Below are 230,769 nucleotides of genomic sequence, written 5' to 3' on the forward strand. Positions count from 1 at the left end.
AGTGCCAACCTGACTCCGACAAATAATATAGACAGGAGTTATGATACATTGATTAGAAACATTCGTGATAAATGTCTTACAAAGGTATTCGAATGCTGTAACATTGTTGATAACTACGTTTTCATCTTCCTTTGCATCGAATATAAACATTATTGCTAAATGAAAATATTGGTACGTTCACTTGATGTTAGTATATCGTTTCAGTAACAGTAACGTAAAAGTGTCCACAATAGTATTTAAAATGAATACCAAAAAGTCTGAAACAAAGAAGTGTTCGGAATTTTAGTTGGCCGTCCGTTTATGGCACGGACAGGCCCATTTCCCTCGTTAGGAAATTCCGAATTACATGTCCTCCCAGGGCGGTAAACGTAATGACTCGAGGCCAAGAAAAAACCCAGGAAAGGAACAGCCGGAAGGGCACGGTGGAGAGAAGAAATCCAGCGGCGGGATGAGAGAATCAGGAACGGGGGAGTTGAGTTCATCTCTAACCATCGGACAGTACAGACTTAGGATGACAGTAGTCCTTACTTAGTTCGGTTAAGTGCTACAACTAGTACAAATAAAGTGCCATCTGAATCTAACACTCGAGTTATTTCATCTCCTCCACCTTGAACGTTAAGTCATCCGCAGTACGCGATATCGACCGATCGGTTTGACCTGACCGGTTGCTCTTTAGTCGATAATGCGTAACAAGAAGTATGAAAGAGAAATAATATTCCGATTACATGAGGACGGCAAATCATATAACGAGATTGCCGGAATTGCGAACAGAAGTAAGTTCACAATATATTATATCATAAAAAAGTCAAAGAAAGGGGAAACACTTGTAAACAAAGCTTGATCAGGTCGACCAAAGAAATAGACTGGACGAGAGGAGAAAGTTATCATTCGCGAATTAAAAAAAATCCTACTACATCCACTCCTAAACTCGCAAGTATAGTAATTGATATGTTTCATAAAGAAGTTCACCAGGAATTATGTCGACGAATATTACGAAACAATGATTTTCATGGCAGAGTACCGCGAAAGAAGCGATATATTAATGCAGTAAATCATAAAAAAGGATTGACTTTTACAAAAACCAACATTAATAAAGATAATTTTCTTTGAGATAAAGTCATCTTTTCGGACGAGTTAAAGTTTAACGTTTTTGGTTCGGATGGTCAAAATTATGTGTGAAGAAAACCAAATACGAATTCGACATTTACATCAGACAGTGAAACACGGAGATGGATCGATCATGGTGTGGGGGTGCATGGCTGCCAGTGGCACCGGAAATTTGATATTTATTGATGGAATACTTGATAAATATAAGTATTTAAATATTTTAAAAAATAACCTGAAAGAACATGCCCGTAAATAGGGATTATTGGAAAATTTCCACTTCCAACAAGATAATAATCCTAAGCATACTGCTAGAATTGTCAAAGTATGGATCGTATATAACACATCATGTATTGAAAGATAAAATTACAGAAATATGAAACCCCGTTGAGTGTAGTTTTACAAAACCATTGGTTTACAGTATGGAACGTCGATTGAGACACATTATTATTGCTAAAGGTGGTCCAACAAAATATTAATATTAAATAATTTAATAATATATGTGACGTTCAAATACTTTTGTGTATCACATACAATGCTTGTTTCTAACAAATGTATCATAACTCCCACCTACATTGTTGAATCCTTTCCAAATTTTACTGACATAATCTTAAAACTTCCATCTTAATATTGACATCTACTTGTCTAAGCAAATAACTTTAATGTATAATACATTATTTTGGTCATTGAAGTTTGCATATGTAAACGTTCTAATACTTTCGTGAGCCACTGTACATTTACGCGTATAGTATCGTATAAACCCAGTCTAACGGAATGTAATGTTAAATACTTCACCGAACAACAATTTTGTGGTGCGTCAGGTTATCGATCATGCATTTGTCACGACCGGCATACTTCAAATCCGATGGACTGACGATAGAGATAAAGATATGGCGGCACTCGGCGATAATGTATATCGCTGAAGTGCCTAATGAACCATCAATATCCCAACGGTCCTTCCACCGAAGGTTCTAGAAGAAAGAGCACGTGGCAACGATCGCGGACGCCTAGCAAATGCATGGACGGTGGGGATGTTGAGGGATGCCAAAAGAAAGTAATCGGATCCGATCGAAAGTAAAATCATAAGAGTCAGTCCTAGAAAGTCACGCCTAGAGTTCGGAAGTAGATTGTAAAGTGTATTGATGTTAGAAAAAAATAAAGTTTTCTTTTTTTATTTTTCACCTCAAATTTCTTTTTTTATTTTGTTATTTTACGTGACACATTTCGCCTACCTGTACGTATATTACATACTACAGAGGACTGATCACAAAATTTGTGATGAAATCAATTACGTGAATGAGAAGCGAACCGTTTGCGATACAGCAAATATTTGACTATTCTATGATTGTATTGTACGATGATTACATTTAATGGATAGATATTGGTAGTTTCCGAATCCCTTCACGATCAAGGCTATGTAATTTTCTTCTAGTAGATGCCCGATAATAATGAATCGATATATGTAAAAATACTACTACGATTCACCAACAATATGATATAGCTTGTTCAATGGTGGAAAATTTTCATCCTTTTCCTTTTTCTAATGACACGTACTAGGTAGAGGAATATAAACTGACCTAGCTGCCAAAAATCACGCATTGTGCCATTCGTGCGTCAACAACAATAATAATTACATACAGAAACAAACCAATTCTTTATACCAATCCAGAAACACTATACAACAAAACCACCAAATGACAAACTTTTAAAGAAATAATCGAGAGCAAAACCAACTGCAACATCCCATTGAAAACACTCGAACACATCGAACAGGCAGTAACAGCATTGACAGAAACGATCCAAGAAGCAGCATGGACAACCACTATACCTGAACCAACCAACAGACAAACAAAAATAATTCCACAAGAAATACTTGACAAAATCGGCGAAAAAAGGAAAGTGAAAGCAAAATGGCAAAAATATAGAACACGAGAAAACAAAAAACACAAACAAACTTGCAAAGGAAATAAAAAACAAAGTAAAAGAGCACAACAATAACGAATTCACAATATTCATAGAGTCACTCTCTGCACACGAGAACTCCGACTACTCCCTATGGAAAGCCACGAAAAAAATAAAGAAACCAATAAAAGTAGTCCCAGCAATCAGAAAAGCAGACAACACATGGGCAAGAAGCAACGAAGAGCAAGCTGAAGAATTTCCCAACCACCTTTACAACACATTTACACCACATAATATCAACAACAGCAACCCCAAATGACATACGGACGAGAATGCGCAAACCACTAGTACCTCAATTGGCAAACACTACACCATACCTAAAACAACAGCACAAGAAATTAGAAACATAATCGAGAAATCAAAAAATAATAAAGCACCAAGAATCGACCTAATCAATGGTAAAATCTTGAAAAACCTTTCGCCAAAAGCGAGAAGACAAATCACAATGATATTTAACGCAATACTAAGAATTCAATACTTTCCTAAAACTTAGAAACTGGCACAGATCATAATGTTACCTAAACCAGGCAAAGACCCACATCAAACTACATCATACAGACCAATATCATTACTTCCTGTGTTCTCTAAAATACTAGAGAAAGTAATTTATGTTATTTAATAAGGTTTTGGGTTTATAAAATAACGATTCACTTAGATTCGTTTTCTCCAATATATTTCAGTCTTATAACACGTCTTACCACACAGGAATCTCCAAGTCAATAGAACAACGTGGTCGACTTCTAAGACAAAAGAGCGTCGTTAGAAGTCGTACCAACTTAGCTTGTAGTAAGCAGCGATCATACCAACTTAACATTTCTCAACAATTTACGACCGCATAAAACCAATAATAAAGAAGGCAAAATTAATACCAGATCACCAATTTGGATTCAGAAACAAACACTCCACGATAGAGCAAATGCACAGACTCACTAATGAAATAATACTAGCATTAGAAAACAAACAATACTGCACAGCTCTCTTTATGGACATCGAGAAAACATTTGACAAAATAAACCACGAAAGCCTACTTCAATCAATCAGGAAACAATTCCCGGGGCAGATGTACCATTTAATAAAATCTTACTTAAGCAGCAGAACCTTCGTAGTAAAAATTAAAGACACATACTCTGAAGTTAAAGACATCAAGGCAGGCGTTCCGCAAGGAAGCGTCTTAGGATCAATACTATACACACTATGCACTGCCAACAACTGCCAATAGCAAGATACTGAATTCGCGGACGACACAGCTGTACTAGTCAGGCACACTGATCCTGCAACAGCAGTCACATTACTACAACATATCACAAAAATAGAAAAGTGGCTTCAAGTTAAACAAATTAAAGCAAACTCCGATAAATGCAACCACATTACATTCAAACTGCGAAAACAGATACTACCAAACATTATACTGAACGGCAGGCACATAATACAAACAAGGAAAGTCAAATACCTAGGACTCCACTTAGATACACGATTCACATGGAAACAGCATATTAAATCAATAATAGACAAAATACAGGTAGCAAGGAGACAAATGCATTGGTTAACAAGTCGAAAATCCAAACTAAGCATAGAAAACAAATTAAAAATATACAAAACGATCATAAAAACAACCTGGACGTACGGAATACCACTATGGGGAACAGCAGCAATGAGCCATATAAGCAGAATAGAGACAATCCACGTACGTTAGAAACGAGGACATACGGGAAGACCTTGGAATACCAACGGTCAAGGAGGAGATTAGCAGATGCGCAAGAAGGTACAGAGAAAGAATAGCAACGCACCCGAACCGGCTGGCAGCGGAAACGATCAACACATCAAGCATAGAAAGAAGACTAAAAAGGAAACACCCAACAGATCTCACAAAGGACATAACCTAACAAACACGATAATGGTACCCCGCTGGGGGTAGCCACCCACATGATAATCAAACAGCCAAAAAATTCTAAAATTCAAATGTCCAAATCAGACGAATTGTGAATGTAAACAAGTACATAAAAAAAATCTAATCCATATCATTAATGATAATAATTTTTAATACGCGGTTGTGCACAGTATTACATGTAAAGAGAAGATAAGATTTAGGTTTTTAATCATATGGTGTTACGGACGCACAATTATAGGCAGAATTCATTTTAGTAGTATTGGCAGCTTTTTCGAATGTCTCGCAAACTGACTCATCGAGCAGCGGTAACATGCAAAGGAAGAAGTTGTTCAAAATGTTCTACAACATATTACAAAATTATCGAAACAAAGATGCCAATAGCTTTCTAAATAATTACAATCTTTCTTCATTTTTACGAGTACTATGTATCTGTAGCTTTCAACTGTTTCCGTTAATTGCGGTGTCCAATTCCTGTAGCTAATATTGATTGCGGTCGTATCGTGAGCACGTTGCACTGATAGTGCATAAACCAAATCAGAGACCGGTGATGTCTATCATATAGCGAGTTTGAAATTCAGCAACAAGTTGAGTCGAGTATCGCAAAAAAGGAACGCTCAGATAACTAAATAAAAACTTTCGGTACATAAATATTGAAGAAGCATACTCTTCGCCACCTGGCTTTGTATACTTCTTTATGTACCGAAACTTGCTGCAGTCTAGACACGAGTTTTGCATAAAGCTGAAGAAAGTTTCTTTACTTAAACATCTTCGATGTTCACGGATTAAAATTCGTACCAGAACCTACCCCTACGAAAAAGTATCGCGTGCCACGTCTATTGTATACCTCGTCTCTGCTTAATGGTACAACAGCTGCTAGAAACGTTATTCTTTAAAATCAAGAACTTGATTTTTATTACGAAGGTTCTGCTGCTTAAGTAGGATTTTACTAATTGGTATATTTGCTCCGGGAATTGTTTCCTGATTGTTTGTAGAAGGCTTTCGTAGTTTATTTTGTCGAATGCTTTCTCTATGTCCATAAAGAAGGCTGTACGGTATTGCTTGTTTTCTAGTGCTAGTATTATTTCGTTGACCAGTCTGTGCATTTGCTCTATAGTGGAGTGTTCGTTTCTGAATCCGAATTGGTGATCCGGTATTAATTTTTCCTTCTCTATTATTGGTTTCATGCGATCGTAAATTGCTTTCTCTAGTATTTTAGAAAACACAGGAAGTAATGATATTGATTTGTCAGTTGATGTACTAGTGGTTAGCGCATCCTCGTCCGTATGACTATTGTGGTTGCTGTTGTTGATATTATGTGGTGTAAATGTGTTGCATAGGTGGTTGGAAAATTCTTTAGCTTGCTCTTCGTTGCTTCTTGCCCATGTATTATCTGCTCTTCTGACTGCTGGTACCATTTTTATTGTCTTCTTTGTTTTTTTTTTTTTTTTTGTGGCTTTCCATAGGGAGTAGTTGTAGTTCTCGTGTGCAGATAGTGACTCGATGAACTTTGTGAGCTCGTTGTTGTTGTGTTCTTTTATTTTGTTTTCTATTTCTTTTGCGAGTTTGGTTAGGTGTTTTTTGTTTTCTTTTGTTCTGTGTTTTTACCATTTTGCTTTCGCTTTTCTTTTTGCTCTAATTTTTTCGGGGATGTCTACTGGAACTGTCTTTGTTTGTCTTTTGGTTTGTTTGTCTGTTGGTTGTTTCAGGTATAGTGGTTGCCCATGCTGCTTCCCGGATAGTTTTTGTGAATGTTGTTACTGCTTGTTCAATGTGTTCAGGTGTTTTCAATGGGATGTTGCAGCTGATTTTGCTCTCAATTATTTCTTTAAATGTTTGCCATTTGGTGGTTTTATTGCATAGTGTCTCTGTGCTGCTGTAACGTATTGGTTTGTTTCTGTATGTAATTATTATGGGCGTATAGTCGGAGGTAAGCTCGAGGCTGGGTGCTATGTTTAGTTTATTTGCGTTTAGTCCCTTTGTAACTGCGAAATCTAGTAGGTCAGGTACTTTGCTCAGGTCTGTCGGGCAGTATGTCGGTCTTCCTGTGGATAATATATTGAGGTTATTATTTCTAATGTATTTTTCCAAGGTTCTGCCTCGAGGTGTGGTGATTCTTGATCCCCATAGTGTGTGCTTTGAGTTATAGTCTCCAGCTGCAATATACTTGTCACCTAAGTGTCGAAAGTACTCTTTCCACATTTGCGATGTAATTTTGTGTCGCGGCGGTAAGTATACTGCTGACAACTGCAGTTGGTTGCTGCTAGTTTGTACAGTAACGGTGGTTGCTTGTATATGTTCCTTACTAACCTGGCTGTGTAGGTGATGTTTAATGTCGTTTTTTATTACTACTGCCGTCCCTCCGTGTGCTTTTCCTGAGGGATGCTTTGTGTCATATATAGTGTAGTACGGTATTTTTATATAGCTTTTTATTGTGAGGTGTGTTTCTGAAACAAGTAGTATATCGATATTATTGCTATACAGGAATGTTTTAGTTTCTGGGGCCCTTTGTTGTAGGCCGTTAGAGTTCCAGGCTGCTATTTTAAGCATGTCCATTTTTATTTATTATTAATTTTGCTCAGCATGTTTGTAAGTAGTTGTAGCATGATTGTGATTTGTTCCGTTTGCTGTCTGAGGACTGCGTTTGTTCGCTTATCATTTTTGTTAGCATTTCGGTGTTTTTGATGGATTGTTTTAGTAGTCCTTTGATTTCTGTAACGTCCTCGGTGTTGTTGCTTTGATTCTGATTGTTTGTGAGCGTTACTTGTCTAATGTTTTGGGTTACTTGCGCGTAGCTTCGGTTTTCTTGGGGATCTCTGTTTCTGTTTATAGCTTTTGGTTCATTTTGGTTATAGCTGGCTGAGTGGTTTCCGTTAGAATTATAACATCTAACTTCTTCTATTTTTCCTATGTATGGGCAGTGTATTGTTAAGTGATCTTTTGCACATTTAACACATGCCGGGCTTCTGTTACAATAATGTTTAGTATGTTCGTATTGTTGACGCCGCGTGCATTGTGGTATATTTTTTTTGTGGCGTGGTGGTTCCACTGTTACTATCGTATTTAGAATTCGTTTGATTTCGTAGATTTCCTTGTTGTTGGTGCTAGGTTCCAGCTCTATTATGAATAAAGGTAGTGGTTGCTTCGTATCGTATCTTGTCATATTGTTTATTGCTCTTGTTTGGTGGCCAATTTTTGCTAATTCGTCACTTAGTTCTTTTATGTTAGTTTTTGGATGTAGTCCTCTTATAACTATTTTGTTGCTCCTTTCCGTTTTGAGCTGGTACGTGTGGTATATAGCATTTTTTCTTTTAATTCTTTTATTACCTTCCTATAATTTTCTGGGGTCTTTGTTTGCATTTTTACTTGTTCTAGTTTTGTTTTTATTATGTTGTTTTCCTTCCCAACTATATTGTTTAGTCGATCAATAGGCGGGTCTATTATCTGGGCCTCGACAAATATTGGTGGTGGTTTTGTAGTGTGCATTGATTTAGTTGTGTTTTTGGTTATTGGGTCGTCATGTATTTCTTCCGTAAGTGAGCTGAAGAAGTTTCTTAATGGTAATTCTTGCAGCCATTGCTGCTTTTCTGTATCTGGATTTCCTGTTATTTTTCGTTTCTTGTTATATCTCGCCGTCTTCCAGCTTTCATCCCGTTGGATTATTTCTTTATTGGTATTATTCTCTTTATTGTATGGTATTGTTTCCATATCAACTTCGTTTGTAACTGAGCATTCCTGTTCTTCGTTTATTGGTTCGCTTGGTTTTGATATGTTTGTTGTTTTATTTATGTAGTGTTGTTCGTCTTTGTTAATTATTTTTATCAGTGAGATGTGTTTTTTCATGTTAGGTTTGCTTATAGTCTTCTTAGTAGAAGACACGGGGTTCCTTTCGTTTTATAAGGAAATAATGGACGCACAACATTTTCCGTTTTATATTATTTTATCGAATTACGTATGATTCATTTTGTTCTATCAAGATAAAAATTACAACGTTCGACAGATTAGATTTCATGTTTGTATAAAGATGCGTCGTTGTAAAAGACGTGTCTGTAAAAGAAAGACACTTCTTGGACAACCTAATACATTTACTCATTACTCTTATTATACGTAAATTCATTTTAAAAAAGTATGGTATCTTTTCATACTCCTTATTTTATAGATTTTCGTTTGTTCATCATTGTATGTACATATGTAGAAGAAACTTTGAATGATCGTTAAAGCTTGTCTATTTTGTAAAGAGACACTTAACATTTATCGAAGTGTTGACTCGTATTGTCATATGAATCGTAGAGTAAAAGATTCAATATCAAACGCCGAAGTTTAAAGTTCCAATCCAGTCTCGTTCACTAATAAACACTATTGTTCGAGATTTGGAGGGGTCGCCTGGTAATTACCGCTACGGTATGACCACCAGACGCGAGCCTCGGGCAGGACGACCATCAAGGGTACCGTAATGCGGACCCATCATAAACAATGGGCCTATTGTACAGTCCAGGTACTTTAGGACCTACCATAAAGTACCTATATTTTTATGCGACATCTCAGGAAGACGGGACACGCGGGTTTCCCCAAGAGTAAGGTCACCCGCTCGAACCGTCACTAAGGCAGCCAGTCCATTCAGAAACATACGGCTTTACCCAAGGACCAGGTAGGAACAGACCTGGGACACCCCCACGACGAACCTTCCGCTACAACAGCAACAGCCCCAAGACTCACTCTTGCAGCAGTATTCGAAGAGTCAACACGTACCAGTGAACAGTATATTCAACAGTATATTCCATAACCTATGGACAGGACAGACTCTTGCATCAGTATTCTAGGAGTCAACATTTACCAGTACTCACTCAGTGAACAGTATATTTAACAGGATAATCAGTACACTTACGGACAGTGTATTCAGAGTCGAACGTGGAATATAGTAACTTAAATCAGTGTAATCAGAGTATTGAGTGTAATAAATAAGGTGAACTAAACCTCGCTCTTTACCTTTATTGTACTCCTCCACCTTGGACGCTAATAACGTTCAAGGCTCGCGATAAACAACCGATCAGTTGCCATCCGACTGGTTGTTAGTAAGTTGTGCGTCGCAACAACTATCGCGTTCAGATTGTGTTAGAGAAAGATAATAATTTGTCCATATATCCCTAATTATATTTTGTTCGACTGCAATATGTGTTACGTTTTATTTAATTGTCGCGTTTGCTTGAACGTGATGATACAAAACGGGTAGCGTTAACTGGCGTTTAAAGCAACTGGCAATAAGTTCCACTTTCGGCTAACCTGCTATATGAGGGAATACTGGCACGGGAGAGAATTAAAGTTATTTGAAAATAAATTAACGATATGTAACGATTTATTCAAATCATACTCGATTTCGATATTGACAATTGACTGACTGACTAACGAATGTAAAACTCTTCGGTTGGCAAAAGGATAACTCTTCGGTTGACAAAATAATAACTCTTTGGTTAACAAAATAATAACTAACTCTTGGGTAGATCAATGGTAATTAACTCTTCAGTGGACGAACGGTAATTATTACTGACTGCTCTGAGTCGCTACATTTATTTATATCTGTCGGAGATGAAAAGACATCGGGGTCTTTCTTTTGAAAATGTTTGGGAAGATCCCCAATGTTTGTTCAAACTACCGACTTTGTTTACAATTTTAAACTCTGAATATCGTTATAAAAACGTAGTTAGATAAATTTATCGCAAGATATAGCTTTTAGCGGCTTTAACTGCCTTTCACTTCAAATACTGCAAACACGGTTTCAAATAAACGTTTTAAATTATCTTGATTTGAAAGAAATTGCCAATTTTACTTTCGCGCTACGGATCGTGCGGGGCGCGAGACGTGACAATATGCATTTGATAACTGTTTAATAACTAAAATTAATCAAAGAAAATTATGTGGTTGTAAGGATAAATCAGATACGATAGAAAAGCATACGTATGTAAATAATAATTACATTCAGTCATGAATTTTTATCTTGACAGAGTATGGGAAAAAATGATCTATTTTCAAATGGTCGAAAGTTTTGTTTCAAGACGTGATACATGTTTATCTACTTTATTATTGATCGATGAAACATCGTCATAGTTCAACGACTGTGTGCTTCCAGCATATTCTAGTTAGCTTGCTCTAAGATTTAACACTTTACTGACCGCTAGCGGTTCAACAGCATACGCACGTCCGACCGACAGCTCAGGCACAGATTATCCCTGGCGCCAGCCCTGTTTCGGTTTAGACTCTCCAATACCATTCTTTTCATTCATCGCGAACGGTAAGTTTTTCAAATTAGTATAAAACTGTGGGAGCTTTCAAAGCAACGCAACAGACACAACTAAGCAAGGTACCTTAGTACTAAATAATAAATTACTGCTCAAATAATGAGAAAGATTGTCGGCGACAAAAAGCCGATTAATAGACTATCGGTCGGTAAAGTGTTAACGTGCATTGACGGATCGATGAAAAATTATCTAAGTTGAGTGATCTCGCATCAGATCCTGTTTCCAACAAAATTTCAACAATTCTTCCGAAATATATTTCAATCTCTCTCTATTCCGACAAATCATATACAGTTGACAATCGAAATAAAAAATAACACTAACTCACTCTATGATCGAAATCATTTACAAAAGAGAAGTGAATTTCTTCTTTCGGCGCATGCATATATGAGTAAAGATTCGTCAAAGGTTCGTCACACTGATGAGGTAAAATCCGACAAATATTCGATAAAGTAAGGATCAAATGATTTTTTTATTAAATATCATCTCGGAGATTCAATATATCGAAGGTAAAGGGATAAAGGAGGGCTCAAGGTACGAATGTTCAATTCCACTTTCGAAGAACGTTACGGAACTTGTGCGGTTCCTTTGTTCGATTGATGTTCAATACGGTAAATGTGATAGCCGATACTTTACTTCCTCTGCGATATTCCGGCGAGATAAATGTCGACGAAGATCGTGGACGAGTATTCAGAGAACAAATGGACGGACAGTGGGGCGTTTCCTATTCTTGGTAGATTGCTAATTCTATGAAATTTCAGTTTCTACCTCTTCGACTAATTAACAGTTATTATATTATATGTGTCGGAGAAGCAGTGGGGATAGGGTTGTCGGTGTTTGAGGAGTCTTCATTGAAGGTAGCCATCGTTGCGGTGTAGCGAAGATACGATTTATTGACACAGGTATGAATAACACAGGTTTGACAATCTATCACGGCGGTGAGACGTCCGCGACACTAGTGACAGTGATCTCAGGTTCAATAACGAATCCGCGGTCAACGGGATGACAGATAGGCGTTCTCGCTGAATCTAAGTCCGACTCGTAAAAAATAATTGCTGAGCGTAAAGACGTTACTCTTTAGTCGACGGGAGCGCGTCAAGGAAAAAGCGCGTCCCGTCCCGATGATTCCACAGAGGAAAACTATAATGGGGTGTGTCTAAGGACACGAGATCATCGGATTCGTCGTGAAAAGCCTTCGTTCAGAAAGTAAGGGAAATTGGCGTTGCTGCTAATTGATCAATCTCCATATCGGTTGTTAGAAAAAGATGCTAGCCGCCCTCGAGGGAAAGTTGCTAGTGGGAGACGCCGCTCGTTGAAAAATAGGTCTCCCCTATCTTCCCGTAGTTGGGACAAAGACCGTTTATCTGTTTGAAGGACTTTAGTTGACTAAATCTTAAGATTTATAACGGGCCCTCGAGCTAGCTGAACATGTACTGCGGAGACGCATCGACATCAGGCAATCATCTTACTCGAAGAATAGGGTCTGCGTGTGGCGAGCCACGGGACAGAAACCGTTGGAATGTTTACTGTCGCGTGTCGCCACGATTATTTCTTTTAAGGAGAGCTATAGAATTACTCCATACCTTTGTTAGACAAAGCGTTCATCCCGTGACCGCGGCTACGTTCGGCGACTGACTGGCGCCTCGAGCCCAAGCTCATTATCACAACTCTCGAACAATTACAATCGGATTGAATAACTACAATTATTCAATTACAGCTATAGTAGACTCTAGGTTACAATGTTGCGGGATTATCCAAAATTCCAAAGGCTCCGGTGTTCTTTCATCTCCGACATACAAATATATTCAAAATGATATGGAAACTACTGCGATATGTTCTGTTAACGACAATCACATTCGTATATTCAGTTGTCACTATAATTATATATTTCTAGTCGCCATATAAATATTGCTTGAATGATACTTATGTTTTCGAATGTAACAAAGATACTCGAATCTAATCGTTTAGCTATCTTATTCCCCCGGGGATTTTATTTTTGAGACGAATGAAATTTTCGCATTTTTTCGTTTCGTTTCATAAAACATAAATAAAGATGAGATCGCTTTCTTCTCTCTACTATTCACGACTTCCAGTGAAATGGTTATTTGTTATCATCTATTACATAGTATATGGGATTATAATTGGCAAGTGATTAAATCGAATAAGAGGTTCTTACTTGCCTGACATTAATTTTATTTGCTTGAAACACGAAGTGTTTCGATGACATTTGCACTAATTTATTTTTTCAACCATTCTGTACAATTCATACATAAATTATGATAAAATATCGTAACATTTCTCATGATGATTAAAGAATCATAAAATAATTTCGAAAGAAATGCTACGAAACGAAAGACGGACATTAATGAAGAAAAATAAGGAAGAATCACATATTATCACAATAGATGCCGTCATTACTATGAATGAGATTTGCACAGACGATAGACATTTGATATTTCGCACATTTGATAGGCGATTGAATATTTTATTAAGCAAACCAATATATCCTCTTTACTATGCACAAGTCAAGACGTCTGCAAATAGCAAAGATTGGTCAATACATGGCAAATATTTGTTTTGACTTGTTATCGGCATTGGAGACAAGCTGAAAGATCCTGACCTAAAGGATATACGCATCTTTTTCCACGGGAATTCGCACTAGTTTTAATATTGTCCTGCGTTTATACGACATTACCTGCAATATACGCACCGAGGAAGATATGGCCTCCAGCGTTTTGCAACGGATATGCACATTTTACAATCGTACTAGCTGGAAGCTGCGTATGGTAGGAAATAGGGACTTGTTTACGCTTTGCGCTGCCAAGCAACCGATTCCACTTTCTAGCAACGCCATGCTGGAATTTTACGCGTAATATTATCGCGCTTTTCTCGGAATAATAAACGTGGCGTTATTAAGGCAACGTTACCCGAGGTTACGTTGAGTTTTTATAGGCAACGACAGGCAACGATAAGGGGGACAAGGTGGTTCCGCATATATGTAAATATCTAATCGATGAAAGAAAATATTCGATTCGTAACTATTTCCGAAACTCGACAAATAAAATGCTCTGTGGTTTCCTCGAAATTAATTCTCTTAAAGACATTTTATGTCTTTTTCCTTCAACTGACGCGACGTTGAAAAAATGTTTCGCAGATGTTGTGAAGATGTCTATTCTTAACATTTCGCTATCATAATGCTAACACGATTATTGCGTTATTGTTCTATTCAAATATTCGTTACTGCCGTATCTTCACACTTAAAGGGAAGATATCGTATCGTAATAATAGGTACACATGATGTAATTGATTTTTTATGAGTTTACCCAAATAATTATTAACGGCAAAGATGTTTCTGATAAAATATTATTATTGCTCCTGAGAAAAGAAAATGATATATTGATAGCACCAAAAGTGATAAACTCATAAAGTCACAGTTATCAGTCACTTCAAAAATACAATACTCGTTGATGAGCGCCTTTGAATGTAATCTTAATTAAATCTAGGAAATGATTCCAGGAAACGTTAGCTCTAACAGACGAAATCTCACGTAATCTTCTGTCGTATCGAACCTATTTTCGGTAATCTTTTCTTCTCGGCAATCCTTATCGATGTATCAAAGTATTTATAGCACAACAATGTCAAACAAAAGTAATGCACGTTATAACTCGGAATCCATACTCTTCACATATGCTAAGATTCTCCCGATAGAAAAAAACTTTCTGGCCGTCTGTACTTTTCAATTTTCTTATCCTCACCAATGTTCGTTTTGTGTGTATACGTGCGTACACTAACAGATAACTGAGAAAGAAACAAATCGGCAATATCGTGTTTACTAAATTACGCTCAATACTGTCCACAAGAAATCTTTGCGACTATACATCCTTTATTTTCCCAGTTAAAAGCAAGGTTAACCTCTAAGTTAAGACAAACATATTGCAACGGTATTGCGCAGACGAAAGTCGCTTGTTAGTATCGAGCTTCATAGTTTATGGATAGCATTCGGTATAAATGACAAAATTTCAACTTAACACAATGTCTGAGAGAATTCGCATTGCAAATAGCAGATTTGCAGAAAAAAGGCAAGAAAATAAGATAAAAAATTTGGCAAGAATGACGACAGCCAAAAAACGATATATTGTGTCAGTTTTGAAGGAAAATATAGAGCAAAAGATACAGTTTGCGAATAAAGACGGATTGTTGAACTGAGAGAATTTGAAGTGTAATGGTAATTTAAGTTTGCAAAATAAGCAAAGTAAAGGACGCGTTAGTCTTTATTCAGTGCCAAGTGTACTGTGTGATAACTACAATGTAGAAACTGCGACCCCTCAGGTAAAATGAACAAAAATTAGAAATATTCAGATCTCAACCTCGTAGCTGCAGTTGATAAGCTGTATTAAATTAATTTTTAATACAAATATTTTGTATTATACATTTTATAATTTGCTCACTAAATACGAAATCTTCCTCGTACAGGTGCAAAGAAAATAAGTATAAAGAGGACTGTAACGTGATTTTACAATTTCGAATCAACGGAGATTTGTAAAAATAAGTTTTTTTTTTATTTATTTATTTAAATTTTACAATTTGTCCAGTAAGACATTTGGTAAAATATTATAGATTAGTGGTACAATAATAGAACATGTGGGTGGCTACCCCCAGCGGGGTACCGTCATCGTGTTTGTTAGGTTATGTCCTTTGTGAGATCTGTTGGGTGTTTCCTCTTTGGTCTTCTTTCTATGCTTGATGTGTAGGCCGTTTCCGCTGCCAGTCGGTTCGGGTGCGTTGTTATTTTTTCTCTATACCTTCTTACACAGTTCTGCCCGAGCAGTCGAGCTATGCGGACGTGAAAACTAGTACCTCCGTAAGCGCGACAAGAGTGAAAGAAAAGGGACCGAACCAATCGATGATGGAAAACATCCAAAAGATACCAACAATAAGAATACTAAACAAAGGAGAGACATACGCTATAAACAGGGCAGTAGACCAACAGAGCCCAAATAAACCAACAAGTGAAATACAGGACTGTTCAAATACAAACGAAATAGAGATGGAAATCATACAAAAAGACGACGAAAAAAACATCAACAAGGATCTACCACAACATAACGAAAGCTGGAAGACTATAACTCCCAGCAAAAAAAGAAAAATAAATGCAAACACAAATGTTAGGAGGACTACAGAAACAGAAAGGCAACAATGGCTACAAGAAATTCCCACACAAAACTCCAGCTCACTGACAGAAGAGATGGACACAGACCCTACAGAAAAACCAAGAACACACACCCCCAAGCCACCACCAATCTACATAGACGCTAAAATAATAGACCCCCTCATTAATCTGCCAAACAGCACGGCAGGGAAAGAAAACTACACCATTAAACAGCTCAAACTGGATCAAGTAAAAGTACAAACTAATACCCCAGAAACCTATAGGAAAAGTGACAAAAACGCTAAAGGAAAATAACGCTGGGTATCATATTTACCAACCCAAATCTGACAAAAGCTACAAAGCAGTAATCAGAGGTTTAAAACAAATACAAACCTAAATAAATAAACCCTAAAACAAATACAAACAAAATATGCGAGGAATTGGCCAAGATCGGACACCAGGTAAGAACGATCAACCATATAACCAGATTTGATACTAAACAACCATTACCGCTATTTTTACTAGAGCTTGAACCTAAAAGTAACAACAAAGAAATATTTGAAACTAAAAAAATCAAACACAATAATCACAGTCGAGCCACCCAGACATAAAAAAGACATACCACAATGCATGCGGTGTCAACAATATGGACACACAAAAAACTACTGCAACAGGAACCCGGCGTGTGTCAAATGCGCAGGAAAGCACCTAACAGTGAACTACCCACACACGGAAAAAATAAATGACGCAAAATGTCACAATTGCGGTGGAAATCACCCAGCCAGCTACAAAGGCTGCGTAGTCAGAAAACAACTACAAAGCAAACTTTTCCCGCCGATTCGAAACAGGACACACAACAATTTCCACACGCAACAGGACAACACAGAATCTATGTCAACACCAAATACACAGCATGTAATGAACAATAACCAGATTAACACCAACACCGTTAGAAACCGAAGCTACGCACAAGTAGTCAACCGGTCGTCACCCTTAGGCAATCAAGAACAGAACAACCACAGCAACGACACTACAGAAATCAAAGAGTTAATAAAACATTCCATAAAAAACACCGAAATACTTACAAACATGATAAGCGAACGAAACGAACTCCTCAGGCAGCAAACACAGCAAATAACAGGCATGCTACAATTACTTACTAACATAATGAGCAAAAAATAAAAATAGACACGCTTAAAATAGCAGCCTGGAACTCTAACGGCCTACAACAAAGGGTCCCAGAAACTAAAACATTTCTGTATAGCAATAATATCGATATACTACTTGTTTCAGAAACACACCTCACAATAAAAAGCTATATAAAAATACCGTACTACACCATATATGACACAAAGCATCCCTCAGGGAAAGCACACGGAGGGACGGCAGTAGTAATAAAAAACGATATTAAACATCACCTACACAGCCAGGTTAGTAAGGAACATATACAAGCAACCACCGTTACTGTACAAACTAGCAGCAACCAACTGCAGTTGTCAGCAGTATACTTACCGCCGCGACACAAAATTACATCGCAAATGTGGAAAGAATACTTTCGACACTTAGGTGACAAGTATATTGCAGCTGGAGACTATAACTCAAAGCACACACTATGGGGATCAAGAATCACCACACCTCGAGGCAGAACCTTGGAAAAATACATTAGAAATAATAACCTCAATATATTATCCACAGGAAGACCGACATACTGGCCGACAGTCCTGAGCAAAATACCTGACCTACTAGATTTCGCAGTTACAAAGGGACTAAACGCAAATAAACTAAACATAGCACCCAGCCTCGAGCTTACCTCCGACTATACGCCCATAATAATTACATACAGAAACAAACCAATACGTTACAGCAGCACAGAGACACTATGCAATAAAACCACCAAATGGCAAACATTTAAAGAAATAATTGAGAGCAAAATCAGCTGCAACATCCCATTGAAAATACCTGAACACATTGAACAAGCAGTAACAACATGCACAAAAACTATCCGGGAAGCAGCATGGGCAACTACCATACCTGAATCAACTATTAGACAAACAAAAATAATTCCGCCAGACATTCTCGAAAAAATGAGAGAAAAAAGAAAAGCGAAAGCAAAATGGCAAAAACACAGAACAATAGAAAACAAAAAACACCTAACCAAACTCGCAAAAGAAATAGAAAACAAAATAAAAGAACACAACAACAACGAGCTCACAAAGTTCATCGAGTCACTATCTGCACTATCTCCTCTCCTAAATATATTATAGTCCATTAATGCTACGTCCATTAATACATTAACTTCCATTATAAGAGCCCTGCTCTAGCGTACATATCCATTGCATCTTCGTGCGACAAGTTGTTATCTATTTATTTCTCTTCGACAGTGTAATCTAAGTGTTGGAAATATATAATTTATAATTCTGTGAATCAGTGTTATACAAACTCAATCACCCCTATTATCTCACCGGAAATCAGGGGATCGATCAATTCGTGGTGTCGATTGTTATAATCGTAACGGGAATTTACGACTCCCGTTGACGTCTCTCCTCGCAATTACGTCTCCCCGCAATTGGTCGAATTTACACTTAGCTAACTCCGGACTAAACAATGGTAAATAACAGGAGGTTAAGATAACAAGGCAGAAGACTAAACTATGTGTAAAAATACATCAAAAATGTAAAATGAAATTCTTTCGTAAGATGTCTTATTCTCGAGAAAAATAAATATCGAAATGTATCGTGCGCCTGTACCAGACCAGTTGTGGCGGCATTCAACAACAAATACCGCCACTCAACACTAACTAATAACGGACGACAGTAGCGCAGTGGTTAGCGCCAGTCGACTGTTGACCACCGAGCGGGACGGACCCCTCGGAGCGCGCGTCGGAGTAGACTAACATCCACTAAAGTAGAAGGATCAAGTGACAAAATAGTGACAAAATAGTGAAAAATACTGCATCCTCATCATCTCCATAAATACAAATAAGAACAAAAAGAAAATAAAATAAGATAAGACAAAATAAAATTGTACAAAAAAATAAAAGCCACCGATAATGAAGCCAAGAGCAACGAAACGGAACCCACCGCAGATCCAATGAAAAAAGCAATCAAGAGAAAAATAATTATACATAAAACAGCCAGGGAATTCAACAGTATCTTAAGACTCCCCGCTCAAAAGACGCGGAAACTCAACCCACAACCTAACCTGGTGGCCAGGGCAAAAAGCCTAGCAAACACCCCAAGAAACACAGCTATAGATCATCACCCCAGCCAAGAAGAAAAGGCTAACGAAACCAAAAACATGAAGCCCACAAGAGCTACTTCGCCTCCAGCGATAGTAACAAAAAATAGGTTCAGTATATTACAATCTGAACCAGAGCCTCATCCACAACCGGGACCATCAAACTCCACGTGGAAATCAACGCTAGAGCATATAAAAAAGAAAAACGAAACATTACGAGGCAAAACGGGAAGACACGGTCCCACCACGTCACCGGAACAATCGGCGCAGCAAGGGCGTCGCACCCCACGGTACAACCCAGGAGGCCCGGCGCCTCCAACACCGCCAAGGGGGGACCGAGCACCGGACGGACGCCCCACCGGATGCTCCGCGGAGGAACGCACGAGCACCCCACCCACCACAAAAGACAACAGGCCACCACCCATAAACATACTCCTACAAGACCCCAAGGACACGGTAACGCTCATAGAGAAAGTAGCGGGCATCAATCAGTTCCATATTAAAAGAATACACTCAGGTAAACATGCACTCTACCTCCGAAACCTACCCGATTTCCACAAAGCAAAACAAATACTCCTCTCAGCTAACACAACCTTTTACACGTACACACCCAAAACAGAGAAACACCATACATACCTGTTAAAAGGTCTAGACAATAGCTACACTGAAACAGAAATACTCACAGACCTACAAGCTCTACAAATAGACGACGTCCAATTTACAAAAGTCTCACGATTTACGACAAAAAAATCAAGGGAGAACAATATATTGCTCCCAATCTACATAATACAGCTATCCCCCAACAGCAATACAAGCAACCTACTAAAAATAAACTACTTTAACTACTACAAGATAAAATGGGAAAAAATAATAAAAAAAAAGGATGACATAACTCAGTGCCACAAATGCCAGCGAATAGGCCACACAGCGCAAAACTGCAACCTAAACTACCGCTGTGTTAAATGCAGTGAGCCCCATGGCCCAGGCGACTGCACAATAAAAAAGGAAAACGCAGTAACCAAAGACAAAATATTCTGTGTCAACTGCAAAAACTATGGACACCCCGCGTCATACAAAGGTTGCCCCAAACTCGTAGAGCTCCGTAAAAAGGTAGCAGATAAAATAAAAAAAGACAAAGAAGCAAAGACACAACGAATTGCCCAAATAAGCCGCAAATACGTCCCAGAACTAAAGTTCTCTGACGTAGTGAAGCAGCAAACAACACTAAATCAAACAACCAAAATCTCCCCACAATCAGCAAACTTAGACACGCGCTCAAGCCAAAGCCCAATCACAATCGATAACTCCCCCCATCTAAACATTATAAACGTTATCGAAGACTTTAAAAAAGGTATCCTCCAAGCGTTAAAAGAACAACAAACGCAACTAAACGAAATAAAAAACACTCTATTAACGCACGAAGAAAGGATCGACGCCATCTTCAGCACTTTCATTAGTACAGACGACGAATAACCAAAACACGCCAAACCAGCCATCACAGCAAAAAACAAATAAATTTAACCTAAAACATCTGAAAATAATCGCAATAAATGCTAACTCTTTAATTTCAAACCAAAAAAGATACAGTATGCTAACCCTATTAAATAAAGAAGCCCCCGATATAGTACTCATCTCAGAAACAAAGCTAAACAAAAGACACAATGTACACTTCAAAAACTACACCATGATAAGACACGACAGACCGAACGCCAGTCAAGGAGGAGGAACAGCGATCCTCATAAAAAACCCTATAAAATACAAAACGATCCTAATTGATAAAATAACACGTTTCAGAACCTTAGAAACAACGATCATAAAAATAAAAATAAGCAATAAGGAAAATTTATTCATCACTGCAGCCTACGCAACCTACGGAAACCAGAAAGAATTTAACTACGAATTCAATAACCTTTTCGAACTCTTACAGCTCAACAAACCGGAAAACTACTATATAATAGCAGGAGACCTTAACGCAAAACACACAAGCTGGAAAAACGAAATAAACAACACGAGAGGCAACTTCATTAGAAACTGGCTAGACAATAAAAGCATCCACTACAAAACAAACTTATACAGCTCCGAGCTACCCTCTTACCCAAAAGGAGGCTCATACCTGGACATATGCCTAGCAGATGCGCGACTAAAATTCCAAAACCTACGTCCAAACAATACCCTAAAAACCTTAGCCTATGACAGTGACCATAACGCCCTAGTATTTCAAATTAACAAAAACACATCTGACTTCCTAACTCTCGAAACCCAGACCGAGACACCCAGGTACAACTACAAAAAGACAGACTGGAAAAAGTTCCAAAACATACTCGAACAAAACTGCGACCTAGAGATCTACAACAACGTCAACCTAACAAACAGACAAATCGACTCATTCCTAGACGAAATAGAAAAACACACACAAATCGCCCTCCAAAAATCCGTGCCAATCATAAAACAAAAAAATTCATGCGAGCCCTATATAAACAATAAAATAAAAGATCTACAGCGAGATAAAAGCTACATACTGTCCAAAATAAACAATATAAAATTGAACTATTCTTACGACAAAAGAGAAGAATTAGAATTCCTAAAGTTCCTACTACACAGAATAAAAGCGCAACTGAAACAAGAATTCGCAATTTCTATAAACCATTACTGGACAAACAAAATAAAAAACATCTCCAAAAACGACTCAGCCATCATGTTCCCACAAATAAATCAAATCTTTAGACCAAAAGAACAAAACCCCATCCCACCTCTCAAATTGCCCCCAGAAAATGCCTCCCTCATCCAAGAAGCAGGTATAACGATACACAACACCATCAAAGACACCGAGGGTAACTTCATAATAACTAAAACAACAGAAAAACTAGACATTATCGGCACCCACTTTTCCAAAATACATACGCAAAACGAACACATGGGCCGAGAACAACTAAACAGAATTATCATCGCCGAAACAAACAAACTCAAAAATGAAATGGAACTAGATAAAACGCTAAACAAAACAGTCTGCACATTCTCAAACGAAAACACCGCAGACAACCCCAAACAACCAGATCCAGAAATAAACTACTTCACAAATTACAATCAACTAAACACAATCCTCTCCAAACTAAACAACAAAAAATCCTTCGGCTTCGACGGCATCCCAAACATCTTACTCAAGCGCCTACCGAACAAAATAAAATGGTACTACACAGTACTCTTCAACAATGCTCTAAACAACACATACTTCCCCAGAAAATGGAAAAAAGCCAAACTGATAGCTATAACAAAAAAGGATAAAGACGGCTCATCGCCCGCAAACCTACGACCCATAAGTCTCCTCCCCAACATAAGCAAAGTATTCGAAATAATCATAAACAACCCCCTAACCTCCTTCTGCACAAAAAATAACATAATCCCAGAGAATCAATTCGGCTTCCGACACAAACACTCCACAATTCACGCAATAAACAAACTCACGTCGGACATCTGCTGGGCTCTAAACGCAAAAGAACGAGTTGCCGCCTGCTTAATAGACCTCGAAAAAGCCTTCGACACAGTCTGGATCCCAGGTCTCATTTACAAACTGATCAAAAAAAAGTTCCCTAAACACCTGATTAAAATAGCCTGGGACATGATCACAAACAGAACATTCGTAATGACTGAAGGTTCACACTCATCAAGCAAAGAATTCTCCATAAAAAACGGTCTACAACAAGGTACAGTAAATTCCCCGTTACTTTTCAGTATTTACAACAGCGACTTACTAAACCTCTTTGAGCTCAATACATCCATCCATAAACGCTCCATAGCCTTCGCAGACGACCTAATCATCTACGTAACAGGCCGCAAAACCAAAACTATAAAAACGGAACTCCAAGAACTCTTTGAGAAAATAAACGACTATTACCACGCATGGAAACTAAAAATCAACATAAGTAAATGCGAAACCATACTGTTTAGGCCCAAGTCAAGTGAAATCGGCCCAATAGAAAGAGAACACTGCAAAAAATTTCAGATAAGAGAAAAAACAGACAAAGGGGCCCTCATACCACACAAAAATTGCGTAAAATACTTAGGGGTAAACATAGATTACAAATTAAACTACAAGCAGCACACCGAAATTCAACTTACCAAGGCCAATAAAGCATTTTGGAAAATGAAAAAACTATTCCACTCCAAACATCTCGACAGCAAAGTAAAAATTCTATGCTACCAAGCACTAATCAGACCGATCATAACCTACGGCTGCCCAATCTGGTACAACATATCAGCCTCCCAAATGGAAAAAATTCGCATATTCGAAAGAAAATGCATCAGGGCTTGCTTGAGCACTTACAGATCCGAACACAGCGGATTCAAAAAATACGTAAAAAACAAAATAATATACGACCTAGCCAACGTTCACCGCATAGACTGTCACATCCTAAAGCTAATACGAAACCACTTCGCGCAAGCGGCAAAGATAAAAGAAAATAGTTTAATCTTCAGCTGCTTATTTCCAAATGACACATATTACAAAAACACTCTGACAACAGGCTACATCCCGCCGGAAGCTTTCCCATACCTTGACGGAAAAAACTACCTACAAGACCAAAATAACATCCCGATAATTTATCATATAAAGAGAAAAATAGGGACCCAAACTATACTTTACGAGGAAAACCTAGACGGTCAGACCGCAGACACTAGGTGGAGATACAACATGGCCCTCCCCCTGAAAGACACCAAAGACAAACATAGAAAAAATTCAAAAAAATATTGGTGGATACTGAACCCATAATAAAATAAGAAAGAAAATCTATTAAACCGATAAAAATCAATTCTGCCCCCGCACAACACAGGTGCAAACATTGTAATCTTCGCAATCCTCCTTCTTTTAAAAGAAACTTATTTATTTAACATCCCCCTCCCCCGCCCCCTCATCCCCCCCCAAATTCCACATCACCCAAAAACATACTACCGAAGCGTCCTGTTTTTGCGACCCAGTTTCCAGGACAATAAAAACAAGTAAAAACAAAATCACATAGAAGCTCCGCTCCTCCAGCGGCTTAAACCAAAAGATATATTCAACACGAAAAATGTAAAGCGTCGACACATATTACAGCATGGCTACGTAGTACCGTTGCGTATCGGTACCTTTGCCTAAGATACCATTATATAAATTCACCGTTTATTGTGAACACTATAATGTATTTATAATTGTATATTGGGTTTTAATAAACAGTTTAAAAAAAAAAAAAAAAAAAGCAGTGGTTAGCGCCTTAGATTACGAACGTTCGGGACCCGGGTTCGAATCCCGACGGCCGTGTCCTATTTTTCTTCCACGCATCTAAATTAGAAGAAAAGTAGGAGTACCCCAGCATCGACATCTACAGCCAAGCAGCTACAATTATCACGGAAAACGGTGTATATCATCTCACAGTTCTTGACTAAACGTATTTAAACTTTACTTGCTTGAAAATCAGATCTTAAGCGGAAAAGTTTTATTTTATATTTTTGATTTATTTTTGCATATATAATAACCTCCTTTTACTTTGACCATTCTTTTTTATATGTCGGAGATGGAAGGACACCGGAGCCTTCCCTCTGGAACTTCGGGGAAATTCGTAAAATTGTAATTAAAGCTTACAGTTGTAATTAAACAATTTGCCGTCATTCTGCCCAATTGTACTTGTTTGCGATTTGTGATAATAAACTTGGGCTCAAGGCGACCATCAGCCACCGAACGTAGCCGCGGTCAACAGGACGGGCGCTTCATCTAATAAAGGTATGGAGCGATAGTATGACCTTCATTAAAAGAAATACTCATAGAGGTATCTGACAGTAAAACATGCCAACGGTTCCTTCGGACAATGAATACCAGATGTTGAGGCACCTACACGGTATAAGTGCAGTTAGCCTGAGGACCCGCTATAAAACCTGGGGTTTTTGGTAATTAAGATTGTTCAAACGGACAGGCAGCCTTTGTCCCAAATTGACCAATTGACAGCAACGTCAATTTCCCTTACTTTCGGAACGAGGGCTATACTCGACGAATCCGATGATCTCGTGTCCTTAGACACACCCCATCATAGTTTTCCTCGGTGACATCATCGGGACGAAAATTCATTCTTTCTTGCGATCTCCTCGACGAAGAGAGTAGCGCCTTACGATTTGTGAGTATTGTGTGGGCAACTATATCTATCCTCCCGTTGACCGTGGATTCGTTATCGAACCTAAGACCAACGTCACTAGTATCGCCAGTGCCCAACCACCGCGGTTGATTGTCGAATCGGTAGTATCCATACTCGTATTACCAGGCCGTACCTGCGTTATAACACAGCGATGGCCAATTCCAATGAAGATCTAGCAAACGCCCACAACCCTATTCCTGATGCTTCTCCGACATATGTGTGGGGAAATCCTCTTGGACACCACCCGCCCCCCCTTCGAAGCGGTGGGGTAGTGTCAGACTATACCGACTAAAACCCCACGATGAACCGCTCGACGCTCAGCTGGAATGCCTGAGACCCAGAAAATTTTCGGATTACTGCCGGAGCACTCCTGCGCCTTCTCCTGTCTGAGGGAGTCGTTCCTTAGTTAGTTCGAGCATTGGGAAGGACCACCCCTCTCTATGCTATCCACTGGGCCGTCGTGCAAGTCTGAGGAGGTCCAGATCCTCCTCGGCATGTCGGCCTCTATGACCACCTGGGACTGCGTAGGGCCGTCCTTCGGCGCGGAACCCTGCAAGGGTGAGATGTTCTCACCCTCTCCCGCTCTGTTCGTCGCCCCCTCAGCATCGCTTTCACAACTGACAAGGGGTTCTAATCCTTCACCAATCGTCAGCTGTAAAATACAACGTGGGGCCTCCCACGCCGGACAAAATTCTAACTAGTAGTGGTGGCAGGAGCTCGTCACCTCTCTTCCAATTTTCTTCAGGTATTCCCCAAATACTCCATATCCTGCGAGTATCTACATCACCCGGAAGGATAGTGGAAGCCTTCTGCGGTCTCTCCAAGCTTCCCAGTTTGGCAGGACCGATCTAACGGCTCGGTGGCTCCGGATCTGGTCTTCGGTGAGTAAGTGGGAGCGTCATCGCTGCCACACCTCTCGTCTAACTCCCCCCCCCCCCCCATGTCTCGGGCCACCTGCTCGGTGGGGGGCTGCCAGAACAGTCGCCGACGTGTATGGTATCGTCCGGTATCCCCTTACGATCCTGATGGCGGTCATTCTATGAAGGCTCCTCAGCAAGAGTAGACTGCGTCGACTTTTCATCAGATCCTCTGTTTACACCGGAGCTCCGTACAGGACCCGAGAACGGATGACTCCTTCATACAGTCGGTGCACTCCGATTTCTGCCCCACCGATATTCGGCAGCAGTACACATAGAGCGTTGGCTGTCGTCGTTACTTTGGGAACCAGGAGCTTGAAGTGCGGCCCGAACGTCCAATGCTCAGTCCAATACGCTCATGTCCAAACACAGGCCAGCCGGAAGAGTCCCTCTACGTCGGTAGTCATAAAACCATATGGCCTCCGACTTGGCTGGAGACACCTTCAGACCCACCCTTCGTATAGCCCGTATCATGCAAGCGGCGGCAAGCTCTCCGTGGCGCAGCGTCTCGTGACTGGCGTCCTCTGGCCAAGACGAAAGTGTCGTCCGCGTAACACACCATACCTGAGTCTGCGGGCATGGGATAATTTTACATGGAATAACGCCACGTCGTATCCGATGATCCACAGAATCGGACCCAAAACTCTCCCTCCTGTCCGTAGCAGGCTGCCGAATCCGACTCCTCTCTTTAGTTTTAGTTAGTTTGGGCGGAACGCATGCCGCCCCTCCCATTCTGTGGGTGACGGGCGCACCAAGAAACACACAGAGCGGGCACCTGGCCACGGAGGCAGGACAACTCTTGACCTGATGCTCCCGTTCTACTGTAGATCCGCAGGTTACTCACATGTGTCCCAGCTCTAAGCATCTAACATCTTGAGGGCCTCTTCGGGATGGCTTCGAGCCTCTCCATTGACCAGCCCACAAGAACTCTTCCCGCTTGACATAGTTTCCGCGCTGTTGCTATCGGATACCTTATTCAGGTGGACCCAAGGCCACCTCTGGAGGTTCTGATGTCTCCTACTCGAACTTCCAGTGCCTTGCATCCTCCGGCCCTCGCCAGGGTGTCCCAAAGTTCCTCCTTGCCGACCGTGATGTCGATCCTAATTACCTTCAGCTCCGCCGTTCTTGTTGGGGCCGCAACTTTCACCGTGATCGGGTCCAGGGCTTGTGTCAACTGCGCTCCAAGCGCGGGTGCCTTCTCCCTCTCTTGGTCCCCGGAAACTTCTAGAATGATACTCCCAGTCATCGCCTTCTTGATTTTGACTCGATCAATATCGAATTCGGCTAGCGGGACTTTCTCCTTTTACTTATACTTAGTCAATAGTTAATCAAGTGTGTGTATACTTGATAAGTTTTCGAGCTCTATTTTCTCAGAAACAAAGCATCACATGAAAAAATTTTATTCCATATATTCGACTTATTTCTCGACCTAGACCACTAGTTACGAATTATCCTGTATGTATAAACTTAACCGGACACATATAGTCAGATACACTTACCTCAAACGCTTTGATTTGGAATACGGATTGAGAAAAATAAGACCAACAATGTGCTCGAGTTGAATTTGTATTGCTGGTTCGCTTACTTGAATGACCTACTTTCTCAATACAGAGTGCATCATTTGACTTAAGTCGACTTCGCTTTTCCTATAGACTCTAAGTGCTTATAAATTATTTGAATATGATTGTTTTAATATGTTTAGATGGAGAAAGATTATTCGCTGCATACCAAATATATTCGTTATTGTAAAAAAACGAACATACGTAGTGGTCGGTAGTCGACAAATTTAATTCAAATGATGCATGTGTTTGATGTAATATTCTAAAGCAATGGTTATAGAATTTAATACTGTGATTCAATGGTATATCTATTAACTTTTCCTGATAATGTTATTCCAATTTATTATATATTCTTCCATCTCTACTTAATTTTCTTTCGCATATGGCATATATCAATTCTAGTCTTCCTTTCCTTCTGTGTTTATTTTTCGCACATTTCTGTCCTAATATTATTATTACTAAACAAAAATTGTAATCAATGTAGAACATAATTAATACTTTCTTAATACTTTCAAGGGAATCTCTAAATTATCCATCGCTAGAAATATGCTTAATTTGTATCATTTAAATGAATCATTTATTGAAAATAAGAATTCTTTTACAATAATTTCTCATGTATTATTTCTGTGTATCCAATTTAAAAATTTATTTCAACGATGTCTTTATACACTATGTTTATCAATAGAATTTCATCAAATTGTAATTTTTTCTTATAATTATATATGTATTTTCTATTCCAATTATACATTTTATTTCTATTTGCATTTTATACTTCATTCCTAACTTTTGTGTGCAACAAGTAAATAGATAAACAGATTAATTAGGAAAAGAAACTAATAATAGAATAAACAACAACATGTATTGTTTAGTAGAAAACAGCCGTTAAATATTGCATAAATTTTGTCAAATTTTTTGTTTTAATGAACAATTTAGATTCAATTTGTTAAGTATAAATAATTGTATGAATATTTGTTTTGTATATTTACCTTAGCGGAAAATAGAGAAGAAGGAAGATGCAATTAAAAAACAAGAAATGTAGAGAATCACATTCGACTAGTTTTATTTATGATAAATGAAACAAGAGGATTGAAACATTATCTTTTCAGAGAGTACACGAGTACTTCAATTTCTGTTTCAATCCAAGCCGGTATACTGTTTCTCAATTTTCAAGAAGAATTTTTCATATTTTATATCATCATATTTTATATCATTATATTTTATCAGAAAATTTTCTAATTTCTTTTTACATAGAACAACTTATATTCGTAAAACGAAATTATATCGGCAGCAATTAGTTCATAATAGGCTCGTTAAAAACACCAATAGCATCAAACATCTCAATGACCACCAGTTTTCCTCAAATTCTGCAACGATTTCGTCCATTTTAGCTCAAATGCCAAAAATCTCACAATATTTGAGGAGAATTTACGAATAAGGACAAACTATCAGATAAAGCAGACTTGATCTCCATTTTGTATTATTTCGTCGTAATCCCAACGAAGACAGTGGAGGGAAAAGCATAGCGTCTGTGAATACTATTTCATATCTGGACTAGATAATCCGGAATATTTGTATAGTTTTGCAAAAAAAAGTAGGCAATAGACCAATGAAAAGTGGGTCAAGAGAAGAGATGAGAGGAGGTTTGTCCGCAACACGTCTCTGCTCTTAGACAGAGCGGGCTCGCCCCGAGATATTCAAGTTTACTTACAACTTCACTACCAACTTCTCAATATTCATCCCAATTATATACCGAAGCTTGTACCCAATTGAGACAATACATAATGCGTCGCAACGCCGATACGATGACACCTAGAGGATACATGCATGCGTCTAAGTATTCACTCGGTTCATGTTCCAAGAAATTATCTCACCTCTTAGTAATAAACGGATTATACTAATTTTCCATCGTTTGTTCATAGTCATTTCATAGTTAAGTATAATGATAGAAGATAGAATGTGTGTTGCGTTCTTTTGCATTGGAACTTATAGATCCTCAACAGGTTTTTTAACCAGCTTTTCGTCTTTCGGAGATAGCGAAATCATTTGTCGGAAAGACTTATTTATTTGTTTTCTCCCGCTGTAAAACAATGCCATGTATGTAGGTATAATATGTATGTATCTAATTAAATTCAGAATTTTCTCTTTCTTATGAATGATGCTTCCAATTGAAAGGAAATCTAACTGTGTAATAACTTATGAAATAAATACATTTCATAATATTGATATTGTAGCAAACAAGTTTTTCACATTTATATTTTGCGTTGTATTTTGAAAAATTCGTTCACAATTCATAATAATTTACCGAATGTCCAGCTGGACAAATTGTAAAGTACAAATTAAATAATAAGAAAAAAATAACTCAAGAAGTAAATGATTTCCATATACTGTTCTTTTATTCGTATTTATATCATATTACCTTAAATGAAGCATATATTTCGAACGATATAACTTACACCAGCAAACATATCAATAACGTCTATTAAAATTTTCAAACGTTTATGTTACCATTATCCCCAAATCATCCACTTGATATTTTCACAAAGCCAATACCAAGCGCAGGAAACCTATCCCTTTAAAATAATTATTGTTTCACGTTGATATGATCTTTCACTGACGAGATAAGCAATGCGACTTAAAGGGGAGGATAATTTTAACAGTCAGTCACAGACGTAGCGCCAGTATTTGTTTACTATACATATGTCGGATTAAGGTTGAAATTTTGGGCGTTCGATAAACCTTTACTCAAATTTACCATCGCGGATATAGCTGATGTTTATTGGTACAAATGTGAGTAGTACAAGAGGCTATAAGTACTAGCGGCGATAGGATGGGCGAGATGTTGATGACAACGAATTCAGGTTCGATAACGAATCCACGGTCCACGGGATGACGAGCGCTAACGCCATACACGATTCGGATAACTCAATCAGCAATTCGCCCAACGACTAACTAACTAACTAACTAACTCGTAATCTAAATGAAACTGCCCTTATATAGTCCTTTTCGCACTCCTTGGGTCAATCTCTGTATTTAAGGAGAGCCATATAATCATTCCATACCTCTGTCAGGTACACGTCCCTCCCGTGACCGTGGTTACGTCCAGTGACCCGTTATGTCACTTCGAGCCTGAACCCATCGTCGTAAAGCCAGATTGGAACATTAAAACTATTTCTTATTTTTATTACTTAAGTGTAGCTATAGTAAAAGTCTGGACTAGGGTATTGGGGTTTGTCCCAACATTCCAGACGGGAAATCCCGATGTTCTTTCATCTCCGACACATATATTACTAGCGCGCGTACGCATCTCCAGGGGAAAAAAAAGATTACAATTCCTCATTATTAGCCCTCATTCATATTCCTTGTTACATTACTTTAGGATTCTGCACCTTAAGATCAAATTGAGATAGCAATTTATCTATAATATAAATAATGATATATATGAGATATCACATAAATTTAATTGCCAAGGATGCATGTTTTATGCGGAATGTAACAGTCTTTTAGTGATAGCTATTGAGTTACAGATAATCTTGATTACAGATAATCGTTTGAAAATTAAATAAATGCGCAAGAAGGCGATGTTTTCTATTTACAAAGATTTTTAATTTATCTTTTCTGTTTGAAGGATAGTAATTAGTCTTTGAAGAAAACACGAATGCGAATGGTATTTTAATGAAATTTATACGGAGATCTATACAAAACTTTACATTGTGATCATTGTCGAGAAATAACCTAACATGGTAAATATTTGTATAATTTTCAAGATATTTGATTAATACTTTAACAAAATTTATCCTACTTGCCTAGATTTCTGTACTTTTACATTTAATAATACACGTATAAATAGTTCCCGATGATTCATGCGTGACGCAGCACAATGCCGTTGTTTCGTTAGAGCCTTCACCACTCGAGATTTCACCGATTAAACTTTTTATGGAAAGTATATTGTTTGAAGTGTAGACTGTATTTGACACAAAACTAACCTATATAAAGTGTTGGCTTATTCGAATCCCAAATAAATATATAATGGATTTATTGCTTTCGTCGAGGCATAAAACAAACTCGAGGAATCTCAGATGAGCCTTTCAGACTAATGTAAGAGACGTTAGTCTCCTGATACATCTTTCGATACTAGTAGTTGCCAGTTATATTATGTCATCAGTTTCCTTTCGATTGCCGAAGCGTGTAGACGTGTGTCTAGTGCTCAGTGAAGTTCACAATACAATAAGTGACGACCCTCCGTTGAAAGTGAGTTGGAACAGAAATAAACCAAGTGTTTTTTAAACTGACTCGTGGAAAATCCAACACTTCTAATCTCTAATCCAAATCATAGCCTCTCGACTAGTTACTTCAATTTGAATTAATTAACTCGAAGATGGCCCTAGTAATTCGATCAGGATCTCATGAACAAAACTATAACCGCACTGTTCTACCTCCTCCGTGGCAAAGGGGTGGGATCTGTCCCATCTTTCAAACCACATAAACAACAGCAAAAAACGTAAGCTCGATACAGTTAAAAAAAAATGTAAACACTAGTCAGAACGAACCACCAACAAGCCATGTTACCACTTATAACAGATTCGCAATATTAGAATCTACAGACGATTCTATGGATGTAGTTTAAACATTAACAAACCAACATACGCAGAAAGATCCACCTCCCCCACCGATCTTCATTGATGATGTCATCGATATTCAAGCAATGATAAAGTCTATCAAGAAAGATAAAGTCTATTAACAAAGAGGATTACAAACTAAAAATTAAAAATAATCAGGTTAAAGTTCTGTCGGCTAATCCAGATTCCTATAGAAAACTAACAAAGTTACTAAAAGCCTCGAACGCAAAAAAGTCCTTTTCGTGTGGTAATGCAACACATCCACCACTCAGCTAACTTAGATGAACTGAAACTTGAACTCTTAAATCATGGCCATGAAGTAACCAACATTAGCAATATAAGGCGTAGAATCACAAAAAAACCGCTATCCTTATTCTTTATTGACTTAAAAAAACCAAAATATCAATACCAAATAACAAAGAAGCTTATAATATCAATCGTTTAATGAATTCGGTAGTAAAAATTGAACCACCTTTTATAAAAAAAAGAGATAGTTCAATGTAAAAGGTGCCAAAGGTGCGGTCACGCGCAGAAATATTGCAACCACAATCACCGCTGCGTTAAATGTGCAGGTAACCCTACAGATCAGTGCACTAAATCTTCAGAAACTCCTGCGAAGTGCATCCTCTGTCAAAGAGAGCATCCTGCGAACTATAAATGTTGCACAGCCTACAAGACCTTGGATAAAAATAAGTACCCCAAACCCAGAGTTAAGGACCTAACCAACCAAGCACTTAATCCACAAAAATTCACTACTTCTTCAATCTCTTATGCACGGGTGGTTCAAGGAAATCAAAGCAGACCGTAAATCTATAATGATCAATCACAAATTAGTGGTCCCAGTTCACAAAACACGAATAACTTCAATAGGCTTAAAAAATTAATCGCGAAAGAAACAGAGCAAATTAATAACTTGCTATTATTACTTACAATCATCGTGGACAAACTAACACGTTCCGACGTAAAATAAAACCAATACGCATAGCTCTTTGGAATACTAACGGTCTAGCTCAGTATAAATACAAACTAGAACTCTTCCTAAAACAACAAAAAATTGACATAATGCTTATATCTGAAACTCACTTCGCCGATAAAAATTACCTGAAAATAAATATAACTTTTAAAATACCTAACGTCCCAGTGGAAAGCGACATTCGGAAGCAACATTCTACGATAGAGCAAATTCATCGTCTAAATCACAAAATCAGTCAAGATTTAGAAAAGAAAAAATATTGCTCTGCGGTATTCCTGGACATTCAGCAGGCGTTCGACAAAGTGTGGCATGAAGGACTTTTGTTCAAACTAAAGAAAATCCTACCACACACCTACTACTCCATCTTAAAATCATATCTAACCAATAGGCTGTTCATGATTAAATACTTAGACGCTGTAACCGCAACATTCCCAATAAAAGCTGGCATAGCCCATATCAGTGTCCTCAGACCTCTGCTGTTCACCATCTACATTGCCGATTTACCAACCTTAACAGAGATGACGACAGCGGCATTTGCTGACGACACAGCTTTATTAGCATCCTACTCAGATCCGATAATAGCCTCCTCAACTCTCCAGTGAGATCTCGACTCTATGGAAAAGTGGTCCCACAAATGGCGCTTCAAAATAAATGAAAATAAATGCGGTCATATAACTTTCACGCTGAGAAAACGATCCTGCCCACAGGTGACCATAAATAATATTCCAATTCCAAACAAAGATACAGTCAGATATCTGGGCATGATTCTAGACAGAAAAATGACATGGAAACGGCACATCGTAGATAAATCTAAAGAACTGAAAACAAAACTAAAAAAATTCTACTAGCTCATTGGCAGACGCTCCAACTTAAACTTGCAGAGTAATGCTATATAAAGCCATATTAAAACCTGTTTGGACCTATGGGATCCAACTATGGGGAACAGCGAGTAATTCCAACATAGAAATTCTCCAGATATTCCAATCAAAAACCCCTTAATAAGATGCACCTTGGTATGTTACCAACGAAACAATACATCGCGACGTTAAGATGATACCCACAATTAAAGAGGAAATATCCAAGTTCAGAAACAGATATAAAATAAGAGTTAACAACCACCAAAACCCACTAGTTACCCAATTACTTGACACGACGGATCAGATCCGCAGATTAAAAAGACAATACCCTTTAGATTGAAGCATTAGCATCAACTAGAATCAAACATACTATAAACTCTTATAATCCAAGTTACAGTACCACGCCAGAAGAATTTACTTATAATTCTCAAGGAGAATTGATTATAAATAGTCTGTCAAATAAAAAAAAAGTTATATTATGTGAATCCTGCGTGCAAAAATTAAATTTATTTAAATATCTGAAAATTAAAAATATCTGAATTAAAAATATCTGAAAATCGAAGTATCTTACATTTCGAACTAACTTGCTTCAAAATTTTAGAATAGTATTGTTTAAATATCGTATTAAAATCATGTTTAAATATTTCTTTTGACGCTGTAAATTTTGTAAAAAACGCTTGAATCAAAAATTCAGCACAAGGATTTGAAATGCGCATAAACCTCGCGAAAATTTGATAAGCTTTTAAAAACGAAGGATGCTAACGACAAAGGATAGACGCCGGTAATATTACGCGTGATAAGAGCCTGCTGTTGCACATTAACCAGATTAATTACATTCCCGGTAAAACCGTACATGGAGGATAAAGTTGTTCATGAAATCGTTACCTGTTATTGACACGCACAACGTCGCGATAACCTCTAGAGATTATCCACCGGTCGGATAAATATATGAATATCGGATAATACGATTTACCCTTTATTCACTTTTATTCCTTCTTCAACGCTCCTCCGACTTTCACTCCGGCATATATTAGATAACGATGTTCGAAAGAGATAGTGTAGTATGTATGCTACTTTATATTCAACTAACTTTTAAATAATAAATAATTTATTCTGTACTTGCCTTTGTATTCGTAACGACGCGAGATTATTATCCCCGTCCATCGAATAACAATGTTCTATAAAGACATTGTGAGGTATTTACACTATCCTACCGAGTAATTTATTGTGTATTATATTATTCAACATTGGTAATTTAGATATTGGTCGTAGTAATATAGACTTATTATTTTCGTGTTTACAGTATATCGTGACAAACACGATTTTGCAGTGATTAATTCATAAATTATAATTAGTGGAGGAGCACGTTGGTTTACAGATATTAGATATTCCACGTTTCACGCAGTTTAATAAATAAAATTTATGCTGTGTTCTTTTGTTACATTTTTCTTTAGGCAGGGTAGTGTAAATAAACTTGTCGATAATTTATTTCATTTTATAATTTGTATTATATCCTTCTGTATACACAATTTATTCCGGTAGGATTCTTGAAACCACAGTATTTCGCTTATTTTCAAATGCAAACGAAATATTCTATGAAATAAAACATTCTAGAAATTTCCTGTATTAGATCGAACAGAAAAATGGGAGAAAAATGATTGGCTGCTACTCTTACGGGAATTATAGACATTATGTCAATCGCAGATACTTGGGTCACATGAGTTTCTTCCAAAAAATAAAAAATGTCACACATTGGATGTTAAACTATCAGGCAATAATTTCTACAATTCCGAACGAATCAACTGATTTCAGATAGTATACATTAAGGTCACAGTAATTGCCATAGATTAAATAATTGGCGGATATACGAATCGGAGTACAGGTAAAATTATACCGATAATCACATTAAATCAGAATGAAGCTCTGTCCTGTGCGTGGCATCGGAAGATAGTCTGCATAGCTGGAGATTGTTATTTTCAAATTTTCTCTTTTCTCTTTCTTCTCTTTATTCGTTGATTTGCTTTCGTATTATTTTTCTTACTGAATGCAATAACATTCTCGCCTATACACCTCTTACTCTAATTTGTTCCGCTTTTTAACGGAAAGCCCTTTTTATCGATCAATGAATCTTATAAGTTTTATTTCCTCGAAGTACAATATTAAAGTAGTTCTAGTTGCATTTGTCGAAGCATAAATGTTATGCGCTATATCCTTGCAAATATTTCTCTTTGCCATAGGTTGCAAGATTTTATTCTTAATTTCTCATATCTTGTAGAGTATTGTGTTTATCGGTCAAGCGATTCATGATATGTAATTACTATAATTTATTGAAATGAACATAAAGATTGTTTAATTCAGTTGTGTTGAAGTAGGTCCCACTTCAAGGAAAACTCCACATCTCTTCTAATGTTTAATTTCCTTAATCCTCGAAGCCATTGAGTATTGTTTAACACAAATCAATTTGAAGGGCCTCTCAGCCTCATAGCCTTTTTCTAGGAACATACTTTGTACAGATGATAGGCCTATGGCTTCAAAGCTCTTTCGTAAACTAACGCTGCCAGCGTGCGGATCTGGATTCGCACACATTCGCTGGATCATACACATACTTATACTTAAACTTCTTTAAATATATTTTCTATTATACATTCATCCACGCAATTCCTCTCTCTCTCTTTCTCTCTCTCTCTCTCTCTCCTCTCTTTCTTTCCTTCTCTCCTGAAGCGGGCAGTTTGCTACATAAGAAGTACGAGTTACTTACTACTCGCTTCCTCCCTTTGAATATAAGGAAAATTATGTCAGTGAGAATTAGATTAGAAAAATAGTCGAAATCATATTTTGAAGTATCTTCTAGAGTAGTAAAAATTGAAACTCCGATAATATCTAAAGCCATACGGATCCTTTTTCCTTGCATTTCCATCACTCTGCAAAATCATCTTTCATGATAAACCATTATTGATTGAAACGAAACTTGCGATCAATCCCTGAGATTAAAACAAAATATCGAGAATTGTGATTCTTCGGCATAATTTATTCGAGGGCATACTTTTATGTCTGGATTATATTCTGACGCATGCGAAACATTTTCATGTTCATGAGTGATTACATCGAGGCTTGTCTATGCAAAATTCGTAGAATTATATTTCTCAAACTTTGGAACTTGTTTCATGTTATGTGCAATTGTAAACTTTTTAAATATATCCGATGGAAATCATTTCGCGAACGGACGTATCTCGATGCGAGGAATATTCGGCCGTGTCATAATACTTTATAATAATTTCAAATCGTTCAGACACTATTACAAAACGTTATTATTGTAGCTTTTAATTTATTATATCAGTTACGTAATGCAATATTTTTATTAGAACGTGAAATCCAAGCAAAAATAAATAGTAATAAGGAGAATAGTTTGTCTGAAGTATTTCTTAATAGTTTGTCTTAATAATTTCTGAAAGCAGCTAAAGACGAGCACGCACGCTTCTAACTTTATTCTATCTTTGAAATTAGTTGAGCCGTCTTGGCACGTCTTTGTCGAGCTGTTGGTGATAAAGTTTAGTATGCTAATTTATGGAACAGCTGCGCAGCTCCGCCAGCCTGAGCAAAATACCAAAATTATTGAATTTAAATTGCTGTAATTAAAATGTCTTACGCTTTTGCCGACTTTCCAACTTCTTGATATTAATCCAGACTGTTTGCCGTTTAACGTGAAGATGCATTCTGGATACTGTCATATATTAAAAAGTATTAAAGTTGTTCCATCTTTGAACATAATGTTCTTCGACCGTTGTCAAAATAATATACGTTTCGAAAAATTAAGCAGTTTTCTAACTGGAATTTATTAAGAAATTTTATAAATGAACGTAGGCTGAATTAACCACAAGCAGTGTTTAAAGTATTAATGAAGTACTTATTATTAGCAGCTCCGTACGCTGCTTGCATCACTGGTTGAAAACTTAATTGATATCATAGATTCCTTAATAATCACATTTAACAACATTGCTTAGCATACATAGCTGAAAAGAGAAAGCACTTGATTTCATTTGTTTTTTTATTCTTTTTCTTAATTATCAATTATCATTCATTCATTACCATGAGTTGTTGCAAAATAAAAAAAAGGAAGTAATAGATCTAAAGCCTGTCATCCGGACAATCATACATTGATACTCGTTCCATAAGTACATGAAATATCCATTTTCAGTAGTCTAATCTACCGCCTCGATACCTCATTTGTTGATTTCCAACAAAACACAAGTTAATTCCCGCGTACCTACTGATACAGTAATTCTACTGATTCAAACCAGCAATCTCTTCTAAACCCTTATTCTACTCACGAACTTTCATCGAACCCAAGATATTTTACGCTCCGGCATAGGCAGTGAAATACTGAAACACCTTTAAAAACCTCTTTTTCTCGATTATCAACCTACGAACCGTAAACTATTCGGATTCCAGCGGTAATTGGCATTATTATTTCCCTGTCGGCCAATAAAATACTAATGTCACTTGATCGCGTGTTAATGGCCTATAATGGCTGTCTTGATTAGCGACGCTGACGACGCTGAAGATTGGGGGAGGGGGGCAGTCGATTAAACGGAGAGCAGCGCGACGTCGAACAACACTGGATGCACCGGTCGATAAGTTAACGCTCCATCTGTTCGGCGGGAGCAACAGCCGCTTTTCAGCTTTCATAGAGGAACGAGTAGGGTAGGCCTGGCAGCCGGCTAGACAGCAAGTAACTTATTATATTTGGCATTAAATTATTATAGAACTCTGGTCGACAATGGATACGACGGAATGCATAGGAAACGATTAAACTGAATGAGAGATCTAGACTGCTCCATTTGTAATCCACCGCCGTGCACTGCAACCACGGCCGCGTTCGCATGCGCATTTCCTGCTTCACGTATACGTAGTTAGTGTGCACGAATTATTGTTGTCCCGACAACAAGATCGATTTTTTCTGTCCCTACTAGTGACCCAATAATTATAATTGGTTTCAGAAAAAGCTGGGTGAATTTCTTCAAAAGCTACTTCTTTATGAATTTGAGTGCGACGTTTCTTTAATTATTTTATTCCGGCGTAAATGTAGCAAGAAAAATAATTAAAAAGAGCGATCGGATACCAATAACCTTGAAAAAAATAAAACGCTCTTATCGTTGATTGTAAAATGCTACTGCTATTAGTAGTGCGTCAGCCAAATTATACATTGCATTTGTTGCATGTTCATGCGCGCGTATAATTTGATTTATGATTACTATTAGATAAGAATAGTGTTATTTTTTATTTTCCAGACATTCTTTACTTTCTGTGATAAAATAATTAAGGGAAAAAATGCTATATACCATACGTACAAGCTCAAAACGGAAAGGAGCTACAAAATAGTAATAAGAGGATTACATCCAAAATTAACACAGAAAAATTAAGTGACGAACTAGCAAAAATTGACCATCAAACAAGAACAATAAACAATATGACAAGGTACGATACGAAGCAACCATTACCACTATTCTTAATAGAACATGGACCCAGAACCAATAACAAGGAAATTTATGAAATCAAAAGAATTCTAAATACGATAATAACAGTGAAACCACCACGCCACAAAAAAGATATACCACAATGCACGCGGCGTCAACAATACGAACACACTAAATATTATTGTAACAGAAGCCCGGCATGTGTTAAATGTGTAAAAGATCACTTAACAATACACTGCCCATACACAGGAAAAATAGAAGAAGTTAGATGTTATAATTCTAACGGAAACCACCCAGCCAGCTATAACCAAAATGAACCAAAAGCTATAAACAGAAACAGAGATCCCCAAGAAAACCGAAGCTACGCGCAAGTAACCCAAAACATTAGACAAGCAACGCCCACAAACAATCAGAATCAAAGCAACAACACCGAGGACGTTACAGAAATCAAAGGACTACTAAAACAATCCATCAAAAACACCGAAATGCTAACAAAAATGATAAGCGAACAAACGCAGTCCTCAGACAGCAAACGGAACAAATCACAGTCATGCTACAACTACTTACACACATGCTGAGCAAAAAATAAAAAATAAAAATGGACATGCTTAAAATAGCAGCCTAGAACTCTAACGGCCTACAACAAAGTGCCCTAGAAACAAAAACATTCCTGTACAACAATAATATCGACATACTACTAGTATCAGAAACACACTTCACTACAAAAAGTTATATAAAAATACCGTACTACACCATATATGATACCAAGCATCCCTCACGAAAAGCACACGGAGGGACCGCAGTAGTAACAGAAAACGACATTAAAAAAATTTACACAGCCAAGTTAGTACGGAATATATCCAAGCAACCACCGTTACAGTACAAACTAGTAGCAACCATTTACATTTGTCAGCAGTATACTAATATGTCGCCGCGACACAAAATTACATCACAAATGTGGGAAGAGTACTTTCAATACATAGGTGACAAGTATATTGCAGCTGGAGACTACAACTCCAAACACCCACTATGGAGATCAAGAATCACTACATCACACACAATATCAATAAGAGTAGCCACAATAGTCATACGGACGAGGATTCGCTAATCACTAGTACATCAACTGACCGACGCTACACCATACCTAAAAGAACAGCACAAGAAATTAGAAACATAATCGAGAAAACAGAAAATAACAAAGCACCAGGAATCGACCTAATCAATGGTAAAATCTTGAAAAACCTTCCGCCAAATGCGATAAGACTAACTACAATAATATTCGATGCAATACTAAGAATTCAATACTTTTCTAAGCTATGGAAACTGGCACAGATCATAATGTTACCTAAACCAGGCAAAGACGCAGCGAAACATTTATTTTGAGTAAACTATTTCGGATCCTATCGGAAGCTGTAAGTAACACATATACATACTGGTTTATCGAAAATGAGAAAGGTATGCTCTATTTAATTATGACAGTCAAAATTGACAAGGATACGATGGAGTTAGGTCACCAACTGAGATGTTCTATTCACATGCATAGTAATTCTGGATTATGAAATTCAGGAAATTTGTAATTATTTTTATGTGTTTATACCTTTTTATATTTTATGGCGAAATAAGCTATTATAACGCATAAAAAGATTTAGACTGCAGATATTTGTGCAAAATCATATTTTTATAAAACAATTCGCACATTCCGCATATTTTTTAATTTTAACGTATTTTGCACGTTTTTGTACATTTGTATTTATCATAACTGAATAAAAATTACCTAGAAACAATTTCTAAGACAATATCTCTAAGTGTGTGCGAGGGTATACTTGTAATACATTTATACATACCTGCGTTTCTTTTAAAGTTTAATCTTTTCAGAATTTACATTTCCTCACATAGAACATAGCAGCTCAATCGCATCGTCAGATGTACCTACTAAACTTTAAAAAGATTGAGATTAAAACATGTATGTATGTATACACATATACACATCTTAATGCTATTAGCACCGATGAGGAACAAAATAAACATGACAATCAATGCTTTTTCGTATCCCACATATTTGAGGTCATCTGGTGCCCTATACCATTTTCATGTCATATACGGAATTATTTGTTCAGTATGGAGGATTTATTGACTAAGAATAGGACAGTCCATGCATGCAATGCAAAGAAATATTCCACAGCCCGGAGGCTACGTATCCCATACCATTTTAATATCTCATATGCGACATTATCGGTTCAGTGCAGAATAAGAAACCAGCGCCACTGAAACGGTAGGAATTATAATTAAGGGGGTATTTTATTCTAGAGGTACGTAAAAATTTTCGAGCTCTGTAAAAAAAAAACAAAGAATATTTTTACTATCCATCATTCGTTTATTTACATTTTAAGAATACATAAAAAATTAAAAAAATTCAAAATTCGTAAAGTTATCGGTTGGTAAAGTGGAGGGTCCAAAAAAAGGGATGTCCTGGTGTGCATGGTTTCAACCCTTCTAGTCGTTTGAAACAAGAAATTTAACGCATTCTTAATCAGTAAAGATGTCGCTATCGCCCCTACCTCGGAGAAGTAAAAAAAATTTTGTTCACTTTTTTTTAACAGTTTCAAATTTTTTAAAAATAGTAAAAATTAAAATTTTTTACTTTAATCTACTAAACGACAGAGGGATGTATAGAGAAGGTTCAGACAAAATTTCAAATAAATCGGTTCAATAAAACTTGAGATATCATGCACGCCAGCTTGAAAAAAGTAGTTTCGAGAAAAACGCGTTTAAAGTTTTGAGTAAAGTTTCAGGCAGTTTTACTCATATAATGGTGCGGTATACTTACATATTTTCAATCGGCAATTTCTGCTCCATACAATGGACCTTCGTCCACTTCAAAATGTTCATTCTCTGAAGTTCTTTCATGTAGACGAGCAGCCTGGCTTCCTTTGAAGCATCCGAAGCTCGGATTTCAGAGCGTTCGATCCGAGTTTCGTCCCTGTTATTTCGACCAATTGCGGGGAGACGTAATCGCGAGGAAAGACGTCAACGGGGGTCGTAAATCCCCGCTACGATTATAACAATCGACACCACGAATTGATCGATCCCCTGATTTCCGTTGAGATAATAGGGGTGATTGAGTTTGTATAACACTGTGATTCACAGAATTATAAATTATATATTTCCAACACTTAGATTACACTGACGTAGAGAAATAAATAGTTAACAACTTGTCGCACGAAGATGCGATAGATATGTACGCTAGAGCAGGGCTCTTATAATGGAAAGTAATGTATTAATGGACTTAGCACTATAATATATTTAGGAGAGAAGATGTATGTTCGACACCACCGAGAACCGACAAAAGATTTGCGTGAAGTATGCGACTCTCGCGCTATGTGTAGACTGCCGCGTTAGGCGTTAGTTTTTTGACTGTCTGTCGCTCTTTTTCTAATACGGAAGAAAAGTTCGGTGTGGGTGTGCCCCTGTGCCTAAAGAACGCGGATTCGTTGTTCCCACTTTCGTTAGGAAAAGTGAGGGTAACGAACCGCGGTGTCGATTGGTCATGACCTGCACTACTGCTCGAAGGGATGAGTAGGGAGTCTCCTACCATCGTGGTGGATAGATGACTGTGTGCGTGAGAAAAACCTAGCTTGTTTTATTACAGGGCTATTCGGATTTTCCTAATGGGTGCATACCCGCTTTCTCCGTGTTTTAAGTGCGACTAATAAACCCAAGGACCTCTCTAAAAACCGACTGTGTTTCGAGAATATTTTTAAGCTTCAGAAATTCTTCACGACAAACGGATTGAAGACACATGGCGAAACAATACAGGGAAGTGAAAGTTATGGTGGGTCCTTAGGTTTATTGAGGGTCGAAGTGAGGTTACGCAGGCGGGTTGTTGTCCGGTCGCGCAGGCTGGCGTGCAGATGTTTTAGGCGGCGTAACAGTCCCGTTTGACAGCGAAAGCATTCTGGATCAATTGTGATTTCCATAACGTTCAGTACTTTTAAAATCGGTATAAAACCTTTATTAAAAATACTAACAGCGAGAAAAGTAGCAATTTCAATGGTCCGCGTTCCTGCATAAATGCGTTTCGGTGCAAAAGTTCATACCAAAGAATTTAACGATACGTTATTATTTTGAGTTTCAGAACCCAAACATCATTCTAATAAGGTATTTGCAGACAAACTTTCATAGATTGGCTTTATAACTTTCAATACATCGTCACTTAGAGGAGGATTTTCATGAACAAATTCATCAATAGTGCCCCCAGCTACAGCTCTTTGCTTTTTGTTCGATTTGTTCCGGTCGAACCAGTTTAGTTGTCGCGTCACCAAAATCGCTGTAACACGGCAAATAATTGGAATTTTGAAAAATCCCTTTGAGGACATACTCTTGAATGTCTAACCTTTGGAAATATAAAAAGAAACATTTCGATTTTTTCAAATTTCTAGACTAGAATACCCCCTTAAGTCAATAATCGATATATTTATCGGAACTGATCTACAATACAATTAGAGTCTACCTATACTCTATATAAACCATTAAAACTTTATGAGAATAACGAGTAAGAAAAGATTAACAGTTTTCGCGGAAACTGCGACACGACCATGAGAAAGACGTCGAAGATAATCAGGTACCGATTAAAATTAATTGCTATTCATTAGCTGCTTTTTGTATATATTAAGTGTTTATATTGTCCATATTCCATTTTCATATTGCGTATTGTGCGTAGTTCTGCCCGATTGTTTTGTTTGATCATTTAAAACAGAATGTCAGAAATTTCCGAGTAATAGTCATTATAAGAAGTGCATGTATCCGATTTACAGGTTAAGGAACCGTAACTCACTACCAGTTTTCATCGTTTTCCTGTAAATGATAGTGATAGATACATAGCGTGGCTGTTAACTGTGTTTTAGAGGATTGAGTGGAAATGAATACAACAGAATTACAAAAACCAATTCATAATCGATAAATAATAAACAATTTATATAATAAATAATTTATATAATAAACAATTTATATAATAAACAATTAATAATAAACAATTATATGACATGGAAAATTGATTTGTTGTTTCACGGAAAGATTTAAAAACACCTCCAATTTCTCGGGATTACAACAATCTTAAGTACTATTCTACAACTGTGAAATGATTTGAATTATGTTTCTAATGTTATCACGATCGATTCCTTAGAAAACTTCTTTCCCGGTCTTCGATTGCACGGTGTCATCTATTATCAATATTTCGGTAAAAGCAGTGCGTCGCACCATTCAAAAAAATATCTTGTTACATTTATAAAGTAGTGTAGTATCGTGAAAGAAAAGAGTTTGATTAGAGATCGGTTGAAAATAGAAAAAAACCGTGTCATCGTCCTTCTGTGGTTAGTTTACATTGAAGAGCGCCTATGTGACTAAAGACACCTAGTTCTTGCAAAACATGAGCGTGCAGAGATACGAGAAAGCAATAAAGAGCGCTAGAGCACAAGGGCGGTTTCGGGTTCAAGAAGCGATGACCGTGTCACGTAAACTTAGGGGTTAGTTGATGAAAATAAAAAATAGCTGAGTCGTAACACAACTAACGTCTTTATTTCACAGCACAGGTTTACACAGATCGGAGAAATGTTCACTGTTCGATAGTTTAGTCTATTTCTCCCCAAGTGTTCTCATCTCATTACGGAGGAAAGCTCGATGTGGGTGCGCCCTTTTTAATTAACAACGCGGATTCGCTGTTGGCACCTTCCGTTAGGAAAAGTGAGGGTAACAATCCACGATGCCAATTGGTTATAGGTCATGAAGATAGGAGGAGAAAGCCTCCTTCCAACGCGGGTAGTAGGTAATATTGTTTATGGAAAAAACCAGCTTTTTCGTTAGTCGAGTGTTGGGTTTTTCCCATTAAGTAACTACCTGCTTTTCCGTAATTAGTAAGGACGTATAACAACCTAAGGGCTGTTTCAAGGACCATCCATAAACAGATAGCAGAAATAATAAACTTAAAAAGTTTAGGTTTATGGTGGGTCCTTGGGGTAATTGAGGGTATGGACTGAAGATCTGCATACATCCTACCTCTAATATGAATCGACGTTACAACCGAGAGGTCAGAGTATGCGAGTCGAAAAGTGAGTGTGTTGCGAGAGTCAGAGTTGATCGAGACATCGAAGAGTAGAGTTGAGAGAGCTAATCGAGTCGTCAAAGAGTAGAGTCATTAAAGTTGATCGAGTTGTCTGTGTTGTAGAGTTGTTAGAGTTGCTAGTGAGAGAAAGAGAGAGAGAGAGAGAGAGTGTTAGATTCGTTGTAACTAGAGTTGCCAAATAACTGTAAAGTTATTTGAGATAGATACGAGTATCGCATTTAGTTTCAGTTAAATAAACATTGTTTTCTGTCCAATTAATACCTGTATATTCAATTCATTATTAATAAATTGTAAGTAGTCGGAAAAAATGTATATATTAATTTCCACGACACTACGGTAGTTTTAATAATATAAATTCCATGCTTAATGCCAACATGCTATTAGTACCGAAGGATATTCTATCACTATGTGAATCAGTCATATCATCTTCTGATATTTCTGATCTTTCGTCAAAGAATCTCTAAAAATATCTAAAGTTTAATCATGATGAATACACAGTTGACCGTCAAAATATATGGTATATTTGGCTCTAATTGTTAAAATATACAATACATAGGTGCAGCGTAGCTCTTTTTTCTCCGATGAATGTTTATAAATGCTTATAAATATTAAATTGTTAGAATTTAATCTTGGAATTAGGATTAATATTCTGTGGAAGACACAATGTTTATGTTGAAATAATATAATGTGATATTTATTAAACAATTATTTCGAGAGTTATAAATGTGCGTTCTGGAATGTAGACAGTTGGCTAGTTATTCACAGACTGACTGCCTTAGTGACCTGTGGCGCTTGTAAAGATTTTGAACCCCCACTCTCTATAATGAGTGTGACCTGAGTAGATGTCTGTGTAACGTTACGTGCCATGGAACTTTCTAGCAGCTTCTCGATACAAAGCGCTACGCTGTCAAGGCGCGACACCGACGTGCCCAATGTTCCATCCATATCCTTACGTTTCTTCCGCCGAGTTCTCGGAAGAGCATGCACGCGTCAGCCGCCACGGTACATCTAACGAACGTACGCTAGTGGGGATGGCGCTGGGCAACGAATGGAAGAATCTGTACGATCAAACACTCTATCCGCATGCGACTGATATCGTTGTATTCCAACATAAATATATTCTGGAATGGTAAACACTTCTTTCGCACCTTCACGTGGCCTATCCTATTAGCATTATTACTTTGCTATCCAACATTTTTCTAAAATTTAATAATTTGATTACAGAAATAGTAGTAGAACTAAAGTGAAGGAAAGACATGTATGGTTACACGTACTACAAATGTATGAGAATTAATTTTTACTGATTTTTCAGGGTGAAAGGTATGGAGATATTTAGTAAAAATGAAACGAACATTTCCGGACACGCGAAAATCCACACATATTGAAAGATACATTCATGCAGAATGGTGCACAACCGCAATCTATCTAAACAGTGCAAGAGCACTTGTCCAACTGTTTTGGAAACAGGTGGGTTGGTCGAAGAGTCTCGGTCCCCAGATTTAAATCCTCTCGACTTTTATGTATGTGATTTTGCTGTAGACACTCGCGGTGTTTCTAAAAATGAAGCATTAGAGGAAACATTAATCCTCTCTACTCGCAAATTTCATACGGTGGTTTTCGATATACTGTTATGGATTTCCACGGATAAGCAAGTTTAATGTTCAATTTACCATTTTTTCTGCAAAATGTCACGCGGGATTGTCTACGCCTCTGAATGCCATAGTCTTTTTTTCTGCAACTTTTACGAGATAAGCTACCGCCCATGTGTTTTTCGGAATGAGAATCACTGTGCTCCCCGCTGCTTAAGTTGGTCTCTTTTCATTCGTGTAAAGAGGTTTACTCACGTGCAGGGGTATTTTTAATTGTCAATAACTAAAGAAACAAAGCCGAAAACGCAATTCTTTTATTCTGGATTTTCGTCTTATTTCGGCTTTAAGAATCACCCCTTGAATTTTCGGAAACCTATAGTCGAACACCCTGTATATCGTTTCCTCAATTGTTTACGAATACCTCGGAAATATTGAGGGCCGACTAGCGTTACATACATGTATAAAAGAAGATTGTTCAGAATCATGCCCCCAAGAAATATTGAAAAAGCATTAAAATCTATATGTGATAAGGATAATAATTACCAAAAACTAAACACATCATATCATTTCCTCCTTGAAACCATTCAATTTTTATCTGAAACATTTTTCATTAAAATCGTTAGTTATACAATAATCTAAGTAATTTCACTTATACGTGTCCCACATTGTATACATACTTGTACTTTCCTTTCCATTAAATTTGTATAAAGTCATCAATGCTTTATGGTTTATATTATATAAATAAATATTGAGATAATATGGATAAATGAACGTCGTTTTAGTGAGATCATATTTAAAAAAAGTATAAAAAAGATTTCAGAATTGATAACATTTTCGTTGTGTTGTAGTAGAAAATATAAGTTAATAACAACATTTTTAGTTGATATATAACTGAATTTATCTCATACGAAAATTTAATCACTGTTTAGTTTAGAATTTAGGGCGCGTAATGATTCTTCGGTCAATTAGCCATCGTTTTACAAAACAGAGATTATATTTACGCGTATATACAAGACTTTACAAAGTATAATGAATATTGAGTTTAACGAATAATAAGTTTAACGAATAATGAGTTTAATGAACGCTATTAACAACGTTCTTGGGTTCAAGCGAATCCACGGTCAACGGGATAACTCTTTACTATGCGTAGAATAATTTTAGGCACAAAAATACGATTGCTGAGATGCTCGGTAAACTGCTCGATGTATCACTTTCCAAGGCGATCACACGAATGATAATCTGATGGAAATCTTTCTCGCTGTACGATTTCATTTGTTTGTTATATGCTCGTTGGAAGCATCGAGAACGTTCCAAACGCCGTTGCTAGGCAGTTTCTGTCTGGAGTTTGATTGTTAATACAACGTGTGTCCCATTATATCGACACCTCCAAAGTACAATTCTATGTGGCCAGGTCCGTTCTTGAGGCCGTATGCCTCTACAACCACCTTTCTAGGGAGAACTATACAACCGCTCCACACCTTCGTCAGGCACAACGTTTATTCCGAACAATTAAAATCAGATCGAATGACAACAATTGCTTAATTACAGCTATGATAAAATCTAAGTTAAAGCATTAGAGGACTTTTCCCAAAATTGCAAAGGGAAGGCTCCGGTTTTCCTTTCGTCTTCGACATATATATGTCGGAGATGAAAAGAACACCGGAGCCTTTGGAATTTTGGATAATCCCGCAACATTGTAACCTAGAGTCTACTATAGCTGTAATTAAACAATTGTAGTTATGCAATCCGATTGTAATTGTTCGAGAGTTGTGATAATGAGCTTGGGCTCGAGGCGACAGCCAGTCGCCGAACGTAGCCGTGGTCACGGGATGAACGCTTTGTCTAACAAAGGCATGGAACAATTCTATAGCTCTCCTTGAAAAGGAAATAGTTGTAACACTCGACAGTAAACATTCCAACGGTCTCTGTCCCGTAGCTCGCCACACGCAGACCCTATTCTTCGAGTAAGATGATTGCCAGATATCGATGCGTCTCCGCAGTACATGTTCAGCTAGCTCGAGGACCCGTTATAAATCTTAAGATTTAGTCAACTAAAGTCCTTCAAACGGACAAACAGTCTTTGTCCCAACTACGGGAAAATAGGGGAGACCTATTTTTCAACGAGCGGCGTCTCCCACTTTCCCTCGAGGGCGGCTAGCATCTTTTTCTAACCACCGATATGGAGATTGACCAATTAGCAGCAACGCCAATTTCCCTTACTTTCTGAATGAAGGCTTTTCTCGACGAATCCGATGATCTCGTGTCCTTAGACACACCCCAATATAGTTTTCCTCTGCGGCATCATCAGGACGGGAAAGGCATTCTCGCTCGCGATCTCATTGATGAAAGGAGTAACCCTTTACGACCAATGAATATTACGCGTCCGACTTAGATTTTGTGAGTACGTTCATCTATCATCCCGTCGACCGCGGATTCGTTATTGAACCTAGGATCATTGTCATTAGTTTCTCGAGTACCTAACTACCACGGTTACTTGTCCGGTTCTATAATAATCGTATTTGCACTAGTCAATGTCTTCTCTATTGCATAACGACAACGTGTAACCCAAACGAAGATTCGTTTCACGCCCCTAACCCTAATTCTAATGTAAACCCGACATATATATTCTCGATTATTATGATGATGAATTATTTACGATAAATGAATTGTACAGATGTTGATTAAACAGAAGAACGATGGTTGTTTAACGTGAACTAATCACAATAACGTGCTATAATCTAGACAACTCAATAATTAATTCGCAACTCTCGTCACAACGGATCCAACTCTCTCTCTCTCTCTCACGCGGACCATACTCTCACGACAACGTTAGCAACACTCTCTCGGCAACGCCATTCACACTCTCTGACCTCGATTCACACTCTCTGGCTTCTCCAATGACACTGACTGTTCTAGCATCCCTTTGTCTTTTCTTAGGCCCACCACGCACATGTTCTGCAAACACTCGTGGCCAGGGTCACGTAGGCCTTTTCTACGAAACAATTCATTTGAAGGTCCGACGACACATTGATGGTGTCACGTAAAATTGATTCTTGGATTGTAAGAAAAAAGAAGGCTGAGTCATAACCCGACTATTAATTTTCTTTTATCGAAGTTTATTATTAATTTAGCACTTACAATAATGGAACAACACTGAGCCGGAGAAAGGGGTTGTGCAAGAACAGCGACTAAAACAAGAACTGCGCGAGCTGGGTAAAGTCTCGGCTTATATGCGTTTTGGTTTGAGAATGTTGAGGGGCTCGGTGTAGGTTATGATGTGGAAATGTGTCTGAAGGTCGGGAGTCGATGTCTTATCTTTGATGTGGACTAAGGTGCGTCACAGCCTTGATGTAGACTATGATGATAAGGTAGTGATGTGCCCAAAGGAATTCGAGGCTCGGGGGTCGATATCCTATCTCTGATGTAAGTTGAGATGTGATTGATGTCACAATGGACCCGACGACGCCTCGGCTCTCGCGACATTGTTTATGGTTTACCCGATATCTCTTAGGCCTTTTTGTCCACGATACTACAGTAATATTAATTTTCCTTCCTTCCTTTTCTTACGAACTCTTGTCTCTTATAATTTCTGTTATACATATATTAATTTTTAAACTTATATAATATTCATGAATATAAGACCAGAATATAATTAGTGTAGAAAATTTTCAACTTATTGAAAATTAACATTATTACAATATTAACCTTAATTACTCATCTAATTATTATAGGCAGAATCAGAATAAACCCGATATTGGAATGAACATAATTATAAGTTATAACTGTGACCGGTACACTGAAATAGAACTGATATAGAATTGAAATATAAGCGTAATAGATATAGAACCGATATAGAATCGATATAGAACTATTAGTTCAGAACCTATATTAGATCGGAACCGTTACTCCAATAGCAGTTATAACATTTTATGGGTTTTTATTGGTTCTTGACTGTTTTAGTCAAAACCGATATATAAAAATTTGAAACAGTTGTTTTTGGAAACATTTCAATCCCTAAGTCAGAGAGAAGAAACCAAATAGAAAGAAAAAAAGGACAGAAATGATAATTTTGCCTCGAACTTGTCTGTGTATAAGAGAAAAGTGCAGGAAAAGAAAAGGAAGGGGACAAGCATGAAAATTACTGTTTTGTCTCCGGACGACAAAATCAGTAGCCGCTCCATTACTTTCTAACTAGAAACTATGACGCACATCTGGTCGCGAACATGAAAGTTTCCAGAAAATTCGTATGATCACTCAGTCCAAACGAGGGGTACGAAAGAAAATGCACCCGGGGCCCCAACGGGAACGATTATGGGTCCCCCTCCCCCACCTCCCCCACAGCCGTGGTCGGCGTCACGCCGTTCCCGCCGTCCCGACGGGTCGGAAAGTAATAATAAACAAACTAAGAAAACGGATAGATTCGGTGGTCCAGAACCTCGAGATCCACTAGAGGATCTCAAGATTCTGTTCCTCCGCAAATTGGAGGAGTGTTAGCGAGAAATAATGCCGGAGTAGCGATCCCCCCGGCTACGGACGCTGGCGTCGCCGCAAGAACCATACAAGCACGATTGCGGTAGGCAAGAGACACCTCGCGATCGACCGTGGAGCGAGGCGAAAGAACAGAAAGCCCACGGCGCAACCTCTTCCAACGGTCTATGCGCCGACCGAGGACACAAGAACCAAGGGACGGGTGTAGTCGTCTGTTCCGTCGTCGACGTTGCGAACAGAGGCCTTAGCGCCCAGGATGGCGAACGACAGTGGCGGAACAAGGGCAGGGACTTTCACGTAAGTGGCCGCTCGACCTCCGATGCGCCCCCGCACGGGAAGGGAATCCACGGGAGGAGCGGGCAGCGGCGATGGATCCGGAGCTATCGGGGCAGGAAAGAGACGTAACGCTAGTGGGCGAGACCTGCGCGGCGAGAAAGTCCCGGGCCTTTCCCGACCCCCGCGGTGTGCCACGGTATCGCTCACTGTGAGGGACGGCTCGGGCTTCACGTACAGGGATGCGATGTCCGTGATGAAGAGGGAAATCAAATTCTCCGAACTCGACATCACGCAGTTAAGACCGAGGAGGGCGATCACGGGGGCGCTGCTGTTCGAAATCTCAGGCCAGGACGCTGGGACCAAAGCATCGCGACTGGCCGAGCGAATGGCGGCAACGCTGAAGGACTTGCCCGCCAAGGTAACCGTGCCGCGAAGGACGGCCGAGCTAAGAGTGATCGGACTGGAGGACTCGGTCACCCCGGAGGAGGTGGCAGCCGCCGTTGCTGAAGCCGGGGGCTGCCACGCCGACGAGGTCAACGTGGGAGTCATACGCTCCGCTCCTCGGGGCCTCGGGTCGGTATGGCTACGCTGCTTGCTGACAGCGGTCAGGAAAATCGGCAGAGGAGGAGACGCCCGATCAAGAGGTAGGATTAACATAGGTTGGTCAGCGGCGAGGGTTTCTCGTCTCCCTGCGCGCCGACTCCAATGCTTCAAGTGCATGGAGTCAGGTCACGTGCATCGACGGCCGACCGGTCGGAGCGCTGTTACCGGTGCGAGGCGGAAGAACATCGCGTCAGGAACTGCTTGGCGCGAGTACCCATGTGTCCGGTGTGCGCCGACCTGGGACTGTCCGCGTCGCACCGTATGGGGCCACCGACATGCAAACCTGTTAAGGTATAATAAATTAATAACTTTATTAGCACACAACATCGATACATATATATTACACTCTGAAGACCTCGCTAACCTTCTTACACGCACGCTTGTTGTCAAACAGACTATTCGAGAATCTTCTAACATCTAACAACAGTCTTTTGTCTCAACCAAGACCTGGATGTCCTCTGGCGCTTACACACACACTCCCATGTACAGTGCAAATGTATCATCTACCTAACAAAACCGCCTGCCCGTAAGAAGAGGGCCGCACAGGAAACAAGGACCGTTTCAGGCGACGGGGAAGGAAACGATGCCGCCGTCAACTGACCCCACGAAGGCCAGAAGAGAGAACAGAGTAGTCGGACACAACGACTGCGAGGGGAACGGCCCGGAGAAGGCTATGGAGACGGAGCCTTCTCCGACGTGAGCGGAAGAAGAGGAGAAAGACAACTGCTCCTTCAGTGCAATCTTAACTGCTCCCGCCGGGTTCAGGACTTAATGTTCCAGAGCCTGACGGAGCGGAGGATCGGTCTGGCAGCGGTGGCCGAGCTGTATAGCATTCCCGACGGGTCACGAGGCACTGGGGATCTGATCGGCTCGGTCGCCATATTCTGGACCAGGATCGCGGGAAGCCCCTCCTGCTCGGTGATCGAGCGGGGACGGGGCTTCGTGGCCATGAAATGGGGCGACCTGGCCGTGGTGGCCGTCTATGTGTCGCCTAACATTAGCCGGGCAGTATACGCCTCCTTCCTGGACGGACTCGAGGCTTGCGCGAGGCGTTTGGGCGCCTGCCCGTCACTGGTCCTTGGGGGCTTCAACGCCCACTCAACGGCGTGGGGCTCCCGCAGGACCAACGGAAGGGGGCGCGACGTGCAGGACTGGGCGACCGCACTCGACCTCCGGCTTATGAACCGGGGGTCGTCTAGCACGTGCGTGGCGTGGCGGGGCGAGTCCTCACATGGGCAAACCTTGCCGCATCCCGCCGTGTTTCCGGTTAGGAGGTCTCCCCGGAGGAGACCCTCTCGGACCACCTCTACATCTGGATGGAGGTGGCGGTTGGCGGCGCGATGAGCGACCGTTCGTTGGGTGCGCTGTGGCCGAGCGGCGTGGTTACGCGGCGTTGGCCATGTCGTTGGACGTGATCAACGCCTTCAACAACATCCCCTGGAACAGGATATGCCGGGCCCTCGAATTTCATCGGGTACCTGCGTACCTGCGGGGTGTGGTCCAGGCGTTCCTCTGGGACCGGAGTATCGTCTACACCGTCCGGGGGGGAGGGGTGACCGGGAGGGCTGTTCACCGCGGGGTCACGTAGGGTTCGGTGTTGGGTCCGTTGCTGGGGACGACACGTTGGTGCTGGTCTGGGGCACGGCATGGGGTAGAACCGCCCACCTGACGGAGCTGTCGGTGGCCTGCGTGGTCGCCGAGATTAAGGGATTGGGACTGAAGGTGTCCCCTGAGAAGTCCGTGGCAATGTGGTTTTGCCGCAGGGCTGATCACGAGACGCCTCCAGCGGCGTACAAATATATGTAACTCTAGGGGTAAGACATCTATCGTCCAGTTCAGAAGATCTGTTTCTTTTCTTGTGCGCATAAATAACAGCATGAATAACATGGGCGAGGGACCGCCTTCATGCGTTCTTTAGTTGTTGATTTGCTTGCAGATTGTACTATATGGCGTATCTGTGGTAATTTTGCACTTTTTGGCCGGCTTTTATGATGGGGCAACTTCTCTCACGTGGTACGTACATCGCGATGGAAATAATCGAATAACGGTTGCTTCAGTATAAAATACTTCAACTCTTTAAAAGTCAGTGTAGACTCCAACAATCATTGGGTATAAAAATTACATTGAAATTAAACTCACCCACCGCATAAATAGTTTTATACGCTAGAACTGTACACAATATGATCGATCATGCAATCCGTAAAACAACCTGTAGATATTCATGTTACCTCAAATTGCATGTTTGACAAGGCCATCGATGACTATAGACAGTTCCGAAGGCATTGTCCGTTGATGTCAAACAGCATACGTTACATAATATTTGATCCATGTAATTGTGGAGAAACGAATGTCATGATCAGTTTATTCATATACAGCTCGAGCAGTCTACAATTCGAACTCAGAATCATAATAACAGCCAAAGTATCAATATTTGGTGAACTTGTTGTCATTCAGAAAGAATATGGGTTACTTCCCCTTTTCGGATAATGCAAAGATGATACTACCTGTCAAAGCTAACCCTAATCCGGTCATTATCTTCGATGGCCTTGTTTGTAATGAATAAAACGTTATGAGAGAATACTTTACAATGGGAAAACACTGGAACATAGGATTGTTTTTACGTGTCTCAATCACGAGAGTACCTCACCATGCCTGCTCAATTCAAATCCAACCTTTTGATTTTGAAGTAAAACCACGTGAATCTATGGCACATATATTATAATTGTGTGGACACGAACATGACGTTCAAAAATTTTTCTAATCTTTGCTTTTAATGTTGGTGACAAAAATACAACTTTCTCATAATAGATACGGACAACTAAATATGTTGTGATCAATATCAACGAGAATTTAATAAATGCGTCGTAACAACGTCATTCGTTCAAAGTATTCTCTCGAGCTAACATCTCCATGCAGCAACACCCGACGAAGCATATTGTTGCCGACGTTGGCGACGGCGATGATGAGAAACAAGGAAAAAACGAAAAGTTCTTATATAAAAAATAGCCAAGGCTAACGATACCATACATAAACAAATATTTGGCGTCGGAAGTTGAAAAGATGGATACGGCATAGCGTTAAAATGCGACTTTTCAAGCGCTTGGTTGAGAATACATCCGGGACATCGTTACCCCCCACGTAACCGTTACTGATTGCGACATCGCCAATCAGAAACCATTAAAGGAAAGAACAAAGATATCAAAAGATTAACACCGAAAAAACGACCTCGTATAAGCTACGCTGACAACGCTGCTAACAACGACAATGGTGCAACGTCTACGAGTACTCGACAGGAACGTGGCAATCAAGCAACCATGTCATCGATATACAAGGATGTGGAACCGATTTCCTTCGAAACATTGATGTTCAATAATAATCTTAGTACGTTAGAGGTCTTATACGAGTGTTTACGGGGGAATCTTGATTCACTAGCGTGGAATTATTTATAGAATTTCTTTACTAATAGTACGAAATAGATCGACAGGGTGTACACATAGTACACTTCGTAAACGGTAATCTCATGATAGACAATATCATTGTACACAGTGAGAGGTACAAGGGTACTCAAAATATGTACGAATTAATATTTTAAAGAATACTCAACGATACTCTATACGTAGAAGCCGATAAACACGCGTACAAGAGTATTCTATTTGCCTCAACAACGCATAGACGCGGTTATTCCTAGACCAGTCCTATGATAGGTAACAAAGGACGCAATTAAAACTACATTATAGTACCGTTGTTTGCTAAAAAAGCAGGGCCATGAAATGTAATGACAACTTCCGGAAAATATGGCCGACTAGTCAAAACGGATCCAACCACTGCAGTACAACGGATAAATTAATTTCTATTTTCTTAAGCTGGTCTGTCTAAATATAGATGCTATGAGGTCTCTTATTATATCTCAATTGCTTTACTTCTTCCTCATTCTCATATTCGACGTATTCACAGGGCAGCGAGCCAAAAATCAGGTAATAGCGGTCAATATGTAAAAAGTGATCGTTAATAAATTTTTAAATACATACGTGAATAAGTAAAAAAAAATGTTTGATGCGTTAAAAATAAAAATTACCGAATAAAATAAAAGAGGCACCTCGATGTTTGTAAGAATGTGAATAATTCCATTGTAATTTGCTATTAACTTTGGCAGTAAAATGCCATTTAAAAAAATATTACATTGTAATTACATTTTAGATAAACATAATCCAAGATATTAGTTATTAAAAACAAAATTGAGTTACGTATGAGAACAGCAATCTGGTGTGCTTGCTCACTTCGAAGTTCTGGAAATGAGCAGGGACATGAAATCGTCTAGCAAAAATGCGAGACTTGCTTTCTCAGCGATCGTCTTCTCCTTATTATGACGGCGAATTCGAAGTCCTTTCATGATAACCAAACCGCTCTATGTTCTCACACAATTATACTCCTAACAACAACTCGTAGATGCCGAGAGACATTTGACTCTAGTAATAAGCGTATACGTTACACTGATGCCATTCTCAATAGCACGAATTCCAGGTTAAGTGGATAACCCTTCATTTTGTGCCTTAAAAATTAGTCACCTTTGCCCTGAGTTCTGCCCGAGCAGTCGAGCTATGCGGACGTGTGAATCAGTGCCTCCGTAAGTGCGACAAGTGGGGAAAGCAAAGTGACTCAAGACAAAGCCAATCGCTAAATAATGGAAAATATGCAACAAGAACCACTAATAAAAATATTAAACAAAGGAGAAACAGACCTGTAGATATAACAAACCCAAATCAATCAACAAACGAAGATCATGATTGCTCAGTTATAAAGGAAACAGAAATGGAAACTACACAAAAGAATGACGAGAAAAATAACATCAACAACGATCTATCATACCAAAATGAAAGCTGAAAGGTTATAACTCCCAGCAAAAAACGAAAAATAACATCAAATACAAATGCTAGGAGGGCTGTAGAAACAGAAAGGCAACAATGGCTTCAAGAAATTCCTCTCCAAAACTCTTTCAGCGCACTACCACAAGAGATGGAATCAGACCCAGCTGAAAAACCAAAAACACACATCGCTAAACCACCACCAATCCACATAGATGCCCAAATAATAGACCCCCTCATTGAACTGCTAAACATCACGGCGGGTAAAGAAAATTACAGCACTAAGCAACTAAAACTGGACCAGGTAAAAGTGCAAACTAACACCCCGGAAACTTATAGAAAAGTGGTAAAAGTGCTAAAAGAGAAAAACGCCGGGTATCATACTTACCAGCTTAAAACTGACGAAAGTTACAAAGCAGTAATCAGAGGATTACACCCAAAGACAAATACAAGTAACATATGCGAAGAACTAGCCAAAATCGGACACCAGACAAGGGAAATAAATAACATAACCAGATATAATACTAAACAACCATTACCTCTATTTCTAATAGAGCTTGAACCTAAAAACAATAACAAGGAAATTTTCGAAATTAAAAAAGTTCTAAACACAATAATTACAGTCGAGCCACCCAGACACAAAAAAGACATAAGCAATGTATGCGGTGTCAACAATATGGACATACAAAAAATTACTGCAACAGAAACTCGGCGTGTGTCAAATGCGCAGAAAAGCATCTAACAATAAACTGCCCATACACGGGAAAAACAAAGGATGTAAAATGCTACAATTGCAGTGCAAACCACCCAGCTAGCTACAAAGGCTGTACAGTGAGAAAACAACTTCAACGTAAACTGTCCCCGCCACTTCGAAACAGGACATACAATAACTATCACACACAACAAGACAGCGCAGAAATTGAGACATCAACAAATGTACAGCACGTAGTGAATATCAACCACAATAATACCAACACCATTGGTAGCCGAAGCTACGCGCAAGTAACCAAACAATCAACACCCTTAGACAACCAAAACCAGAACAATAACATCAATGACGCTACAGAAATCAAAGAACTACTAAAGCAATCCATCAAAAACACCGAAATGCTAACAAAAATGATAAGCGAACAAAACGCAATCCTCAGACAGCAAACACAACAAATCGCAGTCATGCTACAACTACTTACGAACATGCTAAGCAAAAAATAAAAATGGACATGCTTAAAATAGCAGCCTGGAACTCCAACGGCCTACAATAAAAAGCTCTAGAAACTAAAACATTCCTGTAGAACAATAATATCGATATACTACTTGTTTCAGAAACACACTTCACTATAAAACACTATTTAAAAATACCGTACTACACCATATATGATACCAAGCATCCCTCGGGAAAAGCACACGGAGGGACCGCAGTAATAATAAGAAACGACATTAAAAACCATTTCCACAGCCAAGTTTGTAACGAATATATCCAAGCAACCACCGTTACAGTACAAACTAGCAGCAACTATTTACAGCTGTCAGCAGTATATGTACCACCGCGACACAAAATTACATCACAAATGAGGGAAGAGTACTTTCAACAATTAGGTGACAAGTATATCGCAGCTGGAGACTACAACTCAAAGCACACACTACGGGGATCAAGAATCACTACACCTCGAGGTAGAACCTTGGAAAACTACATTAGAAACAATAACCTCAATATATTATCCACAGGAAGACCGACATACTGGCCGACAGATCTGAGCAAAATACCTGATCTACTTGATTTTGCAGTTACAAAGGGACTAAACGCAAATAAACTAAACATAGCACCCAGCCTCGAGCTTAGCTCCGATCATACACCCATAATAATTACATACAGAAACAAACCAATGCTTTATAACAATTCAGAGACACTATGCAATAAAACCACCAAATGGCAAACATTGAAGGAAATAATCGAGAGAAAAATCAACTGCAACATCCCATTAAAAACACTCGAACACATCGAACAAGCAGTAACAACATTTACAGAAACTATTCAGGAAGCAGCATGGGCAACCACTATACCTGAATCAACCAATAGACAGACGAAAATAATTCCGTCAGACATCCTCGAAAAAATTAGAGAAAAAAAAAAGCGAATGCAAAATGGCAAAAACATAGAACACGAGAAAACAAAAAACACTTAAACAAACTTGCAAAGAAAATAAGAAACAAAATAAAAGAGCACAACAATAACGAATTCACAATATTCATAGAGTCACTCTCTACACACGAGAACTACAACTACTCCCTATGGTAGGCCACAAAAAAATAAAGAAGACAATAAAACTGGTCCCAGCAAACAGAAAAACAGACAACACATGGGCAAGAAGCAACGAAGAGCAATCTGAAGAATTTTCCAGCCACCTAAGTAACATATTTACACCACATAATATCAATAACAGCAACCACAATTGTCATACTGACGAGGATGCGTTAACCACTAGTACCTCAACCGACAAACACTACATCATACCTAAAACAACAGCGCAAAAAGTTAGAAACATAATTGAGAAAACAAAAAAACAATAAAGCACCAGGGATCGACCTAATCAATGGCAAAATCTTGAAAAACCTTCCTCCAAAAGCGATACGACTAATGACGATAATATTCAATGCAATACTAAGAATCCAATACTTTCCTAAACTATGGAAACTAGCCACAGATCATAATGTTACTTAAACCAGGCAAAGACCCACACCAAACAGCATCTTACAGACCAATATCACTACTTCCCGTGTTTTCCAAAATACTAGAAAAAATACTTTACGCCCGCTTAAAACCAATAATAGAGAAGGAAAAATTAATACCAGATCACCAATTTGGATTCAGAAACAAACACTCCACGACAGAGCAAATGCACAGACTCACTAATGAAATAATACTAGCATTAGAAAACAAACAATACTGCACAGCCCTCTTTATGGACATCGAGAAAACATTTGACAAAATAAACCACGAAAGCCTACTTCAATCAATCAGAAAACAATTCCCGGAGCAGATGTACCATTTAATAAAATCTTACTTAAGCAGCAGAACCTTCGTAGTAAAAATTAAAGACACATACTCTGAAGTTAAAGACATCAAGGCAGGGGTATCGCAAGGAAGCGTCTTAGGACCAATACTATACACACTATACACGGCCGACATACCAACAACTACCAATAGCAAAATACTGACATTCGCGGACGGCACAGCCGTACTAGTCAGGCACACTAACCCAGAAACAGCAGTCAAATTACTACAAGAACATATCACAAAAATAGAAAAGTGGCTGCAAGATAAACAAATTAAAGCAAACCCCGATAAATGCAACCGTATTACATTCACACTGCGAAAACAGACACCACCAAAATATCCTACTGAACAGCACGCACATACCGCAATCAAGGAAAGTGAAATACCTAGGACTCCACCTAGAAACACAACTCACATGGAAACAGCATACTAAATCAATAATAGACAAAATACAGACAACAGGGATACAAGTGCATTGGCTAACAAGTCGAAAATCCAAATTAAGCATAGAAAATAAATTAAAAATATACAAAATGATCATGAAACCAATCTGGACGGAATACCACTATGTGGGACAGCAGCAATGGTCCATGTAAACAAAATAGAGACAATAGAAGCTAGAATTCTTAGAACAATAGTAAACGCCCCATGATACGTTAGAAACGAGGACATACGGAAGGACCTGGGAATACCAACGGTCAAAGAGGAAATTAGCAGATACGCAGGAAAAAAAAAAGAAAGAATAGAAACACACCCAAACCGGCTAGCTGCGGAAACGATCAACGCCTCAAACACGGATAGAAGACTGAAAAGGAAACACCCAGCAGACCTCACAAAGGACACAACCTAACAAACACGAAGATGGTACCCCACTGGGGATAGCCACCCACATGATAATCAAACAGCTAAAAAATTCTACCAAATGTCCAAACTGAACAAATTGTGAATGTAAACAACTAAATAAAAAAAAATATTGTATTCTTGCCGTAACATTTTTCTTTTTAATTATTTAATTTGTACTTTACAATTTGTCCAGCGGGACATTCGGTAAATTTTTCTAGCTTAATTGCTAAATAACATGTGGATGGCTACCTCCAGTGGGATACCATCTTCGAGTTGCCGTAACAGGCTGCGTTTTTTGCAACCACAAAGCAAAGGAATAAATCCTGTTACAAAATACTAAGAATTTGTATACACTTGGTCAATTTAACACTAAATATTATGTTGCATAAACAATGAATGTCTACTATCAGTAGCATACAATACAAATTCATAATTAGATAGTTACGATTTATGATAATTTGGCATGGAACATATTATATAGAATTTTTTGAATAGTCGACAAAACTGCAATAAAATCGACCATAATATCCTATTCCGTATTATTATCACTAAATATCTGATTAAATATAAATTTCATGCTACTGCCCTTTTTACGATTTCATCCTGTTTATTCGAATGTAGTGTCATTACAGACCTTTATTATAGTAGTATCAATCTATTTATATATAGTCGTAAAAAATAATTCGTTTTTTATAGAATTACCTCAGCTATGAAGAGAGTAATATTCAAAAACAAAACGAAGCCTTGCCTCGTCAATTTCGCTAGAGTCCTCTGAAATGGCCACACCCCAATGGTGGACAAAAGACGTTTGTTCAATCGGAAGGCAGGTTGCTCAAAGAAATCCATGTCGGTTATCGCGTTTCTTTCACTATTTCGACTCATAATCGCAGGAAAGAGACGAACATGAGTTAATAAAAACTCAAAAAGGAAATCGATTGGAGATTGGCTTATTAAATCATTACCGAGTTAGTTAATAATTCGAACTATTTCAACAATCCGTCTTTCCACATTCATTATATCCAAGAGACGAGATTTTTACGTTGTTTAAAATGTACTCGTAAAGGTTCTATTCCTTTAATGATAAATTCATCTGTGAAATGATAGCTAATTAGACATCTATCGCTTACTTATTCTTTCCTCGTCTTCATTTCTTGTGCAATTGTCGGTGTGTCATATTACAGAGACCGTTTTATTTAATTTGTATGCAATCGATTGTCATCAAACGTGCCGGCTATAAGAAAATGATTCCCCGCATTAGGAGGATTTTCATTTTAAAGTAAGGTCTGTTTTTGTTAGAGTCTTAGTCTCTACCTCTAGCCTTCGAGTGATGCATTTCTTTGGTGTGCAGCACGCAATGTGAACACTTTGACGACCGTATTTTTTCTATTGATTTCTACTTGTTGCTTGTACTTTTGATTCAGTCTATTGTAGTACAATAGTCTATATCTCAGTACAATTCCGATATACTTTTTGAACAAAATGCATTAAATCACTATCGAAACTTTATTATATAATCTTAATTTATTTCATATACATAAAAATTACAATTATTTTCTGACTATTCACTTTCATTGGAAGAAAGTTTATCATTATCAAAGTCATTAACTATCGATCTTTTCAGTACATTTATAAATTGCTTCACTGTACGATATCATTGCCACTGTACTATTATTATCGATATTATTGTCTACATCAGATAAAAGGTCAACATATCTTTCTTTACAATTTTGATGAATTTTAAGTGTTTTACTAATATAAGGTACTCTGTTAAAAGATGAAATCCAGCTAATGCTAGAAATTACGAGGTAAAGGGAATGAAATATTATTTCAATCTACAGATGATTTCTGAGTTGTTTGAGTTCAACGAACTGATAAACCATAAAAATTGCAAGAATATATATAAAGGCAAATACTTTTCTTGAAATATAGTAGTGTCTGAATGAGTGGTCACAAAACGAATCTGCTTGTTTTTTTTTTTTTATTGTTTAATTTATACTTTACAATTTGTCCAACTGGACATTCGGTAAATTTGTAAAGCTTAATTGCTAAATAACATGTGGATGGCTACCTCCAGCGGGATACTATCTTCGAATTTGACTATTTCATTTCTTTAGTGAGGTCAGTGGGGTGTTTACTTTTTAGTCTTTTTTCTATGAGAGTTTTGCTCGCTTCAGCAGCCAACTAATTTGGATGTGTTGACGTTCTTTCCTTACATTTTTCTGCGTACGTGCCGATTTCTTCTTTGACCGTTTGTATCTTTAAGTCTTTGCGTATATCCTCGTTTCTGACATACCATGGGGCGTTGACTATTGTTCTCAATATCTTCGATTATAGCGACTCTAGTTTATTTATGTAGTTCATTGCTGCTGTTAACCACAGTGGTATTACATACGTACAAATCGGTTTTATTATCGTTTTATATTTTTTTAATTTATTTTCTATGCTGAGTTTAAAATTTCGATTAGTTAATCAGTACATTTGTCTTCTTTTTATCCGTGTTTTGTCTACAATTGATTTAGTATGTTGCTTCCATGTAAGTTGTGTTCCTAAGCAGAAACCTAGGTATTTAACTTACCTTGTTTGTGCTATGTGCGTGCCATTCAGTTGGATAATTGGTGGTATCCGTTTCCTTAGTGTACATGTAATATGGTTGCATTTACTGAGGTTTGCTTTTATTTGTTCATCTTATGGCCATTTTTCTATTTTTGTGATGTGCTCTTATAGTAATGTGACTGCTGTTTCTGTATTAGTGTGCCTGACTAGTACAGTTGTGTCGTTCGCGAATGTCAGTATTTTGCTATTGGTAGTTGTTGGTATGTTGACCGTGTATAATGTGTATAGTATTGGTCCTAAGACGGTTCCTTACGGAACCCCTGCCTTGATGTCTTTTACTTGAGAATATACATCCTTTATTTTTACTACGAAGGTTCTGTTGCTTAGATACGATTTGAGTGGTGGATTTGTTCCGGGAAGTGTTTTTTGATTATTTGTAAGAGGCTTTCATGATTCACTTTATCAAATGCTTTCTTAATGTTCATGAAGAGGGATGTACAGTACTGTTTCTTTTCTATTGCTAGTAAAATTTCGTTGACGAATCTGTGCATTTGCTCTATCGTGGAGTGTTTGTTTCTGAATCCAAATTGGTGATCTGGTATTAATTTTTCTTTCTCTATTGTTGGTTTTAGGCGATCGTATATTATTTTCTCTAGTATTTTTGAAAACACAGGAAGTAGTGATATTGGTCTGTAAGATGCAGGTTGGTGAGGGTCTTTGCCTGGTTTAGGTAACATAATGTTCTGTGCTAGCTTCCATAGTTTAGGAAAGTATTGGATTCTTAGTATTGCATTGAATATTATTGTCATTAGTCTTATCGCTTTTGGCGGAAGGTTTTTCAAGATTTTACCATTGATTAGGTCGATTCCTGGTGCTTTATTGTTTTTTGTTTTCCCGATTATGATTATAATTTCTTGTGCTGTTTTATTAGGTATGGTGTAGTGGTTGTTAGTTGGGGTACTAGCATTTTGCGCATTTTTGTCAATATTATATGGAGTGAATGTGTTACAAAGGTGGTTGGGGAATTCTGCAGCTTGCTCTTCATTGCTTTTGGACCATGTGTTGTCTGCTTTTCTGATTGTTAGGCTTAGCTTTATTGGCTTCTTTATTTTGTACGTGGTTTTCCATAGAGAGCAGTTGGCATTCTCGTGCGCAGAGAGTGTCTCTATGAATTTTGGGAATTCGTTATAATTATTATCTTTTATTTTAATTTTTATTTCCTTTGCGAATTTATTTATATGTTTTTTGTTTTCACGTGTTCTATGTTGTTGCCATTTTGCTTTCGCTTTCCTTTTTTCTCTGATTTTGTCAAGGATGTCTGTTGGAATTATTTTTATTTGCCTGTCGTTTGGTTCATAAGTAATAGTTGCCCATACTGCTTCTTGTATAATTCCTGTAAATGTTGTTACTGCCAGTTCGATGTGTTCGGGTGTTTTTAATGGGATGTTGCAGTTGATTTTTCTCTTGATTAGTTTTTTAAATGTTTGCCATTTGGTGCCTTTATTGCAAAGCGACTCTCATTTGCTATAATTATATTGGTTTGTTTGTGTATTCTATTATTATCGGTGTATGATGGGAGCTAAGCTCAAAACTGAGTGTTATTTTTAATTTGTTTGCGTTTAGTCCTTTTATAACTGCAAAATCAAGCAAGTCAGGAATTTTGTTTAGATCTGCCGGCCAGTATGTTGGTCCTCCTGTAGTAATATGTTGAGGTTACTAGTTCTAATATACTTTTCTAGTGTTACCTACCACGAGGTGTGTTCATCCTTGAGCCCCATAGCGCGTGCTTTGCATTGAAGTCTGCCACTGCGATGTATTTGTCACCTAAGGATTGAAAATACTGTTCCCATTTTTGTAATGTCATGTTGTGTCGCGATAGTGCATATACTGCTGACATCTGGAGGTAGTTGCGGTTACTTTGTATTATAACGGTGGTTGCTGGAACGTGTTCCTGACTAATTTGACTATGTAAGTGGTGTTTGATATCCTTTCTTATTATCACTGCGGCCCCTCTGTGTGCTTTTCCTGAGGAGTGTTTGGTATTATGGATGGTGTTATATGGTATTTTCATGTATCTTTTTGGTGTGAAATGTGTTTCTGAAACAAGTAATATGTCAATATTATTGTTATACAGAAATGTTTTAGTTTCAAGGGCCCTTTGTTGTAGGCCATTGGAGTTTCAAGCTTCTACTTTCAGCATGTCCATTCCTATTTTTTACTTAACATATTTGTAAGTAGTTGTAGCATGTAGACTGTAATTTGTTGTGTTGTCTGAGTATTGCATTTTGCCCATTTATCATTTTTGTTAGCCTTTCAATGTTTTTAATGGACTGCTTGAGCAGTTTCTTGATTTCTGTAGCGTCGTTATTGTTGTTGTTTTGGTTTTGGTTGTTTAAGATTGGTGTTTGGTTAGTTACTTGTGCATAATTTCGGCTACCAAAGGTGTTGATGTTTCTATTGTTAGTGTTCGGTACGTTTGGTACATTTGGTGTTGGCTCTGATTCTGCAATTCCTTGTTACGAGAGATATTTATCGTATGTTCTGCTTTGAAGCGATGGAAACGGGTTTCGCTGTAGTTGTTTTCTGGCTTCGCAGCCTTTATAGCTTGCTGGGTGGTTTCCATTACAGTTATAGCATTTTACTTCGTCTATCTCTCCTGTGTGGGCAGTTTTCTGTTAGGTGGTTTTCTACATTTGACACACGCCGGGTTTCTATTGCAGTAGTTTTTTGTGTGTCCGTATCGTTGGCACCGTATGCATATGTCCTTATAACGAGGTGGCTCAATTGTTATTATTGTGTTTAGGATTTTTTTAATGTCAAAGATTTCTTTGTTGTTAGCTTTGGGTTCAAGTTCTATTAGAAACAGTAGCAATGGCTGTTTCGTATCATATCTGGTTATATTATTTATTGTTCTTGCTTGGTGTCCCATTTTTGCTAATTTTTGGCACATATTTTTTGTGTTTGTCCTTGGATGTAGTCCTCTAATCATTATTTTGTAGTTTTTTTCTGTTTTAAGTTGGTATGTACGATACCCAACGTTTTTCTTCTTTAACACTTGCGTCACTTTTCTGAAGATTTCTGGAGATTTGTTTGTACTTTTACTTGTTCTAGTTTTAATTGCTTCATACTATAGTTTTCTTTTCCAGCAGTGTTGTTCAATAATTCGATTAGTGGATCTATTATTTGGGCATCTATGTAGATTGGTTCTTTTGAGTCCGTATCTATTTTTTCTATTAGTGAACGGAATGAATTTTGAAGTGGGAGCCATTGTTGCTTTTCTGTATGTAAAGTTTTCATGGCGCTTGGGCCTGGTATTATTTTACGCTTTTTGTGCGCTGTTGCTGTATTCTAGTGTTCATCTTAATATGGTAATTCGTCATCGTAGCTGTTTTCTTCTTGATTTTAAATCGTTTCCATTTCTTTTGTAGCTTTATTTATATAATATATTTCACCTTTGTTCGTTATTTTGAGTGGTGGTATTTGCTGTTGCATTTTGTAGCTTTAACATTTGCCAGTGTTTGTTGTCTTTTCGTTCAACTAAATTTACTGCCTGTCGCACTTTCACTGAAGCACAGTTTCTCAAGTCTGTCGAGCTCGGCTGGTCAGGCAGAACTCCCGAATCTGCTTGTGATTGCTTAACCAGTTAAAATGATCAATGTCTGAATCTCATATGATTGATTAATAACAGATCAAGAGAATAGTTTCATGCGTTTAATGAATTATTTATATATCAATAAATAGTTTAAGCTTTTATAGAAAATGTGACAATTTGGCATGGAATAGAATTTCTTAGTTTTTTCAAGCCTCAATGTCTTAAACATGACTTCATTTAATTATTTTTGTAATCTTATATTTTATATATCTTTTCCAGGTTAGAGGATTAGTTAATGTGTGGAGTATCAGTGTGGATTCCATCATCGAATGCATACCACCGATGGTAACGATCCTTCTTCAAGTGGCATCTTATTTTAACCTGATTTTTAATACGGGAAAGGTACGGACGGTTCTTTATCTCGTTTAGTCTACAAATATTCAAAGTTGAATACGATTAATTAATTTAGTTGAGATTTTATTGCATAATAAAGAATAATTTTCTCAAGCTAAAGAAGAACTTGCTCCACGCTGCCATTAACATTTACACGTAATGATGAAAGCACGAAGGAACTTTCAAAGATATTTCTGAAAAATTCTTGTAATTTAGAACAAACTCCTCTCTTCTTACTTTTATCGAACAATCTTTCTTCTTTTTCTTATTACAGTTCAAAGATATACTCTTATTTATTAAAAATGATCACAACTACTACATGAATCGTCCAGAAAATATGATTCTTCAATATTATGCCAGACAAGGAAGCAAAATTATATTTTATTATGTTTGTAAGTGCATTAGATTTCAAAATGAGAGAAATTCTTTCATCGTTCTTTAAGAGCATTTCCATTCTAGCGTACATTTATATAACAATCACAGCTTTTGTACTGATACCAACAGTATCATTGATAAATGAACTCATCAATCATTCTGAAGAGAGAAGCTTACCAATCGAAATCGATTATGGCATAGACATACAAGAATATTTCTATTACCTATTTATACCTTTGTACATATCAATGTTTATAGTTCCTCATGTAATCGCATCTTGCGATACCACGTACTTGCTATACGTCCACCATGCCAATGCTTTGTTTGCAATAGTCAGGTAAAGTTCGTCTTCGTTAATTTAATAATTTCGCAAAATTTGATTCCGAAAACAATATTTTCCAGTTATGAATTGAAAACTATTCACATTTTCGATACAAGTAGCTTAATAAACTTAAAGGATTATGACTTACTCGAAAAGTATAAAGACGTCGAATTATCACCAGACGAACAGAAGAAAATTTTTAAAAAATTATTGCTTTGCATAAGAAGACATCAAAATGCAATAAGGTTGGTAATCATGTTGTGTTAATATATGGTCACAGTGTTCATTTCTTTCGAGTAATAGACTATTGAATATTATATTTTTCGTAGATACTCAAACCTCGTTGAATCATTTTTCACTAAATCCATATTAGCTCAGATGTTTTGCAACGTCGTCAGTCTTAGTATTGGTGGAGTTGAAGTAGGTATTTGGATATACAAACTAAACTAGAAGATCCTTTCTCAATTCGAATACATAAATACTTCACTATTTCTAGACAATCTTGAATTTAGGCAATACAAGGAACGCGATGCGATTTGGAGCACTTGCATTGGCACAAGCTATACACATATTCATCCTTTGCTTCCCAGGGCAAACGCTATTAAATCACAGTGAAGAAGTGTACACCGCGGCGTAAGAATATTTCATATTTCTTTGATATTTTTTTCACCATTCATATTCCAAAGGGTTAATTCAAGACTGATTCATTTAGATGCGAGGTAGTGTGGTATATATTTCCTAAAAGGTGTCATAATTTATATATGTTTTTACTCACAAGGACTATGATATTTAACAAAATAACAGCTTTCAAACTTTCGGTCATGTCGATGGAAACATTTCTCTCGGTAAAATCTTCTTACTACGGCACATTTTAAATAATCGCAAAATTATTCGTAATTGGATTACTGTTTATACTTTCAGATTATTCAAACCGCAATGAGTTATTTCACTGTGCTATTGTCAACTACATGAACTTAAATGAAAATTGGATGTATCCCAGTTACATATGTAATAAAAATTATCAGTATAGTGTATTTCGTTCTTTGTACATTACATTTTTATTTACGGCACATACTGTCACATATAAGGAGATAATGCCTTTTAACGTTCTGTACTACAAATATGCAGAGATATATAAGAAATATTTGAATATTTTGATAGCTTAGAGAAAGATTATGCCAATGTTCTATTTTAAAGTAATATATAATATAGTTTGAATAAACAGAAAAAGAATTAATGCATATAATAGGATTGTTTAGAAAACAAATAAGAAGGTACTAGATTTCGAGTTTTCCATTAATATAGTGTTGCGTGGCCTTTCCAAGATTTTGGGGAATTTAGCGAGGTTGCAGCCAGTGAAGTGCTGAAGCACTTTGTTCGCGTTTTAATTTCAAACAATTCGAAAAACTAACTCAATGTTAAAATAAAGAAATGCATTACAAGAAAAATTAACTTGAACAATAATTTATATTTAGAACTGAATTATAATAGATTTCATGCTTTAACAAATATTTGCACTTGTATGAAATTTATTCAGATTCTAAGCTCAGTGTGACGGTTCTAACGATTCAACAATTCTACTTTCTGAGTAGTAGTATAGTCTATTTATCTGCTCAGATTTTACATGATAATCTACGATCTGTTTATTATCCAATAACACAAATTGTTATTAACTAATGCTAATACACTTTAATTTAATTGGAGTTTATGGTATTAAAAGGTGAGCGATTTATGGCTTGGCAATGTCTTTTCTAATAATAACGGAAGTTGTATTTTCGACCAATCGCGGGGAGACGCAATCACGAGGAGAGACGTCAGCGGGAGTCGTAAATTCCCGTTACGATTATAGTAATCGACACTACTAGTTGATCGATCCCCTGATTTCGGTTAAGATAATAGGGGTGATTCAGTTAGTATAACACTGTGATTCACAGAATTATAAATTATATGTCGGAGAAGGAAAGACAGCGGGATTTCCCGTCCGGAATGTTGGGACAAACCCCAATACACTAGTCCAGACTTTTGCTATAGCCGCCCTTAAGTAATAAAAATAAAAAATAGTCTTAATGTCTGACTTTTTGACTTTATGACGATGGGTTTGCGTTCGAAGTGACATGGCAGGTCACCGGACGTAGCCACGGTCACGGGAGAGACATGTACCTGACAAAGGTATGAAATGATTATATGGCTCTCCTTAAAACAAAGATTTACCCGAGAAGCGGGGCCAGGAGTATATAAGGGCAGCCTCTTTTGGATTGACGGAGTTAGAGTGAGAGTTAGAGCTAGTCAGTTAGTTAGTGAGTCGTTGGACGAATTGCCGATTGAGTTATCGAGAAGTTACCCGAATCGAGTAGCACGTTGATACGAGTCCTCCCGTGGACCGTGGATTCGTTACCGAACCTGAATTCGTTGTCACCATCATCTCGACCATTACCATTCCTATTACCATTCCTCATAGCCTCTTGTAGCGTCCACATTCGTGCTGATAAATATTGGCTATATTCGCGACGGTAAAGTAAGACGGTAAAGGTTCATCGAACGCCCCAAACTGGCAACCTGCCTCCGACATATATATTTCCAACACTTAAGTTATACTGTTGAGTAGATATAAATCGTAGATGACATTTTGTCGCACGAAGATAACATAGATATGCTCAACAGAGCAAGGCTCTTATAGTTAAATTTAGTATGTTAGTGAACGTAGCACTCGAGGATACTTAATAGAGGAGGTGAATGTTCGACAATACCGAGAACCGACTTAGATAGTTGATGTGAGTTATACTCCTCTAGCGTTGTGCTTAGACTTAGACGTTAGGCGTTAGATTTTTGTACTTAGTTGTTGACTTTTCTAGCGATGTAGAAGAAGCGAAGTACAGTGACGATGCTGTGTCGGAGGAAAGCTACAGAAACATCTCTCCGATCAGTGTAAACCTGTGCTAGAAAATAAAGACAGTAGTTGTGTTATGATTCAGCTACTTTATTTCATCAACCTACCCTTAAGTTTACGTGACAGCAGCGCAGTGGTTAGTGCCTTAGGTTACGAACGTTAGGAACCCGGGTTCGAATCCCGGCGACCGGAGTCCGATTTTTTTTCCGCTCATCTAAATTAGAAGAAAAATAGCAGTACCCCATCAGCGATATCTACAGCCAGCATCTACAGTCATCACGGACAACGCTTACACCTCACACATATGCACTGTACTACTCTCTATGAAAAGCCACAAATAAAATAAAGAAGCCAATAAAACTCATTGCAGCAATCAGAAAAGCAGACAATAGATGGTCTAAAAGCAACGAAGAGCAAGCTGCAGAATTCCCCAACCACCTTTGTAACACATTCACTCCATATAATATTGACGAAGATGCGCAAAACGCTAGAACCCAACTAACAAGCACTACACCATACCTAATAATACCTAATAATATTAAGAAATTATAATTATAATCGGGAAAACAAAAACCAATAAAGCACCAGGAATCGACCTAACCAATGGTAAAATCTTGAAAAACCTTCCGCCAAAAGCGATAAGACTAACTAGAATAATATTCAATGCAATAATAAGAATTCAATACTTTCCTAAGCTATGGAAACTGGCACAGATCATAATGTTACCTAAACCAGGCAAAGACCCACACCAAACTACATCTTACAGACCAATGTCACTACTTCATGTGTTTTCTAAAATACTAGAGAAAATAATATACGACCGCATAAAACCAATAATAGAGAAGAAAAAATTAATACCAGATCACCAATTTGGATTGAGAAACAAACACTCCAATATAGAGCAAATGCACAGGCTCATTAACGAAATAATACTAGCATTAGAAAACAAACAATACTGCACAGCCCTCTTTATGGACATAGAGAAAGCATTCGACAAAATAAACCACGAAAGTCTACTACAAACAATCAGGAAACAATTCCCGGAGCAAATACACCAATTAATAAAATCTTACTTAAGCAGCAGAGCCTTCGTAATAAAAATCAAGGACAGATACTCTGAAGTCAGAGACATCAAGGCAGGGATTCCGCAAGAAAGCGTCTTAGGACCAATACTATACACACTCTACACGGCCAACATACCAACAACTACCAATAATTCCAATGTAAACCCGACATATATATGTCGGATTAAGGTTGGAATTTTGGGCGTTCGATGAACCTTCATTCAAGTTTACCATCGCGGATATAGCCGATGTTTACCGGTGCAAATGTGGGTACTACAAGAGGCTACAAGTAACAGCGGCGATAGGATGCCGATGACAACGAATTCAGGTTCGACAACGAATCTACGGTCCACGGGATGACGAGCGCTAACGCCATACACGATTCGGATAACTCAATCAGCAATTCGCCCAACGACTAACTAACTAACTCACTCGTAATCTAAATGAAACTGCCCTTATATAGTCCTTTTCCCACTCCTAGGGTCAATCTCTGTTTTTAAGGAGAGCTGCACAACTATTTTCTACTTCCGTTATTACACGTCCCTCCCGTGACCGTGGGTACGTTCGGTGACTCATTATGTCACCTCGAGCCCAAACCCATCGTCATACACCTTAAGTGCCCGCATAACTATTTCTTCGTTTATTGCTTAAATGTCAATGTCGTAAATATCTGGATTGGGGTATTGGGTTTTTCCGAATATTCTAAAGAAAGGTCCCAATGTCCTTCCATCTCCGACATATATATATATGTCGGGTTTACATTAGAATTAGGGTTAGGGGCGTGAAACGAATCTTCGTTTGGATTAAACGTTGTCGTTATGCAATAGAGAAGACATTGACTAGTGCAAATACGATTATCATAGGACCGGTCGAGAAACTAGTGACAATGATCCTAGGTTCGATAACGAATCCGCGGTCGACGGGATGATAGATGAACGTGCTCACAAAATCTAAGTCGGACGTATAATATTCACTGGTCGTAAGGGGTTACTCTTTTCGTCGATGAGATCGCGAGAGAGAATGACTTTCCCGTCCCGATGATGTCCCGGTGTTCTTTCATCTCCGACATATACTATACATATACTTTACGTCCTTCATATTGCCGTTTCTGTAGAAAAATATCGGGTTTATTCTAAATCCAATTTGAAAAATAATTCACCGTATAATAAGAATAAAAAATGAAATAAAATGGAATAAAAATTAAGACAGGAAGTGGAATCTAGTAAGAAATACAGTGGAAGGGTCGTTGACTCATGAAAGAAATCGGAAACGCCTGACAATGACTGATTTTAAGATGATTATCAATGTAAATGTAATTTATTCCAACCAATTATTTTTCATTGTCAGATCACTATGGCGTTTATTAGTAGGGTCTGCGTGGACACGCAACGCAAGAGGCTTCGAGTATTTCGCGAGAGTCGCGACCACGGCTTCGAATAGATATATCACGTATCAAACTATGTTTCGATGATTAATTCATTTCAATTATCTTCCCCTTTTTTCCTCTTCGTTAAAAAATGTTATGTGATTCGCGAGATCGTAAAAAAAAGACAATCGCGTGAAAAGACTGTCAAACGGACTCGCGCTCGACGAGCCTCAAGAATTCCGTGGCCCCGTTATAATTACAAATCAATCGTTAATTAATAATTAATAACATTAGGTACATATATCTATTAGCACTATTAAGATTCACCCACATCGTTCGACGCACATCATACAGTAACAGTAGGTGATCAATCATTGAACGAATGTGTTTGTTTCATCCATTTTATACAATGCTTTTTTACGTATTTCTTTATTCATTTTTTGTTGTTATGGAACAAAATTTTGCTCATAGATATGATTTACTTACAGGATATAGAATAAACGTGTCGCTGATCGAAGATCACCTTTTGGTTGAAGTAAGGAAGAAATAACCTAATACCTTTAATTCCACTAATTCTGTACTTTTTATAAGTTTGATAATAGTACTATAACTATAAAAGTGTAATTATAAATTATCTGATTAATGTGTTATACTCAACAAAATGACATAAATATATGAATAAATAAATCGATAGAATTAAAATTTTGCTGTAGTAGATTTTTTATCATAAATGTTAAAATTTTTAATTTTTGGAACAGAAAATTTAAAGGACTTAAAAACCAAGAATATAGAGAAGTTTAAGCTATAATATTACTTTCAAACCATAGTTTAGGAAAATGCTTTTTATTATTGATATTAAAATCGATCCTAAATTCATTGAAAAATTTAAGGGAGCACTATTATACATAAAATATATACTTCATCACCTAGAATAAAAACAGATTTTGTCAATAATATTTTGAAACATTAAATTATCTCAAAAATTAAGGATATCAGCTATAAAAGAAATTCGAATAAGTCGATTAACAGAATTAGAATAAATATAAGCATCGTAAAATAATAAATAATCTTTTATATACAATCTTTTTTATCTAGTCGTATATCTATTTCAACCTAGTCGTTCTTATCCAACTTCTACGATCGACGATTTTGTTACACTCTAGAAAAAAGAACTCAATTGTCCAGTCGATATAATCAAGTTGCTTTGCAATTTAGCGACACGTTTATATTTTCTAATCGCAATCGTACGAATCAGATTGGAATAAAACATGTCTGTTACAAACATACGTTACGTGAAACTAGAAAAACAAAAGAAAGTACACCATCCACCAATCCACCCTTTCGTCATTATGAAAGTTACAAGTGCTCACCCTATCGTATGTAAGTCGTTGATTAACATTTACACCGTTATGTACAGGATATAATACATTGGGAAAAGAATGACAGTAAACAGAAAGATCGCCGCTACGGTAATAATGAAGTTATAATAAAATAATAATTATTACAATTAATCCTAATAATGGTAGGTACAGATATTTTTTTAATTTCTTCTTCTTTTCAATAAAACAACAAGATTAAACCAAGAAAACAAAATTATAGTTACGTGTCTTACGCATTTCCGTTCTTTCGCAACAAGCAAAAAAAGAAATTTGACTATCTGCTGAAATAAAGAAAGACAAATTTTCACGCACACACATGAAACAACAGAAAGAGAAATATAATCTATGAAGCGAGGATACAAGCGTATAATACGAATCTCGAAATACAACATCGAATTTTCGCGTGATTAACACTAAATCTACCGGCGCAGTCAAATTGACCGCTATGTGACTTCTGCACAAATTTAACCATATTTAAGCTTTATCATATCGCTTCATAATTTCTGACTTTTCCTAAAACATGCATACAATATATTTTTCGGTATTTAATTTTAGTTTGCTCTTTTATTTGATGAGAAAAATTTGTACTCTGCCTTGCCTACCGTAAGCGGTCATTTCGACCGCCCGACAAAATATGTTAGTTATTCTTAAAATAAATGCAATCAGTACAAATAAAAGCCTATCTCAAGGTCAGATGACAAACAAAATCAGAAATAACAAATAATAACAGCTGTTGCACCCGCAATCTTGTCATAAAACAATCTATCCCTCGATCAAGATAGACACCAGCTGTCAAACATATCAACTCAGGCCCATAATAATTCTAAGGAACCGCCACAAAATTTAGCATGTTTTACAGTCCATTGTTACAAACATTTTAAAAGTGGAGAAGTTTCTTAGGGTTACTGCTCATTGCTATAAAACACGGGGAAAGCTTTCCCAACTCCACCTTCGAGTAACCGTTGGTGGAGAACGGTCAATACTCATCAATATTTTCGTATAAATATCGCCGTCACAGATCATATTTTTACTTGCTATCGTCTTTTCGACTAGAATACATCTCGGTTTGTTAGTCAATTAGTCGACATCTAAACTTGTTATCTCTAAAACTCACAGGAAGCATCTCAGAGCGTTTTGTGTAAAGTTGTTATAAAAGTAAAACATATCAAATTTGACAATAATTTTGTATTCCGCACATAGTATTATTCTGTGATAAATATTTACCCTAGAAAAGGGCAAAAAGGAAAGAAATTATCGTTGACAGCAGAGAGTGAAACTGGGTCCGATGGAACAGTTTGGAAAGAAATAGATGCAAGTCCCAAACCTGGCATAATATTTTTAGGAATATGCTAAACGGCATATAATGAAAGGACAAGTAAAAACGGCATTTTATCTTATTATTGATCACCGTATAAGGGATCATATAATAAAATGTACAGAAGCATTTAGAGTATTGGGGACTAAGAGGGAGCTAGATGCAACAAAACTAGATGCATTTATTGCTCTGCTATATGCCCGCGGTGCATATCAGGCAAAAAATTTAGATGTCTCATATTTGTGGAATAAAATTTGGAGGCCTGCATTTTTTTTAAAAACAATGAGCAGGAATGACTTTGCTGACTTTATGAGGTTTATACGATTTGATAAGAACGAAAGAAGCCAGCGTTTATGAACCAATAAATTTGCAATGGCATCTACAGTATGGGGCCAATTTACAGAAAATTCACAAAATTGTTATAAACCTAGTGCATACATTACTTTTACATAAGAAATCGTGGGGAAAAAATCATGCAATAAAACTATCAACAAGTTCAGATTCATTACTACAAAAAACTTGTCACGTAGAAGATTGTAAGGGTTACAAAATTACGAAAATTTGTTTAAGATGCGGGAAATATTTATGCGGCAATGCAGCAAAGTTGAATAAGATATATCTCTATATTAATAAAAGTGTAATTCTATTTAAGTCTATGATTGAATTAAACAAAAGTAAATTTGGACGAAATTTTGTGAAAGTTCATCATTTTATATACATTTAGTTATAAATTAACCATTATCTAAGTTAAATCATAAAAACTATTACTTCTTTAATCACCGGTCATTTTGACCACACACGGTAGGAATAGATATACACAAAATGTCGGTAGGTTTAGTGTTAAGAAAAGTTGTACCCTCATAGAAAATAATAAAAAAATCTCAAAAAAAAAAACGATTTGTTTCGCGGAGTTAAAACTCGTGTTAAAACTCGTATGAAAATAGAAATAAAAAGTATGGGGTAGAACGAATTTACTACCACTAAGAAAACAAAAGGTCGTATCGTTAATAAAAAAACAAATGAGTGGTAACGTAAAGCAAAGGACGCAGGAATAAATCTACGCACGTGTATTTTCAACACACGCCAACATATGCCAATTCCTCCCTCTCTCTTTCTCTCTCACGAAAAGATTGAATTGCAAATATAATGCGAACGTTAATCGACGTTAATTTGGTATGTAGTTGATTGACGCAAAATGTGATAACACAACGCAATTGTAAAAGCTGAGTAGAATCGCAGCGACGTTCCAACATCCACGTTGATTAACACTTAAAAATTACAATAACACTATAAAATACGCGTTGACGTGTTGACTAATGTATAGAATTGTATATTATTGTATATAATTGTATATTATAATAGGATATTCATATAACTCTAGGCGATAAAAAACAAATTTCAAAGTAATAAAAATAAACTTGAAAGCAGTATATCTACTAATTATTAGGAATATTAAAATAAAAGAGTAAAGGACCTCCTCAATTCCAAAGCAATAAATTTATCATTATTAAAATCGTTAAATAATAAAAATATCTGTAGTCAACGTAGACAAACGTTATCGTCAAAAAAATCCAACAATCATTTTATAAAAATTACAAAGATTATTTTTAAAACACTCCCAAGGCAATTTTACAACAATTTCAAGGAATTAATATTTCGATCAACACGTCAACGTCCAACGTTCAATTGAAACGACGCGACGCAACGAAAAATTAAAAAATTGTTTTCTTTTTCCTTAAAAATCTTTCCGATAGTAATCGCCGATGTATATGCATCGTTGCTAAACTGCACGCAACTGACGAACTGAAAAAGATGGAACACGGCTTTAAACTAAAAGCGGACGGTGCTAGACATCTCTAGCATCGCCTCGAAGGTACAGGTTTCTCACATTCTAACACGATACAGGTTTACACTCTACGTTTTGCACACTTTGCGCTTTCTTCTTTTTTTTATCTTTTACTATTTATTACACTTTCCTTCCTCTCTCTCTCACTCTCTCTCTCTCTCTCTCTCTCTCTCTCTCTCTCTTTCACCTTCTTGTTTTGTACAAATCGAGGAGTAGGGAGTTGGGGAGCGCTTATTAAGCGGTAAGGGAGCAAAGAAGAGCGTTACAGGGGGAGGGTTGGGAGAGTTAGGGTGTAAAATATACTATTTGGCAGTTTGGCATTTCGTCGAATATGAATCAGACTGTTCGCTATTTCGAGACCCAGGCGACGATGTCCTTTTATCCTCGACTCTTGAAACGTCATCGACCACGAAAATTGCTTAGAAAATGTAACGGCGGGAGATATGGAGATCATATCTATAACAGGAGTGCTCGACAAAAGTTTCTGATTGAGTCTGAACACGACGGAATGGACACAGGATCGATACTATTATTCTTACTCTTTAATTAGAATCTAAATTGGAGATTCGACTCGATAATAATCGCACAAATATATGGGATTTTTGAAACAGCTTGCTATAAACAACAAAGATCAACGACGCTTATATAGTGGCAGGTAACTTTTAAAAAATTCTTCGAATAAAAACGTGCTTAACATTTTGACTGCCACGTTGATCACATATGGCCACGTTTTCTCCTGTGACGCCACGGTGGTCATTGGTGACCGGAGCGCTTGAACTTCTTACACTTGTAAAAATTGAATGAAAATTGACAGTTAGGGCATTCTGAATGTAACCGATAAATAGAAGATGCTTTGAAATAAAAAGTGTCCCATTGAACAATTAAACATTCTTATTAGAACATCAATAAAAGAAAAATGAGAACAAATCTTGTATCTAACGGTGCACTGTTTGCGTCCATATCTTTGAGGGGAAATCTACGAATATTATTATAAACACACCTTAGAAAATAATCGTAAATTCTGCTTTATAATCATATAATTAAAGTTAGTGAAGTGTGAACATACTTTACTCTTATACAGGGTGGTTGGTAACCGTTGGTACAAACGGAAAGAGGGTGATTCTACGCGAAGAAAGAAGTCGAAAACATAGAATAAAAATTTTTTTTTTTATTTTTCCATCGAGACAACAATCTGCAGTGAGATCCGTTATAACGAGACGTGATAAAATGCGCGCGTACCGAGCGAAAATTCAAAGTCGATTTTCTCGAAAACAACGCCTCAAACGAAAAATTTTTATTCTATATTTTCGACTTCTTTTTTCGCGCAGAATCACCCCCTTTCCGCTTGTACCACCAGTTACCAACCACCCTGTATATAGAATGAGCAAATACTGTTTACTAATAACTTCTACACGTTTCAGCAATATATTCTGGACGATTTGCTTACGACGAAATAACGAATGCGAATGATTTGTTGAAATAAACGAAACCTTGTTATAGTATGTCGCTATCAACTGTTACCAAGGCGCCACGGTGGTCACCCGTGACCACCAATAAGATAAACGGTCCATTGGGGAAGAATGTTGTCTTACATCATCAATTTATTATTATTTTGCCATTATATGCTTTGAACAATAAAAATACTCCGGTGGCGTCCTGAGCGAAACATGTGATTTTGGCGTGGCAGTCAAAATGTTAAAAGTGATTTTGTTTCCTGTTATAAATAAAAATATGTAGTGGTCGTTATAGTGACTTGATAACATTGTGTAGATACTTCGAAAAAAAAAAAGAGTTTAAAAATTATTTTGTTTAGAGTTATAAAGCATTTTAGTTTAGCCTATTTATATGTAATATTATTTAAAATTAAAAGAATATATCATGTATAATTAATTTATCTATGGTATTAAACGTTTACTGCGATAAGTACGATACATATCATATACCCCTACGAAATTTAACACAACGTTTTTTCGGACCCCCTATAATTCATCTTCTATTCTTGATAAAATCTTTTCAGTCTAAAGTCTAGAGTAACACTTTTTATAAAACGTGTTTATAAAATGGGGCAGTAAGAAAAAGCACTGGTAACATGTGAGGCTTTAACAAGTTAAATCAAAGATATTTTTCCTTCAACGAACGTCTTTACGTATGTAAGAGTGCGCAAATACGTAGTTATAGACGCGTACGAGAATATTCTGTACACATTATATCATTATTGGTCTCACTCACTCACTCACTTATTCTCACTCACTCACTCATTCACTCTCACTTTCACTCACTCACTCTCACTTTCACTCACTCACTCACTCACTCATTCACTCACTCATTCACTTCTCATTCCCTCACTCATTCACACACTCACTCACTCACACACTCACTCACTCACTTTAATTAAAACTCGATATCTCTTATTGGCACAAAATTGTACTAGTAATATGGAAACATCTGTGAAAACACGTTACCGTCGATAAAGTTCCACGACAAGGTGATTCTTTCAAACGCGTTTTAACAAATAAGTTCTGAGTGAATTTGTTGGTGGAACTACATTGACCCACAGTAATTCTATGTATGTATTGTTATTATTTATAATATCATAAATTAACCTACGTCGTAATAGGAATGTGTACGAGAAGAACGTCGGTGGAAAAAATGCGGTCCCACACCGAAGAAGCATTCGTTCATTTAAAAAGAAAAAACGGACAGCGAGCCAGGAGCCGGATGCACGCGCGGAACACGTCACGAGGTTAACAGCTATTGTATCATCTCCTTTTCCTTCTCTTTCGTGGATTATGTAAAATAGTTTACTTACTATAATCGAACAATATTAAATCGTTCAGTCTTTTGGTGAATTGCAGCGTTCACGATGTCGCTACGAATAAACGCATCTCCGGTCGGTAACGCTCGATCGATGAATTACGAGAAGAATCTCATCGTCGGTCGTCGAAGAGAAACGAATTTTATTAATTTGTTTATTGACAAAATATTCTAGAGATACGTCTTGTTCCCACCTTAATAAGAGATTTGTATCGTTTATACACAAATTTTAATTGGATCGTACATCAGTATTCTTACTGTCGATGTCGCTTTTCTTCCAAAGAAAAAAAAAAGAGTCATCGACGTTGTGATTGTTTCTTTTTCCTTTGTTTTTTCGTAATAAAAGGGTCGTAGCAGCTGGGTTTCGAATGGTTTATAAAGTTCCTTTTAAAAAACAAAAGAGAAAAATCCGTTGAACTTTCCCTTTCAGGAACGCAGTTAATAAAAAAAACAATATAAAAATACAATTATGTGTATATCGAAGGACCCTCCATTAATTATACCATAATTAATCGCAAGTTTGTAGACTTTTACGCTGGTTATTGGATGACAATGACTCGATTTACCTTTTTCCTTTTTTCTCGGTGTTCTCTTACGCACTATTTACTATCGTTCTTGTTACTTCATGTTCTTTCCTGTCCGGTTCCAATTATGCTTTCTTGTGTCCATTTTCCATTTTCCGAATGTGTCGGCTCTGTTTCACGATAATATACGATAACATAACCACATACCTCCGTCGAAGGAAGTTTGACGTCCTTAATTATCTTTTCCCTTTTTCTTCTTATTTAACATTACCAATTCAATCAGCCTTCTTTGGAGCCGCGACGAGTGGTCGTTAAACACAATTTAGCTTCGTAGAGACATACCATACGCATATTTCCATATTACTCGCTCGTTTTCACTATGTAACAAATACGTGCACAACTCCGTCTCTCATGATTGCTTTTCGGGAACCGCGGCACATAGGAACGCGTGTTACAATCATGAATATTTTTACCTTGCTCCTCAAAACGCGAATCTAAAGGAAACGTATAAAATATCACTCATGAAAAAGTCGGAGCGATAATTAACAATATTCAAGGAGAACACGCGTTCGCAATTGAAGCATCAGCATCGTTCTCTCTCTCTCTCTCTCTCACTCACTCACTCTCTCTCTCTCTCTCTCTCTCTGTCTCACTCACTCACTCTCTCTCTCTCTCTCTCTCTTTCTCTATGCTTCCCTTTCTCATCGATCCATGAAAAAATTCACGAAAATATAGTTTCTCCAATGTTTTTCTTTGTTTTCTTTTTTTCTGTATCAATTTGCCTTCATTTGTCCTCTTTGTTCTCTTTTAAAACTCTCTTTTTCGCTACCTTTCAGTCGTAGGTTCGCAGTCTGTCTCTTCTTCCATTTTCTATCTTCTATTCCGCAGTTGCTCAGTCTGTACCTTTCATACGTAAACGAACATTCATTCTTGAGCTTAGCACCCTTTAATTTCAGCCTTCCTGTGTTACAAAGGAAACACGCTTCGAAAGTCCCGCGTATCATGACGCACCGCCTTCAGCTCGCGTATCACGATTAATACGCAAAAATATTTCGTCTTGAGCAAAACATCTGGGTATGTCTAACGCTAAGAATACGTGTAGTCGTATCAGATGTGTGTATATGTGTACGTGTGTGTGTAATATCCGGTTAACGAACCAAACCAAATAGTAGAAAATGTCATTCGTTGTAAAAACTTTGAGAACAATTGGAAATTTACCGCTGCGAAAAGGATACCTATATGTAAAAGGTATTGTTTGTTTCTGTTGAATAAAAGATCACGTAAAAAACGCTAAATAAAGAATACTATTATTTTTGTTTCTTTTGTTTAAGCATTCATCTCGATCATAGCTTCTCTTACAAACAAAAACAAAATCACGTATACTTCTGTGTGATCGTGTCTATTCGACAACCATAAATTGTTCGGCTCTTGCTAACTACCCTGTATATATGTACAGAATCGATGCAAATATTCGACTCTGTCTAATCGCAAGAACGAGAAATAAGGATATGCATTTCTTTTCTAACATGATGTGTATGGATACGCTTCCATAAAAGAAGGAAAAAGAAACTTAGTCTCTGCACGCACCGGTAAAATAGGCGAATAAATCCATATGACACTATGTGTAAATTTTGAATAAAGGAAGAAAACTATATATGTATAAAATGTATAAGGAAAAGAGCGAAAACATATGAAATTGTGACGCGGAGGCCATTATTTTCTCGTGAAGTCGTCTCAACCCATACGCTGGACGAGGAAGGTCCACCTGTCAGGAATAATCATTGTCGATCGGTCAATCGAATTCGATAGTTAATTTTTTAATCATCTTGCTGAAATGATTGCCATTACAAACTAATCGACGAACAAATTACTTCGGTTAATCGAATCGGATCGCCCAACAACGAATATACGTAATTACATATATGTGTATATATTAATATACAAATTTATTAATATTTATTAATATTACTCAATAATATTCATTAATATTACTCAATAATTTATATACGTCATTATCTTATCATTACTATTAATAAATATACAGCAGAGGTGTGTGACATGTGATCAGGCACGATATCATATTCGATTAACCGAACACTTTACGCATGTTTATTTATTCCGTTTCAATCAATCGATCGATCGATCGTCAGGAACTGAACGCCCTGATATTCTCTCATTTTGGACATTCATCACCAACCCTGTCCATGTTTCTGTTAGCCATTGCTCCCTAACGTGCTTTATTACTTTTTCTTTTCTTTATCTTTTAAAACAAGACGTCCTTTCAGTTGCCCGACTACGACTTCTTTACATAGAATTATTCCGCTACCTTATACGTACAATCTGAAACTTGAAATTAGGGTTACAACTCGACCAAGTCAACGCGATCAAAGGAACGTCACCTCCATTTCATTTATTTCTTTTTTTTTTGTCCGATTTTTTCGCTTTTTTTAATATCTTTTTAACCAGTCTTTCGTTAGGCTCTTTGATCCAACTATTAGAATTTCTCACTTTCGACCAAATGTCTTATCTCTTTCTTTTTCGCTCTTTTTCCCATGCTCTCTCTCTCTCTCTCTCTCTCTCTCTCCTCTCTCTCTCCCTTCTCTTTCTCTCGCTCACTCGCGGAGTAACACGGCACTTAAAAGTGTTATTGCGATAAAAGTATTACAATTAAAGTAAATGTCCAAGTATGTTTCGAGCACTTCTAGTATTCCGGTCATTTCGACGACCTGCTGATTCTCCTCGTTTCACTTCAAGTCCTCCATCGCACCATAGTTTGCGAGAGATTTTTTAATCCTAAGCGCGGTTAGCCTAGCTGCCGCGTTGTGATACCAACACTCCTTCATCACCTTCGACATCACTTGTAACGCCTGGAAAAGAAACCAAACGACACGTGTATCATAGATTATATAAAACTTTCTACAATTATCATACACACCTTTGCATATAATTAATGATCAAGCAAAATATAGGGAATTTAATTCACAATTTCTTTTAACCTATTAACTGCGGAGTTTAGTTTCAAAAGTTCCTTATAAAGTGCGCAGGTAAAATCAAGCAATGACGAGTATACACGTCGACTGCAAGGTAAATGCTCCCATTATAAATTTTATGAGAGGAAGGATTACATTTCTATTCGATAAAAAATTAATAATTTATTGTTGAAAAAAAGGTATTACTATTAAAAATGTAAAAATTGCAAAAAAATAATAAAGTAAAGTACACAAAACAATTCGAGGAATAGCCGATGCATTAGGGAAAATAATCAACTCAATTTATAAAAAGCAATACATTATACGAAGCGTAACCGATATGACAAAAAAAATAATCAAATAATCAAACTCTTTTTTTTATATATGTGTGTATAAAATATGCATAAAATAAAAATATGTATATGTATAAAACGGAATACGTAAGTTTTAGTGGAAGTATAAAGGGAACATACCACTAAATGTCATTTATATTACTTTTTATTAAAATTTTGGATTTTTATAGTAAATGGTAATTTTTTAATTTACACGACGAGCATACACATCAACCGCACCGAAATAAAGTTTTAGATTGACGTGTATACACATCAAAGGCAGTTAATTGGTTAAAGAATCTGTTACGAAATATAAGATAAGATAAGCTAGCTTAAGTATAGATAACGAGACGCAGAATAAGGACTATTATGTAAGAAGTAGAACTCTGTAAACCCGAAGGGAGAATGATAAAGAATCTTCTATGTGTAATAAAATATATTCGAATATAAGTGGACTGTGGATATTCATGTAAGTTTTGTTTTTTATAAGTATAACTGTAACAAAGTTAGTAGTTATATGTAACAATTAGGGTACACCTTATTAATTTCAATGACCTTGAAATATGTTGTCAAAATCAATACTCTTTTTTCTCTCATTTAATCGTACTTCATACTTTGTTCACTTGGACGTTTGATAAATTTTTCTAACTTTATTGTTGAATAACATGTGGATGTTTACCCCCAACGGGATACCATCTTGGAGTTTGTCTATTTTATTTCTTTAGTGCGGTCAATGGGATGTTTTCTTTTTGGTCTTCTTTTTATGTGGGTTTTCTCGCTTCAGCAGCCAGCTGGTTTGGATGTGTTGTCATTCTTTCCTTGTATTTTTTGCGTATCTGCCGATTTCTTCTTCGATCAGTGGTATTTTTAGGTCTTTCTGGATTAGGACTATTGTTCTGAATATTATCGATTGTAACAACTCTAGTTTATTTATGTGACTCATTGCTGCAGTGCTCCATAGTAGTATTCCATACGCCCAAATTGGTTTTATTATAGTTTTGTATATTTTTCACTTCTTTTCTATGCTGAGTTTAGAATTTCGACCAGTTAACCAGTAAATTTGTCTTCTTTTTATCCGTATTCAGTCTATAATTGATTTAGTATGTTGCTTCCATGTCAGTTGTGAGTCTAAGTGTTCCTAAGTATTTAACTTGCTTTCATTGTGTTATGCACGTCCCATTCAATTGGATATTTGATGGTTTCCGTTTCCTTGGTGTAAATGTAATATGGTTGCATTTACTGAAGTTTTCTTTTATTCGTTTATGTTGTAGCCACTTTTCTATTTTTGTGATATGTTCTTGTATTAATGCGACTGCTGTCACAGGGTTAGTGTGCCTGACTAGTACCGTTGTGTCGTCCGCGAATGTCAGTATTTTGCTCTTGGTAGATGTTGATATGTCGGTCATTTATAATGTGTATAATATCGGGCCTAAGACGCTTCCTTGCGATACCCCTGCCTTGATGTCTTTGACTTCAGAGTATGTGTCCTTAATTTTTATTACGAAGGTTCTGCTGCTCAAGTAAGATTTTATTAATTAGTATATTTGCTCCGGGAATTGTTTCCTAATTGTTTGTAGTAGGCTTTCGTGGTTTATTTTGTCAAATGCTTTCTCTATGTCCATAAAGAGGGCCGTGCAGTATTGTTTGTTTTCTAATGCTAGTATTATTTCGTTAATGAGCCTGTGCATTTGCTCTGTCGTGGAGTGTTTGTTTCTGAATCCAAATTGGTGATCTGGTATTAATTTTTCTTTCTCTATTGTTGGTTTTAGGCGATCGTATATTATTTTCTCTAGTATTTGGGAAAACACAGGAAGTAGTGATATTGGTCTGTAAGATGCAGTTTGGTGTGATTCTTTGCCTGGCTTAGGTAACATTATCGATTCTTAAAATTGCATTGAATATTATTGTGATTAATCGTATTGCTTTTGGGGAAAGGTTTTTCAAGATTTTACCATTAAAATCAATATTTTGAACGAGTTATTCCTGTACATATGATCCCCGTTCGGCCTCAGTTTCCAAAACGTTCAGTTAGCGAAAAAAACTTCGATTAAATTGTCATTCCGATTAGGTACACTTCATTCTGGAATAGGCACTCGCAGTTATAGCGAACAATTCTCCATTAACGTGAAATAATCTTTGACGAATCGATTGATATATGGAATATTGTGCTTTATTCTAATTTTCATTTGGTCAATCAAGTGAAACTATACAAAAAGTTACCGCCTCCCCAATTACAATGATTTTGAAATATGTACGTTGAGAATGCTTTACACAATTTTTTCCTGTACATATAACCATCGATCTTCGGTAAGGGGTTAGTTTCCGAGATCTTCGAAAGAAACTGTCGGTGACACTACAGTGAATTCTGCGTCCGTAGCAGCGTATGCGTTATTGCATTGGAAGCATCCACGTAGAATATAAAAGCATAAAATAGTGGACGAGGAACGACGTAGAATTTGTCTAATTGAATGGCAACAAGCTCCTTGCCTTCGTAGGAGTGTAAAAGGCCCATCCTTTTCCGTGATGACGAACGTACAGTATCATATCGACTCGGAGATTAGCTAAGCATCTTAGAAATAGCGGCAGTGACATGTAGTTCACATTGCATAATTACGAAATATAAACTACTGTGAAACATATATTTCTTACATGTCCTTACACTAAATAATGCATTTAATTATCTTACTATTATTACGCATGGAAAATATCCTGTCTCCGCCACACTCTTGAGATACCTTCAAGAGCACTCAAAAAACAGAAACACCTTTTATTTTAAATTTCTCTAGTTTTAAATATCCTTTATCTAAGCAATGTAAGTAACACAGCTGCGATTGAGCTGGATACCTAATAGACCGTCACATCGCGTCGCCACGTGAGAAGTATCCAAGTACCATTCTTTGCAAACTCAGAAGGGTTATATTTTTTCGCGCCAATCGCCTTGCAGGTAGATTCTCCTATTCCAACCGACTCCAGTCACAAAATTCCCTTAGTTTCAGAAAATGCTGCCTCCTAAAATCCTTAAGACTACAAAACTGCATCGATAATCAGATCTCCACCAAAAAATTCTGTAATAAGAATGTCTTTCTCCGTGTTCGATAGATTAAAATTAGAATTTTAGATCTATCTAAAATCCAAAAGAGCGACGAGCGTAAACGGGAGTGGCGGGCAGGATAGCGACTTTTTCGCTCCGAAGGTTATAACGACTAAAGAGTAAGAAGGAGACTGCATTTGTAATATCTTCGGACGGAGCTCTTCATATAATTACGAGCGAACCTCACCTCAGGTAAATTCGTTTGATCATTTGATTCTATTTGGCATCGCTAGTTACCGTACTGCCAGTGTGTCAAAATCGAGCATCCACGCTCATAATCACACATATAATAATCTTTCTGATTATAATTATAATATCCATATCTGGGTTCGAAATTCGAATCTAATTGTTTTAGATCTAATACCCACGTTTTGCAATCCTTCACAAAGATAGTTGAATATTACCCACATGATACGATTTTACTACTCAAATTGTGTTGACTTTTCTTAAACAAAACACAGAATCAATACTAATATTTCTCATGACTCCCAATGTCCGCATCTTCCAGGTTCCTTCATGTCAGGTTCGTCCTCGCAAACAACAGTCCTAGCGTCCTGATTTCGTATCACGTTTGACCGCGTATTTACCTACTAACCAATTTACATTTATTTTATGGTATTTATAGAATACGGATGTATATATGTATACGGATTATATATATGTCGGAGAAGCGTCAGGAATAGGGTTGTGGGCGTTTGATAAATCGTCATTGGAATCGGCCATCGTTGGGTTATAACGAAGGTACGGTCTGTTAATACGAGTATGGATACTACCGACTCGACAAACAACCGCGGCGGTTGGACACTCGCGATACTAGTGATGTTGGTCTTAGGTTCAATAACGAATCCGCGGTCAACGGGATGATAGATGTACGTGCTCACAAAAATCTAAGTCGGACTCTTTGCGAAAACTTGGAATATCCACCGAGCGTACAGACACTAAGTAACTTACTAATACGACCTCACGAGAGAATGACTCTCCGTCGCGATGATGCTGCAGAGGAAAGCTATGATAGTGTGTGTCTGAGGACACGAGATCATTGGATTCGTCGAGGATAGCCTTCGTTCAGAAGGTGACGGAATTTGGCGTTGCTGCTAATTGGTCAATCTCCATATCGGTGGTTAGAAAAGGATGCTAGCCGCCCTCGAGGGAAAGTTGCTAGTAGGAGACGCCGTTCGTTGAAAAATAGGTTTCTCCTATCTTCCCGTAGTTGGGACAAAGACTGTTTGTTTGAAAGACTTTAGTCAAGTAAATCCTAAGATTTATGACGGGCCCTCAGGCTAGCTGAACATGTACTCCGGAGACGCATCGACATTTGGCAATCATCTTGCTCGAAGAATAGGGTCTGCGTATGGCGAGCCACGGGACAGAAACCGCTGGAATGTTTACTGTCGCGTGTCGCCACAAATATTTCTTTTAAGGAGAGCTATAGAATTACTCCATACTTTGTTAGACAAAGCGTTCATCCCGTGACCGCGGCTACGTTCGGCGACTGGCCGTCGCCCTGAGCCCAAGCTCATTATCACAACTCTCGAACAATTACAATCGGATTGAATAACTACAATTGTTTAATTACAGCTATAGTAGACTCTAGGTTACAATGTTGCGGGATTATCCAAAATTCCAAAGGCTCCGGTGTTCTTTCATCTCCGACATATGTTTATATATATATTTATTTATATTTATATATAAATCCGTATTCTATAAAATACAGTTGCCGGGTTCTCGCACTACTCGCAGCTCCGACTCATAACACTATAATAACACTTATTATAACCAACCTCTGTTTTAAAATTATTAGGAGTGATCAGTGGAATAACAGTTAAAATGTTTTCAGCGCTGCGGGTAAATAAGACTCATTATTAGAATAACTTATGCCACTGACTGATTACCTAACAGACTGCTTGATTACGGATTAAATGAACGTAAACTTGTATTATGTAAATGAAAAATCGTAAGTAGTAAAGAGAATCAGAAAACTCCTTTTATGTATCTGATAGCTAATTATATGTAATAAAATAGTTCTACTCTGCTGTCTATTATTTTAAACCTACGATTTGACTTATTTACGTCTTACGTAGAACAGCCCGAACATAAACAGTAGCAAATTCACAACGCGAAGTGAGGTTTATGGCGTAAGCTCAACCCTTTTCTTAAGAACGCAAGGATCAGAGCTTTGTAGAAGTTTTGAGAAGCTTTGAGAAGCAGCACGTGGCACGTACCTCGATCGACTGCCACCGATTCGGTATCGATGGCCTCTGTCTGTCGGTACACACAACCTTACGCATCTCTTCGATCGTCGGATCAGAAGGCACCAAGTCGTAAAACGGCAGCTGATATTCGTCGTGAATTCCGCCGACGTTGCATCGCCTTGCGATCTCCCAGAGGATCAGCCCGAGAGCGTACACGTCAGCCCTCTTGAAGGAATCAAAGTGGTTCATGTTTATCGTCTCTTCGAGAACCTAAAAGCAGAAGTAACAATTCTCAGCAACCGCACTCTTCAAGAGGAGAATGAAAATGGTCTTTCTCCGTAGCGAAAAGTTTGAGAACCAGCGAGTTAACTTTACTGCCTTTCCCGCTTCCATGCCAAACACCAATCTCAAAAGTAGCGATTAAATGTGTTTTATAGCATATATAAGAAAATATTGACTTCTCCAAAATTTTTTTAAGTTTGAAATATTGCGAGGTAGGTCGGTCATCGTTAATTCTAAGGGAGGAAAAATTTGTCGTATTTATTTGAATCAATAACAATCGATAAACCGCGAGTATTTATGCCTTTATGAGATGTTTCCAAACATCAAAATGCATATGATATTCAAAAATCTATGAAATGTCCAAAGCAAATTGCTTATTATAATATATATTCAGTAGATGAAACAAATCTTTGATTGGGTTACGTACTGATATTTTTAGGAAAAAGACACCATTTGAATCGTATTAAATCTAAATTAAATTGTATGGGAAAAGAAATTGATGTTCTTATCTGAATTATATTAAATGAAAATGGTGTAAGAAAGATTTGTATAAAAACAGAACCAAGTACGAAAAATATATTTTCAAATCTGATATGTATTACAAAAATAAAAATGGAAATAGAAATTTCCATAACATAATTACTTTCCAATTTACGAATAAGGATTCCCCTATTTATATGCTTATAATACTTGAACATGTGTTGAGTTATATAATATAACTTATAGTATTATAATATAGTTATATAATATAAATTTGTCGTATTTTTATATACACATGTATACGTATATGTACATAATAATATATACGCATATATATATATCAGGTTGTCCTAAAAGTTTCTTTCGTTTTATAAGGCAATAATAAATACAGCATCTTTTGTTTTATATTATTTTATTGAACTATGTATGATCCATTTTGTTGTATTACTACAAAATGAATAAAACGAAAAATGTTGCGCATCTATTATTTCCTTATAAAACGAAAGAAACTTTTGGGACAACCTAATATATTAGAATTCAATATTTTCAATATATCTCTCACACATTTGGCTATTTCGATAAACAAAGCGAATGGGTAAAATATGAATTTTTTAAATTTATAATTTACCTCAGGTGCCATGTACCGCTTAGTGCCCACCCGATTATTTAGTTGGATATCGACGGTGTCTGTTATTACATCATGTCTGACGGCCAATCCAAGATCGCCGATCGCGCATGTGCCATTCGTCTTCACGAGGATATTTTTCGACTTGAGATCCCTGTGAGCGATGGCTGGTTTCCCTTGCGTGCCGACGATCTCCATGTGAAGATGCGCTAACCCGGTGGCAATCGACAGAGCCATCCTGATCATACCGTTCGTATCAACGGTCGATCTGTTCAAATAATCGAACAGCGAACCCTTCTCGTGATAATCTGTGATCAACCACAGCTGGGTCCACGTACCATTATCTGAGGAACAAAGACATAACTTGTATTTCGGATTATTCTTAATCTAAATATGTATGTCGCATACATTAGTGTTTGCTTAAATTCCAATAAATCGAGGGATTCGTATTGTAGGCACCTTTACAAAGAACAATAGAAAGGATATAATGAAAACAAGCAAGAAACATATTCTTTGCTTTCTCTGACTATATTTATTCACTGGTTTTATTATTAAGTTTAGCTTACAATGTCTAGTGAAGAGTAACGGATCTGGGTCATTTGAATTTAAATTGAAAGTTCTCTCTTTACTCAGGATGGTTTCGACGCATCTCAGTCGTGCTTGGTGAACGTATTGCGTGAATGACGCGAAGTTTACATACAACCTAAAATCTGGTTATTCACAGCGCGTACACGCGTGCAGGTTGCTTTGTACATGTATATGCATATGTGTAATTACAATTAGTCCAGCCTACTCAATATTTCTTCAGGAATAAATTAATAATAAAAATGTTTTTGCATAATATGATTCGGAACGATACTTTGCACAAAATAAGCGGTTTTCATACAATTTTTACCTCCGTTGTTTCACAAAAAAAACATCAATTAAACGGAAAAAAGACTTTTTTTTACACTTGACTTTGTACCTTGGAAACAATTTGTCGTGCGTGAGAAGTTTCAATAAAAAGTTGTAGCTAATAAAATTATCTGTAAAATTTTAACTGTTACACGTTACGATAAATCCAATTGTTAGATGGCAAATTAGTAAAAGATGCGAAGAAATCCGTTTTTCTTAAATCCTTTATAATTTTAGGTGAAATCGTCTTAAAATATCGAGGATCTGTGGTAAGTAAGTTAGTATTAGTCGTATCAAACTACGTGTAGTGAACCAAATTTCGAATCGATCCGTTTCTTAATTTTCGCACAATCAATTTGTCAACTTACGAAACGGGAAATATTTTGATATTTAACCGAACAAGATGCTTTCATTCAAACTCTTGGCTAAAATACAGCTACGATCATTTTTTACTAGTTGTAAAATGCAATAACTTTTACATTTTTTATCCTACCATAGTAGAATTTGTTTCTATCAATTTCTGAAAATCATTTCATGTAATTTAAAAAAAAAGGATTTCTCTAGGATTTAGACTATTGACTAGGTACTGACAGATATCTATTTTTCTTCGTTCAAAAAATCGTCAATGCGAAACATTAGGAAATGAAACAGGCGTCGCTTTACAGTTTATTACTTGTATTATATGTGGATCCTTTCGTATTGATTGGATGACCATAAAAGATTAATTAATTAATGAACATTTACAACACATTTACACAGCAGGCGATTAGAGGCCTTCAATGTAGCGAACGAGGCTGTTGACAATGAGAGCTCAACGCGTCGTTGTTGACTCGACCGGAACCGCGATCGCGCGAAAACTGTAACTCATGGAAAAAATCGCATTATCTCGGCAGCTATAGTTTAGAAAGACAGTCTTTCTTTAATTTGGTGTTACTCGAGTAAAGGAAACCATCGGTGATATCTATTTCCTTGTTTAATGTTATTTAAAGACAAAAAAATAAAAATCAAATCTGTATTTTCTGTTCAACTTATAGTTATTAACGTCATAAAAAGCGCCCTATAATCAAAATCAATAACAACGAGTTGGAAATTAGACTACTAATTAGCAGAATAGAAAGGATCATTTTATCGAATGTCCCTCAGATTATTCCTTACGTTTTAATAGTTGACATTCTACACAAATTAGGGTTGAAGCCATACTCTGCCATATCATTTCTGAGAGCTCGTTTAAGCGAACAACGACTGTCACACATCATGAGTTCCCGATGACAGGTTTTTATACTGATAAATGATGATACTGATAAATTCCCTGAGGTCCTCTAAATTCAATTTGATAATACAAACTACTGGACTTTCATATCCTCTGGGAATCTTACATACTTCCTTCCTATACAAGAGGATATATATACATAATATATGTACATAAGGCTAAACAGATGCTTTAAGGAGTTCAGAATCAAATACTACATTTCCAGCAACTGTTGACACAAGTCAAACTAGCAATAAAATAAATAATAAATCGAGCGGAACAGATAAAAATCTAATGAACAATGCCTCATCCCTTATACCTACAATCACATTCCTATCGGCCAAAGCAAAAACTAGACGAGAATTACCCTTTAATTCTATTTTATCAGATACTCCTGATCGATCGAATCCAAGTTCAGTCTGATAATTCATGCTATGGGCAATGAGGAGAACCTCGCAAGTATCATATCACTTGTCACGTATAGGCGAAACCTACCAAAAAGAAACTCAGGAGCAAGTTTCGAATTTTATGCCCGGTACCAAACATTGATCAATTTATTATGAATTCAATTAAGACAATAAAGCAATGCAATCCAAAATAATTTTCACTGAACTCTTTGCAGCTATGCAGTTTTTTTAGAAAATTTATCGGAAATAGGCAAAGAATATACAGACAATGGGAACAATCTCATTAACCGTTTACACCATACCCAAACCTGATGAGAGTTCTGATCTCCTGCCCAAACCTGAGACAGAGTTCCATTAAATATGGAATAACTAGAACCATTAAAAAGCTCCAATAAGCAAGTAATAGATACTAATATTAAAATATATTAAAACAAGGAACTGAATCCGATACGGCATTAAAAACGGTCGAAGACTTAAGATAAATAGAATCATTCAGCGCTACTGGAGATCTAGCCACTTATGTTAATAACAAATTTCTTAGCGAAGAAAAGCCACGCTATCTTTGAGACCGTAGTAGTGGAAGCTTATATCGGGCGAAAAATTTACAAGTATAGTGAATATATGAAATACTTGGTTAATTCAGTTAATTCACTAGTAATAAATTGCTACACTTACTAAATCAGATACCTACACCGTACATGATATGTGGAAATTTTAGTAACCATAATATCTATAATCATAATCCCATATGAAGATCCAATACATTCCTTTCCTTGTCTACAAGGGAAAATTTATTGAAAAAAGCTTGACTGTATAATAACTTAATTCTACTATGTAGTATACATAGTATGTATACTTAACACTAAGGAATATGTTCATTATAATCTAGCAACCAATTCTTATTCGTTGCTATCCGAATTAACGAGTAATTATTATCCGTTAGTCTCGAAAAGGTTAAAGTCGTTAAATTAGTCGTTGAGTCGTGAAGTAACCGACAGTTAAAACTGTTCGAATTCCAATTCGACGCGATGTTTATGCACTTGTATGCAAATTTGTACCTACCTTTGTTATCAGCTGCGATGAAGCCGAGGATATTATCGTGTCTGAGCATCACCGTCTGATAAATTTCGGCCTCCCTGAACCAAGACCTTTCTTCACGCGAGCTGAAGATCTTCACGGCAACGTTCTCACCTCTCCAACGACCACGCCAGACCTCGCCGAAGCGACCTTTTCCAATCGTCTCCACCAGCTGAATCTGGCGGGCTATGCTTCGCTGTACCAGAAGCGGCAGGCCTACTTGGGAGAGGATGGGCATTGAAGAACACGAATTTCAGTATAGTTGAAAATGACTCTCGTGTGCACGACATTAATAATGTGCTTTGTATGAAAATTTACGAATTCTAAACAGGATATGATACAGTAACAACATAATTGAACCCTTTCGTAGTTAAACTCTCTATGTAAAAATGTATGAGTTTCAAACAGAATACGATACAATAATAGGACAGTTTAATCTCTTCGTGGCCCACACCACACGCAGCATTTTATCGTAACTGGATTATATTGAATAGCCATCACGCCTGGTACACTTGAAAGCCGTTTACAGTTTACAATACAAAGAAATTTTGTGAAAGAAATACACTTTTAAGAAATAAATATACTTTTGGAAATATACTTTGGAAAGTATAATATAAATAAATGTCGGAACTTCGATCTGGACTTTAATGTACGTATTCAAAATTAATATCAATACAACTATAGTCCAGATGGAGTGTCGTGTAAAATAAAAAGAAGTAACAGACTAACTGGTAGCAATCCACTGTTTGAATTATTGTTAAATTTACAATTATATTCGATATACATATATGTACTGTGCACTGTTGAAAAGAAGACTAGCGCGATGGGGGCAAGGCGATGGTATTCCTCTGTATTGTTTTATTTATATATGTGACACTTTCGGCCAATACGCATGCTATCTTTATGATTGTGTAGAATTTATACGAAACAGCCAATCAAGCTCGCATTCCTTACGCTAGTCATCTTTTCAGCAACGCAAACAAATTTAAATGTGACATCTATTTTCGCAGACAAATCTGATTTAGTTATAAAATATCCATTGCTAGGTACATAGTGAACATGAAAAATGAAACTTGATTAATATAGAATTTAGTGCATAGCGAAAGTTAAACAAGTTTGATTAATATACATAGAACTTTAATTTGACCTACCTGAGCCACTACCACTGGTAGTCATTTCCAGCATATCCCTGATGGTAACACCACCCAGGATGGGTCGATCTGGTGCCTCCTGCGAATCATCGCTATTTCCTGGCCTTTCTGGGGTCTTACGCACGTGATAAATGACCATAACCACCACGCAGATCACGCATATTGGCATTGCTATCATCAAGGCCATTTTCCAAGTGACCCACGCCGTGTCATCGCCACCCGACCGCACTTTCCCCAACAAATACTTCATTATCATTTTATAGTGAATCATTTACGCGACAGATCACTCCAAGAAACATAAAACGTTCAAACCATAGTTTTATCGCTAATTTTCGACCTTCTAATTTTTTACTATTATTATACTTATCTAATATAAAATAACAATACACATCTTTTTTAACGAAAGTAAATAGAATGTTGCCAAGTTTTAAATTCATTTTTAATCTTCTACTGTTTTGTCACTGTCTGTTTTTATAAATGTTTTCATTTCTCATTTAGTACCTTTGAAACTATTTGTTCCACGTCAAGGTTTTGTAATCTGTCAGGTTTCAAAGAATTTAACAAAATTCAGGATTACTTAGATAATAACGCGTTCAGTGTGAAATTGAAAATCATGAAATTATAGAAAAGATTTGCAGACAAGTATTACATGAAAATTAACTATTAGCTTACAGTCTACAGTATCGTAGATAGGTAATGAATATTGGATCCGTAGTGGATATGTTGATCTTTCTATTCTATTCTATTACCCAACATATTTTTAAGTTAACTGTTAAAAAGTTTTTTTTTAATAACAATTCGATATCTAACCAAGCTAAAGAGATTTATTACAATATTTGAATTAGTATACACATATCTATAGACAATTATGTGTATAAATAAGACTTCTTAACTCGATGAAAAAAAAATTTAACATTTGTTATCGTAGCTAAATATCCCGTGAATCAATTTATATTAATCAGTTAGAGACAATTTAAAGATAAGTTGAAAAATGTTGTGAAACGTTATAGTTTGTAAACTGAACTATTCAACTGTACAAAAAAAACAAACTCGAGCTCTAAGTATGATCAAGCTAACAAAGTTAAACGAATCCAATAGATTGAACGTAACAGGTTTCTTGGAATGATTTGAAAAGCCAGCGAAGCCATTTTCGGAATAAAAATCAAGAGGTACATGTGTTAAGCTTGGGAAACAACAGAGATGCAGAAACATCTTCGTGAAACATGCTAAGGCTAAATGATGAGCACACCCAGAAGTATACAGCAATGAGTCGCAACAGCTTAGTTTAAACTTTAAATCAACAGAAGCATGTAGTTTACAATTAGATGTCAGAAGGTCAGTAGGTCAGGACTAGGGACAAACTCTTTTCCAATTCTTTATAAATACTTCAACGATCGATACACGATTCGTATCGTACCTTATTCTTTTCATATCAGTCTATATTATATAGATACAAGTATAGAGAAAGAAAAAAAAGAAAAGAAAAATAACGAATTCGATCGAGAATAAAGCATCGAAAGTATCAACATACTATAATGAAATAACATCCTCTCGATGATTCTGCCTCTTTCCATCACGTCAAAACGAGCGATTCTTTGCATTACCTGTCCGGTTAGTGCATATACCTACTCGTACAACGATGACGGAACCCGCGCATGAGTCATCGTGTCATCATGTAGATGCAACGCTCCTTTCACGATGTCTGGATCATCGTATCGTACTGTTCCCAGCTTCACTTACCTGATGATTGATTCTGCTACATAAAGAATATGATTTCCTTCATACGGATGCTGTTAATCGGTTATTCTTCGAAAAACCACACGGATCACATTAGGAAGAACACGAGGTTAAATTTGGAATATTCCTATTAGGAGTGTTTGATATTTTTGAAAAAATCGAGAATTACCTTCGAATTAGATTTGAAACAGTATAGATCGAATTTCAAAGCGAATAATCGCTTTAGCTTTCGAGTCGACTTAAAAGATGAATAATGAATGATCATTTTAGAACCAAATTACGAAAGGAAAAATCATTTATGTAGCAAATTTAAAAATGGACAATTTCTTTGAATCGAAGTTTAAAACAAAAAGTTGCTTTCCGTTTAAATTTCGATACAAGCGCTTTCGGATCAAACTCTGAGCCAAATTAAATAATCGATATTGAGTTGAATATTGATATTGAAAACAAATGGAACTATATAGGAATCTATTGTATTATGTTATAGATACCTACACACCTTACTATTACCGTAATTTTCAATTTTTTCGAGGCATACTGCAGGGGAAGTGGAAAGATGATGGGAACGAACGGCTGTGCTTCGCCACAGGGAACAAATATTCGTGAAATCGGATCGATCACAGAACTGGCGTCCGCGCAAGAAGCATCCATCTAGCAATTTCACGATAAGGCATCAAATTGATTCCCACGAGATATTCGATGAGATGACGAATAACGATGAGACAGACGAGTCACAGATGAATGATTGCACGTCCAGGGGATGTCCGATGAAGATTGGCAAAAACCAGTATCTTGCTAACGCGTAATGTTAGTGCATGAACTCGTGCCCCCATCCTTAAATCGACCGTAATACACGATATATGTCATTTTGAACCAAGCATACAATCTCACGCGTCAAATGTTCCGCGAATATCGAACTTTCTTTTTATTGCATAACCGTTTATGTACATAAATATAACAAACAACTCCGTGATTGTTTAGAAAATTTTAGAAAATGTTGTAATACTGCTTTATCGTCGAAATTCATCGATCAACGAGTGCTTTTCTGCAGAGGAAACAATTTCTGTGAATTATTAGGTTAGCAATGGATTTCTTTGTATACTAATACAAGTTTTTGTTATTCGTTACTGCTATTTTTTAATGGCACACTTGTTTCGAATAATGTATTATTGAATATTATTAAATATATAAATTTTTTATTAAAAAAATACGAGCATTATAAAATCTATGTTTATAAGATGCAGAAGCAAATTCCTGTTATTAAGAAAATTTATTAAAAGCAAAGAATACCATAGAATAAAGTAGATATATCTACATTTATAACAATAAGAAATTCTGTGCATAGAATGTAGAAGTATGTAGCAGCATATAACCAATAAAACATATTTGGTTTATTAATGATCATTTAGACCACTTTCAATGTAACGAGTTGATTCTACTACATGTTACTTTTACTTTTACTAAATAATATTTTCTGCTTAATACTACAAAACAAGTTTATCTAAATACTGAAAATCCAAAAACTTGCATTTACAATAGCAAAGTGATTTAATGTCATCATTTGCCACATTAGTGCCTATGGCTATGGCAATAGCGACCGTTAACGTTGATGCGACATTAGTGCCATGCAACAATTAAATACTATTCTCATTCTTCTTCAATATATATATTTATTCGTCTATTTATACATTTCTATCTTTATATTTTTCAATTAAGTATTCCAAGTCATTGAGTTACTTTCCTACAAATATAAGCATTTCTCAAAACCACATTTTCTGTAATTCGCATCGTTAAAATCACAATCTCAACTATAATAGCCATAGCCAATATAATAGCATTAATGTAACAATTCACAGATCATTACTGTAGCATAAAATAATTCGAAAATATAGCGCACTGTGAATGATTAATGGATATTAGGCCGCTGTTCTCGTATTCTATCTTACATTTAAATCTAAATTAAATTTTTATCTGAACGTAAACCAATTTTTCTATAATTCTATGTTTATGTGCCAAGTTTTCCAATCGATTGGTAGTTATAACATAACTTAATAATAATCGTTATATTCTAACGATCGGGCGATAATATTGAAAAAAAAAAACAGAAGAAAGAGAAGATGAAAAAGAAAAATACCTGCTGAGCAACGCTATTTACAGACGTATATCCGAACCGAAACAAATCGTTGCAGTGAAAGCTCACTCGAATAACTAGCTTACTCTCCCTCGGATTTAGTGGAACCCGTATAATCGATGAACACCGCTTTCGATACGTTCTATCAACCCTCCGTTAATATCGCACGAATACGCCTCGTTATTCTATGTACAGCGTGTCGTGTTGTCGTCCATTTTATTCAACCTTGCCATGCCGTCCTGTTCTCCATTACATTCCTTTCTATCTACTTTTCATACGATTATTAAGCTTATGTATCGGTCACTTGCCAATGACAATAATATTATATATATACATACATACATACATATATTGTATATAGAGAGGTTGTTTGTCCGATTCGTGACAGTTACGCCAGTAGCATACTCTTCCCAAATCGTAAATGAATAAGATAGTTATGAGGGTTGTATCCTCATTTTTATTTACCCAGATATGTCGACTCAAATAATTGACCAAAGACAACTAAAAAGTAGTACGTATATATTTTTAAACGATATGGTTAATCCTTCCATACTTGTATAAGTTATTAATCGACTAAACGGTAAATAAACTATAAATTGGTTCTCGGTAAAATCGACTTCAAATTTTCGTACATTATATTTTCTTTATGAAAGCAAGAAAAAATTCTATTTTTATTATTAATAACTAATAACAAATAATTTTTCTCGCGAAAAACAAAATTTCGACCTCGCAAGTTTAAATGAATGACTTTTGAATTTGAAGTATTTTGAAGGGATGAGCGTTAAATTGATATGTACATATCTATATATTTGATAGAGTAATATTTCTGGTAAATGATATATGTATAGTTATGGATAGAAACTGCAGCCAGTATTACTTCGTATACATTAAAAAGCTGTATAAACTGTACTTATATATACATATGTATGTATATCGAGAAAACTTTGTTTATCATTTATATCTAGGTGGAATACAATTTACATAGAATTAATGCTTGTGTGTAACGTATGTGTGTAGTTGTATTTTGAATAAATAAGAGGCTGTAAAAAGATGGAAACTTGTTTCATCCTACTCACCCTAAAGACTAGGCTGATTCAAACTTTTACAAACAGATCAGACTTTATGCTTAATATACAATATATGTTAGGTATTTACTCAATTATTTCTAAAAATATAGTCTTTTCATATTTTCGTTAATTATTTTGATATTTTATATTCTGGCAATGTGACGATTTTACTACAGATAGGAGATGCACTTTTAACACCAGGTTTACTGGACCCGTCAATTTGACGGATTTCGAACTTCAAAATGAAATATCTCAAAAACCATAACACCAATTTTAACCATTTTGCATCGTAAATTAATCATTTCATCTAAAGAATTTATACACAAAATTATTTTTTCCTAGACTTCCTAATTTTTGAAATCTGTATGTAGTATACCTATCTTTACGGGACCCGTCGAATTGACGGGCTAACTGATTTCAGAAACAAACCGTTTTTCAAAGACAGTGTGCAAAAGTTTCAGTTATTGTAGACATTTCCCATTATTGTCTCCGCTTATTGTAAGTATTTGCAATAGGATAATTGAATTTGGGCACAGTATTTTCTTTTTTTGACCAATCCCCCTTTTCTAGCAATCATGAGTAAGTCCAGGAGATATAATAAGATATTGAATAAAATTATCAACATCAATGAAGATTGTTCTGAGGATACCTCCGTAGAAGATCAATATGAATTAGGCCAAAGCGAAGCTGACAGTGAAAGTTCTGAATACACTGAAAGTGGAGAGACAGAAGGATCTTCGGATAGTGAAGAGGAAAACTTCTTGAAAGATTTTTTGAGATATTTCATTTCGAAGTTCGAAATCCGTCAAATTGGCGGGTCCCGTAAACCTAGTGTTAATGTTATTGTTATTTTTTTAGTGATAATTTAAAAAAAAGACTTTTTATTTATTAATAATTTATTTAAACGTGAAGCCTAATATCGTTCCTTTCATACTTAATTTGAATAAATCGATTTTTTAAAGAAAAATGCGTATTTTCGTTTATCCGTCAATTTGATGGGTGCTCGTAGAGATAGGTATATACAAAATGCCCGTAAATCTAGTGTTAATATAAGTGGATATATTAGAACTAAAATGATTCAAACAAGACGAAACATTAAGTTTATCCGAGTCTGTTCGGCATAAAATATATGGCAAAGAATTAAGAATTATTCCAAACCTAAAAGGAAGTTTTGAAAAGAGGATCATCTGAATTTTATTTCAGGATCTTTTTATAACCTCTTATAAGTTATTATCTATGTATTTAACCTAGTTCTACTCTTTACTGCGACTTTATATTATTGCAAAATTATTTGTGAATTGTACAGATTACTTATTTTTGAGCTAGGTTAATATTCTTATTATATAAAATATCCTTCTGACACTTGCTCCAAGACACTCGACATGGAGAATGTGTGATAATTAAACTCGAGACGAACGTACGATCGAGATATATGTAAAATAAAAACTGCATTTCAAATCAAAATATTTTTAGCTAGTCTGTATTTGAAACAGCTCGACGGAGATAAGCGTGAGGCGGTTCTCCTTTTATTCCATTGACAGCGCGTTTTTACAACATCGTTTTTGTAATAAGAGTCAATAGCATAGCGACCATAACCGCCGTACACTACTATTACACGCACATTACTATCACGTATACTGGGCTGCTGGAAACAAGTCCCGCTGGATGGCGTGGCACAGGGGTAAGGAGAGCACTGCTCTCTATTACTCACATATGGATATTGTAATATTAGTATATGTGACACTGTCGGCCATTCCGCGTGCTTATCTTTACGATTGAGTCGAGTCTGTCAGAAATAACCAATTGGGTCCGCATTCCTTTCGCGGGACTTGTCTCCGGCAGTGGACAATAGACATATACATATCTATGTACTTACATATCTGATGACGCAACGTATCGTCATCGTCGTTGCATCGTGACATTCGTGACATTCGTGACAAAGAATGGCGAATCGTGGCGATGAAACGAGAAGATGTTTGGCTTTTACCTTCAGTTGTACTAGCTTCATTTTTCCAATTTCTCTCTAAATGACGTTTCAATGTCCCCGTTCGACATCGCTATTTGAACAATCTACTATTTGAAATTTCACACAAGTATGGTTTTGCAGATTTCAAACCTAACGCGACAATAAATTCATTTTTTAATACGTTTTATGTTACAAGAAAATGGAAACAGAAAATAAAAAGTTAAATGATTAATTAAACACGTAATTCTTAAGTTTCTTAATATTTCTATGTCGCAAGAAGAGCAGGACGAAAGGATTTCAAATGAAAGGTCGAAAGGCCAATCGAATATTTAATTATTATTTTTTAACAATTGTGTTAGAAAAAAAAATAAAACTGGGAAATTTACGATAAAAAGTAAAAAAATTTCGATATCGAATATTTAATTACTATCGTTTAATTTTATGTAGCAAAACAATTTCAAGGGAAAATTTTAACTAAAATGTCAACAAAAGTAAATTCGTTGCGATACTAACGATTCGCTATACAACATAATAGAAAAGTATAACAGCGAAGAAATATTGCAAATATTTGATCTCAACAAAAATCTCGGAAAGAATATGCAGCAAGATAGTAGAAATAATAAGACACAGAACAATAACAATAACAATTTCTTATGCAGATAATGAAAAATCCCGATAATAACGAAATGCTGTTCGATTAATTTCATTATATCGTTGCTCAATATGCTTGCGATAATTTACAAGTATTTACTTGGACTACTGTGCAAAATATTTGGACACTTAAATTTTCGTTTCCATTTACTCTCAAGTACTATTAGTGGCATACTGAACAAACTTTTTTATCTTAGGCCATTGGCTAAATACATATATCTATTCATATATTATGGACTCTACAACATAATGTTCGAATACTGTTATTACATATTATTTCTACAAAATGTGAAATAAAAGTGATCGTAATAAATGTGCAATTTGCTCGCACGTTATTGAATTCTGCTTTAACTTTATGAACATTTAGCAGATATTTGCGAATGTACCTATATAATATATAGGTACTAACATAAATTTATTTTAAGAATTTTTCCATAGTAAATTATTTCCTAATACGTCGTTCTAATATTTTCGTTACTCACTGTAGATTTGCAAAAGACGGACGTAAGTTATCATAATGTAAATAGAATGTATCATCGGGTTATGCAATGAAACAGCGGCCTTACAATAGCGGTGCAAAATATTGAATTTCAAGCTTCGCAAACAGTTCTCTGACAAGGGAAACGCGGGCTGTAAACGAATCACGGTGTTTCGTTTCGCGGTCGCTGCATTATGTCAGCTCGATATAGTGAAACGGGACGCATGAACAAAGATAACGTGTATATACTTACAAAGGACATGTATAGACATGTAATGTGTATGTGACAAAGATGATCACCCGAACCCAGACAATTCACAAAAAGCATCAAAAATCGATGATTAAAAGCCCAAAATTCTTTTTTTCTTTTTCTTTTCGTTTACTTCATTTTTATATTTATTCTATTTTTATCGCACATGTTTTTCCAAGGTCGTCGTTGCGAAGATTCTCTTTATTTAGGTAGGATTACAATAAGTAAAAGAATATACTATTACAATTTAAAATAATTTTTTTTTGCCGATTTCTACGCAAAAGTATCTATTGATGAAGATAAGAATATATAATATTGATTACTTTTAACTTTCAGCGTTAGATATTGAATATCGCGTGTCACTATCGCCTTGAAAATGTAAATCGATCAATATGCACTAGTTCAGTTCTTCTTTTACTATGCCGAAATTTCTGGTTTCTGTCCCCGATTTTATTGATTCAACAATTAGACACATGACGCGACATCACCATCATGTTTAATCATAATACCAATATATAATATACATAGATAGATATCTATATTTAAGCAGCAAGAAAACAGATATTTCCACAATTTGTAAGACAAAGATAGAATTCATTATTCGCGTCTCGCAAATACATCAAAAGTTATATTTACTTACTTCGATTTTTCTTTTTTTTTTTCGTTCATCGATCAATTTTAATACCTTTATTCTCTTCATTTTATTTTTATATATTATCAAGTTAAAAAATTACGCTTGTTTCTTAGCTATTTGCTAAGATTCTACCTAAAGAAATGTGATCGTAATTGTTCTTTAATAGTTAGCGAAGTAGTGTCATGTGTAAGTACAGTTAATTCGTACTCATATTGTATTTATCAACTTGATCAACTTGAAAGAGTGAAGTCGAGAGAATTTTGCCGCGAAACCGAAACAACGAATAAATTCATTTCTCCGAACAACAAACAGATTAACAATTTCAAATTTCATAGGAATTGTGCATTCGCTTTCGCCTATAGTCGATCGACCTTGGAAGGAAACAGAGGTTGCGGAAGCTGTACCTCGTTCGAGGTAATCGACGAGTCGGAAGTATGGCCCACCTCTGGACTCGCGAGGAGTAAAAGAGGGCCTTAGGTCGCGATTGCAGAAGTCGGAGTGGTCGCAGCAGGCGACCGCGTATTCCACGTCACCTGGACCGTGTAGCGTGTTATTCGCTTTGCACCAGACTGAGTATTCGGGCGCCGGGAAGAAGCGCACCTTATCATAACACCTGAGAACAATTTACATCACTTCCGAACCAGAATATTTACCGTATCTCCGATCAAAGGGAAGAAAAGCGTTTTTTGTTACACAAATTCGATCTCTTTTCATTCCTTTATTAGGTGTTACGTATACGCTTTTATTTTCAAGCGTGTCGTGATTTTCTGATATTTTTATGTTCAATTATTTCAGAGATAATGCATTGCGTCTCATAAGTATAAAATCACTGAAAAGCTTTCGATTTTTGTGTGTTGTTTATCTAATACATATGTATATGTAGGTATGTATGTACAATCTGCAGTATCATAATTGCTATAACTCAAATTGAAAAGTGTACGAATAATCATTATAAGTGATTAATATTTTTTGGTTACTGGCAACGATTAATCGTTATTATCGGCAATGAAAGCATTCGTTGGTTGATGCTGGCTAAAAACAACTTCCGTCGTCGATAATGATTACCATTAATCAGCAATCATGAAAAAGGTTGTAATTATTTATAACATAATCGATATACCTAAGTCGTAACCAGAATATTTAAATATTATTTTTTTTTAATAATTTCATTTTTTAGAGAATCTCTTTAAAATTCAGCGATCGATGTTTTCTACTTAAACAAAAATTAACTTTTACTCAATGACTACCTCCGTAAAAGTGTCATAAATAACTGTAACTTTTTACCTCCGATTATACCGTGATAGTGTGTAAGTTAATCCATTGCTAATTTTCATAGAACAGCATTGTGCGTCTATTATTGTATAAAATATGTATTCATATTATGTATTTCGTTATACGTATGCAGGATGTCTGTACAATCGAGGTACAGTCATAGAAGAGGTGATTCCTCGCGAAAAAATAAGTCGAAGATGTGGAATGAAGTTTTTGCATATGAGATGAGGTGAAACTGCTACTTGTAAAAATAAGTCTTACTAATACAAAAGCTATTGAAAATATCGAACATGAATTCTTGCAATGTGTTACACCTTTTTTATACAAATATATGTAAACAAAGATTGAGCTTAGAGCGCAATGAAATGAAATTATAACAATAATTTTTATAAATTGAAATGTTTGATTTTACATAGATGATTCTAATCAAATTTTCTCATATTGAAGATTTTACGGCAGTTTTATATTTATGAGACGTATTGTAATTGTAATTCAAGGCAGAAAGATGTATTATATTTTTGGAGAATTTTTGTAACGGTATCTCATTGAACGGCCACTTGCTCATTTTTCTTTGTTTATTTCCAAGCAAGATCAATTACGTTTAAATCAAGTATCAGCGTCATTCTGCGCGTAAAGATATTGTAAATAAATTACAGACGAGAACCGCAGCTGGTCGATGCTCTTTCCCTGTTCTTTCTTCTCTTTTGCTACTCTTTCTCATGGCCTTCGTTGGCCAAGTGATAAATTACTCTTATTACAAGAGTTATAAATTCGGAAGAGCACACCAACGAATAACAGGCAGCCGAGATAAATTCGGGAATTAATCATTAATAACTCACGATCGCGGCCATTAATTCACATGGTTCTTCATTTCTTTTTTTTTTTTTTTTTTGCTTGGTAATTTGGCCGTTAAGAGGCCATATTATAACATAACGTCGTTATCTTCAGGCTCTTTGCGGACGCGTCGTTGCGTCGGTAATTTCTTTTTTCGCACTCTTTCAGTAAATTCTCCAACAAAGGAAAAAGAACCACTGCACCCCATGAAAGACGTGGTTCTCAAAGGGGAGATTCAATAAAATTAGTTTATTATACACGTATGGCGATTCACGAAAATATTTGGGCGCGTATCATAGAAAATAATTATGTGTGAGTATATTGTGCATATTATACATATAAAATTTTTAAAATTTCATTAACATTATAATACAACGCGATTATCATAATTATATTGGTAAAATTTAAAACCGATCTCGAAGTGTAGGTACGTAGGTATTAAAATTGCAACATATATTTAGTAAAAAAAAAGTTAGTGTATATAGCATAATTCGAATCATTTTATCTTCAACACATTGTTATAAATAATAAGTACCTGTTGAAGATGCTCCCACTGGTATTCAGGCATGTTAATACAATGTAAATTCACCGCTTAAATATTTTTGTGACCTCTACAAATTCATACCTTTTTTTTTTTTACTAAATATCTTTTAATTTCTATATCCTATACATATATTTCCAAATATTTCTAGATTTGTTTCAAACTTTACCAATATATCTAATCATAAGATTTACAACATAGTCTCATTATAATGCTGATCTGATGAAACGTCAAAATATGTTATGTAACATAATAATATAGATATTTATAAAGACATTTTCGTGAGCCGCTATACCTACCGTTATACGAAAGATATGTAAGTCGAAAGATACTCACATGATTAGTTTATAATTTTTTTTCATTGCTCGAACGCATAAATGGATATTGACGGCGTCAATTCTATTATTCTAAATCTACTTTTGTCGTTTTGAACTTGGCATGATACGAAATTATCACAATGTTTAATGTTGACTCGTGAAATTTTTTAATACAATCATAGTTTAACAAGCACTTGTGCAACAAGGTACTTTTTAATGCACATTATCTAGATATATTCTTGAAGAAAGAAAGCATACGAAACATTTGCCAATATTCAATTACAGCGAATATTCCCATTAAACCAGTATAAAGTAAACATTTTTAATCTCTGAGAAGTAGTACATGTACCTACATTATACAAGTACAAATATACATATATACAGTATATAGAGTTTTAAAAGCCGCGGAGGATAGGTAGTTAAGATCGATTCTCTGTTAAAATCGGAGAAAAACGGAATTTAATTCGTTCTACTGAAGTTGATTACCTTTCGGATGCTTTTACGTCATCATCTTCAGACAATTCACAAGAACAAAGGAATTGGAGAGATTAAATTGAAAGGGCGTGCAGAGATGAAAATAATAATAGCTACTAAGGTAAAGAAAAAAAAAAAAAGAAACGAAGCGTGGGTGCAAGATTTTATTTTACGTATGAGAATCGTACGAATGATTACAATAAACATTTTGCGCTTTAAAAAAAGCACTTGAGAACACGGATAGCTTAAAGACCACTTACACTTAGTGCGAATAATAGACTAACCAAATTACAACGCAAGTAAGCATCATTCGATGATAATCACTCGTTAAATGAGTTAACACTAACACAACATCGAAGCCTCGATCGCGTTTTCACGGGATTAAACGACGTTAAAAATTTAAGTACGCCACGAGTAAAACAATTCGACACAAAATATGCGTAATTATTGTTACCGGTAATACCATACTATAACATGACGAATAAATTTACCGACTAATAACCAATATTATTCGATTGACGATGGAATCGCGTAAATCTTTTTACGTGAACTTTCAAAAGTATTTAAAAATATGTTATTGATAATTAGTTTACGAGCTAGGCCTATTTTTGTGAAAAATGGTCATCAAGCTGCACATGCGCATTTTCGAGACTTTATCTATTACGATATTTTTAAATAAATGTACAGAGGTTCTCTTCCTCAAAAAATATGTTTGATTACGATGTGGAGATATATAGTCAGCATACGCCAAACAAGATAACACAAGAAGATAAGCGCTCGTCTATATGATTTTTTCTTGATTCGCTACAAAGAAAACTACAGTAAATAAATAAAGACAGAGTTAATTCTTAAACTAATTACCTACTGCATCTTTTTAAATATTTTTGACAGCTTTATAGTATAATCTTTCGATTAATATTAAAAATTATTATTATTACAGATCTACGCGATTGTATCGTCAATTGAATAATACTTCTTTGCAAGCAACTGACTTTTAAATGTTCTTAATGATAATGCTTTCATGTAATATTATTGTATCTCACACCGACCCTTCGAGCTCTAAAGTTATTATCTATCTACGACTCTGAAAGATAAATTAACGCGTATATTGCATAATCTCTTAGAACTGGTGTGATATTATATACATATACAAGGATGAAATTGAAGGAAGATTAAGAAAGGCTAGCAGAGCAAGTCTGTATCTCCTTTTTCTAACAGAAACTGAGAAGAAATATGTATTTACAAAAGATATACCTTTTGAAAGAATCTGTTTATCAATATCATTACAATATTTATCTTCGTTAGAGAGTGCAGAGAGGTACGTATATGGCAACATGCTACCGGTGCTTTCTAAGTTCACTCGGGAAGACTTGCGGTCTCCTCGTGCAATTGTAAGTGAAAATATGCAGGAGGAGAGTACCTTGAAGTAACTAGAACCTCTATAGGTGGCAAACATTTTCACACTGTTTCTTTTTAAAACCATTCATCATCGTTATATAACTTTTTATATCTATAAATATCAAAAAACGAAATTTTTCATTAAATTAAAAGAACACTACTATAGTGGTAGTATAATTTATTTTTATCTTCACGTTTTTCAATTATAAACTTTTGCGATTCGTGTATTAAAATTTTATTAATATAAATACATTAAAAAATATTAAGGGAAATCAAAAAAAGGAAAGGCTATTGTTATATTTCTTCAATCGGCTGTGCTGCAATAAAAAAATGTTGAACAGTAAAAAAACAAGAGAGGAGGCAGGCGGTAACGTATTTGAATAAAAAAATCCTGGATATTTGAGAAAGTTCAATCTAAAGCTATAAAGATACACTGTCATCGAAAAGTATGTGAACACTTTGATCGGTTTGTGTTAACAATATGTGAATGTTAGTAAAATGTAGAAGTTAATGATAAATAGATGAATAAAAATAATAGATATTATCTATTTCTGGAATGTATTATCATGATTATATTATAATTAAATTAATATACATATATATATTATTTTAATTTCTTTTATTATATTAATATTATATCTTTTATTATTATATTAATATATTAAATATATATAATTAAGTTAAATATATGTATTATATATGTATATGTTTAATATAAATATTATGTTGCGTGTATACAGGATGTATCCTCTAAGACCGTCTATGATTAACCACCATTTTTCAGACAATTCCAATAATCTGCCAGTAAAATGTTTTAAACAAAAGTACAAATCTGTTAATTTGAACAGAACAATGTAATTTGGATATTAAAAATTTTCGAAAAAGCCTTCTTGACATTCTGCATAAAAAGTTGTTAACCTATTTATATGGAGAAGCAATTAGTTTAGCAGATATTTTGTCTTTTAATTTGGGAAATCTACCGGATGAAATAAATGTAAAGCATTACGCTTATATTTGTTCTGCTTGTCTCTCATACGATATATTTTGCGACATAGTTTATAACATTTAATACAAATTAAAATAGCTGTTGAACTATTTGTCTTTGGACATAAGTAGATTAATAACTTTATATACGGAATGCAGAGACGAGATTAACATATTAATGCAATAAAGGACGATATCCAAATATGGAATAGTACCTGGAATAGTATTTTTAGAAACATGACAGATTGTCAAATATCTGTCAACTTACTATAGGCCATCTCAGTTACTCATTTTGGCATTGCTTATTTTGCCAAAGACCTTTTACAATATTCTGTTGGAGAAATATAGATCAAGTGGCTCGAAATGTTTTGAATTAATGAAATTTCTCTAAATGTTTTATATAACATACAGAATATGTGTGGGTATACAAGAAAGCTTTTTATGATAAGCGTTGCAATATTTTCGTGTACCACTATAGGTACATACTCGTACAATCTTTTACATCGTTAATATTTACTGTTGCTGCTACTGCTGCTAATGCTGCTAATGCTGCGCACATACTATGATAATAATAATGTATGTAATACCCATAGCGATGGAGAAAGTGAAAGAGGTTGACTAGGCATGAGCTATGATGCGATACAATGATGGGCACTGAGCGTTTGCTGAGCGACGAATAATTATCGTTCGAATTGAATCGGAAATAATAAAATAATTATATTAAAGCATCGGTGGAAACACGCGGGCGAGTCAACAGCATGAAAATGTAATTGATACTTTAAATTAACAAGATGCTCTCCGGCATTATTACATATTATCATATACATATATATCTATACTTAGTACTGTATAGAAAGTCTCGGTCATTTACAATAGTAATCTGAGTAGTAGCAGTGATAGTGACAACAACAATTATATTTTATAGAGAATATTTTCACATGATCTTACATAAAATCTTTTCAAATCCTTTGATAGTATTTTATGGCGTTACTTATGTATTTGTACTTCTTTCTAGTTGACAATCTTCTTAGAGATGTTTCTTACAATGTATTTACTTGTCAAAATGACGTGGAGAGTATTTTCACATTGTTTTAGATAAAAATGGATCTCTTAATATTTCCTTTATGCGAATACTTGTAGATATTCCTGTTTCACAAATTATTCATAATCGACAATTCTCGAATTAAGCATATCTTAAAACGTCAATATCTATGTAATACCAGATTTAAAATAACATTAAATATCTACTCATTTGTAAAAACAAAATATTCATTTAGTAGGTGGCTTAAGATTTGTATACAGTATAGTATACATAGATATACATATAGATATATGTACATATATTTCTTATAACATGTACACACAAGCGCGCGCACACACACACGCACACGCACACGCACACGCACGCACACACGCACGCACACACATACATACCCACCCCTAGTACATTTATATGTACTAAATATATACCTACATAATATTTTTGGTTCCAACGAAAATCAACGTCTGCAGTAGCAGGAAAAAGATTAGCAGATAGAAAAATGTGAAAATTGTGAAAAATGGTGTGGGGAATCGTAGCTACAATAAAGGAGATAGAGAAGACAGTGATAGAAAAGAAAGTGAGTAAAGAGTGAGAGAAAGAAACAAAGTGAACTGCAGCAAAAGCCTGAGCCACCTGCAGAGTCATCGCTACTTCCAGGTCGTTTGACTGTACCTTTGTTGCGAGGGTGTAGCTGAGGTTTCAGATCCCGATTGCAAAAATCCTCTTTGCAGCACTCGATGACAAAGGTCGTGTTTCGCGAGTCGCTCGTCATGCAGAAGATGAGCGGCTCGGGCTGCGACGACGACAGCTGTTTATGCACGCACCTTCAAGCCGAGTTTGCACCAGTTTCAGAATTAAAAAAACCAAGAAAGAGGCAAACCACAACGTGTAATGTCATCTGGGGGGGGGGGGGGGGGGTAATCGTGCTTTTGGATCACGGCTTGGGACACTTGACGTTACTCCGTGAGAAATATCAAGGGCAATGTTAAGGAGGATACACACATATGTATGTGTATATGTATATGTATATGTACGTTACTCTCAAGGGAGAACGCGACTCTCGCGAGTAGTATTTACCGCGGTGCGACGCGACGCGATGGTAGAACGATAAAATAACATAAGATACGTTTTCTCTTTTTATCATTTTCATTTTATTTTAATTCCCATTCCCTTCTTTATTTTTAACCTATTAACTGAAAAAGTAGAGCTGATTCGTCATTCGAATTGTTCATCCACGAATAGCTCACGAAAGTATTCCAAAACTTTCTGTTAACGAAAAGCCAGTACAACATAAATAATGGTCTTAAATATACATATAATTAGTGCTTTAATGCGGCTCCACCAAATATGTATCGTGGTTTATTCGTGTAATGAATAATTTAATGCTTAAATACTTTGACGATCCGTGCGAAATGTTGCAATAAATTGCAATAAACTTTTAACTTCTATATATATTTACATTTTTAAATCCATTTCAAATTGAACCAACATAATTATGCTAGTCATGTATCAGTATCATGTTCATGAAATTTCAAAATGTTTTTTAATACACTCACTATAAATGTATATCAATATCCATAAAAAGTTTCTACAAGTGTTAAAATACTTTCGTATATGAGCCACTATATTTTATTTGATTCAAAAGTGCTAAAATAAATGAAACTAAAATTGTTATTACGTCTATTAAGCCTTATTTTCACAATTACAGAAGCTGCTATTTCAGAGACATGTCAGTTAATAGATTAAATTAAATCGTGAGTTGAGAAATTAAAGATGAGCGACGGAGAAACGAAGGAATTTCTTGCAATTAATAATAATAATTTCATTCAATTTGATAAGCCAAGATTTAAGATTGCATAACAAAGAAGTCATGAAACCTTCAACAACCATGAGATCATTATCTAAAAATATCAATTCGCGTTTGGAAACGTAACGACGCGACGTAACGAAGCAACGAACGTGTTACTCGAGAAACGTGTTTTATAAAAACACGTCGAAATACTAGTTGCAGAAGTTAACAATGATATCTTAGACTCATCAAATTAAATAACCAGAGATAACTGTGGATTATTTTAGATATAAGGACAGGTTTTAATAATTTTAAAATTTATTAGTTTAACTCTTGAAAGCTATCACTAATGGAAATCATCTTAATGCTATTATGGATAAATTTTTATTTGAAAATTCGATATATTTTAAAAGTCAAAAAGACGCAACTAAATATTTTATCATCCAATACCAGATGAAAAGAAGAAAAATTATTGTTTGTATCTAATGGTTAGAAATAACATTACAATAGCATCGTTAAAATGTCGAAAAAATAATTAAAAATAATATTGAAAGAAAATTCTTATGAAATGGAGTTTTACTCATAATAACCTATGAGGATAAATCAATTATTTTAATTACGACAGGTACGATATTCCTTGTTCCCCATAACCCATAAACCCTTTACATTTCACATTTCGCATACACTACCTTCAAAAATTCAAAAGTATCCACACATTTGCTTACTTTTGACAAAATGTACCATAATTATAAGGATATGGATATCTGTAATGATCTTATTCTTTCTGATCATCGTAGCTATGTATGATAGAATATTATTGACTGAATTAACTTTTAAAAGACAATACGCAATTATAAAGCTGACGTTTGTATCTGTCATATCTTATTTATAGAATTACATATTTTGTTACTTGTATAATCGAAATAGGGGAACATAAAAAAAGTAAAAGGCAGTACAACTGTATCATAAGCTTCATCGTTCTACCGCAATTATGCTCGTATCCTTTTATATTTGATCGAGACTCCATCATTCCGTGATAACGTGATTGTCTCATATACGCGCGAATCTTTTCGAAACGAGCAAAGCGAGCGTACAGCGGAATAAAATTCGTAGCCGGCTTTGAGTCACAAATATGCATCTGTACAATGTACAATGTACAGCGTATAATATATTGCGTACAACGTACGGCGTACGGCGTACAGCGTACCACGGGATCGCCGTCTCGCGAAAAAGACACGTTCGAGGTGTACGGTCGCTGCTTACTTCGCACCACTGTTAAAACAGGCGGATGCTGGCGCGAATGGGCTCGCTAAACAAACTTCAGCAAACGCTGAAAAAGGAACAGGGGGAAAAAACTAGCGGAAGAAAAAAACAAGAAATTCAAAACGGAAAGAAGGTAACAGTGTAAACGGTAGAGTTGTTAAAAATCGAAAAAGGGAAGAAGAAACAAACTGTTCAACACCGTGCAATTCAACACTCGTTTGTGATACCTGACAGTGGGGGTAGCCAGTCGTAGCAGATCGTCGTTCCTGAAATCCCGTTATTTCTCTCCCGGCCGGTGTACACAGAGCAAACAGTAAAAAAGAAAAAAGAAAAGTAAAGAATAGAATAAAAGTAGTTAACCCTCGCACGGCGGATATAGGGTTCATACGGACCCAGCCGCGTACCGCTTATTTTAAAGTCGCGAATGTTCGCCTGAAATCAAACACCTTATCTCGATTGAGAAACGAAGATTTAATGTAAATTTCTATAATGACGATAATACTATTTTTTTTTGTTACCAGTAACCATTATCGACATTATAGAAGACGAAACATTTTTTTGTTCAACTAGTTTCTATCATCTACCATCATCGATTCTACCACATACTCGTATTAGTATTAGACACTAATAGATGATTGAAAGTAACTAAACAAAATTTCCATCATCTATGTACATATGTATGTATAATGATTACCGGTAATCAAACAAATTCTAATCAGTATTCGTACTTATACAATAACATTTAAATACCGATATTTTCTCATCCTTTAAATAGGCTTCTTTAAAATTTCATGATCACTGTCTTCCGTTGAAGAAAAAATTTGTTTAACTTTTTCTCAATGACTTTCCTTGTAAAATTGTAAAAACTGATATTTTTGGTTCCTAATATGTAGAATATCGCAAATACTTAAATCCATAAAAATCAATGACTGATTTGAAAGTAATCAACTAAAACTAAAAACAATTTACACCTATGTAATATATAGTATTTCACGAACATATGCCATATGTCATGTGGGTTAAATTAGATGATTAAAGAATGTTTCGCTGGAAGTCCGCTTGGTCCCAGTACCCGCCTCGCACGTGGATAAAACATAAAGCTATAACCATCCATTTTACCTTTCGAAGATTAAAAATTCTGTGTACGATTTGGCTGTTAGCTTTAGCTGTTCTTTTAACTGCGTCTAGTCTGTGCGAGTTTCGAATTTATTCGTTCATTAATAACGTTAATTGATCTGACAATCAGAAGAATGACGAGATCTCATCGAGAAGAGAATTCTTCGGTCGTTGAGCCAAAGTTAAAGTCTAGCTGGATTAAAGCAGGCACAATGTATTAAAACGAAACTCTCCAACACACCAAAATGAGGATAAAAAATAATAAAACAAAAGAAAAAGAAACGTATACAGAATAGGAAACCAGAAAGAAAAAGAAAACGGCGGTAGTTAGAAGGCAAACGATCGTTATCATCATCATCACTATCAGAGATGCAGTGATATGTTGTTAGTCAAGGTCGTCCATACCTGGAGTTCAACGAAATCAATTGAAATTTTCACAGAAAAAAAAAGGCAAAACACGAAATATAGAAGGGGCAAAAAATCCAAACGAAATATGCGAGTGTACATTGTACATACGAAGATCGCAACTCGTTACTCGTTACGAAACAAGCCTCAAGATGATCCACAACGAGCTGTAATTCGAACGCGCGCGTTTGCGAGCACGTAGGTATTTCTACAAGCCAAACCATGTACGAAATCTCGAATGTTCCTTCATACTACATACGATATCTTTTTCTATGCTTGTTTATGCTTTACTTTTTTCTCTTATTCTTAACAATTTTGAACAGTTTAGTACGATTTACGCAAATTTAGGGCGTGATTATATCTCCTCCTTTCCTAAACAAATATTAGCATTAAATTCTTCTAAATACGATGGACTGGGAATTAAAGCGGTATCAGTCCACTCACCACTGCCGGTTTTCATAAAACTGTGCTACATTTATTATGACAAAGACTGATTATATTTTTTTAAGTTATGAAAATGTATCGCTGCATTGAATGAAGTTATAACTTGATTAACTGTGAAACTAAAGGGATGATAACTCTAAAAGTTGCAAGAATGTGAATTATTTATTTTTTAATTATTTTGTGATATATCAGAAATTGCTAGTATCGTAATAAGTATTGTATTATACTATGTTATATTATATTATATTATTAAATTATTATGTAATAACAAAAAAAATGTCGAATTTTTAACATTTTCCAAATTATTGCATTTCTTAACGTTCTTCTTTATTTATTATTGATTTATTCGTGTTTCGATGTGAATCTGGGACGAAAAAGTTTGTTATATATGCTTTATTTACCAAATTTCCCAAGGCAAAATATAGGAATATATATACATGGCTAATCGCTAATCACTGTCACCGATGTTGATATTCTCAAGCAATATTAAGCATCATTTACGCAAAATTCAACGAAATTGATTCCATTTATTCAAACAAACAATATAGCTTGAGTAAGAAGGTCAATCCAAACATATAAAATATTTCTTCCATTCGACCCCGTATGTGAAATATGACACATATCTGTATGGTTTTTTTACGCTGAATCCATTCTTGAAATGGGATTGAATTTATTTTCCTGAATCGAGCGCCAAAGGATTTGTGCCCGATCGATAATCGATTACGCGCGAAACGTGTCACAATGGTAGTCGAGCTGTATGAGAATACGTCACGCAAAAATTGGAAAAACTAGAGAAGTGAAAGTTAGATAAAAGCGGGAAAAGAGGGTGAAAAAAATGGAAGGAAACAATTTCCGATGATTAGTTGTATTTTTTAGAACAGAAAATTCAAATTGCTCTGAATGAATTATAATGGATGATAATTCACAGAAATTAATTAACTGTACATGTACATATATACAATACATATCACTACATACTAACGTTCATTGAGTATTCTGACACATTAGCTAATTTCTAACAACAGTACATGAATATTAGAAAATGTACAATTTAATCAGAAGCTAATAGTTAACAGCAATATTCATAATCTTTTTTTTAGGATCAACAAACAATACATTCTAATTACTTGTTTAAAAATTGATCAACAGTATATTGAAATTTGAAACGTTATTGTTTGAATTAATCACAATATAGATCTAGAAAATCTATTTGTCGAGGATAAATAACTTCCCCAGAATGTTTTATTATCAATTTTATTGAAAAATTGTGCCACAACTTGTTTATATTATAACAAAATTAATTTTATCATATCATGACAATGATACAGAATGCAGTTCTTTATCAATTTATCAATGCACAAGGTACGTTTTCTTGTGATTCTAAAATACATTCTGCCAAAAATAAGCAAGTACCCAAATACTTTTGAACGGCAGTAGATACGTACCTACTGTATATATGTATGTACGCAGCGAAGAAGAACTTTCTCTTTAAGAATTTGCATATTATAACGGTATTATCTGGGTATCTTAAACGTTGCGAAATTTACACATTGTCGAGGATTGGAGGATTATCATAAAATATAGCAGATATAGGAGTACTACTACAGCCTACGTTAATCAATCGTTTTACGAGGTATTAACAAAAGCCTCTTAACTTGGATAATCTGTTTTTATTTGAAGACCGTTAACGATCTCTCCAATGTCCAATCCAATGGATATCCATACCGGCGAAAAAGAAACCAAGTAACGAACTGAACAAGTAACAGATACTCAGTGGAGAAGCAATCAAGGTCATGAAAGAAACAAACTCATCATAGAACAACGTTATCTGTTCTATGCTCCATATTCTATACTCTATTTAGATGCGTGTAACACGTCGTTCCTATAGCTTTGCGAGCTCTCACCTGTTTTAGTTTTAATAGACAAACTGTGAGTGTATGTACGCGAAAGCGTAACACGAACGGAATCGTAAACCCGAGAAGATTTTACGTCACTGTCCAAACATCGAGCTCCTCTCTGTTCTTTTGCCCTTCGAACAGTTTCTTTCAGAAACGGTCTCGCTGTTATTTTCGAGACCCTGAAATTAACCCAGGTAAAAAGTTTGATTCCCAGCCGATCCCATTCGAAGGCTAAGAATATATAATGTACAAGGTGGCTTGGTTTCTATACATAACTACAAATATACACAGTTGACAGAAAAAATGTCGAAGATGATACATCGTTAGTCGTTAGTCGTTAAGTTCTGGGCTTTCTAAGAAACTATTATAAAACGGAGGAAGATTGGAAATTTTTAATTATTTTAATTATTAATTGGTATCGTCGAGTCATAGATGATTAAAATAGCTTTAATTAGATTTGGTTTAGGTTATTCTGTAACATTGTTCGTAATACTGTATTTGTTTTACTAATTATAGCCAATCTTATTCAATCCTTGCATCCATCTTAGTTGTTTAAGATTTAACTTTACAGTCTTTCAAACATTTCTAAGATTTTAAAATAAAGTACGATGGCTCACGTAACACGAATCACGTTAAGAAAGATATATCAGATCTCCAGCTGTATAAAGTTCGATCCGCGATAGGGGGAATATGTTCATGTTAAGCTATGAGTACATAACGAGGACGCCTCACGCTATTTGAACTTAAATAGTGGTGCGTTAACAAATGTAAAATATGAAACACGAGAGTCGAGAAAAGGGAGATTTGAGTGGTTCCAGAGAGGAAGAGTGGTATTTATGAGCGGCAAAATTTTAATCGGATGCACATCCCAAACATGTGTGTTCGCAGAGGAAAGTATGTTGGTGAATTGGAAAGGGGCAAAAAGCGGACGCAAAATACGGGATAGATGAAGAGGAAAAAGAAAAAATAGGGAAAGAAATAATGAGAAAGTGAGAGAATAGGAGAAAAGAAACACGGGCACTACGTTTATGATTACGATACTTGCTATGTATATACATACGACTGCAAGAATTGCAGTTAATGATCTCGTTAGGAAATTCGCTATTGAGCTTGTTTCCGCGGTTAACTATAATATAAGAAGAAGAAGATGTGGACGAGCGTCATATTGGTAGTAGATAGGGCTTAGATGGTCATATTCATATGTATCATGTAGAGTTGAATCGAGGTCGAATGGAAAAATATTTCCGTGAAAAACGGTTTTCACGCATATAACATAATACAGTAAATGTCCGGTTAGATGGTGATTTAATGGATATGCACCTTCAACTAGTCACATTTTTGTTCAGGTAAACAACATTGTATATACATGCATACTATTTTCATTCTTTTCATTTAAGAGCAGATAAATAATAATTACTGTATGTTTCCGGTTTAACCGGTCATTCATTTATCTAGTTAAAGATCCGATTAAAGTGGAGTACTGTAATAAAAACGAGAAGAGAAAAATAACGAAAGAATAAGAAATAATAAAAGGTCCATAGAATTTTTTAATGGGACAGTTTCGTGCGCATTTGCGATTAAAAATTGAATCGATTAAAGATGGCAATTATAATGAATGTTATAAGGAAATAATCTAGTCACGAAATAAAATCGAAAACTGTATTAGCTGGTTTGAAAAGTTCTGCTCGTTTCTTCTCGATTCCGAAATCTCTATTTTTAAATCTCGCGAATACGCTTCCTTCGCTTCCGCTCTGGTGGTATCACGACATTGCAGTGGTAGCAGGCGTCGAAACATCATTTTACAGATTCGTTGATATTTCGATTCTTTTTACAAGTTTTTCTTGAAATTATTTAGTATAATGCAAGGAATATGCTTTTTTCTCATACGTCCTCTCATTGTCAGAACGTTTGCTATTTTCTATATAACATGATGATAATCGAAAACAATATTCGTTAAACAGCTACTGATAAACGTTAGATTGGAGTACATATCAAAGAGCAAATTTTTTTTTTTTTTCATTTAATATTTCACATTCACAACTTGTTCAATTTGGACATGGTAGAATTTTTTAGCTGTTTGATTATCATGTGGGTGGTTACCCCCAGTGGGGTACCATCTTCGTGTTTGTTAGGTCATACTCTTTATGAGATCTGCTGGGTGCTTCCTTTTTAGTCTTCTTTCCATGTTTGAGGTGCTGATCGTTTCCGCAGCTAGCCGGTTTGGGTATGTTCCTATTCTTTCTTTGTATTTTCCTGCGTATCTGCTAATTTCTTCTTTGACCGTTGGTATTCCCAGGTCTTTCCGAATGTCCTCGTTTCTAACGCACCATGGGGCGTCTACTATTCTTCTAAGCTTTAGCTTGGATTGTCTCCATTTTGCTTATATGGCTCATTGCTGCTTTTCCCCATAGTGGTACTCCGTACGTCCAGATTGATTTTATGATGGTTTTGTATATTTTTAATTTGTTTTCTATGCTTAGTTTGAATTTTAGACTTGTTAACCAATGCATTTGTCTCCTTGCTATCTGTATTTTGTCTATTATTGATTTAATATGCTGTTTTCATGTGAATCGTGTATCTAAGTGGGGTCCTAGGTATTTGACTTGCCTTGTTTGTATTATATCCGTGTCATTCAATATAATGTTTGGTGGTATCTGTTTTCGCAGTGTGAATGTAATGTGGTTGCATTTATCGGGGGTTGCTTTAATTTGTTTAACTTGAAGCCACTTTTCTATTTTTGTGATATGTTCTTGTAGTAATGTGACTGCTGTTGCAGGGTCAGTGTGCCTGACTAGTACAGCTGTGTCATCCGCAAATGTCAGTATTTTGCTATTGGTAGTTGTTGGTATGTTGAACGTGTATAGTGTGTATAGTATTGGTCCTAAGACGCTTCCTTGCGATACCCCTGCCTTGATGTCTTTAACTTCAGAGTATGTGTCTTTAATTTTTACTACGAAGGTTCTGCTGCTTAAGTAAGATTTTATTAAATGGTACATCTGCTCCGGGAATTGTTTTCTGATTGATTGAAGTAGGCTTTCGTGGTTTATTTTGTCAAATGTTTTCTCGATGTCCATAAAGAGGGCTGTGCAGTATTGTTTGTTTTCTAATGCTAGTATTATTTCATTAGTGAGTCTGTGCATTTGCTCTGTCGTGGAGTGTTTGTTTCTGAATCCAAATTGGTGATATGGTATTAATTTTTTCTTCTCTAGTATTGGTTTTATGCGGTCGTATATTATTTTCTCTAGTATTTTAGAAAACACATGAAGTAGTGATATTGGTCTGTAAGATGTAGTTTGGTGTGGGTCTTTGCCTGGTTTAAGTAACATTATGATCTGTGGCTAGTTTCCATAGTTTAGGAAAGTATTGGATTCTTAGTATTGCATTGAATATTATCGTCATTAGTCGTATCGCTTTTGGAGGAAGGTTTTTCAAGATTTTGCCATTGATTAGGTCGATCCCTGGTGCTTTATTGTTTTTTTGTTTTCTCAATTATGTTTCTAACTTTTTGCGCTGTTGTTTTAGGTATGATGTAGTGTTTGTCGGTTGAGGTACTAGTGGTTAACGCATCCTCGTCAGTATGACAATTGTGGTTGCTGTTATTGATATTATGTGGTGTAAATATGTTACTTAGGTGGCTGGAAAATTCTTCAGTTTGTTCTTCGTTGCTTCTTGCCCATGTGTTATCTGCTTTTCTGATTGCTGGGACTAGTTTTATTGGCTTCTTAATTTTTTTTATGGCTTTCCATAGGGAGTAGTTGTTGTTTTCGTATGCAGATAGTGACTGTATGAATTTTGTGAACTCGTTGTTGTTGTGTTCTTTTATTTTGTTTGTTATTTCCTTTGTTTTATTTTCCATTCTTTTATTTTGTTTGTTATTTAGGTGTTTTTCTGTTTTCTTTTGATCTATGTTTGTGCCATTTTGCTTTCGCTTTTCTTTTTTCTCTAATTATCAAAGAGCAAATGTAATAATAGCAGAAAGCTCTGCTTAGAGCAAACTTGCTTCGAATAATTCTGAATTGGATCGTTAGAAAGTTTTAAAGTAAAACTGTAGAAAGACTAACTGGACTCCGATTTCGATGATTTTTTAAGATATTGTAGTAATTGTAATTGATATTTTGAATAACTTTTTCCTACCCATATAAGGGCTGAACTCGTTTAATTTCCGAGATATTCGCGAAGAACTGCTGGTACACAGCGTATTTCTGCCTATAGTTGTACGTTTGTGGCAGCGGATGTGTTAGTGTTGGTTACCGACCGCTTATCTTCTGTTTATAAGGGAGCGACCTTAAAGGCCCTATGCACAACGTACATATGCGAAGCTACAAGAATTTTAAACGCCTACTATAGTTCAAAAATGAATATCATAAATGTATTTATTGTGTCTTTTCAATACGGCTGCCACGAGACGCTTAAGACCAGTGCAATGCTTATCGTAAAATAATATCAACTCTTCATTCATCTACTTTTTTTTATAATTGATTTGTTATTATTTCGCGTGAGTAGTAGGTAGTATTCGATTAAGCGTATGCAATACATAAAAAATTTCGTATTTTTAGTATATAGAAATATTTAATTATCATTAATTTTTGTACTATGCTGTAACATAACAACATAAAATATAGAGCATAAAAGACAAATCTATATCAATATGTGAATATTTTTCTGACTTACTATACAAATACAATGAAATTGTAATAAAGTATACATATATCCATATACATAACTCAAGTAGCCAATTTTATTCAAAGCAGGGATTGCACGACAACAGTTATATAATCGTAACAATAAAGTTCCATCATCGTTACTCTCCCTCCTATCTGTTCTAACGAGCACAACTTCCATTCCGATCCAACCAAACAACAGCACGATAGTGACAGTGAACTGCTTGGAAGAACTTTGTTTTCTTTTGCTTGGGATCGTATTGAAAAAGTGGCGCAAAGATCGACACAGTTTTCAATCGCAATCACAATTTCTTTTTCTTTCCGGAATCAATCGCATCGTTCGCAAAGTGTGACAAACCCTATGGGTAAACATTTCAATTTCGTCCCAGAATCGATTTATAAAACTCCGGGCATACCAGTTACGCGTGTCTCCTAAGTTCTAATCCTAACCAACACGATGATGAATACACCGATGGATTAGTGTGTTGCTTGCGTTTGCAGCAGAACACGGCTTTTTCGCACGTCTAAATGCACATAATATTATTGTTATGCGCCTCGCAAATCGTCGCACAAATATGTTAATAAAAAAGATGAAGAATAAAACAAATGAAAAAAAATATCACATTAATAGAAAATAAATAGCCAATCGATATTTTTGTAATTCAAGTAATCTTTTTTTATTTATCTTTCAGTAATTTTTTTTCTATTATTTTGTAATTCAATTCTCAGACACAAATTTTATTCAATATTCTTCTATATCTACTAACGACGCATTTCTAACATGCGTTTACAAAAATTTGCATTGAAACGTTTGTGAGCAGGAATTTATTCGGAAAATGGTAACTAACAGCGTATCCAGTGGCGGAAAATATTTACGAACCTTGTTAATGTGAGTTTTCTTCGGCAGAAATGCGAAATGCGCAAACAATCATGAATGATCCAAAATATTGCTAGTACTTGATACAAGTATATAAAATTAGTGCATCAAAGGAATTGGATAATACGTAGTTTATCCAAAAAGAATTACAGATTCTATGTTATTCGACAATATATATAGTAGTTTATCTAAAGAAAATTTCAAACATTATCATCGAGCAATAGTTTATCTAAAAAGACTTCCAACTTTATTATTAGATATTAATTGATCCAAAAAAAAAAAATTGTATACTTCATCAATGAATAAGAATTTAACAAAAAAAAATTACGACCATTATCATTAGATAATAATTTATCCAAATAAATTATATAGCTTATTGATCTATCGATTATCATAGTTTATTCAGAAATAATTGTAAACTTTAACATTGGATGGTATAATAGTATAACACGTTATTTAATTAATAATCGATAATCGGAAGTATTATTCGCGACAGGTGAAAGCTTTATCAGTCGCAAACATTTTTTGTTTGAAAACGTTTATGTTGTAGAATTAACGATTAATTTCATAAATCACGTCGACTAGAAGATTAGGTACTAGCGACAGATCATAAAAAGTATTGTACTTTATGTGATTACGCTATGCCAGATGTTTAATTAATTACGATGGTCTTCTTCTCTTTGAACAGAAAGCATCAATTGTATACGATGCACTATTTGTTTAATAAAATACAAATTCATATCTTGTAAAATTCAGATGTTCTCAAATGAACGAATATGTATATTGACAGAATTCATTGCTTCAAAATGTGGTAATCCGTGAAAAGCGGATTATTGTATACGTATATAGCGTACACAAAGCATAGAGAATAAGAGAATAGGTAAGAATAGGTGTATCATAGTTTCGTACGTATTTTAATTCAATTATTAGTTTTTATAAGATAGCTGCTGGTATAAATTATTATTCACATCGGGAAAACTTTGACTCGTGAATTTACTTAAATGCAAAATTTTGCGAAAGTCCAATCTTTCTCGTAATATAAAATTTCTATGAAAACTTTTTATAAAGAACAATTGATTTTTGAAAACCTAAACAATCATTTCATTGGCTATTTATTTTCTGTTAACCTAATAATAATAAAACAAGGCATGGAACAAAAAAAGAAACAAAAGATTAGAATGGGGAAAAAATAGAAAACACGTAGGTGGAACGTTGTCTACGCTGGTCGAGAACAGCGAAAAGAATACCTGAGGATAATTCAGGCGAGTCGGGAGATAGCAACACCGGATATAAATCCTTGTTGCAGTACTCTTTATCGCAGCAGATTCTGGACCGATAGATACCCGGCTTTCTGTTGCAGGACTGCGGTTCTTCCGGTGGGAACCATTGCTTTCGATCGAGGCACCTTTCACAACACCACAATACCACCTTTACTTTCAACAGTTCGTTCTCCATCGCCTACGTATGTATGTATGTGCTATACATACATATGCCATACGTATACCCATGAGCGCGCGATATGCCCGCCTTTTTTTCTTTCTTTCTTCTTTTCTTTCTTTCTTCCTTTCTTCCTCCCCTTCTTATTTACTTTCTTTCTTTCTTTTTTCGCGCGTAATAAAATTCAACTGTTACTTGAAATAACTTATTTCAAAGAATTCGGTAGACTGTCAAAAGAAAATAGTGGATTTCAGTAGCTAGATTAGCATTGAAAGTATAAGTGCAAAGTATTGTGTGATAAGTATGTCCATATACATATAGAAGATTTTCGTAGATGTATTGCTTTTTGTTTTTATAAATTAAAATTTAAAAGTAAATAGGAGTTAAAGAATAGATTATTGAAAATAAAAATTTGAGATTAGTGAAGCTATTAATTCGGTAGATAAATTTTTATTTTGTAAAAACTGTAGTATGAAAGACAAGGAAAGATGTAAGGCACTATTTTTGTATGTGTTTCCTTTCAAGCCATTTCATTTTTACCTGAAGCATTTTTCGCTATGAATAGTAACAGTGCCGTAAAGCAAGATATCAATATCAGGTGATATTGTATCTTAGCATATATTGTAGCTTAGATACTAATATAATAAATAATTGTCCCTGATACTTTAGTGATGTTTAAAAAACATATGCTTGCACTAATATCTTGTAACTTTTATATAAATTTTCAAATTCGTTTCAAACTTTACCAATACACTCTTAATAGTCGAGTCTCGTTGCAGGGCTAATTAAATTTCAAAATAATTTATAAAGTATACATTATCACACAGTTATATATGCATTCATAGAAAGTCACTGTACGTATATATATACTACAATCAAGAAATGTGAAAAAAAGACAATGAACATGCTTGTAAAAGAGAAACCAAGTATGAAACGAAAATTTAATATTTAATACGATTCGCGTATCAACCACTTCATTCTGTAATCGGTCGATAGCAGGAAATTGTCTCGTGCTGCTTTCTCGTTTCGACCAATCAAATAATCTCGGTCGTGCTATTTTCAATACGATCTCCGGCTGAATTATCCGAATTACCCGCCTAGCGCATTAAACATTGAGGTCCCGTCCGTATGTCTGTGACCTCAGGCATCAAGCCGTCACAGATCGTCTCGCTCGATTTCATCCGATTTCAAAATTGCGCATCATACTGTATCGTATCGTATGGTATCGTATGGTATCGTATGGTATCGTATGGTATCGTATGGTATCGTATGGTATCGTATGGTATCGTATGGTATCGTATCGTATCGTATCGTATCGTATCGTATCGTATCGTATCGTATTGTATCGTATCGTATCGTATCGTATCGTATCGTATCGTATGGTATCGTATCGTATCGTATCGTATCGTATCGTATCGTATCGTATCGTATCGTATCGTATCGTATCGTATCGTATCGTATCGTATCGTATCCTATCGTATCGTATCGTATCGTATCGTATCGTATCGTATCGTATCGTATCGTATCGTATCGTATCGTATCGTATCGTATCGTATAGTATCGTATCGTATCGTATCGTATCGTATCGTATCGTATCGTATGGTATCGTATGGTATCGTATGGTATCGTATGGTATCGTATGGTATCGTATGGTATCGTATGGTATCGTATCGTATCGTATCGTATCGTATCGTATCGTATCGTATCGTATCGTATCCTATCGTATCGTATCGTATCCTATCGTATCGTATCGTATCGTATCGTATCGTATCGTATCGTATCGTATCGTATCGTATCGTATCGTATCGTATATATTATACTCTTTGCTACGCTATCCACGTCATGTTGTTAAACGATCATACGAGCTGTAATGTATATCAAATCGATGTAAATTCTCTTTACCAAGTCTATTATTATCAACATAAAGCAAACATATTATATACGATGGCTCTTTAGTGCTAACACGAGATGTTAATTTCGAGATGGAAATTTTATGTAGAGATACGATTTTAAATCGGCGTCTCCTTTCATTAAAACGCAGAAAAGGAGTAATCTGATCAATAAATAATAAAGAGTAAGAGAAATCTGATCAATATCGGTCCAGCCTACTTTATTCGATTTAGATACGAGAATAGATGCAATAAATAAAAATAACTGCGACTACTTGACCGAATATATATTACATATTTCATTCTTTATATTATCTAATACATAATAAGCAATTTACGCCTTGCGCCGTTATCAGGTGGTTATCTTCATCGATAATAAACAATGTTTCGCCGTTTACAATTTACAGAGTCAGTGATTTTGTGAGTTGGTTAATAAAGTTTGTACTATTTGCTCCGAGAACCATTGGAATCTACCTTTTTGTAACAAAGATAAAAATGGAATCGATTAACGATCTCTTACCAATGAAGAAATATAACGTTTCAGAAACAGCAACAACCATCTTTGCTTTTTATAAAATATCCGAAATTCCCAACTACGAGTATGTCTGGAGTTAATGCATTTATCAAATATTGAAAAATGACAAAAGTGTATAAGATACAAAATAAGATATAAATATAATAGAAAATGTGCAAAGCAAAACACTTACTGGTTATAATTTTTAACTTGCAGTTTTTTGTTATTATTCTTCTTTGTTTGGTAAGAATGTGAGATTTACATAAACATCCACGGTCTAATTATTTCATATTCTTATTACATATTACGATATACTATATTAAGGAAGAAGATAGAAATATACGTGATACTTTCTGATCTAACAATTCTCAGAACAATTCTACTGTGAAAGTAGAAAGTCAGAAAAATAACTTGAATAAAAAACGACACAGCTATAGTGGGAGCGCGTTATAATCTTCAAAATGCGTAATTTCGAATTATTCTTAAAGATATCAGTACTATAAACATATATACATACATATGATGATATGATATGATATCTTTAACAATAGTACATACATATTATATTATTGCTATTCTTGTCAAAAGAGTTAGAAATAATAGTTAACCATAATTTTATCCGGTTATAGAGGATTACATAATATAAATTATAAATAATAAATACCTATTGTTCAGTCTGCTAGAATTTCCCTAAGGCTAAATTCATGGCTACCCCCACGCGTTAATCGAGAACAAAAAAATTAACTGAAAAAAAGTGAGGTGTAGAACATAGATTGCAGATGATAGGTACTATTGGGTGTTTTCACGAGACCTTTCCACTTCCGTTTGATTCGTATTTTCATAGCGACGAGAATCAAAAATCGCGAGAACGGCTACGTTGAAGCGTTACCAACGCGACCACCGGCCGACAACAATAATTCGTTTCCGTCGCGTTGAAATTGCCAAAATAGACGCTAATCATGCCTTGGCAGGGCTAACTGAAAAAAGCGGTTAAACGTTCCTGGAAACTACAACGAGGGAATCGATCGTAATCGTGACGTAAGAGAACGGGATCGTTGAATTTGCTTTCCCGATGAACATGATCGAACTAACTTGGGAAATCAGAGCTGTCCGAGTACTCAGAATGAGCCAGAATATATACAGGATTCGACCGAATAACATGTAAAAGCAGGCGTGTAATTCCTTGTGTAAAAATAAAGCAAAATATAGAACAACATTTTTTCATTCTCGGCTTAGTTTTCGACAAAGTTGAATTTGAAAATTTATTAAGTATACTTGAACATGGTTAATTTCGAACTGAACGGAGCTAGATACATAATTGACAGGAGGCCGTTCCGTGTAAATAAGTCAAAAATGTAGAATAAAATTGTTTCTTTTAAGACTTCATTTTCAAGAAAGTAGAATTTGAACGTGTCTAGTTAAGAATCAGCCTAGTACACGCGTATGATAAATTTTCAAATTCTTTTTTTTCGGAAACACAGTGTCTTGTGAAAAAATCTTATTCTACATTTTCGACTTATTTTCACACATAGAATGATCTCCTGACGATTATTTAGTCCTGTCCATTGCGAAATTAGTCATATTCAAATATACTCGATAAATTTTCAAACTCGACTTTCTCGAAAACTAAGTCGAAGGTGAAAAAATTGTATTCTATATTGTTTTCTTGTTTTTACGTAAGAAATCACGTCGTGCCCGCTTTTACGTGTTATTCGGTCGGACCCCGTATTATTTCGACCCCGTAGCTTCGTGTGTTGAGGAATCGAGTCTTTATAATGGAATTTTCAGCTGTTTTGAAAAATCATTGAATCGAAAGTATTGAAACGGGCAATTAATTATAATCAATGGAATCTGTTTTTTTCAAATACGCTCTAATAGTTTGTTATTCGAATAATTGTTGACTTATTACATATTTGGACGCGCTTAAAAAAATATTCTGGATTCGACTACTATTGATTTAATACGTCGGAAGAAACGAATTGGAGTTTGACTCTTCGAATTCTTGAATATTTAATGTTTCGAGTAATAATGTTTTTTAATATTAAAATTTTAGATAATATTGCATGCTTTTGAGTATTTGGTTTTTTCAATGGAATTCTTTTAGCATCGAAGATTTCAAGTTTGTATATTGGGATTTTTTAACATCGAAATTTTTACTTTCTCGTATCTGCTCGAATCACTTTCAATACTCGAATTTTTCGTTAATTAGTCTAGTATTTATTGTACCTACCTACGATTAGATATTTCAAATTCAAAGAAAAAATCAAGCTCGTTACATTAATTTCAATTTGTCAATCGTTTAAGTTAGTCATACACCATAAAGTCGTTTGATTTATGTTTCACGTATATAGTCAGAAATTAAAAGGATTAACGACCATAAGTAGAAATATCAAAAATATCGTAAATGAAGTAACTTTACTTAAAAACAATATTGTATTAAAAAAAAATTTAGTCTACGCCAAAATATACTCAAATATAATTTTAAAAGATTCCATTTTGTAAATTATTACTCTATTACCATAAAACTGAAACTTTTTAAGCTACTTTAAAAATCAAACAATTATTAGCTCTGATAGCAAATCCGGAAACGTTTCACGGCGAATTCGTTATGTCGAATTCGATAAAACGGGCGTGATTTAAAACTGGCAATGAAACATCTACATATGTAAGAAGGATAATGATAATCTTTATCCGACGTATTTATATATTTAATTTGTTTTATTTTACGCGGTGCGTCTCACGAAAGGAACGCATTACCGACGAGCTTCACCGGTACACCGCGCTGGTTGATCGCTCGTTTTATTACTCTGTCAATTAACGCTGGAATTAAGTTAAAAAATCACTTTTGCCGGATACTCGAGTTGGGAAAGCACATTGTTTGCCGCGATTATCGCGGACAGATATTGCTTCTATTTATTTCAGATAACGCGATTACGCGAAGCAAATGTTGTTTTACGTCCATAGACGTAGTAAAATTAATTACTGGTCCCTGATATGAACATCGATATCGTTCATCCCCTAATGTCATGATTCGCCATTGTTACGAAATTTATCGCACAGTCTGTTTCAATGTAGAAATTTAACGGTAGTGGTACTACGTTCAATTATTAAACATATAAATGACAATTCAAAACAGTTCATGTAATATTGCGATATTACACGAGATACTCCCCGTAATCTAGAATATTTGAACTTAATGAACTTAGTAAATTAAATAACACAGTGTTTCGAGTAAAATTGGCGTCAAATGAGGAACTTACTAATGTAAAAGAAATTTCAAAAATATCATTTTCTTCATAAAAAACAAAAATCATTCTGTACTTAGTATTTTTCTGAATAGGACCATATATTTCTCTCGTCATATCTTTATACTACCTTAGAAAACGAATTCATTTCATTCGTTAATGTTAACTAATTTGATTCGTTTTTGACTTGCCACTTACTACTTCATCGTAGATACATAAGTAACATTGATATTCCAAAACTAATGAAAACTATAGATAGAAGACTATGACAAAAAGAATATATGGTACTACTGAAAAGATACGAAATAAACATAGAAAAACAAGATACAAAAAGACACAACTTTTACTCGAAACATTTTATTTGTCAAACTATGAGCTCAAACATCTTGGTAACCAATATGTGAACCACTCTGTATATAAAGGTTATAAGACATTTATTGCAAACATACAATAAGTAGATCTTTCGTGACTTGTACGTACATTTTTGGATTTGTTTAAAATTTTACCAATTGTATAATCATGATAGTCGTATTATGTCGTATGTTATAAAATAATATTTTGTATAACACATAATATACATATTCAGAAAAATTATCTTAAATATTCCTCACAAATGTTGGATCGTAATGTAATTTGTAACTTGTATCGTTGTGTATAGTAGATAACTTTTATATATGTATATTACAACAAATATCTATACGTACGTAAGTCGTTTGAATTGTCATTTACATGTTCCAATTTAATATAAATGTAACATATATTCAATTTTAATAGAAACATATAAATAATTTATTCATGATTGTCAAAATATCGAAGAATTAAAAAATCAAAACGATTTTCGAACGAAATCATCGTTTTCGTAAACCCAATAGAAACAAATGGATCGTTCGAAAGATTAACCTTTGTCGACTGAAAACGACATATCGGCGATTAAAGAGAATTTGATTTTTTTGGTCAGTGAGAAATTACTGTCGTGGCTAAATACACATGCAAATACGTTACCTCCGGGCATATGTGGTCATATCATTCTCCAAGCTGGTGCTAGCGAAGCAATAACCATCGGTTTCGCACGTGTGATTGGTGTCCGTACAAATATCGCAATAACACTTCAACAGTCCTGAAAAACGAAAAAAAGAAAGAAATTTTATTGACAATGGTAAACCAGTTGAATGTCATCGAATATCACGCATTCGATGCATATGAAATGTCATTTGTTTGAAGTTTGAATTTGGTGCGCTATTACCACCCTTTAAATTTTGTTTTATCGTGATGGTGAATTATCATCCACTATATTAAATGAGAAGAATCACACATAGGTATGATTCATACTCTTCCTTCTACTATGAATCATACATATTCAATGTCAAGAAAATTTATAACAAAGATATCAAACTTTGTTATTCTGACATTAACGCGTTACACAAATTTATTCTTTTAAATCTCACGCATATCGCGACATATTTCAATGCTTGCAATTTTTTAAATAGATATTAAAAGCGTAACAATTTTCTTTTTGCATGTGTGATACTCAAATATATTCAAATATATTTTACAATATTCTCTGGCAGAAAATATAAGATTCAAAGATATTTACGCAACTATTTAAATTTAAATGAACTCGAATTTAAATTCCTCGTAATAAGTTGGGCAAGCTAAAAAAAACGTCGCTTCGAGTGCAACTCGATTTACTAAGAAAAACGATGGAAACATTATCTCCTCGGTAATTTATCACGTGCTTGATGACTGATGACGCACGTCATTTCGATCGTACCATGTACCTTCTTTTTTCACTCGAACCTGTCTAGCTGTATGTCGAAATATGTACATACATATTGTAGTAACAAATATCAAGACAAGTTCACCATCACTGGGATTTCAAGGTTTCCTTTCCCAAAATTTTATGTATACTTTATGATTAGCATTTAATACATGACATACGATAGTCCAATCGCAAAATATTTGATTTCTCTTTGATTAGATACTATCAAAATGGCAGTTGATAGTACGTTATTTTTTCGATATTTGAAACTTTTTCTGATATTTTTCTATATAAGATACAATATACTAAAATTTAAGATTAATTATCAGAGTAAATACAATTGCGTACACGCAGCATGGAGCATGAAACATAGAGTATGTAATATGTACACGCGAGTATGAATGTTAATACAATGTGTATGATCTTAATAGAATTCAAACAAATTCAAGAAATTTGGAAAAACTTTACTTAATAAATAATTATTTACTTTACTTAATAAATAAGTAAATATGCAATTGTAATTAATTATTCAAAATTTTTACTATGCCAAAGGATTACTTTTTCTATAAATCGCACAAAATGAAAAAAAGGTTTTACGATTAAAAATCGTAATTGATTGGAATTTTTTAATTGGAATTTAATGTTGTATTAACTATAAGGTTACTAGCGATATTATAGCAGAATATATTATGTGGCAAACAAATATTAACATTATAGTAATATTCGTTCTTTAATTTAAAGTTTTTATTATATAATTTAGTATTCGTTTATGAAGAATTTCAATTTTTATCAACTGAATCATATAATAATTTCTAATACATTAACAGAGATAAAAATGAACGAAATTCCCCATTTCGTATCATATCCGTCATACCCTAATCTAAGCTACGAGAATAAAAAGAGGAGTCAAAACGAGGCAATCGAGAAATTTAGTCGATTCGCGGAAATATATAATCACGTGTACAATATCTTTCCGTGGATCAACAGAACACATGATTTCGGAGAGGTGGTACGACCTGACGAAACAAGTTTAATTCAAGTCATTAGTGCACGCCCACAGCGAATGGTCTCGCGAACCGAGACCACCTCTTTCGCCGCAGCGGACACAGATCGTAGAGTCCCACGAAACTCGAGGAAATATATACCACCTGTATGGGATTCACAACATGCCGAGCCCCATACAGCGTTTTTTGCGCGCCCACGAGATCCGTTATGGACTATGGACCCTTCCTATGGCCAGAGCGTTTCGTATGGAACCACCTCTGTAAATTCAAACCTCGTGCGGATCTGTTTTAGTATAGTATGGTCTAGCGAAGAATTTTTAATCCTCTCATCGAAGGACCACGAAAGGTATTTTAGAAAGAGCGAGAGAGAGAGAGAGCCCCAACTCGTTTCTTTGAAGATGTGGGAAAAATGTGGTAATATACGTGGTGCGGGTGAAGTCAGGGAGATACTGGGGTTCAAAATTTTATTTCACTACTCTTTATTGTTTGCACCTATTTACGGCAGTAATTGCATTTATCTTATATATGCCTGACATACATTACAATTAAAAATGAGGTTTGGCTTCATTACATTAAACTGATTAAACGGTAAGCGCTATGGAGTATTTTATTATAGATATCTTGTTATCCAGAATTATGAATATAAACGAATATTTATTCGAAAAAGACCACAGTTGTCAGAGTTTCTTTTACGAAGAAACTCAATTATCTAACCCAAATATCAAAGAAAGAAAATTTGTCATTTACTGGTATATATAGTTGTACAATATATATACTCCCGAATAGATGAGCTACTACAAAAATAAATTGTATTTTTTTTCCTCTCTCCCTATCTTTACAAATTGGAACGAGAGACGTATAAACACATCGCATCACAAGCACATGTATAATATAATCATATCCACACATGAACCTAGCGCCAAGGTAAAAGTGTCACAAATATTTTTATTGATACCTCGAAAACTAAAGAGGACGTCACAGCAGTTATATGTATAGGAAGACGTTGCTCAAAATGTTAATCTTCTTTTATACATGATTTGCATAGTAACTAATCTGAAAAATATCTTTGTTTCTCCGATCCAAGTTTCATCTTCACTAGTTACCGTAGATCAAAGTGTTAGAAAAATCGGAAGCTTTTTTCGCAGTTTCTTTTACAAATTAATCTCACTAGCAAACGCGTGTACCGTCCGAAAGGACAAGAATACGATACTTTATTCTCGATTCGACTACTTTCATTTTCGAGAAAATTGATAATATGTCGTCTGGAGGCAGCGTCGATGCAAGAGTAAAGCAGTCAGCCTTGTACTTATGCTAGCTCAAACTTTTGTTCTGGGTTGTTGTCAGATCTACGTGTTCCCTTTGTTGTATTATTTTTGTTACAATGTAGAGAAGTATCCATTCTATTATAAATACAGCTTTTCATATTATTTCTTAAATTAGATATAATAGCGAAATAATACTTTGGAACAATGTTTAGAGCAAGTTGAACAATCCAGGACAACTTTCAATTTACATGTTCAAAAAATTCCAAAAAGTGGGCCAGATCAAAAATTCACTCTTTCGGGATGATTTCTGAAACTTTTCGAGATAAATCATTATTTATTTGGAACAAAATAATAAATGTACTTTTAAATTATTGTAGGATGTATAAGATATATTTGTAATGAACATCTTTGATCTACTCTTATCCTCTGATATTATCAGGCAACTATATAGAGTTGATGGATATTGATAAACCAGCTGTTATAGATGGAGAATATCTTGTCTCCTGCTGCACTTTTCAAATTCCTTGAAGCGCACTCAGGAAACAGAAACGCCTTTCTCTTAAACATTTATCTAAATCTAAACAATGAAGGAACAACGGCAGCGGTTGTACTTTATAGATAAAACGCAAAGCGTGTACGATACATGCGGGGATGTCGTTCCCAGAACTCTTGAGGCGTTGTGGTTTCCATATGTATACGATAAATTCTCCAACCCCTACCACGAAAATTTGGAGATTTTTCATGGTATATAAGGAGCTGAATAAATCACGCTCCTCGGACAGAACAGAGAGGACGTCATGAAAAGTATCGTCGTGCTACTTCGCGTCACGTTTTTAACAGTCAATATAGTCGTATAGTGAGATCGGGCTAAAATTCCCTTCCAGTCAATCGTCGGATTTCCTCGTCAGAATTTACGAATCAGTTTAAATTGAGTTTGATATCGCTTTGAAACTGCTCTTAATTTTAAATCTTAAGACATTGCCAATGCGTCAAAACCGTGCGACTAAACTTTAAGGTAATACACATTATGCTTGTTTATCCGCGACACATACATACTTATAACAATGTTTTATTTGCAATAAATACAGTTGTGTTCTCTACAGTTTTCTACAACTATAACATAATTGAACTTATCTACAAGATACGACATTACTGCTCGAGTCAATTCTTATTAATCTAGTTACGAAGCTTTTACTAACATTCCCTGCGATCCTCTGATTTCGCATCAGATTCATTCGCGCGTCTCGATCCAAAAGAGAATCTTTCTAATCGAGTGGCTTCCCGATTCCGCGTCGAGTTAAATAGTTTGCTTACGCCGCCTGTCTCGATGATTCGCCAATTTCGCATCGCGTTCGTTCACGCAATTCCAACTTTCAACCTCTTGCGGCTGACGCTGACCTCGCGCCAGGTTCGTCTATATACATATCTGCTAGTGTTAATGCTAACACACCGCAACCGTATTCCCTAAGCCCCAAAATACTCTCGCCGGCCTCTCGCGCTGCCGAAGCCCCGGCTCGTAACTCGTAACGGAGCGATAATATACATTAAAATGAACATTGATTCTGCAAGGACGCCCGAGTTAGCTTATAATTAACGATCCGTTGCACTCGGAGTGCCAATTACGCTGCTACCAATCTCTTTTCCTTTTATATGAACCTTTTAAATATATCGAATTTGCAAAATTATTATGCACGAGTTTTGATTCAAAAATATTTGTATTCTTCTCAAATCCTTACGTAATCGATTCATAGGAATATTATAAGTATTAAATTTAGGAATAAATAAGACATTAAAAATATGTCGTATGCGTGTATATGAAAATGATACGATGACAAAGACTCCAACAATCGGCGGCTATGTAAATTTTTTCAATAAGAAATTCATAGGGTAATTTATTTTAGAACGAAATTTATAGATATTTTAGCTTTCGAAAAATAAATCACAGATTTATTAAGTGTTGTAAACAATCAAATGTATACCTACCATTATAAATTATAACAATCAATTTAAATAATCATAAAAATGGAAAAATACATATTTAACCGTGAAATCAAAAAGAAATTAATCTAGTACATATATCGAGTTTTGAAAGCTGTAAGAATGATATATGGAGTTTACATGAAAGCATATAATAAATGGCATTTCCTATTTTTTTATACGGAAGCAGTATTAAAATTCAATACGTTGTCGAACAATCCCGCGTTACCAAAGTTGTATTTTTATATATTTGGTTTTCGTTGCAAGTATATGTTCCTTCGTACTTTTCAAAATTATAAACATATTTTCATGCTCGTACTATTAAAATACCGAGTATATTAAAATATTGCCTGTCTTAATAATTATACTAAATGTACATATATTTGGTTTCCACAAAATTTCATCAACTAATCAACTATTTTTGAAAGATTTACTCTAGACTTCCTCTTTAGACTTAACAGAATGTTTCCGTTTCCAATTGTCGTATTAAAATCCTTCTGTTTAATCCTAAAATGACATTGGAGTCAAAAAATCAGCAAAAATGTAGTTATCGTGTTTTTCTTCCATAATCTTCGTGTAAAATAAATTGTACAATTACTCTTTTGAAAAAAATGTAAAAATAATATGCCTTATCGTGATCTTCTGTAGGTTTCAATTGTTTCCAGAGTTAGATTATCAGCCAAACGAACGATATCGATTCGAAGATTAAGATGACATTGTTTTACACACGCGACATTGTTCAACGTACTACGTAGAGCAGACTTGAGTAGAGTACAGATCAAACTAAGACAAACGTTACGGTGAACTTTCCTCACGAACGGGCTTTCGTGAAGAGGAAGACCGATTATACTACGCAAACTCGCCACAACAAGAGTAACTACATATAATCGAGTTGAACGGCAAACTGGTAACAAACCACCAACGAAACGAGAGTTCCGTCCGTACATGGCGATATTAAACACGAACGTTTAACGCCGTTCTGCATAATTTTGCGTAGCATCCAACACCAACTCTTCGTGCATATGAGACGCTATCAAAATAGAGCATGTATGTATTCCACTTTAGGGTGTTATACCTAAGCTTATTTTCTGAGGAATTTCTTGCAAGTATATCATTAAAATTAATATACAAAATACAGTGGCAATTCTTATTAGTTATAGAAAATAATTCAGTGTTTAACAGGAAAATACGATAGTAATAATCATACGTTTGACTGGAGCTAAGATTCTTTTTATTTTTTAGCAATTTTACATTTAAAAAAATATTTGTTCTCGATTCCATTAAAATCAAAAGATCGATAATAATGAACTTATTATGTCTTTCTACTGCAATCATTAACTATAAGAATCCCTTTTGAACTTATTAAATATAGGGTGAATCAATGACAAAATAAGAAGTATGTATATAGTATGTACTACTGTCATAGTATGTAATATTATCAAAAAAAACTAAAATAACTTGTTACCTATTGGTTGGTTTGTTTTATCGAAAAACGTCTTAAATAAATTGTATTGCATTTCAAGGGAATCATCAAGGGAGGAATGCAATTTTATTTTTTTATATAATTATATTTCCTGAGATATCAAGGAGACTGTTTTTTAAATGGCACTGTATATTTTTTATAACATTGATCGACCCAGCTGGAAATTCTCTACAAAAAGGTACGGACGCATTTAACGACAGACTATTACTTTAGTAGATATTATACCATTAATTTGTCAAATTTAATGTATAAAAGACAAAGACAACGTAAACATAAGGATACCGCTACGCGTTTCGTGGGGTGTACGATTACGTAAGGATGTTCGGCTACTGATTTTACGCAATTGATTAACACCGAAATGAAACGACAATCAAGAATAAAAAAATTGCGTTTCGATTTTGTTTTTCAGTTATTGACAATTAAGAATATCTCTACACACGAGTAAACGTCCTTACACGAACGAAAGATCAGCCTAAGCGAGGAGCGATCCTCCGAACGACACATGAGCGACAGCTTACCTCGTACAAGTTGTAGAAAAAAAAATCATGGTATTCATAAACAACTCCGCGCGACGTTTTGCAGAAGAAATGGTACATTGAACATTAAACCTGCTTACTCGTGGAAATCGATAAGAGCATATCGAAAACTGCCCAAGTAGAGAGGATTAATGTTTCCTCTAATCCCTTGCTTCCGCGAGTGTCTACAGCGAAATCACACACGCACCGCGATAGCTCCGGCCGTGCATGTCCACAAAAAATACAACAAATTACAATAGTCGTTCGATATGTCCTCCGTTCTTTTGCAAACACAAAGCCTTCTTCGCTTAAAATTTTGCCGTATTGCATCTTTATGTGTCCCCAGTAGTAAAAATCGAGGGGATTTAAATCTGGGGACTGAACAGGCTAAAGCACAGGTTGTTTACGTCTCTGAATACCATGATCTTCTTCTGTACAATTTGTGCGAGCTGCCGCTCATATACCGCTCGAAGTGAGGATCGCTCCTCGCTTAGACCGACCTCCTTTCGTTCGTGTAAGGAGTATTGCTCGCGTGCAGGGATATTTTTAATTGTCAATAATTAAAAAATAAAGCCGAAAACACAATTTTTTTTATTCTTAATCTTCGTTTTACTTCGGCGTCAAGAATCACCAGTACATCAACAATCATCGGGTACGCCACTACCGCACATTCCTAAATAAGTAGCTACGTTCATAACGTATTGTGCTTGGTGCAAAATCGCGGTGGCATCGCATCGCCCATCTGCGACAATCGCACAATTGCACAACAGTCGCAACTGCGATGTCGCGTCACTTGTCTGGCATCGACCGTAATATGAAGGTGCATCTTGTGAGAACTTAGTATCAATCATTTCCGTACGATAACGAAATTTCTGTATTCCATCTTGATAATCATGTAAGATAAAAGATAGTGAACATTTTATCATTTGATTTCAGTAAGCTTGGTTTATTAATTTTTTTTATTATTTTCATGCTTAAAATTATTAAAACGAAAGACTGCCTCTGGTACAAACGCGTACGGCGCGGCAAACGCACGTAGGAAATCCCAAGTCACGGCTTTTGTTGCGACCGTAACACTGTAGGACAACACAGGTCTAGTACAGCGTAATATTTCTTTGCGGCTATTCTTTTCTACCACTTTTCTATCACTTTTCTTAGAACTTTTAATTGTAATTTTAATTCTACCTCTGTGTTATAAGTTGCTCGTATGCTCCTAAGCTTCTTTCGTAGCGTTTTCATCATTCTTCACTTTTCGTTAATCTACTTTTAAAATGTGTATCTACATATTTTATTTCATAGACATGGACATGGACGTTTTTCGTATTCGGATAAGAACGATACAACGTCGAAACGTCTTTCTTCCCCCGTGTTTCCTTAACCTCTATCTAACTACTTCTCCGTTCGCTTCGTAGTTCTTCGTTCGCTTTATTGCACAAGAACGAGCATTGTCGCGATAATACAACACTCTGGTTTTCACCAAGTTTCATACGTAACATTAACGTAAAATGTCATTAGAAAATAAAGCCTACTTTGATTTCGTAAGAGTAACGTTGCGACAGCGAGTCCAATGTCACAACAATGCGACATGTAGTTTTCATGACGACAAAAGTCGTAACATTTAGTATCATGACCGTAAAAGTCACGATTTACTGTCACGTGAAAACATACCTTAAACAGCCAGCGTATAGTGTACATATTTATACATATAGCCCAATAAATTCAACTATGTACTTATAGTACATACGTATATATTAAGACCAGATGGAAAGAAATGATCATAATATATAAGTCTTGGATGAATAAATACTATGTATATTTAAAATTTTTCTTTATTCTTCCCTCTGGAGTTTAAAAATTATTTAGAAAAATTATCCGAGACAATGTTTTCGTTAAAAAATTGTTCAAAAATTGATTGGAAAAGTAAACAACTCGTAGATGAGAGATCGACAGAATAGGAAGAGTGTAACAAATGTGCATATTTTAATAAATAACAACAATTTTTCTTGCTAGTGATAAAACAAATAAATTATAAACAAATTCTGATTATTTGTTTCAAGTAACAAGACGAGTTCTGACACTTGTCTAAACTCTAAAGTCGAAGCTTCTGCGTCTGTGCCTCGCTTAATTAACTCATACAAAACCCATTTGTCCATTTCCCTTACTTTTCCAATTTAAGTCAAATGACGAATAATAGTAGAATGACTTACATTCATTTCGAACGCTATTTCTCCTGTTGTTTCTCCATTTCTCATGTCATTAACAATCTTTTAAAATATTATCTATTGTGTATAGATGTCAATGACCTTTCTTTCTCCTGATTCATTTTCTATCCAAAAAATTCTGTTTTGAATCTCGCGTACCAACGTTACGAATTTCTTCAAATATAACTTTTCAATAATTTTTGCAATATTTTCTTCAAATTTCAACTCGTATAAGGAAATCACACGAACAGGTATTCTGATTATTCATGACCAATGCCAAATTTATTATAAATCTTAACATTGAATGTACGTGATTTATAAAAAATTTCTTTTCTTTTACTTGGTTGATAATTGAGATATTTAGAGACCATACTGATCAATTCCATAAACTGAAAACTTTAACAACATCGCAAATATTTTTTTACATTTACTTGGAATCTACGTTTGCTTATGTTAAGCAAATAATTAAGTAAGTAAGTAATAATTAGTAATTTACTAATAACATTAGTAAATTAATAAGTTATAGATTGTAGATTGTAGAATTTTACGTCGAATAGAAGCATCAGATAGTTTGCAAAATTTAATTTTGCTCATTATCATTCTTCTTACTATTAAACAGGAAAATTTATTAGTGTCAGTTTCTAAATTTCACTAATAATATCACTTTAATATTAATTTTAATTTAATTAATCAATTAATTTAATATTACTTTAATATACTTTAATATTGTAAAAAGGATTCAGGTAACACATAAAATTGAAAAATTGTCGAAATTTACGAAAGGCGATGTGTCTACTAATTTTCGAAGGACTGTACTATTTGAAATATCATTTTACGAGATTTGAAATTTGAATTGAATCGAGACGCAAAGACTTGACTCGAGATCTCTCTGACCAAATATAGATTTATTTCAGTGTATATATCTAACTTATACATTAATAAAATTCTTCTTCTATTCGCAGTACGTATTGTATTGTATTTTATAAAATGTTTTACACTGTACACGTTACATCGCGATAAATTTCTATTTCTCGAAATTCTTTATATTTATTTCCATCAAAATTTTTTTATCGTAACGATGCGATGCAGTAAAATTGCACTTTGGTTGAAAACTTGTAGTACTATACCATATCTGATACTACGCAAACAAATCATTAAATCAATCAATCGATCAAATATTTCTTTGAACTTAAAATAACTAAAACGAAACGTCTAAATATGACTGAAAGCGACATTTATTATGTAGGAAGCCGACAGTAGACCAAAGGAAAATAGGCGAACAGGGAAACACTGAGAGAGAACAGAGAAAAGGAATATGTCGTAATCTCGCTATAAGTTAACATTAACATCGAATACAAGGCAGGTAGCTAGCTAAGACATCGATCGAGCAATTTCTTCACGATATTCTCTATCGATTAAATACTTCCCGGAAATCATCTCTAAAGGAATTGTCAAGTGACCAATAACCCTGTAACGTGACCGTTCACTATGTAATTTATCCGATAACGCAGATTCGTGATTGGTCGCGTAGCGATCGCGCGATTTGTATTTAGACCTAATTTACTATTCAACAATACGGTTGCGTAGAATGTATTCTCGAGAGAATTTTGCATTCTATAGGCCGGATTCACGCGTGAATGTGTGTGTGTATGTGTGTGTGTATGTGTGTGCGTGTGTGTGTGTGTAATAATAATATATATATGCAAAACAAACGACTCTTTTTTACATAGTAATGTGTTACTTGATTGGAATGATGTTCGTATAATAACCAATCAGCTGATTCACGTCTTTCATCATCTTTTTTCTCTTTTCGTACATCCTTCTTTTTATACATACATATTTCTTCATCTATCTTTATACGATTACGCAATTGTCGTGGGAAATAATGAAGAATGTTTATACATTGAAACTTATTCCACGTGTACATTATAAGTAGACAGTGATAAAGATAAATCATGGCGTTTTCTGTTGATCGATGAAAGAATATAGTGACGAGTATTGTATATGTACGTAAATAAGAAAATGATCGTAAATTCAACAGATTTTCTATTGTGAAACGTTTTATTTCTATAATATAGAATTTGAAAATATACATCTTATACTTCGAAGTATTATAAATACAAAGAGGCTTGCAAATAAAGCTACAAATATGAAATATGTTTTAATATAAATCGGGAAATGGTTACTGTATTGTAATTCGTCTCTGACCGTGTTATGAAAAGTTTTAGTTTTATAATATAGGATTCGAGAATGCATTTCTTATATTTTGAGGTATTATAAATGTAATCGTCTTTCAAATTCTTATTATAAGTAATAGTTATAAAATAAATTAAATTTGATATAAGAACTTTTCCTATTTATGTATGTACATATATGCCATTGTACACTACTGCTCAAATATATGTAGGCACTTGTTTATTTTTGGTAGGATATAATTTACAAAATTAAGAATAGAAAGTCCCAGAACAATTTTATCTCGTATTCGAATTATCGAACTGTAAATATCAAAAATTTCTGAATAGTTTCGTTGTTTAGAAAGAGCTTTCATGATTCTCACTTTGTTTAATACTTAGTACATAAGATAAGAGAAGAGTCTTCCAAATCCGTAGCGAGACTGTTATGATTAATTCTAGCATTAACCACTTAATACTTTGAGGAATCGTGTATTTAATTTTAATATAGCATTAGTAATGATTTAAGTGGAAAATTTCAATTTAGTATGATATAACGTAATTTGTTGATTCCATAAAAATCTTGTTATCTTTTCAGCATTTACTAATAATAAGTATCTTAAGATCTCTTAATCATTAGTTTCCCATTAATTCATATATTTAGCAACATTCATATACATGTATTGTTAATACAAATCGACCAAAGTATCCACATATAATACTCATGAGCAGTATATATCCGTTCCTCTTATATCAAAACCATAAATATGCGATTCGATGGATTCTAAAAATTCATAAGCGAACGTAAAATAATCAAATAATTCTGGAAATCATGAGTCGAGTTTAAAGTATAACCATAATCTAAAAACAAAGGAAGAGGACATTTAGCTCTGCTTTCCTTTTTTACTGAAATAGTAGAAATTCGCACATTCATGCTATCGATCATGTATTGGCATAAAGAGTTCCATATAAAATCTTTTGTGTTTTATGATTCTAAACAAGCTAATTTTTACACGAAGAAAGTTTATATAAAATCTCAATTTTTTCCTAGTGTACAATAGAATGGTTTTTTGAACTTGTTTAGCACGAACGAAAGTCGATAATCGAGTGAATGAAAGTTATTCACAACGGATGCATCTTTGGTGAAAGTTGTGTACCAGTACCACTGAATACACAATAGCTTCACGTTCCAGATGTTTGATCAGGAAAATTTTTTAATTACTTTGAACTGCATAGCGTTAGAGATATTTAGAGCGTTATATTATTTTTCGAATGAATATATTTAATATACTTTTAATACACTTTATTCGTAAATGAAATTTCATTATATCACGTAACGCAACATAAATTAATAGTAAAAACACTTTATAATTTAACATAAAAATAAGAAAACCTTAAAAGAACGTAACTAATGTAAATAAAAATTAGAAATATAATATTAATGCAACCTATGCAAAATGAAATAGACGATAATAAGAAGAAGAACATTTTACAATAATTTGGTTTTAAAGGATGATTAAAAAGGCATTGCAGTAAATTATATGCTTATAAAACTATATCATAGAGTAAAATAAATCTTTATTCATCATATTCTTATCGTATTAGTATACTTTTAATAAAAGAGAGTATTCTAAGAAAAGAAATAAATGAGAAAATTTAATGTAAAACACAGTGAAGAATCGAAACATGTAAAAAGGGCGATATAAAATATTTGTCATAATTCAATCCATTTTGAAATAGAGTTCTATTCTACAAACGTGAAAATCTTTTGGCAGTGATCTTGTGCACAAATTTTTCCATTTAATTTATATTGTATATTGTATATTGTCAGATATAGCGAGGCAAATGAATAACTATATGTAATTTTATCGGTATTTTTTTAAAAGCTATCTACAAAAGATTGAGATTTCAATAAAAGCATTATGTAATCAACTGTATATAAAATTTTCTATTTGAAAGAACAAATATTTTCTCACGCTTTTCATCACAAATTAGTTGAAGAATAATTAGTTTTCTCAAGGATTATTTATAGAATTTGATCACCCATACTCATACATCAATAGTAATTTGTAATCAAGATTATACTAGATTATATCAGATTATAAACGAACTATCGATTTTTATAATTGCCATTTAAATTTAAAAGTGAAAACAATAATAATCAAATTTAAAAACAATTAATACGTATTAATCGTAAACAAACTAGCTATTAATCTTAATCATTGTCAGTTAAACTTAAAAACAATAATCACTGAATTTTTAAAACTGCTCAATAACTAAACTCCTTACATAAACAAACTAGTGCTCGATCTTGCGTTCTTTATTGTAAATTGAAATAATTAAATTGCACGCTTTACTTTATAATACCCAAGGCTAAATTGTAATATTGGGTTGGCAACTAAATGATTGCGGATTTTGTCATTAGATGGTAATCACTTAGTTGCCAACATCAGCATCGATGTAACATAAATACAATAGACAAACACTTTTATCAAGCTCCTGGATATTATTCACTTCTGATATTAAAAAAAAAGTTGAATGCCTATGTTACATTTACGTTACGTGAAATAAAACTTTGTAAAAATAATAAATTTTGAATTTCTAACAAATGATTGTTAACGAGTTTGCAATTTTAGCTATTCAAGAATGGACACTTGTTACAAAACATAAGAGGTGCACAATACCTCATTTTATTAATTTCAACTTACTTCATGTGATTTCTTTGTTAATACCTTAGATATCGTTTTCTATTTTAGAAATAATTTGGTGGACCAGGAACTAAGATGAGCAAGTGAGACTTGTGCTAAATGCTTCTTTCTCAATAGAATGAAGTCGATTGAAGTAAAATAAATATAAATGATAAATATGACTATTGTAAAATATGTATAAAAAGTAAAAATTAGTAAATAACTTCAAATTCATTCACTGAGCATGGGCTATAGAGTAAATTTTGTAGTTGTGACATGGCAGGGGACTGAGAATTTCACGTATGAGGTCATTTTTGGATATAAATAAATTAAATTTTTCAGAATTTCCCTTATGAAATTACAGTTATTATTTTTCTCTGTCATGTAAATATACTACTGTAAATATACTGTAAATATACTATCTAACGTTTTCAAGAGTGTTAAAAACTGACATACAAAAAAATTTCCACTTTGTAGGATCAATTAGTATGCAATTCATCCTCGAATTCTAGAATGTAGTTTAGTTAGAAATGATATTAAGTCTTTGATATCTCATAAATAGTGAACTATATATATATAGTAATTATTATAAAAATTAGTATTACAAATTCACTATTTATGAGATATCAAAGACTTAATATTATTTCTATTATATAGAATATTATATATATATATATATATATAATTAAAAGCATTGCTGATAATTTATAAAAAGATAGGAAACACGACTATGACTAAAAGAATAATAAAAAATTATATATGTATGTATGTACACATACAGTAAGGATCGGGATACCGCAAGAAAAAGAAAATAAACAAAAAAAACTTTGAAAATAATCTAATCACGATATGCTAAAGTATACATAATCAAATATACAATAGGACTGTTTCTATCGCGTGCCAATCGAAAACTGCCACTTTTTTCCGTTACGTTGACTGTATGATCGCGCAGCACCTAGCCACGATTTAACCGTAGCGTCAACTCGCACTTCAAAGATACTTTGTCTCATCGCGGTTACTAATTTCTACATACAAATGTCTGTATAAAACATAAGACATATAACAAAGATAAAGGAAACGTTAGTAACATATACAATGATGAGAGAAACTAAACACAATTTATAAAATTTTCAATATTACACAATATTACAATATTACAAATTACAACCAATGGAGTGACATAAAAATCAACATCACGCCATCTTTCGAAGGCTGACAAACCTTTTTTTACAAAGATACTGCAATACTACATAAGGTATATATGTTTACGCGCTGTTTATGTTGCTTTTGTAATGTGCGTATGATTAATATTATTAATTCAATATTATTGATATTAATAATATTTATCCTATTGAGGCTCGCCATTTCGAAATGTGCTATTTAATCGAAATAAGACAATTTTTAACGATAATATGTCCCATAATTAAATCGTCATTTCAAGATTCAGGATCATTTCACAGTCATAGTAAAGTAGGTCGTTGAACTCGTCTTAACATCGGCTACAACGGTACAAAGTAAAAAATACACAGTGTCATTTTATATGTAGTATCAATGTCAAGATGACCTTAACTTCTTCTCAAAAAAACAATTTTTTTGAAATTTCTTAGCCGATTTTATCCAAAATTTCTAGTCGATTGAAAGCTGATTAACTTTTATTCGAAACATATGACGTTACATGGTACAACCTGTAGATTCTATCAAAAATTGTACAACGCTTTAATTTCAATCAAAAATAAAACAAAAATAAAACACGTTACGCTGTAATATTCTGTAATATTCTATTATATGCAGTAAATTCAGTAAAATACAATATCAATATATAATTCTGTTATGTTAAATATAGATTTTATAACACTTTATAATACAATCTTGTTCTATTCCATAAAAACGTAATGAAAACCACAAAAAAACAAAAAAACATACATGTATAATTATACTATGTACATATAGTAAAATAAGTAAAGTTGAGTATCTACATAAAATTTTAGCATACATATTCAATACACATAGATTGTATCAGAAATACAGAGACACAACAGAATCACCACATAGACATGTATTCGCATAGATGCTAGATATTTCACCGGCAGTGTACGTAAATAAAAGTTCTGAATTTAACAAATACATGCATTAGTTTTATCTGAAAAAGTCGGAAAACATATCAGCTTGCAAAACCTCCCAATTTCAAAGTTCAAATGTCACAATTTTAAAGTATCACATTGCAAAATAAAAATTACTATTTATCAAATTGACACGGCGAATTGATACAATTATATACAATGAAAATTATCAAATAAAAATTGCAGGGTCTCTTAACTTCAAATATTACGCCGATGCGATTCAAATTATTTGCAAAGTTACCGATGAAAATATCGGAACAAAGTATCCTGAAATATATATTCTTCTGTTGCAAGAGGCAGCAATTTCTTCGAGACGAGTGTGAATGGTATCGAAGGAAGGTCAACAAGACACCGAAAGAGGCAAAAACAAAATGAGATTGATCGTAAAGTATCTTAATTAACTATCAACGAAACGTGGCGCTAAAAGGCCGTGCTCTGACTATAAGGATGTGTTTATAATAATAATAAATTCATAGCATACGTAGACTGGTAAGTCGAGGTAACACGACGAAGCAAGCAACATTGGAAAATCAATCATTTGCATACACATTGCACGCACAATTTACCCGAGTGATTACGTATCTCGCGAAGACGATTGGATTTCAAAATCACGAGATACCGCTTATCGACGTCTTCGTTATGAAAATAACTACCATGTAATAAAAGTAATTACTGTACCGCGATTTTAAAACCAAGTTTCCATCTTGGGAAAGTTTCTACATAACAAAAATAGCGAGTATTTTTTCTTCTACGTGTAATTCAAATATTTAACGATTTAACTATGAGAGACGAATTAATTTATTAATTTGTAAAGGCTTTTAGTCTTTTCAATAAATTTTTCATTTAGTTAATACATGTATATTTATCAGTGGATTCCTTAATTTTTTAGTTTGAATTAAGTTTAGTTTCAGCTGCCGTTATTTATATTGGACTTTAAGATGAAATATGTTACTGAGAATATGTGAGAACTTATACATGTGTAGGCATATAATAATTTAGATCTTTTTTACTGCCCTTTTAAAGAATTATCTACATAAAAAGTACGATTACATATGATATATGTATTATATTTACACAAATTTGGTTAAAACCAAGCATTCTTTAACTTTGTACTATCAAATAATACACTATCATATTTTTAGTGTATTGCATTGTCAATTGTGTTTTATATCTTCCACGATGAAATAGTATTTACATATCATTGCTAACATTATAACATAATAATTCTTTCGTACTTAAATTTCATTCTAATTCACTTTTACAACCTCTAATACATTACATCAAAAAATTGAATGCTACAATTCGATAGTTTACATTGTTTAAGTTATAACAATAACAAATGTTTATAAAATTATTATTTTAACATTTCGAGAAACATTGTTACAGTTTGTTCAGTTTCAATACGTCTACATTGCATTTTGTCAATATTTTCAACTATACTGATCTTTAGTTAAATTATATCGTACTACACATGACATAGTATTATTTCTGTTTATATTCTAATTTGTCATTTAAATAACTAATTTATCGGTTCGACTATCTGATTCAGATTGAAAAAAATATTTTTTCAAAGACATAAAAATGATCTAACAATTACAAATAATGAATGTAAAAATCAAGGTACAGTGTGTATCTAACATAACAAGCAATATTATTTATAGAATGACTGTGAATATTATTCAGATTTTCTTTGTGCATTTACGTAAACATATATAGAATACATTATACCTGAGGCCTGAATGAAATAGGTTAGTAAAAATTTTATAACAGAACACTACTTTATAGTGGCAAAAAAGGAGTTACCACATAAATTGTGCGTGAAACAGGGAGTTTATATTCATACAGTTTGTGCCGATGAAACATATACCCTTCCGCATACTCGACAAGCCTCGGTACAACAAGATTAATTCGGCCCTTCTGTATTCGCGCATGATGCCGCGTTGCTTACGGCTTACGCAACGTTACGTAGTCCGGAAAGTAAAAAAAAAAGAAGAAAAAAGGGGAAGAGCAGGAAGAACGGTCGGGCAAAAGTCGGAAAGAAGAGAAGAATGAGAAACAGGTAGAAACGGATGCACGAATGAAATTAGGGAGGAAAAGATCGACTCGAGAAAGGATCATACAATACATATACTACGTATATACAATGACTAGAAAAAGTATCGGAACATGCCTTTATATTCAAACGAAGCCTTTTTTTAGTTCTACAGTTTTTCGTTAAATGTTTGTTCATCAAAAAGTTGTCAAATGACAAACTGATTTTACTCCACTTTTTGCCAGCTTCACCATCTCATTATCTAATTTCATGATTAACTTTCAATTCTCGAGAAACAAATGTCTTATTTCAACAAATTTATTTATCGAGTATGGTATAAGCTATAAACAGTAGCAAATTTTAAAAATACTATCTGTAACATCATCATCATTTTTCTGTATATTTAAATTTGCGGAATGATTTATATGATACGAAAACTAATATATCTGGACCTAAGTAATTAGTATGTATATGCTGTAGTAGTTTTTGTAACCACCGTAAAAGAAAGAAGCAACGAGAAATAGAAAGACAGAACGAATGAGAGAGAAACTAAACTGACGGGCAATGGAAGCATTACATACCGTCCACAATGCATGACGTGTGGAATAAACAGAGGAGCGCCAGAGCGAGAAAGCTCGCTATGCCGCCGTCGCACGCGCCTCTCATCTTCCCTCGAGTTTTCCTTGTGATCGTTGGTAGTGGAGGTGGTGGTGGTTGTGGTGGTGATGATGGTGATGGTGATGGTAGTGGTGATGGTGATAGTGATAGCGATAGCGATAGTGATAGTGACAGTGATAGTGATAGTGGTGGTGGCGGTTGTCGTCGTCGTCGTCGTCGTCGTCGTCGTCGTCGTCGTTGTCGTCCTCGTCGTCGTCGTCGTCGTTGTTGTCCTCGTTGTTGTTCTCGTCGTCCACGGCCTCGCTATCCTCTCGCGAAAAAACAAATTTTCGCGAAAGCAGCCGCAGCTCAATGGCGACGACAGCAAACGGCGACACGAGGATCGCGATCGACGTAGCCACGGCGGTATCTTGATACCCAGAATATCATCTTCTTGTCGACGTGGGGCTAAGGCCAAGTTCCCCGTCGACGGAACACTTGTCACCGTTGATCGCCTCTCGCTCTCATACGAGCACACACGCGTACACAAACTGAATGCACAGTGGTTCTTCGTTACTCGGCTCTCGTGTTATTTTTCCTTCGTTCTTCCTCACGTCTCACTCTCATCTCGTAACTCGTGGTGTTCGCGCTAACAAGGTCCCTCCTTTTTTTTTCTTAACCTCTCCCACACTCTCTCTCTCTCTCTTGTGTTTTTCGTTCACCGCGCCGATGATCGAACACCAACTCCACACACTTTACACCGCGAACAATTGACAATAAAACGAAAGGTTACTTTTTTTTCGTAATGTGTTCAAGCGCTTCACGCCAAGAACCTCGTTGCCTCTCATCGTCTACATCGCGCAAGGCAAGCCGCCATTTTCCTACTGTACTGATAGGCCCGGCCTATTATCCCTGTTGGCCAACAGAGAGAGAGAAGCTTGCACCGACAAAGAAAAAACCAACAACGAACGTAATGATTCACTGACAATTCGATGAATGGTTCGATCTCGCGCGAATCACGCGACACCAACTCTTTGACATCATCGTCCGGCTTGTAAACGTAACCTCCAGACAACTGTCACGCGGACCACTTACGAATTTTCACGGCGAGACTGAGACACACAACGACTCGTGCTGTTGCTACTGCTTACTGCTGCCGCTACTGCTGCTGCCTCTGCTTCTGCAACCAGTAGTTCGTTCAGCGGCGCCATCGCTCTTCCAAATCAGGGCCGTAAATATCAATATCGACATCACCGCGAATTTCAAGGATTTTTGTTAATTACTCATATCACTTCATTCGGAATTTCGTATATCGATTACGGAATTAATTTCATGATAAATTATCAATTTGCAAAAAATTGACAAGTTTAATGATATAATTCCTTCAACGATATTCAAGTTATTATATTTATACTCAATAATTTTATGTAGCAATAACACTTTGAAACCTATATATTTCTTACATAAAAATTGAATATGTGTATATATATAATGATGATACTAGTAATAATTTTTGCATTAAAGAAAAATTTTTTCTTATTTTTTGCAAATTAAAGTTTTCTTTTAATTGTCCTTCGTTTCAGGGAGCAGAATGCTGAAATATTTGTTTGAAAATAGTATACACTATTTCGCTTAAGGGATGTTAATGGAATATATATGTATGTATATACTAAGTGTATTAATGTATTAACGTAAACAATCAATAAGGACACTGAATTAGAAAACTTTCTGTTAACATTTATTTATAAATCTCGTGTATATAACCACAAAAGTAAATTATGTTGCTTGGAATAAATCAATATTAAATTATTTGTTTATACCACTTTCCTGTAATTACATACAATGGAAATAGTTCTTGTAAAATTATCATGAATATTTTAACTTGCTAATCTTCTAAGACTGTTTTTTATAAATGGTATTACATATTATACATTATACAAAACATTTTGATATCAAACATATATCAAACATATTTGACATATAATATAATATACCAAATATAACATTGATATTATTGCTTACTTTTTTCATTCCTTCCTAATGTTACTACCACAAAAGAATGTAATATTTTGAAACTAATATTTTCTCTACAATAAAGCAGAAAACAACTTTCATAACAATTTCATTACAACATTAAAAGTAGTAGTACCATTAAGAACGAATTATTTACACTTGTAGAAATATCTAATAAGAGCGTAATATTTAAAATTAAATGGAAAACTATAGGAAAAGTTTTCCAAAAATGCAATAAATGAATATGGAAGTATGAAAAAATAGAATTACAATAATTCTCCACATAATAGAAAATACTAATACATCTTTTTAAGTTAAAATATTGGTAAGTATTGTACTGTATCCTATAATGTCGTAGTGTATCGCAATAAGTAATGTAATTAGTATCAAAAACTTCATACATCCGTGCTCGCTCGCGCAGTATTTGTTTTATATGCGTAACATATATTGCACAAAAAGTAAAGGAATATTCTTTGTTTGTTTCTTTTAAAATAGGATCTTTCGCTATAGATCGTGTAAATGCCCACTTGTAAAAAGAATAAAGCTACAATATTTACCATCATAATTATAATAATTGCAGATATCTACATATCAAATTATGTAAAAAGTATATATAAATGTTTGATACAACTGACGTTGTTCACTACTACAAACAGTTACAATAAGTGATATATATTAGGTACATACTTGTTCTCAAAAAGGCGCATTTGCTTCCAACATTTATAATCTTAAATCTAAGCTCCATCAAAAATGCTCGATCTTTCAAAATTTTGTGAATCTACATTTTTTGTAAATTTGAAAAAATTATAAGCTAATTTACTATTTCACAGAATCTGTAAAAAAGGAAAATACTTTAAGTGAAAGCAAATACTACTTTCTATGTCAAGATTATTCCGTGGAGGGTATAAAATCTAGCACATTTCGGAATTTACAAGATTCTAAACCCATTCGCGTGATAATTAAAATATTTATGAAATCAAATAAATTCGGTCTCATATGACAACCTGCGTATATTTATTTATATTTGAGGTTGACTTCCCCATGCCCTTGAAAGTACGGTCCTCGTAATCCTTTTGCCAATAGTCTGTACGATAAAACCTATCTTTTGTAACCTATCGTGATCCAAAATTTTTCTTCCATCAAAAATATATGCAGGTTTCATCATGTTAATATAAATTCGTTTGTAATCCAGTTCCTAAAACAAATAATAAATCATAAGATAATCGTAAAACTATTTTTTAAAATAATTACAATTGTTACTTACTACAAACTCATCCCATTCGGTACAAAGTACTATAGCGTGTGTATCTTTCGTAACACTATAAGCGTCTTTGTAAATACTGATCCTGCTTTTTACGTATTCTGGATCATTAGTTACACTCGGATGTGTCAAATCCTCGATAATTTGACTCTCCTCGACCTTTATAAGAGAAAAAAGATACAAAACGCTTAGTAATTAATCAAATGTACATATTACAGATTACATTCTCATCAATGAGAATTACCTTGGGATCATATATATGAAGCATAGCACCCTCATCGAGTAGGGTCTTAGCAACGTGAATGGCCGGTGACTCACGCGTGTCACCAGTATTTTTCTTGAAGGCAAAGCCTAGCATAGAAATACTTTTGTCCGTGACGGTATTGAATAGAGACTCGATTACTTTCGCGGAGAACCTAGATTTCTGGTATTCATTCATGTCTATGACTTGTTGCCAATAGGCCGCCACCTCCGGTAAGTTTAGACATTCGCAGATATACACCAAATTAAGAATATCCTTTTGAAAGCACGAACCACCAAATCCGACCGATGCGTGAAGGAACTTCGATCCTATTCGAGAGTCAAGGCCAACAGCCCGTGCCACCTCAGACACGTCCGCGCCAGTCGCTTCACATACCGCCGATAAGGAATTTATGCTTGATATGCGTTGCGCCAGAAAGGCATTGGCGGCCTAAAATCACAATTAATTCAAATAATTACATAATGATTTTACGTATAAGCTCGACTACGTGCCGTAGCAACATGATATTTCAAATGTAAAACATGACGACGCAGCGTTGTCATTTATTTGATAAATAATATTGCCTTTCCGTCTTTAATATTATCAATGTATACATTGCGTTGAAATTAGTTAATTTCGTTAATTAGCATTTCGCAAACAGCAACGATATCGTTTCGCCAATAAACCAATGTTTTATTTCCTGCTTTTACCAGCTTAGATAACTCCGAACTCCAAGTGTTCGTAGTTAAAATATTCTTCCTTGGAATCCAATGCTCGTAAACTTTGCATAATTCCTCGATGGCCGCCTGCCCTTCCGGTGAGTCCTCACCTCCGATCAAAACGCGATCTGCATTCACTAAATCCTCAATTGCGGTACCCTCCGCTAAGAACTCCGGGTTTGATAAGATCTGAAGAAGAGATTACGTCTTTCCTATTACTCTCGTCTTGCACGATTGCGATGAAACTAAGAACACGTGACAAATAATAGAAAGGCTGATTAGCTGAGAAAGAAAAAAGGTCATGAACGATACGTGGCGAATGAAAAGCAGTTCGAATAGAAATTCTTGTACACTTGAGCAGATTCGAACTCATCAAGTATTAAATCAGGTAATTCCAAAGCCCGGCAGTTAATATGTATATTGATCATAGACGTAAGCAAGAATCAGGAATATTATTCGTTGCATATCATCGAACGATTATTTCAAAATATTGTTGAAATCATAGATTGAACAGCTGTGGAATTAAATATTTATATAAGGTCGTACACAGCTGACAATTATCGATAGAGACATATCGAGGTTCTACATTTGAAAGATACATTATTCGGAATAATTAAAGAATCAGTTATTTGACTTTCTCGTTTGCAATAATATTTGCTTTTAATCGTGACTCAATTTCGAAATTTATCTCTTATTATGTTTCTGAAATTTTAAACTAGCAAGTATATTTTAAGTATTTTAAAAGATATTTAAATTGCATTAGCATAGCCCATAAACAGAAAGGAAAAGAGATTAATCCACATGCACTAAAAGTTGTATCTGGCGAGCGGCGAGCCTAAAAATAGCTTCAAAGGATACAGTAAAATACTCTATTACAGGCAACAAGCGACTGTTCTAAACTTCCTTTGCCCTTGTTTTACTTCGATTCTCAATCCAATAAACTACATATCTATCTGTTCAATCTTGGCTTCTGAGTACTTTTACACAAAGGAGTACAGGAAGCCAGCCACGTGGCATTCGGCCCATTACTCTCTAGATTCTACACGACTTTAAAATCTAGAGAGAGAGCAACGAAAGGGAAACATAGAAGTTCCAAAAAAAGGATTTATACTTCGATCAAAGTAATTAGCATTTTACAACTGCCTTGCACGATAATTAACCAACTAACAATATTCTGCTGAATTTGCAAGTCGTATGTTATGAATTTCTCTTTTATAATTTCACGGTCTTAAGATATAGGACAATAAGACTATTTGTAATTTATGGAATTGATAAAATCTCGTTTGATTTATCACCGAAATTGTTAGGGTTATACAAGGGAATGTATTAATAATTTGCAACTCATGCAGATGTTTATATAAGAAAATATATAAAATATTTGAAATAAAGTATTCATTATAATATTTGAAGGACGAAAGAAATCTCTATTTAGATTCCACCTTTTTAAATGCTTAAAGATATAAATTTGCATCAAGATCCCCAATTTACTTAGGACTTGTAAAATTTCATTAATATTAGTCTCATTAAGTAAAAGAGTCTAGAACGCGAAATTAAACCATTTTTTACTTCACCTCAGCTTTTCTTACATAAAATTATCTATTACGCAGTAAAAACATTCGATCAAGATTTCACCGACATGGTTGATGCAGTCGTAAATTTCCGTAACAGAAATGTTACCTGATACGATACTCCTGGTTTATGGTTGGCACGCAAAATATTCATGATACTCTCCGCTGCTCTGACTGGGACTGTGCTCTTCTCCACAACGATTTTGTCCCCGGTCGCAATTTCCGCGATCATTCTGGCTGCGTTCTCGACGTACTTCAAATCGGCTGCCCTTCCTTTCCCATTGCCAAATGTTTTTGTCGGCGTGTTGACCGAGATAAAAATTAAATCAGCCTCCTGGATCGCGGTCTCGATGTCCGTAGAAAAGAATAAATTTTTGCCGCGACATTTACGCACAACCTCATCGAGACCTGGTTCATAGATCGGAAGCTTTTCTGAGTTCCATTGTGCAATTCTTTCTTTACTCTTGTCCACTACAGTCACCTGAATCTCTGGGCACTTCAAGGCTATCACGCTACACGTCGGTCCACCTACATATCCGGCACCGATACCGCAAATCTTTCTGATAGTCATATCGATCGATTTATATCGTACCTATCAATCATTTAACTATTACTAGTTATCTTCTTCGAAGAAAAATAATGTGTATAGTATAAAATAATATATATATATATATATATATAGTATATAATAATATAATAGTATATATAATATATAATAATAATATGGATTAATATATATATATATATATTGCAATGATCATTAACTATGGCAACATTGCACATATCTTTATTTCTAATGAAGCAATTTTCTATCAGATTCTGCATTTTACTTTTACAGTACCAAATTTTGGAAGTCATATGAGAGTAGTATATACTACTAACTGATACGAAATTTAATACTAATCAATTATGTAATAAGTATATGCTATAATAAAAACAATGATATGCAAATACTTTTTGTGATCACTTAAGTGTATTTACGTTTCATAGATTCATAAAGTTTTTAGGGAATGATATCAAATTTTTATTTCGTAATGTTTATTTCATATGTATATTTACTGGAAAAATTATAGTTATTTAATGCTAACTGACACTAAGAATTATAGCTGCAATATACTGTATTTACAATTACAACAGTAATTTATTATCAGCAAACATTTTTGCACCGACATTTGCAGACACCGAGATCTTCTAAATTGAGAAGTATGTTGATAATATTAATCTATAGTTAAATAAATCGAAATCAACCGAGATGTTTTTTCCGCGACATTCTTCTCTTATTAAACTGAAAATTGAAAGATTCTGTCGGAATATATATATATATATAAAATGTTATATTATATATATATATATATATATATATGTTCCGTTGATATTTACTGAAACGTAAATTTGATTGTTGTACGAGTTACAAAATTTGTATCATAATATAACAAAAAAAAATAATTTTAACATTTGCTTTTTTCACAGACTATCCTCAACGGTAATTTAGGTACACATATTCATATTTTCACCGATTCAAGTAAAGTATGCTTTTCAATGAAAAATGTTGCGTACTGCTATAATTTAATTTGGATTTGATAGAATTAACATTAAAGATGTATTTAACATGTTTTTGTCAGTAATCGCGAGCGGAATTCTGCATGACAACTTCAGCATGCGATGCAAGTAGTGACCATAAAATCTACTGCTAGCTTTAAACAGATAGAATAGAAATCTTCAGTAATAACGTTTAAGATAATATAAAACAGTTATACTTAATGTATATACTAACATTACCTGTAATGGTCCAAAAAGTACACCCAAATAGAAAATGTGAAATTTCTCAGAATCGACAGCGGGAGGGAAGGAAATGTCACGATAAGTCGGAAACTAACACTAATCATCCAGGTTACGTACTGTCACGAACACACTAATAAACGAAAGTTTTTCGAATACCAAGTATCAGCTTTCATGACAGGTGAGTTTCTTAGACGGATTGTCGGGACATTATGAACTTAACACATCATAGCCGCTACGCGTCTTCCTTCAGAAAATAGTCCAGAGTGGAGGCGCCAAGATCGCACGCGCGAACCGTCGTCGCCGTCGTTGCCACATTTTCGTCCCTAGTGACTTCGCGGATGTGTCCTTTGAACAGTTTTAATTTGTTACCGCATCTTTCAGATATATAAACATATTTTGGAAAGAAAGCTTGTTCTCAAACTATATCTTAGGCGTAACGTTAATTGTTACGATTATGTTTCGTTGATATAATACGTTCTAAATCAATATACATATAATTTCCGTGCTTTATATACATAGAATCTTGATGTATTCATATCCATAAATCTTACAATTATTCATCTCACATTTTCTATTTTTCTATTTGTATCTTTTCTGTTTGTAAATTTATAAATTTTCTATTTATACGTATATTTTCACGAAAGAAATAAGAATTATGAATTTATTTCATCTTTTTTCTTTTTTCAAATTTAAAAAGATAATTAAGATTATTGTTAAAAATATATTGCAATAAGTGGTTTGAAGAAATAGAAACAATCATTGTGTTTCTTTTCATGAAGCAAGTAATTACATTAAAATTTTAATTGTCAAGTGGCGCTGTTGCATGCTTGTGGTGGCGCTGCTCCATGAACCTTTCTTTACGTTCTTGGCAGTCATACTTCGCGTTGTTCTAAGTAAAGTAGAAACTTTTATATCCATTGTAATATAAAAGATCCGTTAGGTTTTGTGTTAAAACGATGGTTCAGAAGAAGGTAAATTTACTAAATTGCTAAATAAGATTAATATTTCTAACAATAATTAGTTACTGTTATGAATTATAGTGGTTCGGTCTCAGCATGTTTTGGACATATGATATTATAAATATATTTCTTTTATATAGATTTGTTTATCATATTTTATAAGCTATTGGAAATGATATTATTTATTATTGTAGGAGTATATAAATTTTTGGCATCTGCAAAAGTTATAATGTTTTAGTTTTTATAAGATTAACTGCAACATTTTGCATGTACGCATGATTTTGAACAATGATAATGAATGCATAATAATATTTATGATATAAATGATATTAATATATGCATTTACAAAAATTTAGCCCAAGAAGAAAGTAGGAAAGAAGGTGGCTGCTGCACCTTTGGCAGTCAAGAAGGTTGAACCCAAAAAACAAACCAATCCTCTGTTTGAAAAACGTACACGTAACTTTGGTATTGGTAAGTTGGACACATAACTTTAGATACACAAATTAATTATAATATATTATCATTAAATAACATACAATATAACATACATGACAACAAAATAATAAACAATCTATTATTTAGGACAGGATATTCAACCTGCTCGTGATCTTAGTCGCTTTGTGAAATGGCCCAAGTATATTCGTATTCAGCGACAGAGAGCTGTATTGCAAAAAAGATTAAAAGTACCACCACCAATTAATCAATTTACACAGACATTGGATAAACAAACAGGTATATTTATTTTATATTTGTTACATGCTAAAAAATAAAACAGTTAGGAAAATTTAACAATTCATAGAGATCTATCATTAACCTTTCATGTTACAGCAACACAATTATTCAAAATGTTGGAAAAATATAGACCTGAGTCAGCTCTTATGAAAAAATTGAAGCTGAAAGAGAAAGCTGAACAAAAAGTTCTAAAGAAAGAAGATCCATCAGTAAAGAAACCTAATGTGTTACGCAGTGGAACAAATACAGTCACTACACTCGTAGAACAGAAGAAAGCTCAGCTTGTGGTAATTGCCCATGATGTGGACCCAATTGAGGTATACTTCCTTGTCTCTTAAAATACTATGCAAAGTATATTTAATTGTTCTATCACAATGATGTTAGAATTTCTTCACCTGAGAATAAATTCATATAATCAATCTTTTTCAAAGGATGAAATGTGACTCTGAGTAATATATAGTTGTAGTCATAAACTATACATGATTACAATATTATTCTCTTTTATAGATATATTATTTTTTATCACAGGTTGTTCTATTTTTACCAGCCCTCTGTCGTAAAATGGGTGTACCTTATTGTATTGTGAAAGGTAAATCGCGATTGGGACTCCTTGTTAGGCGTAAAACCTGTACTGCACTAGCTTTGGTCCAGGTAAGGGTTTTCATCAAAGCCAACTATTCTTACATAACATATAATTAATAATTTATAGTATGATGAATTTAAATAGAGCCAATCCAATGATAATGTTAATGATATAACTAAACAATATGTTATACTGATATAATTGTATTAGTACTAAATATTATAATTTTAATGTACTTTATTTTCGGTAACACATTATTTTTATTTCAGGTTGATTCCGGCGATAGAGCCAACTTCTCGAAATTGGTTGAAGCTATTAAGACAAACTTCAATGATAGATATGATGAAATCCGACGTCACTGGGGTGGTGGTCTCCTAGGCAGTAAATCTGCCGCTAGAATAGCTAAGTTAGAGAAAGCTAAAGCGAAGGAACTTGCACAAAAGCAGGGTTAACACCTACCTGCTTACTGAATGTTGTTTATTAAGTACAACAATAAAATACAAAACCAAAGCTTCTGTTGTTCTATATAACACACAAGTCCTTTGATTAAGACGAAAAATTTGGAATCAAAATTATTAATTTAGGAAGATTAAATTTCATTATATAAAAACAATTTTTACTTTATTGAAACAAAGTGAAAGAATTATGCAAATTTAGTAATTATATAGTTACAATCATATTTAATTTATATATGTACATTAAAATATAATATAATTATATATATTATATTTTATATATAATATATATATATTATATATATTATAATTATATATATATATATAAGTTTTACTATGAAACATTCATATTCTTTTTTTGATTAATTTTTCCAATCTTTTTATTCGCCCGGCTTCATGTTCTGGGCTATCTTGAATGATGTGACTCCTAGTGTCATGTGAAATATCTGTATTCTCAGGTTGCTTGAACTGTTCTAGTAATAGAACTTGTTCTGTCTTTTTCAAGCCCTACGAATTATTGAGATTTTAATATGACTGTTAAGTATTCTAAATGTTTATAAAAAGATTAGTTTACCTTCATATCCAAAATTTTTTGAAATTCTGGCGCTTGCAAATCTGGTAGACGTATTCTGCATTGTTTTACAAACTCTTTTGGAGATTCTATTGGTGACATCACAATTTTGAGTATCATTTCCGCACTTGCCATGCCTTTTACTACTACCTGTTTATAGTGAAATATATGTTTTGATACAAATCAATATATCAAATTAATATACAAATTAATGTGCTGATTAATTTATAAAAAGTTAATATATCAGACGAAATTACTTTAGTATATGTCGCTGGTGCTTTCCTTTGAACTTGATATCCTGTTGATGGGAGGTCCAAAAGAGCAGTTTTCAACATATGTACATCTAATAGTAATTGTTCAGCGCCCACAGTATTTAAAGGTTTGCACTTATACAATTGCTGTACTAATTTTACTATAAAAGAACTGCAAAGAAATACATTTTTCATTAACTTCCTTAGTAAAACAAATTCACTTTTTGTTTCAGTTTTTACCTGGCAAACTTGACACAGAGTTGAGTAAAATACTTTCTGCACGAAGATAACTTATCTCTGATAGTAGGTATTGTTTGTCGAAGGTGTGCCACAATAGTATTAACATAATTACTTTGGTCACCAACAACCTCTATGGCACTCCATTGAACCTAAAAAATATTTGCATATCAATAACGGTGAACAAAATCATACATATAACAAATATGAAACTGAATAAGTACCTTCGTCATTGCAGTTAATGCAGATTCACATGCAGACTCTAAATCTTGAACAAGTAGTTGTATACAATTCGATATAACACTGGAAAAGTTGTTATGAATAATATTAAAAAAATTAACTAAATATCGATAACCCGAAAAAGATATGTAAATAAGTATATACTTATGAAAAATATCTTGCTCCTGAGATAGATTAATCTTTTCTGAATAACATCTATCTGTTTTTTCTCTTAATTTTTCTTCCAGTTGTTGTGTTGTTTCTAAGCAATATTCGGCCGTTGTTAGTATACTGAAAAATAACTTTGTGCAATTAACTTTTTTATAAATATTATGTTAATTAAAATGCCACCAATTAGCAAATTTTTACCAGCATATACGCGATTGCTCTTCTTTACTAAATCTTGTGCTTTCACCTTCCTTTAGAAAACTTTGAAAATTTTGTATAAAACCCGATGTTGATAAGTCTCGAAAATCACGTATACTACTCATACTGGTACCAATCCCTGTACCACCTCCGATTCTGAAATAAATTTTAATTATAAAAGGTCATAAATTTAATTAATTCAAATAAAAAGCGTGTACTCTACTTACTTAGGTAAATTATTTTGTAATATTTTAAGAGCATATTCTCGCAAATATTTTTGAAAAGTTTCAGCTAAACTCAACATAATCGAGCCAGTACTAAGTTGTGTACATTGCAACATGCACTTTTTATAAAATACAAACAGATCTGCACAAGAGGATAACACACTACTAGGACCTTCAATACCATCAAAATCTTTTGCACCAGGTGGTTGTGTTTTAGAATCTGATATAAATTTATCCATTAGATCTGCCAGATTACGATCCAGACTTTCTATATAGATGTTTAAGTATGGTTCAAAACATTTTCCTATAAGATTTGAAAATGGTGATGGTTTTGGCTTTTCGTTTTGTACCTGTTATATAATACAGTCGTTAGTATAAATGTTTAGTATAAATCTTAAGTAGAAGACAATTTTATACAAAATTCTTAAAAACCTGGTCATTTTGTTCAAACGGATTTCCTGGAACTTTATTATCAGTCGTGTCTGCAGTAGTAATCCTTTTATTTGTTATATCCACATTTTCCAAAGTAATACCACTAAATCTTTTTGTTAATAATGATTCAAAATTACTTGTTCTTTGAATTGCATAAAGTAATAGTTTTACATCTATTTCAGAACGTCTTTTATGCATTAACTTTGTAAGATCTTCTCTTGTAACATGACAAAATTGCACAGCAATTCGTTCAGAGATCTCCCAATCTTGCGGGAAAATTGTACCAAATTTTGACTCAAAATCAAGTAAATGCTTTTTTATCCATGCATAGCGCCGATCTATTTTATCTAACCATGCAAAATCTTGATTTTCATCAAAGAGATGTGCATATTCTTGTAATTGAATACCCACAAACCAAGTAAGTAGATCTTTCCTTGTAAAAAAGAATTAGTCATTACATTTGTGTTAAAACTATTTGAGTAACTAATCTTCTAATAAACATACTTACTTAACTTTAGGGTCCAATACGGATAACACTAAACAACCTTCTGTTAACTGACTAAAATATTTTGGATTTTGACCAGAAAATGCTTGTTTAAAATCTGCTGTAATTTGTTGAGCCAGTTCAATATGTATTTGACGTACCTTTATTTCAAAATGTTAATAAACATTATATATATATTTTACTATTACTGCCATAAAAATTCATATATTACATACTTCATCAGACAATTGTTTCACTTGAGGTATATCCATATAACTACTAAAATGTTGCATCACCTCCATCACTGCTTGCAATGGTAAAACAATTTCACCATATTGTTTCTTTTGCGTTAATACTCTAAAGCAACAAGTAAATAACATTATAAAGTAATAATCACTAAATTACATGTGTTAACTATACTTTTTTTTAAGAAATTATTGTACATTACTTTAAAGTATCTACACCCTCTACGAGCATATGTAAATGATTTAAAGCTGTTATCGAGGCAGTGAGATTTCTTTTAGCAAAGTCCAGTTGTTTAATATCTCTTGTTATTTCCTTAACAACTTCTTCAGATTGTTCTGCTTTATCTTTGATATCTTTGATATGCACAAATAATTTTTTTATTACTTTCTGCGCATCTTCTAATGCTGCTTTTCCATCTTGACCTACATTTGTTTGTCCACGTACTACCGAACGAATTTCCTTGTCTATGTTACATATTTTTAATTCCATGTTATTTACTACATCGTCTATATTCGATAGAGATTGTTCGGTTGGGAATAATGAATTTATATAATCTACTACATTAAAGTTTGGTTGATCCAACGGATCTGTACTAGGTAAAACCTAAAAATTAAAAAATAACGTACTTAATATAAATTCATATAGATCACTAAAACAAAAAAAGAAAAAATAAATCGTAATACTTAACAAGATAAGAAAACGTTAACTGCTCATTTAGGATAGGAGTCAGTGTATATTTTGACAGTTATATGGTCAATCTAACCTGTTCGATCACATTCTGTACATTAGGTGGAAAGGTGTAAATAGTTGAATGTAAATCTTCTAATTCATCTTCCTCATGTCCTTCCATTTCTGTTTATGCTTCAATCTCAACTATACAACTCATACGTATTTCATTTTAAACGTATTTGTATGAGCATATGACAAGAAGATATATAAAATGTTTATACGAATACTTCAAACCCACAATATACAAGAGTAGAAAGGAATGAATTTTATACTATAAATGTCGCTCATTTGAATATTATTTTTACGCCTCGCAATACAACAGTTAATTATTTTTGTCATAAGTTCAAACAGTAAGGAGCCATCTAATGAATTTTGCATATATGTATAAATTAACATTAACAGATTATTTTATGACATTTATCATTTATATTTAATGTATTATAACTTGTTGTAATAGCTTAGTATCTAAAAAAGTTAGAAATAATTAATATTTTTATCGCTATAAAAGTAAATATTCAATAAAAGAACACATTGAAATAAAAAAATGGCACTATTTAGGTGGTTTTCACAATATTTTTATTTATCTGTTAACACTTATTTCATTCCTAACATTTAAAAATTTGTACAGAATAATAAAATATTGATATTATGAATATTATATTCATACATATATGTATATACAAATTTATCTTTTTCTGTTTCTTTTAATCGAATCTTTCAATTATAAATATACTATAAAAAATTATTAGGAAATATATACAAGTTATGTAGCATATTACTGCAAGTAATAATATTCTTTTCGCGATATTAATTCATCTCTTTGTCGTAGCAACTGTGTTAATTAAAATTGACGGCTCCACCTTATCATGAAGGTACCAAAGCGTTATTCATTTCGGTTTACACTTTGCATCGTTTATTTCATGGCTGACCCATTAGCAAATCCAACGCCGAAGATCGCTCGATAAGCGAAAAGGCAGCGAGTCTCCGCTCTATGTTTTATATTCTATGGGAGTTGGTGAAACGATCGAAAAGCTTGGTCAGTTGTAGCGCCGACTCAGCTCGAAGTTGTGTAGTTTAAAGGCACATCACTGTACAAAATAGACGCACGTTTTTTCCGTATTAAGTAACGTAGAGAGCAGTAAGATTTTGCGTAGAGACAACGCGAGAAAATTCATACGAGGATGCCACGCATTCAGTCAGCATACTGGGGGAAATTCGTATTCGTATATATTTTACAATTATTTTCATGTAAGTTGTACGCAATCGTGAACACCCACCCGGCCAGTTCATTCTGTTCTTGATAGTGAAAATTACCGATTGTTTTTCTATCGAAATTTTCAGTGTTATACAATGTTTCAAACTGAAAAGGAACTCAATCATCGAAATCAAGTTTCCTATTCTGAGAAATTTGCCCGATCGTTTTCGTTCTAAAACGTCTTATACGAAACATTCTAAGTCTTTTCAGAATTTGAATGAGAAAGTCATCTGTACTAGTGTTTCATTGACAGTATAAGAAAAACAAATAATCTAGTGAAATAAATGTACATCGATATACGTGACTTCATTTATGTAAAATATTATATATTTCGAATTTAGTCTAGACAATACGAATGTATTATCAGTGATTATGAGTGAAAAGATAACCAGGAACAAGTTTAACTACTTATACGTCTAATAAATTTGGCTAAAAAGAACTTATTGTTAATTAATGAGAAATATTATTAGTTAGAGATTCTACCGAATTACGAAGTGTATAGATGTGTTTACATTCTTCGCGGTTTTTTTTTAAACTTTTCGTCATATATGTAACGTGTCACACGTATTAAATATTTTTCTTCAATTATTTAAATTATTATAACATTTCCTAAAATTCATTACGGCAGTTTACAAATGGAATTCGCTTGACATTTGTCTACTCTTCCAATTATGGGAAGACAGAAGCAGGATACAACAAGGAATCAAAAATGGCTCAGCATATGTTCAATCTCATTCAATCATTTCAACCAATAACAAAATGGCTATACTTATATCAAATTTTTTATTTACCTTAATATATTATAGATATATTTACCACTTTTTCGCCTCAAAAATAATAATTACAGAAGTAAAATAATTATGATCTTATATTATTATCAGGAAATATTGTTCAAATCTATCGTATTGCTTTTTGCAGATTTATGATAATTCTCGTAAATTATCACTGAAAACTAGAATTAAAATTAAAATACGTGACGAACCATTGAACGGATTCTCGTTTCTGCCATTTGCTCGCTTTTTCTTCCCTTTCGTTTCACGGTACACACAGAGGCGTTCCGGAAGGACTCTCGAGCTGCGAACTGCGAACGTTGTTCGGAAAAATTGATTTAAATCTGAAACGTGCGCGATCTAGGCGATTCGTATATACCATAAAACAATTCTATTTTCGACGATTATTCATTGTTATATGCTGATTTCGAAATGTCTTAAAAATACCCGGAATAGCCTGCGCGCGTGTTAGTAACACGCGCTTTCAGTGATCGATACAGTAACACCTCCCAGCAACAGGGTACTGCCACAAGTAGTTATAGTCGACCGAAACCTCTCCATCCTTCCTTACGGTTACATTAAACCTTGCGTATTTTCCGCGATGTCTCCTTTTTCACCTATCTATTCTTTAAAAATTTCTCCTTGGCTAACCCATTAGCATAATCTTGATCATTTATATGAAGTTCTAGACAAGTGACAATTGGATGAACGGAACGAAAAATTGACACGAATACGTTGGATCTACTTCTACAACGACCTAGATTTCACGAAGGAACTCGCTCGCATTAACAGACACTTGCCTTCCGGCACGCTAAATTGTATCGATTATCCAGTTATTAATTGTTGCCCGATGATGTAGCTCGGGATAATTGTTACTCGACACATTAATAGCGAATCGTCGCAACGTTACACGGCACACGGTCCGAACGTTAACGCGATAACATATAAATTTGATCGTAACAGCTGTTTCATTAATTATAAGTGAAAGTTTATTGGTTACTTTGAAAGATATGACCCGGGATCCGAAATTTTTGTTCAATCTATAGTTGAAATTTTATAATTGAAGAGATAGATATTGCTAATCCCTTGCTTTATCATTTTTTCTGTATATCTATCTATATACATATTGTCGATCGTATGTATTAGGATTCCTAGTCTCTACGTCTATTGGGAAGCTAATAAATTTTACTTCATTTAGTACTTTACATTGTATGGCGCGTGTGAAAATTAGGAGAAGAACACAATAAATCATATTTTCCATTTTCTACAGAGAAGCAGTTTCAAAATTCAGTAAATTATTTGATGCTGGGGTAAACACGTATGTTTCCACTTTCTCCATAATTTAAAAATATTGCACGCCTTGTATTAAAATATAGAAACATTAAAATAAAAGAATAAAAAAAAAATGTATTTATCCTGTAATATTCAAGTGATGTGAATGGAATTACAGATTTACCTATATTAAAATAACTAAAAAGGTAGGAGAAATGAAAAGCATTTAATTTGTATTAAACATCAGCATGATCAATGTTATAAATGTTTGTATTTATACTGGAGAGCTGTCTCTGCTTTCCCACCTTTTATTGGTGAAAATAATAAGAAAAGTAATCATATTATCAATATTGCCGTAAAGACGCCAATGGAATACAAAGGATTAAATGCCAACAACGAGTTGAAATTGAATTTTCAGACGAATAGAAATCTTGTTACGTTTGCTCCTTAATTCACGCTGCGAGTGTAACTCGATATTATAAAGCAAGGGATTAATAAGAATTGTTAATTTCAACCAATAATAACATTGTTAAATGCATCATAGTTTGAGAATCGTTACAAAGTTTTTACAATAATTATGCTTTTTAAGATATGTCAAATTGTTTTCTCTTATCTATGTTCTAGTTATTTAATGTGTTTTTAAAACGTGATAAAGATTTAGACTACTGTGGAGGACATTCGAATAATTTTAGATCTAAATTTCCTATGGATCACAATGCGGTGACAGTTGATGCATCAGAACGTTATCAGTTTATCAAAAATCGATCTTCAATCATGATCGTAATAAACTCGACGATAATAATGGCGGACCTGATCAGTTCGTTCTATCAAATTATTTTAAGCTCTCCGAAAAAATGTCGTATCGTCGAGTTTATTTCTACTAATATAATAGAAAAATTATCTGAAACAACTAAAAATCAAACAAGAGGATTATTCGTTTTATTTTGCCTTATTTTTTGTATATATCTATTATAGATTTTGTACTATCGAAATATTTTTTAACCGTCATTATAATTGTGACCAGCTTTCATGAAACGTAGCCATTAATTATGATTTTAATAAACGTATAAAACGAGGAACACAAGATTTGTTTTAGCGGACGCAGCCGAGCACAATGTTTAAAGTTTTATGTCATGTTATTGAACGAGTAGAGTTTCCCGGTTTGTTGTCCCGAAAATAAATTAACGATTTTGTTATTGTCAACGATGTAATTAGGGGCGAGGGACAAGAAGGGCAAAACATTTTGTTGTTGAATCGTAACGAGGCAAGTTTCCCGTTATATCTGTTGCTGCGTGTACTTTTCACTACGTATAATAACGAGACATTTGAGATTCGTTAAACGAATTATTATCCATTCAAGCCCACCGCCATTATCATGTGAAATGTTCTTTTATCCTGCATGTGCTCTGTATCGTGTTTTTATCTGCATTTCAGCCATATTTCGCTTTAAATACTCTACAATAATCTTCTTTTTTTCTGAAAACTGTTTGAATATGATCATATTTTATATTTTGATTATATTATATATATATATATATATGTAGATATGTCAAAATATATATATATATATAGGATTAGCAACTAAATGATCGCGTATTTTAAATAAGAAGGAAAATTCAAAATTTTTGCTTAAAAATATAACTTTAGGTATTGTCCGTTTTTGTCGATGACCTTTTGCCATCTTTCAGACAGTGTCATAACTTCTGATTTTTGCCAACAAAAAACTGAATTAAATGTGATTTTACAACATCAGCGTCATTAAAAATTTAAGGAGTTCTGCATGGAACGAAATAAATGGTAATCTGGAGGCGCAAGGTCAAAGCTATATGGTGGATGTGACAACACATCCCAACCTAGTTCCAATAATTTTTGGCGAGTGACCAAAGATGTGCGGCGCCTTGCATTATCATGCTGGAAAACAACATCCTTACGATTTGCCAATTCTGGCCGCTTTTCTTCAACTGCATCGTTCAGTTTGGCGAGTCATTGAACGTACACGTTTGAATTAATCGTTTGGTTTCTTGGTAAAAGTTCAAAGTACAGAATTCCTTTATAATCCCACCAAACCAACAGTATAATCTCAGCTTTTGGTGTCGTTTGGGCTGGTTCATCTTGCATCACCCACGATCTTTTCAATTAACATTGTTATAAACTATCCACTTTTCATCGCTAGTAATCGGTCGTTTCAGAAATGGATCAATTGCTAATGCGTTGCGTCAAATGAATTTCCTTAATCCTTAATCCATTAATGACATAGCCAAGCTGTTTTAATTTTTTTTTAATGCATGTATGCGATACATTGAGGTTGTCTGCAATCTCGCGCGTTGTGCTATGACGATCTGAATCGATAATGGCCTTGATATGAATCTCATCAACTTCAACTGGACGGCCAGATCGTTGAGCATTTTTCAGTGAAAAATCGCCAGAACGAAATTTGGCAAACCCATTTTAACACTGCCTTTCTTTCAAGGCTTCATTCCCATATACGGCACACAACTTCTTGTGTGCTTGCGATGCGTTCTTGCCTTTTCGGTAATAATACAATAAAATATGTCTGAAATGCGCGTCTTGTTTTTCCATTTTTAAGTTGGGATAAAAACGAAACTAAATAACTAACCAATGCCATTTTTTTACTAAATTAAAGGTGGAAGTCCAAACAACAAGGAAACAATATAGGTTAGATGCTTTGAACACGTTGACGAAACAAAAGAATGTGCTAAAACCACCTATTGACAAAATCTGCAATCACTTAGTTGCCAACCCAATATATACTAAATGTACCTCTAACGATATGGATATTTCGCAATAATAAAATATAATATTTTCATAATGAAAAGTACATAAATGAAATAAAAGTACGTTAAGGAATTCGTAATATAAAATGAAAAACTTTGAAATGTTTGATGAATCAAATGATGTATGCTCAATATTACTAAGTGGTAGAAATGACAAACGGGATGTTTTTATGAGACAACAGATCTGTAACCATGTGGGATGATGTGAAATTATAATTATCTTGTAAAGGGGGAGAGAATGATATTTATTTGTTGGAATACTTCATATTTGTTTGAATATTTCATATGTTTCATATATATTCGTTATTCAGCGGTATTGGATACTTTAACGGAAAAGCTCGGGAAATGGGATTATAATTATGCGATCAAAGGAAAAAGAAGCATAGAGATATGTAGTTGTCAAAATATTTGATAAATTTTATACTTTAATGAAAAAGATTGGAAAGTCAAATAATCATAAAAGCTACTTCCCTAGCGAGAAATTGTTATTCAAAAAGTAAAACGTCATCGGTGACTTTCAGATGCAACTTGCAAGGTGCATGTACGACTGATAGCACCCAACTACGTAACATACAACAGCACAGCTACTCTGCATTGCGATCATAATGTCCCAGATGCTGACTTGCATAAAGTCGAGTTCATGAAGGGTGACAAGAAGATATTACAATACATAAAGGATAGGGAACCGCCGTTCAAGGACTGGGAAGTAGAGGGCGCAAGCATGAAGGTGAGTTTTATACAATCAACATACGACTGGTCCTGGCTGTCTTCCAATTATGCAGTCTTTGAGCAATTACGTAGTCATACTCATCGCATATGCTACCCCGAGCAAACGATAATCTTCGAATTGACAAATCAGCTTTCTTTTCTTTTACTCCTTTTTTCTTTGATACAGTAAAATATCATTGACTTAAGATTGTGTTGGTATTATATTTTCACGCATATTACATCAACGCATTCATTTTATATTATATCTAATACGGTTAATATTTTATGTGTCGTTGATATAATATTACCTGTAACCTTGAATTCTTGACGTTTTATGTGCGTATCGGCTCAACTTTTTATTTTATCATATTTTAAACGTTGATAAATGTATTGTTATTTATAATTTACTATCGCATCCGTGTTTTATGTTGTGTTTTAGTATTTTCTGGTAGATATAACTTTGAATTTTATTTCTCTTAAATGGATAAAATTTTATAATTTATTATGACATTTATCTTATACGAGGCGTTTAAATATTTTACGATACAACTTTTTTATTTCGTTCGTGTTAAATGAATTTTAAAATCTCTTGAAATTTACGGTTTTAAGTTTCCTCGTTTATCGATTTCGGGTCTGCATTAATTTATTTGAGGTTATTTAAAGTTTTGGCGAAAATAATAGACTTTATATCACTACACTTTATATCATATTTTATGTCACATTGATCTTCCGCTTCATATTATCGTTTTGTATTAAATAATTGTCTTTAGTTAATTAGTTTCCTTCAAATAAGCAGAAAATATGGAGAAACGGTCATTGATGATACCCGCTTACGAATATTATACATGAAAAAGTAATTCATTAATCTAATGCATTTAACGATTCCGTGATACTTTGATAGATGAGTACGTGTTCGAGTTACATACCGGCTTCCTGTGTATTCGTGTCTAGTATTGTTTAGAAATTTTTTGCCTTCTATCGGAACGTGTGATGCTGGAACTTTTCGAGTCTCCATTAATGTAATTGTCTGGAATTAATATTTTTATTTTGATCGGATGAAAATGAAGTGTCAGTATCAAAATTAAAATCAATCTTGTCAACGATTACAATACTGATTTGATACTTTTAATACCTGCCTTATCGATCGAGTTTATCTATGCCGCCTTTCCCAGCGATTCACCGACATCGCATCAGGTCCGTTCACCAAATTTCAATCTCCTGCAGTTTACAGCCTGACCTCGTGGTCGCGACTCGCGACTCGCGGCTCGCAGCTCGCGACTTACGGTTCACCCCAGGTTCGTCCGTAACTGATTCCATTCTAGAGGTTTCCTGATTGATTTCGCGCCAGGTTCATTCTCGCGAACAAAAATTCGTTCACGTATTTGCTAACACATTGCAATCGTCTTTTGCGCTACTCGAAGCTCGTGCTCGTAACTCGTAACGAGGTTATATCGTTACATCCATCGTCGTGTCAGTGCCAATATGAAAGCGAAAAGAAAGAGTATGCAAAAAGCTTAAAAGAAAATTATGCGTAAAAATATTTAGAATTTTAAAATTTATCTTATGAAATAAATCAAAATAAAAATATTCCGTTCAATGTATTTAGGTATTCGTTTTTGGAGACCTATATATTTGACTGGATAATAAATAATTTTTGTGTATCGTCACAATTGAAAGAGGTACATACAATACATGTAGGATATATGTTTAAGTAGCTATTTCTGGATAAAACATCTTGTAGGTGTATTTATTGAATAAGGTCATATAATTATTTTAGCTTATCTAGTCTCTTGTGCGTAGTCTTGTAATGCGTGATAAGTAATAAGTAACGAGTAACGAGGTCATATCGTTACTGTTATTTTTTAGTATCTAAAACATTAAAAGTTTTTTTATTTTCTTTTATATCAATGTATAAGTATGCATAGAGTACTAAAAGCATGTTATCATTATCATTACTATTATTATTATTATTATTATTATTATTATTATTATTATTATTATTATTATTATTGCTGTTAATACAGAAATACACGAACATTCTCATTGATGAAAGTAGACTATCTTCTGCACCATTTAATGGATCAAAATTACAATGGCCGTCATGGTCAGTAAAGTTCAACGAACATGCATATATCGTTAATGTGCCGATGCATTGGGGTTCTATAGTACATACCTCGTCTGATCTAAAAATAAATCATTCAACGAACCCGTCTGGCTTCTTTTTTAATACTTTAATCCATATAGGTCTGAACTTGAGTCTAGATTAACAACCGTATCACGCTCGAAAACGCATTTCGCTGCAATCGAATCGAACGGTTTTGAGAAAATTGTTGATTTACTCCATTTGAATGTTCGATTTAATCTGTTTGAGTAACACTAGTTTAATGTGCAATCACATGGACAAAGACGCGTAATAGATTTCAGTTACAATGAGTTGCACCTAGACTTAAAAACCTTTTCTTGGAAAAGGGCAAGAATTCAATTTTTTATTTAAAGATTATTGTTTAAAGTATTTGTGTTTGTTTAAAGGCATTAATTATAATTAATGATTATTGTAATATTTTTGCGTAGAAAATAATTAATGTAAAGAACTTTTTTTATTTAAAAAATTGAATGTATATAATATTTTAACGTTAAAAAATCTTTATCATTTATCAGATTTTTATGGGTACCTATGAGAAAACTGTTTGCAATATATAAAAAGGACTATTTTTTTCTTATTATAAGTATGATAATAATCGTGTCATTTCGCCTTTCTAAGTTTAAATGTAATAAGATGACTCTTAAGCCGTTTGCTCCATAATTATATAGAAACGAAAAGTTTTTTCAAGTATCCATTTGTAGCAGATACCTCGATGTGGTTAATAGATAATTTCGTTTCTTTTAACCTACAATTACATATAAGCAGTGTTTGTAACAGGCTTTCGTTAGTAGTTGATAGGTAAATTATAGTTAATTATATAGCTATTTTTATATGAATATCGTCGTTGTCTTTCTTGTAACTTGCATGTCGCTTTCCGTTTCACTCCCATGTTCCACTACATATCGTCTTACTCTACTTGCACGGTTAGATTATTGTACAATATGTGTCCGATCAGATATAGCGTTATTCCACTTCTACGTTCTACGGTCAGCATATATATATGTACAATATAAATGTGTAATTAATTCAGGCTCGTTCGTTTATTCTTGCGTGAAAAGACCTATTTAGTACTGTTTTCATTCGATTTCTCTCTTGATATATTACTTTTTAAAGATGTCGTATCGTTTTTTCATGGGTTAATTCAAAAGAAAGAGAACAAGGCAGGAGGATATGATTGAAACGACTGAAACGAGAAAAAGGCCATCGTTTAAAATAATCAGAAAGTAATTGATTTCATCGATCATATCGATTTCGACGGACAAATGAATAAATAAAGAAATAAGGCAAATATATCAAGATCCACTTAACCGAATTGTTGTATCGAATATTCATGTTTTTCATCTATTACGAGCAACGTAACAAAATTAATGCTTGACGATATACATATGTATGTACAAGTACATATAAGCTATATTTGTCGAAAGGACGATGAATGAGCTACTTGATATACTAACTTTCTGACTCTTTCCCCTATATCCACAAATGCAAAACTTTTATCTGATAAAATCAACATGAAATGTTAGAGTCGTGTATTGTCAAAATTATGCGAGACTGGTTTATATGTTATATTATCAACGTGATTACTCACACATTTATTATATATATTAGATATATTAATGAATTATAATAGACACAAAAATACAGTCATATGTATTTTATTGTGTCTTATAATTTGTGAATTGTAAGCGTTAAATAAAACTGGGATACGGTTGATGTTACTTTTCGTGCTGATTCAGATCATAAACAAAATGTCGTATTAAAATAAGTATCATATGAAAAATTGTTGATAAACTAAATATCATATAACTATTTTTTACAAAAGTATTGTATACCTACATAAATACATATATTTAAAAAATGTGATAGTTGAAGAGATATCGATAAAACTTGTTTATTTTGACCAATTTTTACATAACTAAATAAAAATTAGTGTCTGAAGTTGTACATAGTTGTATAAAATATAAATAATTTTTTCTAATTACTTGAAGAGAATTTGAATAAATAGATATTCTCTTATGTGTGTCAGTTATCGACTTTATTTGCAGAAGCTGTAGGTAGAATTTCGGAACTTTCTGGTATTACTAAGCGATATTTTATGAAGACAACTTTGACAAACAGAATCTATAATTTCTATTCTTCATCCTATTCTTTAAAAGTTCAAACTATAAAAAAGAAATAACTATTTGAAGAGTTTTATTTTCTATTTCTCTTAATTATAATAAATTACTTTTGTCACAAAAGCAAGCATTATTTTTTGTCAGAACAAAAGAAACGCAATCGATAATGTTAGATTAATTTACTCCAATTAAAACGTAAATTATAAACATATCGACAAAAATTTATAGTCTTTGTTAATGCAATATTCTTTTAATGAATTTTAAGAATATTTTATACCAAATATCAAAGATTAATTTGAGCACAATTTCATTGAGACTAACAATGGACTAACTTGTAAATTATTTTATAAGAGACACGAGATTTCTATAATAAGTATAAAAGAAACGGCATGGCTTTAATTATACGTAGAACGACGGTTCACATCGGTGTTTCAAGTTCACTGCATGTTCAGTGTTCAATGTTCAATGTTCAATGTTCAATGTTTAACTCATGCTTCGTGCAAACGATTTACTTTGCGTTACGAACTGCGTCGTGCTTGAAACATCAAGAGTAACGTAGAAAAAGTGGTCATTAAACGCGTATCTTCTCAGTGTTCTGTTTACTCTATACTCTGCTCCCTCTGTCTCTGACATATATGCATAGCCTTCTACACTCTACACTTTACGTCTACATAGTATACCCCGTGAACGTTGCTGAACTTTGCACTTCAGGACTCATGAACCTGGTAACTTGAATGCCCGTAAGGATCAAACAGAATTATCCTCTTTTAGCCATGAAAAGAGGAACTAGGAGTTTAATGGTTGTTACGATTATTTAATATTCGAAAACGTTATTTAATACCTGATTGATTTTTATGCTTCTAAAACAGCCTTTTACAAACGTTAATTACCATTCTCTTCCTTTCTCTTCTTTAATACAACACACGTTCATGCATTTTCAGGATATAACAAGAAGTGAGGGTAAAATAAAATCAGAGCTATGAGGTAAATGCTCATGCTCCTATAGCATAACAGGGCTGCAATTAGAAAAAACGTACATTTAATCTCATCTTTAACTGTAACACATTGTAAAAAGAATGCGAAACGAAGGTTTGTTACATTCTTTGATAAAACTATTTTACTTTAATTGGGATAATTTATAAAAAGGCGTTTACAAGAAAATAAATAGAATATTATTTAGGAACACGTTTTTCAACAACATTCTTCAAACAAGATGATTGCAATTATAAAATTCTAATTGTAAGATACGATTCTTTCGAATACAGGGTGGTTGGTAACTGGTGGTACAAGCGGAAAGGGGGTGATTCTACGCGAAAAAAGAAGTCGAAAATATAGAATAAAAATTTTTCGTTTGTTTTCGAGAAAATCGACTTTGAATTTTCGCTCGGTACGCGTGCACTTTATCACGTCTCGTTATAACGGATCTCACTGTAGATCGTTGTCTCGATGGATATTATCGCAGTTTAAGTTTGTTTTTGCCGCAACGGAAAATTAGGAATACATAATGAAATAATATGAAGTAATCATAAAGTTTATTATTACAAAAATTGCTGAAAATATTGCCCATTCTTCCGAACACATACTTCTGCTCTTCTAATTAAATTTCTATGAACACTTTCTAACGTATTCGATTGTTTTAAAGTATGAAAGGCTACAATAATCTTTTCTTTCAATTGCTCGCAACTTGCGATTTCTTCAGAATAGACAATTGATTTAATATGGCTCCATAAATAAAAGTCAAGCGGAGTTAAGTCAGGAGAGCGTGGTGGCCAAGCTATTGTTCCAGCACGACCAATCCAGCCTTGGTAATGTTGGTTTAAAAAATTTCTCACATGAAGACTAAAATGTGGCGGTGCATCGTCTTGTTGAAAAATTAAACTTCCTCTAGTTCTCAGCGGTACATCTTCTAATAATTCCGGTAGTTTGTTTTGTAAGAAATCGAAATATGCTGCTGACGTTACATTTCCCTCGAAAAAATATGGCCTAATAATTAGATGTCCGATTATGCCAGCCCAGACATTTACGTTCCATCTTGCTTGAAAATGTGTTTCAAGAATAGAGTGAGGGTTCTCATTTTGCCAATTATGCATGTTATGGACATTGAACATGCCGTACCTTGTAAATTTCGCTTCATCGGTCCATACAATTTTTAACAGAAATTCTGCATCGTTGGCATGCTGTTGAAGCAACCAATGACAAAATGCCTTTCGCGAAATCTTATCATGAGGCATGAGTCCTTGTACTCTGGTGATATGATAAGCATGTAAGTTGTTTTCGTGTAGAATTCGAAGAATCGTGAAGCACCTAAAATTATACCGCAAAGAAAGGTTTCTTGCACTTATGTCAGGATGTTCCAAAACGTCCTTTAGTATTTGCTCTTCAACATTTACACTAACGCGTCGTCGACGACCACCATGTCGTCTAAGTTTTTCAAAAGAACCATATTCGCCGAAGGCTTCTGCTCTTTGAATAACACGTCTGTCAGGATGTCGACGATTGGGATACCGGTGTCTGTAATGATCAGCTGCGGCTGATGCGTTACCACCACACGCAACTAACGAATTATCATGTCCGTATATGGTATTCCCGATTGCTGTATGTAGACATGATGGTAGACTAATAGGTACTGACAGTGGATAGCGATAAAAGTCGGATAGTAAGTTAATAGGTAGGAAAACACTTCGGTCACATTGGAAGTGTTTATCAACATAACGTTAATCGAGACAACGATCTACAGTGAGATCCGTCATAACGAGACGTGATAAAGTGCACGCGTACCGAGCGAAAATTCAAAGTCGATTTTCTCGAAAACAAAGCCTCGAACGAAAAATTTTTATTCTATATTTTCGACTTCTTTTTTCGCGTAGAATCACCCCCTTTTCGCTTGTACCAATCACCCTGTATATACATATATAGATACCTTTAGAATTCTATACATTTAGTTTTATGTGAAAAATATTTTTTCATTTAAATTTGAAATTAAGTATGTGCTTTGTCACCTACTTGAATATTTAAAAAATGTAAATAACATTAGATTTAGATAGAATAATATCAATGAATCTAAACTACTATAATTACATAATCTAGTATTTGTTTCTTATTATACACAGTCGTTTGTCATTAATTTTTGAAAGGCTTATATCTTCGAATATATCGGGCTATTGTCTTTTTCAAATATTTATGTTGAAGTGGTCACCACTTCTAAGAAAACTCTATATCTGGTCTTTTTAGTTTTCTGAAGCACTGAAGTCATCGACAGCGTATAGTTAATAGACTGGGACGAAGGCAGATCATAGATAGTAGACAGGCGACGATGGCTTCAGGGTTTTCAGTTATAGGGTAACACTGGTAGCGTGCGGATCGGGACCAGCACAAATTATATTTCTACTTGTACTTACACTTCTGTATTAAAATATATTTTCTACTTTACAATTTATCCACGCGTTCCTCTGTTCATACATCTAATAACCTCAACAATTTACTTATTAAGTATGTATATACTTAGCCACAAATAAGGGAACTTGAAAATTTCGAAAAAGTTGGGGACTTTGCAAAAATGTAGTTTAAATGACGTCAACGATTTAATCACTTTTTGTTGTTATAAATAGAGGATTTATGGAGACAGAACCATTCCTCGAAACAATTGCAAATTCTTAATATGTAGTAAATATTTACGAAACCACGTAAGATATAAAAAAGAAATTGTAATTACAATTGTTTCATGCTCTATATTATGGTAGTAAAGAATTTTTAAAAGACCCTTCTTTTTCAAAATTTACTCATATCGTCTTTAATATTTTATAAGAAATTTTTAAAACCATATACATAGATGTCGGTATGTATAATACGTAGATACATACATACAATACATACACATATGGATATTACAAAATTTTTAGAATAGCCAAAATCAATCTTTCGTTTAAGAAAGCGTACTGTAATGAATGATACGGTTTATTCGCTGGAACAGGAAATGATTTCGCTATTACTGTCACGTTGGAATTACATTGCTACAAAGTTTCAAACTTTCCTAGAGGTTTGAGTTACCGAATTTCTCTTGCGAGTGATATAAAAATCTGAAAATTAAGAAAAATATACTGACAATATTTTTACCTATATTCCTGACTTATAATAATTCGCAAAAGATCGGTCAACGAAAACACGTGAAATATTATTTATTAACAGGTGTTCTAAGAGCGCATCCATTATATTTTTTAATAAAGGCTGTTGTTACGAATTTCGTACTTAAAAACACTCCGTTAGTTATAATAATCCGTAGAAAGATAGCGAATGAAAAATTGTGCAAAATATTGTTTAGATATAGCTCAGCTGCAACGCGTTCGTTGTGCTTCGTCGTTAAAGAATATACAGTATACACTTCTAGCCCGTTATCCAATCTTGTTTTACGCTCTCTTATATTACTTCATTTTTCGTGACCGTTATTATATACTCTACAGTCTACAATCTACGGAAACCAAACTCGTCTCGACATACGCTTACACGACGAGAACGTTGTAAAACAAAAATTTTTCTATGCGCGAATCTACGTGTAAGCGTCCTCGTGACCTGGAATTAAATAAAACATCGCTTTTCATTGGAACGAAACCACGAAGGCGTCGCCAGAGGAAATTGAAACACGGTATTAACGATAGTCTGTATTATGTCGAGAGACAATATCGAGATGGACTTTCTTAACCAGTGGCCGATACCACGTGAAACAACCTGCATCGCAACATGCGACGTTAATAAAAATATAACACGATACCCTCGATTCGTGACATATCCCGTCAGAGTATATCCAAGCGTTGTCAGATTAAAGAACATGAAGTAAAAAATAATAGGGTATAATGAAAATACATTCTTTTTAGATATCTGATCATTCCATACTTAAACGATGCCATACTTATATATATTATAAATTGTGTATACATATAATGGCTCACGAACATGTTCCAATATTAAACACAGGAAATTTATATGAATATATTATGTACATTATACGAAATTTGTGGCAATTTCTGTAGCACTGTAATATGATACAACTATCATGATTGTAATAGGAAAGTTGCAAAACAATTCGAAAATGTATATGAAAGTTTATAAGACATTTATTGCAAATATACACTTAGTGAAAAATTAGTATACAGCATGAATTGTAGCCTCACTAAATATTGTGGTTTGTTAATATAGTGCATAATTAACTATTCAAATACGTTGGTAAATTTTGTGAAGTGTATGTTTCCAATAAATAGTGTGTAGCTTCTATATACGTACATTTCTAAATGTGTTTCAAAGATCAATATAATCACGATAGTCGTATCGTGTTACAGGATTAATAAAATTTCAAAATTATTTAAATTTATTATATGTGTACACACGTATACTTTCGTGAGTCATAGTATATAACGTGGCATGTAAAAATATCAATGTTATCGTATTTGTTGATGAACGATGTATTATTTATTGCTTTTTCACACGACATTCCTCCTTTTTAATCATTTTTTAACTCTTCTCTTGAAAACTTGTGAAAATTAAACACTTTTTTATTCTTTATAACATTTTGCCCTTATCAAATTACATATTTTGTCGTCAAATAAATAAAAGTTTATTCATGTTACGTATAGAAAATAAAGTGGATGACGGAACAAATTCCAACTGTATTTTATTCTACATATGTAATGTCGTTTCTACTCTGTGTGACTGACCACTGACACGATGGAACAGACTTTCCGGTTCATTAATATTGAACATTTCTCTATTGATGTTATTTGTAATTCTCTTAATTAGTGATTATGTATACGAGTTGCGGCAGTTACTATTCGATCCTACTTTAGCGATTCAAAATGTAAAATGCAAAATGCAAAATAGAGAAAGATACTACTTATAAAATGGCTTGATACGAGTATATACGAGTGCAGGCGCTCACGAGAATATAATATTTGAACATTTATAAATATTTATAAGTATTTGAACCTCTTATAAATTTAGATATTTATATGACACTTGTAATTTTTTCATATGGGTAAGATCTATATGGAATGCAGTGCAGTCCTTTTAGCTTTCTACTTGATTCATCTGTAATTTTACAACACCATATAGATAACAATTTTTCTCTTTTCTACATTTCATTCCTTTTCTTTCAACGCCTACACGATCAAAGAACAGACGTTTGATCAATTTCTGAGGAATCGATACACAAACGTTCCTTTCATTTTCAACCATGCTTTCGCACGCAAGAGGCACTGATAAAGGCAGTGGTATAATGGCGAAGGATTTGAGTTTGAACGAGTACACGGAAACAGTGGTCGCGTTTTATTTATTTTATTTAATAGAAATTTTTTACCACCTACTAGCACTAAAACACCGTTTGTTTACAGCGCTTTGAAAATGGCACGACAATCAAATTAGAGAATGTCCGTTACGAGGCATCCGGCTCGTATAGCTGTGAAGTTTCGATGTCGATTCCTATTTATAGCCAGATTTCGGAAAGCGTTCCAATGGAAGTTATAGGTAAGAGAAGATAAATATCTACATTTATATATCTTTATATATATCATAATATTTGAAACTCGCCATGACGCTGCTGTAGCGTTATCAGTTATAATCTACAATTTATGTTACGACTATGATGATACAGTATAATTTTTTATAAATGAAGGATTCAGCCAAAGAGCGATATAACTGTGTCTTAAAAAAAAAAAAAAATGAGATAAATCCAAGGAACAATGTATAATCTTGGTAAACACCAATTACTAAATAGTAATTTCTAGAGAATGTTGTATAGTTATTTACAATATCCATCTCACCCATCTCGATGATTTCTGAGTATGTGTAGAAATCAGCGTTTTGAACCACTTTTTCCTATACATATAATTTGCAATATAAAGAAACTTATTCGTTAGATACCATTATTTATCATACCATATTAATCTCATTATGATACTATTTCAAGCCGAATCAAACGTTGGAAAAGATGCAAACGAAACAAAAAATTATATGGTACTCTTTATTCGCATTTCTATTCGTTTCATCCTCCAACGCTAGTGCAACAGATCGAAGCTCATTCTCTGCCCATTGTCTTCTGTTCGATCTTTTCACGTAGGTTCGCATTGTTTGCTATAAATACACATTGTTTACTGAAATAAGTAAGTTGCAACCACTATACTGACGCGGCATTTTACTCCAATATGTTGAGAAAGATGCTAAACTCGTTAAATAGGTAAAATTTTATGCTTATCGTTTGTGCAAAAGTAAAAGAAATTTCGAAAAATTCGTCTTTTCCGGTTTGCAACCTGCTACTGTTAATAACAATCCTTTCTTTTATTACAATACGAAATATTATACTAAGCTGCAGCAAAAATTTTTGCGGACGTCGTAGCATAAATTTCTTCGACATACTCATGTTGTATGTTACAACAAATGCTAAGTGATTTTCTTTATCAATTGACGTAACGGAAGAATTCGTAAGTACACATAATAGATAACATAGACTGAATAGACTTCAGAATTCTAATTACTTAGCATCTTCTATTTGCCATCTTTCCCCTAATTACCTTATGTACTTATATCTACATTTATTTCAGTTTGATGGCCTAAAATTGGCTTTACATAGTTCATAAACATAAAAAAAACTAAAACTAAACTTACAGATAACTACGATAGCATAAAAATATGTCAGTTCTTTGATAATCCTTCTTTTTTATCTTTAAATACTTTATCTTTATATAATCATTCTCCCCATTACGTTTCATTCATCTATTCGTTCATTCCGCCATCCATTTAATCTATTTTTTATAACACTTGTATTTGTACCTTATTTCTCAATAATTACATTTTTCTTCTATTCTTTTCCTTCTTCCTTTCTATTCTCCGCCACCACCTTTTTCATGTTTTTATTTCTATCCAGAATTTCCTTGACGTACAAATTCATCCTATCTATCGTTTCACATTCCTCCTTCCAGTGCTCCAACCAGTCCTCCTATTTTTCATACAACGTACGTGTCTTTTTCTCCTGTTTCGACCAGGATTTATTTGCCTCTTTCAAACTATCACATCTGATCCTGACTAAAATTCTTTCATCTCCAATTTTAAATATAAGAAACATCGTTATAAAAGATTGAATCTCATATCTATAATATTAATAATTTGCAATTAGAGTATATCTATAGCTTTTAAAAAGTTAGTGTTTAAATTTCACTCATATTACAAATATTTCAGGGGGCATCATAATATTTCACCTGTAAAGTATATCTATCTTATTCTACTTTCGTATGAAACGTAAAATTATAATAAGAAATATGTCCTTTGACGGACAACAACAAACGAGACAAAATGTCTTCTATTCCAAATAGATTAGTCACGCAAAGATTAATAGCGCTAAATCACTGTAGAAACTTAGGAACTATAGTAAAATGTGGAGGTTGGACTTTGAAAAGTGTATAACATATTAAAAAAGTTCCTTTGCAATACAATTATCTATTAATAAGCGAAAACCAAAGTTTGAAAAAATGGGAAATGTTATAAAATGTGAAAAAGTACTTGTAAATCAATTACAAGAATTCTTTGATGTAACATTGCTGTGAAGACACTGAGAAATGAAAACATTGACTTTTATATTTTATACCCTAACTATTAATGTCATTTTTAAATATTTGCAAAAAGCACTCATATAATCTATATAACCTATATGTAAATCCATAATATAGGATTTATTTATTCAGAAATATTAGAAATAAGGGTTTTCAATGATTTCTATCCTAAATGATAAGTTTATTGATAGATGGATCCATTTACAATGGATTAGACAGGAAACGATGGTCATTTAACATGAACTAAATACAGTAATGTGCTATAACTAAGACAACTTTATAGATAATTCACAACTCACAACTAATAATTTATAACTGATAGCAACTTGGCAATTCAACTCTCAACTCCTCATAACTGGACTTTTAGTTAACGATTTTTTTCTTTTAACGTGGGCAAATCCTCATGGACGGGGTACTGTCGGACTCAAATCGACTAAAAACCCACGGTGGACGCCCTAACGATTGGTAGGAGTGCCCCGGGATCCCTTGGGAATTATTGCCGGGGCACACCTTCTCCCTGATGGTGTTATCGGAAGTCATCCTCCGTTGATTGACCGTTAGGGACCACTCCTCCTAACGCCACGCTGCCTGGGCCGTCGTGCAAATCCGAGGGGGGGGGGGGCAGACCCTCCTCGGCTTGACAGCACTTTCGATGGATGTTGTCCTCTCTCCCTTTCTCTCTCGGCACGCTTCTTTGCGAGCATGACCTGCTCGCAGTAGGAGCGGACGACGATGTACTCCTGTTGCCCCCTCAGCATGGCTTTTACGATCGCCTCGGGGGCCAAACTCTCGCCGATGGCGAGTCGTAGGACACGACGCGGTTCCTCCCACGCAGGACAGAACTCCAGCGTGTGCTGTGCTGCGTCTTCTTCTTCCTCGCATAGGTGGCACGTGCTAGTCATTTCTCGCCGAATCCTTAGCAGGTACTCTATGAGCATCTGCGTCATCTTGTACGTCAGCGGGAGCCCGCCGCGATCTCTCCAGGTCTCCCAGTTCGGTAGGACCGCTCCAACGGCTCGATGAGGCCGTACCGTATCCTTGGCAGCGAGCTGAATGCGCCATCGTTCCCAGGTCTCGAGCCTTGCCTCCTTCCGAACGTCGTGGACCGACTGGCTGGCGGAGGGCGTATCCCCGCCCGAGCACAGGCCCCGCAGGTGATGTACACCCGTCGGAGGACTAGGGCCTGTAGCTCGAACGGAGGAGACGTCGCCAGCACAGACGCCGATGCGTAGAATATGGTCCGATATCCCCTGACTATTCGGATGGTGGTAGTCCTCTGCAACCTCTTCAGCAGCAGTAAGCTGCGACGACTCCTCGGCAGATCTTCCGCCCACACCGGGGCCCTATACAGTCGACGAACTCCGACTCCGGCCCCGCCGATGTTTGGTAATAGGCCGCATAAGGCGTTGGCTGCGGCCGTCACTTTAGGAACCAGGAACTCGAAGTGCGGCCCGAACGTTCATTGGCTGTCGATCGCGAGGCCCAGGTATTTCATCTGGAGCCCTCCCTGTACTGCCTTTCCGCGGATGTTCACACAGAGGCCAGGAGGAGGGGTTCCCGTACGGTGTTGGTCGAAGAACTACATGGCCTCAGACTTGGCAGGTGACACGCTCAAGCCTAGCTCCTGGATGGCGCGAACCGCGCACGCCACGACGACCTCGCCGAGTTGCAGAGTCTCGTTAAACCATCGTCCCCCGGCCAGGACCAGAGTGTCATCGGCGTAGCATACGATGCCCGTGCCCGGAGGCAGGAGGCAGCGAAGGACCGAGTCGTCGACCGACCTGGTGCCACGTCACGAGAGGCCATCCTCTTCTTCGCTTCCAGCAGCTCGTCGTCGGCGACATCCACCGTCCAGATGGAGAAGATCACCCCTGGGACGCGCTCACCGCCATTCTCGCGAGAACTTTCCGCAGGGTCTCGTTTTCCTCATCGAGCACCGACGGCCTCGATTCCTACCGCCTCCTTAAGGATCCTGATGTAGGTTCTTTTAAGGTTGGACGATATAATTGCCACTCTAATTATCTCCTCGACCCTCCTGATCATCTCAACACCGATATTAGCAGCCGTAACAGTCCTTATACAGCCGTAGCAGTCCTTATAGTGCAAGTCACCTACCGTTTCTTGCCCCTGGACCACCCAGATATTACAGAGAGGTTCGACTTCAACGAGACTAACGATTCCTCGTCGTCGGACCTCGTGCAGGTTCTCCAGTAGCCTTCTAGGGAAGATGATCCGGCGTCTGAGACCATGGAGGGAGCCACAAACGGGCCCTCCGGCCCGTCAGCCGATCTCAATAACCCCCTCACCAGACGCAGAAGCCAATCCGGGGGCCTGACGATCCATCTCCGAATGGCCGTGGTCGTAAGATGACAACGCAGCGGAGCCCACAACGCAGGACTACCCACAACTACGCGAGTCTCTCCTACTGGAATCTCCCTCCTCTGCACCGTAAACTGTATATTTTTACGTCTGATATCGTTTCTGTGATTGTTTATTTAAATTTCGCCGAGGTCGTCACCATTAATTCCAGTCCTAGTGCCACTTACTCTTCCGCACCCTACCCCGGTTAAAGCCGGTATAAAGTGACGGGGAGCTCCAACGAGAAGGTGAGGTGAGCGTTCTTGACAGGTATGGGACTACCAACTTCTCCGAAATTCTCCACACCGGATCGGTAAACCGGCGGATGCGTAAGGGCACCGACCGGCCGCCACCTGGCTATAGGACAATATCAGATTCATCAGGGTTTCTCACGGCGTGGTACTACGCCGCGAGAACCCATACCCGTCTCGTGCTCCCCTCTTAGTTAACGACTGCTCACAACTCGACTCTCAACTAACGACTGTCTGTTGATTCGTCTTTCTTCCTTAAGCATCCCTTTGTCTTTTCTCATAGCCCCACCACGTACGTGTTTCGCAACCGTCCACGGCCATGGTCACGTAGGTCTCTTTTCTGCGTAACTATTCGACTGAAGGGCCGACGACACATCGCTTGGCCCATTGAAGTTCCCAGACCCTTTGACGATCTGTTCATGATACTATACTCGGCCATTCTAACAAATACATCTGACCTCAGATGTGCTTATCGTCACTCGCACTACTAACTCCAACAATGTCCAACTTCATATGATCAGTCAGCGTAGAGGCCGTTTGCGGCCCTTTGTGCTCACCTTTTCGCTGGTCCATGTAACGGTCATTCCGTAAAACTTTTACTATTCGATACGGCCCAGGGAGCTTCGAGTGGAACTTTAGCCCAGGACCGGCCTGCGAGTTCTTGATCGCCACCAGATCCCCCGTCTTGTATGTTGTCACCTTCTTGCGTTTCTGGTTAAACGTTCTTCGCGGATAAAAGGTCGGATTGATAGCTCGTACCATCTGAAATTTTGTCATAGCTGCCTCATTCTCGTTTTTCATTCATTCCTTAGAACTCATGTTCTCGCCATCCTTCATCAGGGTACCAATTATCATACATTGTGAAGGGGTTCCTTGTTGCACGACATTTATGGAACAATAATATTTGCATTTATGTTTCTGAAACGAAGGAAATGAATAATAGAGTAATTATGTGCAAGTATGTATAATACACGTTTGTTACATGCATCATAAAACGATATTGATATATGATACATAAGTAGAGATGGAGCCGAGTACCATTAAATTCAATTACACCCAATTTTATATCAACGCATAAATGCGTATTCGGATTTATATACATGTATGTATACATGTATATGGACGAATAAAGTGGTGTGTTGGTTATACATACTGGATACGTCATTCAGTATTCAGTATTGGATGATCAGTACTGCGTTACATGTTATACGAAATGGACATGAATTTAGCAAATTTTTATTATATGTTGTTTTGATAATCTTTTATTCAAGGTCTTACTAATAAATGCTAAATTAAAACGAGGAAATAAGATGTTTTCTTTAAGAGAGGTAAATGAAAAATATCGTATTTCGGTTCGAGATTTTAAATCAAGTAGATAAATTCGAGAGTGCGATTATTTTAGAATAAATTCTGAAACACATTTTTATATTCTGCATAGATGAAACGAAAGAAACACTTGATAAACAATCATCATTCGTTTGAAAGATATCGACCATGAATTCTCAGTCACAACGAATCTGATGAAAAAATTACGTATATCGACAAGTATAGACGACATCGAACGATCAATATACGTGTAGTATGTATAACATAACAAAACCACTTGCATTTATTATATTTCAAGGCGTTTAATGCGTTTATTCGTGTATGTACACGGACGTATCCGAATATGCATCCAGTACAAACGTAGCCTAAGTTGGCTCATGCCTTTTCCAACTACGCGATTGCAATTTATATTAAAATTTGTCTTCGTAAGATTCTAAACTTTCATCGAACGTTAATCTGGTACTAACACTTCACTTTATTCTTCATTGATCGACTGGTTAATTAAGCAATGTTTTCGTTTATATGGTAAAATAAAATCGTGATAAAACACAACATCCTTGCAGTAAAATTATGTGACTTTTATCGGCATAAGTCACAACAGATCCATACAGGTTAGAAGAAATTATTCGATTGAAAACAAATATAACATATATTATCATATATTTTATATAATATAATGTATTTGCAGGTGAAATTCATAGAAGGAATAATGTATAATTGCAAATACGGAATTTATTCTTTTTAATCTAAAATGTTTTTATTGTGGGAGTTCTGCTGAATAATAATTAACGGTATTTAACCAAATAATAATGTATATAATTGCAAATTGTCAAGTTATAAGCATAAATTATGAACTTTTCTTTTGTGACTTAGTAATTTTTCGTATCTATTCTTCGTACTTGTAATTATTTCCTTAAGAATATCTACTTGAATAATCTATAATCTATAAAATTCACTTGTAAAATTTCATTCATTCCATTACTAAACTCGTTAATGATCTTTAGGCGTATTTATTAATACTAATAATTCGTAATTTATGTCTTTTTAAATTGAATTAATATAATTATTGAAATTTTACAAATTATTAATGTTAATAAATATTCTATTATAACGGTAATAAGTTTGGTAACTATGTAAATAAAGATTTATAAAATAATTTTAAAAAATTATACAAATCAGCTGATTGTCATGTTTAACATAAACTTGTAGGATTTAGAAAAAGATGATAATGTTCGTGCAACAGTAGTCTATAACCGGTACTTGTCATTTTTCAATTTGATAATATTACTACATAATTATTCGATTATTGTGGTAGAAGGCCCATGTGCCGTGGAAAGTCCTGTCGCCCTTTAGGTCACTTTTTTTCTAATATATACTACGTTTATTAAACGTATCATTCTATACATATAGTATATACATATACATATACATAGAATAATATATTCATTGGGATTAGGTTGTCATAGTTGTCATAGTTGTCATAGTTGTCATAGTTGTCATAGTTTGAATAATTATATTATGTTTCTAGTGCAACTTGGCTTCCAGTTACACATTTGGTATAACGAATGAAACATTGTCTTTGTAGGTAGACGTGTATATTTATCTTTGTTCAGCGAACAATAGATGAACAAATTTCTATAAAATATATTTTTCTATTAAACGTCGAATACAGCAAACTAAGAATATATTCCTTCCGAAATATTTAAACACTCAAAGGGTCAATCTATCAAACATACAAAACCATTTCATTAATTATTTAATAAATAATGCGATTGAATTTTCGAAAAAGAATATATATATATTATTGAGTATATGTATATATTGGTTAAGAGAAGATGTTTGTTTGAATGTAATAAATTTTGTTAGTACTACATACATATATAAAGGCGCATTACATACAGCTTAGTTATAGCTTATTAAAAAATGAAAGAATTTTCTGCGTGACCTAATAAAAATGAAGCGAAAGTAAACATTTAGCGAAGTTTTCTGTAGCACTGAATTGTTCTTGCACTTCTCCAGAGTAATTCTATTCTAATTAATGTTATGAAATTGTACAGTCCCACAGACTGAAAACCCCAAAATCACGTTCAAGAAAAGCATGTACGTGGTCGGTGAAAGTTTAGAGGCAAACTGCACCTCCTCGGCTGCGCATCCAGTTCCTCACTTGACTTGGTACATAAACGGCAAGGAGGTGAGTAAATATCAAAGATAACAGCCAACAATTCAAAACGAATTAATTTTTACTCGGTAATGTCCTTAGCTTTAATCATTTAAAGTATACGTATAAGTATAAGTAAAAGTATACGTATAAGTATAAGTAAAAGTATTAAGTATAAGTATAAGTAAAACTACATCTTCACAATGTTTCTTTTTCTTCACGTGTTATCACTCACTGACAGCAGTCGTGTTTCACGAAATTTTCCTTTCTTCGTCTATTAACGTCAACTTTATTCAACGGATTAATTTAATTAGTAGCGCTGTCGTGTATGTCTTTAAAATTTTATTTATTTTCATATTGCTCGTTAATCTCAAATTTCAATTTTAATTTCCAACATACTTATATTTCCTAATACGATAAATATATAATATTTGAGGACTACAAGGGAATTATTTCAAGAAGGCGATGAGTCAAATTTCAATAATACTGTAATATTCAATATTATTATAATTTCAATATTATTAGCATATACCTAGATGCATATATCTACATATGAAGATATGTAAAGCTAAAGTGCAATCAACATTATATTAAGCATATACATTTGTGAACAAATTATACTAGGCTTTAGACCTATATCTATGAAATTTTATAAACAATTAAAAATACATTTAATATTATAATAATCAAAATATTTAAAGTGTTCAGTAAAGTACAAAATATATATGTATATACATTTTAGACCGAACCAATTTAATAAACCAATTAATTTTGGTATTAAGTAAAAAGTATCGTAAGTAAAGTATCTTAGAAATTGAGCTATAAATGTAAATGAGTAATTATATTTGCACAATATTTAAATTAATATTTTATAATTTCTTTCCTAAACAAGAAAATACAAACAAATGAAATAGATTTTTTTTATTATTTTTCTATCAATTGGCAATTTTAATGCGTTTTATTAGGTATATTTGAAGAAAATGTGTACTCAAAGGTTGAAGTTTTCGATAAGCGGCAAGTTAAGTTGATGTTTAGTTTAGTTTAGAATAATCATCGAATTACGGTACGATAAGTTGTGTGAGTTAAATTGAGAGTTAAACTTTCATATTATCTTCTCGTATCCATGTGTAATACTGCTATAACTTTTTTTTTATAAAAGCGTACGAGAAACTCTCCGAGTCATCCTGTAATAATTCAACGTTCGATCAATGTCATTCAGCTATTTTTGTCCTTTTTTTGTTTTGAAAAATTTTGCGTCTTAAATGTAATGGAAATTTTACAGTCTGGTCCGACTAAGCCATCAAATATACATAATATATAGTAGTAACTACATATAAACGTCATAATAAGTGACGCAATTGTTATGTAATATTTATTTTCTATGCAGATAATAATATAAAATAATATATCATAAAGAAATAATTATTTTTTAAATCGTTCATTCTACACTTACCATACTTTTGAAGGATTGTAATCATGTTTCCACGATATTAAAATTTGTATTCAATTTTATTTCGTTGAAACCAATACTAAACACAAAAGATTGTACATAAAAATATAACGATGATTCTTTTAACTGATCAGTGAATGATATTTTTATTTTTCTTTATATGCATTGTACGATGGACTAAAAATTATAGTGATATAAGTCATGATTCTGAGAATCTGGATATTTTAACTTTTAGTTTTCAACTATTATCCCTGTAGTTTCAAATTGATCGAGTTACAATTTTATTCATTGGCACGATATGTTTTTACGACTTGAAAAAATATATTGAACTCTTTATAACACCTAATAGAAGCAGAAGAGTATATTACGAAAACTAGCGATGGTCTGACTTACACCACTATAATTCTCAGACCTTCATATTTGTCTACAAAGATGATTATGCATCTTTTATTAATAATAATAATATTTTAGATTTTAAGTTTGCACGATGATTATTGGATGATATATTTATGGTTTTTCAAGTTTTTAATCGTGCGTTTGCGTTAATGTTTGTATCGACGCGACGCGTCGACGTCTTGTGAACATTGCAGTTTACTTGTTCAAAACAGAGTTGAAATTGGGAAGCCTCCCAATCATCGCTAGCATACAAATACGCTCCTCGTCAAAGAGATAGCCCATGTGAGCTGTCTTCAATTTCTTAATGACGCGTGTAAAGTTTTTCGTCTGTAATGTATAATATCAAAACATTATGAGCTGAGGATATGCGGCTTGCTGGAAATAAGTGACAATGTCGTAGATGTTTTTACCAACTAAGAAAAACTATTCCAAATTGAGGTCGAAATGATAGCACACTCTGTCAATATGTTTGGAAATTGCTCAGTAGTTCGTGACCTATCGACGAGAAAAGATTGCAGTATATATATTATATAAATGTGTAAGTATGGGACGCGGAAAAATATTAAACGACTGTGAAAAAAAGCAAATTCTAGAACTAAAACAGCAACAGTTATCAGTAGCAAAAATATCGAAAGTAATAATAAGAAGTCGTAAAGTAATACACAATTTCTTAAAAAATGTTGAAGATTATGGCAAAAAGAAAAGTACCGGTTGGCCGTCATCGTTATCCAATCGTGATAAGCGAGCGATTTTGCGTGTAGCTTCCAACTCGCAGTTAATGCAAACAATTAACGAGGCAAATAATGGAAAAATCTAGTGTTAGTGTCAGTGTTTCAAGTGTTCGTCGAGTTCTACTATCCTGCAAAAATATCAAGAGGCTAAAATTGAAAAAGAAACCTTCGTTAACAACGAAGCACAAAGTAGGACGTTTACGCTTTGCAAAAGAAAGAGTGCATTGGAAAAAGAAATGGAGAAGGCAGACGAAAAATATTCAACTTGAATGGTCCTGATGGGTTCCAATATTATTTTCATGACATAAGAAAAGAGACAATGTCAGCAATTCGATGACAAATGGGGGAGGCAGCGTGATGGCCGGCATCGGTTATTTCGACAACACAAGTATCAAGTTCGTCGTTGGGAGAATGCATAAATACATAAATTTAATCAAAAAACAAATAAATAATCACGCAGAACGCATTTCTGGGCCTGATTACATCTTTCAACAAGATAACGCACCTGTACACACATCAAGATTGGTCCAATCATATTTTAATGAAAAAAATATATCTATTTTGCCCCGGCCTGCACGCTCCCCGGACCTTAATATTATTGAAAATTTCTGGGCAGAACTTGTTCACGGCGTATACGCGAATGGAAAGCAGTATCAACACGCACAACAATTAAAAAATGCAATTGTACGCGAATGGAATACGTTAAGTCAAAATTACATCCAGAAACTATATAAGTCGATACCAAATCGTACAATAGAAGTAATAGAAAATAAAGGGGGATGTATCCATTATTAAATAAGTATATACGTTTGATAAGTAATTATCGTTAGTTACAATTTATGTTGATTATTATTTTCTTGTTGTAAGAAATTAATTGAGAAATTAAAGATCACATGGGCTATCTCTTTGACGAGGAGTGTAAATAGTGACAACACGGCCCGAAGTCGTTACGTTAATTTCAGGTCTGCCATGAACGAGTAGACTGTAACAATATATTCGAAACATTTGCATAACTCCAACGCATCGTTAGAACACGATCGAAACCCGACAAGCCATAAATACGTCATCGAATAATAATATTTTTGCCAAAATTTATTCTGACCAAATGTCATGAGCTTTTTGTGTGTTATACTATGTAGGTGGATATTAGTCTGGTAAACCACTATCCTCACACGTATCACGAACACCAACTAATGTCAGCTACTGCAAAACTAACGATAGAAGTATCCGCGTTGCATACAGGGGAAAATGGATATTTGGAAATCAGTTGCTATTCAACTATTCCTGATTACCCATTACGCCACGTGCAGTACGCTGATGTTAGGATGGAATCGGTTTCAGGTAATTATTCCACTTAATATAATTTTTAACAATTATATTTTCGTTCCAATCTTTCATTTTAGAATTTATTAACGTATTTATTTTATTATTTTGTTAAAATCACGAATATGGAGTGGTGCATATAATTGGAAATCCAGTTTAGGTAGTATAAATCCAGTTTGCAGATATTTATTTCCAGAAATTTATTTCTCACAGAATTTTTTAACACTGCTCATTGATCCAATTTTAGGAAAGTAACTTTAGAACATTTTGCCCAGGTGCATAAAAGAGGCAGATTAATTACCAATGTATAATTTCTAAACACTGCCTTTATTCAATGTTTCTATACAGATTTTCTAAACTTTCATTCAACGATTATTGAGGATTATGTTTTTACAATCTTCTCATAGGTCATATCCTTTTTATGTATCAGTTATCGAGCACTCACTTTTAGAGAGGTCCTCAATCGGATTTTCGAATGCTATTCATCGCGTGCAGAGTGCGCACGTGACCTATTTATTTTTGCTATCTTTTTTCTTTTTTTTTTTTTAATCCGGAAATCATATATGAACGTCCCGTATTTTATGGAACTTGCCTGGTTTAAATAGAAATTTGCTTTTCAAATGGAAATTCGTTATTTCAGATAGACATCGATACGCAAGTACGTATTAGCAGATTTGGTTTCACAAAGAGAAAAAAGAATCACGTACATGATGTCATTTCTTCGTTCTTTTTTTCTGCTAAAAAACATTCTTTTACTCTAATCTAGTAGTCACGAGGTTTTCATCTCAAATTCCTTTTCCATGCTTCAGATAAGGTGAACTAATGAATGAGATGCGTAGTTACCCTAAAAAGTAGTTCTAATTAACCCGTTTGAAGTGCTATTGCATCGCGAGAGGAAACATCCAATTAGAAATAGCAATCGCGAAATTCGTACTTTCTTCAGTTCCATGTACATCTAATCTCATACTCGTAGCAACTATTCCATATTTGACTTGGTTTTCATGCACAATCATGCTAAATAATATAATATCTTTTGTACTATATATAGTGTTATATGTATATCAAGTATATTAATTATTAAATGTAATCAAAGAAAAGTAATCAAGTAATCAAGTAAAAGTAAAGATATGAGCAGTGTGCTTAAGCGTGTTCTTGTTAACATTTCTATTTTTTTTTTTTTTTTGTCATTGCTATAATTAAGTCAATTTACTATGCTGAAAGTGAAATATAGCTTTCAATAAACTGTATGTGATATATTAGAGCGAACATTATTAAACTGTGCTATCGAAAATAGTTTAGATATAGAGTAATATAGGTTATTATGGTATAATAAAAATAGATTTCCTATATATATTGTAATTCCTGTATTATATATTTAATGTTCTCTTGTGAAGAAGAAACTATATTTTCTTTTCAGTAATTTATATGATCTGTCAATAATTTGTGACGATACAATGCAGAAAATCGTGAATGAAAAATTGTTTACTTTCAATCTTAAAATCGTTGTTCTAACGTATTATTAAACACGTAGGAATATTTTATTTTTGATAAAACAGGTTTTCATTTTGAAAACATGTACTTTTCAATAGATTCATGCTTAAATTCCAAACAAATGGCAATGCCAAATGAACAACGTAATGTGATCAATCATTGCAACGTTAGTTATGTACATTAACTTAAATTTTTTTAAACCATCGTAATAACAAAATTCATATTATTCATTTCTTACGAAACATTGTATATTTATCTTCTACTTTCAAAAGACTTATACCCTCAATCTATCTGGTTACTCCGCTTTTGGCTGTTTTATATTAAAATACGTGTTTTTAGCTAGTGACATGGAAGTCAGAGAATTAAAAGAAACAGATTTATCACATCTTTTCCATGCGCTTTTATCTTCATACCTCTCGTAACATGTTCTTCCATTTCTCATTAGAAATACATTCGACGCTAAAATTTATTCCAGTTACGTCAACAGTCGTACACCATGTTATATTAAAAGGCGAAATTCCTATTTACAATTTCTCATATTTTTCGAATATCTCGCATTCTATAATTTCTTGTAAAAAAATAATTGCAAATATGCAATATGTATTTTTCGTATAAAAACTTTTCGTTTTTATATTATCCGGTCCTGTGGACTATTCTTTCACGTTTTTAGATCACTTCTTTCGCAACATTATATTTTATTTACAGTTATTATGTTTCCTTTGAAACGAAAAAGTTTTATAATTGTTTAAAGATATCGAGGAATGTCATTTAATTCTATATTTTATATGACAAAAAGAATTTGATATATATAAAAGCTGTTAGTGTATTAAAATACATACTATGAACGGGATATAATTTAAAGTTCATTATTTATATTAAATATTGAAACTTTACGATAGATAAAATATATTATAAGACTTTTGAAGTGAGGTATATAATTACCACTAGTCGTCAAATATTTCACAGCAATAAATTCGTCGTTTATTAAATTTTAACACGAACTATATTACTTGAATTACGGAGTGGCATTTGATCAAAGTATTCGAAATCAAAATTAGGAAGGCTACATAAAGGAAACAGTGCAAAAAATCCATATACTTTATGAAATAATCATTTTATTTATTAAAAACGTAAATGTATAAAATTTCTATAGAAAACCACGAGTTAGTTTTTTTGACAACTTGGGCAGTTTTACTATTGTCCAAGTTCGCACATTCTGTGTTTCTAACGTGATATTTGTTTTTTTAATTCGTTGTTCCAGTGCAAATTATACCCGCGCCGATCGCCGAGTCCTCAGCACCAAATGTCGCGCGGGGGTGGCCTCTAGCTACATTACTGTGCATACTCTGCGCGATGCACAAGATCATTCCTTAATAAAAGTCAATTGCTATAGGATAATTAAAACAAGAGAAAAAGAAAGAAATTAAACAAAGAAGAAGAAAAAAACACAGGAAAAAGTAAAAAAAAGATGTGTAATATACGTAAACGGAGAGTAAACACAAGTGGAGAAAAAAGGGAGAATTTGTGGGAGGGAGGGGGGAATATATATTATATACATATACATATAATATATATATATATATATATATTAAAGAACGAACAATCACAATGTCTTCCTTGATTATACCGAAATACACGGGGGCAGCGATTTTATTGTCTTGCAGAAATTTTATAAACTCATATAGACGCGGCTTCTTCGTGCAACTATTTTCGATTGTCGCTTGTATCAATCGTTATCTATTTCGCGAAAATATTGTCGAATTCCAAGGAAGAATTCCGTTCGTTTTTCTGGTCTGTTTCGACTCGCAAGAGTTAGAAATGAGACCATTGAAACGGCAATAGGGGGAAAGAAAACGAGATAACACTTAGTGAATAGCAATTCGCCGGTTAACAGTGATTTTTTCTAAAAAGAAAAAGATGAAAAAAAAGAGATAGGTATATACGCACGGGCGCATTTTCCTTCTTCTCTTTCTGCTTTTTCGTCCTTTTTCTTCTTCTTTTTCTCCTTCTCGTCCTTCTTTTCCTTCTTATTCTTCTTCTTCTTCTTCTCCTCCTCTTCTTCCCTCCTTCTCTTTTTCTTCTTTGTTTTGTTTTTCTTTTTTTCTTCTTCTCGTAACGTCGACCACGCAACATCGATCCGTTTACCATCGTTCGAAATCTCTCTGCGCGTATCAGTGTCCTCGATTTCAGATTTTTTAACTACGTTAATACGATATCGAATTAAATCGATTTCGTACTGAACCATCGAGAAGAATTTATCAGATCCGCGAGAAAATAGGTATATACGGATGTACTTATTGTTTTATCGATAAGTTAAAGAGAGTTATCCATCGCTATTCGGTGATTATTGCGACGGGACGCGATGGACAAATCCGTTCATTCGATTGGTCTATTATAACGATCGAACACGGTGTAATGAATGTCAATTCGTAAATCGAATTTCTTATTCGAAATTAAGGAATGTAATCGTATAGTTATCGTTTCAAACAAATGTTGAAGCATTTATCGTATATAGTTTAATACTTCTAATTTTAACATCTGTTATTTAAATATATGAATTTTTCTTTTATTAAATTGATGTTTCGATTTCCGAAATACTGAAAACGATTTAATACGACAAACAAAAGAATTGAATATCTTTAGTGTGTCACTATTATTACCATTAAACACATTATTTTCTTGTCATTGCTTTTTTGTCGACATGCATAACCAAAGATGAACATTGTGATCGATTATTTAACGTTTCTACATTCCTAGTTGTAGTATCATGTATGTACTCGTCATAAAGCTAATTTATGTACTAATAATAAGTAAGAAGGCAGAATTACCTATATATTTCATATACATATCGTATATATGTATGTATAAAAAAATATTATAAGTTAAATAGGTATGGTACATACGAGCTTTGTATGTGTGCATGTGAATATTTTGTTTTTAAATATCTTACATATTTATATATAAAACAAAAATTATATACGTATGCACTTACGTATGTTTGCTAACAGACGCTAAGTATGTATACCGGTATGGAAACTGGCATCCTATTTACAAATCAGAAATTAAGACTGTTGTACCTTGTTATCAGTATAATGATATAATTGGTCGTATTTGACTATGATATTCGTTTATTCCGCTATTAACGTTTTCTTCATTTAATCGCTTGTTCCTCGCTCTTTTTGATGAAACTCACGAATAAAAATCGTTAATGTAAAGCTAGTTACATACGTTTAGTTATACCGTGCAATAAAACTACAATATACATTATACCTCTATGTATAGTACATTATACAGTAATAATATACAGTAATAATATACATTGTAAGAACCATTATATGTGTATGACATACACTCTATTACTATGTAATATTATTAGTATAAATTTTACATACATTTGTTTTACCTGAAAAAGTTTAGTACAGGCCAAAGCCGTACACTTTGTCGATCTACATATAATGTATAGATACATATGTACATAGAGTACAATTATATTTTCAATTTTAATACAACTTCTATAAAAGATGAATATTATGAATATTTAATCAAATTGGTATTTTCTCCCTTTTTTCTTTCTTTTTTTATTTTAAATAGAGACGTATCGTTAGATATACGAGATCATGATCCGTTATTATTGAAACTTTTTATTTGTTATTTAAAATAACTAAAATCTTAGACAATCTTTTATATAGAATAAATAAATAATAGTAATAATTAGTAAATTATTTATTTTATTAAAACGGCTAAATGCAAACGAACTAAATTAATTATATCATCATAGTTGCCTAATCATGTCGAAGCAAAAGAATGCGAATTTCTGATACTTATTTTAATCTCACTTTGTCGGACTTCCCGCATAGTTATATTGCACGTTATAATTAACCGTGTATAGATAACTTGATAAAATACGTGCACACGTAGGATAGTCCCTTAAGAACAAAACTTGTTCGTTGCGCGACGCGTCCCATTGCGCTAATCCCATAGCAGGTCCTATTTTTAACGAAAGAGGGGAAAGCACGAAAGAAAGAAAGGAAACGTTTTATTTTATCACAGGGGAAGGTTTAGCTATTTTGTCAGCACGACAAATAGTCTATAAATGGCCATCCTGAACAAGAACAGAAAAACAACATGTGTAATTATAGAATTTCCTTGCCTACGCACCGTGTTCTGCACATCGTGTCGATCAATAAAGTTGTGTATACGACGGCTTTCCGGGACATGCCACGTGTGCACGATTCTAAAACGCTTCTGTTCCCCTTTTTCTTCTCTTCTTTTTTTCAGTTTAACGCGTTCTGTGGAAAAGAAGAACGAGAAGAGGGAGTGAAAGTGACAGATGATAGATACAGATAAAACGAGAGAAAAAAAAGAAAGAGCGATCAAGTGCTGTGAGTGGGGGGGAGGGGACTGTTATATTCATAATGGTAAGAGTTCTTTAGCAAGTGATAGGTACTTTCCACGTATCGGGCAACATATCGTAGCGTTATAATTATACATAAAGAGTTAATCTTTTCGAGCCTCACGGCTACTTGATTGTCCCTGATCTCAAGAGGCGCGCGAATAGCTGCTAGCTACGGCACCCTGCCGATACAATGTAATGGAGACGCTGACGAACGCGAAACAGCTCTGCCCATTATACAGACTGATTGTGAGTCAACCAAAAAGGAATTTAACATGAATAATGACGACTATTTTCAGAGTTGGTTGGACAATGCTTACGACATGATTTAAACGTAAAATATATATATGTAAAGATTTGAATAGTCCCTGCTTTAAATTTATAGATTTTTAGCAGAGTAAAACGTTTACATCTATGATAATGAGATCTAAATTTATATTAATAATTTATAAAATTATGCGTCTATTTGCAGGGCATTTAAAATGTTATATCGAATTAAAGAGGCTTAAATATTACTTGCAATATAAAATGCCTCACCTATTAAAAAAGTAACACGAAAGATTCAAAACAGATCAAGATTAGTTAGTTACGATTTGTACGAACGAATATGTGTAAAACAACACATAATATACACTATGTAAATATTGATTGTAAGTATTCGGAAACTTTGATTAATTTATAGTAAAACTTTTTGAATTTGACCAAAATATACAAATTGACGATAAATCAGTAAATAATTTCAATAAATAACAGATATAACAATAATATAATATGTATATATATATACAATATTTATTATTTAAATATCATTATTTGGATTAATCTCGAAAATTTTTCTATTCGAAAAATCTGGAAGAACTTTCTTGATCTAACTTATAATTCACAGAAATCCAAGAATCTAAAGATAAAAAGCTTGCCAAGTAACGAGTAATTTTACAATTACGCAAGTTAATTTTATCATTACGCGCTATACGTTAAAAATTAATTTAATCACACGTCACAATTTTATTATACGTAAATATGATGATTACGGAGAATGTGTAAAATTATAGTACAATTTATGCGTAATTTCGTAATGAAAATATGTTTTGTTAAACCTAACAAGTGTCTACATATTTTTAAGCCATAGTGTGTATTGAAAATAATAATGGTACATATTTTTAGAATGATTCAGTAATATAATTCAAATGATGCTTTTATGTCATTAACTTATTAGTTACATTTTGTACAAAATTGATTAAACTCAAGATATTAATTATTTACTTCGTACTTGTATAGACGTAAGTGCTTATTATTCGTTTTTATATTACTTAGGAACGTGAACGAGTTAATATTCATAACAAACAATTCACACGAATCGTATTTCTTCGAGTGTTCTATAGTCAAAATATATAGCATTATATGTTAAAACAAAACTTTGCTTTTAATCTGGATATAGTTATAACATCAGGTTTGATCATCTGTCAAAGAAGATTTCTATCGATATTACGATATTATATTAGTCCCTAAACGATTGTTTTGAAAATTCGTAGCTTTTTTTGTCAGTAAATTTATTCTATTATATATTTTATATATTTGGCAACAATCGTTTATTGTGCACTTTTATAAAAAGCTACTTAATAAAGATTATTTACAAATTGGACATTAAATAAGGTTAACGATTAAGGGAAAAATCTGGCATTGGTCAATAAAACGTGTCATTTAAAAAAAAGAAACATTTTCCCAGGGTATATATAGGCATATGTAAGGAGTACCCCGAAATTCTTCGATTTTGTCATGAATTTTCCGAACAACCCGATAGAATAGAACGTGCCCGTGGATGTGTAACTAAAGATTTTGTATTGTGCACTTCAGCCTTTCAGAAACTAAATTAATCATACTTTTTATTAACTTCTCAATTTATCACTCTGAAAGCCGCAAAATGGAAGACAAAAGGCGGTTGACGATGAGTAGCGAAAGAAAAACGAAGAAACCGGCAAATTCAGGCCGATAGAATATCGTTGACAAACGATGAAAATGTTGTTGCTATTCACATTGATGTCTTCTTTCCAAGCGCTGATTGTAATCATGAACGAGATTCCATCGAGCGATGATAAAGCGTTGATCAGTCCGGCGAGAAAAGTAGCCGTGAGGATAGTCGGCGGAGAAATCACGAACATAAGAAATTACCCGTTTCTCGTAGGTGAAATGCGCCCGTGAAGATTCCTAAATATTATTTAAAACTGCGGATACGCGAGTCATGCTCTAATCGTCTCCAAAATACAAAAATAGGAAAGATACAGGTAGAAAATGGCGCCAACAAAATATCTATTTACGAAATCTTTTCATGTCTCGATGACATGGTAAGAATTATTATTCCTCGCGATTTTACTAAAATTCGTAGAGAATAGTAGAAAATATGTACGTATTTAAACTGTTTCCTATTAACGGAATTGATCAAGGTAAAAGTAGGAGGGAAGAATTTGAAAAAGGGGGTTAAATAATAATTTAGGAGCGTATAGTGTCTATATAAAAGTAAGAAAGTCAGTATGAAAGTAAGAAGTAATTTACCGATATAGGTACAAATTAATCTTGGAACAATCTCATCCGTGAAAATTGACAAGAAGAATACTTAATCAGAGTTACAATTCGTATAAATAAGAAGAAAGTGTTTTATTGAAGTGTATATATGTGCATAAATAGGTGCCCCTAACCAAATTCACCCTGGAAACGAGGACAAAATTCGATATAAATTCATAATTTCCAGAACGGTCACAATTCTATTCTAAAATATACATAATCTTCGTCCAAGTTGAAGATATACTTGTAGAGGAATACTTATTATATTAAATAGAAAACTAGGATAAGATCTGCCTTGAAACAAACACTGATGAGACAAGTCGATAAAGAATATTTCAAAATGTTCAGAGTTTAAAGTTTCTTCCTACGAATTAAATGTACCAATTCTCGTCGAAACAATCTTCATCTATAACCGGATCTAATATCTCTTTCAAGATTAATTTGCAAACCTATGTGCAATTATATTGATAATATAATTAGACCGTAGATACTCATGCAAATGCATATTTTTATGAATATAATTAAAGAGGTAGAATCTATGTGCAGAGTTATTTTATTTACTAAATATTATAATTTTATATATATTTACGCGTCATGTGCATTCTACGTATTTTTGTATCTTCACATTTCCTATGAATGCATAAAAGTTTGCAATTTATTAATAATAGTGTTCTTCTCACTTTAATAGATAGTATACGCACCTAAATTTTCATTCGTCTCTGTAGCAAACAGTTCTTCGATTAGTTCTGAAAGTCTTAGGTTGTTCGAAAGTTGATAGCGAGATGCATAAAAAAAGTAATCAAAAAAAGTAATTAGCATTTTGTCGAATGTTTATTTACTATTCTTTTTTATATGACATTTTACTATCTACCGAGTGGCCTCGATTATTTTTCAAGAAGGCTTTTCGTCTCTTTTTGATAATGAATTCTTTCAAGTTACGACGTATTAAAAATGTTTGTGGAAGCTAAAATAAATGACGTTCAGGAGTCCTTAATTCCTCCGAATTAGCTTATTTTCTAACTGAGGTTCGATATACTACTATATCTGTTTACTATAACCTGTTCTTGTTAAAAAACGGTTTCTAATTGATTATATTTTCTAAATGTTTCTCTTTAACTACTACATTTAATGTTCGGTTAGGAGCAGTATTTCTTTGAATTTTCTATTATATTATATAAATTGTTCGTGAAGTTGACAGCAAAATTTCAAAAAAGTTTCATAACAATCTGTTCTTATAGGATTATTATGGAAAGTTATTTTATTAGGTTGCATGTATATCCATCGTTTTATTTTCCGTTTGTGCTAAATTTAGTTGCTCCAGGTAATATTTTTAGGTTTATAGAGAATTCAATTTCTTGGAAATCAAGCAATTTTCTAAAGCCTAGAATATACGATAAGCGAATGGTGCTATACTTGGTGAATATATGTTTTCAACTAATGTCTAATATATTTTGCTTCTTCTTGATCGATATATCGATGAATGCAGGATTTTTCTCTTCGATAGAGAATTTTATCGAATATATACATGCTATATAACAGAGTATACCAATACTCTATTTATTGGAAGGCTGAGAATTATGGTGTAAGTCAATCCATTATCATGTTCCACAACATAGTGTTCTACATTTATTGTTCTAATATTTATTTCATTTTTTAAATGATAAAAGTGTATTCAGGCAAAGAATAAAGACATAGCTTCGTTAACTGCGGAACTAACGGGACAATATTTGTAAGAGCTGAAATGCGTGATTAAATCGAATTTCCTAAAATCTTGACTTACATCGTGTTATGATATTGCGAACATTTCGAACAACCTAATAAAAGAATTGTGGATGTTTAATATTTATGCAAGTTCATATTTTTACGAATATAATTAAAAAAGTGGGACATGATTAAGAAATTGTTTTACCTGTTAAATAGTGTAGAAAATATTTTATGCTTTGGATATTTTATATATTTTTGCATATTATGTGCATTTAGTGCATTTTGCATCTTCAAATTTCTTATAAATGCATAAATGTACGTTAGGATAAGGAATTTCTTCGGAGACGATTAGAGCGTACGTTGTAAGTATCCGGGTTCTATCGGTAAGAAGTAAAGGTTCGCTGATGACGAAACCGAATTTTCAATGTCAATTTCTCATAGGTCTCGGTCCAACGGCGACACTTTAGTCATGTCTGCGGAGGTACTTACATAGCACCGAGATTCGTTTTGTCCGCCGCGCATTGCATGGTCAGGTGCGTTCTAATTGTAAGACTGCGACACGTACATATGTAGGTATGTATACAGTCTATGACTCTTATCCGTAAAATGGTAGCAAAGTATCGCCAGTACTGGATATCTTAACCGACAGATTAATAAAAATATTCTATTAGTGAAATGTTGCAATGTTTTTACCGATTCAACGAATTCTCATTGGTGCTTTGAAAAGTGAGTACATGATAAATGAATACGCGCTATACATATACCGCTCATACACCGAGAATATTTATAAGTTTCTGAGGATAATTAGAAACTAATTTTCAGTCATTTAATCGATCGTAGAAAGAATACCGGGAAAATTGCTGATAGTCAAAGCTAAGGACTTTTTTTAATTGTACTTCTTGAGCTAATAATGAAAAAGAAATGAATTGGGAAGTTTGTATATTGAATTGTAACATATGAAATGTCTTTTTGTCTAACTTTACCCTACGCTAAGATATTTAAAAGTATTTCATTAATGAAACCAAAAGAATTTCTCGTTAACGAATTACAATTATATACATATCTATAATATTATATTATTTAAAGAGTTTAGATTTATTTTGTAGATTTCAGAATATTATTCTTTACAATTTATTAGTGAGCATCCATAATAACTTGTACGCTATTAGTGCTCTCTTTAATTAAAGTATTCTATCTAGAATGTTCTTCAGCTTTCAAGTATATTTAAATAATTCAAGCCTCTATGTTTCTTCCTTTTAACATTATCAAATAACATATCAATAACAATATCAATAACATTATCAAAAACGCTTGTATATTTTTAAGTGTAAATATATATGTACATAATTGTAAAAAATAAAAAATCTGATATATTCATATTTTTCTGGTGTATAGTTATACTATTTAGGTGTATCCACAAGCTGTTGTGAAATAATTATTTAAATATTTGGAACTGAATGAAGAAAGCAAAGAAAATGATAAAACTTCCGTTTTGCCGGATGTTTCGTAGTAGTAGATTTTAACTAATGGAAATAGATTATTTGTTATTATTTATATTGTTACGATATATACATTTATATTTTAAATAACATTAATATGTTATTATATTGTTATTATATATACTATATTATATATATATTGTTATTATTTATATGACGAAAAAAATTACTACAGAAAACTTTATCTTCAAAATCATTTTAACAAGGGATACTATAAAATATATGTTCTACCATTGTAATAAATGGCAAGGACAGTAATTAATGATAATCGCCTTTAAATCTATAAATTACTCTTTATATCGAGAAACACTATAAAAAATAGACTTTATTCGCAAAATATAAATTATACATCTACGGCATGCGTATATTACAATCCAATATACTCAAACCAACGTAAGCAGTATTTCCAACCTTATATATCCAGTAATTAATTTAAGTAACGCTATCTTGCTTTTTAACATATAAAATCGACTTCTACGTATTATGATCTTCGTATTAATGAAATTCCGTTTATGAAAATACGCTCGATTATAAAACACCTAGTTTTTTTCATATTCTTTGATCACGCAATGCGTATAAATTGTGCATCTTGTATATGTACAATGTACTTGTATAGATACGTAAAGGTAAAGTTGGCCTGCTGAAAGCCATAGAAACGAGAACGTGGAATCGATTTCCTTTCAGAGCTCGACGTACCGACGATTTTGTAAAGATTAGTTATAACAGTTTATCGAAACCAAAGGCATGATAAATGCTGTCAATAGTTATTTTTTTATTAAAAGCGTAGATAGATGAGACATTGATCGAAGAAAAGGATTTATTATAATATCTCTCGCGTATCTTTATGCTACCATTTTACGGTAATAGAGCATTCTTCGCTCGTAGCGCTTTCATTGCTATCATAGATACGTATGCTGCTTTTAAGATCTCCAAATGTAACAGATACGATACGTTAATTTTAAGGATATCAGAGATCCTCTATAGCTCGTTTAAAATTAACTGATTCAAGGCTATTTATAACTTGTCCGTGTCTTTTATATCTAATCAAGTATCAGATGAAGAGAACGAGTTAAAAATCTATAGAAAATCTATGGAAAATCAATGAACGAAAGATTTTATCGTTTTATTTTTATCATTATATATAGTTTGGATGGGTTATTATGAATAATTGAAGGATTTGAAGCAATAAGGGGACAGCTTCAATATTGAAATACTTAGTGGAAGAGAAAGGCCTATTCTACCTATTCTGTAGGTTTGGTACTGAAAAATTAAGAAGTTCATTATCGGGAATAATTGAATATGAATTTTTAACGCTTTTATATCGCATTATCAATATTCTTTTGTTCGATTTTAGAATTAAGCATGTACTTTTTTCATTCTTATAATTATTTCAAAATTATTGATTGTTATATGCAATATAATATTAGGTACATATTTGGTTCTTTACAAAATTTCATAATCTACGGTTTATTTCTCGAAAGCTTGAGAGCTTGTTCCCTTCCTAGTATCGGTTGTAGTATCTAGCTATAGGCGACCAGAGTAGTTGAAGGTAGATTTCAGTTACGTTACTTAATTTTAGGCCGTTTAATTATGAATTTCGATTATTACTTTGTGGTCTTTCGTTTACTTTTTTACTTTTGCAATTTAATGCAGTTTCTGCTTATTAGTATTAATCATTATTTACTAATTTTTGAATACCACCAACGTTCTTTGTTTTACTGCATATAAGTCAGCAATCCCGTTAAAGTTAATCCGTTGAAGTCTAACGTTGCATATATATACAATATACATATATTCGTATTATAGATATGTTTGGAAAGAAATGGAATACATAATTAAATCAAAAGACGAATCATAGTATATAAATGATAACGTCTATGACGGGACAAATAGCATTGATCAGCCAATTGAACTAGCTGTAGCAAAGTCAATTTTACCATTAGATCGCTGTTTTGTTAACCTTTGCGACTGCGTTGCGAACCGCTGCGATTGTTAACCTTTAGATCGCTAAATGTACAATCTAATCTAGGTAGAATGTCTATGTTTTGAATGAGTCTATAGTAGAAGCATTGCTAAAAATCCAATTTGAACAGAAAATCGATAAAATTGCACATACGAATCAAATAATTAATTATTCGACCATCAAACTGTTAACTGAGTTAGATTACCTTCGATTAAGAAATATTTCTTTTTCATTGAAAAGCCAATTTACAATTTAATAAGTACTTGTACAAAAATTCAATACAATCAGTTCCTGATGAAAATACACGTATGTATTGTAGCTAATAAGAAACAGGAGCACTTTAAAATACTTATCGATTCAGCAGTGAAATAAAAAATTCGTAAGTTATGAATTAATATTAACACTTAAAGGCTATCATGTGAATATCACTTAATATTATTGTCCTGTAATAATTGTTCACTTCCACACTGTAAACGACTTTTCTACTTTTCGTCTAATATCAAATAATAATAAAATATTTAATTGCATTCGTTTGACTTTATTGATTTGTAAAATGAAAAGTATGTACATACATACATATATATAGTATATTCGATGACAGCTTTTAAGGGTTAAATTGCAAATAATTCAACTAACGAATTGATAATTAATAACAAAAAATCTCAAGTTCCACACAAAATTTACTTTTTCATGGTACTATTTTACACCGATCAGCATACGTAGTAGTGTATACCAACGACAGTAGCGACCATAGCAGTGAAAGGGTTAGCGGCGTTATATAGATCTTATTAACGTTTAACAACCCAAATTTAGAACAAAAAAAAAAAGACAAAAATCGCAAAAACAAGAAAGAAAAGAGACGGAAACTGACAATGTAAGTGCACTAATCATTCGTCACTATCTTTGTAATCGACTCATCAATTTTCCATCAAATTTCGAAAAGTGTTTATTATCTTTCCGTGTGAAGTCAGCTTTCTCTCCACTTTGGAAACAAGGAATCAGTGGCCGCCCGTGATGATCTTACAAAATTACTTGATCTATTGTTATTGTTCTACGCGAAAGTTCTTATGTGTGCGTTAGGAAGAAAAGAAAAGAAAAGATGTAATGCAATGAAAAGAGCGAACCATGTAAGAATATGATGTGCAACTTAGAACTGATTCGATTAAATCATTCGTATAGACCGACGTTCGACGGCAATTGGATAGCTGAAAGTCCACGTCGATTCTACGCGATCGCCGGAGCCACTTATGTGTACTTTCCAAGCTGGAGTTCCATACAGATGGAATTGATAGACAGAATATTACCGCACACGAACTTTAGATTCTCGAACATGCATCACGATATTGGATTGTTCAGGGTGATTATTATGTGTATATATAAACTCTGTGTGAAAAAAATAAAATAAATGAAAGAAATGAAAAAAAAGAGAGAAAAAGAAGAGAGGTGGAAGTTAATTTGAAATATCCTGAACCAACTATATGTATATATATACGTACATTCGTATATATGTATATATCTATGTACTTACATGTGTATTTACATTCTAAATATATGTAGATCTAACCAATGACTATTTTTCGTTTCCTCTCATGTTCAAATCGGAGAATATTTTGATTGAAATTGAATAAAGAATATATATAAGAATATATATTTATAGTGTAAAGAAATATTTGGTCTTGGTTACCGTAAACGGATTCTGCACTTTTGGATCGATGCAGATCCAAGAGGGAGATTGTTAAAAAAGTTGACTGCAAGATTGACCTCGAGCATGGTTTCTAAATTTTTTTTATCGCGCCATATAGTACTCATTGTGAGGAACAAAAGTCTAAAAAAAATCATGAATTGCAAATGTAAAGTTCTCATGTAAAGTGGTAAGAGGGCGTTATTATTACCAAAACCGATTTTAATTACGTAAGTTTTATATTTTGAGTAAAGTATGTTATCCTTTATCTGTTTGCTAACGCACATTAATATTGCAACCACGAGATAATCAAAATGTTTCAAAGCGTTTCATACGCTTTGTTACGTCCGGTGACTCTCTACACAAACCAGGCCCCACGCCGCGGACAAGATTTTTTTCTTTTTTTTTTTATTTAATTCTTTACATTTATAATTTGTCCAGTTTGGACATTTGGTAGAATTTTTTAGCTGTTTGATTATCATGTGAGCGGCTACCCCCAGCGGGATACCATCTTCGTGTTTGTTAGGTTGTGTCCTTTGTGAGGTCTGCTGGGTATTTCCTTTTCAGTTTTCTATCCATGTTTGAGGCGTTGATCGTTTCCGCAGCTAGCCGGTTTGGGTGTGTTCCTATTCTTTCTTTGTATTTTCCTGCGTATCTGCTAATTTCCTCTTTGACCGTTGGTATTCCCAGGTCCTTCCGTATGTCCTCATTTCTAACCATGGGACGTTTACTATTGTTCTAAGAATTTTAGCTTGTATTGTCTCTATTTTGTTTATATGGCTCATTGCTGCTGTCCCTCATAGTGGTATTCCGTACGTCCAGATTGGTTTCATGATCGTTTTGTATATTTTTAATTTATTTTCTATGCTTAACCTGGATTTTCAACTTGTTAGCCAACTTGTTAGCATTTGTCTCCTTGTTGTCTGTATTTTGTCTATTATTGATTTAGTATGCTGTTTCCATGTGAATTGTGTTTCTAGGTGGAGTCCTAGATATTTGACTTTCCTTGTTTGCGGTATGTGCGTGCTGTTCACTAGGATATTTTGGTGGTCTCTGTTTTCGCAGTGTGAATGTAATATGATTGCATTTATCGCGGTTTGCTTTTATTTGTTTATCTTGCAGCCACTTTTCTATTTTTGTGATATGTTCTTGTAGTAATTTGACTGCTGTTTCTGGGTTAGTGTGCCTGACTAGTACGGTTGTGTCGTCCGCGAATGTCAGTATTTTGCTATTGGTAGTTGTTGGTATGTTGGCCGTGTATAGTGTGTATCATATAGTATTGGTCCTAAGACGCTTTCTTGCGGAACCCCTACCTTGATGTCTTTGACTTCAGAGTATGTGTCTTTAATTTTTACTACGAAGGTTCTGCTGCTTAAGTAAGATTTTATTAAATGGTACATCTGCTCCGGGAATTGTTTTCTGATTGATTGAAGTAGGCTTTCGTGGTTTATTTTGTCAAATACTTTCTCGATGTCCATAAAGAGGGCTGTGCAGTATTGTCTGTTTTCTAATGCTAGTATTATTTCATTAGTGAGTCTGTGCATTTGCTCTATCGTGGAGTGTTTGTTTCTGAATCCAAATTGGTGATCTGGTATTAATTTTTCCTTCTGTATTATTGGTTTTATGCGGTCGTATATTATTTTCTCTAGTATTTTAGAAAACACATGAAGTAGTGATATTGGTCGGTAAGATGTAGTTTGGTGTGGGTCTTTGCCTGATTTAGGTAACATTATGATCCGTGCCGGTTTCCATAGTTTAGGAAAGTATTGAATTCTTAGTGTTGCATTGAATATTATTGTGATTTTGTCTTATCGCTTTTGGCGGAAGGTTTTTCAAGATTTTACCATTGATTAGGTCGATTCCTGGTGCTTTATTATTTTTTGTTTTCTCGATTATGTTTCTAATTTTTTGTGCTGTTGTTTTAGGTATGGTGTAGTGTTTGTCAGCTGATGTACTAGTGGTTAGCGCATCCTCGTCCGTATACTATTGTGGTTGCTATTGTTGATATTATGTAGTGTAAATGTGTTGCTTAGGTGGTTGGAAAATTCTTCAGCTTGTTCTTCGTTGCTTCTTGCCCATGTGTTGCCTGCTTTTCTGATTGCTGGGACTAGTTTTATTGGCTTCTTTATTTTTTTTTTTTTTTTTTTTTTTGTGACTTTCTATAGGGAGTAGTTGGAGTTCTCGTGTGCAGAGGGTGACTCTATGAATTTTGTGTATTCGTTATTGTTGTGCTCTTTTATTTTCTTTTTTATTTCCTTTGCAAGTTTGTTTAGATGTTTTTGCCAATTTGCTTTCGCTTTTCTTTTTTCTCTAATTCTTTTGAGGATGTCTGGCGGAATTATTTTCGTTTGTCTATTGGTTGATTCAGGTATAGTGGTTGCCCATGCTGCTTCTTGAATAGTTTCTGTAAATGTTGTTACTGCTTGATCGATGTGTTCAGGTGTTTCCAATGGGATGTTGCAGTTGAATTTGCTCTCAATTATTTCTTTAAATGTTTGCCATTTGGTGGTTTTATTGCATAGTGTCACTGAATTGCTGTAAAGTATTGGTTTGATTCTGTATGTAATTATGGGTGTATGGTCGGAGGTAATTTCGAGGTTGGGCGCTGTTTAGTTTATTTGCGTTTAGTCCCTTTGTAACTGCAAAATCAAGTAGGTCAGGTATTTTGCTCAGGTCTGTCAGCCAGTATGTCGGTCTTCCTGTGAATAATATATTGAGGTTGTTGTTGCTAGTGTATTTTTCCAGGATTCTACCTCGAGGTGTAGTAATTCTTGATCCCCACAGCGTGTGCTTTACATTGTAGTCTCTCGCTGCGATATACTTGTCACCTAAGTGTTGAAAGTACTCTTCCCACATTTGTGTTGTCATTTTGTGTCGCGGTGGTACATATACTGCTGAAAAACTGGAAGTGGTTGCTGCTACTTTGTACTGTAACGGTGGTTGCTTGGGTATATTCCTTTCTTACTTGGCTGTGTAAGTGATGTTTGATATCGTTTCTTATTATCACTGCGACCCCTCCGTGTGCTTTTCCTGAGTGGTATTTGGTATCATATATGGTGTAGTATGGTATTTTCATGTAGCTTTTTGGAATGAAGTGTGTTTCTGAAACAAGTAATATGTCTATATTGTCGATATGTCTATAGTGTTGTTATACAGGAATGTTTTAGTTTCTAGGGCCCGTTGTTGTTGGCCGTTTAAGTTTCAGGCTGCTATTTTCAGCGTGTCCGTTTTTATTTTTTGCTTAGCATGTTTGTAAGAAGTTGCAACATGGCTGTGATTTGTTGCGTTTGCTCTCTGAGAACTGCGTTTTGTTCGCTTATAATTTTTGTTAGCATTTCGGTGTTTTTGATGGATTGTTTGAGCAGTTCCTTGATTTCTGTAGTGTCGTTGCTGTTATTGTTCTGATTTTGGTTGTCTAAGGGTGGCGATTGGTTGACTACTTGCGCGTAGCTTCGGCTACCAACGGTGTTAGTGTTACTGTGGTTATTGTTCATTACGTGTTGTAGATTTGGTGTTGTCTCAGTTTCTGTGCTCTATCCTGTTATGCGTGAAAGTTATTGTGTGCCCTGTTTCGAAGCGGCGGAAACAGTTTACGTTGCAGTTGTTTTCCGACTACACAGCCTTTGTAGCTAGCTGGGTGGTTTCCATTGCAGTTGTATCATTTTACTTCATTTATTTTTCCTATGTATGAACAGTTTATTGTTAGGTGCTTTTCTGCGCATTTGACACATACCGGGATTCTGTTAGAGTAATTTTTTGTGTGTCCATATTGCTGACATCGTGTGCATTGCGGTATGTCTTTTTTATGTCTAGGTGGCTCCACTGTTACTATTGTGTTTAGAACCTTCTTAATTTCAAAAATTTCTTTGTTATTATTTTTAGGTTCGAGTTCTATTAGGAATAGCGGTAATGGTTGTTTAGTATCATATCTGGTTATGTTATTTATTGCCCTTACCTGGTGTCCGATTTTGGCTAGTTCTTCGCATATGTTACTTGTATTTGTCTTTGGGTGTAATCCTCTGATTACTGCTTTGTAACTTTTATCAGTTTTAAGCTGGTAAGTGTGATACCCGGCGTTTTTTTCTTTTGGTGTTTTTGTTACTTTTCTCAAATTTCTAGGGTGTTCGTTTGTATTTTTACCTGGTCTTGTTTTAATTGTTTTATACTGTAATTTTCTTTTCCTGCCGTGTTGTTAAGTAGTTCAATGAGGGGGTCTATTATTTGGGCTTCAATGTAAATTGGTGGTGGTTTGGCGATGTGGGTTATTGGTTTTCCAGTTGGGTCTGTTTCTTTCTCTTCTGGCAGTGCACTGAAGGAATTTCGGAGTGTAATTTCTTGCAGCCATTGTTGTTTTTCCTAACGTTTAGCTTTCCTAACGTTTGTGTTTGGTGATTTTTTTTGTTTTTTGTTATAACTTGCCACCTTCCAGCTTTCATCCTGGTGGGTTAGTTCGTTATTGGTTTTATTCTCTTCATTGTTTTGTATTGGTTCCATTTCAATTTCGTTTGTAACTGAGCACTCCTGTTCTTCGTTTAGTGATTGGCTTGGGTTTGATATGTTTGTTGCTTTGTTTATGTAGTATGTTCCATCTTTGCTAATTATTTTTATCGGTGGGATGTGTTGTTGCATTTTAGATTTAATAATAGTCTTCTTAGTAGAAGACACGGATTTCCACCATTTGGCTATGGGAGTTGTCGTTCGTAACTTTCTTTTCCCCACTTGCCTGTTTTAGCAGCACTGTTTTACACGTCCGTTTAGCTCGGCTGCTCGGACAGAACTGCGGACAAGATGGCAATCAGATGTCTACGCTCTCTTATTGCGTATCCTCAATAGTCTTAAGAACCCACCATAAATCTTAGGATTTTTCTAGTTAAGATCCTTCAGACCGAACAAATATCTTTTTACTTCAATTGTTTCTTAAATTTATTGTCCATTCCAGGAAGATACGGGAAATCTGGGTTTTCTCACGTATGATGCTTCCCGCTAGCAACTTTCTCTCGGGGAGCGTTAGCACCCTTTCTCACCCACCAACCTGGTAGATTAACCAATTCACAGCGACGTTTATTTCCCTCACTTTTCTAACGAAAACTTGCCTTTAACGAATCAGCTTATCTCGTGTCCTTAGACCCACCGATCACAAGTTTTCCTCCGCAGCATCATCGTCACTGAAAGTTCAGTTGTTTTATATGTTTTGATCCCTCACCGTCTACACTTACTTTGCTCAATAACTTATTGTGTATTAATCGATATCGTAATTATTTTCTATTGATTTATAACTATCTTGTCTACAAGTTGTTGGAATAAATAGTAAATTTTTAACTCAGTGTATACTCAATTCAACCACCTCTATTATCCTAACCGCAATAGCGGTTCGATCAACTACGAGAAAATAGAGGAGACCTATTTTTCAACGAACGACGTCTCCCACTAACAACTTTCCCTCGAGGACGGCTAGCATCTTTTTCTAATCACCGATATGGAGATTGACCATTTAGCAGCAACGCAAATTTCCCTTACTTTCGGAACGAAGGCTATCCTCGACGAATCCGATGATCTCATGTTCTTAGACACACCCCATTATAGTTTTTCTCTGTGGCATCATCGACAAAAAGAGTAACACCTTACGACCAGTGAATATTACGCGACCGACTTAGATTTTGTGAGCACGTTCATCTATCATCCCGTTGACCGCGGATTCGTTATTGAACCTAGGATCATTGTCATTAGTTTCTCGAATATCTAATTACCACGGTTACTTGTCCAATTCTATAATAATCGTATTTGCACTAGTCAATGTCTTCTCTATTGCATAACGACAACGTGTAACCCAAATGAAGATTCGTTTCACGCCCCTAACCCTAATTCTAATGTAAACCCGACATACTATATTGTGTGTATACGTGTATAAAGTAGGGGTTACACGCTTTAAAAGCCGGTAGAAGTTTCTGATTGGCGGGAATTGCAATAATTAGACCAACGTTTTGGAAATAGGGTATCAATATTGAACTCCATCAATAATTATAGGAAAGTTAGTCGACCGCTTGTGCATTGGCGTACACCAACACCGACGCTGAGTGACGAAATAAGGATCGGACCGATCGACAAGCAAGTGACCGTGAAGGACGCGGAACCGACCCACGATCAGGAAGAGGAGGACGTCGCATAACTGCGAAGGAGGGTGCGCTTTCTGGAGAGAGAGGTCAGTCGTCTCCGAGTGACGGTGGAACGGCTGACCAAGGAATGCACGGAGAGGGCAGCTAAAGATGATAACAACGACGGTAAAGGACAAGAGGTGGGGATCACATCTACGAGGGGGACGAAAGAAAATGCTTCCGGGGTCCCAATGGGAACGATTATGGGTCCCCCTCCCCCACCTCCCCCACACCCCTGATCAACGTCGCGCCGTTTCCGCTGTCACGACAGGTCGGGGAGTAATACAAAAACCAAGAAAACGGATAGATTCGGTGGTCTAGGACCTCGAGATCCACTAGAGGATCTCAAGAACCTGTCCTCCGTAAGTTGGAGGAGTGTTGGCGAGAAATAATGCCAGGGGAGCGATCCCCCCGGCTACGGATGCTGGCGCCGCCGCAAGAACCGTACAAGCACGATTGTCGACCGTGGAGTCGTCGGCCGACGAAACAGGATTCACTACCATCATAGGAGGAGGAAGAGGGAGAGCGAGGCGGAAGAACAGGAAGACAACGACGCAACCTCTTCCAACGGTCCATGCGCCGACCGAGGACGCAAGAACCAAGGGACGGGTATCGTCGTCTTTTCAGTCATCGACGTTACGAACAGTTGACCCCCGGGACGGCGACCGGTAGTGGCGGAACAAGGGCAAGGTAGCCGCTCGGCCGCCGGTGCGCCCTCGCACGCGAAGGGAATCCATGCGAGGAGCGAGCAGCGGCGATGGATCCGGAGCTATCGGGACAGGAAAGAGACGTAACGCTAGTGGGCGAGACCTGCGCGGCGAGAAAGCGCTGTTCCTTCCTCGACCCCCACGGTGTGCCGCGGTATCGCTCACCATGAGGGGCGGCTCGGGCTTCACGTACAGGGATGCGATGTCGGTGATGAAGAGGGAAGTCAAGGTTTCCGAACTCGACATCATGGAGTTAAGACCGAGGAGGGCGATCACGGGGGCGCTGCTGTTCGAAATCTCAGGCATCGCGACTGGCCGAGCGAATGGCGGCCACGCTGAAGGACTTGCCCGCAAAGGTAACCGTGCCGCGAAGGACGGCCGAGCTAAGAGTGATCGGACTGGAGGACTCGGTCACCCCGGAGGAGGTGGCAACCGCCGTTCCTGAGGCCGGGGGCTGCCACGTCGACGAGATCAACGTGGGAGTTATACGCTCCGCTTCTCGGGGCCTCGGGTTGGTGTGGCTACGCTGCCCGCTGACAGCGGCCAGAAAAATCAGCAGAGGAGGAGACTCCCGTCCAGGAGGTAGGATTAACATAAGTTAGTCAGCGGCAAGGGTTTCCCCTCTCCCGGCGCGCCGACTCCAATGCTTCAGGTGCATGGAGTCGGGTCACGTGCTCCGGGACTGCACATCGACGGCCGACCGGTCGGAGCGCTGCTACCGGTGCGGGGCGGAAGGACATCGTTCCAGGGACTGCTCGGCGCGAGTACCTAAGTGTCCGTTGTGCGCGGACCTGGGACTGCCCGCGTCGCACCGTTTGGGGTCACCGGCATGCAAACCGCCTGCCCGTAAAAAGAGGGCCGCACAGGAAGCAAGGACCGTTCCAGGCGACAGCGGGAACGCGGCGACGAGGAAGGAAACGATGCCGCCGTTAACTGGCCCCACGAAGGCCAGAAGAAAGGACGGAGAAGTCGGGCACACTGACTGCGAGGGGAACGGCCCGGAGGAGGCTATGGAGACGGAGCCTTCCCCGACGTGAGCGGAAGAAGAGGAAAAGGAACTGCTCCTTCAGTGCAATCTTAACTGCTCCCACCGAGCTCAGGACTTAATGTTCCAGAGCCTGACGGAGCGGCGGATCGGTCTGGCAGCGGTGGCCGAGCCGTACAGCATTCCCGACGCGTCACGGGGCGCTGAGGATCTGATCGGCCCGGTCGCCATATTCTGGACCGGCATCGCGAGAAGCCCCTCCTGCTCGGTGATCGAGCAGGGACGGGGCTTCGTGGCCGTGAAATGGGGCGACCTGGCTGTGGTGGCCGTCTACGTGTCGCCCAACATCAGCCGGACGGAATACGCCTGCTTCCTGGACGGTCACGCGGCTTGCGCGAGGCGTTTGGGCGCCTGCCCGTCACTGGTCCTCGGGGACTTCAACGCCCACCCCACGGCATGGGGCTCCCGCAGGACCAACGGAAGGGGGCGCGACGTATTGGACTGGGCGGCCGCACTCGACCTCCGGCTTATGAACCGGGTGTCGTCCATCACGTGCGTGGCGTGGCGGGACGACACCATAGTGGACCTCACATGGACAAACCCTGCCGCTTCCCCCCGTGGTTCCGGTTAGGAGGTGTTCCCGGAGGAGACCCTCTCGGACCATCTCTACATCTTGTTGAAGGTGGCGGTTGGCGGCGCGATGGGCAACCGTTCGTTGGGTGCGCGCGGGCCCATCGGCTCACCGGCCATCAGGGTAGTGAGGGGCTTCCGCACCATTTCGGCGGCAGCAGCGGCGGTGCTCGCCGGGTTTCCCCCGTTCGAATAGCACGTCCTGAGGTGTCGCGAGATTTATCTCCACCCTCGGGGTTTGTCGGGCGGGGGCGGCCCGGTGTGTCGTTCACACCGCTTTCCAGGCCTCTCTCGATCGCAGCCGTGACGATTATCGTGGAGGTTTTAGTCGGTTGGAGTCCGGCACTACCACGCCGCTTTTCCCCAGAAGCGGCCTGGTGTCAGAGCGGATTTCCTCCACGTTAATAAAAAAATAAGTGTGCATTGGCTTACGGAAGAACAAGTCATTGCACTTGCACGTTTATACTCAGTAATAGGTTTACGTTGCACTGCTCATCGCGTCGGTATGCCACATATAGTGTGTTGTATAATTCACATTAATTTATAATTAATTTTAAGAAAATAAATAAGAAAAATGACTACAGATATTCCGGAATAACGCCCACGCTAGTAGAAGAAACTATTGTCGCTGGATACTCCGGGAATTACATCAGAATTGGACTTTTCTACATTCTCATATTATATTTTACTCCTCAGAAGTACGAAACGCATCGAAACATTTGATTTTCTCATAATTGTAATATCAATATGCATCAGCAAACAAACAAATGATAATATCGATTACATGCTTTACTAAATATGTAAAACTTACATAATTAAGATCGGTTTCAGCAATAATAACATTTTTTTATCATTTTCCATGAAGTCCATCTACAACCAATGGTTCTTTTCAGACTTTTGTTCCTCGGGATGGATATTATACAACGCAATAAAAAAATTTAATCTTGAAGATGGTGCTCAAGATCAATTTTGCAATCAACTTTTTCGACAGAATTCCACCGATTCAAAGGTGTAGAATGTTGTACATACATATATGTATACAAAAATTGCAAAAAATTAGAAGGAAAAGAAAAAATAAGTTATAAAGTTAAAATTTGGAACCAATTTGAGCTATTACAGATGATTTGTGTTTTATTTTGTTTTGTGTTTTTTTCCGGCTTTTAGCTGCAGAAATATATATGTACTTATGTGTATATATTTTACACGCGGCTGTAAATTCTATGAAAAGAATAAGAAAGGAAAAAGAATCCAAGTCGAGATCTTCGACTAATTGTAGATTGTTCGATCGATGACTGTTTCATTTTCATATATATATGTCGGATTAGGGTTGGAATTTTGGGGTTAGGTCCCCATTCGATGAACCTTAGGTCATTCGATGAACCTTCGCTCAAATTTACCATCGCGGATATAGCTGATATTTATTGGTACAAATGTGGGCACTACAAGAGGCTATAAGTAATAGCGGCGATCGGATGGTCAAGATGTTGATGACAACGAATTCAGGTTCGACAACGAATCCACGGTCCACGGGATGACGAATGCGATACACGTATAACTCCACGTACAAGTAAAAGTTATCTGCATGAACTCTACCAAAATCCAAGTGGAGGTTATATATTCCTCTCCCCACCTCTCGGGTCAATCTTTGTTTTTAAGGAAAGCCATATAATCATTCCATCCCTCTGTCAGGTAAACGTCCCTCCCATGATTGTGAATACGTTCAGTGACCCGCTATGTCATTTCGAGCCCAAGCCCATCGTCATAAAATCGGATTAGAGCATTAAAACTACTTCTTATTTTTATTACTTAAGTGTAGCTATAGGGTATTGGGGTTTTTCCCAACATTCCAAAAGAGAAGTCCCGATGTTCTTTCATCTTCGACATATATATGTCGGGTTCGCATTATGATTAGGGTTAGGGGCGTGTAATGAATCTTCATTTGGATTAAACATTGTTGTTATGCAATAGAGAAGATATTTACTAGTACAAATATGATTATTAGTACAAGTGTGGATATTGCAGAATTGACAAGTAACGGTGATGATTGGACACTAATGACAATGGTCTTAGGTTCGATAACGAATCCGCGGTCAACGGGATAACAAATGTACTTTCTTTCAAAGTTTAAGTCGGACTCGATTTACTTGTCTATGGTACAAGTATTACTAAACTAGCTCTTTGTTAAAACGTAAAAAATATTCACCGAGCGTAAAGACGTTATGTAACTCGTTAATGAGAACTCACGAGAGAGAATGACTTTCCGTCACGATGATGCTGCAGAGGAAAACTATGATGGGGTGTGTCTAAGGACACGAGATCATCGGATTCGTGTCTAAGGATCGTCGACATCTGGTTACATCATCTTACCCGAAGAATAGGGTCTGCGTGTGGCGAGACACGGGACAGAAACCGTTGGAATGTTTACTGTCGAGTGCCGCTACAACTATTTCTTTTTAAGGAGAGCTATACCGTTACCCTATACCTTTGTTAGGCAAAACGTTCATCCCTTAACCGCGGCTACGTTCGGCGACTGTTTGTCGCCTCGTGCCCAAGCTCATTATCACAAATCTCGAACAAATACAATCGGATTGAATGACAACAATTGCTTAATTACGGCTGTGGTAGAATTCAGATTAAAGTGTTAAGGGGTTTTCCCAAAATTCCAAAGGAAAGGCTTCGGTGTCCTTTCATCTCCGACATATATATATATCTTCAATAATGAAATCCTTTTATATAAATTAGTGTATATATACGTATGTAAATTATATGCAATAATAATTACATATAAGATAAATAAAACAAATTTAAGAGAAAAGAAGAGAAAAAGGAATGAATGAAAGGAAAATCAGCCAAATTAGATCAATAGTTTGTTACTCTGTTTTCAAAATTCTCTTTTATATCTAACTTCAGTAAGCTCTCTGTTCATAAAATATATAAAAAATAGAAAATAAAGAATGAAATAAAACAACACGAAAAAGGAAAAATGAAACAAGATACAAAGACATGAAATTCATGAGAAATATCATTTTCATTCTATTGTTGTGTTTATTTTTATATCCAGCTTCGGAACCCCTTTCATATTAACTCGTACGTGAAATACATCACCCTTCCTCTTGCTTATGACGCAGACATTTTCCAAAGGTACACCGACCCCTGCACTGTGGCTGGCTGGGGACGACACATTCCTGAATCCAATGTACGTAGTTAATCGCATCTAATTATTTACTGTCATCTACAAAAATTGTTTTATTGATTGACAAGCGTAGAAACATTCTGTTTAAACTTGTATTGTACGAAGCGTGGAAAATCCACAAGTGCTTGAAGCATGAATATGGAATAGAGCACATGAAAGAATACAGAGTAAATATAGATCGTATAGTGGAAATCTAAAGTTGAATTTCATTAATTCTTTGAACAGAAAAAAATGAAGTTTACTTCCAATTTTATTTTCTTCTTTAGATATGCTCTCATCCTATTTTATGTTTTCTACTTACTTTGTGTATTGTATTGTATTTTATAGTTCTTTCTTTCTTCCTATGACTTTTTCCTGTTGTTCATATTCCGAATTTCGTTTCTGACTATAGACTCTACAGTATAATTCTAACTTCGACAATGAGTAATAAATCGACTAGAATAGAAGAACTTTTAACTTGCTTGTGGTAACGCATTTCAATTTAGAAAGATGATTTTGATTTTGAATTTGAATTTAAAAACGTGATTTTAAATCTGAACTTGAATGTTTACAGGGAACGGGTTAATAAGAGATTTCATTAAATTAATAAGGAATAATAAATATTCTAGTACAGCCAAATAATTTTATTTAGAGAGGGTCTGGTACTTACCTTCGTAGTGTCCAATTACCTTTGATTCCACCGGAAAAATGTCCAGTTTCAGGAGTAGATAGTAAGTTGCATTTATGCGCAGGCGTATTACAAGGTGGACGAGATGCTTGTCAAGTTTGTAACAATTTAAATTCAAATTTATTTTATATCTAGGTATCCTTTTCGTAAAAGAAATAAATTTCAGGGTGATAGTGGTGGCCCACTTTTATGCAATGGTACGCAAGTTGGAATAATTTCATGGGGAAAAGGTTGTGCTCGTCCTAATTGGCCAGGCGTATATTGCCGAGTAGACTTATATTTAAACTGGCTAAACGAAACTGTACAGAACAACACTGCGTTTCAAATATGCGTTCCTGATATTACAAACGTTCTCATTATAAAACTGATAATATTCTTTGTTTTGTAAAATAAAAGGTATTTAAAATAAATTATATATGTATGTGCGAATAATTTATAAATCAAGTGAAAGATTATAGGTCAACAGAAAAATATTTTATTGTAGCAATAACATTTATATGTACTATACGAATGTGGTAAATAAATATTAAATAGTTTTTAAACTTGGCGCAAGTTTTATGCATCCTGCCATCGCTACATCAGCATTAAATAAATCGAGGTTCTAATTTATATAACATTGTTAATTAATAGAATTTTATAATTGAATAAACTTTTCCTTTGAGAATCATTCCTTTTTTAATTTATTCTGTACTTTTTTGATACATAGTACTCGATGAATACAGAGAAAATATAGCGGTTTCAAGTTTGAGAATCCATTCGCACTAATTCAAAAGTATTGTATAGCGTATTGTATAGCTTTCATTAACGTGATAACCACCTAGACGGTGAATTTTGTTGTTTATTGCAACATCGTAAAGTATCAAAATATGCCCTTATTATTATTATATGAATCGATTTGTCAAATAACATTTTTCGTAAAGGTTTGAAGGAAATCTATACATACTGCTCACGAACCAACGATCTAAACAAGTCTCGACACTCGTATACCAATGCCTAGGGAAACTGTTCGAACATTGAGTCTTGACTAGTTATGGAAAATCAGCATGGAAGACAAGAAAGTTCTTGTTTTGCGTATGCGTGACATGCTATGAATATTTCAGACTAGGGTACTTTATCCGTCTCTGTCTGTCTCGCAAGAACGCGACATTTGTCGACTTTTCATGTTGATTTTTCACGACTGAACACGAGTCAATTTTTGTATGGTTTTCCTAGCATGTATGGATACCTGTTTGTATGATCGTGCCCACGATCGAACCATATTGGACGATTGGTCTTGAAACTCCCGCGGTGGAAGATGCGATTATGCGGTGACTTGTGTTTCTCCAATCCGCCACTAACGACGTTACTGCAGAGTAGTCGAAACAATAGAGTGTACAAGGCCATAATTTTGTTTTCCCTAAAATGAAATTTAACCATACATAGAATTGTTTATGAATAAATAATGTATACTTACTCATAAAATATTATAAAAATTGTAAAAAATTTACTTGGTTACTTCTACCACAAGGTACTTTATTGAAATTGTTTTAACTACTCAACATTAGCGCCTTGTGTGCGATGGACAATACAAGAAACTTTCTGTCCTCAAATCTAGAACTAATCCCAGCGTAGGAGTTTTCAGACCTATGTATTAGTGATGCCGATACATTTGAATTTTATCGATATGTATTGATAGATACTCAGAGTATCGATATAATATCGGGAATAAAATATCGATATTATCAATATCGATACTCAACGACTGAGTTAAACTACTTTTCATAATTTTTCATCATTTATTTAGAGTAAGTTGTCATGTTCCGGGTTCGTAGCGGCGCAGAATTATTTCGCGGCGATTTTCTCACGGACGTTACGGGTTTGCAATCTTTTAACTATGAGGTGCTTTCATCGTACATTTAACCTGGCCCGCGATAAGACGCTTTTACGCCGAACTTACAGTGCAGACACGACGGTGTGCCTAGTAATAGGCGCGAAGTATGGCTAGTAAGCTAGTAAGCGTCAGTAGACGCCTAAGGTTTATATCGTATACCGAATCGTCTATGCAGAAATCCTCGAGGACGGGGAAACTGGGGCATATGACGATCGGCTATAGTTTCCACGTGATAAGAGAGGACGATTTCTGCGACAGCGGGTTCATACAGCTCGCGAAAAAGTTTCTGCAACTGTAACTTTGGCATTCGACATCACAAAGTACAAATACGATATTTCATTTCATTTATTCATTCATTCATTCATTTATTCATTTGTCACAGAAAACTGTTTAAATGAATATTGATTATGAATCATTATTTCCAAGAAAAAAATTTAACAAAATTACAACTTTCAAAACAAACATGTACACGTTATATTTAATACCTTTATATTTGACTCGTATATTGAAAAGTAAACTTGTCTTTAATTTTGTTTAATTTGTTAAAAAATGGCGTAACTAGCTCTAGCTATAATATATGTAAATAATATTATGTCCAAAATATCACACACGATTGAAACACTTCAATGTTATTAAACTTTTTATTGTAAAGGTAAAATGATAGTGTAATTTTAGAGCTTACAAAGGTTTTTAATAATGAAAAAATACTTATATAACATATGGTACACATTAGTTAGATACAAAAAAATAATGATAATATAATCATAATAATCATATATTTGAGATGGAAGTTGGTCTGTATTATCATTATCATGGTGCCACTTTTTCCTTTCACGCCTTCTGCCACTCTATCCATTGTGAGTCAAGTACATGATTACATTAAGGAGAGAAAAGAGACAGTATTTTTACATGATGGCGTCACACAATGAATTCTAACTTCTCGATTCAAGCGTCTGCTGCGGACAAATTAATCAACATTGTCAGATCACTAAGAGCCTTACCCTCACCACGGGAGTTCCCAGACCTTTATATATAATTTTGTCTCTCGAACTGAAACTAGGATTCCTGATGCGGTGTTATCACGTTGTTCGACACAGCTAGTAATAGAGCCAGCTATGACCATTGTCGTATATAATTAGAGATAATTTTGCGCCGGTACGAACTGGGAACGTGATAATTTGCTTTATATAAATGGTGAAAAATGATGAAAAGTAGTTTAGTTCAGTCATTGAGCAAGCTTAGTGATTTACTTCATATATTTTACCTTAGATGCTTTCATCAAAAGATTGCATTATTTAATTTTGTATTTACAAAATCCTAACTTCTCGACCGCAGCGTTCTACAGTGATCGATTTGTAAAACACAACTCCCGATATTAACAGTCTTACTCCTTCCACTGGAGTTTTTAGACCTGTGAATACGACCGTAATAGGGACCAAGCATAAATTTCATTGCCTGCAGCGAGGTGTGGAACCGCTTCCAGAGGACCAGGAATAGGGTCACGTGGTATTTGCAGCGCATTCGTCACCATCTCAATGAGGTATACCAAAAAGAGGAAATAAACCAGTTCAGTTTCCTGTTGAGTGCCGAAGCGTGCAGATGTGTGTCTAGTGCCCTGTGAAGTTCACAAAAAACACGTGACGCCCATCCGTCGAAAGTGATTCGAATCAGACTTAATCCAAGTCTTTCTTAACTAATGGAAAATCTAACGCTCCTAATCTCTGATCCGAATCATAGCCTCTCGACTAGTTATTTCAAATTGAATTAACTAGATCGATGATGGCCCAAGTATATCGACCGACTCTCTTGAGCCATAACTGCACCGCTCTACCTCCTCTGTGGCAAAAGGACAATATATCCCTCCTAACATTCGACACTAAAAGCATTAAAAAGCGTAAGCTAGAAATAGTTAAAACAAACGCTAACATTAGCCAAAACGAACAGTCAACAACAGTACCTATAATAGATACGCAATACGAGAGTCCACAAACGACTCCATGGACATAGCTGAAACACCAACTAACCAAAATATGCGTAAAAATCCCCCTCCCTCGCCCATCTTCATTGACGATGTCATCGACATTCAAACAATGGTAAAGTCCATTGCGAAAGATATTAACAAAGAGAATTACAAACTTAAAATAAACAATAACCAAGTCAAAATTCTGCCGACTAACCCAGACTCCTATAGAAAACTAACAAAGCTACTAAAAACCTTAAACGCAAACTACCACATGTATCAACTTAAACAAGAAAGACCTTCTCGAGTGGTATTACGCAACATCCACCACTCAGATAACTTGGACGAACTGAAGTCCGAACTCCTAAATCATGGCCACGAAGTAACAAACATCAGCAACATAAGACATAGAATCTCGAAAAACCCGCTATCCTTATTTTTCATAGACTTACAACAAAAGCCAAACAATAAACAAATTTATAACATCAATCGATTAATGAACTCGGTAGTCAAATTCGAACCTCCTTTTATAAAAAAAGAGATAGTGCAATGTAAAAGATGCCAAAGGCACGGTCACACATAGAAATACTGTAACCATAATAGCCGCTGCGTTAAATGTGCAGGTATACACCCTACTGAGCAGTACACTAAATCTCCATAAACCCCTGCGAAGTGCATCCTCTGTCAAGGAGACCACCCTGTGAACTATAAAGGTTGCTCAGCCTACAAAACCTTGTACACAAATAAGTACCCTAAACCCAGAGCCAAAGAGATAACCAACCAAGTACTCAATCCTAAAAAATTCTCTACTACTTCAATGTTCTATGCCCAAGCAGTACAAGGACATCAAAACAATCCGAAAACCCATAGGGACCATTCTCAAAATAGTATTTCCAGTTCACAAAACATAGATAACTTCTCTAGACTCGAAAAATTAATCGAAAAACAATCAGAACAAATTAATAACTTACTATCGCTATTAACACTCCTCATGGATAAATTAATACACCCCGACACAAAATAAAACCAAGACGCATAGCTCTTTGGAATGCCAACGGTCTAGCTCAACACAAATACAAACTAGAACTCTTCTTAAAACAACAACAAATCGACGTAATGCTCATATCTGAAACTCACTTCACCGACAAAAATTACCTAAAAATAAACGGTTATAACTTCTACCATACCCAACATCCCAGTAGAAAAGCCCACGGCGGCACCGGAATTATTATCAAAGCCAGCATTAAGCATTACGAGCTTCCATCGTTCCAGAAGGACTACCTCCAAGCTACAAACGTAGCGGTAGAAGATTGCCATGGTACAATCACCACTTCAGCAGTGTATTGTCCTCCTAGACACTCCATTTCTAAAGAAGACTTTGATAACTTCCTTGATGCTCTGGGCAATCAATTCATAGCTGAAGGAGACTATAACGCCAAACATATCCAATGGGCAGCAGACTTATCACAGTAAGAGGCAAAAATCTCTTGAATAGCATAAACACCAACAGTCTCAACTACCGCACCACATATGAACCCACTTATTGGCCCACTGACACTAACAAAATACCTGATTTACTTGACTTTTTTATAACTAAAAATATCTCGCCAAGATATGTCCAAATCAACTCCTCGGCAGAACTCTCTTCAGACCATTCCCCCGTTATAGCAACAATTATCTCAACAATTATCGAAAATCCACCTAATGGCTTTATTCATAGCCAACTCACCAACTGGCAGCTCTTTAGAGAAGTCTTTAATCATTCAACATCAGCCTTAATTTCCCTAAAAACAAATGAAGATATCGAAACAGCCACGGAATACTTAAACAACAGCATGATAAACGCTCTCCGCTCCTCCACACCTACTAAGACTTCTATCAACAAACATGAATACCCCCATTACATATTTAACAAAAATCGCAGAAAAACGTAGGCTTAGAAGAATATGGCAGATCCATAGAACACCTGAGGACAAACGCAAACTAAATAACGCGACTAGGAATCTAACCAAAATCATTAAAAATTATAAAAACGACTGTTTCCAAAAATATCTCGCCAATCTGTCTCCCACAGCTGACTCCAACTACTCACTATGTAAGGCTTCCAGGAAACTCACGCGTCCCCCGCAAATAATCCCTCCTATCCGCAGTCCGCAAGGTGGCTGGGCGCGTAGCCCTATAGAAGAAGCCAACCTGTTTGCTGATCACCTATCTAACGTATTTAAACCTCACTCCTCCAAAACTGCCGCGGAAATAACCGAATACCTGCACTCTCCCTTCCAAATGTCTCCTCCTATTGAACCCTTCACTTCTGTAGAAGTTACAGAATTAATCCGTCGCCTAAATCCCAGGAAAGCATCGAGGCATGACCAAATATGTAATAAAGCAATCAAGGAACTTCCCACAAAATGGATTGCACTCATTACATCAATTTTTAACGCAATTCTTCGCCTTGAATACTATCCTATGTCCTGGAAAATATCACTGATTACTCTCATCCCTAAACCCAGAAAACCGATATATGAAACTAGCTCCTATCGCCCAATCAGTCTTTTACCTACTTCGTCAAAACTATTCGAGAAGATGCTAACGAACCGAATCCTTCCACTCTTAGAGGACTTGAAAACGCTTCCGGAAACCGAATTGATGATCTGGTAGTAACATTCAATAATAAAGCAAATCCATCGCATAACACATGATATCAGCCAAAACTTAGAAAAGAAAAATATTGCTCAGCGGTATTCCTGGACATTCAACAGCCATTCGACAAAGTGTGGCATGAGAGCTTCTATACAAACTAAAGAAAATCCTACCACACACCTACTACTCCATCCTAAAGTCCTAGCTAACCAATAGACAATTCATGGTTAAATACTTAGACGCCACAACCGCAACATTTCCAATAGAAGCTGGCATATCCCAAGGTAGTGTCCTTGGACCCCTGCTGTTCTCCATCTACACTGCCGATTTACCAGTATTAACAGAAATAACTATAGCCACATTTGCTAACGACACAGCGCTATTAGCATCCCACGTAGACCCGATAATCGCATCATCCACTCTCCAGCGATGTCTCAACTCTATGGAAAAGTGGTTTCACAAATGGGGCTTCAAAATTAACGAAAACAAATTCACACAAGTAACCTTCACGCTGAGGAAACAAACCTGCCCACAGGTGACCATTAACAATATAAAAATTCCTAACAAGGATTCAGTCAGATACCCGGGCATGACTCTGGACAGGAGATTAACATGAAAACAACACATCACAGACAAATCGAAG

General features: G+C 35.1%; 6 protein-coding genes and 1 long non-coding RNA gene across 18 annotated transcripts; 3 read left to right on the forward strand and 4 right to left on the reverse strand.

Annotated features, from left to right (window-relative positions):
• Positions 1 to 68,872: 68,872 nt before the first annotated feature.
• Positions 68,873 to 70,222, forward strand: LOC117163982 (odorant receptor 4-like). Its single transcript, XM_076626887.1, has 7 exons — positions 68,873 to 68,945; positions 69,037 to 69,265; positions 69,331 to 69,495; positions 69,580 to 69,670; positions 69,747 to 69,883; positions 69,963 to 70,095; positions 70,172 to 70,222. The coding sequence occupies exons 1-7, from the start codon at positions 68,873 to 68,875 to the stop codon at positions 70,220 to 70,222; spliced, it is 879 nt and encodes a 292-aa protein (XP_076483002.1).
• A 4,277-nt stretch (positions 70,223 to 74,499) lies between these two features.
• On the reverse strand, positions 74,500 to 153,513 carry babo (TGF-beta receptor type-1 babo). 6 transcript variants are annotated; one of them, XM_033346753.2, is made up of 8 exons: positions 152,304 to 153,513; positions 133,511 to 133,625; positions 106,552 to 106,721; positions 97,195 to 97,422; positions 96,029 to 96,262; positions 92,420 to 92,760; positions 91,060 to 91,299; positions 74,500 to 85,312 (listed from the first exon to the last, which is right to left on the reverse strand). In XM_033346753.2, exons 1-8 carry the CDS (start codon positions 152,386 to 152,388, stop codon positions 85,190 to 85,192), a joined length of 1,536 nt encoding a protein of 511 aa, XP_033202644.1. In that variant the 5' UTR covers positions 152,389 to 153,513; the 3' UTR covers positions 74,500 to 85,189. The 6 variants fall into 6 exon arrangements, with proteins under 6 accessions (XP_033202644.1, XP_033202639.1, XP_033202638.1 ...); XM_033346748.2 differs by having other exon boundaries at positions 96,029 to 96,259; positions 106,513 to 106,721; XM_033346747.2 differs by having other exon boundaries at positions 106,513 to 106,721.
• Positions 153,514 to 154,035: 522 nt separating this feature from the next.
• On the reverse strand, positions 154,036 to 160,229 carry sgl (UDP-glucose 6-dehydrogenase sgl). 2 transcript variants are annotated; one of them, XM_076626144.1, is made up of 6 exons: positions 159,896 to 160,229; positions 158,231 to 158,713; positions 156,545 to 156,742; positions 155,838 to 156,284; positions 155,597 to 155,752; positions 154,036 to 155,527 (listed from the first exon to the last, which is right to left on the reverse strand). In XM_076626144.1, exons 2-6 carry the CDS (start codon positions 158,690 to 158,692, stop codon positions 155,351 to 155,353), a joined length of 1,440 nt encoding a protein of 479 aa, XP_076482259.1. In that variant the 5' UTR covers positions 158,693 to 158,713; positions 159,896 to 160,229; the 3' UTR covers positions 154,036 to 155,350. The 2 variants fall into 2 exon arrangements, with proteins under 2 accessions (XP_076482259.1, XP_033202647.1); XM_033346756.2 differs by having other exon boundaries at positions 159,901 to 160,227.
• A 485-nt stretch (positions 160,230 to 160,714) lies between these two features.
• Positions 160,715 to 162,687, forward strand: RpL7A (ribosomal protein L7A). Its single transcript, XM_033346759.2, has 6 exons — positions 160,715 to 160,874; positions 161,219 to 161,333; positions 161,445 to 161,594; positions 161,691 to 161,911; positions 162,123 to 162,245; positions 162,447 to 162,687. Exons 1-6 carry the CDS (start codon positions 160,860 to 160,862, stop codon positions 162,627 to 162,629), a joined length of 807 nt encoding a protein of 268 aa, XP_033202650.1. The 5' UTR covers positions 160,715 to 160,859; the 3' UTR covers positions 162,630 to 162,687.
• On the reverse strand, positions 162,432 to 166,754 carry Vps53 (vacuolar protein sorting 53). The gene is made up of 13 exons (XM_033346683.2): positions 166,426 to 166,754; positions 165,865 to 166,265; positions 165,653 to 165,773; positions 165,441 to 165,577; positions 164,933 to 165,365; positions 164,504 to 164,850; positions 164,280 to 164,432; positions 164,076 to 164,201; positions 163,916 to 163,994; positions 163,695 to 163,843; positions 163,461 to 163,626; positions 163,207 to 163,353; positions 162,432 to 163,139 (listed from the first exon to the last, which is right to left on the reverse strand). Exons 1-13 carry the CDS (start codon positions 166,510 to 166,512, stop codon positions 162,978 to 162,980), a joined length of 2,508 nt encoding a protein of 835 aa, XP_033202574.1. The 5' UTR covers positions 166,513 to 166,754; the 3' UTR covers positions 162,432 to 162,977.
• A 657-nt stretch (positions 166,755 to 167,411) lies between these two features.
• LOC117163938 (uncharacterized) lies at positions 167,412 to 223,911 on the forward strand. 5 transcript variants are annotated; one of them, XR_013060597.1, is made up of 7 exons: positions 167,412 to 167,639; positions 173,005 to 173,210; positions 183,829 to 183,961; positions 192,032 to 192,165; positions 195,849 to 196,050; positions 198,785 to 201,941; positions 206,621 to 211,079. XR_013060597.1 is itself a non-coding variant. In XM_076626154.1 (6 exons), exons 1-6 carry the CDS (start codon positions 167,573 to 167,575, stop codon positions 217,394 to 217,396), a joined length of 792 nt encoding a protein of 263 aa, XP_076482269.1. In that variant the 5' UTR covers positions 167,412 to 167,572; the 3' UTR covers positions 217,397 to 223,911. The 5 variants fall into 5 exon arrangements, 4 of the variants coding, with proteins under 4 accessions (XP_076482269.1, XP_033202575.1, XP_076482278.1 ...); XM_076626154.1 differs by lacking the exons at positions 198,785 to 201,941; positions 206,621 to 211,079 and adding an exon at positions 217,347 to 223,911; XM_033346684.2 differs by having other exon boundaries at positions 198,785 to 211,079.
• Positions 169,919 to 174,714, reverse strand: LOC143303956 (uncharacterized). Of its 2 annotated transcripts, none has more exons than XR_013060599.1 (3): positions 174,324 to 174,714; positions 174,118 to 174,218; positions 169,919 to 171,171 (listed from the first exon to the last, which is right to left on the reverse strand). It is a non-coding gene; the product is annotated as an uncharacterized LOC143303956 (long non-coding RNA). The 2 variants fall into 2 exon arrangements; XR_013060600.1 differs by having other exon boundaries at positions 174,328 to 174,712.
• Positions 223,912 to 230,769: the final 6,858 nt, after the last annotated feature.

This window comes from Bombus vancouverensis, chromosome 2 (assembly GCF_051014615.1).
Source record: "Bombus vancouverensis nearcticus chromosome 2, iyBomVanc1_principal, whole genome shotgun sequence".
Classification (NCBI taxonomy): domain Eukaryota; kingdom Metazoa; phylum Arthropoda; class Insecta; order Hymenoptera; family Apidae; genus Bombus; species Bombus vancouverensis.

Excerpts from the sequence above, each read along its gene's own strand:
- LOC117163982 (XM_076626887.1), top strand. The coding sequence starts at position 68,873 with ATGAATCGTCCAGAAAATATGATTCTTCAATATTATGCCAGACAAGGA. Across the intron at positions 69,266-69,330 it reads GCTTTGTTTGCAATAGTCAG|TTATGAATTGAAAACTATTC; the intron begins GTAAAGTTCGTC and ends AATATTTTCCAG. Across the intron at positions 69,496-69,579 it reads AGACATCAAAATGCAATAAG|ATACTCAAACCTCGTTGAAT; the intron begins GTTGGTAATCAT and ends TATTTTTCGTAG.
- babo (XM_033346747.2), bottom strand. The coding sequence starts at position 152,388 with ATGAGAGGCGCGTGCGACGGCGGCATAGCGAGCTTTCTCGCTCTGGCG. Across the intron at positions 97,423-106,512 it reads CGTCGATTACCTCGAACGAG|TGCGGTCGGGTGGCGATGAC; the intron begins GTACAGCTTCCG and ends TGTTGGGGAAAG. Across the intron at positions 91,300-92,419 it reads AGCGGTACATGGCACCTGAG|GTTCTCGAAGAGACGATAAA; the intron begins GTAAATTATAAA and ends TTCTGCTTTTAG.
- sgl (XM_076626144.1), bottom strand. The coding sequence starts at position 158,692 with ATGACTATCAGAAAGATTTGCGGTATCGGTGCCGGATATGTAGGTGGA. Across the intron at positions 155,753-155,837 it reads TTCATATATATGATCCCAAG|GTCGAGGAGAGTCAAATTAT; the intron begins GTAATTCTCATT and ends TCTCTTATAAAG. Across the intron at positions 155,528-155,596 it reads CCGAATGGGATGAGTTTGTA|GAACTGGATTACAAACGAAT; the intron begins GTAAGTAACAAT and ends TATTTGTTTTAG.
- RpL7A (XM_033346759.2), top strand. Across the intron at positions 161,595-161,690 it reads GACATTGGATAAACAAACAG|CAACACAATTATTCAAAATG; the intron begins GTATATTTATTT and ends TTCATGTTACAG. Across the intron at positions 162,246-162,446 it reads CTGCACTAGCTTTGGTCCAG|GTTGATTCCGGCGATAGAGC; the intron begins GTAAGGGTTTTC and ends TTTTTATTTCAG.
- Vps53 (XM_033346683.2), bottom strand. The coding sequence starts at position 166,512 with ATGGAAGGACATGAGGAAGATGAATTAGAAGATTTACATTCAACTATT. Across the intron at positions 163,995-164,075 it reads GAGCAAGATATTTTTCATAA|TGTTATATCGAATTGTATAC; the intron begins GTATATACTTAT and ends CAACTTTTCCAG. Across the intron at positions 163,627-163,694 it reads CTCTGTGTCAAGTTTGCCAG|TTCTTTTATAGTAAAATTAG; the intron begins GTAAAAACTGAA and ends ATTTCTTTGCAG.
- LOC117163938 (XM_033346684.2), top strand. The coding sequence starts at position 167,573 with ATGCCACGCATTCAGTCAGCATACTGGGGGAAATTCGTATTCGTATAT. Across the intron at positions 167,640-173,004 it reads TATTTTACAATTATTTTCAT|ATGCAACTTGCAAGGTGCAT; the intron begins GTAAGTTGTACG and ends GGTGACTTTCAG. Across the intron at positions 173,211-183,828 it reads TAGAGGGCGCAAGCATGAAG|CGCTTTGAAAATGGCACGAC; the intron begins GTGAGTTTTATA and ends GTTTGTTTACAG.